Below are 288,358 nucleotides of genomic sequence, written 5' to 3'. Positions count from 1 at the left end.
GGTACTCATTTCAGAAGGCTATTGCTTAAAACGTGTCACAATATTTCCATATTTGCTGATCTTAATCTAAATCCATTGTTTGCAGGTAATCTGTTTACAGAGTGTTTTACCGTTGCACAGGGTTAATGTTAGACCTGTTTAGACCTGAGGCCGATTCTATACAAATTCTAAATTCTTCTAAATCCGAACAGCTTTCTCAAAAGTCTATGTTGCTATATCAGTGGTTCTCAAACATCTTATGTCAGGGACCCCCAAAAATATATGCATTTGGCCACGGACCCGGCATCTCAAAATATTTTGACCCAGAAGCAAATATTTGAGTTGAAAATTCAAGAGATTGCACAAATTGTCAAGATTTTTTCGAAAATAGCAGATCACGATGTAAGCACAAGCGATAATCCTTGCTGGGCGTTTCTGCCATGGTGTCATCAGCCGGGAGGGGGCCACCCTTCACAGATGTTTTGCTCTTTTTATCCCAGAACATCTCTGGGTGATGGAGCAGCGACAGGGACGTATGTCTCCCTGCCATCCCCCTGCAGTCAGCTGCTATTTCTGAATAGCCAAATGAATAGTTAATACTGTAAACATGGAAAATCCTCCGATCAACAGTTCCCACAAAGGGACAATAGGCTGTACCAGTGGGGGGTAAATATCCATGTTACCACAGCGATTAGAGACATAAAAGCAGAAGTAGACGACGAGAGAGGACTTTTCCTGACCTTAGGCCTACATGTACATGAGTTTTGTTTCCTGCTGACCTATGCATCTAAGTCTGTGGAGTACAGTCTGTATGCTTATAACTGTATTTACACTATTGTGAAGAGATTATAATGCATCATAATGCATTATAGACAATTAGACATGGGCTTCATAGAAAGTGTTACAGGCAGCGTTCTCATTTTTGTAATATACTGCATTGTAAAATGTAAATGGCATAAAGGTATATGGGGAATTCAGTATGGGATATAGCGTTATGCCTTTTGATGTACTTAATGGATTGCATTTTTATAGCGCTTTTCCAAGTGCTCAAAGCGCTTTACAATGGTCCATTCATTCACACATTGGGAGGTGAAGCGGCGAACAGTCGACGCCAGCGTCCTCACTTCCCACATTCACATACCAATGGTGGCAAGCTAGCACCGACCGACTCATTGGAGGCAATGTGCGGTTCAGTGTCTTGCTCAAGGACACTTCTACATGTGGACAAGAGGAGTCGGGATTCGAACCACCGACCCACAGATCATTGGACGACCTGCTCTACCTCCTGACCTCCTGAGCCACAGCTGCCCCACACTTAAGTAAATGTACTTTACACCATGCACTGCTAAAGAGGGCAGCCATTACTCCTTTCAACTCTTAATACCCTAGCTGCTCTGTCACACAGAAAGTAAGCTGCTTGCACTTGCTGCCCTTGCTCTTTGTTATTCTCTGCAAACATTTCATCATCTGTGCCTGCAGGCCGCAACGGCCCTGTGGCATAAAAAGACAAAAAGAAAGACTTAAGAATTTACAAAAAAAACAAAAAACTATCTGTGCTGCTGGTGGGAGTGGGCATGTCACATTCTTAACCTGTGTGTGTGTGTGTGTGTGTGTGTGTGTGTGTGTGTGTGTGTGTGTGTGTGTGTGTGTGTGTGTGCAGGCTGTGGGCGGGTGAGGATGGATCCCTGATTTTGGGGGCCTCATACAGTATGACACAGACATAACCATATAGAGTTCTCACTACTGTATTATTTGTGTGCAGCTAAGATATTTCTCAGAAGATTTGAGCTATTTCTTTATTTTTTAGATTTGTATGCCTGTATTGATAGTGAAGTGAAGTTAGACAGACATGTCGAGTAATGTTGAGAGAGAGATGGGCAGTGACACTCAGCAAAGGCTGTCGGGATCGGGACTCAAACCCGCAAAGCGCTGTCAGGCTACAATGGTCTGGGCACGACGATTTGAGCCATTGTGGTTGCGATATGGATTTTAACCATAATGTAAGTGTGTTACTGTTAAGCCAACAGCGTGAAAATGGCCCGTGACGCATAAAGAATTTCGTGGCCATGTTATTTAGAACTTAGCTCAACAATAACCAGTTCACCTTAACTCTAATTAGTGGACTTTCTTTTTAGAATTACACACAGTAGTCTGACAATGTGCTCTCTGCTAATCAACTAATGTCAACTAATGCTACAATAATCAGATTATCGTTATCTGGGCATCTAGCCAACCTAAATAAACACTGCATGTACAAACACAAATTTATTTTTATCAGCACCATCAAGTTATAACAAAAATATGAATGAAGGAATACTCCCATCCTTGTTAGATACACAATACACATATCCTCTAAACACCTCGTAACGGAGTCTGTGTCTGTACACATTCCATGTGCATATACAGTATACACAACTGACATGACCCTAGGCACGCCCGCCATGTCTGTGTTTAAAAAAAAATACAATTTCTATCTAACTCTCCTCCCTCCATCCTTCAAACACACAGAAGATTAATCATAAACACGCGTGTGACAGTGAGAGAGCATTTTCTTAGCAATTATTATTGATAACTATATAGTATATTACCAATCGTGTCACGCAAACATAGTAAAAATTGTATCTTAACGTTTAAAGATTTTATAAATGTAGGGATTTGCCCAAAATAAGGATTATTATACTTATATATACTATATTATACTAGGACGTTTTTGTTTTGTTTTTTTGTACAGAAAGTGTTAAAATTATGTTTTGTGGCCACACCTTAGCACCGTTTTGAGGGCCTTCTGACTCAAAGACTTTCAGGAAGAAACAAAGAATACACAGGGAAGACATATTTGCACATTATAACCACACCTGGGGGTCTACAATCTTAACTCCATAGACACTACAAAACAGAAAAAGTACAAAACTATGGCAGCCCATCTTAAACTTTTGCACCCTGCCCTAGCTGGTAGTGAATGACCGCATCTTGCAGCTCCAGTGCTGTGGTGTATTGTATTGAACCGAGACTAGTGGCTGACTAATGTTCCTCTCTGGTCCAAAGTAAATCTTCTGTCTGTAAATTTCTCCTTTGCAAGAGCACAGCAAGTACAATTCAGACAGATGAGTTGTCTTTTTTTTTCATTTGCACTCGTCTCCATCTCGCTCCTTTCTTTATTCTCTGACGTAGCTTTTATGTGCATGGACTAGTAATATATTGTCAAAGTCAAAGCAGAGTCTATTCGTTTTTTTTTCTCCCAATTTATTATTTACTTTACTGATGACGAGTGAAAAAGAACAGCTTCTTTTTCACTCGTCATCAGTAAAGTATAAATTCTCCCATGAAAAACTCCAGAGTTTAAAATGCACTTGAGTAAATGTACTAAAGTATAAGTAAGTTTCTAATTGTAGCCTACTTAAAGTATCAAAAATAGAAAGTACTCATATGCAGAATGTCCCATTTCCCAAGTTGTACAGTATAAAAACCTTTTACATCCGCTATTTTAACATAGGAAGTATACCATTCATTGAAACAAAACAAAAACTAATTTCATGGTATATTTAAAAAAAGATAATGCTAGCCTATAGTGATGAGTTATATTACAAGTATTTTAGACTGCAAGTAATACATTGTGCATTATACACAGTCTTCTCTGTTGTCTCATGGCCGACGGGCAAGGTGGCAATTGTAGCATTCTTACTTACCCAACATCACCATACTGGTACTGAAGGTAGAGAGGCCTTTCAGAAGGTCACCTCTTCGATGTCTGCTCACCGCAACCATCTGGACAACAGCCATCATCTGGAATTCCCCCCTTGGTACTAATAATGGAATAACAAAATCAAAGATGGGTGTGTTTGAGTCACCATGACAGCGAGGTGTGACATGCATTTTGTATTGCTGCCAAACACAATAGAAGGAGATATACTGTATATTAGAGAAGAAATAGACCCTTAATTAACAGTGAGTGAGAACAGGTGAGAATGGGTGGATCCTTGTGGATAGGGGGAGGGATGCTGAATGAATAGATTGGCTAAACTGCAAAAAAGTTTTTTTTTTTTAAATGAACGAAGCACAACTAAACGAATATCGGTGTGGATAAACAGTAGGCATCAGTTGAGTGTCTGCAAGGATGAGTGGAGTGTGGTGTATGTGATTGCAGAAATTAAAATAAAGGCAGGAACCAGAGAGTTTGTCAGGTACCTCAGTGTTGTTATATAGCAGGAGGGTGAAATCACCCCTCAGCGTCTTCTGACAGAAATGGTCCGCCCATTCAGAGCCCAACCCCCTGCAGTCCAGAGTGCTACCCCAATCAGCCCCAGGTGAGAAAGATGACGGACGACCACTCTGTAAAGCACGCAGGACATGTAGCCTCGGTCCCAGCCTTAATCATCTGGACATATAGCCTCGGTCCCAGCCTTAATCATCTGGACATATAGCAACGGTCCCAGCCTTAATCATCTGGACATATAGCCTCGGTCCTTAATCATCCTCATCAGCCTTAATCATCTGTGAAGAGAAAAAAAAGCCTGGTCACAACCTAAGGCAGAGACTGCATATCCGCAAGTGTTGGGGCGGAACATCCGTCAGATGTATTTCCCCTGGGTACGATATTGTTCGACCGATCACAACACTTAAGCGGTACTTCCGCCACATTCCAACACTTCTATTTATGCACTCTACAGTGTAGGTCTTGTCCTTGTCGGGTGAATTCTCCATTCTGCATCTGTCAATCACTTCCCCTGATGTGATGTGAAAGATATCATTCCCAAACAGGCAACTAATCAATGTTGATCTTGTGACAATGAATTCCAATATATTTCTTTGCACAATGTCCAAATGTATTAATGAATTAATATGCGGTATTTACAAACATGCATAAGCAGGGCTATCCTATCTAGAAGTTTTTCATCAGTAGGCAGAGAAAATAGTTAAGACAACAACCCTTTTTTTGGCTTATTATAGCTTGTTTTATGAAGACTGAACATTATACGGCAGTTGATTTTTAGTCCGGTTGACGGGTAGGAAATTTGGTATATATAGTATTTTTTTTATTGGCCTTGAAGCTTGTAGATGAGGCCAGAATACGCTCCGATTGAAGAATGGTTGCTGATACAACAAGTCAGGTTTTGCTGGGTAATGAGTGTGCAATATAAATGCAAGTACCTGAGGCAACGTGCAGGGGAGAAAAGTGCAACTGGAATGAGTGTGATTGAAGAGGCAGTTGGCATGCAGATTGGCCTGGACTTGTTGATTTGGACAACAGTGTTATTGTATCCTAGGCTAGCACTGCTGGCTCCAAGTTGTGTTTTGATCTATTCTTTGTACACAGAATGATTGAGGGGCATGCCGACATTGAGGAAAGAGATGATAGCAAGTGTAAGTGGATATAATGAAGTGACAGACACAGGGAGAAAGAGAAAGAGCATCCTTTTGTACGTGTCTGAGTGCATCTGTAGGCTATGGAAGGGGAGCATGACATTAATACTGTGTTATATGATGTGTAGACAGGCTATTTTTTGTAGATTGTTGAGTGGCTATTTTTCGGTGTGACACCGTGGTATGAATCATATGCATCTTTGAGCAGGAGTGTCTGACAGCTGCAACAGAATTGTACTCGATTGAAATGATAGCACTGATTAGATCTCCGTTTGTGCGGTCTATTAAAGATGTTTCTCTGAATTTGGTTAAAACTCACTGGTTACTGTGAAAATGTGTGTGTGCGCGCGCGAGTATATGTGTGTGCACACAGACGTCTCATCAGGCTTATTTTTCTTTAACGTTGCTTGAAAATGCATTGGTAGTACTAGTAAGTAGTAACCCCCATCTAAACATGTTTTCTGCCAGATTTGCATTGTTACTATGTTTCAAAAACCTTCCAAATATTCCACATTTTATTTCAAGATTAACATTTTTTAAATAGCAGATCTACAAACTCACAAAGCGTGTCATTGTGACACGCTGTGAGCTTGTACATTGGCTATTTTCAAATACCCAATTCACTATAGGTTTAAAGTGCTCACGTGGCCCGGGCCTAGTGGCTTCTTTTGGACTTGTGTTCTGGTTCTCGTTTCTCTCACAAAGTCTGCCGACACTGATGTGAAGTTCCTGCTTCATCATCAGGGCACTGTGCTGTTCAGGAATGCATTAAAGAACACACAGGTGTGGTAATGTGGTATCTGAATGTATTAAAGAACACACAGGTGCGGTAATGCGGTATCTGAATGCATTAAAGAACACACAGGTGTGGTAATGTGGTATCTGCGAGGGATGCCAGGACACATGAGACCAATCCTTAAACTTTGCCTCTTCAAATATCTATATAAAAAATAAAAATAAACACATCATCTCATCTCATTTGTATAGAAGAGATGACAACTGTTGCTCAATTTTCTCACCGTTCTTTCATTCCTTTCAGGTATAAGCTGGCTGTCTGTGCTGTGCTGCGATCACCATTTCATAACACTGACATGCTTGTGAGATTTGCCCAGCCACGTGCAGTGTACCATGCGTGTACAGTATGTGTACCGTGCGTACACATACCGTGTGTACTGTACGTATGCCATGCATTACAGTGTACCGTGCGTGTGTGATATGGGTGTATGAAGCCTACGCCCTACGGCCTCAAACACACATATCAAACGCATGTCCTGTGTTCTGTCTGTGTTTGATGGCCGCCTCAATGCGTATCCAATGGAAGTCACATGGTTTGACCAATCACTTGTGTTTGATGGCATGCAGTGTTCTGCCCATCAAACAAAAATGTTTGGTCAAACCATGAACAGAACACAGACCATGTGTTTGATACCTGTGTATGAGGCCTCAGAGTTATCGAAGGTCCGTGGCCTAATGCTACACTGGGGGGGTCCTTGAAATTAATATGTTTGCGAATCCGACTGAGCTACTACACATGGCCAGAAGGGCAATACATATCAAGCTAAACTGTGACCTAAATGCAAATGCAAACTGAATGCATCTCCCTAGGACATGATGGCTATATAAAGTACACTCCACCCCTCTCTCACTCACTCTCTCTCTCTCTCTCTCTCTCTCTCTGTCACACACACACACACACACACACACACACACACACACACACACACACACACACACACACACACACACACACACACACACTGTACACAAACATATTGGGAAAGCTGAACGCCTTCTACTTGTTCTCCAAGCCCCCTGAGGGGGAAATAGTTTCGCAATTGTTGAGACTTGTTCCTCTAAAGCTTATGTAAAACTCAAACAACTGAAGGTGTAAAAAGTAAAAACCCCGACGAGCATAATTAGAGCCATAAATGTCTCATCATCTCATCACCTTTACGAGTGTGTACATTTCGCACAAAATGTTTAAGACCGCGTGTTTAAAAATAACGTCCCGAAAAACACACGTGGAGATGTGTATGTTAGTGGACATTCAATTAAAAGAAGGAATGCTAGCACTCATTGAATGTCCTTTTTGAAAAAGGAGTATCTTTGAGCCTCGCAAGAATTCACCCTTCTAAATTGGAGTGTTGCAGGTTTTCTGATTCGGCAGTCTTTGTTTCTGTTAGTGCAGGGGTTCCCAAACTTTTTTGGACCAGGTACCCCTTTTGGGGTAGATATTTTTCCAGGTACCCTCTCATCCTCGCAACACGGATAACAATATATTTACAACCACAAGCAGTGTTTCCTGCAGGAAAAAGCTTTAGCATGGTGCTGGGCACAGGCCGCAATTTTGATTAATTAATTAATTAATTAGATTCATTAATTAATAAGATTAATACATTAAGATTAATTTGTATTATTGCTCTTGTATTGCTATTGGAGACACTGGGGGGACACTGGGCAGGCACTGAGGAGGCACTGGGGAGACACTGGGGAGGCACTCGGAGGCACACTGGGGAGGCACTCAGGGGCACACTGGGGAGGCACTGGGGAGGCACTGGGGAGGCACTCAGGGGCACACTGGGGAGGCATTGGGAAGGCACTCGGGAGGCACTCAGGGGGACACTGTCTAAATGTATACGTCTAAATGTAGACGTCTAAATGTAGACGTTTAAATGTAGACGTCTAAATGTATACGTCTAAATGTAGACGTCTACATTTAGCTTTAAACACTTTAGCACTTTATGAACATGAACAAAATGTAGACGTCTAAATGTAGACGTCTACATTTAGCTTTAAACACTTTAGCACTTTATGAACATGAACAAAATGTAGACGTCTAAATGTAGACGTCTACATTTAGCTTTAAACACTTTAGCACTTTATGAACATGAACAAAATGTAGACGTCTAAATGTAGACGTCTAAATGTAGACGTCTAAATGTAGACGTCTTCTCTTATGGGGGTCCCTGGCATATCTTTTCAAATGGGGGTCCACGGGCTAAGTAGTGTCAATTTGGGGGTCCTTGACATGAAAAAGTTTGGGAACCACTGCATTAAACACTTTAGCACTTTATGAACATGAACAAAATAGATGGGTCCCCCCTGGAACTCCCTCAGGTACCCCTGGGGGTCCCCGGACCCCACTTTGGGAACCACTGTGTTAGTGGACATGCAAACACATGCACAATGCACATTGATTGCAAACACACGCATGTGAACACATGCACGTGTATGCACGCACAACGCACGTAAATACACACACAGTTCTTACATTACAGTAGTAGTTGCTAACGGCCAAATAATGCAAGACTCTGCTTGAGAGGGAGGCCAGACACTAGACAGTTTCAAGACATGCTTGCATGGTTCCTCTTATCTCTGTTACTCACACACACACACACACACACACACAGTGGCACGGGCACGCTTACAAACAAGTTTAGTGGCCCCAATGGAGGCAAAGATTAAAAGTCTGCTGTGATCATTTTAAACATGTAGCAGTGTGATAACGGCACTATCTTTCACCTACTGTACTGTACCACTGCCTACCATTGGGGCCCACTAACTTCACTGCTGCTGGTGAACCATACAGTACACGTCAGTCAATCATTGCAGGCGCTGTTTATTTGCAGGTTTCTTTGCTCCACAACCACGGTTTGTTTGTTATTAATGGGTGAATGTTGTGGAGTGTGTGCTCCACAATCACGGTTGGTTTGATTTGTATCAACTTAATTTTGGTTGCAAATTGCAATTTCAAACGCAGGACACAGGATACACCTCCCGCTCTCCACAACACCTCACACATCGACACGTGGATCAGGGCCTTTTTTGTGCAGTGATATCGCTCCTCCTGCACCTCCTCAAAGTCTTGTAGAATTTCAGGCCAGTTGTCCTTCAGGCTCTTTAAAGTTGAAGAAAAAGGTCAGGCAGGAATGCGTGCTCGGGTCCAAAGCAGTCAACCTTCTGGCTCGTTTTGACTATAAGGGTCAATGAAGGGACTTGCATACTTCAGCTAGGGGCATGCATTTCTCTTGTAAACACATCTTGTTTACATCTTGAATACATACAAGGGTAACCCTAACCCTAATCCTTCCTTCTGTGATGGTTTTCTTTGTCCATAATTTCATGTCATAACCAAAACCACCCCTGAAAGGGAAGATACAAAATAAACTCATAACAAAAAGTGAAAATAGCAGAGCTTATACGTAGATCTGATTAGTTTCTATTTTAGAAAAAAAAAAAAAAAAGATTAGAACTCAGAACACAAACCCTCTCACTAGCGTGTGGAAACAAATCTAGGACAGGTGGAATTTGTTTCACGCTGTTCACTTAGTTCTTGTAACTGAAAAGAGCATTTAGTACATACAGTATAGTAAAGGAATGAAGTGCTTGACAGCCAGGACAACCACCGGCAGCTCCCCCATTAGGTCACGCAGCCAGTAGTAGTTTGTTTTAAGCCCAGTTCAAGGAACAGTTGTCTTATTAGGCGACCACTCTTCCTCATAGCACTGCGCCCCGGGCCTCCATTGCTGGCGTCGATGTCCACAGTCCAGGACAAACGGTTTGTTTAGGTCAGGATACGCCAGAACCAATGCAGCGAACGCCTCCCGTATACTGATGATAGGCGATGCAGCGCGCGTCATTCCAAAGGAATGCGTGTCCCTCATGTATTAGCTGGTGAAAGGGGCCAGCAAACATCGCAAAGTCCTGTACAAACCTAGACTTGGATCAAGACCATCGTAGATGTATTTTATTTGAATCTTTTACTTTTGTATGTCAAATTGATTAAAAAAAAAACATCTAGTCTTGAACTTAAGGCTAGCTACAAACCGGCCATAATAGGATGACAGGTCCAGGGAGCTGTGCAGATTTCTAAAGTTCCAGGGGACTGGTCAGTCTTTTACAGTGGCAACTTTAGTTGGGTCAGTCGTGACCATATGCCCCTACTCACACAACGTGACCCAGGAATGCCGGCTCTATTTGCAGGAGGTTACAATTCAGTGGAGATGGACGCCTGCCTGGCTAACGGCCTTGAACACTTCACTCAGGCCGGTCAGGCCAAGCCTCCAGGGATAGTTCGACCTGCTAGCATCCGCAGGGAAGACCCAGCGACCAGCGTGAGCTGAACCAGCTGGAGGAGGCTGCTATGTGGTGTTGTCATTGTTGTCAACAGCGGGTAAAAGTCTATCGTCACTGCTGGCTGGAAACCTTGTATGTCCACAATGGTTACTTTTCAGGAAATGGAAAAAAGAACCTGCGTTCCAGATCCAATATAGATCAGTGTTCATTTTGACTGCAAATTCTGATTTAGTCTTAGTCTTTTGAATAACATTCTATTTAGTTTTAGTCCTATATAGTCATCTGAAATTGTTTAGTCTTAGTCTTATAGTCGACTAAATATCAAAAACCTTAGTCTTTTAGTCTTGGACCAACTCCTTGTAACTGCCATTGGGAATAATGGTTTCATGAAACTACACGCAATCGTTTGGTTGCAGCAAGCAGTTGCATGGGAAATCATGGTGCGATTTCGGCCATAGTCTTAGTCAACAAAATAGACTGATACACTGATAGTTATTAATCACAAGCTCTTTCCATTGATTCGATGTTTATGAAAACCCACCACATTCACTTTCAGTTTCACTACACAAGCCTGTTGTCAGTTTGTAGATCGGTACTTTTTGCTACTTTTGTTTGACACTGTAGTATCGCATTAATTTCAGAAGGAAACATGAAAAGGTCACTAATCCAGTAATCCATGCAGAAGCACCTGTTGTTGTCCTGTTTGTGCAGCAGAATGATACTGCTGGAGGTTCTAACATCCCTGTAGCTTCTGCTCCGCAACCGTCCTTCTGGCCAGTAGCAAAGGGCATGGGCAAATTGGACGGAGGGTTTGAGTATCTCATGTTGGTCCAGCTTGGTCTAGTATACACAGTCCTTATAGTGGGCAGTGGACATGTAGAAGCCTCAAGGGACAGTATGTAGCCTCTGCATGCAGGGAAGTTTGCCTAAACCCCGGACTGATAACGCGTAGTATGGGGATTTGGGGAATATCTGTCGGCAGGACACACTGCTCTTGATTGAACAAAGGACGCAGTGCACCTACTCCTGTGCATGATGCAGCAATGCAGGATAACTGTGCTGAATTAATTTGTGCAGCTCTGCAGCAAAGGCTCCTCTGCTCTCCTTCTTTCTCCTCTCCATCTGGTAGACAGTTGTTCCCTGACTTCATCCTTGAAGGCAGGCCGGCCAAATGGCTGTTCCAGAGCTCCCACGAGGGTGCCATGCTGTTAGCTCAACCGTTTCCCCCGCTGGATGCCCATCAGTGTCTGTGTGCCCGACCGTTACATACCATGCCAATGCAAGGTGAGCAGCTGTTTCGCTGTCGGACCAGCCGTTGAGTTGAGCCGCTGATTTAACCTGGACTGCACGGCAGGCGCCAATAGGCCAGCGATTCTCAACCTGTGGATGTTTTTGCTGTTGAACGATGATTCAGCAATAGTTAGTCAATCTCAGAGAAGACCTAAAAATGTTGTTGGTTGTAAGATGAAAACCTCCACATGAACTTGCAGTTTCACAATGGATCCTCTCATTATCGGATACTATTGTCAGTGCCTTATTTTGCCTAAACTTCTTTGACTTTTACTATTTTTAATATTTGATTATTTTACAATTGTTCAACTATAGCTGATCTACTGATCAAGAAGTTTAGGGATGAGGGATAAGGCACAGGTGAAAATAGGGTCCATCTCTCTAGAACTCTGTATACAGCTGCTCAAACCAATGGGGCGAAATAAATAAAATTTACGCTATGTCCAAAGCACTGGAGAACGTTTATTATATAGAATTATTAGCATTATACACATTTATTTTTCTTCTTAGCCTACAGTTTTGACTGATTTATTCTCATATACAGTATACTTCTTTATGATTTATTTGACCACATGTGCATATGAACAAACGTATAGGCCTATGCAATGTAATGAAAATGTGTGGGCAATGGGCATACATGTATGTATACTTACAGAATTTGAGCATTTGTATGGGTATTTATTATGCATCTCTTATCATTTTCTCCTTTTTATCTGCATAGTTTGATGGAGGGTGCGGGAAGGGAGGAGGGGAAGCTTCCTTTAACCACTTAAACCCGTCTAGTACATTGGTTATCAAAGTGGTGTCTGGGGACCCCCAGGGGTCCTTGAGGGAGAGGTTCCAGGGGATCAGCACTTTGGAAATGCTTTACATAGATTGTGCATTACATTCACACACACATTCATATACCGATGGCGGCAGAAACCATGCAAGGCACCAACCTGCACAACGGGAGCAATCCGATGCTATAAATCGGATTGGATAGGGATCTACAAGCTTACTGCGACCTTGTTGTACGTCTGCAATTTTTTTAAATATTTGAACAATATAGAAAATGTTTGGAACATTAATTCTTCTCTTCTGAGGGTCCCTCCTTGGCACAAAACCTTTTCGATTTAAATACCCTGATGGAAAATGCTGTTTGACTTTTTTCACTTTTTCTTCTTCTTACTTTGTTCATTAGTACTTTCAATACTAGTTTACTAATTACTTTTACTGTCTTGTACTGTCTGTCTTTGTTTTATTTGTCCTGTTCTGACCTTGATTGGGGGAAGGGGGGATATTTACATACAGCAAAATGTACATGTATGTATGTTTATTCATTGCTGCATCAATACAAATATAAATAAAGTGGGTTTTTTTTTTTTTATCAATTTGGGGTCGATAGACACTAATTTTTTGAGACCCACTGCGCAATGGATTTGGGTTACAGCTGTATTCACATCGCTGGACTGAGAGGTTTTATCTGCATTTTTAGGTGACATCCTGCATTGCTATGATGAACATTGACTTCCTATTACAGGCCTATCTGTGGCCATCATTAATGATGCATTCATTCAACAAAGCCACATACAGCATGCTTCTTTTCTTCTATCAGAGGGAGAGAGCACTATCATTGGATTGTTCCATTATGTCACAGAAATCATGGGTCAACATGATATTTACAAGCATAAAGTCACTATAAGAGTCAATCACATCTTGACAGGTTATTTTTATGCGAACAATGAATCAATTTCAGCACCAATGGTGTGTTGAACGTGAACTATTTATGATGATCTATCTTTCCAGTGAGGTCATAACTGTTATATTTTCAGACAAAGGGTTTGACTATAGCCCTCTGACTCTCATCATCATCAAGCAGCTAGACATATATATATCACGGTTTACATCTTCTAACATATTCTATTCAACCTTTAACCCCTACCATAATCACACTCCAACCAGTGGAGTAAAATCAAGAAGTACTCATTGTTTTGAGTACTCTCTTTCCTGTCCGTCAATAAAAGGCATGGAAAGCCGTGTGTGAGAACTACTGATTTAGAAGGCTTTTGAAGTATCGGTCTTGAAGTAAGGTCTTAACCCATTCTGACCGGGCACCCATTTTGGTGTTGGCATCATGTTATGCTTTAGCTATTGAAAAATAGCAGATCTACAAGCTCATATCGCGCCACCGAGTGGCGCGATACGAGCTTGTAGGTCTGCTATTTTTGAAAAATTCGAAGAACGACTGACATTTTTAGAATCTGATCTCAGGTCAGAATGGGTTCATCAGACCAGTGTGTGTCCCGTGGAAACCTCGTATGGATCTGATCTCAGGTCAGAATGGGTTAATGGGTTAAAGGATTTACTGATGATGAAATATAGGCAGGAAGTGTGACCAGCAAGGCTTTCCTCAGAAAACGACATGCTGTATATCACACCCTCCCACACGCCACTCCCCCACAAGAATCTTGATATTATCACCTTATCAGCATAACATCACACTGACTGCGCTGTAATCAACCCTCTTTATCTGTATACAGGTTTAGACCAGAAACTATTTTTTTAACCAGAGAAACCCCCATACCAGGTTTGTGTTGTAAAAATGTTACAAAAATATGCCAAGAAAATATTTTTTCTCTCTTACTGGAATTGTTGCATGATGCATTTTGCATCATTAAAACAAGAACAATTACTCGGTCATATTATACCAGCTGCAGCTCTCTCCCTCTCTCTCTTTCTCTCTCATTCATTCTGACCTCATACTCAGTCAAACGAATACAAGAACCGCTTGGGGCGAGCGAGCGAGCATTGCAGTTACCGCCCTGCAGCGCCCACATCAGCCCTCGTCTGAAACTGAACAGAAATGGTTCCATCTTAAAAAAGAGCATTAATTAGGAGCTATTATATGAAAATATGTCGAAAATAGACAAAGTTGTCCTTCAACAACACACATTTTGTATGGGGGTGCATGACGCAACATATAGATTCATGTCCGCTGCCTAGTAAAAGCATTATCCATTTGGGGTTCCTTGACATGAAAAAGTTTGAGAACCACTGCTGTAATCGACTCTGTTTATTTGTAGTGTTAGTGTAGGCCCTACAGATTGAAAGTCTGAGGCGTGTTTTATAGATTAATTTATTCCAGTGATTGAAAGGAGAGCAGGAAATGGAAAGGGGAAGATGCCTGTCATGCAGTGACTCACACTCGCTTGCATCTTGGAGATTTAGAACAAGAACAGCTAGTGTTTATCATTTAACTATCTAAAGCACAGAACATTGTGTATACAGTTATATGTACATCCGTAAATATTGCACTGTTACTAACAGATTACAGATCCATAGTAAAGGCACTAAGGCACAGAGACAAACATTCACATACTTTGATTGATTGACTGACTGAAATTCTAATTGTGTACAGTAGTGCAGTCAAAGGGGGAGGGGGCACTCTCTTACTTATTGCCGTCATGGCTAGGGTTGCCACCCGTCCCTCAACCCTTATTTGAGAATTAAATGATGCGTCCCTCATTGAACCAATAAGGAACGCAGTTTGTTCCTTATTTTCCTAAATAGCCCCTACACGTCAACCGTGAATTTAACAATAATGAACAAAACAAAACACAGGAAATATTAAAGTCAGCACAATTGTTCTCGTGGGAGGTGCAAGGTGCTGTACTCTGTAGTCAACCCTAAGCCATTCCAGCCTGTCAAAGTGGGCAGGGGTGAGGTGGGTTCGGGGAGTGAGGCCAAGTAGTAGCCTGTCCAGTTTGTTTTGGGAAGTCTGGAGCCTTGTTTTAAGGGCCTTAGAGGTGCTGTGGAACCGTCCAGGAGGTGCATTCATAGTCGAAGAAACCATGTACAGGGGCTCCTGTTAGGGTCTTCAAGGTGTTTTTGTTGACCAGTGAGGAGATCCTGTAGGAATCTTGTTCTTTGGTTGACTTTTTTGATTACGTTGGTGGCCATTGTATCACCGGAAAGATTTGCCAGCAGGATGGAACCTACAGTAGGTAGGTAATTTCATCTTTTGTGTTCTTCATGTTCAGTTCAGTTTCAGTTCTTCATGACCCTGGAAACATCTCCTGAGATCGATTCGGTATGGGACCTTATATTATTTATCATCTTCTATCCGTGTTTTTACAAGATGTCATGTCGGTAGTATTTATAATACCTGCCCAATAGCCCACATGATGTGGGGATAGGTTAGCCTGCTATTTCAGTAGACTATTATAGTTGATTGTTTAATAATGTTGAGTTTTTAAAGTCTAATATATAAATCAATATAATTAAATATTGTGCCCATTTAAAGAACCACTCGGATTCACAATCAGAACTCTTTATGTTGTGGAAAACAAAATTCTACTTCAAAAGTTATGGATAGCATACCATAAACAATAAGTTGAAGGGAAACGTCAACTTATTGCTTCAACTTATTGCCGGCCTTGCCGCACACGCGCTGCCTGTCCCTTAGTTCAAGATCTCAAAGGTGGCAATTAACCCTAGTCATAATTACAGAAGAGCAGAAAGTACTGTAGAAGATTATAGCCAGTACAAACTCACAATGTGACACTTTGTTTTTTGAATTTCATCTACAAGAGCTTTGAGGGGGACAAATCAGCACACCAAAAGTATACTAGAGACCTGGGGGACCCCAGTCATCTAATGTATATAGGGTTTAAGTGGTTACATGATCCCTATAAGCACATTGTACATTTTCATCTTAGAATTCACATAACAGAGAAGAGAAGAGAAGAACATTGTAAAGATATTCTATTCTACCAAAGTGTGGGCATCCCCGCAGACTTCATTTAGTTAATGTGTTTGTATTGTGTCCTCTGGGGATAATGTATCGGGGAATGTGAGATCGCAGGCCTCGTCACATGACCTGAGTCATACCAAATGGAGGCGCGTCTATAAAGTGGGCTGGAGGACCGGGTCAGAATTAAAGGTCGCCGCTTACACCTCCCCGGGGATCCAAAACAATTTCTTTGGCTTTCCCAGACTGGAATATAACTTCTGCCGTGTTTTCTTGCTTGTAAAGTCAGCAAAGACGTCACATCCATGATCATTTGCTAAAGTTTATTTTGGCCAGGTCTCAAACAGTGGGAATCAAATAGGTTGAATACATAATTAGAGTAAATAAACATGACATGGCTATTTTGTCTTGCATAAGCCTTTGAATGGCTGCAGACCAGTAGAGTGCTATTGTTGTGGTTCCTGTTATGGAACTAGCAGGAGCACCTGCACGCCATGACTCTAGCAATTATTTATTTGTTTTACACAAATTGTAAAAAACAACCTCCTGGAACCTCCCCTGAAAGGCTGGGTTGATGGAAACTATTACATTTTATTATCTACAAGCTCACAATGTGTCGCAATGCGACGCATTGTGAGCTAATTGTTGCTTCTGCTATTTTCAAAAGATTAGTACATAATTGAAAACTTTAAATGGGACATTCTGCACAATGAGTACTTTTACTTTTGGTACTTGAAGTGTATTTTGAAGCCAATACTTTTATAATTTTACTCAAATATATTTTGAATATGTCTGTATTGCAGTACTGATACTTTTACTTACGTAAAACAATTCACAATCCACTGGAAAACATGTTAGTTTAAGGAAAACTACAGAAAAGTATAATTTCCCTTCAAGTGCTCCTCTTACCTTCCCTTCACCAAAGAATGACCCCTCTCCCTCTCAGTCCATCCAACAAGTGTTGTCACGTCTGCTTATTATAAGCGATTTTGGGCTTGTTTTTCTTAAGTTGCTTGTAAATACTTGTTGTTGCGTGTTGTGTTTTTTTGGGGGGCTTGTTTCTCAAGTATAGCTGCTTATTTGGGCTTGTTTTTACATATGTTGTTTAAAGCAGTGGAGTGGTTCTCAAACATTTTCATCTCAAGGATCCAATAACATGAATTAGTCTACGGACCCCCATTTGACATTTTAATGTTTACTTTTTAAACAGCTGATCTACAAGCTCGCAACACATTGTTGAGCTTGTAAATCATGTGGCCTATATATACTGTATATCCTTTGGACTTGTTTTCACAGAACTGGTTGCTTATTTCTCTCTGGCAACACATGCATCCAACCTCTATCTGAATCTCAGTCCCACAGGGAAGGACAAGAGAGGACTCCCCCCGCCACCTGCCACCCCCACCCCCCGCCTGGACTGACATGACAGAGCAGATTCTGCAAGGCCTGCAGGGTCAAGAGTTGACATGATGAAATAATCATTACACTATTTCCCTAAAACAGCATTTCTTCTGGATCAGGGCCCACTTCATAAAGCTATCCCCACCCATTCGATCTGACCACGCATTCTGACCGAGCGGATTCGAGTGTTATCAACCCATATCAACCAGTAGATTACTTATCAAGTATTTCCAGTCTACTGGAGCGGAGACATTGTTGTTGTTGTTGTCAGCCATTGCCCGACCCTAATTGCAGCCAGTACGGCTCCAGTAGAGCATATACTTGTTCCATTGCATGGTCTTATTGAGTAACCTACTGGTGATGATTATGGGTTGATAGCATTCGAAGCGGGTGTTCTGAATCTGACCATTTAACACGGCAGCCGAATGGCTTTAAAAACCTATTAGCTTTAAATGCAGCAAGGGCAGTATTATATCAGCCAAAATGGAACCAAATGTACCCGTAAGGGTCCATTTGGTGGTGTAGCAAGTGGTGTAGCAGTGTTGTTCTGACCTCCTGTTAGTCCGACCGATTACAAACACTATTCCAAACGCTAACCCAAACTAACCTGAGTCTTAACCGGCAACGTAGGTCGCTAACCCTAACCTCAGTCTTAACCGGCCACATAAGGGTCGGACTAAAGAGATGTCGGACTTATGGGCAGTCCCTGAGCCAACATTGACAATAACAGCACCCCGACTCTGTATGACCAGAATAGATATTAGTATCATCTGTAACACCTGAAGGGTGAAGGTGAAGGAAGTAGGGAAGGGGCCCATGCAAGTTCTTTCCAAAATGGCGTGTGTGCATAGAGCCAATTATCAACAGATATGTGACCTCACCACCCCTGGCAGGCCAGTTTCCATACCAACAGGAGTCCTCAGTATTTAACCATATGAATTAACCCTAGCGTATAGCGTCTCTATCCTAGGCATGTCCCATTAGGCAAACATTCAGAAAAAAACGAAAAAAGTACATTATAATTATTTTGTGACAGCTCTGTCATCTGTCAGCATACGTCGCATTCCACGTTGGTGGGGTGGAGAGCTGCAAGATAAGGGATGGACAAGGAGAACATGGTCTTCTTAACCACTTGAACTCTAGCATTCCTATTCTTGGGGGGGGGGGGGCGTTCCCCAAAATAAGCCGGCGAACGCCCGCCACCTTCCTGTTTCAGAACTCTCAAGGTGCATGGATCAACAATATATCATGAGGGGGAGAATATAGCCAGCACACAATCAAATGATTCAAATCACACACTGAGGAAGACCCGTTTTTGTTTTCAACAGTTTTTCTGCTTGTGTGTGGTCTATTCTTCTCACTCTCAAATACAGAGCCAACCGATCAACTTAGTATTAGTTTACCAATATGGAGGGTTTCAGAAAGTGGTTGGAATGCTTTAACATGGAATAAAATCATGGAATAAAATAATGTTAATCAACGTTTTTTTCCTCACTCAACCCAGGCCACAGAAAATGTCCCTGGCTGTAGTCCACTTTAATATTGAAATATTATTATGAAAACTATTATTTAACCACTTGAGCCTGATGAGCGGAATCCCTCAGGGGTCTGTACTGTACTTGGCCTGCTCCTTTCCCCCCCCTCTATAACACCAAACATGTTCTCCAAAACATAAGCTTATGTGTGTATAAGGCCGTTAACAAACCAGGAGTGATTTGATTTTGTCATTCTATCTTCAACAACACAATGAACAAACAGTGTCAACTCCATGATGATTCATTAACCTACATCAAAAGGTAGATCGCGATCTACCAGACCAGTAGATCACAAAGGCTAGGGTGGAAATATAGGCTAGGGGGGTAAATTGCAGACAGGCAACTTCACAACGTGTTGCAACAAGATGTGTTTTCTGTCTCTCACTGACCTGTGTGTGTGTGTGTGTGTGTGTGTGTGTGTGTGTGTGTGTGTGTGTGTGTGTGTGTGTGTGTGTGTGTGTGTGTGTGTGTGTGTGTGTGTGCGAGCGTGCGAGAGAGTATTGCAGCTGTTATTATGTTGATAACAAGGCAATGCTTTTCACTTCAAACAGTGTGACCAGATTTGGTTAGTGACTAATAATATAGCGTGAATGTCAACTCAGCACAGACTGCTACACACAGACTGCTACACACAGCCCACAGTTGACTGCATTATAGGCAACGTCCATTGAGAGGTCCCGGCTTCGGATCCTAAAAATGGTTACGACCTGATTCGTATAGACCATAACAAAAAGGAGGAACCCGCCGTGTGCGGCGGGTTCATCAAGTGTATAAAATGATACCTTTTTTACAGCATAAACTCAAACATAATAAGGAATGGTATAGTGTGCGTTCAGTGATGGAATCAGAAATGTCAGCAATGTATGGATGTGCGGTAAATGTAGTGTAGTGATGAAAATGATGATGATGAATGATGAAAAACCAAGGATAAAACTAAAGACGAGCAAATGCTGCTGCCTGCTCTCATGGAAAGAGAGGAAGTTAGAGTGACCGCAGCTGGTCTCCTTTTAAAGTAAGGACTTGGGAACATTGGCCAGGCCCAGGTGCTCCCATACCCACGGTCCACCTGATTGGAACCGTAATGCCCAGCCTGAGGTCATGTGGGTACTGGACTGTCTATAGACAGATACACACAGTGACAGACAGACAGACATGGGAATGCACAAACACACAGGCCCTGACAGGCCATGCAGGTCAAAGGAGATGTGACAGACAAGAGTGTACAAAGGAAACCAACCTGTAAGTTCACAGAGAAGATTGTGTGCACAGACATTGCCTGTATTTAGGACAGATGCTGGATTTCAAGGCATCACAACATCAAAGAGGAGGAGGGAACATCCGCAAACTTGTTTCTATAGCTCCAAAGAGACTTACTTTATTTGAACAAATCTGAAAAGTTTTGACCCTTTAGGTCTTCATCCGGCAAACTATTTGCCTGATGATTTGCCTCATTTGCCTGATGACCTAAAGACCTAAGCAGGGGTGCCCAAAAGGTAGATTGTGATCTACCTGTAGATCACAAAGGCTGTGCAGGTAGATCACATGACATGCCCCTAAGAAAATATGTAATTTAAATATAAATATGTATTTTTTTTTGCCACCCATGCCACTTGAATTAAGGTGACTTGATTGACCATGCCAGTTAAATTCCCTCCCCTCTATTCCTCAAGTGCGCCACTAGGTACAAAAAAAAAATTGCCATGGGATAATACTGTTCTTTGGTGGGTAGATCTTGTTGAGCTCCTCATTTTGAAAGTAGCTCGCAAGTCAAAAAAGTGTTGGGTACCCTGGACCTAAAGGGTCGAAGGTTTTGTTGCAGATTTGTTTTGGAGTCTCTTTGGAGCTATAGAAACAAGTGTGCGGATGTTCCTTCCTCCTCTTTGAATCAACCTGTAAGGTCATTCTGCTCGTCCCCTGGCCCCCCTATAACTGGGCTTGGTGTGTTGGGAGACCCGTTGAGGGTCCATTTGGTTCCGTTTGTACACTCTCTGAGTTACAGACCTGTAAGGATCCATTTGGACCCCCTGGACCCATGCATGTTGACGACAACCAGTGTGCTAGATACAGTTCACAGCTAAACTGAAAATGGAAAATGGAAAAAAACTACTATCTACGGTTCCACTATAGAAAGTTTACCATAAACTTCCACTGAATCACGTAAGCACTCGTTTTAGTTCACAAACAGGAAATTGTGGTCAACAAAAGGAGCTTGGTGTGCAGTCATCTTAATCCGAGCTGCTAAACGGTTGCGGACGTGTGAAACGCGCGTTGTGTGAACTTTTGCACGTGAAGTTGAACTTTCATGTGACGCATATATGTCATTGTTTGACATATAGGCCTATACATTGTTTGACGTATATGATCATGATGTGGTTTGTCTGCTACACAATAACATGACAGAACCAGCAGTTCTCACCCTCTTCTAAAGATTTTGCAATCATTTTTAGTAGTGGTTCAGAATGTCCTAGCTTCTGCAGGGTTCTAAAGGGGGTCAGTGTGTTTGGAGAGAATCCACATTAAAAGGTCCTCTGGTCATTAACCCATTAAGTCCTGAGGCCGATTCTACGAATTTCTTCTAAATCAGTATAGTTCTCAAACCTTTGTCCGATCAAGGACCCCCAAAATGATGTTATAATATATTGGGCCGGCTGCGGACGCCGCCATCTGAAAATGTTTTTGTGCCAGGGGACTCCCAGAAGAGAAGATTTGTGTTAATAAATTGTACTGTATGTACATGTAAAACGTAAAAACGAAATATATTTTTTATAAATAGCAGGCCTACAAGCTTGCATTGTGTCAAGACGCGCTGTGAGCTTATCTGGTATTTTTTTATAGCCAATGCTAAAATCTAAAATGAGACAGATGCTTTCCTGGTGAAGCAATTTCTCAGTACAATTAGGCCATTTCTTTATTTTAATTTAAACCAAATCATGTTATCTCCGTATAGGTTCAGTCATTGCATGGGGTCCAGACTCCAGACTGTGTCATCATGACAACGTTATAAACCCTCTGTCCTAGATATTGATACGAACACACTGCAGGATATCTGTGACATGATGTACCTGTTGTTCAGTTGTTGCACAACATGGACATGGTGTCAATCGTGTCATTAAAAACAAGATACATAAACTACTCGTTCTTGTGCGTATGTCCCCCAGCTTTCTGACGTGCGCTGTGCGCCCCTGTAGGTGCGTGGCTAGTGGCTACACCTACAAAAAGGCCTGCTGCTTCAGCGAGCTGGAGAGAGGAGTGGCTCCTGCGTGCACGCTCTGAATAGCATGCACTAAACTACACTTCCCCTGTCACTTTCTGTTTGGGTTTGGATACAACAAGTGACGTGCTGCACTGCAAAGTGCAACCTGTATCAACTCATCAAGTGGGATTTGTAACGTTTCGTAATCGTAACCAGCAAACTAATCGGAATTTGGAAGCTTTATCTCCGCGTAAAATGGAAACGGAGGAAGTATCATGGATTATTTGGGCATCGCTGGGTAAATTGGAGAAGCGGAGCGGGTAAACACGAATGGAGAAGAATAGACCACGTTAACTTTTACCCATTGAATCTTAGGAGTGAATGTGAAATGGATGCAGCCACGAGCGACAAGGTGGTGGAAATGGCACGGTCGCGGCAGCCCACGGTGCCGGTGATCATGTTCATATTCGGGGTGGTGGGGAACGTCATCGCCATAGTCGTCCTGCGCGTCTCCCGAAAGGAACAGAAAGAGACCACTTTCTACACGCTGATTTGCGGGCTGGCGGTCACAGACCTCCTGGGCACGCTGCTGGCCAGCCCCGTGACCATCGCCACGTACATGAAGGGCGCCTGGCCCGGAGGCGAGCCGCTGTGCCAGTACTCCGGGTTCATCCTCATCTTCTTCTTCCTCGTCCAGCTCGGCATCATCTTCGCCATGTCGATCGAGCGCTACCTGGCCATAAACCACGCGTATTTCTACAACGAGTACGTGAACCAGAGACTCGGCGCGCTCACCCTGCTGGCCATCTACGTGTCGTGCGGGGTGTTCTGCGCGCTGCCCAGCATGGGCCTGGGTCAGGTGAGGAAGCAGTACCCTGGTACCTGGTGCTTCATCGACTGGCGGAGCAACGACACGACGCACGCCGCCTTCAACCTGATGTACGCCGGGGTGAACTCGTTCCTGGTGCTGGCCACGGTCATATGCAACGTGATGGTGTGCGGGGCTCTCATACTGATGCACCGGCGCTTCATCCGCCGCACCTCCCTGGGCACCGACCAGAGGCGCGTAGCGGACCTGGGTGGGCGCAGACGGTCGAGCTTCGGACGCCTGGCCGGCGCAGAGATCCAGATGGTCATTTTACTCATCGCGACGTCTGCCGTGGTTCTCATTTGCTCCATCCCGTTAGTGGTGAGTGCTCAACAGTGTGTATAATAACTCATATACAGTCCGTGTTGCGCAACGCCTGTGCGTAAAATGCGGCTTTTATCCGACAAAATACTGTCTTCAACAAATTAAACAACAAGATTGCTTAAAACAAACTTATTGAAGTTGAGCTTAATAGGCTGTTAAATAAATATTCCGTAAAAATGCACAGTAGCCTATAGGCTACTTGCCTCCAGTCTAATTGTATTACTCTGTAGAGTGCAAGAGAGGGATGTGCATGGGCACACGGGACAGCAGATGTACAATTTGCTATTTTGTCCAGTGTTAAAAAATACAATATTTGAAAAATGGTCTTAAGTGATGTAAAGTATATATGATGAAAATGCATCATTATCAGACTTAATTTTATTCTTCAACTTCTTGTTTGAGTAGGCTATATGTTCCAATCATGTTCAAATCAAATGCATATATACTTTATAGGTCACACACACACACACGCACGCACGCACACACACGCACACACACACACACACACACACACACACACACACACACACACACACACACACACACACACACACACACACACACACACACACACACACACACACACACACACACACACACACACACACACACACACACACACACACACACACACACACACACACACACACACACACACACACACACACACACACACACACACACACACACACACACACAATATTGGAGGGAAAAAAATAAGGTGCCCCCAGAGAGCAAAGCAACATGGAGAGGATGGTCAATGCTAAACAATGTTATGGAGTTTGAGTTTCATTGAAATTCATTGAAATTCATGTAGCTGAATACTGTATAATATACAGTATAACATTTGGCATAGGCTGCATGCTATAGTGGAATTGTGGATGCATTGCTTGATCTATACCAAATACTGCAGCTTTGGTTAATTATTTCTAAGTATCTAGTCTAGTGCAGGAACACATATATATATATATATAAGATTTGTTTTTGGCTTTTTGCCTTTTATACAAGTGAAGGTAGACAGGAACAACCCTGTCTCCCAAGCTGAACGTGACAGGAAAGAGGGGGAGAGAGAGAAGGGGAGTGACACGCAGCAAAGGTTGTCATGAACGGGACTCGAACACGCAATGCGCTGTCAGGCCAGAGCCGTGGCATGCGCCTGGACCGCTAGGCCAGCGGGCGCCGAACATGAACAAATATATTAATACTTGCACACTGGATAGCTAAACAAACTCAATTTCTTCAGTCTAACCATAACAAGCATAGTTCTAGTAGACTAGTGATCGAGAGTTTTTTCCACATACACAAGTTACACATTGCTCACAATGTCAGAATGACTTATAGAGTTACAGAGAAGAAGACAACTTTAGTTAGATGCTGCAGAGTTTTAGGAGACAGAATGAGACAGAAGTGGGTTTTAATGGCCTCTGTGCTATAGCAATTTGCTTCAGTGCTGCAGTTCGACTATCTCATGTTTACATTCTTGCATAATTGATAGATTGTACATATTCTTTTAAGCAATGGATTGCTAGAGGGGTGTAACAGTTAAAGCAGTACTATGTAACTTTTTAAACAACTATATAGCATTATTATGTCTGATAAAATTATAAAGTTACAAGCAATAACAAGCATCGTTCCATAGAGGTCCCTGCTAGGGGCTTGACTGTGAGTTTCATCCTGGCATTTGCCACTGCCAGTCAAAGCAAAGATTGGCCAATCACAGCACATCCTTCCCCGGACATGCTTGCAGAGACTCTTGGGTAATGAAGTCAAAGAAGACATGGACTGCCATGTTATTTGTGTCCAAACAAAGTGGCCACTGGTGCCCTCAAACTACATAGTGCTGCTTTAATCAAAACCGATAAATACTCAATCCCTAGTTTGGGCATGACATTATTGGTGAAAAGCAAGGAATTCCTTTTGAATTCAGAATGTAGCCCTGAGGTCTTTTATTTGAGCAGTCAACCAATATTTCAACACAGGATTTGAAAATGTTCTCCTGTTAATATAAAGCAGAGATTTATATAAGTCCTTTTGCTGCTCGAGCGGTTCACGCACCTGAGTCATGGAAACAGTCTCCTCAGTGGATTCTTTTGGGTGGCTTGACTTCTTCTCCAGGTAGTAAACCAACCATGGGTTTGTAGCAGGGGGGCAGTGAAGCCAATAGTGTCTGAAGCTAGTAGGAAATCCTGACTTCCTGAAAGTTCATATAATGGCCTGTTGTGGCGCTGTCATTGGACCCAAAAAACCCCATAGCTCCATAGAGGTCCATTTTTATTTTGGCCCAACTTCACCTAGACTGTATTACCTTAATAAACATAGTCATGAATACTTTCTGCTTCCAGTTACTAGTTTAAAGTCTCATTTCTCATGTCATAATATTCTTTTTGGAAAATGATCTTTGTCCATATTTTTTTTTTACAGTCTATGGTTTGTAGTAGGAAGTAGGAACTGGGTCTCTGTTATATAACTACAGCAGAGAAATAGGGCAAAAGTGGATCCTCCAAATATCATAATTCACAAAACACATCCAGAACCTTTGACTGCATGCTTGTCCACTTGTCTTAGATTAACTATACGATGTCAAGTAGTGCTTGGAATTACACACTTTTAAGACTTAAAATAAGTAGGTACAAGATAGGTTAAATCAAGTGTCAGCTTGAACTCAAACAGCCAATTGCCAAACAGGAATTTGCCACAGTACTTCTCGATTCTTCGTCGAATAATTGAAAAAGTGATCGGTAGAAAATAATCGATAGCTGACAAGTATTTCTTTCTTGAATCAGAAATATATGTCACAAGTTAAAACCGGGAAAGCATCTATGATTTTTATTATTATTTTAAAGATATTGTTGTGGTCTTTCTCTGCCTTTATTGATAGGTACCGTAAACTGACAGGACATGGGACTCCCTTTTTCACTGAGCCTGGGAGTACGGACAGCTGCAACACCTAAAGTACAGTACAGTGTACAACAGTACAGTAGAGCAGTGCAGTACAGTACAGTAGAGCTGATTAGATTTTTGTGTCTACAGTATTTGGCTTTGTCTTTGTGAAAGTCTTGCTTGAAAAAGTGAAAGTGACAATATGTCGTGATCACTTTCACTTTTTCATGTCCTTTTTGTAAACTAAAAATGTCCAATAAACAGGTTGGGGGAAAAAAAAGACATTGGGGGGCCAAATGCATAATCCTGGGGGTCCATAATGAAAAGGTTTGAGCACCACGTTTTAAAGTGTAAAAACAAAACCTTTGTCTTCTTCCGTGCTTTCCAGCTGAGGATTTTCGTGAACCAGCTATACCGAAAGCTGACCAGGGAGCCGGACCTGCTGGCCATCCACATGGCGTCCATAAACCCCATCCTGGACCCCTGGATTTACATCCTGCTCAGAAAGACGGTGGTCCTCAAGGTGGTGGAGAAGATCAAGTGTCTGTTCTGCCGAATGGGCGGCCGGGGGCGGGGCCACAGGGGCCAGCGGGGGAGCAGGGGCCAGTTCTGCTTCACCGACGATGGCCGCGGCACCTCCTTTGTGTCGCACGACTCGCCGTCGCTGGTGTCCCGCGCGACGAGGGACACCGTGACCACGTCGCACACCTTCCTGTACCAGCCCGAGGGGAACGAGAGGACGTTGAGTTCGGGAGAACAACAGGGCGGCCGCAGCCCGCCCGCTGTGGAGACGGTTCTGGTACGGGATGGCCAGAGTCCGGGCGGCCATCGGAAGGAGCACAAACTGTCGGCTTTAGAGCCCAGGGCGCCGGGCAGGCTCTGTGGCAGCGTTTCTTCACAGAGAGAAGTTCCACTAGTCGACCAGACTCTCTATGTCACCTTCACTGATGAGACCTCGAACCTACAAGAGAAATGCATATAATAGACATAATAATGTAACTGTGTGGGAGAAAACATCTATCAATATGAACTGATGGTCCCAAGGCAGAAGATGGGCATTTCAGAGTTGTCAAGTGGTGATAATGACAAAAGGGACTAAAGACTGAAAATATATGCATTTAATAGATGTCTAGTCTGGGTGCCGTACACAACTACTGTGACAAAAATAGTATTTCATGGAAATGTTACTGAACGAACTACCCATCATCAATCTATTACTCGTCAGACATATCAATGAAGGCCTTCATATAATAATAGCTGTTTATTGGCAAGTAGGGTTTTTGTTGTTGCACTTTGTTGAATCCCTAAACAATTGCAAGATTGTTTAGGGATACCAAGGTGGGTTGTTCTCTATGTTTAGCATTTGGACTCCCCCCCCAATCCCCCCCCCCACAAAATCACAGCTACTGGCTTACTGCATACAGTAGATGACATCAAAATCTGCACTGTCCCGTACTATTAATTTATTTCCAGAATGGAAGTATCTTGTATCGTCTTCTCTGCGAGAAGGTCCACATAGTTTCTACCCATTTCAAGTTGGTACAAGATGAATAATGTTCATTTTCTGGTACCTTTTCATAATGTCAAATATTACTGATCTGGCAGCTCTTTCAATGGATGCATGTTTGCATGGACATCGTCATTCCAAAAGGCAGCTGTACTGTGAATTATTTGCCACAACACATACATCGATGGATGATAAAAGTTCCAAAGAGAAGTGTTCTATTATTACATGGTCTCCTTCTAATCTAATCAGATACTATCAGCATGCTGAGATGGTGGATGAAAATGATAGATGCATATTTCAAATAAGAACCGTTTCATTTCTTGAAAATGTTCATGGTCGGATGAATTTAAAGGGTAGATTATGAAGTCAAGCTTTTTTTCTTGAAATGGATTACATGTTTCATCATGGCATTATGAAATGCTGCTGACAATATACAGTATAGGATGCCTGTTTTATGTTTATCTGGTAAAGCACAGGAAAATATTGAGTCTTAATTTAACCAGTCTTTTTCCCCTCTACAGTCTACACCAAATCTCTTCACTGAAAATAACCAATCTATAAAGCTCACAGCTGCGTTGCAATGCAAGCCATTGTGTCCATAATTATGGGCTAATGTGGTTACTGTTGAAAGTGACTATATGGACCTGTGTAAACAGTCAAAGGTTTTCACTTTCAGTGTTGAATTAAAATTCAGGATTTTTCTGTGGCGTTAATCAGTATCAATCCAGTTGACTTCAACTCTCCTGTGAACAATGTACAGTATGTATTATAGAAAGAAATAATAATTTCAATGAAAATAAAACTGCAACTATTCATATCATCTATACATTTCGGTTATTTGGACCATTGGTTCTCAAAAGTGGTCCAGGGGTCCTTGGGTGGGTTCCAGGGGGTCCCCAGCAAAAGTAGTCAACATAGGGTCAAAATCATTTTAACCATTTATACATTGGCTGTTCAAAAATAGCAGATGTGCAAGCTCACAGCGCATCACTTCCTGCTGCTATTTCTTTACGACATAAATCCTCTCTTCTGGACGTCCCTGGCACAAAACCTTTTCAGACGGGGGTCCGTGGCCAAATACATGTGGGGGTCCTTGACATGAAAGAGTTGGAGAAGCACTGCTTTAGACCACTTCTCCATGTGGGTTCCAGGTAGCCTGGAAACCAGACCAATCTGCCATAAGAAAAAATAAATAAATGCAGTCTGGCCAGGACAGAACCAAATGGACCCCGTATACAGATCCATGTGGTTCCATTTGTACACAGAGTTAACAATAATCCCTTCTATAATAATATGTGACAATGTGAAGTTCACCATCAGACTTAGAAGTGGACATACTGTAGTCTGTAGAGATAGAAACAGTGATGATGTGGCTCTGTGTTATAGAGCATCACTATGGCGCATGGCTCCATTAATAACCTCATTGGTGCTTCGACACGGTTTTCATGTATAACAAATCAATCAAATATATAATAAAAGTACAGAGCAGAGGAGATAAACATGCATTTTCACATGTATGCTGACAGACAGCGGTCTCGCTGGGTCTTATGAGCAATATAGGCCAATCTAACTCTTCCCAGCAGGCACTAAAAAGGCTGATTTATATTTAGTTGAACACCAGTATTGTGCAACAAAAAGAGCTGATGTAGGCCTACAAGACACCCATATAGGAGCTTCTAGAACCACCAAGTACAAATCAGGCTTAACTGAATGGCTTGGGTGTATTATGGAATATTGATCAGATCAGCCTCGGGGTAGGGGGTTCAAATCAATACTGATTACCTGTAGTAAAAGTCAGATCACCATTAATCAGCTAAACCCATTTCTGATGGCATTAATATGTCCAACGCCGTAAAAGAGAGCTGGAAAAGATTTCCCAAAAAAAAACTGAGAGAAACTAGATAAAGTGCCCCTCGGGCACAGGTCTCCACCAGGGCAGGTCAGGTTGTGGCCTCCTGGTGGTGCTATAATAGGCCAATCTGAAAAGTGTGCCATTTCTTTTTACGCATTGGATGGCAATTGGATGATTTGAGGCCTTTTGTTACAAAAATGTGTTTTGCAAAAATCCACCTGTTGGTAGCGCTATAACAGGCCAATGTGAAAAGGGTGGGATATATTCCTCAGCCTAGTAGGAAAGTCTGTGAAAGATTTCACGTAAATTGCACACTGCGTCCATGATTTGAGGCTTTTTGTTCAAAACGGGCCAATCCTGCAAACTTTGAAAGCCAATGTTAGCCAATTAGGATGGAATATGAAATATCGGACAGATCCGTGTTGAACACATGACTATAGAGATAGTGTGTAACGATTTGCGGGATTTTTGGACAGAATCTGGAGGTTCATCGTTGGCATCCAGGGAGTGTGTGCAAAAGTAGGCATCGACCGGGTTAACGGTGCCGGAGATTAGCTGGTAACGGACTGACGGGCGTGCACGCACACGCACGCACACACACACACACACACACACACACACACACACACACACACACACACACACACACTGCACGCGGAGTGCAAAACATACTCTCTCCCCATGCCTTCGGCCTGGTGGAGACAAAAATATGAGAATATGAGTGACAGGATCGCTTGACACAAAGTAAATAATGAGATAGATATAGCCCGCTGAGGTCATGAGCAGGGTGTACACATAAGGTAGGCTATGTGGGATGACTCTGAGGCAGTTAAGTAGCAGCAAATGATGTCCAGAAGCTGTATGGTTTACGGTCAAATATATCAATACAATGAGGCCCGTATAAGCAGCTGACTTAAGGATAACGTTAAACACATTCAATGGTTCTCGCAGGCAGCATTATTCGTTGTTTTAATAGTGTGTCTTGTTCCCCACAGAGGTTCAGATGACACTTATCCCGTATGTTGAGCAGGGGGTCGGGTAACTCTCGTGCAATATTCAATATTTTCTCTGTAGTTTTCCTGCAGGTTGCTGTGGAGACTATACAACATATACTGCACTATAAACCCATTACTTGTGTGGAGAAATACCCATCAAACAATTTGTTTTATTTTTTGTAACTGTATCTATGGAAAGGGGGGGGGGCATTTATGGTCACTTATTGCAACAAAAACGAGGCATGTGTTTTTTAATGAGTGACATTTTCCAATTAGAACAGGATTTCCACCATGACAAAATAATGGAGCACTGATTAATGTTTACGTGACATCTTAAGAATGTAGACCGGGCAGAAGTAAATCAGACTGCCCCGTGCCTGGTCGGAGCCAGACCGTAGGCTACTTCTATTTACACAGATGTAATAGGCCCACATTACATTACATTAAGGGAATAGTGATTTGTAAGAACATAAATGACTAAAGGGCACATATACAAATGTTTTTTTCTTCTCTAGATACATGTCCATTAAATACAAAGTGTATGCATGGCATGTAGCTGTAAAAACAAGTTTATCTAATCCTTCCATTAATCAAGAGGGAACATTTTCTGGTCCCCGGGGATAAGGGGAATAACTTACTTTTTCTCCCAGTAGCTGCTCAGATGGCTCTGGTGAGCACATAGGGTGGAGTTCGCTCAAGGACAAGTCGACAGTGAGTGAAATCAAAACAGGAGGCTACTAAATTCAGAACCATTTTTCTCATCATCGATTCATCTGGTATACTGGATTAGGCCTCAAAAACAGACAGATTCAGAAAAGTACTTTTAACAAGGCTTTAATGCAGAATTAACAGTTATTATTCAACAAATGAAATTCAAAACATTGAAAACACAGGCGATCACAAAATTCCAAACTGTGATCAAAGATGATCGCTCTCAATGGACCACAAAGTCCAAGATTGTAAGTACAAATAGAAAAGTTAAAGTAAAATCTAAATCGTTGGAAGACTAACGGTGCAGGGCCAAGACAAAGGGGGGGGGGGGGGGGAAATAAACAATAAACATTAGCAACCTCTCACAAACAAGGAAAAACATACTCCTGACAGTTGTATGTTGTTGTGCATGTTGTGAGCTTGCAGATCGGCTATTTTTTGACAAACGCTCATACTAAAATAGGGTGGTTAACTTAATGCAAATACGCATTCCAGTAATGCTAATATGCTATGCACGAAACTAGCATACGGGTTCTTGCACAACACACCATCTACAGTGGCGTTTGACAAATTAGCCACTAGATGTGCTCGAAACATGTTTATGTTGTAGGTCACAGTGGTCAAATCTAAGGACGGTGAATTCATGTTTCATTTCAGGACACCACAGTAAGAACTGATCCTGTCCAAACGTGGCATAGCAAGTATTAGCGACACACGTGATTGTAGATCTGTTATTCCTGAAATGTTTTTTTTTACTTTTCGCATATGACATTAAGACCAAAATAGGGAGGTCAGGATCAAAGTGTTTAAGGGATATTTGATAATCCCACATGGGGTTCCCACACAAATTAGACATGCGTCATTATGTGACATCTTATTAAGATAAATATGGGAAACTAAAAAACACTTGAGGGAAGCCCAAAGAGAAAAACACAACAAAAATAAAAACACACATAACTCAGAATCTTACAAGCTTTGAGAGCACTTTTCAAAAACACACCAGGTTCACATTCCTACAGCTACACACCAATATGACATGTTTGTTTTGTAGTTAGACCAGGGGAAATTCAGCTTCACGCAACTGAAAACTGCTCAGATGGTCACGAGGAGCACTTGAGGGGGAACCGGGCAGGCTGGGAGAACCATGACCTTCTGATTACCAGGCAGCCTCTCCACCCAATAAGCTGTGGTTTCAGCTCAGTTTAACATCAGAAAAGTCTCGACCATCTGAACAGCCATTCAGCTGGGTGAAGCAGAAACGGAATTTCATTGATAGAGCCAATAGACAAAATAAAGACAGGATAGTATAGTAGTAGTAAGTACATCTATTCTATACGAGCATAGTAACTACAAATTGCATCAACTCAATCCTTCTGGAACAGCTGGTCGGGTTTCTGCTTTGGCCAAGAGAACCTCTGTGGTAGTGCCATTTTAGAGGGAGCAGATAGCCGTATTTTAAATACTTTGGTGATTCAAAAATAGCAGATCTACAAGCTCAAAGCCCAGCACGAAGTAGACCTGCTATTTAGAAAAATTGTGAACATCATTGAATATATATAAATATTTATTTTAAACAATTTAAACTCAAATCTTTGCTTCTGTGGGGGTCCCTGGAAGAAAATATTTTGAGATGGGGTCGGTGGTCAAATACATGTAATTTTGGGGGTCTTTCACATGAAAAGGTTAGAGAAACACTGATAGAACTGAACAACATACATTTTTCAGAAAACTCTTAGGATTTAGAAGACATTTCTTGAATCGGTCTCAAGTCTGAATGGGAAAAAACTAAACCCACACAAAACATTGCCGAACTACAATTGAAAACTCACAAACATGCAGATCAGCTTTTCTTTTTTTGACACTCTGTGAACTTCCAGAACAGTCATTTTCAGCTATGTAGGACATCTGAAAAAGCATATATAGGGTTTACAAGAAACGGACAAATAATCTCGAGTGGGATTCTCACGCTGCCATCGATGTTCATGAAAACGTCCTCCTCGAAAATAGAATCGTTCAGCCATTAATCATCTGAGACAAGCTCACAGCACTGGCCCTCAACGTTCGTTTCGGGGACCAACAGGGGTCCAAAAGGAACCTTATGGGTCCATTTGGATTCATTTTGTGCACTATGAGTTAAGTACTTTTGATTTTACAGTGTAGACTGGGGTGCCAGTGTAGTTCAGTTCAGTTATTCTCGAACCTTTTTAATTTCACGGATCCCCAGTTCGATAATGCATTAGATTAGACCACGCCGCCACGGACACCCGATTGATACCGTTTCTTGTTCTGCTCGGTGGACCCAAACCTACACTGTAAAATGCTGAGATAACGGTGGCTATTTACGGTCCTCGTGCTTTGACAAGCGTCGAGACGGAGGCCGCCGCGTCCGCGTCTTCTTCCCGGACGTTCCCGTCGGCGTCCAGGACCACGACGATGGTCCTCTCCTTCATCTCCTCGTAGCGCCTCTCCCTCTCGGCCACGGCCGTGCAGGCGGCCAGCACCTCGTCCGACTCAAAGTCGTCGTAGTCCCGCTGCAGCTCGGGGACGTCGAGCGCCTGCTTGTGGGCCTCCTCCTCTCGCCGCCTCTTCTCCTGGCTGTCCCGGTGCTGCCGCTGCAGCCGCTGTGCCCACGCCAGGTCGTCCTGCCACAGTGTGCGCTCCGACGGGCACAGGTGGACCGCCACCTGGAAGGACCTCACCGCCTGCAAAGTGACAGCACGAGGTTGTGTTTGTTGCTTTTTCCTGCTGCCAGGTGCCACCTCAGTCATGTATTGTACTATAGACACTAGACAGCATAGGTTTAGGTTTAGGTTTATTTATTTAGCATATAGTACAAAAAATAGACAATAACATATCAAAGAAACAAAAATACAATGCAAGGAAAGGAAGAAGCCAGAAGGCATAAGTGTGCTGAACTATAGCTGGCTTAGGTGGTTTCACCAGTATATGGGGTGTCGGTCAGGACACAGAGGCAGAATGCAATCAAACTTTACAGAAGTCCAACCAGGTACATGGGCATTGGGCACAACAAGACATTTGGGTGTGGTTTAAAAACAACCTGGAGAATATGTTAATATAATATTACAGTATATTGTGGTGGTCTCCCTACTATTCCATTGAGACATTTTGGATTCTGTGTTCAAGTACTGCAGGAACACTACTTGGTATCAAGAGTCTGAGCACGAGGGACCTTGAGCATTAATAATAAGTCACCTGAGTGGATCAAGTAGGGACTTAAGAGTTCCACATTCCAGACAAATTCATAAATATTTGATCTTACATAAATATTTGTTGTTTGATCTTACCCTCTATGACAGGACCAGAATGAATTAGTTAACTGAGGAATGGATTAAGCTTTTTATGTTAGGACTCTTGAATGAAATAATGTGTTTCCCTCTCTCTCTGTGTGTGTGTGTGTGTGTGTGTGTGTGTGTGTGTGTGTGTGTGTGTGTGTGTGTGTGTGTGTGTGTGTGTGTGTGTGTGTGTGTGTGTGTGTGTGTGTGTGCGTGCGCGCGCGCATGCATCTGTTTGATGCAGACAGGAGATTATGGAACAAGAGAACAGCCATAATTCTCTGGCAGGGCAATGTATATATCCTCACACTGCACTGCACATCAGGTAGATTTACTATTTCATTAAGGAGTCAACCTCTCATTCAGCTGCCTGTGAATTTGTAGATCAATTTCAGCATTGTCCTTCGACAGGGAAGAAGTACAAATCTCCCCTTATCTCCCCCCATTAAACAGTAATGGGAACACACTGCAAGTCATTCCTGAGCTTTGATCATTTGCAGTGAGTGAATTTATTAACTTATATTATCTCGAAATGATATTCATGATGAATAAGAAGTTCAGGAAACACCACTGATGGAGAATGATAAGATATATAAGGTATCTGGCAATGGTGTAATGTTTAACCATTTGAAACAGTGTTTTTATGATTTCTTCTCTCTTTTTTTGAGAGGTCTCCGGTTTCATACCTCTCCTGCACATTTTGAATACCCTTTGTAATTATTTTGCGTCTGTATACTTATTACATTGTGAGCATGGTTATGTTTATTATTTGCATACACGACGAGTTGCGCTATTTTTGAGAATGTAAGAAATGTTTTTTGGAAAACTGGTTACGCACAGATGGCCTAAGATATTAACGGCTAATTTACTCTTCATGTAAAAAATACTATGTTGTAAAAGATAAAAGGAGATAAAAGTAATACAAAATAGATGATTGACATTTCTCAAGTATATTTCTTACTTGAGTGACGTAATGTTAAAACGTAAGTAAAAGCACATCAATACAGATCAAGTGAGGGAGTAGACATGGAACCAATTATACAGTAGAGGAAGAAAAAAAAGAGAGGACCAGGTACAGACCCCTGGGGGACACAGAGCAACAAACTATATAGGATTTAAGTGCTTAAAAGGATGTTGAACTTTGGGCCCCGTTAGCCTGTCCTCATACTGGGGAAACCATCAGGTGCTAACCATGGGAGAAAAGCTTTCTGGCCAGTTTGTGGTCAAGGCGAGGCTAAGGGAGTATCACGCAATACATCAAACGAGGAGGCATTTAATGAAGGAAACTAGAGCTCTGAACATATTGCCTCCAACTCTCTATTAAGCCCTAGGCCCCAATTGCTTTAGCAGAGAGAAAAGTTATATTCCATCCTTCTTTCTTTGTCTTTTTTTTTCTTTTACAGGGCTGGGCAACCATTATCGCATCCATGGCTTGAAGATCTAGCGCAACATTTTGTAGGGCTTGTCCCCGAAAAGGTTGTCCAGGGGTGGACAACCTTGCATAATTATTACATGTTTTACAGAATAGCAGTTCAACATGGGTGATGTGTCATATTTAAAAAGGTTATCTTTGAAAAACAAAGAAGGGTCCCGCACACTGTGAGAAACTTGCCAAGAATGTTGCTCTTTATTCAACGTTTCGGTCTATTCGACCTTCATCAGGACAGACAATGGACAATAGACAATTGTCTGTCCTGATGACAGCCCCGCCATCGGAAGCTTTACATCCACTCTAAAAACCCACATTTTCTCCATTGCCTTCAGTTCAGTCTGAGGATAATATAAACTTATGGCCTTTTCTAGTCATTGAATGTTTTTAACCTGTGTAAATTGTACTGCTCTTATGTTGTTGCTCTTTTGATGTTGTTGTATTGTATTTGTCATTTTTAAATGGAAAGCACTTTGGGTCAACTTCTGTTGTTTTTAAATGTGCTATATAAATAAAGGTAACTTGACAAAATTGTATTGAACTTAATGCACAAGTTGCACAACATTGTACAGTGTATACAACTGTGGTAGTATGAAACACATTCAAGCATACATCCTTTTATTTAGCTACTTCCCCCATTCCCCCAAAGTGAGATAGAGAAGGGAATGCAAGACAGACAAAAGAATAAAAAACATAATTGGCCCGGGAATCTCAGTGTCTCTACTTTGTACAAATAGGTACTCAAACTTGTTGATGCACACAAACTCTTGAGACTCGACGGAACATGTCTAACTAAAAATAGAATTTTCCCCGCCTCCCCCTCCAACAGCTTTATTATATACGGAGGTGTGTCTATATTTGGCTAAGCTTTAGCTCAAGTAACTTTCAACACTTCCCATTGTTGTCACAGGTAGGCCCCTGACAGCTCTGCAGCTCCGGGACATGTGGGATCTGGAGGCAGTGCCATTAGCCACGGGGTTCCTGAGTTCAGCCCTGTTTGTGCTCCTCTAAGGGCGAGCGGTGAAGCTTGCAATCAGCCATTTTCATATATCCACACGCCCGGGCGCGTTCCGGGGCACTTTAAGCAATCTTTCCATGCCTCGGGCTGCTGGGTGTTCTTTAAAATAGAGGCACTTCAGAGGCGGAACGCTGGCGACGAGTCAAATGTGAGTCCTTCACCGACTGATATAACCCCACCATAAGAGCAGGCATCGATGATTAACTATCACAGACATTTGTAAACATCATTAGGCAATAATAATAATTGTGATAATTGTGTACCTTTTCGGTGTTTAGCTGTCGTTTTTTTTTGCAGTGTATTTGCAGGACTGGAGTTGTCCTGATACCATTTTCTTCAGACAGAGTACGAGTACTTTATTTTTAGTACTCGCCGATACCAAGTACCGATACGAGTACTTTATTTTACCCCCTTTTTCTCATAGATGCAGATAGATCTCCGATCTACACTTGGCCGGTTCCGAGTACCGAGTACGAGTACTTGAGGGTGGTATCGGCGAGGGACAACTCTACTTTCAGTGAAGAGAGGAGAGTCCGCACACAGGTTTGCTCCAAGGTGTTTGCTTTTTATTCAATACACCATAAATAAGACACAACGTTTCGGCCGTTCACGGCCGAAACGTTGTAACTCATTGCAACTCAATGACTTGCATTGGTTACCTTAAACAACCTTTTGTCCCAGCCCGACCCTTTGGTGTGGTTTGGGCTTAAATTGAACAGTGATAAAAAAATTATCTATCATTTTATAATGGACGATTTACTTTTCAGGCAAGTGGGCATGACCTTTGGGCAAGTAGAACATGACCTGTACTTGCCCGACTGGCAAGTAATAAAGTTGTTTATTTTGTTCTGTTTTTTGTGACTTTGGGTACTATAAGAAAAGCGCTATATAAAGTTTGATGTATTATAGTGTACCTGGAGTGTTTGACCAATCACACGTGATCGTTGGCGGGTGTTTGGCTAAGAACGGACGAACTGAACGTTAGCAAGGTGCAGTCAAAATCAATTTATTCCAGCGAGGGGTCAAACCAGCGACCTTCCAATTCCTACAACTCACTCAGCTATGGCCATGCCATGTGATGTGTCCTCCAGAGTTCAGTAATAATATGATATCTAGGTCAGTTTCCTAAACACTGGATCGGGACCAATTGGTGGGTCGTGGACACATTTTTATGGGTCCCTTTATTTTATATATTTTTTGTTTGCTGATTTTTTTTTTAATTAATTGTCATGAATGTCATGAATTCAAAACAAATGCAATTATTATTATAATAGAAATTCCATGAAGATAATAAAAGAAAAATCTAAGAAATTCCATTAAAAACGCATCACATCTGCCATTTTCATTAGTTTGGGTCCCGGGCAAACGTCTAATTATCGTTGGGTCACACCAAGCAAAGACGTATAGGTGGCAGCAACCATCCATCCAGTACTCACCAGGTCTACCTCTCCCATGTTGACCTGGGCCAACCATCCATCCAGTACTCACCAGGTCTACCTCTCCCATGTTGACCTGGGCCAACCATCCATCCAGTACTCACCAGGTCTACCTCTCCCATGTTGACCTGGGCCCGGCCCAGCGTCTGCCAGCCTTCCCACCACACGGGCCGACACTTCACTGCCATCTCGGCTGCCTTCACGGCTGGGAACACTTCCTGGAGTATTGTCAATACCTGTAGGTCAGATTACATCATTATGAAATTCAGATCACTCCATGGTGCTCAATCAGTCACCATATTTATAAACCATATGATTATGGCTGAATTTCTGTATTCAAGTGTTGAAAAGAGTTGCATTGGTTTGGTTGACCTTAAAGCAATTCTTCATTTCATTGTCACAACGTATTTGTATACTATGTGCAGTGACAATAAATTGAATCTAATCTAATCTAAAAAAAAAACTGTATTTTTTTCAAAAGCAGCCTCTTGAGCCATGGGTAATATATGGGTGTGGGGTCCAGGCCCTGGTGGCTAGGACACACAACAAATGTCCCAATGTGTTTCCACACCGCTGACCAGGGCTATGAGAGATACAGTTAGAAACAAGACCATGACTATTGAATTTGATGTATGAAGTCTCTACTTTACTGACGGATTTGAGTTGACGACACACATAGGGATTGTGTGCATTTATAGTAAGGAGGTGTTGCTAAGACAGACAGACAGACAGACAGACAGACAGACAGACAGTACTAGGGAAAGGGAGACCTTTGTTTGTCCCCGTTTACAGCTGATGGCTGCTCAGGTGGTTATGATGAGCGCTTGTGGGGGAGCAGTTTTTGCTCAGGGACACTTTGACACATACCCGAGCCGGGAGGCGAACATGTGAACATCTGATTACCAGACAACCTCTCTACCCACTAAACTACGGCTGCAAGAAGTATCATTATTCATGAGCAAGAAGTGAAGCATCAAAGGGATACCTTTTTCTTATTATGTAATAATTAAGAAACACGTTTTTTTGTTTTTTATCAACTGATCAACATGACACAAACCAGAAAATCTGCCTATATGATTAGTACGGGACTGTCGGTCTGCTTCCTTTGCATCGCTGAAATGACTAACAAATGAAGAGTTCAGTTCCTCCAGAAGCCAAGGGCAGCTCTGATGAGATTCACCCGTTAGTTATCAGGCTGCTCCACGTGAAAAGCGTCCAGCACAAGAGTCTGGAGCAATCGGAACATATGTTTCAATTCCACCAAATGGACACTGTTGACACTGCGTGTAATCAAACACATTGGGACATAATCTAATGGGCACAGAGGAAACCGAGAGAGCGGATGGCTTACAAATGGCGGTTCTGGGTTTATGTTTGCGGATTTTAATTCGTGAGTCATGACAAGGAATTCCCAAATGCTCAGAAGAGAGTAGGCATTCATTCTTTTTCCTGGGCAGGTTTCCTGTAATGGCTTCCTTCTCAAATGTCCTTTAATGGATAATGTCAAGACAAAACGCTGCCAGAATGTGACATGAAAGGTTAAGGCAATAAGGGGAGATGCCCCCGTGCTACAGATACAGAATGGGGAAATTGATACAGTAGATATAGCTAGATAAGACAACGGAAGAATTATTTAGTTTCTCAAAAATCCCAGTTACAGGATTATTAAATGATGTTTACATCAACAGTGTATTTCCAAGGCACCGTCACTGTGCCTACATGTTATATAACTCAACCACTTAAACCCTATACATAATGCGTTGATGGGGGTCCTACAGGGGTTTATACGCGGCCCCCTCCGCTTTGCTGCTCGACTCCAAATCGTTTTATCGAAAATAAACCCATCTTCATGCTTGATCCGCCATTTCGTCCGGCAAATGATCACCTATTTTCACAGAATGTGCATTCTAGCCTTCTTCCAAAACCATTGGATCCTCAAACTGTCTGCCAAATGTTTCGCCCTCTCCCCTGCGGCAGATCAGCTTGGAGATCCATTGTCAGCTGTTCTTATCGATGACCGATCTGGGGCCAGTTCCAACGGAATGCACGAAAAAGGCAGATAAGAAGAGCTGTGATACTGTCGTTTGAACCATTAGCGATAGAACCATTAATATGCTAACCGCCGTAACCGGGAGGTCGAATTCCGGTTTTTTTATTATGTTTTCTTAAGCTCCTAACATATATTAAAAAGAAACACATTCATCCTAAGACAAAGTTTATGCACACAGCACTATGGTTAAAAACGGCAATGCTGAAAAAATACATACTGCATTGATGTTGTTTTTGTTTCTGGCGAATTTTAAATAGTTTACTTTCGTTACTTATTTTACTCTCCTTACTGAGCGACTGTCCCTAGTGGTCTGGACACAAGAATAAATACAAAGATTAGACTCTGTAGTGAGCTAAGTATTTTGATGTCAATACAATTTTTAATCAGGACCGGACTTCTACAATATGGTATTGATACTTTAACTTAATTACAAGTATCCAGACCATCATTGTATACGCATCTCTAATACTAGGTATGTTCTTAACTGGATAACCACAGAGAACATCTCTGAAATAGCTAGCTTGCAAACATTCTCTCAAAACAAGTTGCCACAAGTGAGTCATCTATGCTGGCGATGCTTTCCAATGAACATCCTGCATATAAATCAAACCTGACACATTGTCCCAGATCTGCACTTAAAAAGGACACACCAACCACAGCCGGTGTGCCCCATGTGCCAAATGGTTAGGGCAACATGGGTGACTCAGCGAGTCGCCAGTTTGATTCCCACTTTGGCCAGGACTCTCTGCCTCCACTATCGCAGTCAATTACATACTAAACTAAATACCACAAAATAATCAAAAGAAAGCAAACATGATGCAATACACCCCTTCTCAACTTCGGGTCCGTGGACCACCACTTACACGTCTGTGACTCTGCTTGAGTACAAATGGAACCAAATGGACCCTTACTGATCCATTTGGTTCTTTTTGTATACTCCGAGTAAAATTAACAGTTTACATTTACAGTTTCGTACAATCTATATGGTACAGTTCATGTTAATATATACTGTATGCTATTGAGACATTTAGATCTTGACAAATATCAATTTTGACCAATGTGGATTGGGGTATCAAATCATTAGACTCTAATGTGGGGGACTCAAACTGGGGGTCATGGACAAAACAGGTTGAGAGTCATTGATCTAATGTTGCAGTGGAACAGGCAGATGTTATAAAAGGCATTAGCATAGATAGAGAATGTACCTGAGACTTCATTTCATACAGCGAGGCGTTCTCTGGAGTCAGCTGAATGGCCTCGTCCCACTTCTTAATGGCCTCCCAGTGTCTATGGACACACACACACACACACACGCACGCGCACACACACACTTCTTTAATACATATTTGGGCAACGATAGAATAATCACGCCAAATTAAACCCATTAATGATTAACCGATTCCATGACACCATTGACTCCAGCGCTGTGGTCAGCAGTCGGCAGAATGCACGAAAAAGGTTGCGAAGAAGATCTCGGTAATCAGCCATTTTTGTGCTAATATGCTAACCGGAAGATCGCGATAATTATGTATTTATTTAGTGCCGGCTAACATCGCCCCACACCTCAATCTGAGCCTCAATTCAGAGACAACGCAGCTAAAGATGAAGTGTTTGGAATACGATGATGTCACACCATGGAAGCAAGCATTGCCTAGGGAAGCTAAAATACACCTTTTACTCAAATATTTTCTTCTGGTGGTCCCTGGAGCAAAGTATTTTGAGATGGGATGGTCGAAGGTCAAATACATATGATTGTGGGGGATACTTGACATGAAAACATTTGAGAACCACTGAAATAGAAATGTATGTTTTTCAGAAAACAGTATTTTTGAATACGGCCTCAGATCTAAATGGGTCGTTAAGCGATAGTTGCAGCCATATAGAGGGTATGCGCGTGACATCATCATCATACCCGGAAGTTATGCGGGAACGCCTACTTTCTGGCCTTCACAGCCCTTACATCCAAACAGAAAAGTCCTATCTGATTGTATTAAAATTAGTTAAATGACATTAAACTCACTTTGCCACTCGATTTGCCATTGACTTTATGCATGCGCACATACCCTCTATTACTGGATGCGGTCTCTAGACCTAGTAGACCGGATCCCATTGGTCGAGTGGGACGTGACCCGAGCTGAGGTTATGCTGGGACATTGTCCCACTGAGCACTTTAGTGATGCGATTATAGAGACACTATCTGGCTCATCCTACCTGGAAACTCCTCCAGTCAATATTGACTGAAGATGGATGGACCTATCGTCCTGGATTCTGAAAGTCAACATGTCATTCCCACTCCATATTTATGATGACGGATATCCTGATTCAGTGTCCAACTAGGGCTGTGATAGCCTAGCCCAGCCAGCATGCTTTCTGGTCTAGAGGGGTGGGCGCGCATGGAGCAAGCGCTGGTGAGACTACTTACAAAACTATCACAAAACCTACAAACCATTATGCATTGTGCTAAAAGAAAAATGCCAACGTTGATCTGGCAAATTTATTTTTATTGTGCAACAGCAATGACGTGTGTGTGTAGTGTCCGAAACACGTTATTTATTTCACTGATGACTTCACTATAGTCTCCTACATATGATTGAGTGAGTGATCTCGGACACAGCCTTGGACTAATGTGTGACCCACCCACATATCCCAGGGGAATGAATCAAGGTAGAAATCGGTTAACAAACATGAGGGGGTCGTTTCTATACATGTTTATGTTTTGTTAATAATTAATTGCATTTTATAGCACTTTTCCAAGTGCTCAAAGCGCTTTACAATGGTTCATTCATTCATACATTGGGAGGTAAAGCGGCAAACAGTCGACGCCAGCGTCCTCACTTCCCACATTCACACACCAATGGTGGCGAGCTCACACCGACCGACTCATTGGAGGCAATGTACGTAGGGTTCAGTGTCTTGCCGAAGAACACTTCGACATGTGGACAGGAGGAGCAGGGATTCGAACCGCCGACCCAGGGATCATTCCTGAGCCACAGCCGCCCAACAGGGGACAACTGTTGTGTTGTCCCCTGTATTGTCTTTTATATGGACCTATTAGGGTCTGAAATAAAGATTGATTCTATTCTAACCTGTAGTAACAGCGAAATGTCACAGGGGTCAAAGTGGTTACAGGAGAGGAAAAGGCATTGTCCAGACATCGTTTCAAATCCCTAAGCAGTCATTCTGCACCAGAAACACATCATTTCCGCAGCAGAATCCACTTACTCGTCACAAACACAATTACAGACAGTTAATGTGGGCTGCAATTCTGTGTCCACAAGACTAGGGCCTTCACAAACTGATTGAAAAAAAAATTGTAATGGGATAAATATCCAAGAACAGTCTAATATTTCCTGAGCCAAATCTTTTTTTCCCTTTAATTTTACCTGGTGTTTGGTATTGTTTACATTACAAGTTTTGTGTGGCACCTGACTAAATGTAACGTCCATGAGTCAGACTATTAATTATTACCACGTGGCTGTACTAGGAGGTGAGCTGAAATTGGGTCTGTCTGTCTGTCTGTCTGTGGCTAATCTCCCAAACTGTTGAACGGATCACCTGACGAACATGTTGTAGTGACATCGAAACGTTGTCGTTTTGTCTGCACCCTGTTCAGAAAGGCTTTAATCTTTAACTGTCCAAGAATGCTCCAGTGCCTTCCTTCCACCAAACACTTATTAGACCTTGTCTTGTTTATAAGTGCAAAAGGGATGTGATAAATAGTGCCCTTTAGCAATCATCACTGTCTGCTATCCTTATTCAGAATGTACAATTAGTGCTGCCACTGGATTATATTTTGAAATATCCCTCAGCATATAAACCTACATACAGAGGCGTTACAATCTGTGCTGTGCAACAGCGACCTCTTTTGGGCGTTTTTGATGGTGACTGACTAGCCAAGCTTCTCCTTCAATAAAAGCAACCGTTTCCTAAAGCTTCCTAATTATTGGCATCGGCAGCTACGAGTGTTTAGCAACTCGTTGATGAGTTGCTCTCTCTAAAGTGTTAAGGTCAACCGCACCAATGCACCTCCTTGCAACTGCCATTGCGGATAATGGTGCAAGTAGTTGCATTTCGCAAGGAGTTGCATGGCAGGTCACTGCAGAGTGAGCATTAAAGGACTAGGTGTTACACCTCTGTGAACTTTCCTAAAGCTTATAACTATATAGCGACTTATTTGGTGATCTAACTAATATCCTTCATTACTTCACTTTGAAATGCTGTCTTTAGTTCATTTTTGAGTGGTGCTAGCCACAGATGCGTGTCCGAGCACTGAAATCTGCAACACGATGTCACAGTGCAGTGCAGTGCAGTGCAGTGCAGTGCAGTGCAGTACAGCACCACTCACTTCAGACGGGTCTAATTTTTGAGGGGTGCTAGCCCCTCCTATATACAGGTTTAATGTTTGTTTTGAGTTAAACAAACATAAAGAATTCCATTGACAATGAAGGGAAATTTACATCATCTTGTCCCAAACACAAACATTAAATGCCATAATGCCATTTAAGAATAAAGAAAGTTTAATGTTTGTTTTGTTCGTGTTTGTTTTACATCACCATTACATCACCTAATCCTATAGCAACATGACTCACTTGACATGACTTAATATATTAGCGCCCCTCACTTCACACAAGAGTGATTTTCTTTTTAAATTTAAGCTCTAATCTGTCAGAGCTTCACTTTGGTCAACCAGGTTGTTTTAAATGTGATAAACTGTGGTAACATAACTAAATGTTATTTGTAACACACGAAACCACTTGAAAATTGGTTGAAAATTCAATGATTTTAATTGTGAAGAGATCTGCTGCCTCAACAGACATACTGTATCTCTAGTCTGTACTGCACATCTGACTGCTCTGCTGTAGTATAGACTCTCTCCACTCCATATCTATCCCAATCCTATACATTACTCACAACGTTGCAACGTAGATCTGCTATGTTTTGGCTTATGGACCCAGAATATGGATGCTGGTGGCGTTAAAGTAGTCTCTCAAGACAAAGAGAGGGTGCTGTTTTCCCTTTGTTTTGCTGACGGGTTCCCAGATTGGGGTTGACGTGGTTCAGTCTCACCTGCCCTGCTGGGCCAGGAAGGCTCCTTCGTCCTTCAGTCTCTTGCTCTTGGCCGTACAGTCTTCTAGCAGCGTCTCCCGGCGTCTCTTTGTTGCATGGAGCCAGTCCGCCTCTTCCTTGTCATCGTCACCAACAGCCTTCGTCTTAAGACTCTTCGTCTTCTTCTCTGCCTCAGATTCAAACAGCAGCACCGTCGATTTGGACACCTTCTCGCCAACTTTCTTCTTCCAACCAAACGAAGCCATCTGAAGAGAGATCACAGTGTGTCTACAGTGGGTCTAGACAGTGGGTCTACATAGTGGGTCTAACATTGAGGAACCGGAAACGGTCCCATAACATTTTGGAACCGTTTCCGGGGATGCATTTTGTCACACTGTCAGAGCTGGCATGTGGACTTCATTACAATGCTGGTGTTTCTCAAAAGTCACAATGAGTGAATGGTAAATGGTGCATTTATATAGCGCCTTTATCCAAGGCGCTTTACATAGATTGTGCATTACATTCACCATTTCACACACATTCGTACACCGATGACAGAGGAAACCATGCAAGGCACCAACCTGCACATCGGGAGCAATTAGGGGTGCAGTGTCTTGCTCAAGGACGCTTGGACGTGGCAACCTTGTGGTTACCATCCGGCCACTCTACCCCTGAGGCTGAGCCACCTCCGCCACCATGGACTCTTAGTCTATGCAGACATATTGGCAAGGAATCGTGCCTTAAGAGCCTCTTCCTTCACAGATGTTACCAATGATAATAAAGGCTATATGAAGGCTGGGCAAACACCCTGTACCTGCAGACATACGTGTCAAGAAAGCGCCTATTCCAAGCGACAGTGGCTCAGGGGTAGAGTGGCCGGATGGATTCATGGTAACCGCAAAGTTGCCAGTTCGAACATGGGCTCCCCCAGAGTTAGTGTCGAAGTGTCCTTGAGCAAGACTCTGAACCCCTAATTGCTCCCGAAGTGCAGGTTGGTGGTGCCTTGCATGGTTTCCTCCAGCATCAGTGTGTGTGAATGTAAATGCACAAACTCTGTAATGCGCCTTGGATAAAGCCATAATGGCAGTATATAAATGCACCATTTTACCATTAACTGTAAGTAGTAGTAACACTTAACTAACACCAGTCCTGTGAAGGAAGAAGGCTTTCCAATATGGCTGCTGTGCATTAGACCCCCATTAGTATAATACTATATTATTACATCACGTTACACACGTACTGCGTTACAGCAAGAGTACACCGACGTTACACATACATGTATATTAGCAGTATCACCCTTTGTCCCAGTTAAGAACCAGTGAGCCTGCATATAATACAGCAGAACAACCTTATCGCCTGTGGGCTATAACTAACTAAGCTGCTAGCATGGGACGCTAAGTAGCAAGTAAACAGTAGCATTAGCATGATTATCAGGTCTATTTAGCGTGAACCACAAACATTAGGTGTTGTTACATAGACTGGTGGTATATTAAAGACAGTAATACATTGTTTAGCATATTGTCAAAACGTTGCAATTAACACAACCACACACTACACACCAGATAATGTGTTGTTTTGTTGACATCTGACGTCGTCGTTTCTTCTTCAGCTTAATCTTGTAGTGTTTTGGTCAGTTGTCATAATTCAAACAGCGTTGGGGTGCATTACCGCCACCCACTGACCTGGAGCAGTGGGAACTAAAAAAGATTCACAGCAGGTCAGCAACATTTTCTTTGTAAATAGATATTTTTGCTCTACAACCTTTCATTCTTTTAAAAACGATGATCTCCCTGATGATTCCTGTTCTGTTCTTTGACTACCGGTATATAGAAGTGTCTATTTGTACGTCTCTAAATGTTTTGATGAATTGACCAAGGTGGACCCTCTTGTAAACAAGTGTAATGCTTAAATAGGTTGTCCACTCACAGTTAACAGTCTTTGTATTGAGTTTGTGCTTGAAATGTACTGTAATTCTGCAAACAGTTAATAAATAATTCAATGAATGAATCAAAACATACTCCATATCAGCCATTAAGCCTAGATTGATTGATGATTGATTACTTATTCTTTCTCATTCAATCATGCTCATGCATTTTTTTATTAAGAGAATAACTTTGTAAGTGTTGCTTTCAGATACCTTTTCCCACCACTGTTGAAGTAACCCTCCCATCTGAGTATATTTACAGCTAAACCTGCTTATAATCTTTTCCATCAAACAACTTAACTATTAAGAAAAGTATAGCACCAGTGGTGGAAAGTAACTAAGTACCTTTACTTTTATACTTAGGCTATGTACAATTTTGAGTATTTCAAAATTTCAATAATTTTACTTTTCCTTAACTTTTTTTTACTCCACATCTCAAAAGGCAAATATTGTACTTTCACTCCACGATACTGTAATTATTTATTTGAAAACATTGTTACTATACCAGTAGTTATAAAACACTTTAGACATATACTTGTCTACAAGCTCTTGTAGTGCTGGTATTTTCCAAGGATTTTATACATTTGAAAACTTGTGAAATGGAACGTTCTGCAAAATGTAGGTAGGCTATAAGTACATTTTGATGCAAATACATTTGTAAGTAAAATTTGTAACTAAACTTGTACAGATTATTTCTACAACATGGTATTGATACTTTTACTTAAATTTTCCCCTCACTGTATATGTTTCTTTTCCCTTTTTGCTTCCTTTACGATTATTAATTCCTGTTCTGTTCTTTAACTATATAGAATGTCTATTTGTATGTCTCTAAATGTTTTGATGAATTGAATATGGTGGACCCTGTTGTAAACAAGTGTAATGCTTAATTGGGTCGTCCACTCACAGTTAACAGTCTTTGTATTGAGTTTGTGCTTGAAATTCTGCAAACTGTTAATAAATATTTCAATCAAACCGATAGCGAAAGTGTGGCTGGCTTCGCTTATCTTGCATTTCACCTTCTCACAATATATTAGTCAGTCACACACATATATGATCCAAGGTCAATTCACATGACTTCCACTCCATAGACTTAAAATTATTACCAGGCAGTCCACTTATGATTTTGTTTAACAAAAACAATAAGTTTGTTCCCAACCATTATCTAAGATAAGATTTACATATGAAAGCAGATCACAGATACAAGACAATTGCCTGGTAAAAACATCCCGGCCGTGTGAATTCACATTATCACGTGTCTTCTGCAGTGCAGACCGGCCTGGCCTCAAGCACTGGGTGGGCGTTTTGCAGAAACCAAAAAGTGGAAGATCCAATCAGTCTCTGTCTGCGCTCACCTCACACCCTGTGATTGACAGCTGCTGATTTAGGCTCATCCACTTTTTGAGCGGTGCCTCTGCTCCATTACGCAGCTACGCGTGTAGCTCCCTGTGTTCTGTATGTGTGTGCGTGTGTCTGTCCGAGCAGACAACTGAAACACCTCAGCAATACCACTGGATGGCACTGTTGCGCGTCACACACACTGTGCGAGGGGGGAGGGCTTGTACAGTACAGTTGTATGAGTAGTACAGTATAGTAGAGTACAGTACTGGCACCGGTCACACAGGTGTGATTTGTGGTTTCTACAAAACTCCCACCCGTCGCTTGGGCTAGACAAGACGCATGCGTTTACCAGGCCACAAGAGAAAAGCAATAGGTCTACAACATCACTGAAATGTGTGCAATTTAGCTGTTTATTAGGCAGTTGTGTATATAAATGATTTCAACACTGTCCATTGAAATTTACATGATAGGTAATTCTTGGTAATAGGGTCCCTTTTACACACCAAACAAAAATAGAACAATGTTTCTTTAGAAGCAGTTCAGACTGTTAAAATAAAATGTCCTATAAATGGTCCACTTTAAGGACTAGCCACTCGTAATACCAGAAGTTGTTTAAACATCATGGTTTCACACATACCAAAAAAAAACAAAAAAAACTTAAACCCTATATGGTAGACCCTCAGGGCTCTATACAATTATTTTCAGATTTGTTTTTATGGGAAAAGGTTTGGATGAAAATAGATTAACAAGCTCACAACGTCACCGTCGACGCACTGCAAGTTATTCCATCTGCCACTTTCTGCGAAAGCTTTTGCCCCCACAATACAGATAGTGGGGTTTATGTGGTCCACGTCCTGCTAATATTTAAAAAAAACACAAGTGTTTCTTTGCCATGATCAATATAGTACTTCAAAGACCACACAGTAAAAACAAATTGGCCAAATATTGATCCATAAGATTTCAGTCAAATGGTCCCAGACAGGACAGCTGAAAAAGCTACTCATGATCACAATTTCTGGCTCCCCTTGCATTTTTGACAAATAATTTCTGTGAATTACAAAAGCATGGACACCCTCGTCTTCAGCAGCTGCTAAAAGCTATAAATGGCGGGGACAGAAATTATGCCGTTCAGTCTCAAATATTTCTGTAAGAAATGTATCCATAAAACTTTATTTCCCATTTAGTTATCAACACTCATTGAATACCATGCATGCATCAAACTACGTTGTACAAATCTGTGTTAATTCATCTCGCCTCAAATTACCAGATTTGTACCGAGATAGGGTTCTCCTTTCTAGACTAGAGCCGCTGAACATTCATTTAATTGACCCGATTACAACCGTTCCATGCCTCCGAATCTTGAACAATCAATTTGGATCAATTTGAAGGGTTTTTGGACCGAGTAGACAGGGCAGGACAACTATCACTAGATCAGTGGTTCTCAAACGTTTCCATGTCTCTCTTGCACAGCGACCCTGTACAAGATTAATGTTGTGAAAATGTTTTTAAAATATTCCAAATTGTTCCAATTTCTCTTCCAAGAGTATTTGGACAATGGTCAATCCACAAGCTCACAGAGTGCATTGCATCGCGACGTGAGCCTGTAAGATCAGCTACTTTCAAAAAGCCTGTTGAAGTGGTTGAACTGATTTTGATGCTATATGAAACCATTTTTCTGGACACCCACTTCGAGAACCACTGATTAAGAACATGCATCCTTGTGATAGTGCCTTCATTAAACTACAGTAACTAATTCCCAGATTGTAATTCATCAACAATTGCAAGGAGGTGCCAATTGTTTGGCAGACCAGAATACTAACAGTACTGATAACAAGGCAGCCAAATGACAGACTACTTAAGAGTTAAAAATCTAATCATCTGGATAACAGATTGGGGATACAACTCAGATTGTGTAAAAAATAAAAAAACACTTCTCCAAGGGTGTTTCAGGTTTATGTAAACCTTCATTTAAAGTTGTCCCTCAAGGGAATGAGGACAAAAATACCCCCTTAAAAATACAAAAATGAACTAGCACATCCATAGCATTTGTAACGACGACATTAGGGATGTAGGGTATTCCTTGCCAAAAACGCATTGTCTACGTAGCTACTAATCACCTTGAAATTGGTCCTGACTCCTGAGCCCCAGATATTCGTTATGGATTGGCGGGTAAAAACTGAACATGGCAGGAATAAACAAGCTTCAATGTAGGCAGAAGGCATGTCATTCGCCAATGCTCCTAAATTTCCTATTAATCTGAACAATGCAGATAAAAGTAATGCAACTGAGTAATAATAATGTCATGACATAATTCTGACATGACAACTCTTGTGAGTAGTGAATGTTAACTTTCATCTGAAAAGACAATCAAGGATATCAGAATAATTGTGGTTAAATTAAACACAAATGTGATAATGATTTGAAACGCAGTAACAAAAAAGCAAGATCATCCAGCAATAGTCCTTAACGCAGGCAGTGGGGGGGGAAATATGTTTCTGTTTCCAATATAACGTTCACTACCCCCACTTAAAGCACTGATAAATATATTCAATTCTTTATATATATATAAAAAAATGTAGGGGACAGACAAATTCAGACAAATCTTTACAACAATGACAAAAAAAACCCATGGAACTCTCATCTTTAAAAACTCAATCAAATTCACAAAAGGAAAAACAATTCTGACAATGCACTCTTCTTTTCCCCTGACAGTGGAGAGAATTACGGGGGGTCATTGCACTTCTTCAGAGTCCAATGGGCATCGCCGTGACGATGCTCATTAAAAGCCAGTGCAGGGCCCTGAGAGTGACGTCTGCACTGCTCCTCTGGTCTCTAAAGCCTGAGTTATACTTGGCTGCACGTTGTGTCGCACACCGGAAACAGCTGATCTACAAGCCCTAGATAATAGCGACAAGAATCTAGTATGCAATGCCGTACAATGGCATAATTCTGGATGTTTATAGTATTTTGCACTATGCAGTATTTTTGGTTCCAATTTTGAGAATGTCATTTTTTGTTTTATTCAGTGACGCTAGAAATAAGAGGAAAGGGGACGAATATACTTTGTAAAAAAATACTGCAATAAGTCACTTGTCTTAAAGTGTTAGTAGTCTGATCTTTTAATTTCAAAATAGCTGTAGAACAGAGGTTTTCAACTGGTGGCCCGTGGTGATATTGCATGTGGTCTCTGAAAATGCATTCAGCAATGTAAGTGAAGATTATTTCAAAAGGGGGGGGGGGGGGGGGGTATTATTAATAGTTGGCATCTGTGTGATAAGACAGTGGAATTAAAGATTATTATCATTATCAGTTGTGATTTGAGGAGGCTTGTGCTCCAATTCCAAAAGTACTTCAAGTTCAATAATAAATTGAATAAGTATAGGGCTAGGTTGAGGCTGGCTTGGAGCCAAAACATTTGAGACTCTGTCCCTGTCCACCAAATAATGGTGGCAAATAATGGTAGCAAATAATATACAGTATACTCTGTGCAACTCAAGACAGACCCTAATCTTAACCCACATCCCCAGGCGACAAGTGGTCCCCAGGTTGATTCTTGGTCAGGACGGTAGTCCCTGCATGCCTCCATCGTTCACAATCAGCTGAAAACCCCTGCAGTACAACATATAAATCTTACTGGTATTACTTATTGTACCAGTAACCAAGCCAGACGATGTCTAGTGTCATAACACTATATCGATGTAACATCGATATCTATAGCCTAGCCCTAGCAGAGCAGCTATTGGCGGTGTGCGGCACGGCATGCAACGAAGCCACGTCAAGCCCTTAATGAGAGGAAAACAGAGCAGCAAGATCAAAAAAGAAAAATGTGCAAAAGTGCGTCCTGCATCCTTTACCGTGAGGCCACCAACGTCCGTACACTAACCTCAAACTGTGGCTTCCTTCTTTGTGACTGCAGGCCAAAACTTGTTGGTTTTTTTTTTGTTCTCTGTACAGAGATGAACAGTGGCGCTCACTGACCACAGTACAGAAAATTCAGTGTAATCACTCAAAACTAAATAATGTACGTTATTATTTGTGGGACGTGATCAAATCGGGGAGGTGTTTCATCCTCTAGAAATATTGATCGTGAAAATGTAAAACCTTCTCGTAAAAGTCACTCTGTCAATATCGAAGGAGCTTGCCGTTCGCTAGAACCCCTTAACCCCCCAAACTCCTCTGACATCCCCCAGCCAGCCGGCTTCGTATACATCCCAGCGGCTTAAGGAGGAATGCCCAACCTTGCATCAGTGCCATGGCAACAACCATCTCATCCCGTGCTCGGAGATGAACTTGAGCCATGAATCAGTTGCATGCTTATTGCTTATAAAGACACTCAGAGAGGAAAACAAAGGCTAGCGATTGTGTTTGAGAGCTATCGTGCGAGTAGTTTGATAAGATTTGCACACATCTCGAAGAACTCTATGGTGTGGCTACCCGGCCGGGGGTACGGGGCGTTGTCCCCCCCACCAGTCGAGTCTACGGACGAGGTCAAAGATGACGCTATGGAGCCTTCTGCGGCCTTGGCGGGATGTGAAGGGGTGGCGATGCCTGGGGTGGCGATGCCTGGGGTGGCGAGGCCTGGGGTGGCAATGCCTGGGGTGGCAATGCCTGGGGTGGCAATGCCTGGGGAGTCGCCCCTTCCTTCTTCCCCGTCACCATCGTTCTTAATGGCGGCACGGTTGTTTCCCACTGAACCAGAGCGGTGCGGGGTAGCTGTCCCAGATTTAGTCTCTAGCATATCATCTGAAAAACAGAGAGACGTTAGGTAATAAATAATACATTTCATTTGTTACGCACTTTATACTTGAAGCCAATCTTAAAGTGCTCCATTGAAAAAAAAGTACACCATAACATGAAAGCAACTCAGTCACTCAGGTACAAATTCTTGCCAAAGCAAATACATTTTGGCGTCTCCCCGGGACCCAAACACCCTATAAATTAAACATGTATGTCCCATTTATTTAATTTGAAATTTTCTGTATAATGCTTTGTGAAAATCGTAAAAAAAGAAAAAGAGGAAGCCATATTCATTTGAATTGTTTGGGAAACACTGATCTAGCACATGATGCATTATGATTTGAAGTTGCAATAAATGACAGATCATCAAGCGTAGCTTCAGCATACCATCTATACTACGAAAGTCCAGGAGGTACGTTCTGCTGTCCACCTGGTAGAGCTGAAGGCTCATCTTGGCTTGCAAGCTAGTGATGGGGTTCTTCCTCCTCACACGCATGTGGTACGGATTCACAACCTGAGAGTCAACACACACATTATGAACCATTATAACACAGCTTGGTTGAATGCTGGATGCCGATTGGTCAGTGACTGAATTCGGCATGTGTTTTATTTCTGGATAATGACCGCTGAGCTCAATAACAGAACTCTGTCACCATTTACAGCTAAAAACATTGATCTCAAGAATGTTTTTGGAAAACATATGAGGTGAGAAATTGACAATGCATGCAGTAACTAAATGTATTCTTGTTCAACACTGCACTGGATGGGCCTTTCTGAGTGGAGTTTGCATGTTCTCCCCGTGTCCCCTAGGGTAGGTACCCTCACAAAAACATGCAGTAATCCTGGTCTCTAAACTGCCTCCCCCTGGCCAGCCGGGGCGCCTGATGGAGGGGAAAGGAACTGGTCGGAATAACGTGTTCCTTCCACGCACTACATCCGGCCAGGGAAACTCTCGTCTCCCCTGTCAGGTGAAAAGAAGCAGCTTGGCAGGTGACATGCTCAAGTGGCAGCAACTTTACGCGAGGGCGACAATGTCAGCCAATGACAATGAGAGCATGACTGAGAACGTTTAGCATAGTCTAATCCACGTTGTAATCAATGTATGGTCCTTGAAGGGGTTCCATGGGGTCACGTCACTAGCTAAACGATTTCCATTTAATCCAAATGAGGACGTGGCTTAATGCATATCAAAATGGGGGTCCTTTTTAATTTGCAAAAAAGGAAATGCATTTCCCTTGTAAATTGCCCATCACAAGCTAATTCAAATATGTGGGCCAACGCACTCTCTAGTAAGCTCACTTGTTATCTAAAGATTACGGACGATAACGTGCAATGACAACATTCCATTCTAGGTCAGGTGGAATTATACCTGTGACAAAACAGGACAACAACCAATATTTACTTTTTGTCCATTGAGGCAGCTACAGTACTTAATTTATCCTGTGTGGCAGTGACACACACACACAAACACACACACACACACACACACACACACACACACACACACACACACAACAAGCTTACAAGCTTACAACACGTCACAAAGTGACACATTGTGAGCTTGTAGACTGGCTATTTTCAGTGTGTGACACAATACTCGACCCGAAGTACACATCAGGCATAATAGGCCCTTATTACGTAGTTTAGGTTCTCCGTCTTATCAACTGATCTCACCTTCCATTCGTAGTCCAGCTGCTTCATGGCACGGCACACTTCCGACATAATGTCGTTGGGTCTACTCTGACTGCGGATGCCAAGGTGCCACTTGGCCCGTCTGACACCCGAGTGCTTGGCCTTCTGGGGGTTCAGCTCGTCCAGCGTGTGGCGTGGCCTGGGAGGGGTCTCCGCAAACAGGAAGGGCACTCGTTCGGGGTGGGGCTTGATGGGGATGGCAGCGCCGGAGGCGGTTAGGTGCTGGTCGTCCAGGAAGGAGTCGGGCGGGCTGGAGGCCAGGTAGAAGTCCTTGGCTTCGTTCATGATGCGACGGTTGTCTATGATGAGGTGGTAGGCGACGGCCAGCGGGTCCTGGTGGTTGCGGCTGTACAGGCAGGTTAGCACCTCCTCTTCGGTGCATTCAAACTTATCGCAGACTTCCTTCAAGGCCTCGTCGTCGATGACGTTGTTGGTGTATGAAGGGTCCTCGGGGAAGAGGTACTTGGGTTGGTCCTCTTTGAACCATTCGTCCTCCCTGCGGGACGAAAAGTTAGACAAGCTCTTAATAATGACACGAGTAAATAGCAGGCCAGGACTAGAACATGTTAGGAGTTACAGTATAGTGAATTCACATTTGGAATCTAGAAGAAGTTTAGAAAATGTTGGGGGTTGCAACAGTTAATATATCTACAAGATGCGACATGTTTAAATGGTTAATCAAACTGCTACATTTTGCAGATTATAAAAATAATATATATTGTACTTTTATTGCATGAAGTCGTTTATAAAAATTACCAGGAAAAATCATCAATAGTTCTATTCAACTGAAATATCCAATGATCAACATTGAATAGGACCCACTGACCGGATCTCTCTGATGGTGGCTCTTTTCATGGGGTCCACCTGCAGCATGTGTTTAAGGAGACTGATTACGCTGGGGTTCAGGTACTGTGGCGTGAAGAAGATGCCGTCACAGATCTTTTTAAAGAGGGTTGGCACGTGGTCGTCATCAAACGGGAGCGTCCCACACAGCAAGGCATAGAGGATCACTCCACTGCTCCATATATCCACTTCTGGACCGGCATAGAGCCTAGTGGAGACATTGTTCACGTTAAAGCCAAATAAAATCTCACAGCTGAAAATAATGTGTATTATTATGTCCCATTATGTGACTTGTGAAAAGTTTTTGTACACAATATGTAAAATTATGTTCTAGTAATATTGTTCCTGCTGTTCTACATACTGCCAACAAAGTGAAGAAATGAGAAAAAAGATTTAATCGTTGCTTTTTTAAATTTTATATTTTTTATGGGGAGAGAGAGATGGAGGGTGACATGCAGTAAAGGCCGTCGGGATCGGGAGTCGAACCTGTGGCACACTGCCAGACTGGATTACCACCAGCCAAGGTGCCTGGACCGCTGAGCCACAGCCCAGGCCTAATCATTGCTGGAATCCTGGCACCGATTGTGTTAATGGTCCATTTCAAATAGTCTACTCATGGAAAGGGTGGGGCTACCAAAATAACCAATTGTGCTATTTTGTGCCTGTGTTAATACCGATTACAAACGTAGTACTTTCTTCATATAATTTTTTTTATTATTAAACTTTTTGTAGTCATGGCAGATGTACTGAGACACTTGAGAACTGCACACATACAGATGATTGGTTAGATGGCCCTGCAATAGCCCATTTTATTCAATATAGTGGAGAAAAAAAAAAGAACATTACCTTCCCGAAATAACCTCTGGAGCAGCATAATTCGGAGAACCACAGCTGGTTCGCAAGAACTCTCCATCCGACATCATGTTTGATAAACCTGCACAACATTATACAATACATTACACAACGTTAGTCATCTTATAATGTCCTGTGACCACAATAAAGAAGGGTGAGACTCAAAAGTCAGATAGCTTGGGGGAACTTTTAAAGAGGCTATGACATTTCCCCGAAATATCATACAATACTGTATATCATGTGGTCTCGGTGAAAACAGTCTGAAAACTGCCTAAGACTTTCTAGGACACACTCGCTACTGATTAGCAATGCTTGGATATCAGTTTGCATTAGAAATGTATGAATTTCTATCGAATATCTTAGTTATAATGAAATTGAGTTGACGTGTTGTTTTTTAATGGCAACTGTTGCATAATTGCAATATCACACTCGAGCCCCCAGTCTCCCAGCAAGCCCCTGTGTCCCCACTGAGATGCTCTAAACCCCAGCTAAAAGACGAAAGGCTTCCCTCTGTGGTGGGTGGGTCAATAGACTCAATACCGTAGTAGGAGTATTATAAAAGAGGGGAGTTATTGTATAATATACCAGTAAGACGCCTGAGGTCGCGTGCACTGGCCATATATGGAGCGTATCTTCAGTGTACAGGGTGTGATGAGGTCAGATCAAGATATGGAATGTCAGAACAGATCAGCTCCATATATGGAGATCTATGGGTGGCAGCGGGGGCAGTGTATTGAATGTACAGGGTTTGATGAGGGCTCAGGTAAGGCCGGGCCTTAATTATCGGGCCTGTTTGAACTGGACGACGGTGCCGCTCGTCGTCAGTGTCCTCCGGGAGAGTGTGGAGGTTGTACTGCTGGGGCAGAGCGGCGTGTGCACGCATCCGCCTGGGTGACGTCGGACTGCTGGGGCAGAGCGGCGTGTGCACGCATCCGCCTGGGTGACGTCGGACTGCTGGGGCAGAGCGGCGTGTGCACGCATCCGCCTGGGTGACGTCGGACTGCTGGGCGAGTGTGGTCGCTTTGGCATGGGAAATCACAATGAACTGGGCACCATATATGGGGGCTGATGTCACGTGATGTCACAACCTGGGGGCTTGCCTGGGGTGAGCGACAGGGATTTGAGTTAGGCGACGTGACAGAGTGACATGGATTGTGGGTTAGTTGTCAAAAACTCAAGGTTTCATAGTTAAATGCGAACTATAAGTCGCAAAAATGCACCCCAGGCCTGCAATGTGACGTCATCATAACATTTATTTAACCAGATTTAATAACCCCTATTTTGCATGTCATAAGGAATTTAATTAATAAGGTGTTAACATCAATGCCACATAACCTACACCAGTGGCTCTCAAACCTTTTATTTTCAAGGACCCCCACAACTCTGAGTGTACACATGGAACCAAATGGCCCCTCACGGGTCCATTTGTCAAAGTCGGGACTTGCCAAAGTCTGCAATCTTGGCGTTCATCTGGGCATCGAGCAGGACATTCTCTGGTTTGAGGTCTCGGTGCACGACCATGTGTCGGTGGCAGTAGTCTACCGCCGAGATGATTTGCTGAAACAGCCGACGGCTCTCCTTCTCATCAAGCTGTCGTAGCAGAGACACAAACGTGTAACAATAGATGAGAAATCACCCACTGCCAGTGCATAGTGTGTGCTGGACTTGACGCTAAATAAAATCACCGCCTGCCAGTGCATAGTGTGTGCTGGACTTGACGCTAAATAAAATCACCCACTGCCAGTGCATAGTGTGTGCTGGACTTGACGCTAAATAAAATCACCCAGTGCCAGTACATAGTGTGTGCTGGACTTGACGCTAAATAAAATCTACACAACGTTCTGTGGCCAACAACTTAACAAGACTAATGTGCGATTTGTGAAACAGTATGAAAGGAGCTCCCCCCCTATCAACTGTTCCCTGTTAATTATGTAAAAGTATGATGTTTGTTATATTGTTGGTGATTAAATCAGATTGGCAGATTTGCTTTTATTAAATATATATCTAAGACCATTAGTTTTATGGAAGATGCCGCTATATATATCATTTGCTAGTTTGATAACCTCACATGCTATAATCTTAAAATAATAACCGGAAGTAGCATTGAAAGCTTGTAGATTGGCTACTTTCGCTGTGCAGCACACTTCCATAGAAGACTTGCTGGCTTCTACAATGAATACAAATTACTGAAATCAGTCCTGGCGACTGAGAAATTAAATGCATGGTGACTTTCTCTGCAAGTTATTATTGCCCGATTCATACTTGGCTGCATTCCAGTCTCAGGCACTGTAAACAGCAGATGTACAAGCTCACAACAAGTCACAACAAGCACAACACAATTTGAAAACCAGTCAGTGGACTTTATACATTTACAGAGACACTGCACATTTATTTCACAAAGTACCTAATTCTTAAAGATTGTTGTATTGTTTATTTAGACAATAGAGGATTTAAATCTGTTGATGCCACTGTGAGGAATGACTCGCATCTCATCCATTGCCTCACAATAAAGCGTATCGTTTTACTCCACTGAAAATAACGGCATTGTTTTTTACTGACATCAGGTCGGATCGGGTTGTGAAAATGTATTTTATTTGTTTATTTCAGCAACTTGCAGACTTGAAAGTTGAGATGCATAATTCAACACAATGCAAATTAATTCTGTCCTTGCCGTTTGTCAAGGTTACACTAGGTAAGACCATGTTAGGTATAGGTAAGGCCTTAATTATCATTCGTCTAAGGCCGTCTCAAGTTTGTCTTGTTGTGACTTGAATCGCCTTGAAGATGTTATCCGTCATTCTGATTGGCTTTATGATTATGTTGGTATTTATTGAGTACAGTTTCACTATATGACACAACGTCCCCTCTTAGAGTATGTGTATAACCAGGATTTGAGTGGTAAAAAATATATATATTTAACTTGCTTCTTTGCATGACAAATAAAGAAAAAAGCGGATCTACAAGATCACAAGTTGTCGATGAGATTTAAGATCTGCGATCAAACATAAATATGAAACATTTCAGAGAATCTACATTTTCCCAACGGAAACAGATTACTAATAATCGGTTGCAGCTCTAGGTGTATTACCCAGAGCCATTGAAGGAGAGTTGCGCCAGTTTGAAATGCATTGTTTTCAACGAGGTGCGGTGCAAATATCAGCAATTTGCAATGTGTGCAACATGACAACTGTTTTAAAGTATTGTACAGTGACAACTAAAGTCTCTGTAATGTTTATGTTGTACTATTACTAAAAATCTATCTATAATAAAGGGATTTAAGATCATTAAAGCTAGGCTGTTTCCCGAGTCCAGTGCATTATGCCAACTTCCGCTCCAGGACTTGTCACACTTCGCCAATAGAAGAGGCGCCATTGGACTGGCCCAATGAAATGTCACAACTATGTGGCGCTGGTATTACCTTTCCATTTTTGCAGATGTAGTCAAAGAGCTCTCCTCCTGAGACATATTCCATCACCATGAAGATATCTGTAGGGGTGCTGATCACCTGATACCTGCGGAGATAAACACATCACATGATGAGCAGTACATATCACCACAGACTACTCTTTGCAAATCATGTTAAAAATCTTATCATGATTCAAGTCAAAATAAAAAAGTATGCATTTATTTTTCTGTATCATGTCCAACACGACATAGCAATCAATTAAGCTTTCTCAGATTCTAGGTTACAAACAAACAAACAAACAAACAGTAACGCCACAGATTAATGAGTTTTTAGTTCAAACTAGGACAGATTTAATTAAACTAGTCTGACCTGTGTTAAATCAGGTTTTCTAAACAACCAACTTTTAAGATTGTATGAGTTCTGTACAGTGTCTAGCTCCACCAAGGTCACAGTCTTCAACATGGAGTTAATAAAAAGTGAACATTAACATCTTCGAGCAGGGCAAGGAGAAATGTCATATAATCACAATGTTAATAAATAAGTGATGGAGCAATATATATATATATATGCCCAATTTACACTGTCCGACAGTGCCCGGAAATTGTAAACCTCAAGCTCACAACGCACCATGGATGCTATGCACCGTGAGCTTCTAGATCTGCCTTTTACAGCCAACCACACTGTGCTGCCATAGGTCAAAGTATAAATGTACAGTAATTTAAGTGAACATAAACGTCAGCATAGTTTTTGGTTATCGCAAGGATGAATAACCTTTGCATCGGCGTGTGGAGCACAAGTCACATTTCTGCCTATTACAACAGCTGACATTCCAAATGCACCTAAGCTAATCTGACAGTCTGCACTTCACTGACCTCAAACCAACACAGACTAATTTCTCCAGATGTCTAAAATAGCCAGCCTGCACAACAGAGTACACTACAAGCCTTCACAATGTGAATGACGACTGCAATTGATCACACACTGCACTTCAGGCCACAAAGTACACAACAGCCGTTTCTGTCAACACATGACAACCAATGACCGTCCGTGTATTCACATCATGTTTGTAGCGGACGCGGTTATGCAATGGCCTTATATGGTGACTATCGTCATACCACAACTTCAGCCACACTGCACATTGAACAGCATAGTATCTATTCTATCCATCATCCATCTCTATGACTGCCAGGCTGGGACTCCGTTAAGACTAGGTTTGAGATCCTTTAGGATTTTAATGATTTGATTCCTTTGCGGTTCCCGTTAACAATTCTTAATAGGGTGTTCCAAATGGACCCTTACAGGTTTTTGTGAAAGTGTACAAATGGGTCCATAATTTGGTTACATTTGTACACTGTTAGTGATACTTGAAATAAAAAAGGGGCGCTCTCATCATACATCAAATACCGTGCTTTCTCAGCCAATCAAATCATCACATTCCATGCTCATACACACAAAGCTGTGCATAGTAGAGGCTAGCGCCCCTCAAAAAAGTTTCAGAACCACTGGTATTGTAAAGCAGACGTGAAGTCCACATACCAGCGGACAGTGTGATAAACCCGTCAGTGAGACCCTGGCAAAGACCTTTTGGTCGAAACGCGCATGTCCTGTTATTTATTTTCCTTGCTCATCAATACATTTGAACCTTTTTCACCTTGGATTCCTTTTTTCTTTTCAAGTCTGCAATTTACACCAATTTAAACTCACTTTGACACCCCATTTGCCATTCACTTTATGCATGCATATACCCTATGCCGTATGTGGCAACGGTTAGTCCTGTGTGATCCACCATTTAATTTTAAACACAATGTTACAAGGCAAGTCCAATATGTATTATCATACCTGTAGTTAAATTGGGGGTCTGATTCCAGTTACATTTTCTTTTGGTTCATAAAGTCAGCTTTGTATTATGTTATTTGCCCCAGGTCTGGTGCAACAGATTAAAAAAAAAGGAAACAAAAAGAAAAGGAAATGCTAGTCACGTTTTGGAAAGAAAACACAAAATCTGCCCCTAAAGCACTATTGCAAACACCAGAGGTCATCATCCAAGGAGATTAACAATAATGAAAAACAAATAATGGAGAAAGTGCAAGAGACTGGGTCAACCACAAAATACACCATTATAGATTTCAGACAGAAGAGACTGGGTCAACCACAAAATACACCATTATAACCTCGAAATAGCTCAGTAAGTGGCACCAATGAGTCAGCAGGGGGATTAAAGGGGCAAATAAGGCCCCTGTAAACAAGGCTGTGAGTGAATGAATGGAGGACTTACAGTTTAATTATGTGAGGGTGTCTGAAAAGCTTGAGGTTTTGGATCTCCCGGCGGATCTTTCCCACTACGTCCAGACTGCGGATCTTCTGCCTGTTCAGGATCTTCACGGCCACTTGGTGCTTGGTCAACTCATGCAGGCCCACTGCGGGAAAAGTTCACAGAATTATACTAGAGTAACTAGACCACTGGCTCTCAATCTCAAACTAGGGGGAGGGGGGTGTGATATGGTGATAAATATCCTATCGTGATACGATATTCATCAGAGATATCGTGATACAGTGAATGCAATATCTATGATTTTGCAGTTCTATACCTTAATTTATACTTTTGTAGAACGACTAGCCAAAATTTATATTTTGGTCTAAATAAATACTCCTTTTTCTTTTAGTTTATGTTACCTTGTAGGTGGTTAAGTAACTTGAACAATATAACCCTAAAAACCGCATGAAAACAATATTGTGATATTATATTTTTCCATTTCGTCCTGCCCCACCCCTATCTCAAATGTTGGGTACGGGGGCCACATGGGGACCCAAATGGACCCTTTGCACACAGTCACGTTAGGTTCAATCTGTGCAGTCTTAAGAGTTAAATGAACGGTAAACAAAAATGTAGATAGAATTGGAGACTAGTGATTAAAAAGTAAAAATGGGGCTCCGTGGTCTAATGCAGAAGATCTTACAGTTTAGATTGGTTCCCAGTCAGAGCCAGATATTTAAAATCATCAAATGGGGCCCATGGACTAGTAGATATCAAACTGTGGAGTCCTGGACTATGAGTGCACATAGAAAACAATAATGAGAGACGAGAGACAAAGACAAGACAAAGTTGGGATAGAAGGGCCGTGCAAACAACATATACAGAGATAAATATAGGCTATTAAGGCTAATATAGGCTATAGGGCCTATAGCCTATATTAGTTTATATATTATTAGAACACAGACAGCAAAAATTATTCAGAGCCAGCCAATCTGAAAATCCCCCGTTAAACAGAACTGGCAACTGTAAATAAATCTGGACACAAAGCAAGAAACACTAAGCTTGTAATGCATGCACAATACCGTGTACGTTTTTTGACTGATGGTAAAATATTAACCCAAACTTCCGTTCCGTTCCTTTGAGGAAAAATGGCAATCATGCACTCATGCACTGTTTGTAGTAATCTCGGAATAGATTGATTATTAACTCATTAGAATCTATAAATAATATGGGGTAAATAAATAAATAAATTAAACATGCAGTTATACTGCGGGAGCTAAGCCGTGGATCTGTGAGTTAAGCTATAAGCCATGACTTGGCCAACAGCAGACAGTATAAATTAGGCTTTTGTTTTCCAGGCAAGAACACTGTCTGGCAAAAGGAATGCCATTCAGTAAGCCAGGCAAACCTACAAATGAAACACTGAAGTGGCTTAGAGTGTCCCCAGCTAAATGATTGATAGGAAGTTAGGAAGAACACGGAATAGGAAGGAACCTATTAATGTATTTTACCCTACAGGTCCTCAACTCAAGAGTTAACATTGAGGTTTTTTACAGTGTGGAATAGATTCAGTCAAAATCGAATCAAATGGGGGTCCATCATGCTGTGGCCAAATGCATATGAAAATGGGGGTCCTTTTAAATTACGAATGTTAAGAATCACTGGAATAGACCGATTCAGGAAGATGACACCGTGACCACACCAGTCAGTTTGTTGACATAAGGGGTGAGTGGTGCCGCCCCCCTGGACTGGGTTGGGCGGCAGTCAAGTTCAAGTCAAATTAAACCCCATAACCACTGATAGGTCCAGGCAAAGGCGCGAGCGTGCACGCACGCGCACACACACACACACACACACACGCACACACAGTCACACACACACACACACACACACACACACACACACACTTTAGAAGCTGGGATCTGCCTTATATGATGTGCAAGTCTAGTGTCACGATGATGTCAACACTGTATACCGGTATATATATATATCCATCTTTGGGGTTTCTACCTTAATCTGATGTCAGTGCTGGATATCGCTGTTGTCTCCATATGGAGCTCTAAGTGAAAGCCTTTTTTGATTGATTGATTGAAATATTTATTAACAGTTTGTAGAATTACAGTACATTTCAAGCACAAACTCAATACAGAGACTGTTAACTGTGAGTGGACGACCCAATTAAGCATTACACTTGTTTACAACAGGGTCCACATTGTTCAATTCATCAAAACATATAGAGACATACAAATAGACACTTCTATGTAGCCTTCATAACAATTATAGATTCAGTGCACACAACAAATGATTTCAAGTATTTATTAGCTGTATATGTCTTCCAGAGATAATGCAACAGGACGAATGGAGTTCCTTTAGTTACTACTTACTTAGCAATGGTAATAATTGCAACATTCAATGGAGCTCCATTTCAGTTAGCATTAGTTAGTAACAGTCCATGGAGCTCGATTTTAGTCAGCATTAGTTATAGTTAGTAACAGTCAATGGAGCTCAATTTCAGTCAGCATTAGTTAATAGTAACAGTCAATGGAGCTCAATTTCCGTCAGCATTAGTTAGTTAGTATTGTAACAGTCAATGGAGCTCGATTTCAGTCAGCATTAGTTAGTAACAGTCAATGGAGCTCAATTTCAGTCAGCATTAGTTAGTAACAGTCAATGGAGCTCCATTTCAGTTAGCAATAGTTAGTAACAGTCAATGGAGCTCCATTTCAGTTAGCATTAGTTAGTAACAGTCAATGGAGCTCCATTTCAGTTACCATTAGTTAGTAACAGTCAATGGAGCTCCAGTTCAGTTACCATTAGTTAGTAACAGTCAATGGAGCTCCAGTTCAGTTAGTAACAGTCCATAGAAATCCAGTTCAGTTAACAACAGTCAATTTGCTTCCTGGTGGCGCTCCTACAAAAGTGGACTTCACGCTCGTTAGCTATAGCTAGGCGATAGCCCTCCAACCAAATCAATAACAGTAAAACACTTATAAAATAAGGCGTTCTGCGCGCATTTACACAACAGTTAGCGGTCGCTGGAAGTCGCACGCGCGAGTTGTAAAACGCCACGACCGTTGTAAATGTGAGTTAGCTGCAGACAGACAGACATTCGGGCCAACAAGTGTGTTGATGTTGCGTTGTGAAAAGTTAGCTTGACAAGCATAGCTTCACTGGGTTAGCACAGTTCCAACCTTTGTCCCACCCCCCTCCTTCCTCCACGTACAGCGACACAACATTTCACCCACGTACCTTTCACCTTCCCAAAGGTCCCCACGCCAAGTGTGTCTCCGAGAATGTAATGGCCGATTTTAACATTCCCTTCGTGTTTCTTCTTCTCCATCGTCGCCATGGTTGGTCCCGCAGTGGCCTTGCCGTGGAGCTAGCTAGCTAGCTGCGGGTGGAATGGAATAAGTGCTCTGCTACAAGGAAGGCAGAAGTGTTGCCAGATTGTGTCAGTGTGAGCGAGAAATAAGCAACCAGGTCCATGAAAACAAACCCAAAAGAAGCAACTTTATATATAGGCCACATAAACCTACCTGTATTCTGTTCTGTATATGCTTCGGATATTTGAAAAGCTTGTAGATCTGCTATTTTCAAAAAATCTGGAAGAAAAAAATTAATATTTGTTTTTGAAACATTTGAACAACACTGGTACGGTAACGGGGGTCCTTGGCACAAATATATTTTCAGGTGTGGGGTCTTCCTTGGATAGTTGCAGGTCACATTTACTATGGAATCGTGCATTTCCCGTCAGTCAGTTGTTTGGTTGGTCACCCCCAGTCATGCCTCGTGACATCACGTGACATCATCAGGGATCTCATCCCTGATGATGTCACTGAATATTCAGCCCATATATGGAGATCCCTGATGTCATCAATATTGGCCAGCACTGTACATCTGACCTTAAACATCAAACCCTTAGATCTGCATATATGTAGCTGACCTGTTCTGACATTCCATATGTCGATCCTTCCCCATCCATCCTTCCTCTTCGATGTCTCCCTTTTGACTGATACCTGTCCATTTAAACTCTAGACGGGCCTGCCCCAAAGTTATTTGTGCATCCGCGCCTGGCAGCCAAGTTCTCAACAGGCCCGAAAAGTAAGGCCTGGCCCTGCCTGGGCACTCATCAAACCCTGTACACTCAAGACACTGCCCCCGCTGTCACCCTTAGATCTCCACCATATATGGAGCTGACCTGCTCTGACATTACATAATTAAGTTGATCTGACCTCATCAAACACGGTACACTCAAGACACGCTCCATGTATATGGCCAGTACAGAATTCATTCCATATGTTGATCTGACCCCCCATGCCAAAGCGTCAGCGCTCGCCCAGCAGTCTGCTGTCACCCAGGCGGATGTGTGCACGTGACCTCGTCGTCTTACTCGTTACATATTAATGTGGGTGTCCATGACGCGTGATTATGAATCCCACCAAGCTCCACCCATGCTGCAACTTTCAGCGTCGGACAAAATAACGGAAATGCTTTTCCCACACTGCGGGTGGAGCTAAATTTCCATCCACCAGCTGTCTAAAAGCAGTCTTTCACTGCCATCAAGCCTACGGTGCCAGAGATTAGCTGTACACAGATAGAATGACAGAATCTCGGCCATGACTTCCACTCTGGTGAAGACAATAAGCAAGTATACAAATTATTTGCAGATAAACAAGCTCAAAATCGCTTATAATAAGCGGACATGGCAACCCCATGGAAGGCAGAGTGGGAGGTACCGGTGTCCGGTCTTCAAGTCACTCTTGAAGGTAGAGATAGAGGCTGTAGTGTAGAGAGCAGAGTAGAGTGAGTGGGATTCATTTGCTTTGCAAATTGTTGGTCCGGTCTGGAAATAGAGCGGATACGGAACTGTATGTGTGTGCAAATTACCGGTTGCTGTAGGCGAGCTTTAGGCCGGATCTGAACACGGATCAGTAAATTGAAACCAGGCTTTCCACAGATATTGAGGAAAGCCGCGTTAAAATGTATGTCAGTGTTGCATTTTGTACTGTGGAAATGCCTGGTGACTAGAGGCTACATTTGTACACTAGTCTCAGTTACGAATGGATGCTTGTTTTTCCTCTTTCTTTCATTTTCTTTCCTACAGTAACAGAGTAGTCCATTTCATGCCACATAGGCATGTTGAACCGATTTGTCCATTTAAATAAAAAACAAACAAAAAACAGCGGTTAAAGAAGATAAAACATTGAGATGCTATTAAGTGTCTCACTGTGTCTAGTGTTATGTCACTGTGATTTGTGATCTACAATAAAGTAAATTTTAACAACGAACGAACAACAATCACCTTGGTTAATATAGTGTCTTGCTGCCGTTATGTGAAGACCGTTATACCATTTACATAATTGGCCGTAGCTTAGCGGGTTGATTGGCCGACTTGGAATCCGAAGTTGGCCGGTTCGATCCCCATGAACATGTTTGGCTCAGTTTGTCTAGTTGCGTCGAACTTGTTCTGAACCCCGATTGCTCCCCTGGCGCCTATAAATGGCAGTCTCAGACTCAGAGTCAACAGCTCTGGGCAGACAGGCTTATATTGTTATTTTCTTCTTTAGCAGTTCATGTAGGCTATTTATTTTTAATTAAATTAAAGCAGTAATTCCACATAATTGGTTGCTATTACGGTTTCACACCACTAGATGTCATAAGTTAACTGCATTGTTTTAAATTGGAAAAACATGGGATGAAGCCATAGACTGTAAGGATGAAGCTGGGGATACTCTATATTCTATAAGGCTGGGGCTCCTCTGCTGAATCAGAATATCTGCAAACACAACGATAACAGTTTTAAGTTGCCAAAGCAAGTGTCATAAGCATAAATAAAAACAATAAACACTGGTGGGCTTAGAGCAAATTTAGGACATTTTGAGTGAAATATTTGATACAGCCTGGATAGTGAAATCTTCCTTGAGAAAATGTAGCCTATTAGGCTATGCACAACGTGCCAGCAAGGTATACAGTAACTATAGCTGCAATTTCCCATTGACAGCCCATGATACATCCAAACAGAAAAGTTCTATCTGATTGTATAATTAAACCATGTTAAACTCACCAACGTTGCAGCTGTATGAAAAGCTATCTGCAAACTGTGCAAAGTGTTGTCAATAAATTCCGTGCAGGTTATTTTTTGCATTGGAGTTTGGAAGTGCTCGTTGGATAATCACTCAAAGGTCCTGCCACCTGTTTTGAATTTGCACATAATGCAGGAGCCAGCAGGAGGTTTACTGAAAACAAGCGCTTCCAAACGAGCTTTTCCAAACTCCAACACAAATCACCTGCAAGGAATTTCTTGACAGGAAGTAGGCCCAGTTCATAACATGTCTACAGTGGATTTTTATGAAACAAACATTTTCAGATAGAAAGAGGACAATAGCTTGTTGATTGCATTTGATGCATTGGCTTGTGATTGGCTGATCACCCCATTAGTGATGATTTGATTGAAGTACATATTGAAGATAAAAGTGAGGGCAGAAAAGACGCCAAAAGTGATTGGCCGGAATTACTTTTGTGATGATGATTTGATTGGTAGATCACGGAATGCGATGATGAATGATGATGTATGATGATAAGAGCGCCCCTCACTTCACACGGGTGTGATTTATTTAAGGTATTAAAAGGTCTTAAAAGTCCTTTACTGTCAAGTGGGAGCCCACCCTGGGGATCCCGACCCACAGGTTGAGAACCACTGCTATAGCCTACTCATGTACTACACATGGAAGGTCATGACTGTGTGTCACCAGCAGAGGGCCATGAAACAGCTAATGAGAATGGATGCTTATTACAAGGTCACTACACTGACACACATATTATACTGTAATAACTCAGGCATTGTGCCCCAGAACAGTTCATTATCCAACACAGAATGGCACGTGCTTTTTCAATTAATAAGACAAAATCATCATCACAGACATCAATAGACTGGCCTCCAAGTAGGCTACTATATGTGAGTACAAAGTACTCCCGGGTTCAACGGGTATACGCTGACAATGGATACAATGGGTGTATTGCATACACTAGGGCCGTGCAGAGAGCACTGGAGAGGGCAGGAGCCCAAACCTCCGAAAAGGGCATAATGTGTGCGCCGATTATTGGGTGGACTTTTTGTGTGGGGGTCCCTTGTGCCATTTCACACCAGAAATGTAGTAGCCTACTTTGGATGTCTTATGCTAATGGAGCAAGATGTTCCACAATAACTTGGCCCGTGTCATTGGACAATAAAAATAACAAAATCACACCCGTGTGAAGTGAGGGGCGCTAATATATTAAAGTCTAACTCATGTTGATTAGGACCGGTGATGTAAAACAAACGGTGACAAAACAAACATTAAATTCTCTTTATTGTTAATGGCATTTAATGTTTGTGTTAGTGACAAGATGACGTAAATTTTCCCTTCATTGTCAATGGCGTGTTTATAACAAACATTGAACTAAAAACAAACATTAAACCTGTATACAATATTGAAAAGGACCCCCCCCTGCACGTGCCTGATTGCATAACCGGAGGGACACATGTTCTCAACGGGCATTGCCACGACCTACTGACCTACCAATGCCTTGTGTGCGCGTAAAAGCTATTGTCGTGCAACACAACACCACAACGATCCGGCCATAAAATAGGGCATGAGTGGTTGGTTGAGGGTAGTATTTAACTGACCTGACAGTGACGACTAATAGAAGGGTTCTGTCAAGTCAATCGTCTCCAGTTGACACAGTATGACCTCAATAGACCTCCTTGTGTGCTGAGCTAACCTAGATTTCATGACTTTTCTTTGAAGAAAGTCAGTTGGATGAAGGCCAAAGAAAGGTTAAAGTGTGAAGCTGATTAAATTATTTGATACAGGTGTAAATCCTCAGTGTTAATTTAACTCTGAGAGTGTAGAACGGAAACCAAATCCATTTGGTTCCCTTGGTACAGACGCATAAGGATCCATTTGGTTACCTTTGTAGTATGTACAGTTTGTACACTCTTGGAGTATGCTTCACTTTTTACACTCTTGGTGTTACAGACCCCTAAGGGTCCATTTGTTTCCTAAATTTCAATAATTTAGCTGCACGGGGACCAACGGGAATCCCGTCAAGTGTGTTCTATCGTGGGATAAAAAAAAAAAAGTGAAATACATGCATAACACACATGGTTGCCACAGGACAGGTGTCATCGAAAGGCCACGTGCCCTGTGAACCGCTGTTCCAGACACATGTATACTGACAGACTGCTGCATGGAACAGTGATTATCATTTTAATTACAGAGGTACCTAATCCTACCAGATCTGCTTGTCAGTCTGCTCATTAAGCATTGTTTCCCACAGTATGGCAGACGGCGAAGAGCCACCAGCATATAGGCTAGGTTTGCTGTCTCACTGACTCGCTCCAGAAATACTTAAAAGAAACTGTTGTGGATCAAAACATTTGTGCTCGATAGTATATACCAATTATGTTTATGGTATTATCCATTATGACAACTGAACGAGAAGTGGAAACACAAATACACAGAATGCTCAGAAACCAAACAATCCACCTTCAGTGGAGGAAGAAGTCAGGCTAGCAATAATACAACACAAAATAAACACTGTTATGGTAAAAGTAAGTATGTCACTTGAGTTAAAGTACAAAGGTATTGGCAGCTAAATATACTTACAGTACCAGAGTAAAAGTACATTTTATTTTCTCGAAAACAGTACAAGCTCACAACGTGTTGCAATGCAATGTATTGTGAGATTGTACTGTTGTACTGGCAGTGCTGGCCGTGAGCAATTTGGTGCCATGGGAATCACACCCGAGTATGAAGTAAGAGCATGAGTGTAATATGGTCAAATGCCCCTTTCTTCTGAAAGTATAACATTTCAGACTTTAGTTTTCAAAATGACCTGCAATTATACAAGTGATTACAAGTATATGCACACAATGATTAATTCAAAGGCAAAGAAGTTGGTGAAAAAGAATTTTAATTCCTTTGGTGTTTGCAAAAGAACAAAACATGTGCATCTTAACTGTGGTTAAATCAAACTCTAAAAGACAATATTAGTCTTTAATACGCACCGCCAACAAAATAACTAAAATGGTTCAAAGATGTAAAGTGAATTCAAATACTACAGTAACCATTTCATGTTCCATAGTATGTAAAACAAAAAGTAAGTGATATCTAAGATACTTGAGGCACAAATCACAGAATCGACAAAAAGACAATAAACATATTTTATGGAGTTGGGTGGTGGATGTAAAGAATTGGAGAGGCGTGCCACTAAGACGAAAAGGACTTAAAGGGGAATACCACTCACTGTCAACATTGAACTGTCATTAATATACCTTAGAGTTGTATGGAAATAATAATAAAAAACTCCCCCCATTCTGTTTAGTCTAGAACTGGAGGTCTAGAACATGGGGTCATGTGATCAGTGACATCACGACAGTGTACTTTTTGGCCCGCAGAGTACATCTTCATGATGTCACAGATTTACAAAACAAATATATAACCGTAGTTTGTTGTGATATACAACATAAAACATATTGTGGAGATAAGCAGCTATTTAGATGAAAGAGGAAAATCACAATTACAAACTTTTTAACATTGCATGATTCATGAGAACCCTTTTTTCTCCTTTTTTTTACAGACACCAGAAATACCACCCACACAAACAAGAATCAACTGATGTAAAACTCAAAGCTGAACAAACACAATGTCATGGTAATTTGGAGCATATTGTGAGCTTCAAAGACTCCCTCCTCTGCCTGTGTTTCTGCTCTACAGTATTCTGGATGTTTAGGCACTTGGAAATAATATGATTAATGAACATACATAATAAAGAAATGTAATGTTCTTTAATGTTCTGTGATGTTCTTCAAACCGCCGTATGCCTTGAAAACAAGCTCTGCCCAAAGTTAGCATAAACCATAGTATACAGTAGATTTTAAACCAGGGCACAGGTTATTGTTGTCGTACGTTAATTGCATAAAGGATGGTTAAACCAATGACGAAGGATTGACTGATCTGATTGACTGACATTCTGTTCCACACCAGGGTGTTGGGGAGGGGAAGGGGATTGCAGTGTTGATTTTGACAGCAAATGTTGATTTTACTTTTAGTCAGTCTCTTGAATAGTTTTCATTCAGATTTAGCCACATTTTAGTCACCTGGAATGTTTTAGTGATGATGTTGATTTAGTCGACAAAAATGTATTTTGTCAGGCCTTGAAGTGGCTGATTTTACACTTGCTGAAAATAGCTGATTTACAAGCTCACAACACGTCACGCTTGTAGATCGGCTATTTTCAGCATGCAACAAAATGTATAATAACTTGCACTGGATCTCTTGTCCACTAGTCCCTTCTTAACATTTAGTCTAGTTTTTATTTGTTGACGAAATTGTCAATATATCTAGTCTTTCATTTAGTCTTTTTTATTCATCATAGCTTCGTTTTAATTTAGTTTCCATTTAGCTTTTGTCAGTGAAAAAAGGTAGTCGTCGAACATTTTGTCATCATAGTATTAGTCAACGAAATCAACACTGGGGGATTGGCATCTCAAAATGATACACTGACCAACACAAGACTGCCAGGAATACCTGCAACTGAGGAGAGTTAAAGACTTTTATGGAAGGGGAAAAACTGTGCTCTATTTTCCTAGTGTTTCATTAAAACATAATGCTGCTTTCACACCAGTTGAAAAGTTTATTAAGGGAAAAACTTTTCAACTGCATTTGAAGACAGTGTTTTTCTTCCCTTTTCAGTACGTCAGGCCCTTGTTCTCCTACGCACCTGTAGGTGTGCAAATGACTATTTTTTACACCAACAAAAGATAAAATCTTCAAGATCAAGTGGAACAGTTGAAAGTGGTTTGAGGAGATGGTATAGTGAAGAAGAGAGGCAGTATGGGCGAAGGACCTGACACACACATGCACGCACGCGCCATTCTGGAGGTTTCAATAGAGTGCAGAAGTCTGATGTAATTTACGCATCCTACCTGGATTATGTCACCCCCCCATTCTGAATTCTCCCATAGACGCGTTTAATATCGCTGCATATGAGAACGGTGTTCCAAAAAGAAACAAACGAGTCAGGTGGTTTGACTCGTACAGTTATGAAGCATCACATTACCGTCGGCAAACATGTTCACCAGAAACTATCAAATATGAGTAATTCTTATATCTGAAGATGACCAATGTTATTTTCCATAGAGAAAATACGTCCGCGACCCAGGGATGAACGAATTACATCAGGACTTCTGTACTCTATTGAACGCATCAGAACCTGTTGATGCGTCTCTCAGAACTCGGCTCTATGTTGGAGTGCCGGCACTGTCCAAAAGTTGGCAGCCTCTTTTTTTCTTTTTCACAGGCTGCCTTAAGATGTGAATGATGTCAGTTTCTCTAAAGTGAGTCAAATCAAACAGCATGAGTATTCCCTTAAATCAGTGATTCTCAACCTTTTATTTATTTCAAGGACCCTCAGCTTGATATGCATTAAGCCACGGACCCCCATTCTATACGATCTTTCATCTCTGGGATGTCGGGACCTACATCGTAAAACCCTCAAGGGCAAGTTCAGCTCTACTGAGGCCTGAGGGTATGCAAATGGCAACCAAATTTGGACCTGTAAGGGTCTATTTGGTTCGTAATATGATCAATTAGTTAGCCAGGGACCCCCTGAAAGGCCCTCAATGGGCCCCATGTTGAGAACCAGTGCCTTAAACCATGACCACGAAACCCAAAAACTACAAAACTCACTAAATCCAACTACATTACAGTTGTACAACTATCAATGCTACATTAACGTAAAGAAACAAGAGGAATAACATTATTCACAGTTAAAATATCACATAAGTTTGTTGTGGGCTCAGCCCTTTCTGAATAATATACTTTTTAGGCTTTGCACACAACACACACACTATTACATCCTCAATCACTGGTCCCACACAAAAAAACAGACCAAAAACAAAACAACACTGCACATATTCAGAGAACATGTCAATTCCACAGTTATCGCAAGGGTTATTATTATTTATGAGCGTGAACACTAATACAAAATATTATGCTTCTCATCATATTCATCAATATAAATATTTACATATATGTACTCGTCATTAAAAAATAAAGGACCAAAAAAAAGACAAGAAAATAAAAACAGATCTAGTCTACCTCGACTTTACTTTTCACAGCAAAGGTTATGACCCGACGGAGGTCTGTAGTACGAAGAAGGATATCGTCAAAGGTCAAAGGTTATGACCCGACGGAGGCCTGTAGTACGAAGCAGGATATCGTCAAAGGTCAAAGGTTATGACCCGACTGAGGCCTGTAGTACGAAGCAGGATATCGTCAAAGGTCAAAGGTTATGACCCGACGGAGGCCTGTAGTACGAAGCAGGATATCGTCGGAAACCTCATGTGTCCAAAACTGTTGAGGTCCTTTCAAACGGGCAGCGATTAAGGCGCCTAGTAATTCACTTTCAATGAGACCTGCGACAATTAACGCAAGCGTATTTATGTGGGCGCGGTCCCGTGAAATTGTCGTGCACGTGCTTGTTTCGCGCACACGCCCGCGACTGACCGGACCTGGATTCGGTTGAGCTTTTCTTTTCTTTTTTACGCTTGTGTTGTCGCGTCCCTCTTGAGCAGACCTGGAGCAGAACCTGCCGTTGATCCAGGCCCTCGTGAATCGATGCCCGTCTGAAAGGACCTTTACTTTTCAGGATTCAAATTTGAAAGGAGCAGATATACAAACTAGTGTGATCAAAAGTAGACCATTCATTTACAGGAAACACAAACAGTTAAAACACGGGGATATGAGATCGCCTGCCGGACACGGCAACGATTTGGGGATTTAGCGAAGCAACGTCAGGGTTACAACAGCGGTTCACTTATTATCGGGGTACGAGATAAAATAAAATAAAAGTCTACGAGTATAAAAGCACCGCCTACTGATCAATAGCGCTGCAACTATTGATTGTTTTCTTAGCTATTATTATTCTATTGATTACTTTTTGATTAATCAAACAATACATTTTCTATTTCTTATATCGATTTTCTTCCAAATTTCTAAAATATTTCTCTTTTATAATAGACAAAACCAATTAGTCAGATTAACCAAGTGCAAGTTGCTAGCTAGTACAGGCCTCTACTGCCATCAGTCCCATGGGTCAGACCAGTCTAGTAGACATAATGCCTACATATACAAGTGGGTCAGCTAGCAGTACCTTGTAACCCCCCATTCACAAATGTTATGCTTAACAACATAAATATCAACAAAATCATGCAAAATGCATTACCGTTTTTTGTTTTAAATCATTATTAATTGTGCTTACATTCTAACAGCAACTCACACTATATTTCAAAGCTTTAGAACTATAGGCCAAATCAGGGAACACATCTGAATTACGAATTTATGAAATCCTAATTCCGAAAGCCAGCAATGTTTCTTGAATAGAGTTAAAGCAACGCATGACTGATTCCAATAGAGCAGATCATATATTAGGGTTGTCAAAATTAATGCATTATATAGCATCCGATTAATTTGAAATGCTTAACGTGTTAACAATACAATAACTTACATTACAGTAAATGTATGACCGGAAGTGTTTTTGTGGTGTGACTTGACAATGTGACCAGGCGACAACCCAGGGATATCTTTGTGTAAATGCGGATGTTTTGCTAAATAACTACAGTACTAGGTAAAGACATCACCTTGATTGTGTCACACTTTTTTAAAACCTCTTAAAACCTAGTGTTTATTTTAAAAGAAAATACAATATCCTTGATTTTAAATACAATAAAAAAAAGTTAAAATGGTATTATGCGTGATTAATCACAGCAATTTGTGCAATAAATGTGTTATTTTTGACAGCCCTAATAGGACAGAGCAGTGGCGCCATTTTCTGGTTCCACAGATAGAAAGCCCATTCATTCTGGCATAGAGAGTATTTCTATAAAACATTTTAAGCCTGGAACCAAGCCATCCAGGCTCGTGGTGAATCATGACCATAAAACATATGTTTCCGTGTCAAAACATAATTGAATATTCAATTATATTATCTACTACATAAAAAAATCGTTTAAAATATTGTTTGACACAGAATCTATTGTTTTTTTTATGGTCGTGATTCAACATGAGCCTGGGTGGTTTGGTTCCAGGCTTAAAATAATTAATATAAATGGGAAGAAATGACGGGCTTTTTTATCTGTTTAACCACAAAATGGACGCCACTGCTATGCCCTGTGTGTGTGTTCCTCCTCCTTAACGCACACTGCGGGGGGAGGTCTAATTTCTCAGAAATTGGTTGTCCTTGTATCCTGAGGTTAGACTACAGGTACGGCTATATGTACAGCACACATCCCCTCAGTGATGACTAGAAGCCAGATGTCCCTACGCACCACCTGCACGTCTGGATGGAAGCCGACATAACATCTGAGTCTATGGCAGGCTAGAGATGTCCCTCTTTGGGGGGGGTCCATCCGGCTTACAGCTGGCGCCGTTGGCCTTGTCCTCAAAGACCAGCACTCTGTGGGGAATGGAGGGCGGGAGAGAGAGAGAGAGAGAGACATGTGGACATTTGTGATAATTAAGTAATAGCAAAGCAAAGTTACACAGTATGAATAATTAAATATTAAAACACATGAGGGGGTTTGTTGTTCCAGTGGTTAGTCGATACATAATCGATAATCTGATCACCTACAGATAACAGCGTGGGCACTGAGTAAGGCTCTGGGGCTCATGTCAAAAGTGAAGGCACAATTTTCCCAGAGATTCCTTGCAAAGCATAGTGGAAGCTTGTCAAGCTTCCGCGTGCGTAACAGAAGTACCGGAAAAGACACACTGTGATTGGCCACTTGAGTGGCAGCAAGAGCCCGAGGAGTCGCATGAGTGACGCCACTTGGGCAGCAACGCAGCGTGCCTCGAGCAAATGCCTTCAGCTGCACTTCCGCTTGACTTCCTGCCTTCAATGGAGACATGTCGCTCCAATTAACTGCAGCAGCCAATGAGGCATCTATTCTTTTAAATATCTATGCATTCTATGGCCATGACGCTCATGGGTAGCAAATCTCGCACGGGAAGTTTGATGAAATACATGGCAGTGGATAGAGATGGCTGGACCAGCTCTTGAACAAACACTATTATGAATGATTGTAACCTTTGTCATATAATCGGTTTAGGAATATAAAAAAAACATATCACAGGTTGTTTTCTAATCATTTGCTTTTCAATGTGCATAGTACATCATTTTATTATTCTGTCCTGAAGGTATCGCGGGATTTGGTTGCCAGACAGGAAACGGTGGACTGTCTTGCGATACTTGGCACGTTCAGAAACTTACTTTGTGCTCTTTAGATACCTCTATAAAATTACACACAATCACCACAGCGGATGCCAGGCAATGATGTGCTATGTCTTCTTTTATTTTCCAGAAGAGATTATTTTACAATGGTCTCAATCATTCAGAAATAGTGTTTGTTCATATGCTTGTCCACTCAGCTCCATTGACTCAAATGTATTCCAGAGTTTCGGCAGCAGTTTGCCACAGAGTGTGACGCATGTGCCGGCTGGAATTTCAGGGTAGAGAAAATGATGTATCATGTAGGTGACCCTTCCATTTGTTCCTGAGCATGAGGCAGCTTGATGTACAAGTATACCCCCTGGACATGACGCTAGTATGTCACAGGGACTTACCCCCAATCCAACCCTTGATGCTGAGTGGCAAGCAGGGAGGCATTGGGTCCCAATCTTTATAGTCTTTGGTATGACCCAGCTGGGAATCGAACGTAACCTCCCACTCTACCACTGAGATGGTTGTGTGGACACCAAGTCATTCCCAAATAAAACATTTGACAAGAGCTGCAGTGAGAGTATGTGGACCAAGCAGTGAAGGAAACAATGGGAATGCAATAAGTCAGGGAATGAAGGAGAAAAGCAGTGATATGAGAGAGCTAACATATTAGCTATTCCGACTGTGCTTCTGCGCGTCTTTACTTTCCTTTTTTGGAAAACCTCTGCAAAGCTCCTCTAAGCCCATAAGGAGCAGTGATCCAATGGACCCGACAGTCGATCGGCTCCTCGTCTGCACTACTGTCGACTTACTCTACTTGGCGATACTGTCAATCACGACCACGGCTATATCTGCAACATAAGCTTTGAATTAAATTAACCCAGCATCTAAGCCAATCTATAAAAGAAAGCCAATGGTGTCAGCCATTTAAGTGCTATTCCATTCTTTAAATTGCATTTAACGGGGCACAGCCACCTGTAGGATTAGGTCTAAACCTTCTCCTTTTCTATAACATTCTCGGAAAAAGAAAAAAAAGCACAAACACAAACTACAAAGGTCAGCATTTGGCCTCAAGACCTGGCTCATTTGCAGAGACTGACCTATTATTTCCGTCTAATGATGGCTAGTCAATTGTTCCTCTGCCAAAAGCCCTGCCTAACACTAACATACATTAAAGCCGTTTTGTAGCCAACCCTCTCCTTCCAGTCTCCTGTCTCTCTCTGGAGAAAAGGAAAAGAATGTAATGGAAACCTTGCAGACCTTAATTGTACTGTAGTGCAGTTGGAAGGTGATGTGTGTACACACAGTACATTCAATGCTGCAGTGGGAACAGGCTTTGAAAAGTTCTACAAACCGGCATATTTGCTCTTCGAGCAAAAAACAGTTAAGGTAATTTAATAGGTTTATCTGGCAGAATCTAATCGTCATATGTGCCAATTTTAGCAAAATAAACCACCCTTCTGTTTGTTTAGGGACAAATCTGTAATTATTTACTTACAAAGGGGACACAAACTTAAAATCTTCAAATCAATCTGCTAACTTGCAATTTCACACTATGGCTCGTTGACTCTTTTCATTGGTTCTCAAAGTGGGGTCCAGAAAGAAATGTTAATATAGCATCACAATCATATTAACAACTTTAACCATAATATTTTATATACTTTGACAATGACAAACTCTTTTCAGATGGTGGGTCGCAGCCAAATCCACAGCAATTTGGGGGTCCTTGATTTGAAAAGCGCCCAAAAAGCACTGGACTAAGTGAACCATGCAATGAAATGCATTTCTTTCACAGGTTCAGGGTTAGTTTCGATAACACTATATGGCTCAGAAGGTGGTACTGACCCCAGGGCTGGACTGGCCACAGGACGTACCGGGCATATTCCCGGTGGGCCGCGACCGTAGGGGGCCACCATGATAAAAAAAAATACAATCAAAACAAACAAACCTGGGGGCACCAGGAAAGGTCCGGGTGTGCTGCCATTCTGCCACTGCCATCATGATAATTTCACTGTACCTGTATCAGTGAGTGACAAATAAACCCTCTACAAAGGGTTGTGTAGTTGTCTGTTGGTTTGTATCATTGATGTTGTTCTGTAAAAGTGGTGGTATTAGGGCTTGTTTGTTTTTGTGTGCCTCGACAGAGTGGGCGGTAGAGTTTCTGCTATCTGCGCACTGGTTGTGGTGTGCCGGTCTGGGCCAAATTCACACGAAAATAACCCGGCCGAATTTTTGTCCCAGTCCAGCCCTGACTAACCCTGAGATCTGGGAACCCATAACTTTTGCTATTTTAACTTTTTGTTATAAGCATTGCCCTTTAGAGACTGATGGCAACGTTTTTAACAGAGGACTGAAATTATAGTTGTGGGAAAATAATAAGAGTTCTACATAATAGATCTTGATGTACTGTTATGATGTTTCTTCTGTTTCATACAAACACATTACATGATCCCCACAGGATCAATGTATAGACCAGCTACAGCTATAGAAAGGTCTATTCTCTATTCTATTCTATCCTGAAATGTGAACCCTGCCATTGTCTCCTCGACACAGGCGTTAGTCAATAATTACAGACAACATATTCTCTTGTGATGAGTAGGCGTGTGAAGTGCACTACATCAAGCTGGGCCGGGGTGGGGGGGATTCAACCACTTCAACTACGGTGACCACACGTCCCCGTTTGGCCTAAAATGCCCCCGGTCTTTCACCACAATTAAAATAATAGCCTTTGTTTTGAGTTTTGAGTGCTTACACATATAAAGGTAGTGTGTTAAGTGCTAAAATAATTGCCCCTGATCCTGACAAAAAAACCCAACAACATATCAAAAGGTAGCGACAGATATGTGATGTATTATAGTCACCCTAACTTGAACCATTGTGTCCTTATTCTGGGTTGTACATTCGGTGAAAATACAAGTGAGCTTGTAGATCTGCTATGTTCACAGAAGAGTGTAGCAGGGGAAGGATGGGGCCTAGTTGCCCCAGTAGACCCCTGGGGGACTCCGGTCAGCTAAGTACACAATATAGGCTTTAAATGGTTATGTAAGGAATACCACACGGTAGAGATTCTGGAGAATGTAATTGCGTGTTTTCTCTGCTGATTCATATATTTGGAATTGAAAATATTTGAGTCCAGTCAGCTTAGTGCAGCAGAGCTGACATGCTACAGTCAAAAACACCGGCAGGGTAAAGCCCTGGCTTTCGCTGCTCTGGCCATGCAGGTTTAAAGGGCTTACAGGCCGCAATAAACTGCCTCTCCTTGAAGGACCTTTTAAGGTGAATTAATATCTTTTTGACAGCACTGATCATTTTACAAATTTACACTACAAATGTCTCACTCTGTATCATCAATTTGTCAATGAGTCACCCTGATGAAGGCCTTGTTGCATGGTGTATGTTTTATTCTTGGTGTGCATTAGCCAGACTATTAAATTAGTTTTAAAATGTCTGTGCCTTGGAGACATTCCCTTTTTTTAAACTAGACATGTTGCATGTTTACAGGTTGTCAGGTGAAATTAAAATCAAAGATGCTTTGCTACAAGCAGAATCTGCTAGAGCTACTTAGAGGTGTTGCAAATTCATCCTCTTGCTCCTCAGATGTAATACAGTGTAATATATAAGGATTTATTTTTGCCCAATCAGTATTTTATTCAGCCATAGTCCTATGACTGTGATTTACTCATATCGTTGCTGTTGGGCAGAAACCTCATATCTCCATAGATCGTTTGTGTAAATTAATGCCCATCTTGACATCATTGAGTGTTGCTTGCTCAACAGTAGATGTGAGGCGTTGTGAGCTTGTAGATCACCTCTTTTCACTTCTTGTTTCTTTATACTTTTCTATACACTTTTTTCAATAAAAGGAACCTTTTTTGTTGGACATGCAAGGTTTCCATCCAACAGAGATGATAAATATAGGCCTGTGCCAGATGTCACAAGTTTGACATGACATAATAACGTCTGACCTCTGATGTGTGCCCAGGGACACATTAGCACGTCAATCATAAACTCTACACATCCATGCACTCACCAGCACCACACTAGTATACATGACCTCACACACACACTGGTACTCCATCCATTTAGGAAACAGAACTACCAATTAGCATCCTGTCCCGTGCCCCACCGTCCTCTGTAACACTACTGTGGTTTCATGTATTGTATCAGTATTGCTGATGAATTGAGTACAATGGACCACAATGGAGACAAGCCTCCCGGGGCTTTTTGTGTTACCCTTTTAGCATAAAGTTTGACTGCACTACCTGTACCTGTAACACATCTGCTAATAAAGTATTCAATCAATACATTTTATGTATTAACGATATACAATGTTACAGTGTTCCAGGTCAAATTTGGTCTGCTCATGTTTCTTTTCTGTTCCATAAATTCCAATTTAACTTTGTGAGTTCTCTCCGGTATACCGACCCGGAAAATGTATTTTCTGTTTACTAAATAGCTGGAGAGAACACTACAATAATGATTACTATGGGAAGAGCTATTTAATAAATGTATGTATTAATGATGCATAGCCTGCAAGCAAAATTCAGGCAGATACACTCGAGAGGTTAACACGCATGTGCAGCACTATGTGGGCGATGAACTGTCTGTAGGCCTACTGGATGTGACATGCCAAGCAGCTGACCAAATTGGCGGTCTACTTAAGCTCACACTTGATTCATTGCACTCTCTCCTATGTGCTTTGCTTGTTCCTAGCACCACCGACACCGCCTTCTGACTGAACTATCATTATTTTATCTAACAAAACGAAAATCAAACTTGCACTGAGGGCAAATATGTTAGCTGACTTTATCTCTCTTTCATTAAAGAGATGTTTAGGTCATGGCCGAGTTACTGGTGATAGTGGTTAAAGTATCTAACCTATTAGCACGTTCCTAAGCACATGATCCTGACTGAGGATAAGGCCCCGGGTCTGACTAATGACCGGTTCATGGCCGCGGTGATTAAAGGATAACGCTACGTGGGTGCTAGTGGGTGACATCACCACCGTGGTCATTCCTCAAGAATCCCTGCTGCCTGGGAGATAAACAACGAGGCGAGCTGACACAGCACATGCCCCACACACACACACACACACACCACGCATCCTCCTTCTGGCGTACGCACATTACAGCAGCCAGTGGTCTGTCAAACCTGCTCATGTCAAGGACCCCCAGAATTCTGTGCCAGGGACCCTCCCCTCATACAAGAGTTGAGTTGTAAAAAAAATGTCTCAAAAATGTCTCAAGAAAATAAAATGCAGTTCTACAAGCTCAAAGCGGGTTTCATAGTGAATTAGCAGTGCATTGTGAGCTTGTAGATCGGCTATTTTCAAATAGTCGATGTATGTAGGGTTTAAGTTGTTAAACTGATTTTGAAGCTGTATTAACTAATTTGGCTGGGGGGGTCCCCTAGAACCCTCAAGGACCTCTGGGGGTCCCTGGACCCCACTTTGAGAACCACTTTATTAGAGCACCTGACTGATGCTACATTCTTTGGATCCGAAGCTTGGAGAATCATAGACCAACAATTACCATCATTTTGACCAAGATAGTATACCAGGTTAAAAGTGTTAAAAACAAAATCATAGATATATAAAAAGTATAATAAAAAGTATAATAATCAGGCTGGCTCTAATGCTGTATCAACATGGTGGAAAACTAAGATTAGATTATCACCGAGTTCCTACCTAATAGCAATTAGCAAGATACAGCGCACCAAGCAGGGCGCGGTCATGTTTTAATTTCCTTACAGATTATGAAAAATAATGATGTCTCACACATTGATATCTGAAAATAGCTGAAGGAGTTGTAGAATGTGAAGAATGTGTGTGGGGGAATTCTGAGCGGTCTAGCAGGAAGTAAACAAAGTGTGTTATAAGAACAGTGTTACAGCCACAACAATCTCTCTAGATGAGTGAGTCAGCACCACTGCCTGAACCCATTTAGACCTGAGATCAGATTAAAAAAATGTTGTTTCAAAAACAGCAGACCTACAAGCTTGTAGCTTGTAGATCAGCTATTTTTTCAATAGCTAAAGCATAACATGATGCTAACACCAAAAGGGGTTCCCGCCCAAAATGGGTTAACCCATTTAGACCCGAGGCTGATTCTGAAAACCTTCAAATTCTTATTCTGTTATATTTTTTTATCCCACGATTTTGTAACCCATTTTTCACCCCTGTGTCAATCATCTAATGTGATCCTGGGCTCTACACACCCTCCACCAACCTAGTCCCCATATATGGGGGACAAGGGGAGAGCAACGGACTTGAACTCATGCTTCCTTCATGCCCGAGTGTCCAAGTCGCTCCTTTACACCTGGGAGTTTCCCTGGTTGGACGTAGCGCGTCGAAGGAACACGTTATTCCAACCAGTTCCTTTCCCCTCCATCAGGCGCCCCGGCTGGCCAGGGGGAGGCAGCTAAATTGTTAAAATCAAATGGATTTTGTCACATTGAGCCGATACCCCAACATTTTAACTTCTAAAAACCCCATAAAATACATCAACAACAACAACAACCTATTTCCTTGATTTGATTTGTTCATGGCATGTTTTGTTTGGACACACTCTTGCTGCTATAGAATAGAAATGCTTACGTGGAAGACCGTTTTTAAAATGTAATGTCTGCTCTGTTCATATTTACCTGCGGCACATTCTGTCAGACCCAGGTATACAGTATACAGGATGTGTATACAGGTATACAGGTAAGTGTATACAGGATGTGACACAACTATCAAAAGTAAACCCACGCACTAGCACGCACACACACACACACATACACGGAAAAACAGACAGACACACAGACACGGACACTCACAGTTTGAGCACGGCGGAGCGTTTTCCCAGCATCATCCTAACGAAGTCCCTGTAGTTGATGGTGTTGCTGCTTCCTCCGGTCACCTCCAGGATCATCTTCTTCACCTCCAGGTGGGTCTTAGGAACCCCCAACTTCTCCATCATCTGCTTCAGGCCCATTATGTCTGACGAGGGGGAAATATATGCTGTGTAACTATTTCATTCTCACCCAAGACATTTATTATGTCTTGCAACGTCGTCCATAATAATTTGTCCAATCCATTATTTTCTTAACATAATGGTTTTTTTAATGTATTTATTCATTCAGGCACTGATATATCGTCGCTGTCAGGTGGAAACCTCATATGTCTAAAACTGTTAATTTTCAGATTAAAAAAAGTAGCTTAAATAGCTGGTCTACAATGCAACACGTTTTTGAGCTTGTAGATTTTTGCTACGTCTGTGCGACACTGCGTATGACGAATTAGGGCATTCATTTATCAAAACACATAAGTTAAAATATGAAGATACAAGGTTTCTGCCAGACAGCGACAATATTATGGTCAGCGCCCCATCAAAGTGCTCCCCCCCCCCCGATGTGTCGGAAGACAAGAAAATAAATATTATTTCATACATAAATACAAATCTTGATTCTTAGTCAAGAAAGAAGCTCCAAACTTCAAAAGACGCTATGAAAAAAACCTCACTGAAAACTGAAAAGTCACACACAGGAGCTCTTCATTGTGTAAACCCCCAATGCCCTGTTTTAACTACTCACTGCTCGCCACACACCCGTTATCCTACTATTATTATACAGATACACCCTGGGCTGGGACACAAACGGCTGTGCAACACAATACGCGACAGTGACACCTGACCCAGCACAGCGTTAATTAGTGTTCTCCTCTCATATCACTGGTTGTTTTGACTGGGATGCTGTAGTGTGCTAGAGTCTGTCCAACAAGACTCTGAACTGTGTCTCTGCGTGTACCTGCGTGCGTGTGTGTGTGTGTGAGTACATGCGTGAGTGCATGCAGTTTTAGAGTCTGTCTAACAAGACTCTGAATAATGTACGTTTTTGCGAAATATGATTTAGAAGGCATTCCAAGAATCGGCCTTAGGTCTAAATTGGTCAAATTGTTAATTTGTTATCAAACATATCAGCCAGTCTACATTTCCCAAAGGGAAATGCATGCATTTCATTCAGTCTGCCCAGAAGCCGGTAAAAAACGTATACAATGGAATGAACAGACGGGTATATCAGGAGCAGAGCCATGGATATATTACCCTCTTCCCCAAACAGCAATGCCAACCCTGCTGCTACTCACCAATCTCTCCTTGGTCGTTTAAGTCAAACTCAGCATATTTATCTGGAAAATACAAACACAAGACATTGTCAGTAATTACATTAACCGAGAGTGTCAGTCTCTCAGTGTCTCTCTCTCTCTCTCCCTCCCTGCATGAGAAAAAAAACAAGACAAAACTATATATAATAGAAATACAATGGCATAAAGAAATGTGTAAACCGAGCTGTGTCAAATGGCAACTTTGGAATCAAATATATATTATAAACCAACACACTTTTGCCGTTTGCTTACATGGAAGACCATTTCTCTAACGTAATGTCTGCTCTGTTTATATTTACAGTAATTATACCGTATGTAACATCAGGCATGATTACTCTCTGTGTCTAAACAGGCTAGAAGGAAAGTCTTAGTTCACAATAATGAGGCACACCCTTATGTTTCTAACCCATAACCCATTCTGACCTGAGATCAGATTCATACGAGGTTTCCACTGGACACACACTGGTCTGATGAACCCATTCTGACCTGAGATCAGATTCTAAAAATGTCAGTCGTTCTTCGAATTTTTCAAAAATAGCAGACCTACAAGCTCGTATCGCGCCACTCGGTGGCGCGATATGAGCTTGTAGATCTGCTATTTTTCAATAGGTAAAGCATAACATGATGCCAACACCAAAATGGGTGCCCGGTCAGAATGGGATAAACATACGCCGTTTCAAACACGAGCATGCACAGACCTATAGGGCTTTTGTCATCGCGGTAAAAACAAAATCACTGTTTACCGATGGTATGGCAGTATCGTGGTATTGAGCGATACCTCAAAAAAAAGTTGTTTTGAGGGAGAGTATAGCGCCCAGGATTACAGCTTAGGCAGTTGGAACTGGGTGAAAATGGGTTGCAAAATCGTGAGATCATATTTCTTTTATAAAATAAAAAAAAGAATCGCGAATCGAGGTTTGGCGGTATTTTCCCCATACACTTTACTTGACCCCAAACTACACATAGGTGACCAACATCAGTCATATTACTGCGTTCTGAAATAAAACAAAACCAGTAGCAACCACAGCGTGCGTCCTGAATGGTCAAGGCCACCAATGGTCAAGGCCACCATTTTTATTAATTGTATTTAAGCGTTAGTAATGATTTAGATACACAGGGTAACTAGCGAAACACAAATACAGCTTTTTATTATTTCAGAAGATCAACAAGACCAAAACCAATATTGGCAGACGAGAAGCAAATGAGAAAGCGGTCAGAATCAGCTGGGGCAGTACGACCGGGGCATCAAGGCCACTGTGGCCTCAGGGTAGATCATTTTTTTGAAAGCAAGGGCATAACGCCAAGACGAGGGGCCACGGCGGCTGTGGCCTTTCATGGCCTCCATGAACTTCCTGCCCTGCTGGACACAAAACAATCACCCGACAAGGATTGACTGTGTAGTAGGGGAACAAGACCAATAATATACACATGAGGGCTGATTACAGGTGAGATACAGCTGGGGAAGACGTCGCATGAACATTAGAGATAGGAAAACTGGAACATTAACAGTAACCGGAACCGGAACGTTAGCCCAAAAACATACCCTGCTCGCCCCCAGCATTGCTTTTATTCTTGTGTTCGTCTTACTGAGGTTATGGTTAAGGATGAGGTTAGGTTGGACTCTTCATGCATAGAAGGAAGCATTAGGTCAGTCCGTTGGGTTAGGTATAGGCATAGTTTTACCAAGGCTACGTTTAGGAATAAGGTTAGGTATAGGCATAGTTTTACCAAGGTTACACTGGAATATGGTTAGGTTTGGACATACCGGTAAGTTTTACTGAGGTTACGTTTAGGAATAAGGCTAAGTCTTAGGCATAGTTTTACTGAGGTTACGTTTAGGAATAAAGGTTAAGTTTTAGGCAAAGTTTTACTTTGCTGGTGGCGACGGTTTGACCCGGGACAAGCGTGTTTTGGGGTGAGGGTTCTTGTATTCAACATAGCCCATAGAAAATACAAGCCCTAGACAAGAAGACGGGCAAAGTCTGTGACTGTAACCATTCCTGTCTCTTAAATTGCCGCCTTTTTGTTTTCCCTCTGTATTTCTTTTACCAGCCAGCCACGGCTGGTATTGTTTTCAGCTTGTGAGTCTGTGTGTGGACAGATTGTGTCAACAAATTATGTTGAAACATTGTCATCGGCTGCAGTATGCTGTTTCACTTCAAGGGAACAGCATCCTAGAGCGCCGGTTCCCAACGTCGGGTCCAGGGACCACAAAGGGGACCAAATGGACTGGACCCTTTACGGCAGTGGTTCCCAAAGTGGGGTCCGGGGACCCCCAGGGGTCCTTGAGGGAGTTCCAGGGGGTCCCCACTCCCCAGCTAAATGATAGTTTGGAACAAACTATTGAGTGTACAAATGTGTACAAACCAGAGTGTACAAATGGACCCTAATGGGTCCATTTGTACTCTCTCAGAGTTAAATTAACATTGATTAAATGTTAATTATATATAAATTAAATTGGGGTCCCAGAGATGGTGAAAGCACGAAGGTTTAAGAATCTTGAACGGAACCAGTTCTAGAACCAAACTTCTTTTTGGTGGAAAAGGAGCCTCAGAGTTAGATAAACACTGAGAATTGTACTACTACGTTACAGACTCTGAGAGTGTACAAATGGAACCAAATGGACCCATTTGGAACCAAACGGACCCGTACACTCTCTGAGTTATAGACCCATACCATAAGGGTAAACTAACATTTAGCTGGGGACCCCCTGGAACTCCCTCAAGGACCCCTGGCGGTCCCCGGACCCCACTTTGGGAAACACTGTTCTAGAGTCTCTTCTGAAGTGAAGAACCTGAGGCACACATTTTCCCCTTCAATCTCATCACCCCCCTTTTATACATGTCCTTCATCCGATGTCTGCTGGCTTTCCTGTCACAATGGAGCCTCTGTGTCCACCAGAGAGAACGAGGGGGGGGGGGGGGGGGGGAAGTCAGAGGGTGACACAAAGGGAGAGAAACAGACACAGAGAGAGAGAGAGAGAGAGAGATGGGAGAAGAGAGTAAAAGCTATGGAACTGTGTTGCCAATTGCCATATGAAGCATGGGGGATGGAAGAGATGAGGACAATGCGAGCCCTGTTCGTCAACTTCTTTGAGTCCCCCAAAACACACACGCACACACACACACACACACACACAAAGACACATACACACACACGTGCATCCATTAACTGATAAACACCAAAACAACAATACAACAGCTCTGCTCTTGAACCTTTCTGTCGAACATTCATTCCTATTATCTCCGACGCGTTGAACTGAAACGGTGGACAGTGGAGCAGCATATTACTTAAAAAACTTCCAAAAAGACCCCGGAGGGAATGACACAGAAAGACAAAAGACAAAAGAGGCCCGTTTAGGTAACGTGTGACTCCCATATACAAGCTCCCTGTTGTTTCTCAAGAATTTGGCCCCTTCTACTGTACTGTCTGTAAAGCCTATCTGTTCCTCTGTCTCTCGATGATTTCTGGTGAAAATAGCAAAGTCAAGACGGCGGTGATTAAGGTTGAACACAGTGACAAAGCACTAAAAAGAGGGTCATTTCACAGGGTGCGGCTTAATCGACTATTGATCATTTAATCAAATGATTGATTAGTAATCGATCCCTACTTCTTGTCATTAATAGGCGAAATGGAAAAGACGAAACCTTCCGAAATGGTGCATTCATTGATATATATATATTTTTTTAAAGTAAACTGTGCATCTCAATTATTCAATTAGATAAAACACAATAACAAACTATAGTATCAAAACAAGCCAGAAATTCGCCAAATTATCAAATAATATAAGAAATAGACGATCTGCAAGCTCACAACACGAGTCACACCTATGCGTCACAAAATAGAAAGTTTGGTAACCACGTACTGTCTAGGCCCGGCAGACTTTAAAATGAGAGCATAATTAGATCGTTGCACTTGGAGGCACATCACCATGGTGCTGAAATAAGTGACTGGGACAGTGATGTGGTCGACAGTTGGCGATGACAACGCAGAGTGGCTGGGGACAGTCAATTACAGCTCAAGGTTGGGACTGTTATTGTGTGGAAACTAATCCAGGTTCCCAAGAATCAAGAAAGACGAATCAAGAGTCAAGAACCGAACGATACCGTTTTTTTTTAATGAAGCTAAAAACCTTTCCTTGGCTTTAGGCCTCTTTGTAAAATGACGAGTTGAAAACTATATAGCAATGCATTTAGGAGAGAGTTACTCCAGAAGGGTTGTCTTCTCCTGATTGTAATCATTTAAGCTCCATTTCATACATAATAACTAGAGATCTGTTTTCGCAATTTTTCCAAAATAAAAATATTCCCAGTATGGAGGTATTTGGTAAAAGAATGCAGTGATATTTGATTGCGTCCATATCACATCACCATGCAGAGAAAGCATTGTCCACATCACAGGGACACACGCCGTATCATGTTTCCTCTCACGTTTGCCTACAATGTGACTCATCAACAAAACCTTTTGTTGTTTACATTCTATGACCCAATTTCCTCCGGCAAGCCATATGGAACAATAACACTGTACTGTACAGCCTGATTTTATATTATAATCTAGTTATACAACAGTGTCCTGCATTAACCCATTGAAACAGTTTTCTGAAAAACATACATCTTCTATATCAGTGGTTCTCAAACCTTTTCATGTCAAGGACCCCCGCAATGACATATATTTGGCCACCGACCCCCCATCTGAAAATATTTTGTTCCAGGGAGCCCCAGAAGCAAAGATTTGAGTTAAAAAATACTAAAAATCACTTATTTTCGCCTATTATGATATGCCCAGAATAGGCAGAATAGGGTTCATAAGGTTAAACTGCTCCCCAAATCCTCACACAATGACAACAAAACAGACATGTCCACACAGTAATACCCCAGGTATGTAAAACAGCTTTTTGTGCCTAGTCACGATATCACAGAGCTCTTGGTAGCAGCATTATTATTAGGGCTCGTTTATTTATACTTTGTCGCATCGCTCGCATGACCGCGGTGTTACTGAAGAGAAAATAACCCATCTTCAAAGTGAAAGTACAAGCCGTTATTGTCATTGAGCGACACGGCTCGCACGGCGAAGTATAAATTGGAGCTTCATACTTTCCCCCCCCCTAAAAACAACATCCTGAAACAAGTTCCCTCAAAGCTCTGGACGTTATGAAAACAAGCGGAGGAGCATCCAGCCACATTCCTCCAAGGCCACAAAGGACTTGGCCTTGCAACCCACTTAGAAATAAGGGCAGTTCTCGCTTTCACTCACACACGCTTGTATTACTATACTTGTGAGGACATCAACATTTTAGGACAGCGATTGTATTTCTAGGAGCTTGGATATCTGCTATTTTTTAAATGGCCAATGCAAACATGTAAAATGAACACAGATGCTTAACCAGTCAGTTTCCATGGGTCAAGAGTCAAGACAATAGTAGATCTACAAGCATGAAGGTAGATCTACTCTTTTCGATGCACAACCATGTATAAATCAGGCATAACCCAAACCCTGAGCTCTAAATGTCTTAACCTACCCCCCCCCCCCCCCCCCCCCCCTAACCTCTTGTGAGCCCATGGGGCATTACTCACAATGTCCATTTATCAAATTCTGCTATACTTCTGGGGATATTTGGCACTCACAAGACACATGTATAGCAACACGCATGCACGCACACGCGCTTCCAGAAAGTCACAAACAGAATACCAAACCCTTCGTGTGTGCAGGTTGAGAAATCACAAACACTCAATCATGGACAACGGCATGAGAAGGCAAAACAACAGCAGTGCGTGGGCATAATGTACTACTGCCTGAGGATCGCTGATGTGGGTGTGGGTGTGTGTGTGTGTGTGTGTGTGTGTGTGTGTGTGTGTAGGAATAATGTTCTCCCTGAGCCTGAGGCTTGCTGCAGGCAGTCACTAACAACACCCAGCCTGTCTCTTTCTCTCTCTCTCTCTGAAGTGATGGTGAATATGTTTTGATGTAAAGAGTCAAGAGCAGGGATTGTCAAAGTGGGTGCTGTGTGTGTGTGTGTGTGTGTGTGTGTGTGTGTGTGTGTGTGTGTGTGTGTGAGAGACACAAGTCCAGTCACTCATCACCCTGTTTGCCCCGAGGGAAAACAGTTTGAGAACCACCAAGTGGAAATCCTTCCTTACTTTTAAATCCCTCCAGTTTGTCGGGTAGGTCTTCCTCGTCTCTGTACTTCTGGTCCTCCATGTACTCCTGCATGGGGGTGGGGGGTGAAAGCAGTTAGGGCTGTCACCATTACATATTTAGCGTGACGATTAATTGTCGCACAAATAATTGCGATTGACGATTTAATTGTGTTTTTGGCATTGAACATTGGAACATAATGAATACAAATGCAATTTCTGTTCAGCTTTTAGGCTTTGTATGAGACACAATATAAGACAAATAACTTGGTTAATCTAACAACTTTAATACTTTATATGAAATAGCCAATCTACAAGCTCAAAACGCGCCACAACATGACACGTTTTGAGCTTGTAGATCTGCCATTTCCACTATTTTTTGAAAGCCCAACATGGAAATGATGAGGTTCAATGACGAGAGTTTAATGAATCTACACACTGCTAAGTAAGTAAGTAGCATTGGGAACCAATATTTTCTGAGCCATTTTCTGAGCCATAGGTCAGGTGTTTCCTTAAGAGTTAGGCAGCTTGATGTACAAGTTCACCCCCCGGACATGCTAATATGTCACATGAAGCACAAGGGAATTGATGTTGGACATGATGTTATTATGTCCCCAACCCTTGGTGATGAGTGGCAAGCAGGGTACCATTTTCATAGTCTTTGGTATGACCCGATCTCAGAGCAGACATGCACTCTCAACCACTGAGCTCTACTGATGAACAATAGAGCTCTGTAATTATGTTGAACTTGAGCGATGTGTTGAACCTGAAGCCCTGTAAATTTGGGCGGGTGTTGTCGTCAGTGTTTCTATCATCCATCAAATCCCTCCCAGCGATATTGTGCACCACTGTGGTCATAGCTGTGGTGTGGACTTCCAGTTAGAAGGATTTAAAAAAAAAGACATATTTATAGTTATGGTTCTTGGTATGGATAGTTCGGCACGGTTCTTGCTCAAATGTGAATATTGATTTTACACCACAAGAATTGAGATCACAATCCTCACACGATTCGCATTTCTCCCATCAAAATATGTATTGTCTTTAGTCTGTAGTTATTGTGGCCCCTGGAGCCAACTGTGGCTTTAAACAGACAACATTAAAGTGCTTGACTTAAACCTCTCTTAAATTCTCTCTTGTAGCAAAAACATAAGAGTAACTAAATTAATTGGACAGCCAACTAGTGCTGCACAATTCCTGCTGATAATGTTGAAATGAGATTGCATAGGTGTCTGAATCTAGATCGCAATGTTTTTTCGATACATTGTGCAGCACTATATTGCAACATACATTTTGTCCGAAAAACGGAATAGGATAAACAAAGCTGAAACCACAGAAGGTTGATGCTTGATTAGTGCCTGATTTTGGCATGCATATTATTGTAACAGCAGTGCAAACAGGCAGCTTTCAATATTACTTGTGCAATATCTTCATGGATTATCTTGGCTAGTACTGTATGCTCAGAATACCCACAATTGTTACCCTATCATGACTACACCTAATACTTTAGACTAAGGCAGTAGGGTAATTTCTACTTCTTCTACAAGAGCAAATAACATAAGTAGATTTTTAAAATACTTCCTCAGCATTAAAGGGAAATCACTGATTTTCAACCTAAACGTTTTGAGGGGTGCTAGCCCCTCCTATATAAAGGTTTAATGTTTGTTTTTAAAAACGCCATTGACAATAAAGAGTTTGTTTTGTCACCGTATGTTTTATATCTACATTACATCACCTAGTCATCTAATCATCAGATGATAAGAGTGCCCCTCACTTCACATGTGTGTGATTCTTTTGGTAAATGAATGCCCTATGTCGTACAACAGAAATATGCACATGCAGAAATAGCTATATTTGGAATTTTAGAAACATTTTGAAAGTGAAAGTGTTTCTGCTTTTAATGCAAAGTATTAACAAGAGCTTGTCACTACATGACTACATTGGAACCACACAGGCTATTTCCTTTTTACCATTCCATGAAAAGTAACGGTTTCAGCAACATTAAGCTGCACCCGCCACCCATCCATTCAACACTATTTTGATATTGTTGCTGTCGGGCAGAAACCTCTTATTTCCATTTTTTGTGTGTTATTTTGGTAAAGTAATGCCCTACATTACAACAACATACCGGTACAACTTGATCATACTACAGCATCACACTAAAGCATCAAAGTAAACATAACAGACCTGCAAGCTTGAAATGTGACGCCAATCGACACGTTTCTGCTACTTTTGTCATTCCCAATCCCAACAGCCGTGCCGTTTGTGAAAAAAGCTTCAGAATGATCTGAAACCCTTTACTTGTACTTTTTGTGGTAAAAGCACTCAAACTTTCTTCTTTCCTGCCTTTCTTGGAAAACATGTACACGATGAGCATTACACCTATGCACAAAAATGAATTTCACCCACTTTTTTAATTGTGATGTGACAATAAAGTTGATCCAGATTTTGTATTTGAATCCTGAAAAGTATGAGGTTTCCACCCGACAGATATGATGTAGGCCTATAACTCCTCAGATACAGTACATGATCATCTGGCTCATTGTGGAACCATTTGTCATGTTACAGTACCGTACGGCTGCAGGGAGAGAGACTCTAATTAAATTATAATTGAGTTGATCCACCATGTGGAAGTCATAGCCACACACACACACACACACACACACACACACACACACACACAGACGGGCATCGTCTCCACTCCAGTTCAATGATGGATAGTTGGTACGTAATACGAACGTAATGGACCGTTATACACGTCTGTAACCAGTGTACAAATGGAACCTTAATGGACCCATTTGGTTCCATGTGTGCACACTCTGAGTTGGATAAATTAACATAGCACTTTGATTTTAACGGGAACCCCTTTTGGTGTTAGCATTATGTTATAATTTAGCTATTGAAAAATAGCAGATGTACAAGCTCATAGGAGCTTGTAGGTCTGCTATTTTTGAAGAATCGTGAAAAGTGACATGAAAGTGTTTGGTTTTTTTATCTGCCTCGTATAATAGAGCATTTTCTTTAAATACCTGCACACTGTCCCCAGCATGTGCACAATGCCCGGTGAACAACTTTTCTTCGATAAGTGACACAGCATGCATATTTTATGATAAGCCATCTGTATAATATGGCACAACAGACTTGCACGGAAACCTGTTTTTCTTCCCAACAGTAGGACTTCAGCACATGGCAATTGGCATGCTCCATAAGATTGACCTAAAAGCTGTAATCCATAAGATGTATTTATGTCAGTCTTTGCCGGGATTTGAAAAATGGAGGCGATTAAATAGCCACGACATTGACTACTGTATAGTGAGGGCACAGTCCTCTTCAGGTGTAAATGCACTCAAGTTCACAAGGTTAGAGATAGAGATGCATAATTTAGGACATCAACTAATTTAGGACATCAACTAATCACATTCACAACAATATAGCTAAAAATACCAGTAAGACGCCCTGAGGGCGAGAAGCGTGCACGCACGCATCCGCTGGCACTTTGGCATGAGGGGTCAGATCAACATATGGAATTAATTCTGTACTGGCCATATACCTGTAATGAGCATGTCTTGAGGGTACAGGGTTTGATGAGGTCAGATCAACATATGGAATGTCAGAACAGATCAGCTCCATATGGAGATCTAAGGGTGGCAGCGGGGGCAGTGTCTTGAGTGTACAGGGTACTCTGCAAGCTTGAAAACGTGGTGTGCAGCAACGTGTTCTACTTTTGATCTGCTGCTTTTTATGTTTTTCAATTTGAATTCTTTGAATGCTGTTTTGGACATAATGAGGTTTTCACCTGACAGAGGCGATATATCCTAATAGTGTTTGATGAGGATTCAACATGTCATACCATGGTGTACTATAAACGGATGCTCCCAAAAAGAGCAGAAATGGAATCTCTACACAGCAAAATCCTCTTGTCTACCAAAGAAGAAACTATTCAGTATTACACGCATTGCTGCCAAGATGAGTACCGGTAGATTTCCAACACCCGCATCGGATATTCTGAACAATAAAGCCATCACACGCCTTAGCACACACACAATAGTAAATGATACCGATGATCCCCTCAACCGTCACTTCACTTCACAACCATGCCATCTGGATGGAGATGCAGAACGTTTAGACGGGGAAAGAGTTTGTCTAAGACGTAGTTTTGTCCACTCATCAGCACAAAACAAAGTTCATAATAGTGGCTTGCACACGTCGTCCAGATCGTTGCTTGTACTAGACAGAGTGACCGTTCAAAGGAATACAAGTCTGGACAACAACATTGTTCCTGGAGTGTTTAGTTTAATTTAAAAGACAGAAGGGATGACATGATGGTACAGCGTTTCGGGTTTCGGCCACAGTTGGCTTTCATCAGGGCCGTCATTCATCATCACCTGATGAAGGGAGCCAACTGTTGCCGCTCTGTGTCATAAAGTAAACTAAACACTTTAGGAGCAATGCTGTTGTGCAGACTTTCATTCCTTTAGCACTAAACAAAATGCCTTGCTGATAGTACGGTATGTTAATTGTTTGTGTAGTCTGGACTCTGTGTTTGTTGTTGTGTGTGTGGTTTTTTATTGTGTTTTTTAACAGACTTGTGAAATGGAATATCTCTCTGGGACAAATACTGTAAAAGACTATAATTATTATTATTATGATTATCATCATAAATGTGCAGCCTCCATTTGTAAACACTGAGGAATTTACTGCATATCAAAGCAAGACTTAGCACTGTACAGTAAGTTCTCCACATGGAGACTTAGCACTGTACAGTAAGTTCTCCACATGGAGACTTAGCACTGTACAGTAAGTTACTGTACAGTAAGTTCTCCACATGGCGCTCCAGGCTGCCCTCATGCTGTGACCCGATTTCTGCTATTCTCCGAATTTTTTGTGACATGAACCAAATTAGTGCTCTGGTGACAGGCCACCCGGGAGGGGGATCAGAGAGAGGACACACACACACACACACACACACACACACACACACACACACACACACACACACACACACACACACACACACACACACACACACACACACACACACACACACACACACACACACACACACACACACACACACACACACACACACACACACACACACACACACACACACACACACACACACACACACACACACACACACACACACACACACACAATTTCAATACTTTTACTTCTACCCCACTACGGTACATCTCAGAGAAAAACATTATACTTTTACTTATACTTTGAAAACTTTAGTTACTAGTTGTAGATTCAGTGCCCAAGACGAAGGACCCTGACGAAGGCTTGTAGCCGAAACGCATTGGTCGATTTTGTAATGATCTTTGCCCTGCCATACAAATAAAGGCTTTTTTCACCTGACTGGAACAGAGTACTTTGAACCCTCGCCAACGAGCACCTGTTTTCAATTCACAACTACTTTCCTCTATTCAACGTCTCCAGACGTCTTTATAATTACACTTTAGGGTCTAGGGTCTCCATTGTGTTTCGTGCATGAGCACTGCCTTTCACTTCCTTGTTTACAGACCTACTAAAGTGGCTCATAACTCTAAATCTACGGCGCTCTCCATGGTTTTGATCAAAACGGCAATGTTCCGTCAGTTAACCTAGCATCTCATTTGAAAAATAAACACTTCTAGAGAGAGCTTAGATATGACAGCGCGGGGATGCGCACGCAGAATAGACACAACAGCGCTGTCGTGTACAGTATTTAGTTTAGACATACTGTACTATTGGTCCGACTGTCATTAGACCGACAACCTACCTCAAACCCTAACCTTACCCTAAACGCAAGCATGGGAGCAGCACATGTTCGACTGCATGTCCGACCACATGTCCCGGCCGTTGTTTCCGCATGTCGGTCCGTTGGTGTGTCTAATCTGCGTGTGCATCCCGACAGCGCAACATAATAATGGAAGATTATGTCTCCCTGTTTTGGGGGGTAATGGAAGGTGGGGCTTTCAGTGTAACATCTGCCCCATCTGCTGGGCACTCTAGCGCCTTTATTCTGAATATTCCTGGGCAAAGAAAGTGCTTTAATAAGTCAATCACGTGAGTACTCCTTCCATCACCACACACACACACACACACACACACACGTGGGAGCATCTACAGTAGGGACGGTTCCAGCACCGGCACAAAGCCCTCATTCAGCCAGGCCGGTCTGAGCAGACACCTGTTTCCCGTTGGACCACAAGGGAATCTAGAGAGGGCCTCTCTGGTGTGCGAGAGGAGCTGCGTCTGGTCTGGTGGTCTCTGTAAATCTGTGCGTGCCGAAGCACTCTGCACAGAATGGGTCACTACAAACACATTCAATGGAGTGCACAGTAAAAACCCAGAGTTTAACCACTGCCTCAGGTCATTAAGACATGTGGCCGATTCTACGAAATGCTTTCTAAAATCAGTAGTTCTCACACTTTCAAAAATCTAAAACTAGCAGATCGACAAGCTTTGTGCAGCGCTGTAGAGCTTGTAGATCTGATTTTCTTTTTTTAAATAGACAATGGTCAAATCTAAAGTGACACAGGTGCTTTCCCGGTTTTAATGGGTTAAACCCGGTACTTTGATGGCCTGGAGACCCCCAGGGCTTCGTCGGTCAACCCAAGTATTACTTGACTAAGTATTAGTTGACCGGAAAAGCCTACAAAGCTTCACAATGTGTTGCGACACGTTGTGAGCTTTGTAGACTGGCTATTGTCTGTGAATGTCTGCCCCAGGCCAAAACAGGGCTTTCATTACCCACTGACCCAGGAGTCAAAGTCTCCTGCGTGATGCCAGACTACATTTCTACCAATAATCTTCCAAGACTGACCGTCAGAGACATTACGCTAATGGGATTCAGCCAGGCAGGGCTACTTTTCAACCTGCAGAGGCTAGGTGTCCTGTTATACAACAACAACATACTCTACCATACAGATGCACTAGATATATTGTATTAACATACTCTGTCTTACCATATATTACAGATGTAGTTACAGTATATTGTATCAACATATCACTCTACACATTGGGTTACCGTTAAACCAACGTTTTACTCCTTCAAATAAGTTCCAGCTTAGGTAGGGATGGATAAAGCGGGAGGTCAGATAAGCCAAGAGGACACATAGATGCTGCCACATCATGCATGATGCAACCATTCAACAAGTGCCAGCTAAACCAATCAATATGATTAATCAATAAATCCTGGTTTAATGTGTCATCATGTCATGTGGACATAATTTGTTAGGAGAAATAAAACCTATGTATAAGCCAATTTATAAGCCAAGTATAGTAGGCTCTATGTGAGCTAGTTCAATGGTCCGGGGACCCCCTTGACCCCCCCCTAGGGACCCCCATATGTCCATGAGGGTCTTGACTGTAACTCCGAGAGTGTAACACAAATGGAACCAGGTCCATTTGGTGCCATTTTGTCACACTCAGAAGAGTTAAAACAACGCCGATCAGATCCTGAGAATCCCTGATCTAGTTGAATGAATGTAACGTTATACACGTGTGTGCAGAGCATAGACTGTGCAGAGGCAGGCGTCAAATAACGGCGTTGACTTTACCTTGTTTATCTCTTCCAGTCTCTCCCTTTGCTGGGCTTTCAACTGTCCAAAGGTTTTCCCTCCTGCCAAAGAGACAATCTCGTTATTTTAACAATTATGTGTATTGGATCATCAGACTATATAGGGCTAGCTTTACGAGCTAACCGGCCTACTGAATGTTCCATTGAACAGATTAGGACAGCATTAGCTGAGCTACTACAACACCTATACAACAAATAAGCAGGGATACTGGCGTTAGAAGAAAGGGAGGGAGGGGGGGGGGGGGAAACGCCACAATGGACCCGTTTACCTTGAGCTTTGTGATTCGATGGCATCGCGGAGTTTGTTGCGTGTCCTGCGATCCAGAGAACAATAAAGTCTCCCGATGCGACTGTTGTGCGTGCGTGTGTGTGTCAGTGTGTGTGTGTGTTCAGCTGCCGCTGGCTGCTGCACCGACCTCTTCTCTCCTGGACTGAATGACTGCCTGGCTGGCTGCAGCGCCAATGATGATGCTCTGTGTCCACTGAACGATGCGTAAGAGTAACCCTCTGCTGACATCATGTGTAAACAGAGGGTAATGCGGTGGTTCTCTCTAAAAACAATGCATTATGTGAAAGTATTTGGTGGCAGCTATGGGACTCCCAGAACAGGCCAAATTGCGTCTCTCTCTCTCACTCTCACTCTCACTCTCTCTCACACACACACACACACACACACACACACACACACACACACACACACACACACACACACACACACACACACACACACACACACACACACACACACACACACACACACACACACACACACACACACACACACACACACACACACACACACACACACACACACACACACACACACACAAACATGTTTAAATTACTCCTAAACATTTTGCCAAACATCACACACTCTCCTATCCTCCTGGTGGAGACCTGTGCCCAGAACGGCACTTTTTCTAGTTAATTTCTGTATCTCTTAGGGCCCATTTAACCTGAATTTGGATGGCAAAAATGGCAGATCTGCAAGTTCATGTGTCTTGAATGAGATTTGCTGTGAGTTTGCATATCTGCTATTTTCCAGCATAGGACCGTTGCACAGTGAAGTATAAACAAGGCTTTAGGATTTATAAGTCGTTTTTAGAATCCTCCTCCTCAGGAGCATATCCACGGATATCCCAAGCCGTGCATATTATACACGGTCACGGATAGGCTATCCCAAGCCGTACACTTCCTAACCATCTGTCCATTGTACCAAGACATCAGAGACACATACTTCCCACAGATTACAACCACACACAGAGATTTTGAAAACATGACCAATGACAAAAAACTCCCATATCTGCTGGGCGAAGTACAACAATGTGCAAACACAGGATAGGATATCAAATGGAACACAACCACCCTAAAGACTAATCATTGTGTATATTCCTGCAACTATACCTGCATCGAGTGATCTTGAAGAGGAATGTGTCAGGCTGTTAGAATGTGTGTGTCAGCCTACCTCAATATACTTAGACCAAAGAATATAAGATATTTTTGAAAATAGCAGATCAACAAAGCTAACCTGTAGATTGGCTATTTTCAAATAGGGCCTAGCCAAAGTAAAAAAATAGGGTTAAATTAGTTCATGTATATAACAATAATAAACATTGTTGAGATTTAGTCTGGGTTTACAATTCAGTCATACATTAATATGATCTTTTCCATGCCATGAATGATGTCCTTGGCTCCACAAAGGATGCTACAAGCTCCCTGCTACCATCATGTGGTGTAATGGAGATAGTGCATCTTAGTGTGCGACCAGCTCCCTCCCTGTACTTGCCTGCAGCTGTCGCACTTACAGTGAACGTTGCTGTTTGTACCAGTGTGGCATGATGACAATGACCTAAAACAAACAGCTAAACACAAGAGACTGAACATTATTCTCTTTCAAGCTAGACCTAGACTTATCTAGGTCCAGTTGCAACTTGCAGACAGATGCTCTTTTATGGCGCTTTTAACCCTAAACCCGAGTGATTTTCACCTGGATAATTATATTTTTGTCATTTTCATAATATGTTGCTGATGTCTGAAGTGGGCGGGTCTTTCAGTAGTACCTTCATGATGCTAAGTGGCATCATAGAAGGTAGTTCTTTCCTTGCCTACATTCCTGTTTTTTTATACAGGTTTAATGTCTGTCTTTAGTTCAATGTTTGTTTTGTAAACGCCATTGACAATGAAGGGGAAATTATAATGTGCCTCATTACGTCATATTGTCTCTTAATGGCATTTAATGTTTGTGTTTGCACCGTTTGTTTTACATCACCATTACATCACCTAATCAACATGAGTTAGACTTTAATATATTAGCGCCCCTCACTTTACACAGGTGTGATTTCTTTTTCTACAGGCAGGTGTTCAGGTTGGCTTTTTTCCCCAGGAATTGTCCCAGGAATGGGTGGACCAAAGGAGAAGTTCCCAGCTCCATTGTGTTTAATATATTTTAAAAATAAGACTGTAATATCTTCTGTGGATATTTCTGCTGAGCTATAGTCTTGGAGGTCTCAACATTCTGATAATGTATATCGTCTTCATTTTGAATCTCAAGGCTTTCAGAACTCAGAGGTAGCCTACAGCTATTCGTTCTTACATGGATATGGTCCACCTCTTCACAATAGGGTGAATAAAACTAGGTCTTTATTTTCCTCTCTTCCTCTTTGAACCCCATCCCACTCCCTCTATGATGATGATCTTGTGGGCCTGGGGAGCACGTACTGGGCCTGGGGAGCACGTACTGGGCCTGGGAAGCACGTACTGGGCCTGGGGAGCACGTACCTTCAGCCAGACTCATCATCCCTCGCACAAGAATGATGGGCTCGGTCGCTCCCTTGTGCCGGTAGTTATTAAGCAACATAGCCAAGGCCCCATGTGTTCTGTTCTGTCCTCGGATGAATGATTAATGACTGAATAATGACTCCTGCTTTGCTCATGGGATGTACACTAGAATCATAATCAGAGGCCTGCTTATAGGCTGCACACTGCTATAAATGTTTCAGTTCATAGCTCATTATGTTCACTTTGGATTAACTGTATACATTTATTCCAAGTATTCCCCACTGCGTAGCTGGCTGACACTGTACATTTATCAGCATCACCTCATATGCTCTCTTTATAGTCTGCACATACAGCAAATCCATTCATGATTATGGATAATGCACCAGTAAGACGCCCTGAGGGCGAGAAGCGTGCACCCATCAGCCTGGGTGACGGCACACTGGGCAAGCTCTGGTGCTTTGTCCTGGGGGGTCAGATCAACATATGGAATGTCAGAACAGGTCACCTCCATACATGGAGATCTAGGGTGGCAGCGGGGGCAGTGTCTTGAGTGTACAGGGTTTGATGAGGTCTGGCCATATATGGAGCGTGTCTTGAGTGTACAGGGTTTGATGAGGTCAGATCAACATATGGAATATGGAGGTGTGATGTAACGAGGCGTGACCATATGGAGGCGTGACGAACTTACAACTCATTTGGTCCAAAATGTTCAACAAATAAAACGGTATAGGCTATTTAAATAATTATTATACATGATTAGAACATGACTGAACAAAACCTATCTATACAATTCAATTCAATTCAATGGGCCTTATTGGCATGAGAAAACATGTTTACATTGCCAAATAAAACCTATCCAGTAACCAATCAACCCCCCCCCCCCACACACACACACACACAGGCCTGTTTTTTAGCAGTTACAATTAAATGGATATTGTTTTATGTGCGCGACACGGTCGTACGGCGAGTTACAATCAGGACACACGCTCTATCTCTATGCACACGCTTCCTCTCCGTTTCCTTGATCTTTTACGCCACCTACTGGTTGAAAATTATCTAGCACACACTGTGTGTTTTCATCGGTTTGTTGTGTTCGGGTTTGTTTTGTTATGCACGGGAGAATAGTTTGACTAAATGTTAATCCAAATTCCAGTAAAATATGTCGGCAGCTGATCTGCATAATCTACAATACTAAATATAGTAGTTTAGTTAGAGGGAGAGAACAACATTCTGCATCATTTGAGATCGAGATACATCCAGATATTTACACTTTTGTAAGTATAATAGCCTACCAGACAACATCTCAGATTGAAGCAGGGACCCCTTTAGCTGACAGGGAGATGAAGCAGGGACGGATCTCTTAGCTGAGAGAGATGACGCTGCAGGGACCCCCTTAGCTGAGAGAGAGTTCATAGCTGAGAGCCTTTTCATTTCGTTTGTTTCTGTCTGTCTGAGACCAGTCACCAGCAGTGAGTCATCCACGAACGGGAACAAGTTGCATTCACAAGCTGCTGATGTCATGTCGCTTCCTGTGAGGTTAGGTAGTTTTATTTTAGGGTTTGGGTTTTGGGTGTCAGTCAGACAGTCAGACTAATGCCTGTCACTCTGTCAGTTAGTACTGGACCAAACACATGCACCCGAAGCAGGGCCCTTAGCTGGGAGGGAGATGAAGAAGGGACCCCTTAGCTGAGGGAGATGAAGCAGGGGCCCCTTAGCCGAGGGGTTATTAATGAGATTACACCTTTTCATAGATTTCATAGATATCTTCATAGACTTATTTGACAGCAACTATCATCAGTGTTGTGTTGGATTCATTTTAATGTGTATTTAACCACTTGAAACCTCATCATTACTTGATCTGCTCCTTTTCCCCCCTCTACAGTACACCATACCTCTTTGTCGAAAATAGCAGATCTAGAAGGTCACAACAGGAATGTTGTATCTCTGAGGGGTCCCGGACCCCCTGTTGAAGAGCCCCTAGGGACCCCCTGTTGAAAAGACCCCCTATGTTGAAGACCCCTTAAGTATAGAGCAAAATAATCTGAAGCTGTTCGTCTGGTTTTGTCAGGACTCGTGACACGAGGAAATAAAAAAAGCTGTTAGAGCCGTTTACCCAGTGTACACACAGCACACACACACACACACACACACACACACACACACACACACACACACACACACACACACACACACACACACACACACACACACACACACACACACACACACACACACACACACACACACACACACACACACACACACACACACACACACGCACACACACACACACACCTCCTCATGCTTGCTGACGTGTTTAGCCTCTCTGTGTACATATGATGATGAAGCAGCAGCAGCAACAGTACTTACGTTGGTATCAGACAATTTTGAAACTCTAACATCTGTCTGTGTGTCTCTATATCTCATCACATTCAGGATGGATCTGCATGCTGCCTCCTCCGGGACTCTGGTAGGCCTGTCACAATAATACTATGTACAATGTAGGCATTTTAGCACACGCTCTTAATCCAGAGCCACTGACAGCAACACGAGGTAATTAATCAAATGCATGGAAATAGTCATCTAGGATCATAGGTAAACCAACTAATCGCAATTACTTTTCCTTGATCATAATCATGTCCATGTTGAAAAATGTTCATATGTCAAACAAGCGGGAATAGCAAGTTAACAATAATGTTATTTTCTTATTTAAGTCATTAAATAAATAAGTCTGTTATTTCTTTTGATATTTAGCTCATTTATCATATCTGCACCTTGTGTAACTTCAAAGCATATAAAAAGCCAAGCTCATTTTTATTCATAATGTTCCAATGTTCAATGACAAAAACAAACAAACAAACGCAATTATTTGTGTGACAATTAATTGTCATGTAAAATGTAATGATCATGAGACTACATTTCTGTAAAAAACATCTGATATTTTCAAAAGATTCTTTATGCATTTTGAAATGGTGTGAAAGTTAACAGGACATGCTGCACAATGACTTGCACGTTTGGTACTTTAAGTAAACGTTGTAAAGTAAACGTTGAGGCCTTTGTGCTTTCACTCAAGTAAATTCAAGTAAACTTCTACATTGCAGTGCCGCTGATACTTAAGTAAGTACTTTTCCCACCATGTGGTGCCAACCCTTTTAGATGCTGGTGTGCTGCCTGTGCATGGCCGTGCTGGGTGAGGAGGAGGCCCGATCGGACCAGAGTCAGTCCCAGAGCAGCTCCACCTCCTCGGCGCTGAAGAGGAGTTACTACGAGACGCTGGACATCCAGCGGACCGCGTCCGACAAGGAGGTGAAACGGGCCTTCCGTAAGCTGGCCATGAAATACCACCCCGACAAGAACAAGAGTCCCGACGCCGAGAAGACCTTCCGGGAGATGGCTGAAGGTAAAGGGGTTAAAATAGATCTGATATTATGACCTGTTGTAAGTGGTTAATGAGGTTAGGTACGATTCTCAAATCAGGGTGTCAGGTACACTCAAAGTTTTGTGTTTCGGGCCGAGCTACACCAAAGATTGTGCGTGTGATGCATGTACAGTCCAATACTTCAACTTCCATTTCTGTTGGCCTTGCCATTAGGCCGATATAGGGGGCAGTTGAAATGTATTTTTTGGGGGTAGTAATTTCTTTTTTTTACAGAATCTTAGGCTCTGCCTGGCCCAGCCTGGCCGGAAAGGGCCAGGTTGGGTCAGGTAGGGTAGGGTCAGCTTCGTTTTTTTTGTTGGGGGGGAGTGACACGCAGCAAGGATGTCGGGATCGGGACTTGAACCCGTGGCATGCTGTCAGGCTACATCGGAGCCTATAGTGCCCGGACCTCTAGGCCAGAAGTCTGGGCCGGCTTCGGGCAGAATTTGAGAACTCTAGTCTTATCCAACAAGAAGCAGAAGTATAAATGTAGTGGCTAATTTACACCAACAATAACATCTCAAAAAGCCACTAAGGCACCAGGCAGCGAATCTTAACGCAGTTCATGAATGAGTTCATTGTGAATTTGTCCAGTCATGGCAGCAAAGTTTTGTGGTGTTTATTTCAGCTTCTCCAGACATACAGCAGAAAAGCTGTTGAAATGTTTTCTAGGCTCTGCCCTGACCTGCTGGTACCCTCCCGGAATACCAAACGACTCGCCCCTTTACCAACTCGCCCCCGCAAAATGTTTTAATGTAACAGTTGTAACAATGTTAACAGTTAATTTAGTCTTTCCCTCCCTCTCTGAAATCTGGAATTATCTTGTATACAGATTTATTTGATTGCATAGTAGTCGATCTCTATACTCTGTAAAATTAAGAAAGAATAACATGACTGCTTAATTAAGTTAATTTAGGACCTTCGAGCAGTTAATTTCGTTTTAATTAAACACATTTCTTCCATGTAGCCCATGTTTCGTAATGGGATCATCATGCTATTATGCCCATGGATATACAGAGTGAACTTAACAATGATAAATTAATATGATAATACCTTTTTATATAATCACCAACATGAATTATGCTTGTTATTTACAGCTAGTTAGAGTAGTGGAGCGAGATGGAAAAGGGGCGACCGTACCTGTTACCCCCTCCCAGTGCTCACTGATTGCCTCTTCTCATTCTCAGCTGTGCCCCTAAAATGCCCATCACCTTCAAAATAAAAGCATTAGCTGTAACACAAATCTACTTATGCAAAACAAAACCAAATAGCTGCAAGCAGTTCTTGAGCGATTCCCACGACCTCTACCTCTACCTGAACTTTTTGGAAAATGACAGCACAGAACTGCCAAAAATGGCAATGCCCGTACAAAAACAATAAGGGGTCTTCCTTCACCCCTTCGTGCTTGACCCCTAATAATACATTAATTAAATATACAGAAAATAAAATCCTGAATATCTCCCACAATAAATAATAAGTCCATTTCTCCCTCAGCTTACGGAGTCCTGTCCAACAAGGACAAGAGGAGGCTGTACGACCAACTGGGCCACGAGGCTTACCTGAAGAACGAAGACGAGTTCGGAGGAGGTTCCGACAACGACCACCACCATCACGACTTCTTCGACTTCAGCTTCGACGAGCTGTTCGGCGACATGTTCACGTTCGACGGCCCGGACGAGGGGGAGGAGGGGCCCTTCTGGGGCCAGGGGCCGGAGGCGGGGCACTGGATTTTTCCTCAACCTCTGGGAGGGGGAGGGGCTGCCGCCGACGAGGGGGAGGATTTTTGGGGGTCAGATTTCCATGACCCTGCAGGTCATCAGGGTCACTGGTTCGGGGACCAGCAGCAGGACAGCCAGCAGGAGTACTGTTGGAACGCACCACAACCCGACGGCAGCACCGTTAGGATGTGTAGCGGAGGCTGAAGCCAAGGTCCAATTCTCCAAATCTCGGCCACTCGCTCACTCACGCTCGATTACTCCAGCATGGGGATGTTATGGTGAAATTGGTGACCTGCCAACATTTTTGCCCACCTCGTCACATAACATACATGGAGGTCTTTAAATACGTGGCCTGAATACCGCTAAATAATAACAAACATGTGCATGATTTACATTCGGACACTAACATTATGTGATTGTCTACACGTTTGTCACATATTTCATCAGGTCACCAATTTCACCGTAACACCGACAGTGAGCAGTGAGCGAGTGGCCGAGATTTTGGGTATTGGTATGGAATTTGGCTAAACGCTATCAGACTGATGGCAGCACCGTCCTGAAGTGTGACTGAAGCCGACGTCATTTCTCTGTTGAAAAGTCTGTCGGCTGTGATGTTTGTTGGTTTATAATAATAATAAAGTCTCTCCTCTACATATTTCCCCCCACTGTGTGTGTGTGTGTGTGTGTGTGTGTGTGTGTGTGTGTGTGCGCGCACGTGCGTGTGGCAGATCTGTAAACCATTTACAGATTAATTTATTTTAGTGATTATCTTAATGATAACCTTCCGTCCAGGGGGACCCCAGGTAAATGTGTTAATACAGCATCACAATCAGTTTAAACACTTTATCCATATTCTATACGTTGGCTATTCAAAAACAGCACATCTACAAATCTTGTACATCAACTACTTTTGAATAATAATTAAAAAAAAGGTCCACTGCTGCTTTAATGACATGTTTAACCCTTAGCTTAAAGTATCTATCGGTCAGGGGGCGTGTCCTATACTGTAGATACTCTGTCACTCAGTAACGCATGCTTTCCTCTGCTCTGCTGTTTCCTCTGTGCTGCAGCGCCTTCTGTTGTTTCCTCTGTGCCAGCACTTTAGTTTACACACTACTTTATATCCTCTCTCTCTCTCTCTCTCTCTCTCTCTCTACACACACACACACACACCCACACACCCACACACACACACACAGCACCGGTGTGCACTTTGACCCTGAAGGATATCCTGTGCCTTCTCAGCATGTTATGACAGTGTTAGTGCAGTCACTATAGGAGACAGTTATGCTAGCACTTAGGCCAGTGTTACTGTAGTTGTAGTGCCTTTAGAAGACACACACCTCTATAGTCTAGACAGTTACTGTAGCCTCTATAGAAGAACACAGACCTCTATAGTCTAGACTCTAGAGTGACAGTTACTGTAGCCTCTATAGAAGAACACAGACCTCTTGGAGTCTTCTTTCAGGTTTCAGATTTCAACATAAAAGGACAACAACACTTCCTAGTAGCACCACAGCAGGTCTCACACTGCATGTTTCACCATGATGGTAAGTGCCTAAAAAGTTCTGTGCAGCTTCTGATTGTCATGTGATGTGACACGCGGTGTGCAGAGTACAGCATAGTACACACACACACACTCACACACACACACACACACACACACACACACACACACACACACACACACACACACACACACACACACACACACACACACAGAGAGAGAGAGAGAGACTATACTTTTGCAGTGTTACAGTTACAGTATGATGACATATTCAGTGGTGATTTCACTGCTGTTCTCACTGCATGGTTGCAATGGTGTTATGTACAGTATATGACATACAGGAAGAGTGGGCACTTCAATGTAAAATTGCCTGTTGTGTCCAGAATGTAAAAAAATATATATTTTAATGTAAAGTAAACATGATTAGAACATGCACGGTACATCATTATCAGACCTAAATTGTTTATGCCCCAAAATGAATAGTTTTTTTTAGCAATCGTAGAAATATTAGACCTTAACCAGTGATATGTTCAATTAAGCATGTTGTAATTTTCCAATAACGTCATGTTGACTCACACTCTTCCTTAGTGCCCACTCTTCCTGTTACCGATATGAATTAAAATTGGTTTGTTAAACCCATTCAGGACGGGAACCCCTTTTGGTGTTTTAAGCATACAGTATATGGTATACTTTAGCTATTGGAAAATAGCAGATCTGCAAGCTCATAGTGCGGCACCGAGCGCCGCGCTACGAGGTTGTAGATCTCCTTTTTTATCTTGAAAATGTGGCGCAAATCTTTTAATATATATTATTTCAGAGCGATCGTTTTTAACTCAAATCTTTGCTTCTGGGGGTTCCTGGAATAACATATTTTCAGATGGGGGTCGGTGGGCAATTACATATAATTTTGGGGTCCTTGACATATTGAGCACCACTGATATAGAAACATAGGTATTTCAGAAAACTAGTGTCAGGATTTAGAAGACATTTTTTAAATTTCAGGCCTAAATGGGTTAAAAAAAGAAAAAAGCCCTCTGCAGATTTGGTCAGTTGAGATTGGATTTCCATCCCTAGTGAGGGACCAATCAGGGGCCAGGAAATAGCGCCCCTCCTATGCCCAGCTTTGTGGGTCTGTGTGAACACAAACATTTACACAATAGTGGACACATTTCTATGACTATTAGTCAACTAAGAACTTGTTTAGTCGAGGATTCTCAGTCCCGCAGGCCGCTACTGATGCAAATGTATCCATGAATGTAGCGTTATAGTTTAATAGGTGCCTATAGCTTAATACTATTTGTAGTTTAATTCATTAGGTGACTGTAGCTTTTAATACTATACTAGTTTAATTAATAGGTGGCTGTAATTTCTTTTAGGATGAGGATCAGGAAGTGACATCATCATCCTCGCTGGATGTCAGCTGTCACAACATCAAAGTGACAGAAGTGTCCATAGATGGAGATACTCTGAACTTCATCATCGTTTCTCAGAAGGTGAAGCTGATTGATTGATTTATTGATTGATTAAAAGCATGGTTTAGTTTATACTCCTTTCAAGCTGTTAAATGAATGTAGCAGTAAAAATGTTATTATGACTAGAACTAGAATATGTTTTTAAATAATACGATCACACTTTCACTGATCCCCAGCCATGTTGAAATATTAAAGAAGAGTACCTCAAATTGCCATGTATTGCTGTACTTTAATATATTTTGATGGAATATATTATATTACATGGGGTCAAATACAGGGGTTGTTTCACTTGTTTGACAAAAGTTGGATTTCGTGGTCTAGGGTTAAACGCATGTATTCATTATTATTATTAGGCATTGCATCACTTATTTCTCATAATAATTTGTGTGTGTGTGTGTGTGTGTGTGTGTGTGTGTGTGTGTGCGCTCCAGCTCTCAGGGACCGGGGAGTACCATGTGGTCAGGACCTACGAGGACTTTGATTGGCTGCAACATCAACTCTTCTCTGAAGACGAAACGCCTGAGATACAAGGAATTATTGTTAGTAGAGGCTTTTAATCTGAAACACATAGAGGTTTTTAATCTGAAATCTAGAGGTTTTTAATCTGAAATACAGCTCATGTACATAACGCCTAACGGTGGATTTTCCATACAGCTGCAATGTTGATGAGTTTAACGTTGTTTAATACAATCAGATAGGACTTTTCCGTTTGGATGAATGGGCTGTCAGGCCAGGAAGTAAGTTTTTTTTAATATAACTTCCGAAATTGCGGAAATTGAAAATTGCGGAAATTGCGGAAATTGGAAATTGCGGCAATTGGAAATTGCGGAAATTGAAAATTGCGGAAATTGGAAATTGCGGAAATTAGAAATTGCGGAAATTAGAAATTGCGGAAATTGGAAATTGCGGAAATTGGAAATTGCGGAAATTGCTCATGTCATGTATCCCCTATCCTTTACATGGGCTACTGGCCACATGTGGCCCCCACCTAGCTTCTTAATTTGGATCTCAAAGTGCACCAGATTGAAGCATTTTCATGGCAAATTTACAAATTTTTCTGGACCCCGGGTAGGCTTGCGCCCCCCCGGACCCCCCCCGGCGTGGCAAAGCAGGAGGGGGGGGGCTCAGAAAAATATGTTGCCTAGGGCCTCAAAAGGCCTAGAACCGGCACTGCTTCCGGGTACGATGAAGTCACGCACATGTATTTTTGTTTTTTTTCCAGTTTCCACCACTTCCTGCAAAGGCTCAGGTGAATGCATCTGCTAAGGCTATGAAGCAGCTTGGTATGTAATAATTATATAATATGTATGTACTACATATACTCTATGTAGGTACTAATTTTACTCTATGTATGTACTAGGGCTGTACTAGGCTCCTGATGTGCTGGTTGGTGCCTTGCATGGTTTCCTCTGCCATCGGTGTATGAGTGAATCGGTGAATGTAATCTATGTAAAGTGCCTTGGATGAAGGCGCTATATAAATGCACCATTTACCATTTACTATAATTATATAATATACTCTAGTATGTACTAATTATATACATATATTCTATGTCAGGGGTGTCCAAACCTTTTTCAAAGGGGGGCATATTAGAAAATATTAGAACACCCAAGGGGCCAACTACATATATGTACATTAGGATTTAAACGATTCTATTTAACTATCATCATCAATATTTAATATCAATGGTCTTTTTTTTGTCAGGTTTGTGCTGTGAACAAAACGTGTACAGTAAAGTAATGTCACATTACCAAATGTAACCAAGCAAGCAACTTGGTACAAAAAAAGAAAAGATACAAGGAACAAGGAACACTGACAAAATTATACTCTCGGAAATGGTTAAAATGGGTAAAAATAAAAATGTTTCAATACATTTAAGTGTAAACACTGTAAAGCACTTTGTAACTATGTCCAGAAAGGTGCTATATAAATAAATTCATTATCATTATCATACTGTTCATAATACAATTCAGGTATGAAGCTGCGGGCTGTATAAAATTGCGGACCACACTTTGGACACAGCTGAGCTGCTCTGTAGTTACTAATTATAAACATATACTCCATGTAGGTACTAATCATATAAATATACTCTATGTAGGTACTAATACTCTATCTACAGTAGCCGTACTAATTATATACATGTACTCTATGTAGGTAGGTACTAATTATATAGGCCTACATATACCCTTTTTCTTTCTAAATGACAGGAGATAGATTAAAATAACTATAGAGTAGGCTAGTTAACCATATGAACCCTAGCGTCCGTATTCTGTGAGCAAACATTTGGCAAAAAATTGCCGATCTACAAGCTCACAGCTAATGCAATGCGACGGTGTTGTGAGCTTGTAGAGTGGCCTTATGGTCAGGGTTAGTGCAATCTGAGAACCCATCGACCATCGTCAAACAATAAAGGAAAAACAGCGCCCTCTTTACCTTGAATTTGTCAAGAGTCTGTCTTGAGAGGTTAGTGTGATGTAATATTTATAAATACTGTCTTCTGTACAGTACTGTAGGCATCCTGGCTTTCGGGTTAGTATTCTCGTGTCTTCTTGTCTTGTAGGCATCCTGGCTTTAGGGCAGGACTGGCAGCCATACTGTCTGGCTCTGGAGAAATACCTCCACCTGGTGGCCACACACAGAACACTCAGCAAAAACAAAGCTCTGGAGATCTTCCTTACAAGTTCAGAGGTCAGTGAATAAACACACTTCACTTCATATAAGCCAAATTCCAATCCCCCAAATCTCGGCCCCTCCCTCACTCACTCACACTCGGTCACTCCAGCGTGGCGAATTATGGTGAAATTGGTGACCTGCCGAATTATGTTACCATCTTGTGGACTTCACACAACTTACATGGAGGTCTTTAAATATGTGGCCTGAATACCGTTAGGTTGAACTCTACTAAACAAGCTCCAATGATTTGCATTCAGACATTATGGACGTCTACACGATGTTCACATATTATTTCAGCAGGTCACCAATTTCACCGTAACACCACCATGCTGGAGTGAGTGAGTGAGTGAGACTTTGGGCATTGGAATTTGGCTTTAGAGATCAAGGGCAGTATTTTGCGTGTCTTAAGTACCAGGTCTTATTCCCTAACTTGAGTAAACTAAAGACCTGGAGGCGTGATCAATGCTCTTTCGCCACTCAGAATAGCCAAATGGCATTGATCACGCCTCCAGGTCTTTAGTTTACTCAAGTTAGGGAATAAGACCTGGTACTTAAGACACGCAAAATACAGCCCCAAGGGCCCTATCATGTGCCACGCCTTACACCTTATCCCTAAACATATTTGCCATGTATTACTATTTTATAGTAGAATACAACTTCTGAACTTTGTTGTTTTATGAGAGTAGAGAGATACAACTCTTACTGTAGTTTCAGATATAAGGTTTTTTATGGTTGTGGTAATAAACCAGTCATGACAGACAGCATCTGGCTAAATGGAAAGACACATGACAGCTTTACTATGCTAGGCTAGTAATCACTAGGAAAATAACACTTAAATCAAATGTATTGAAACTCCATAAAACAGCCTAAATGGTTCATCATAGGACTAGGACAGCGGAAGAGAGCAGCAACACACACAACAGAACAAACATTAAACAACTCTGGACAACTGGACCTAGACAAGTTTTCTATTGTTACAAATGGACCTAGAAAAAGTCTTCTATTGTTACAACTGTGTGTGTAAAGTGTTAAATTATTCAATCAATCAATCAATCCCCAGCCTCCTGGACGTCAGAACGCAAAGAAAGGAATCTTCAACCGACTGAGTTTGGCCATGGAAGGCATGAGGAAGGAAGGACATAAGGTAAGAAGGAAGGACACAGATTGTGTCCTTACATTACATGCGCTCACACTCACACTCTCTCACACACACACACACACACACACACACACACACACACACACACACACACACACACACTTTTGTATGTAATCATTGTGTATTAATATGTAATCATTGTATGTGAAGGATGTTGACGAGTTCTTCCAAACGGAACGTGATCACAACCTGACTCTGATCGGTTGTACCAAGACAGCAGCTGAGGTGAGTTATTGATTAATTAATTTATTAATTGAATACTTTATTAGTCAGAATTGTAAACAGCACGTGGTACAGTAACTGCAGTTTCTATAACTGTTTGTTTTTCTTATTTTTAATTTTATTAAAATGTTCTTATTCAATATTTCTCTTGTAGAGATTCATGGATGTGGTGCTGACAGAGCAAAGTAAGAATCAATACACACACAAACACACACACACACACACACACACACACACACACACACACACACACACACACACACCCCAGGCAGGGATGGTCATAGACATAATGTAGGCAACGTAGACAAAAAAGGTATGTGTGTGTGTGTGTGTGTGTGCGTGTGTGTTCTTCAGAAACAGCAGTGGCTTGTGGACACCTCTCTGCTTCTCTGCAGCTGCTTGTGGAACCAGGAGAGGAACCCAACAAACAGGCCTTCTCCAAGTGAGACTAACACTTTACTACACTTTACTAACTCTAACACTACCAGTAAGACAACATCTAACACTTTACTAATCCAACACAGAAACAGAATGTGTGGAGAGTAACACAGAATGTGTGGAGAGTAACACAGAATGTGTTGAGGAGGGTAACACAGAATGCGTTGAGCGTTGACTGACAGCATGTTTCTCTTACAGGATCTGCGTGAAGGTTTCAGAAGTCATCGACTCCATGAGGGTAAAATGTTCACTTCAAACGCAGCTTCACAGCAGTCATTTTGACATGGAGTGGTAGGACTAGGAGGTGATACTAAAGGAGTAGCTCAAGTGGTGTGTGTGTGTGTGTGTGTGTGTGTGTGTGTGTGTGTGTGTGTAGAAGAACATTGCGAGCGTTGCGGACAATGATGTGAACACCCTGGGTCTGGGACTGGATCTGGACTCTCGCTACCAGGAAGCAGAGAAGGTCTGTATTCTCACATCTTAGTTTTTCTTTCTATAATTGCTTTCCTACGATTTTGCAACCCAAGTGTTAATTATCTAATTGTAATCCTGGGCGCTACACTTCCTCTGCCAACCTGGGGGGGGGGGCAGCGGACTGACCTCATGCTTCCTTCTATGCATGAGGAGTCTAAGCTGCTTCTTTTCACCTGACAGAGGGGAGTTTAACTGGCCGGACGTAACGCGTGGAAGGAACACATTATTCCGACCAGTTCAGTTCCCCTCCATCAGGCGCCCCGGCCATTTATACCATGAGGTCGCTGGAACAACATATTTTGAAATGTTGGTCCGCGGCCAAATACAGATAATTCTGGGGGTCCTTGACATGAAAAAGGTTGAGCACCACTGACATAGAAACATAGGTTTTACAGAAAACTGTCATGATTTAGAAGACATTTGTAGAATCTGTTCTCATGGTCTATTTTTTTTAGAGAAACCTGGAACCCCCACTCCACTTTGAGAACCACTTATTTGCATTGCACAGCAGTGGTTGCCAAACTTTTCAGCACGATCGAGACCCAAATGAGAGATTAGACATTTGCCGGGGACCCAAACTAGTGAAAATAGCAGATCTACAAGCGCACAACGATACAATTTATTTCTTTCTTTCTTTTTAAATAATGGGAAAATGGGACCTTCATGACCCATACAAATTGTTTGGAAAACCATTTTTGTGGTTGACAGGAGATGCTGTTCAGGAGGACGTGTAAAATGGTGGAGTTGGAGACCGCAACCAGGACCGCTGAAAGAGCCAAGCCTGTCAAGAAGGCTGCTGTGAGTCAATCAACCAATCAACTTTATTCACGTGGACTCAAAGCAAACAGCGTAAAACACATTACTCTGCATTACAGAGTAATATTCTGTGACCTTTTAGTCACAGAATATTACTACGATCGCATCCCCGACCGATGATAATCCGAGAGACGTTCGCTGCACGTTCGCCCAAAAAATAAAATACAAATAAAACTATTATTGTCCATTTGCTTTCTTTTTGGTAATGTAACGTCCTATGTGATCATACTACAGCGTCACACTAAAGCATCCAACGTAGCAGATCTGCAAGCTTGAAATCCAGCACAAAGCAACACACTTTGAGCTTCTAGATCTGCTATTTTCTTATTTGAATGCTGAAAGGTTACAATTTTGGACATATGAGGTACAATATACAGCACTCTTCTGTGTCCGTTTGTGCACTTGTAAGACGTTCTGCTAATTGCCTATACATTGTACAGTTTATAAATTGGTGTGCTCTATGCATAACCTATACATAACATTGTATAGATTACATTAAATTGTGCTCTAAATGCATTTAGATGGAGGAGTTGAAGAAGGCTTCGGAGAAGGACTTCGATCACATCTCTGGAGTGGCCAAACTGGAGGTACACATGCACCCCCGCGTGCACGCGCACACACCACACACACACACACACACACACACACGGCAGTAAATGAGTTAACCCTGGACCCCCAAATTGACACTAATTAGCCCACGGACCCCCATTTGAAAAGATATGCCAGGGACCCGTCATAAGAGAACACTTTTACAGCTCTAGCAGTAATTCTCAACCATTTTAATCTCAAGGACCCCCAGTTTGACATGCATTAGGCTATGGATCCCCATTTAATGGCATTTCTATCTCTGGGCCTCCAATTTATTATTGTATAGATCAAAGTTAATTTGACTGAGAGTTGCAAATTGACATTTGGTTCCATTTGTACACTCTCTGAGTTACAGACCCATACAGGTCCATTTGGCTCCAAACTATCATTTAGCTGGGGACCCCCTGGAACTCCCTCAAGGACCCCTGGGGGTCCCCGGACCCCAGTTTGGGAACCACTGCTGTAGGGCATAGCAGTGGCACAGATAGAAAACCCACATAGACAGTTCAGAAAATATCTGTATTAATTATGCCTGGAACCAAGCCACCCAGGATCCTGGTGAATCATGACCATGAAACATCCCTGTGTGTGTGTGTGTGTGTGTGTGTGTGTGTGTGTGTGTGTGTGTGTGTGTGTGTGTGTGTGTGTGTGTGTGTGTGCGGCTGTGCGCGCGTGTGTGCTTTCCAGATTGCACGCTTGAAGGAAGTGCGTGTCCAGATGTTGCAGCAGACTCTGGTCCAGTGGTGTGAGAAACAGCTGGACGCTGCCAGGCAGACCGCTGAGCACTACCACCTGCACCTGGAGGCCTTCAGGGAGATGGTCTAGTGACAGTCCCTACCACCTGCACCAGGAAGCCTAGTCCCTATCACCTGCACCTGGAGGCCCTCATGCCAGGGAGATGGTCTAGTGACTAGACCATCTCCCTGGCCTGAGGGAGATGGCCTAGACTCTAGTCCCTACCACCTGCACCAGGAGGCCTAGTCCCAATCACCTGCACCTGGAGGCAATTATATGTTTATGAACTGTCAAAAAGCTCTATTCTAAGGTAGCATATACCTGAATAGACATATGATCCTGCTCATTACTGAGCACAAATGTATTATACATAAATCTTCGTGTTCAAAATGCATTTTGAGAACCCACAAATTTTCCACATGTGTGTGCGCGCGCACACACACACACACACACACACACACTTTACAGTTGTGGCCCCTGGCCTAATCTAGTTGAATAACCCTGATTTAGTCCGTACGACCTGCACCAGGAGGCCTTCAGGGAGATGGTCTACTCTATTCCCTACAACCTGCACCAGCAGGCCTATAGTCCACATTGACCACGATATTACTACAGTATGACCACATTATTGGTGATTGATTGATTGTACAGGATACGTTACAAATGAGGCTATGTGTACTGAGTGGCACAAAAAACGACTTTCTGGCCTTGACAGTCCATACATCCAAACAGAAAAGTCTGATTGTATTAAACGATGAAGAACTCACCAACATTGCAGGTGTACGGAAAGCTTGAATTATATATAATCTGCAATGCGTTTAATGAAATAAAAAATCCACCATAGACATGTTGTGACCTATACTTTCAAGAAAGTGAGTTTGTCAGTTTGGAAGCGCTTGTTTTCAGTAACGCAACGTCCTGCTGCCTCCTGCATTATGTGCAAGTTTGGTTGCTCCAATCTGCACCACTGCAACACATGTCCGTCATGAGAATATATAGGCACAAAAAAAGAAAGAAAGGAAAAACACTAAATTGCACACATTGTATATGGGGCACTACAAAAGTGTTACAGCAGTGGTTAATAGCTCAAATGGCCATAACTTTGGTGACCATTGCTCAGAAGCACAGCATAGGACTGTAGTCCTATGCTATAGGAAAACTTCTATGGCATACTTCTGTATGTCTTTGTCACGAGTCAACTGCAATACAAGCATTTATGCTTGTTTGCTGCTGGAAAGTGACTGTGCTGCAGGCTATTGACCATGCAGGCCCCTCAAATATTTCCAAAACCAGCCAGTTTAACCATTTCATAACCAAGTTCACAAAATTACAATATTTTCCTCTGAAATGTAGTTTTGTAAAAGTATTGGAAATTGGATAGGTCTATACTCTATTTCTCTGTCTGTAACGAGTAAAATAATTTCCTGGAATTTATAAATAAACTATATAGTGAGTCAATCTTGAAAGTCGCTGTCAACCCTTTTCACATCTAGGTCCATTATTTATTCGGCATTTGAGCCACGGCCCACCATGGCCTCTTTAGCTTGGCCTTACATGGAGGATGGAAATGTAAGCTGTATGTACAGCACAACATAGGGGTGACAGGTCAACGCAGTCCTGGGATGTGAGCTGCATATCAGAGATGTTAAATTATTAAAGATAAACCATCCATTAGAGGCGAAATGGTACACAGATCCTACAAATGGTAGCTCCTAAGTCAGGAGTTTCAGGCCGTGATGCCCCAAAATAATCATATTTGAACTGGGGACCCCCCAAAAATTGGGGGGGTCCCCAATTTTCCCTGAAATGGGGACCTGACAAACACTTGGACATGTAGGAGTTGAGTCATTCGATGTAGTTTGAAAATCGGTTCCACAGATAAATATTGTAAAAATAGACCATCTACAAGCTCACAACGTAGATAGTCTATTTTCACAATGCCGCTTTCTTATATTATTTGACAATTTGGTCAATGTTTGACCAATTATTTTATAGTATCGATTGTTCATTACTTTTGATGCAGTAACGGGCTGTGTTGTTTTTTTATTCTCTCTATTTTTTTTGTCTTAAAAGTCACTTAACTGTCATTTGGGGACCCAGGAAAAAATCATATGGGGATCCCTTGGATTGAGAAACACTGTCCTAAGTGGCGACCGTCTGAAGTGTGTTTTGCTGGGACAGAGAAAGGTCGATAAGTCGATTTTCTCCTGATTTGTCTCTGAGAAAAGCCATTTTAGTGTAAAAGTCTCGGGAAGACCATGTGTCTTTAATTTGTGGCGATCGGGTCCAACATATAGTCCAGTGACCATGTGGGGCTAAAAAGAATGGTTCAGAAGGTGTTCACGTTCACCCTTTCATTGGAAATAACAGACCTGAACCTGCTTCCAGTCTCCTAAAAATATGTGGCCACCTACTTCACGCAGATATGGGAAGTAAACCAGAGATGGCACGTCTTTTTATTTTGTTTCTGTCTTGGGCTGCACATTGCATAGCCTGGCAGCAGCCAGGTCGATATGGTCCTGGGATGTGAGCTGCATGTAGTATAACCTGTGTTGCGTGACAGGTCTAGGGTACGTCTGGCACGTGAGTTGCATTGTGAAAGATACCCGACCTCCATACTACTGGCTGACACACACACACACACACACACACACACACACACACACACACACACACACACACACACACACACACACACACACACACACACACACACACACACACACACACACACACACACACACACACACACACACACACACACACACACACACACACACACACACACGTAAAGATTATTCTTTCAAAATAGTCGTATTGCGGTTCTGTTTATTTAAATAATCCCATTCATTGATTGCAACCACATTATCTGGTCTTCACTCAGAGCTGTTGTGAATACAGAAACCTGTACTTCTTATCAATAGATTGTAGATCTGCTATGTGGAGCTTGTACTTTTAGTTTTGGTAATTGAAGTACATTTTAATGCCAATACTTTTGTACATTTACATTTTGAATTCCGGACTTTTACTTGTAATTTCTTCATTGCACTATTGATACTTTTACTTAAGTAAAAAAAAAAGTAGTACTTTTTCCACCACTGGAGGTAACAATACACCTGACGTTTAAGCGTGATAATGAAACAGAGAAGCTGCTCAGAGGAGGTACTGTATAGACCCAGTGTGAGAATAACTAACAGAGGTCGTACGCTGACCGAAAGGCTGACCTGAACAGCTGAGGCCAACACACCGCTAATTGTTAATTAAGGCCCGGCTGATGAGAAAGAGCTCAAGTGTAAATTGAACGTGTCAGTTTAAGAGAAGCACTCGCAACAACTTTAAACCCTAGCTGGCCTGCTGCACACAAAAAGAAAAATAATCTGCGTTATTTTTAAAACTTTGACAGAGCACTCTGGCAGCTCGGAATGGTTAGTTATTATTCAAAGTTTAATTAAACTTCTGATGTTGTTGGTAATATGACGGGGAAAGAAGGGGAATTTACAATCAAGGAGGAAGGAGGAGGATGTAATTAATGGCAGACAAAGAGGAAAAGTCTGTACTGATGTATCCAAGCGTGTGTGTGCCGTTTTTGAGTAACTTTTCCAACACTGCCAGGAACATTAATAAAAACCCTAGACTTAGTAAACTGGACCTGAGTTGGCTGGACCTATCTCTGTTTACCGTTTACACACCAAATCTCTTCGCCAAAAAAAACCAAGCTATTTTTTTGGGCCAGAATATGGATGCTGGGAGGTTTCAAGTGGTTGCCACCCAGTATGTACACACGCCCGCCCCGTCCCGCCCCCACCCATAGTACCCCCCGGTCTAGTCTAGCCTTTGCCCGTTCCTGTGGCTTGGGGGCAGGACTGCGGTAGGTTCAGGGTGATGTCCTTGAGACTGTCCCTCTCCTCTCTGATGTCTCTGATGTCCTGCTCCAGGGCGCCCAGGCGGCTCTGCTGCTCCTTGGCCGCCAGGCGCAGCTTCTGGATCTTCCAGCCCAGCCCGGGACTCTCCACGCTGCCGCGGAGCATGGTCAGCCGGCGCTCCGTCTCGTTCAGCACGCGGTCAAAGCGCTCCAGGGGCACCGTCTCATCTGGGGACGGGCCACAGGAAGAGAGGATAGTGTTGATTTCGTCGGCGAAAATTTTTTGTGTCGACTACCTTTTTTGACTGAGGAAAACTAAATGGAAACTAAATGAAAACTAAGCTATGACGACTAAGACTAAATATATTGACAATTTCGTCAACAAATAAAAACTAAAATGTTAAGGACGACTGTGGCGACTGTGGCTCAAGAGGTAGAGCAGGTCCTCCAATGATCCATGGGTCGGCGGTTCGAATCCCGGCTCCTCCTGTCTACATGTCAAAGTGTCCTTGGGCAAGACACTGAACCCCAAATTGCTCCCGATGTGCTGGTTGGTACCTTGCATGGCTTCCGCCGCAATCGGTGTATGAATGTGTGTGTGAATGTGTGAATGTAATGCACAATCTATGTAAAGCACGTTGGATAAAAGGCGCTATATAAATGCACCATTTACCATTTAGGGACTAGTGGACAAGAGATTCATATAAGTCATTTTACACTTGGTTGCATGCTGAAATACATAGCCGATCTAGAAGCTCACAACACGTTGCAGTGCGGCACATTGTGAGCTTGTAGATCGGACTATTTTCAGCAAGTGTAAAATCAGCCATTACGACGGCATCAAGGCCCACCAAAATAAATTGGCGCTTGGAGGGGCTAGCGCTGCTCATACAAACTGCTTTGATGTGGTGGTGTGAGAATGTAGATAAAAGCTTTGCAACAATATAGTGTGATCAGCCAGATCTTTGTTAAGGTCACTATGATTAGAAATGCTTAGAGAAACTCACATCACTCAAATCAATAGACAGTATAAACATTACGCAGCCTATATTGATTTGATCATTATGATCACAAGCAGAGTAACCTTTTGACTGCTAAAGATGAAAGTTGCTTCCCTTTTACAGCACATTAATAAGCGTTGGAAATTATTCATCATTGGAACTTGTATGATTGCATCGGCAAATTCTACACTCTGCTGTATTATTTCAACCCACTTGGATTGTAAGACAAGTACAGGCTTCTGGGACCGATTAACTGGTGACATTTTGGCCTTTTCACGCTGAAACATGACCATGGGGATGAAACAGTGGCGCAGGGATTTCCATACTAAATGAGGCATTGAAAGAGGAGCAGAGACTCTTTATTGCATGGGTTGACATTTTAGGCTTCACTAATAAGGACCCTTTATGAGTTTAAGAGAGGGAGGAGACTGAGAAAACACACCATGAAAAATCCTCCAGGGGCTCTAACCTCTCAAGGTTTTGACCACGGACCCACATCTGATTTGTTTTATTCTGGACCTCCAGAAGATATATCAAAATTACTCGACAATGTAAATGTTTTTCAAATATTTCCAAAATACCGGTAGTACAGTATATCTACAAGCTCACAGAGAGTCATGATGCCATGATGCGAGTTTGCAGATCTGCTATTTTTTAATAGCCAACATATAAATCCATGAAGTGGTTCAAATTATTGTCTCTTTTAATTTAAAAAAAGTCTGGGGTCGCAAGGTTAGGGTATCATGTGGCTAAGAAAACGGTACCTACCTATCTTATTGATGAGCTCAGTCAGTGTATTAGAATAGGCTTCTAAACGGAGTTTGGCAGCTTCCATGTCCTCCTTCACGCTGCTCAGGGACACGTCGGGCTGTTGGGGAGAAGACACAAATGTCCAGTTAGACATCATCTGACAGATTGTATGCAGCTTTGCGTCTGTGAATTATCTCCTTACTAGTGGCACTCCTGCAATGCCTGGAACTGGAAAACAACAAAGGGAGCAGAAATCAGCATGCGTAGCAGCTAGCGTACCTCAGAGGTGGTGTGGGTGTGTGCGTACCTCAGAGGTGGTGTGGGTGAGTGCGTGGGCCTTGGTCCGGTCCTCCTGTTCAGCCAGCTGCTGGAGAGTCTGCTCCACCTGGGAGCGGAGCTGACCGGACGCTGTCCTGGTGAGCTTGGCTTGAGTCAGAGTTGCCTTGGAGTCCTGGACACAAACATGTAGCAGATTAGAGAGCGGTGCCCGTTGGACGGTTGGAGCCTCTAGAGCGGTGCCCGTTGGGCACTGGCCTACTTGGAACGATGTAAGTTGGCAATGAATGCCCTACTCAGAAATGATATCTGTGTCCCTTTTATGCCCGGCCATATATGGAGTTCTTTGTCAGGCATGCCCAAATATGGAGTCTATGCTGATGTTAGAATGATGTCAGAACAGACCAGCTCCATACATGGACACTGGGCAGGGGCCCTGTCCAGAGCCCGGGCAGAGGACTTTTTGGGGCGATTCTGGACAACCGTCGGTCCGACCGACTCAACACCGGGCACTGCACACCCGGCGGTGAGGTGGAACGCGTGTGTCGAATTTGAAGTCGGTGGGGCGAACGGTTCTCGAGTTATGAGGATTACAGACGTACAGAGACTTTGTGCATTTATAGTTAGATGGTGGAATGACAATTCATACGCATGCACACACACATGACCCTCTGTCTCTCTTTCTCTCTCGCGCACACACACACACACACACACACACACACACACACACACACCCCCTACCTTTGCCACAGTGTGCGCGGTGCGCTCCGCCTCCATGCTGGTGTTGCTGGAGATGCCGGTGCTCTCCAGCACTGGTGTGAGCATCTTGTCCATCTGCCTGACCTTCTTCCGGACGTCCGCCAGCACCTTCTCCTCCAGAGGCCTCTCCTTCTTCAGCGCAGTCTTGGTCTGGGCCTGGCGGCGAGGCCACTCCCTCTGCATGTCTGCATGGCGTTGAGGTGGACAGAAACGTTCCATTTAGTCATAGGGTATACTTACTTTTAGTACCCCTTTTTCAAGGGTTGGATTGGATTGGGGGTAAGTCCCTGCGACATACTAGCGTCATGTCCAGGGGGTGTACTTGTACATCAAGCTGCCTCACGCTACAGAAACAGGAGATAGGCTCCTGCCCTATGGGCCTCATGGCTCGGCAAGGCTACTTATACTTACGGGCAACGATTAACATCGTTTGAAATGTTTTACTTTTAGTCTAATTTGAATTGACTAAATATCATAAGATTCGGCAGGCAGGCTCAATAACGACTCAGTTACGGCCTTAAAGCTGATATAAGCAATAGGCCTAATATGTCAAAATGATAATGACCTTTTTTTGGGTATTCAGACAGCCAGCAATGGGTAAAACGCTCCCAAAAATGTACCCATTGCTGGCTGTCTGAATTTAAAAAAAAAAGTAATTTAATGTTTGACATATTATTGCTTGCTTATAGCTACTTTAAGTCTTTGCTGCTTTCAGTGTCAATAAAATGATGAGAAAGCATTGGAATGTAACACCACGTTCTATTATCTTACGGTATTATCCTTTCATGTTCCACTCCGTTTTGCCCTCACCTGTCAGCTCCCTGTGCAGTCGGACGGTTTCCGACTCCACCTCTTTAGCCGCCACCACGGATGACAAGGCCATGACCTCTGCCCCCTGAGCACGAGCTTTCAGCTTCAGAGACACACACAGACAGGATTATTGAGGACATGAGGATGATACACAACCTCGGGGTCAACAGTTAGCCACAATAGTGTGTGCGTGTGTGTCCTGTCCTACACCGTCTCCCACTCGGCTTTCCAATCTATCTCACTGCATACAGTCATAGGGACATGGATGGATAACCCACTTTTCCTTTACAAGCATGAAATATGAAATGAATAGTTCTGCTGATTTTATTACTTTTAAAGTTGGCCCTCTCTACTGCACATAACTCGCACAGCTCTTCAAAGGCAGGCAGGTTGGCGTTCTTTCACACGGCACGCTATCAAACGGGTTATCCCTATTCAAGTTCTCTCTGCAAATTCCTGAAGAGTTGAGTCAGTAAGAGATGCAAGCTTTTTAACAACATGTAACGCATTGATGTGAGGCGCAGAAATATCCTGCATATGAAGGAGCAGGACAACAAAGCCATAAATATCCATTGCTATTTTTTCATCATGCAATGTATGTATATTAGTATATTATTATCGTCCCAGTCAGGTGGAAACCTTATATGTCCAATAATGTTACTTTTCAGGATTCTAATTCAAAACATCTACAAGAACATCTTCAAAACCTGCCGCTTCGTGTCACATATTGAGCTTGTGGATCTGCTACTTTTTATATTTTTTGATACTTTTGAGTAGTGATGGGAGATTAATCGGCAAACACATCGGTATCGGCCGATTTTAGTTGTTTTTAGATTAATGGGCATCGGTTTGATTAATCAATCAGACCAATTAATGAATCGGTCCGATTAATCTAATCGGTCTGTCTTTACAGATAAATAAGCCCAAAGTAACAGCTTGAACAGATCTACAAGCTCACAATATTAAATATAAAAGGTATTTAAGTTAAATCTGACTTGCCTAAGCCTGCAGTGCAGACACCCCGTTACATGTATTTTTCAGAATGGACAAAATTATTATAATTTTTCAATACAGAATGAGATCATAATATATCGACATCGGTAATATCGGTTATCTTAAGTACCTCTCGGAGAGAGTCATATGGGGTCCAAGCCACTAGATGGCGCAGGCACACAGCCTAACATACACTCACGGAACAATTCCATTGGATCGTGAACTGTCGCTCATGGCGTGGTTATGTCCCCACCCACTGGGTATATAACCTAAGGTCCGCCCTGAGCAACGTCATTCCTCGCTTTCTGTGCTACGCATACACGTCTTAAACAAAGAGAATCACCTTTTCGACTGTTGAAAATTGTTTTCCATAAAGGACGGGTTTCAAACTTGTGCCGCGGAAATTCGCAGTCCTACGTTGGTGTCCTTCTCTCACTCACGGACGTTCCAGCTTTAAAAGCCAGTAAGTTATTTTAAGGACATTAAAACTCAAGTGGGCCGTACGGCGGCTTGTGGTTTGTCCTCTTGCTAGCTATCCCCGAAACTTTGTTTCCCCCTTGCTAGCCACGTTGCGTCCCTTTGTTCTGCTAGCTTAGCCTTAGTCTACTGTTGCACAACGTAGCACTACTATAAGCTGATAAGCATTAGAACGAGGCCCGAAGTGTTTTTCTCTAGCTCACCTGCCCAGCTACAAGCTAACCAGCGCTGCTCTATCTAGCCTCCGCAGTTTCGCTAGCCCCTTGGGTTAGCTAGCTCCCGCGAACGCAGCCGCTAGCCTCTTAGCTCCGCGAGACGTTAGCTAAGTTTCCAGCCGTCAGGCGCTAACTTAGCCCTCTCTAGCGTCCCTCGCACGTGCGGGTTAGAGATCCACGGCCCTACTCTACGTGACGCAATCCACGCTGCCGACGGAAGCCCTGCTGTACGTCGGACCTGTTACAACAACAGCGTGACGGCCTCGCTACGCGAGTCCCAGGCTTTGCGGCCTTCCCTTCTAGAAACAGCAGCCACAGTTGAAAAACGTGGTTTTCTCTCTGTAATTGGACTCCTGTTTCTTCAACACTGTTTTGTGAGTACCAGATCCTTCTCCTCACATTACATTACTGTTGCAAATATATATATTATTAGTTGTAAAACAATAATATATATACTGTGACTTTATCCTCTTATTGTTGTAATATATATATATATTATTAGTTGTCAAACAATAATATTATATATATTATAGCTTTATCCTCACCGTCTTCTACAACCTTGTGAGTACCAGATTTTCTCCTCACACCTTTTTACTGTTGTATTATATATTATTAGTTTTTAAAACAATAATATTATAATATAACTATAAAAAAAAAAAAAAAAAAAAAAAAAAGAAGTTTCCTCCTGGGCTACTGTTTCTTCTCAAGCTACAACCAGTACCCAAGATGGCCTGCGGTGGTGGCGACAGCCCCCCCCAGCTCCCAGAGGAGGATCGCCCCCGTGTGTGTTTCTCACGCACCTGTGACAACCTGCTGTCCCCCGAGGACAGGCATTCTCGCTGCATGTTCTGCCTGGGACTAACACATGCCCGCCAGGCCTTCGAGACGCCAGGTTTCTGCCCCTGCTGTTTCTACTTTAGAGACAGGGAGAAGGGTCGACGCATCTCTCGCGTCACAAACCACGAAACCGACCTCAGAGCCCGACTGCCCTACGACTGTCTTGGACTGCTGGTTCCTTCTTCAAGCTACACCAGCACCCAAGATGGCCTGCGGGGGTGGCGACAGCCCTCCCCAGTTCCCAGTGGAGCACCACGAGTCCTACTCTTCTACTCCACCGCCACTTTTCTCCTTTATCCGGTTGTGAGTTACAGACAGTTTTCCTCACAACATTTTGGTTATATTATATATTATTATTTTATAATGATATTATATTATAACTTAAAAGTGAAGTGTTTCTACAATGTCCTGGACTGCTGGTTCCTTCTTCAAGCTACACCAGCACCCAAGATGGCCTGCGGGGGTGATAAGGGCCGCCAACAACAAGCTCCACACGCTCTTCACCACACTGGTAAACAGACCTGTGGAGCCAGACCCAAGACATCAGCCAGGCCTTGCCGGCTTGCTCTGGGTGCTGCTCTCCCTCCAGCGGGATCTCGTCAGCCCACCACCTCGTCCTCTCTCTTCAGACCCCTCAACCTTGACGCGTCTCAGAGACACAGTGACGAGTCCTTCCTGGGCTCCTCCCCTGCCGGGAAGGCGGCTCGGACCGCCAACAACAAGCTCCACATGCTCTTCACCTCACTGGTAAACAGACCTGTGGAGCCAGACCCAAGATATCAGCCAGGCCTCGCCGGCTTGCTCTGGGTACTGCTCTCCCTCCAGCGGGATCTCGTCAGCCCACCAACGAGGCTCCCCTGAGCCGGTGGTTGCGACAACGGTGTGTCGGATGCAGTCCTAGGCCTCCACCGACACTACTACTACTTCACGCAGCGGCCGAAGGCACGAGTCTCAATCGACGTGGCTCCCCAACGACCCTCGACAACCGACTGCTTCCCTCAACATTACAGGTATGTACATTGTGAAGCTAGGTTTGTTTAGCTGTTTAGCTAACCTTTTCGAGGTCGGGAGTAGCAACCTCGTTGGATGGCCGACGCCACCCTAGCATGTTTAGCATTCCAGATAGGCTGTTTTCAAGGTGCCACACCAACTCGTCTATGACATAGCCATAGCATCGGAGCTACTTCGGCTATTGTTTCACGCTGCTCTCTTACGGTCACTGAATGCCTCACGTTGCTGTCCAACAGCCAACATGACGGCTGCCAGGATTACGACCGGCACAGCGTCTCTGGAGGGGCCAATCGGACCCTGCAACTCCGTCTCCAGGAGGAGCGTGCTCAGACGCTCTCCCATGCCTTGGGCCCCGTCCAGGGTGTAGCAGCCCCAGACTGCACACCGGGACCGCTCCCCAAAGAAAGGCAAAAGCTCTTGACACAGACCCCCACCATGGGTGGGCCTGTGGCCAAGCTGCACAGTATGTACACGACAAAAATCACTGTCGGGGGACCACTGCTTCCCCTGTCCCAGGTTTTTCAGAGCACATTACACGGCTAGCTGGAAGGAGCCCATGACTCTCCCGGCTACTCCGCACTGCTCTCGTGTCCCTCCCCCCGTAGTAGCGTCTGGGAGGCATCTCAATGCTTCAACGTTACTCCAGGGCTCCCAGAGCTCCCTTCTTCAGGAGATGGGCCACGCCCCTACTCCTGAACAGTTGGCTAGAGTTCGTCGCCTACATGAGAAAATTGTGACCTTCACGTACTGACTCACCGACCTGACCGGCCTTATGGCCACGGCTTCCATCACCTCTAGGTGGCTGGAAGCCTCACCTGGTCTGGATCCCGTTGCCCAGAGAGAGTTCTCCAAGGGTGCTATCATCCCCGGAGACCTCTTCAGAGGCGCACTCGAGAGGATGACCCTCAACGTGGAGGTGCAGCGTCCAGGCTGCGAGGCCCTGACCAGCAGCCGAAGTGACACACACCCTACCCTCCCCCCATGCGCCGGGCCCAGCACCGGACGTAGCAGTCTCGGACTGCACGTCCAGTCCGCCCGCAATGCGCTTCTGGACCATGGCACAGGTGGGCGTCCTGGACGTCCCTGTAGCCAGGTCCCTCGATATTGTTTGCACAAGTACAGCACTTTTTTCTGTAGTACAGTACACAATACAAAAAGACAACAAAACAATATCCACGGAGGGGGGTGGACATGAACCCACTGCCACGGGGGGGCCCGCAGTGGGGCAGGGCATATTGGCATAAGGTCAGTGGCGTACCAAAACGCCACTGGGGAGACGGGTCATGCCCAATTTTTCTCCGACATGCCAGGGAACACTACCTCCAGGCGGGGCGTGCCTCCCATAGCCGGAGAGAACCCACTAGCCAAGCACCTGGCACTGTGGGAGTGGTGCGGAGCATCCCCGTGGATCCTCAACACCATAGCGAAGGGCTACAGACCCCAGTTCGCCAGAACACCCCCGGCGTTTTCAGAGGTCATCTTCACCAACGCCAGGGGTCCGGAGGGTCTGATTCTCCAACAGGAGATAGCTTCCTTGCTGGAGAAGGATGCCGTCAGAGAGGTACCCTTGGCCCAGCGTCGCAGCGGGTTCTACTCCCGCTACTTTCTGGTCAAGAAAAAGGGGGGGGGTCTACGTCCCATCCTGGACCTGCGGATACTCAACAGGCACCTCAAGTCTTTTTCAGTTCAAGATGCTGACGGCCGAATCTCTGGTGCGCTCCATACGCCCAGGCGACTGGTTCACATCCATAGATCTAAAAGACGCCTATTTCCACGTCCCTATTTACCCACCTCACAGGAAGTTCCTGCGGTTTGGGTTCCAGGAAAAGGCTTACGAGTACACGGTCCTTCCATTCGGGGTGTCCCTCAGTCCCAGAGTGTTCGTCCACTGTACGGAGGCCGCTCTGGCACCCCTGAGACTTCTGGGTCTATGGGTGTCCAGTTACATAGACGACTGTCTCCTGTGTTCGGATTCAGCGGAGGAGGCCGCGAGGAACACGACTCGGGTCGTGTCCCATGCGACCTCACTGGGTTTTCAGGATAAACCTAGCCAAGAGCATGATGACGCCTACCCAATCCACAGATTTCATGGGCATCACTCTGGACTCTGTCTCCTACAGGGCTCCGCTGAGTCGGGACAGAGTCAACAACCTGAAGTGCATGACCATGTTCAAGTCAGGCCGCACACTTCCACTGTGTACGTGTCTACGGTTGGCCTCTGATAGGTCTGGACAGACTCCATATGAGGCCTTTTTCAGCGTTGGCTGAAATCCCTCTTCCACCCTTGCCCCAAGGACCTACACCTATGGGTCTGGCCCGTGAGAGGCTAATGCTGACTGAGGCCGGTCTCCCTCCGAATGTTGTCTCAACGATTCAGGAGGCCAGAGCCCAGTCGACAATGACCCGCTACGAAACAGCCTGGGGCGTGTTCGAGCAGTGGTGCTCAGAACGACCTAACCAGGTTATCCCATTCCAAGCTTCAGTAATTTACGCCCTGACATTCCTGCAGGAGTTCCTAGACAGAGGTCTAGGCCTCTCCTCAGTGAAAACCCACTTAGCAGCCATCTCGGCCTGCCAAATGGGCGTTAACGACCAGACAGTATGGAGACATCCGCTGGCGAAACAGTTTGTGAAGGGCGCAGGGTACACAGGATCAACAGACCACTGGTCCCCTCTTGGGATCTGTCTCTAGTCCTCAGGGCTCTAACAATGAGCCCTTCGAACCACTGCAGACGGCTGACCTAAAATGTCTTACACTAAAGCCAGCCCTCCTAGTCGCCCTGACGTCCGCTATGAGGGTCAGCGATCTACACGCACTTTCGGCCAGAGTGACAGTGTCCTCGAACTGCACTCTAGCTCTGAAATGGTGGTCGAACTGAGGTGTTCTGACGGAGGGGATCCCGATGGGTCTCCCCACAGTCAGGAGGTTGGTCACCACCAACGCCAGCCTCTCCGGTTGGGACGCCACCCACGACGGGAGGATGCCGTGTGGGATGCCGCATTACGCTCCTCCCACATCGACTACTTGGAACTACTGGCAGTGTTCCTGGCACTCCGAGAATTCGAACAATTCCTCAGAGGTCACCACGTCCTGGTTCGTTTCCGAAAACACCACGACGGTTTGTTACATCAACAGGCAGGGGGGACTCCGGTCCTCTCGCCTGTGTTCTCTGTTATACGTGTTCCCCCCGTTGGAACTGATTCCGCATGTCCTAGCCAGGATGCGGGTTCAGGGATCAGAGCTGCTACTAGTAGCTCCAGCCTGGGGATCTTGGAGACAGGACATAGTCCCTCTCCTGTTCAAAGAACCAGGGCAGCCCCCTCTGTGGAGGGACCTGCTGACCCAGGCCGGAGGAGAGATCTTTCACCCACGTCCTCAGGACCTAGATCTCTGGGTTTGGCCCGTGAAGGGGCGTTCGCTAGAAGCGACTGGCCTGCCTCCGAATGTCGTAGAAACGATCCTTGGTGCCAGGGCTGCCTCCACCAGACGACGCTATAACACTGCCTGGCATGTGTTTGAGCGTTGGTGCTCGGACAGACAGGAAGAGGTCTTCCCTTTTCAGGCGTCTGTGAGACACATTCTGATTTTCCTACAGGAGTTCCTAGACAGGGGTCTTGGCCTCTCCTCAGTCAAGATCAACCTGGCGGCCATAGCGGCCTATCAGGTTGGTAGGAACGACAGACCAATCAGTGAACACCTGCTGATCCGTCAATTCATGAAAGGAGTTACACACCTCAGGCCGGTCGCCAGGTCTCTGGTCCCCTCGTGGGACCTGACAATAGTCCTGGACTCCTTAATGAGAGACCCCTTCGAGCCACTGGAAATGGTGGACCTGAAGTTCCTCTCTCTGAAGACCGCTCTGCTCGTTGCCCTGACAACGGCGAAGCGGGCTGGTGACATGCACGCGCTCTCAGTAAGCAGCAGCTGCTTGAGATTCAGTGGTAATGACACCAGGGTCACGCTCAGGCCGAACCTTTCGTTTCTACCTAAGACTTTTCCCGCGGGCTGCTCGCCCGTGGATCTCGCGGCCTTCCATCCTCCTCCCTTCTCTTCGGTGGAGGATAGGAGACTACATTGTCTCTGTCCGGTGAGAGCCTTGAAAGTTTACAGGTCAAGAACTGCCCCCTTCAGGCTGGGTGAGCAGCTCATTGTGGCCTGGGGTTCCCAATGGAAGGGTAAACCCATTTCGAAAGTAAGACTCTCGCAGTGGATTGTGGAGGCTATACGTTTAGCCTATACCTCGTGTGGTACTGAGCCCCCAGAGGGCCTACGTGCACACTCTACAAGAGTTTTGTCTGCATCCTGGGCCCTGGCCAGGGGTGTCCCTATTCAGGATGTCTGCGCTGCGGTGGGTTGTCTTCTGACCGGCGGGGCTGGAACAGCAGAGCTGTCGGCCCTTGGTCAGGGACATTTTCATGAGGTCAAGTGGTCCCTTCTGGCCCCTGACCGTTAGGGATGGATGACCATCGTGTTTCTTGACCAGCGGGGCTGGAACAGCAGAGCTGTCGGCCCTGGGTCAAGGGCATCCTCATAAGGTCAAGAGGTCCCTTTCTGGCCCCTGACCGTTATGGGTGGATGACTATCGTGTTTTTTGACCGGCAGGGCTGGAACAGCAGAGCTGTCGGCCCTGGGTCAAGGACATCTTTTATAAAGGATGTCTCTTTTGGGTGAACGCGCAGGGTTGGCTTCTTGGGCCTCCTTTGCGTTTGGTCTCTCTCCAATGGAGATGATCCTAGGGTCGAATATTTTTCTATCAGCCGAAGGCGATCATACGGGAGCGTTATGTTCCCCATATGACTCTCTCCGAGAGGTACTTAAGATAACTTCGGGTTACTTTAGTAACCTCAGTTATATAAGTGACTCGAGAGAGAGAGTCATTAAGTCGCCCTTCTGTCTTCTTTAAGACGTCAGAAAGCAGGTTGATAGGAATGACGTTGCTCAGGGCGGACCTTAGGTTATATACCCAGTGGGTGGGGACATAACCACGCCATGAGCGACAGTTCACGATCCAATGGAATTGTTCCGTGAGTGTATGTTAGGCTGTGTGCCTGCGCCATCTAGTGGCTTGGACCCCATATGACTCTCTCTCTCGAGTCACTTATATAACTGAGGTTACTAAAGTAACCCGAAGTTATCGGCCATAACAGCAATTAATTATATCGGATATCGATATGGGCCAAAATGTCTCATCGGCACATCCCTACTTTTGAGCGTCACTGTAGTATGATAGTATGATAGTAGTAGGACATTAATTTACAAACATAAATATAAAAGGCTTCCTCCCGACAACCATGATATTTCATTTGACTGTGCCTTCCTGTTTCTTTCTTCTCTATTCTCTCGTGCCCTATTCCAACTCTTCCTTTAACTGCAAATAAATAAACTACACATGTAATTCTGATGACTGATGAGACAATGAATGTGATTCTAATTCTGAAGCAGGAGCCAAGGAGAGGAGTTGTTTGAAAACGCCACTAAAATAGGATCATCATACCATGATGAGCCTGGGCAAAATCATAGGATCATAGTCAAGGATCACGGTGGTAGTAAGCCTGGACAAAATCATAGGATCATAGTCAAGGATCACGGTGGTAGTAAGCCTGGGCAAAATCATAGGATCATAGTCAAGGATCACGGTGGTAGTAAGCCTGGGCAAAATCATAGGATCATAGTCAAGGATCACGGTGGTAGTAAGCCTGGGCAAAATCATAGGATCATAGTCAAGGATCACGGTGGTAGTAAGCCTGGGCAAAATCATAGGATCATAGTCAAGGATCACGGTGGTAGTAAGCCTGGGCAAAATCATAGGATCATAGTCAAGGATCACGGTGGTAGTAAGCCTGGACAAAATCATAGGATCATAGTCAAGGATCACGGTGGTAGTAAGCCTGGGCAAAATCATAGGATCATAGTCAAGGATCACGGTGGTAGTAAGCCTGGGCAAAATCATAGGATCATAGTCAAGGATCACGGTGGTAGTAAGCCTGGGCAAAATCATAGGATCATAGTCAAGGATCACGGTGGTAGTAAGCCTGGGCAAAATCATAGGATCATAGTCAAGGATCACGGTGGTAGTAAGCCTGGACAAAATCATAGGATCATAGTCAAGGATCACGGTGGTAGTAAGCCTGGGCAAAATCATAGGATCATAGTCAAGGATCACGGTGGTAGTAAGCCTGGACAAAATCATAGGATCATAGTCAAGGATCACGGTGGTAGTAAGCCTGGGCAAAATCATAGGATCATAGTCAAGGATCACGGTGGTAGTAAGCCTGGACAAAATCAACGCGGATTAACACATTGACTACCAGGTATTAATTAATGAATGAATGAATTATTCTGCCACTGCCACGGTCTTTTCAGTGCAGGCCCTTATTTTGAAGGCCAACTGGTCCCGGTCCGTGAACTGGAAGTAAACAACGGCCACGTGATCACATGTACTGTACTTTCACCCCAAATCTTTCATTTGTAACCGTGATCATCAGTTCTTTATGGGCCGTTGAATAAAGCTTGTTTTGACCAAAAACGCCTATTAATGTGGTGTGTGTACGTGTGTGGGAGTGAGTGTGCGTGTGTGCATGACTGATGCGATCACCTTGTGGATGTCATGGTCCATCTCCAGGTTTCTGCTGGCAGTCTGAATGAGAGGATCCATCTCCTCTCGGATCTTGCTGACCAGCTCCTCCTTGGCCTGAACGTGCAGGGTCAGCTCGGACGTCCTTCTGAGCAGATCCTCACCATGCTGCTGCTGCTGCAGCAGAGCAGGAGACAACTGTTATGTCTCCATCACACCATGCTGCTGCTGCTGCAGCAGAGCAGGAGACAACTGTTATGTCTCCATCACACCATGCTGCTGCTGCTGCTGCAGCAGCAGACAACTGTTATGTCTCCATCACACCATGCTGCTGCTGCTGCAGCAGAGCAGGAGACAACTGTTATGTCTCCATCACACCATGCTGCTGCTGCTGCAGCAGAGCAGGAGACAACTGTTATGTCTCCATCACACCATGCTGCTGCTGCTGCAGCAGAGCAGAAGACAACTGTTATGTCTCCATCACACCATGCTGCTGCTGCTGCTGCAGAGCAGGAGACAACTGTTATGTCTCCATCAGTCACATTATATATTCCAGTGCTTCTCAAACCGTTTCATGTCAAGTAGTGTTGATAATGACAGCACATTTTTAATTAGTTTTAGTCATAGTCTTTTGAATACATTTTCATTTAGTCACATTTGAGTCTACTTTTAGTCGACAAAATATCATAACATTTTAGTCGACTAAATCTATTTATTTCGGTGGGCCTTGATGGCGTCGTAATAGTGTTAGTCATCCTAGCTTAGTTTCTTCAGTGAAAATAGGTAGTCGGCGGGCCTTTACTGTTGACGCCCACTGTGGACGCCCACATTGATGTGTATTTGGCCGCGGGCCGCCATCTGAAAATTGTTCTGCAAGATTTGTGGTAAAAGGAATTCTTCAAAACGTTCCAAACATTTTCAAATTTAGCAGGTGTACCGTACATGGTCACAGCTTGTCCCTTTTTTTTAGCACAATTTACTGTGAAGGAATTCAAGTTGTTTACGGACATTAAATCTAATTTGGACACAAATACCCGCATGACCTTTGTTTGGTCTTTCATGCACAACACACATTATATAACCAGCTTAACCAAATATCCTTTACAGAAATGGATGTTCTGAGTCGGATTTCTTAAAGCACAAAATCTGTTCCAGCTGTCCCAGTGGATGGCTGCTCATATGGTTCCAGGAGGCGAACCAGTGACCTACAAGCAGTGGTGTAAAGTAACTACTAACTAAGTACATGTACTCAAGTACTGTACGTAGGCTAAATACAATTTTGAGGTATTTTCTGTTACTTACATCTGTATTTACAATTATTCAACTTTTACTACAATTAGACGAAAACGTTTTTAACTTGTGAAATGGGTCATTCTGAATCTGCACTGACTGCACAATGAGTACTTTTATTTTTGCTACTTTATATTTTGATGCCGATACTTTTGTACATTTTGAATTCCGGACCTTTTATTGCAACAGAGTATACTGTATAATACATTACAGTATTGATACATTTACTTAAAACATACGAGTACTTCTTCCACCACTGCTACGGCCACCCCAAACACAGGCCTAGCAAGTCTCTACTCAATGTCATGCCCTCGCAGAATATTAAGAGCTTGCATCTAAATAACATTGGAACTATTGGAAGGACGGGTTCTTATTTTTCCATTTCCTGAAAAAGTATCCGTTTTGAACATACAAGCTTTCTGACAACAGAGACGATGCACATCAGCACAGTGATCGACCGTCCTGTACGAAATGCTCCCGGTCCTTTTCCTCTAGTTGTCCTGACACTGACCTCAGCTGTGTGGTTGCTCGCGGGTGTCGTCTGGTTGGAGTGCGGTGGTTGCAGCTGGTGCTGCAGCGACGAGGTGATGTTAGCCAGGCCAACATGGAGCACGGCGGATCTCTGATCCAGGACCAGCTGACTGGCTAGAGTCTGGTTCACCTGCTCTGTGAGGTTCTGCTTCATCTGCTGCATTGTTAATAGACTGAGGGGGAGAGAGAGAGAGAAAGATAGATATGGATGAGAAGGACGTGTGCATATACAGCATATTTAGTAAACATTAACGATGTAAGACATGAGGCCGATCCTACAAATTCCTTCTAAATCGGTAGTTCGCAAACTTTTTTGTGCTGCGGACCCCGATCTGTCTGCCAGGGATTGATATCGTGTTAGGCCACAAGGTTAATTCACAGAAATGTGTGTTTCAAGTGCGTTTCCATCAATCATACATCAGATTGATGTTATGTTCCGACTGATTCCGAGTGTTACTAATACCTGATCCCTTTGAGTGTGTATGTACTACTATGTAGGCACGCACGCACGGCACCCACCTTACACAACCAGGAACGAAAAACAGGAATTGTGCACTGAACCAAACAGGTCAGGGGCAATCAATTCCGAGCTCTCTCACATGCCTTTCATGGCCGCGGTGCCAGTGGGCTCTTTACATCTTTCTGTCTGGTGTGTGCAGCGTGTAATCCTCTGAGCAATCACACGCTAGTAGGAGATGCAGCAAGCGTTCAGCTCAGCAGCAGCAGCAGCAGCACATCCAAGACAGAAATGGGCTTTTGGGGGCACGGCAACGGGAACGCCTGCGTCCCCCTGTGGCCGGCTGTCTTAACCGGCTGCATGCAGGGTTTCAAGCAGTGTTGTTGCCGGATTTTGCGAGAGAAATAAGCAAAACCAGGTCTATGAAAACAAGCCTAAAACAAAGTGACAGGAGCACTCTGAAGGTGTCATTGACATGAACATGTTTGAGAACCACTGGTTTGAACAACATTTAGACCTGAGGCCGATTCTATGTCAGTGTTGCACTGGTACTCAACATTTTTCATGTCAAGGACCCCCAGAATTATCTGTATTTGGCTGCGGACCCCCATCTGAAAATGTGTAGTTCCAGGGACCCCCCTAGAAGCAAAGATTTGAGTTAAACACATTCACTCAAAGAATATATATTCAAAGATTTTCGCCAGGTTTTCGCGATGTTTAAAAAATAGCAGATCTACAAGCTAGTGCTGCACTACGAGCTTGTAGCAGCTTGTAATCTGCTATCTTTCAATAGCTAAAGTATAACATGCTTAAAACACCTAAAGGGGTTCCGGTTGAAGTCCTGAATGGGTTAAGGTAAAAAACATTTAGAAAACAAGCCCCAAGAAAATTGCAACCGGGAACTACCAAAATGTACGCGCGACTTCACATAAATAACCCCGGAAAAAAAACAAGCCCAACGTTGCTTATAATGAGCAGACGTGGCAACAGTGGTTCCAAGGTCTGCAGTAAAGAGGATGTACGACCTTGTGATGTTAAGACAGGCATATAGGTGCACTTTGGGGAAACACCAGAACAATCCACAACCTCAGTGGAATGCTGCGCGTGTGTATAAGTGTAAATGTGAGGGTTAGAGTGTTTGTGACTCACAGCACAGTTTGATCACGATATACTTGTGTGTGTGTGTGTGTGTGTGTGTGTGTGTGTGTGTGTGTGTGCGCGCGCATGCTTACGTACCTCACTGCACAGTTCGACTCATAATATGCTCTTCAGTGTGCATGTCCAGTATGTGTGTGTGTGCGTGTGCGTGTGTGTGTGTGAGTGCATGTGCATACAGTATCTGCATGTACTGTACGAGTGTGTACCTACTGTATGCAAAATCGCTTGCCTCAGTGCACATGTAGTTAGATTCATGATACACTCCTGTATGTGTGTGTGCACACTTGCGTGTGCACATGCGTGCGAGTGCAATGTGCATGCATTCTTGACTTGCTCGCCTGTGTACTGTATGTTCATGCGTGCGTGCGTGCGTGCATGCATGCGTTGCGACTCACTGTGCAGATAGATTGATGATGTCGTCCTGTGTGGAGTTATCTAGCAGCAGAGCCATTAGGAGGATGAAGGTTTGGTTGGAAGCCCTCAAGGCCTTCGCGGTAACGTCCTCCATGTGTTCAGCCATCTCTCTGTGCCTGGGAGACAAAAGAACAGGCCATTACAGCATCCCCAATGTCAGTGGCTCACAACCAGTGGTCCCTGAGGGGGTTCCAGGTGGTCCCCAGCTAAATGATGGAGAGTTGGTGACCTTTATTTGTAGTTGCTAGGTCCCCACCAAAGAGGTACAGGTGTTATTTTGTGCAAAAGGGCATTATTGGCTATTTCCCCTAATATAAGCCCTCAATGGGGGTTGGGTTTTTGAACTAATTCGCTTATTTCCATCGAAATAAGTAGTAAAGTGTGCCACTTGAGATACTATTTACATAGTATAAAAATTGATTTTTGAACGATGGAAATAAGCAAATTAGCACAACACCCCATAGCCCCATTCAATTGAATTCATTGAGGGCTTATATTAGGGGAAATAATGAACTTCTGCACAAAATAACACCTGGACCTCTTTGGTGGGGACGTAACAACTACAAATAAAGGTAAGAAAGCCTTCCAGCATGGAATTCTCCTTTAACTCATGATATTAGACTCTATATGATTTTGGATTTTGTACTATTGTGATATGGCATAAGTCATTCTATACAAATAAATATATCGGATCGGGAAAAATCGGTATCGGCAGATAATAAATATCTAATCATTGGAATCGGATCGGGAGCAAAAAAACGTGATCCCTAGTTGTGAGCTTTGTGGATTTGGCTATTTCCGCTGTGGATGCGAGTGACAGGGTAAGTGGAACGTGTCAGTGGAGGTGGAACTTCATGAATGATGTCGACCGTGGCCTTTATTGCTTAGAATTGATGGCTCAAACCCCATGGATCACACTTACCTTGTCATGAGGGCCTGTGAGTCATTGACCGCAATGTTCCATTTGTTAGGCCCTGACAGCATCTCAAAGGGAATGATCTATGAAGGGGGAAAAATGACAGCAAAATGAACATAGTACAAATCGTGCACGTTGCCTGTGATTTAGAGGGACTTCCAACTGTCTGATGAGCTATATGATAAGAATGATGTTCTTATGATATCACTCTATGGGTGAACTTTACATTTTTTATTTAGAGTAGCCAAGAATCCCCGTGCCCCTCGCCCTAATTTGGTCATTGCTGTATGTCAATCCCCCCCACACAATTCACATGTCTGTGACGTCTTGGTGCAAAGTAACTAAAGTGAACAGATTCATTCCCTGATGAAGGCTTAACCGCCAAAACGTTGAATATTCCTGTCTTACCTGCTGTCCTAATAAATATTGGTACTCTATATTGGTGTGTGCGTCTCCACCTTCTTGTTTATTCAAGATCTCCTCTACAGTTTTCTCCCGTGTGCCGGCACCGCCACAAGGACTTTGGTGTGCGTAGAGCCTCTTTGTAACTAAGTACCACTGATTCAGAGACAAAGATCACACTCCGTTCCGTCCCTTGAAAAAGGGCCAACAACAGTGTGGTGCAGACAGTATGGATGTCCACATTGCTCCAAGCTGGAGGCACGGTGGGGGATTTGAACCCGGTACGGTAGTAGTTAAGGGACAGTACACTTTCCCCTGAGACACCTGGGGCGACCGGGAACATGAACTTATATGCTGAGTGTTACACAATGGGGCCACTGTGACCCCTGCAGCTATACAGTAGCTGGCCCCCGGCACTGTTCAAAATAGCACCCACTGCTCCTAATAGCTCTATATAGGATAGGATGGCAGGTGCAAGAAATACTTGGCAAATAATCTAATGTCACACACACAGCTTGCTTGCGTGCGTGTGTGTGTGCGCGCGTGCACGTGTGTGTGTCTCTGTCTGTCTGTCTGCACTGTGCTATATATCATGCAACAACTCACACTACTACATCATCAACACATCACCGACACCACTGATTCTACAGATGACTGTTTTTTTTACCAGCTTTTAACCACCGCAAGTGTGTCTGACCCTGAGACTGGGAGGTCGGGGTTCGATCCCCGACCGGGTCATACATACCAAAGACTCCATGCATGCTTGGCACTCACCTCATCTGTGACATACTAGCGTCATGTGCAGGGGATGTACTTGTACATCAAGCTGCCTCACGCTACAGAAACAGGAGATATATTGGCTCCTGCCATATGGGCCTCAAGGCTCGGCAAGGCTACTTATACTACTCTTTGGTGTATATTTCGGTTCATTGATTGTTCATGCAGATAAACGTATGATTACTTTTACACACAAAAAACGTGTCTTCCTCATTTTGTCACTGACTGACGGGCCAGGTCATGAGTCATGACAACCACAACAACAACGACTCAGTTTGGGTTGAAACCAAGGACACCTTGGAAGAAATGGAACCAGACGCCCTACAGCTCCTGATATGTTGTGGTGAAAGGAGATAGAATAGCTGAATATTTCATTTAATTTGAAAAAGAAAAAGAAAAGAAAAAAAAGTGCGAAAATTCAATCAACATTTGACACGCATGCATTCTCTCTTCGTTTTAGGGGGCCGCTCTGCCTATTAATGTGGAATTGCATTGCTCTTGCTCCAGGCTTACCCCGGTGAGGCTTTCCTATACGCAAATGCACGCGCACGCATATAATGTACTCAAACACACATGCACGTAAACACACACACACAAACGCGCTCAAAAAAGCTATGGACTGACAAAACCTCATTTCCCCAAAACCAAATGACAAGGCAGCAATATCCATAATAGACTCAGAGCTGTCGTACGCAATTCAGATAGACGGCAAAAAGCTTGAGTGGTGCGTGCAGAACAAATGGTTTAGTTTTCTGTGTCCGTCAAACAAACCGTGTCATGTCCCTCTTCTCAGCAGAGTAATATCGCACGGCGCTTTTGCATTCAGACGAAATATCTTTACTTCATCAGTATACACAGAGCACAGCTATTCTGCTTTAAGGATGAAAATCAATCATGTTTCACTCAATATCATCATGCATCTGGTATGGGTGAAAGCCTATTGGCATTCACATGCCTCTGTCAATGTCACACTCTGGCCCTGCGCTGCCTGTCTCTGCCCATGCCCTGTGCTGTGTCCTGGCCCTGTGGGGAGACTTTGGCCAGTGTGTATTCCTCCTGAGCTCCCCAGCACCTCCCTTCACTTCATAAAGTGAAGTCATGAACTCATGAACAAATGTTTAATAGTAGCCTATAATGTATTATGTATGGGATGTGGTGTTGTTGAATTGTCTTGGTTCTGCCTGATTCGTAATCAAACCTCATGTGTTGTCCCGGCGGTGCGTGTCATTGCTCTGATGGCGCATTATTCCGACGGTGGGAATGTTCTTCTTACCATGTTGTCCAGGTCCAGCGTCGCCTGCTTCAGCTGTTTCTGAGACGCTCCCACCATGACCACATGGCGGCTGAGAGCGTGACACACACCCCCGCCGCCACCGCCGCCGTTCTTCTGTGCCACCGTGCTGTCATCTCCCGTCACCGCACTGACGCTGCAGTTCAGGGCGGAGGTGACGCCTCGCAGCTGGGCCAGCAGAGTGTGCGTGGACGCTTCGAGCAGGGAGAACTGTCTGATGAAGGCCTCCCGCGCTTCTGCAAGAAACAAGAGCAACAAATGAAAAACGAATAAACTGCTTGGGAACCCCAGTTCGATCCCGGGCTCCGCCAGAGTCAGTGTCAAAGTGTCATGGAGCAAGGAGCGGCAGTGGCTCAGGGGTAGAGTGGCTGGATGGTAACCACAAGGTTGCCAGTTCGAACCCGGCTCTCCCAGAGTTAGTGTCGAAGTGTCCTTGAGCAAGACACTGAACCCCTAATTGCTGGTTGCGATGTGCTGGTTGGTGCCTTGCATGGTTTCTGCCGCCATCAGTGTATGAATGTGTGTGTGAATGGGTGAATGTAATGCACAATCTATGTAAAGTGCCTTGGATAAAGGCGCTATATAAATGCACCATTTACCATTCACCAAGAGGCTGAACCCCTAATTCAGTGGAACAGGAAATGGAGATAACATATTAGATAAACAGTGGAACACTGCCTGTCCTGTGTTGCCTTTTTGTGCCCACAAAAATCTCTTTCAAGTCATTACGAGTCAAACAACCAGTGCCCTGCAGAGCTGTTCTGCCCGGGTTTGAACCTAAATCTCTGTTCAGTGTGTATATGTGTGTGTGTGTGTGTGTGTGTGTGTGTCTGTGTGTGCGTGTGTAGGGGAAAGGTGCCTTGGGGTTAGGGAAACTGCTATCGTGATTGCAAATATAATCACAATGCGCTGAGGATTAGAGATGCTCCGCCTGTCATATAAATAGGGATTAAGTTGGTCACAGTGCCTTGTTCCGTGCGCCACGATTTGTCTCTATTTGGCCATTGATGTTGAGCCCGTAAGCCTGAATATTATGAATATATCAGCAGTGTGGAGCAGTAATGGGGAGAGGATGGTTTCACTAGTTTTGTACCGTGATTTATTCACAGTGTTGTCGTCGGTGTCGAGCGTAGGAGAGACAGATAGTCATTCGTTGTGTGCCTGAGGTCGTCCACAGTCAAGGGTTTATGCGTTGCCAATCTCGTGATGTGAGGCGTCCTGCCATTTAATAAACCCCACATGCTCCAGTTGACTGGAGTTCCCCACGGGTCTATGCTAGGCCCCCCTTCTGTTTTCCCTCTCTACACCAGATATCTATAAGCTCACAATACGTTGCGTTGTGCCCTCATAATTGGGAAGCTAGGTTCCAAGTGTTTACTGTAACAACCAGTAAACTAAGTACATTAGCCTTTCGACCGCAAGGTCATGGGTTCGAATCCGGGTTGACACTTTTGTACTTTTACTCTAGTTCAGTCAGAGAATACAAGTGTGCATATAATATTTTATCTCGGTGTTCGGCTCTACTACATTTTTCTCCCTGCTCGGCACATTAAAACATCATCATTAAACATTAAGAGCAGGGAGATAGATACAATAACAACCCCCATGGGGAACAGAAATAATGGAGCCCACCGGTGGTGCTGGGGTGGAGGTGGGAGCAAACATCACATAACAACCAGGAACCATATGCAGAAAGAAGGCAGGAAGAAGCATGCAGTCTAGTGAGCTTAAATACCCCGCCCAATTGGTCAGCTGACTGCCACATCAGCAAATGACATGTTTATATGTATGTATACGCCCTTGAGCACAGCATGAAACCCCTCAAGTATATCTGACTGAACTAACTCTGCAAGCTACGTATCATTACATTTTAAATACAGGACTTCTACTTAAAACAGACTAGATCTACATTGCAGAATTGACACTTTTACTTTAGTGAAAGAAACTGTGAATACAACATGAGCGATGGCAGGAATGGCCCCATTTTGGCCCCATTTATGCCACATATGGCCAGACAATCAGAGATCTCTGACCTAATGATACGTCCAGGGAAATCTAAATTCATTGAATGTTTTGGACCGTGGAGAAAAAACCATGGGCTAACATTTCAAAGCCTATTAATTTGAAAACCATGCAATCCTGATACCGTCCCAATATCAAAGACCGTCCAAAAGTCTTTGCGTTGGCTCTGCGATGCTGGCACTTCGCACTCCCAGAGGATTTTAACTGTGTGAAATGCCTCTTCAGTTTGGTCAGTACTAATCATTTGAACCTCTATCCATATTTTCATGTTGGCTTAGCTATTCAAAAATAGCAGATGTAACAAGCAACATTTTGTGCCATTTATCTATTCATTATTTATTAATAAAAACATATTGATTAATAATTTAATCCTACTGTTGGATTATCGGCCAAAATGTTTGTTTTTTGAAAACATTAATGCGTCAAAACTCTACGCATTGTGAACTTATGTTAACAATAGTCCAGCATGTGTGCTGTGTGTAGAGGGCGAGCTGAAATGTCCATTTTACACCATTATCAATCATGCATGCATGTATTTGATTTAGTTGTTGTCACTTGTCTGTTGTGTCACTTGTCTGTTTCCTGAACGTAATTAACTAGAACCTATGTCATGACGCCTACCGCCCTACGTTGTTACCACAGTAACCAAAGCAGATACAGTATGTCGACGCAGTGTGGCTTAAATCAATCCGAGAACACAGATCTGTGATAGATCTGATCACTTGCAAATTTGTGTGAACAGTCGGGCCAAAAGATCGGATTTGAGAAATACATTGGATTTGACTGTCTTACTTACTTACTGCCTTACTTTTCAGGATTCAAATTCAAAAGTAGCACATCTACAAGCTCGAAACGCGCCTCTTCGCGCCACTTTTCGAGCTTGTGGATCTGTTACTTTTGATGCTTTTGTGGTATGATCAAGTAAGGAAAAAAAACACGCAAAAAGTTCAAATATGGAGAAAATAGTTTTCTGTCCGAACGGCAAAGATATCTAAAAGATAAAGTGAAAATAAAAATAAACTCTTTATTCCATTATTGGAAAAAGTTAAGGGCTAAGAAAACATCTAGTCGCAGCCCCTATTCGCACCTTGCATAGCCAGGAAGTCTTCCAGAGCGTTGGGCAGCGTGTCCTCTCCCTGCTGCTGCTGCTCCTCGTGACGCACGCCGTGCACGCTGCCGTACGCGCCGCCGTGCACGCCGCCGTGCACCCCACTGTGCACGCCGCCGTGCACGCCGCCGTGCACCCCACTGTGCACGCCGCCGTGCGCGTGGTGCTCCTTCATCAGCATGTGATGGTGCACGTGGTGGCCCAGTCTGCCCCGGCAGTCGAAGCGGGCCAGGAGCTTCTCCAGGTCCTCCAGGCGAGTCCTCAGCCTCTCCGCCTGCAGCGGCAACAACAACACAAACATCCATCAGCATTTTTGGAAGTTATCAATGAGAATATGAAAATTGTTATGATCCCGCCGTGACCAAAAACACTACTTTGTATTTATTTATGCACGAGATGGCCGGGAGGATAGGGTTCACGTCGCTCTTGGTATTTCAACCGGCATCAAAATATTGCATTAAATCAAATAAAACAGTCCCGGCAAAAGAATTACGACAGCATACAGTATATATTTTCCATATTATCTATCCAAGTCCGCTTACTTAATGTCTTTTGGCAGCATGAGATATAAAACTACAATTTATGTCTTTAGATAATATACACACTCACTCATACTTTGTTAAAGTTGTTAAATCTAGAATCCATTACTAAACTTTTCACCTGCTGAAGACAGCGTGCAGGAGTTTTGTTTTCCTTTTTGAATAGCCAAAGTGTAATATAATGGTTAAAGTGGTTATAGAACACAGCTGCTTTCCCAGTTTTAATGGGTTACGCATTTCTTGTCTTCTATTTCATTTGATATGTGCATCACTTTTCTTCTCATTCAACCGTTCCATCCCTCTATTTCCCCATTGTCAGCGTCTCCTTTACATAATACAAATGCATATCATACATACGTAAACGTGTGTGTGTGTGTACTAGTACTAGAGGAACTGTTCACACAGACAGAGCTAGAGAGAGAGAGAGAGAGAGAGAGAGGGAGAGAGAGAGAGAGAGAGAGAGAGAGAGAGAGAGAGACGGAGGAATAGAGAATAATTAGAGAGGCAGACAGACATTGGGGACAAAGAGAATAATTGCAGGTGTACGGAGCTGACAGGCCTTGGCGTGTTCAGTGAATTGCTAACGCTGTGAGAATCACAGCATGCAGCGTTTATGCAGGTACAAGCCGTCCCACTGAGAACACAAAAGCACCGCACGCGGCTGCAACGAGAGGATGTCTGCAGCCCATGGGGGGTGAGTAACTAGGCTCATTTACTCAAGTAAGTGTACTTGTGTAATAAGTTCTGTTGAGCACCTCATCTCTATTCATCTCTGAGGCAAATATTGTACTTTTTAAATCCACTACAATAGAGTACTACAGACGAAAAACAATTAGTCCAAATTTTATTCTGACCCCTCCACGAAAAGGCCTCGTTGTCCTGACCCCTTATCCATCATTTAAACATTATGGATAATTAGTGTCTACTTAAACTGTTTTTCGTCTGTGTACTCATTATAGTTACTTTGCAGATTTAGATTTTATTATAAAAAACCTACAGCAACCAAGGCAATTATAGGTTGTATACTTCAAGTTCACAACACAACACAAAAAAAGCACACTACTTTTGTTAATTTATATTTTGATGCCAGTACCTTTGTACTTTTATGCAACTAAAATGTTTAAGTGTTTCTACAAGTAAGTAGTGGTAGTGCTACTTTACTTCACCCTTTTTAATTTCATTTTTTATTCAGCATTTGAGCCACTGACCACCATTTGATGAGATTTATTCTCTCAGACCCAGAACTTGGAATATTTTGTAAAATTCGTCCACAATCCCATGCTGTACTGATGTGGTACCATTAGAAGAGAGAACAAACGTTGATCAAAATAACAATTCTTCTACATTCTTTAAAGCATCAGAGTACTTCTTTCACTATACTGCACAGCGAATGACAGAGTGCCCCTGTGGTTTTGTCCTGGCCCATGGGGAGAACAGAACCGGGGGCAGCATACGGATGTGGAGGAGCTGATGCTAATCTCCGGGGACATGGAAGCGCTGTACTGGGGGATCATTAGGGCAAAATGTCTGCTTGTGTTTCACTGAGCATCCCCTGTTTACCTGTGATCTAGAAATACAAAGTGAGCCCATATGGCTGCCACGCAACACTACAAAGACACCATGACCCGAGGCCTCGGCTATTTCAAGATCCATTTGTACCGGATAATGGGCCGGTGCCAATCTACAGTACACTCTACATGCAATTGTATGCAATTGTTCATGAGCGTTCACCACTGGCGTTCAACTCAACTGTATGAATCATGCATATGGACCTGAGCCTGGGTTTGAACTGGCAACCTTGCGGTTCCCATCCGGCCACTCTACCCCTGAGCTACCGCCGCCCCGCCCCGCCCCGCACGTCTGCCCGCACTCACCTGCTCCTTGACCAGTCCGTAGCAGAGTGGACACTCCTCGCACTGGTGCGTGGCTCTGTTGTGATAATAGTTCCTTTCACATTTGTCACACTTGTAGCCCACGAAGCCCTGGCGGCAGAGACAAGTGCCATTGCTGTGACACTGCATGTGGATGGAGCCCATCGGGTCACAGTTACAGGCTGGAGGGGATGAAGAGGACAATCACCGTGAGTGGAAGAGAGGAGCAATGGGGTGGACATTTAACCACAACCAGCATTCGGTGGAAAGAGCAGATCCACAAGCATGCTGCCATGGTATGCATTGTGAGCTTGTATTACATTGTATTAACCCATTCTGGACGGGAACCCCCTTTGGTGTTTTAAGCATTATGTTATACAAGCTCATAGCGCGGCACTGCTACGAGCTTGTAGATCTGCTATTCTTGAAAATGTGGCGCACATCTTTGAATATATATTCTTTCAGAGCGAACGTTTTTAACTCATATCTTTGCTCCCGGGAGGTCTCTGGAACAACATATTTTCAGATGGGGGTCCGCGGCCAAATACAGATAATTCTCGGGTCCTTGACATGGAAAAACCACTGACATGGAAACATAGGTTTGTTCAGTAAACTGTGGATTTAGAAGCTTTTTCTTTCTTTTTTAGAATCGGCCTCAGATCTACATATTCCATCATATAGAGAAGATTCCGGATTGCAGCTTCAGCTCTGAAGGGGTAGCATGTCCTAGCCCATTAGGTGCATGTACATTGTCACTTACAAAGGGCAGAATCTCCACAGTTCCCGTAGATCCATTATAACGCCTTCAATATCTTTATACCCTACTCCTGTCTCTAAATGCCTATGAAATTGCTCTCTTATAAAACATGCTGTGAATCCACTGTCATTTAATACACTGTAATTCAACATCCACGGTGCATGTGCATGTTTGTACTTTGTGTATTCATATAAGTATGTTGTTAATAATGCATGATGCATTTGCATGTTTGTAATGGTTTATGGCCTGTTTTTGGTTTATGTTAATCACCTTTACATCTTTACATCATTACATGAGTACACTGATGCATGAAGTCTGTTATTCTGTGGTGTGATTAGGTGGGTTGGGAGCGGCTAGTTTTAGGAGAGCTTTTAGTTTGTTTTTGTCCTTGTTTGTATATGCATGAATGTATTTGTCTGTATTGTTCAGTCTACTGTATTTACTGTATGGTGTTGGACCCCCTCGAAAACAAGATGATACATGTCAAGGGGATATCCTTCTCAATAAAGGTTAATATTTGACGGTGTAAACCAGCGGTTACTAAACCTTTTCATGCTAAGGACCCCCAAAATGATACTCATTAGCTTGCTGACTCCCAATTTGGAAATACATGCCAAGGACCTTTACGGCTCTAGGGCCCCGGGCGTGTTTGACCTGAATTAGGAACAAATGGAACAAAATTAACAAATGGGTCCATTTGGTTCCATTTGTACACTCTCAGAGTTACAGACCCACAAGGGTCCTTTGGTTCCTAACTATCATTTAGCTGGGGACCCCTAGGGTCCCCGGACCCCACTTTGGGAACCACTGGTGTAAACTATATATATTGTTGTTGAATGCAAAGTACAGCTCCAGTACCTCTGCAACCTCGCGCAGAGAATCCAAAGAAGCTGACTCGGCATGAGTCACACAGTCTCCCCTCCACTCCTGCACGACACATGCACTGTCCTGAGACCGGGTGACAGGCCGCAGACAGAGAGCCAACCGGATTACACTCACACCTTAATAGGAAGTAAAGAAAAGAAGAAGACAACATTAATAATCACCACCAGGCACATTGACACATGGGAACGGCGTAGCCCACACGTCCCAAACTCTTCTCCCTTCGAGCTCCAAAACTATGGAATGCACTTCCCATTGCAGTCAGAACTGCAGACTCACTCCCAATCTTCCGCCGTAGTCTGAAAACCCACCTCTTCAGACCTCATCATGGCTCGTAGCACTTGCCCTAGCCCAGACGATCTTACAGGCGTATGCAAAGGCTCAACTTACAGTATGTAACTTAAACATTAATATAGACTTAGATAGCATTTTATGTGGACATAGCACTATATAGTATATACGTTTCACTATATAGATATTCCACTGTTAGGTTCTTAGCTTACGTATGATTCATGATAACTACTTGTTTATGTATGTGATGTATTCCCATGCTTTTTTGTTCTTGCTTAATGTAAATCGCACTAGATTAAGAGCGTCTGCTAAATGCCTAAATTGTCATTGTAAATTCAAACGGTTCTCATGTAGCTTGCCTGTGACATCACTCTATCAATGATTTTCTGGGGGGTTCCCAGATGACAGTGAAGGACTTTTAAGACCGTTTTAATACCTCAAAAGGAACGAAAAGAAGGGAAAAAAAGACCCTTACTGCATCAAAAGTAATTGTCAGATAATATAAGAGGCAGAAATGTTGAAAATAACAAAAAATATTCTGTACTGGAAGCCCAATCTAGAGTGGAGCCAACGTTGAGAACCTGCAGGTTTAAAATATCGTTGCTGTCGGGGCAGAAACCGCACTCAAACTTTTTGTGTTTCTTTCTTCATAAATTAACGGCCTATAGTTGATCACTGCAGCGTCACTCGAACCGCAGAACCAAATCTGTGTTTTTCGAGCTTGTAGATTTAATTTGAATCCTGAAAAGCAGCCGTTCTGGACATAATGATGTTTCCAACCCAACAAGGATGATATTGTGATGTTTGACAGAATGCTGCTTCACCTCTCACAGCCTCTCCCAGGCTGCAGGTTGAAGTAGTGTTTGACAGAATGCTGCTCACCTCTCACAGCCTCTCCCAGGCTGCAGGTTGAAGTAGTGTTTGACAGAATGCTGCTCACCTCTCACAGCCTCTCCCAGGCTGCAGGTTGAAGTAGCCCTCGTCGCAGTGACTGCAGTCCCTCCCCGTCACGTGACCCAGGCAGTGACACCGTCCGTCTGTGGGGTGACACTGGTCCAGCGGCCCTGAGGTCCCTGCTGGATAGCAGCTGCAAGCTGGGCAGCGCAACGCAGCACAGCACAGCACAGCGCAGCGCAGCGCAGCACAGCACAGCACAGCACAGCACAAACACAACACAACACAACACAACACAACACAAACACAACACAAACGCTCTGATCAGGAATAATAATAATTTGAATAACATAATGCAATATGTTTGATAAACAATCATAGCATTACATTGCTAATACATAGTGGTTTAAACTTAGGTGAACAAAGTATTTTTTATGTATACCTTTGCTTTACTTGATATGTATGCAGATTTAGATTAGTAATACAAAACATGCACTAATAACTGAGTGTGTTAAACTTGTACTTTTACTTGAGCAAGATTTTTAATTATACATTTATTATATTATTATACACTCTTTTAACAGAATATTTCTACATGGTGTTAAAAAAAAAGTCCTACTTCCACCACTGCTAGCTCCATGGTATATTTTATCTAAAAGAACTGGAAGCTTGAAAAGGGGGATTCTTCTCGTAGCCTCATGCCACCCTAGTTGAATTCCTTATTCCCGCTGTTATCAAAAAGCTCTTCTCTATCATGGTGTCTGCACGACAGCCACTGTGAGATCTGGATGTGTGCGAGCACAGCCTCCCTCCATCCATCGGAGGGGTGTCTGCGTGCCAGCCATATTCCTCCAGGCCAGAGTGCAACTCAGACACGCTACGCAGACAGCAGAGTGAGTGTCACTCAGGGAGACTCATGGTTCTACTGGATGTGTGTCATTGAATCTCAGCGGTGGTGGGGAAAGTATTATTATAATTTTTTTATCAATACCCTATTGAAGAAATACTCTGTTACAAGTAAAAGGCCTGCATTCAACAGTATTGGCATCTAAATGTACTGTGCAAAAGGTCCCATTTCACACAGTGAAATAGCCAACAATATATTGGCTATTTTCAAATTATAAAATAGGTCTGAAGTGGTGTTGAAGAAAGTTAAAGAAAGTTTTAAAATAATTATAGTGTAGTAAAAGTACAATATTTTGCCTTACAGTATACCTTTATAACTTTGCTCTGTCCACTCACCTTTGCATTTCTGGCTGCTGGTCTGGTTGTGCGCGTCGCCATAGAAGCCGGGTTGGCATCGCCCACAGTGGTCTCCCTCCGTGTGCCCCAGACACTTCAGGCAGCGGCCGGTCAGGTGGTCGCACACGCCCACCGCGTTGGGGTCCACGTTGCCGTTACAGTCGCACCTCAAGCACGGTCGAGCCGACGGGCCGGACTGGCCCAGCGGGTCGCCATAGAAACCGTCCTCGCACATCTGACAGCGACTCCCTGAGGAGGGGGGGGGGGGGGAAGCCAAGGTCAGAGGTCAGACTTGTATCAACTGTTAAACGCTTACAGTCAAAGTAGCAGTACAAGACATTCAGCTTGAGATTTCTTGACATTATTTGAGTGTTCACTACTTCACCCATTTTCAAGCCAGTTAAGAAACCTTCCTACCAGTGACATCATGATGGGGATTCAAGCTAATGTAAACATCAACCTTTCTCTTCCTATAAAGTTAGCATGCTGTAGAAACTATTGTTCTTGCAACACAAGAAGTCAAGAACAAAGGCTTAAATCTCTTTTTGAAATGAATAAACCTGCCTACTAATGATGTAGGCTGGTTGCTCAACTGTCCACAGCCATCCTTGACTAGACAGAAATTATGCCATCTTGTAGGACAAAGTATATGACAGGTTGACAAAAGCCTGGTGACGCGAGGTCATGTTAAAACTGGGTGTCGGTTGAAATGGTCCTTTAAAAAGCTATATCTACTGTATATGTTCATACAATGTAGCGATGATGTCATTACTTCACAGAGAGCTCAGGTTCAGTGCAGTCTTTGATCTGCACGTGGCGAGGAGCAGAGTTGAGTAATGAATAATACACATTCCGGGGTTCGGCCAGGAAGTCCCCCCCCCCCCCCTCCGACAAGACCCTATGTATATCAAAATAAAAATATAACTTTCAGATCACCGACATCATGGTACAGACTATAACTCACCCCTGTGTCCAGGAGGACAGTTGGTACAGACCATGATGTTTAACCCATTTTGGGCGGGAACCCCTTTTGGTGTTAGCATTATGTTATGCTTTAGCTATTGAAAAATAGCAGATCTACAAGCTCATAGCGCGCCACCGAGTGGCGCGCTACGAGCTTGTAGGTCTGCTATTTTTCGAAGAACGACTGACATAGAAACGTAGATTTTTCAGACAACTGTCATTTTCGAACAGACATTTTTAGAATCTGATCTCAGGTCAGAATGGAAAACGGTCAGGATGTAGAAGACATTTTTAGAATCTGATCTCAGGTCAGAATGGGTTAACTAACTCACCCCTCTGTCCAGGAGGACAGTTGGTACAGACCACGTCCCCGGTCTCTGCGATCAGAGCACAGCTGCCGCCGTGCGGGCAAGGGCACGCCAGGCAGTCAGCGGGGGTGCCAATCAAAGCGTTGCCGTAGTAACCGTCCACGCAGCGGTCGCAGGTCGTCCCCGTGGTGAAGTGGGAACAGTCGCACACACCTGAATGAAGGAACGCATGCACGCACGCGAACACACACACACACACACACACACACACACACACACAGAAACATGCAGGCACACACACAGTTTTAACACACATACACGTACCAAAAAAACAATTAAATCAGAAATCAATCAATCACTCCTAAATGAATGAACACACATTTTGTTTACACCCACACACACACACACACACACACACACACACACCTTGAGAACATGTTATTCTCCTCCTCCTCACCACCAACCAGTAGAGGGCAGTATGTCTCTGGTGAAAATCATCCCAGCCAGCCATGAATGAACACACAACACGAACACCCTAACAGAGTGGTTCTCAAACATCTTCATGTCAAGGACCCCCAAATTGACAATTAGCCCGTGGACCCCCATTCGATAATATATGCCAGGGACCCCTCCATAAGAGACTGTTTTTATGGCTCTAGCAGTGATTTTATACCGTTTTCATTTCAAGAGCTCCCGGTTTGACCACTACGGGACGCCCCATTTAATGGCATTTCTATCTCTGGGACCCCAATGTATATTGTAAAATCAAAGTGTACAAATAGAACCTACCTAACGGGTCCATTTGTACACATTTGAGTTACAGACCCATATGGGTCCATTTGGTTCCTAATTATCATTTAGCTGGGGACCCCCTGGAACCCTCTCAAGGACCCCTACTTTGGGAACCACTGCCCTAACAAACGCAATGAGAAAACATGTTCCTGCTGCTCTCGCCTGAGAAAAGCAGAACTAAATTCACACTGACTGTAATTGCTTTGCGGGGAGAAAAAAAAGGAAGAAAAAAAGAAAAAAGAAAATAAGGGCCAGATCTGCACCAAAAAAAGACCTTTGAGAAGCAAGCTTTTTCCACCCCATGTGCAGAGAGATTATCATTTCTATGACTGTCCGTCTTAAAAAAACAAACGGGTAAGTTTCCACAGCCTGGGAAAACCCCCCCAAAAATAAAGCAAGTATTATCATTTGCTGAAGACGATTAGCTGAGAGAAAGGCAGAAGGCGGAGCCAGAGAGAGGCAGATGTAGAGGACGAGGAAATTATCTATTCACATGAGCAGTATGACCCCGTCGGGTCCAAGCCACAACGCAGGTAAAGTGTCGCTTCCCTGTGTGAAAAGCCCTATAAGTCAGTGTTCACTATTTATTACATTTTATATATTTATTTTGCTTTTTTTACCCCTATTCTCCCCAATTTAGTCATTATGCCAATTGTTTCCTCCCTACACACATGGTTGTGTTGTCACTGTGGTCGTATCCTACTGACTCACCTGCCAGTGAGGAGCCCCCACTGAGAGGACGTTGTGGAGTCTTCGTCCTACTCCTTCAGACCCAACACTCCCTGCTGACAGGTGCAGCACCAGTCAGTATGTAGGAAATTAGGAATAACTAGCTGTCCTTTGGAGACTATACGTTGAGTACAGGTGGTTGAATGGCTATAATTAAATAGCTGTATACACAGTAAATTGAATCGTGCGCCCTCCCTCCCTCCCTCCCCTCCTCCACCCTATACTCACGTCTTACCGCCCAAAGTACCTATTACTGTTTTTGAATAACAGAATGTGAAGCGGAGCCTATTTGCACTTGGTTCTGCTCAGGCTTCCCTCGAGGATGGGTTGAATTGCTGCAACGTTTTTTTTTCTCGACGGTAGACGACTGAATTCCCCTCACACACACAACTCTGTTATTGTTCCATGCATAATTGCAGCAGTGCATCATTGCTTATGGATACTAATGGCCACGCCGGTATCATCAAACGGTACATAATAGTCTCACACACATTCCCCCCCCCCCCCCAAAAAAGAAACCCATTCAACGCAAGTGCTGGACCCCCCCCCCCCACACACACACACAAAGATAATATAACAAAAAAGGAAGCCACACTAGCAGCTCCCTTAACTGCAATTTCTCTGCACATCCAACAGTAGCGACATTTCCAGCTGATGTTCTTAAACTAAATTACACCCATTAAAAGGGAAAGCATTTTTTGCTACAGTATATATTTTTACCACCATAACATTATATTTTAGGCTATACCTTTACCGTGGCTATTCGAAAATAGCAGACAATACAAGCACATCATAGCGCATCACTTTGCAGCTCATAAGCTTGTAGATCTGCTATGTTTTTTTTTATCATGACAAAAAAGCTAATATTTTATAAGTCACATTTCTAACTGAAATCATTGGTACTTATTGTGAGGTCCATGGTACGCAATATTTTGAGATGGGGTCAAATACATGTGCGTATACTTTTGGGGGTCCTTGGCATAACACATTACTTTTGGGGGTCCTTGGCATAACTGATATCACCACTGATATAGCAACATACGTTTAGTTTGTTTCAGAAAACTTTTAGGATTTAGAAGACATTTTCAGAATGGGCTTCAGGTCTTAATGGGTTAATACATGGATCCTCAGGGTTCATCAGGTTTGACGGAGACAGTTTAAACACTAGTGTGTTGCTATGGAGACGTGACCAAAACGACCGTCAACTCTTCTTAACACCTCGAGTAAACTATTTTACAACAGTACAGTAGTTAAGTTAAATGTACTTTAAATGTACATTTTAGTCGCAGGAATCATCAGAAGGCAATTCTGATGATTCCTGTTACTGAAATGAGAACTAATTAAGGCTGACCGGGCATTTGCAGTATAGTTGCTCCCACACTGTGGAATGCCCTGCCCTTTTCCATACAAAAATGGAGTCTGTTGACAGTTTTAAGAATTTGTTGAAAAGGTATTTATTTTGTGTGCATTTTGGCCTATGAAATGTCTACCTGACCGATTTGTACAGGTCATTGTTTTGCCTTTCTTCTTGTTGTGTAATTGCTCTTGTGTTTTAATGTGATTGTTTTACCGTGCTGTCCACTGTACAGCCTCATGTAAGCCTAATGTAAATCGCTCTGGATTAAGAGCGTCTGCCAAATGCCTAAATTGTTAATTGTACAGCACTTTGTAACATTGTTTTAAATGGTGCTTTATAAATGAACTGCGGCAGCCCCAGTGAAAACAACAGCAAGTGCATATTTCTACTAGGGCTAATGTGTGACTCAAGTTGATTGCTAATTCAAATTCAACATTTCTGTTAAGACTTTCTGCTCTGTGAGGTAACAAAGTACCACACGATGCCTCTGGATAATGTTGTGACAAGACACTTTTGTATTTCTTCAAGGTCTGCAGGACAAGAGAACATCAAATTATTTCACTATGCTCAAATGACACTGAAATTTCAGCGATGATCTCTTGCGGAACCTTTAATACTGTATTGCATGCATTGCAGTGGTGGGGGAAAAGTGCAGTCCGGTAATCAAAATGTACTTGGGTAAAAGTACAGATGTATTGGCATCAAAATTATACTTAAAGTACCAAACGTAAAAGTACTCATTGTGCAGAATGTTCCATTTCACAAGGTATCATTCATATGTATTGAAATGTATTAAAATCTTTTAAAATAGCAGACGTTATTCTGTATTTACTATTTACCTCTTACTGCTACTACTGACAATGACAATAACAAATATATTTATGCCTTAGACTCTGAGCAATACTATGTATCTACTGTAAACAACATCAAGGATAGGATCAAAAGGGTAGAAGAATAATAAATGAATAGTGCGTGACTGCACACTCAGCATCAATGGGTTGGATTGGGGGTCAAATCAACTAATGATTCCCGAGCGCACACATCTTTATCGATATGAAACCGTCTTTCTGAAAATCAACTTTTAACACTGACCCGTCACTCCCAGCACAAGGAAACGTGCGTACACATCCCATAGGGTCCCATTAAAAGTAGAATCTCTTTGTTATCTCTGAAACTACGAGCACTGTCCGTGGTGATCACCCTCCATCCGAGGTTCGGATGCGATTTGTGATTTTTCATCGCATCGCTCCCGACATATTAACGTTTCTGGCGGAAAAAACCCCCATCGTGCGGCTATTTTCGCCGAAAATAGCCAATCACAAGCTCACAAAAGCACGACATGTCCTGAGCTCTGCGGCTATTATTTCCACCGACGTCGTACAACGAAGTACAAATCCGATCTTAACAAGTTTCAGGCATAACAAATCACTTGAAGACTATATAGTTTACAGAACACTCATTAAAATGTCTCATAATTTTCTCATAGCCTGCGGTGTTATCCAGGGAGACACTCTCTAAGCTGTTCATTATTTAACCAATTAGTTCACACGCAAAGAGTGTCTGAATAAAAAAAACGAATCTTGCCTCTAGTTACGGGGTCACAAAAACTACAGTCTTCTCCCTCTAGATAAAGCGCTGTTAAACTTCAGACATGCAAAGTCGAGCGAGTGCACGAGATGGAATAACGAACGGCTTGGATATGAAAATTATCGCATAACTATTAGGGGGGGGTAAATAATTACGCTGTGGTCTAATGAAGTGTGTAGCACCGGATAAAACATCGTTATCGGTTCCTTTAGTGAGTCGAGGTGACTAATACACGACTTCCAAGCATGTAATACCAGTCGTCTGAGCAGCGATCATTACTTAGTAGTAATGATTGTTCCCTAGCATAATGCACAGAGTCTTTCTTAAATTTCACCAGGCATTACAATGACACTGATGGTGCGTGCTGTCATTCCCCAATGAGCCATAGGAAATGTAATGGTATAGCACTGAATGTGCTGACTTTACTGGCTGTGAAGATGACTGCACACGATATGGGAGGCGAGTGCCACTGAGGGGGGGCCTCTATAGACAGCGTTACCACGCACATTCCATCGCCTCAGAAAAGCTAACTGCACGCTTCGGAAACAAAACAAAAAAACGGCTTGATGTATATGGCGGCACACGCCATTCATCGTCCTCATCATCACGTTGTAATAACTCTGAGACAACTTGATTGAACAACCGACGACGAGTGTTCGTACACTAGCTGCCACGGTCACCTGCTGCTGTAGGATTTCACCAACTTGCTCACAAGTAGACAATATATTGTTGCTGTCGGGCAGAACCCTCGTACTGTATCTCAGTGATCTAACATTTGGGGTTTTTTTCACCCCATTCGATCAGACTATACAGCCCACTGCAAAAGTAGCAGATCCACAAGCTCGAAATGTGGCGCGAAGTGACACGGTTTAAGCTTGCCGATCTGCTACTTTTGCATAACCCGATAACCGTTTGACATAATGAGGTTTCCACCCGACAAAGACAATAATTATACATTACGTATGTAATGTAAATACACCAGACTTAGCAAAGGTGCCAATTGTCATCCGTATAGTCCCCAACATAAACGAATATAAAAACTATTACACAGGCAAAACAACGCAATGCATTACAAGGAAACAGTGACTTTGTTTATATTTGGATATAATTGTCTTTTTCTTTCTTTTTTCACTATTCTTATAAGACTGTAACTGTAAATCATTTAGCTTGTGCGGAAAACACACTTTCGTGTTTTATTTGCCTCAGGCCTGATTTCTAGTTTGTCACACGACGGCAAAAAAACGATCGGCCACGACGCGTCGTGAGCTTGTATAGGTCTGCTATTTTCGCCAGGTCTCGCCGACAAACAACGGACCAAAAAATCTTCCTCCCCTTCTCTGGCCTGCAGTGCAGATATCTCCCTCTGCTCTTCCGCTCCGACACTGAGGCAGGCACGCACGCACGTGTTGTCTGACTGCACAGCCGTGCTCTCATATGGGAAACATGTAACCTGGACACTTCATCTTATACATGTTGTACTGTAGCTCCGCATGTACAGTACTCTCTGCACTCCCTCCTATCTCTCACACCACCTTTACTCCCCCCCCCCCCCCCCCCCCACTCTGCTCCTCACTGTACTGTATAGCTCTACCCAGATAGAAGCAGTCTATAAGGCTGTCTTAGTGGTCCCCTTGTAAACTTCTATTCCGTTGTATTGTACTTGGTGAACTTTAAACGTATGTTATTTAAGGATCTTTTGTTCTTTTCCCATTAAGCAAAGGATATATTCCAAATAAGCCTGCCATGGCTCCTTCCTTTTCTTTGCACAATTTGTCTTGTTTCTATTTTGTAATACAATGTGCTAATTAACGAAACAAAAAAAACTATTTACACCTGACAAAAGCTAAGAGCCTCCCCACAAGTGCTTCGATGCATTGTTTTTCCATGTCAAACCCTTAAGCCCCCTTTCTTCCAGCCAGAATCGGCGGATCTACAAGCTTGTACAATGCCTATTTTTGCTATTTTCTTTAAACATAAAAAATATATATGCCTCGATTACGAGCACAAGCAGACCGTGGATGAATAAGCAAGTATTGCTAACGTGATTGGAATGTTGGACCGCCTTGACTCAGACAATAGGTCTCACGACCATATGTTTGATCTACAACTCAATGTTTATTTTGAAGCCGATCGGGCGAATAGTCCTCGAGATAATGTGAAGGACAGACAAACACAGATTCAGTGGATTTATTGTAGAGATGCTGTTCTTGCTGCTGTGGCCTCACTTTGTGTCTGCCGTTGTTTTGCTCTCTTTATGTCTTTATATTGTCTTGTCCTCCACACTGTGCTCACCTCCGACAAATTACTACAAATGGATAAATATTACAGACTGCTATAAATATACGCTAGATGACTTTTAGAGGTGGAAAAATACAGAAAAATAAATGGGAGTTTTTTTTCTTTAGTGCTTTGTTTTCGTGAGACGATCGGGGGTGGTGGGGGGGGGTGGTACTTGCGTTCCCATGTGCACAGTAAATAAATAACTATCAAACGCCAAATGTGTTTCCAAAGATCACACCCCATCAATTTCCATGTTCTTATGTTTCATGTTCTTGGGAGATCTGTGTAGCAATGAATGGATGTAGTGTGTGGGTTCTTAGATTAACAACGTAAAAGAACTAGGCAGACACATGTGCAACATATGTTGTGTGTTGTATATCAAACTAGAAATATAGGAGTTATTTCATAATGACGCACGCACGCACGCACAATGTTTTTTATTGAAAAAAATAGGACCTAATTCAAGCCAGCATTTTTTTTAAATTGAGCTCTTATTTTGAAAAGCCGCCATTTACTGTCAGTTCGCAGTAGACCTAAATTTGGAAACTACACGGAGCTGGGCCAGAGTTGTTGACAATCTGAATCCAGACCGGAGCTCTGGGTACCTCCAAAGCGTCGGCTCTGTGCTGTCAAAGAAATGCTGTTTTGACCAAAATGCCATCTGGGACGACAAGGAATAGGAGATACAGGCGATTGAAAGAAATGGATAGAATGGATTATTATGGCGACGACGATCTAAGATGAACAATCCAGTGCTGTGCTAACAACACAGCTAGCTAACCGGCTAACGTGAGTAGCATTATGGGTCGCTTGATCGAATGCACTGTAAAAACGCAATTGCCGAAGGGCTTCGGCAAAGGCGGCAAGTGTTGGTATCAAAATTAGGCTTCAATTGCCGAAGGGCTTCGGCAATGGCGCGGAAACGGTTAAGAGTATCAACTCAATTACAAATAAAACTTGTTGTATATGTATTGCTTCTAACTTTATATATAATGATTGCATTTTCTTTGTTTCAGGGTGTTTGTACAGTTCGCTGCCTCTCGTTCCATGTCTGGTGGAACTGCAATGGAAACAAGCTTCGGCTTTTTTGTGAATAAATATTCTAAATGCATGGTGACATTGTTGCGATTCTTAAAAAAATAAATAATAATAATAATTCCAATAAAGCATTATATTCTAAACATTCTTTATTTTCTTCCAAATGGTTAGAATCCCCCAGCCTATACTGGAACACCACAAAAAGCTTTAGGACAGAGAATACGTCTTTCTATTTACTAATGCATACAAGAATACATCTACTAATGCATACTGTACAAGCAGTCAGAGTGGGTGGGAACAGAGAGAGAGAGAGAGAGAGAGAGAGAGATGCTGGGGTGTTGCAGTAGAAGCGTTCTCTTGCAAAGCTCCATCTGCTCTAGGCCTGTTTGATGTTAATGCTGCTGCACTCTTAATTTAACACAGCTGTGCTGCCAGAGCACCCGCTGCACATGTGTGAGCATACTACTTACACACTGCAGTCTTAATGCTGCGTTTACACTGGCAGCTACAAAGATACAGGCTACCATTAACTCGCAATGAAAGCCAGCAACATGAAGATGCAAAGATACAGTACATCTGGCGTTTGTAGCTGCTATAAAAGCTGCAAAAATAATATTCATAATCAAACAAAAAACGTTGGTCTCGTTTCAACTTCAGCTACAAAGATACAAAGCTACAGAATATGCTGCATAGCTTTGTTGTATCTGTTAGAATGCACCATGAGAGTCTTGAGAGTGTACAAACGTACAAATGGAAGCAAATGGACCATCAAAGGTCCATTTAGTTCCATTTGTACACAGTTAAAGTTAAAGTCCCCATAACTACTCAAAAAGAACCCCTATGGGTCCGCAGATCACGCAGACCAAGTTGCAGACCCTGTATGGGTTCATTATTGGACCAAATGTTTCAGCTGGGGTCCGGGACCACCAGCTCCCCCCCCCCCCCCCCTCAAGGACACCATGTTATACTGCTTCTGTTCTGTAAGTGATGTTGCTCTACTATAAAGGAAAATACTGCACAGGAACATCATGTAAAACAGGGGGCAAAGAATTAAAATCTATGTTTTTCAAAAATGTTTTAACACAAATCTTCTCTTCTGGGGGGTCCCTGGCGGCACAAAACGTTGTTTCCGATAGGGGGTCTGCGGCCAAACAACAATGAGTGTGTCCTTATTTTGTAAAAAAAACAAAAAACTACAGATTCAGAAGGCATTTGTAGAATCGGCCTGAGGTCTTAATGGGTTTAACCCATTTTGGGTGGGAACCCCTTTTGGTGTTAGCATTATGTTACGCTTTAGCTATTGAAAAATAGCAGATCTACAAGCTCATAGCGTGCCACCGAGTGGCGCGCTACGAGCTTGTAGGTCTGCTATTTTTGAAAAATCGAAAAGAACCAACTGACATAGAAACATAGCTTTTTCAGAAAACTGTCAGGATGTAGAGGACATTTTTAGAATCTGATCTCAGGTCAAAATGGGTAACAGAGTGTGCTGAGGAAAGAGGGCGCAGATGTGTTGTAGGAGGGGGGGGTCCCTTCTCTGACCCCTCACCCTGCCCCCCCTCCCAAACCCTCCACAGAACAAACAGCGTGTGATCCAGCTGACTCAGGCAAAGATGTTTTCACATATGCGACTATAACACTCTGCCACTTGTGATCTCCATCTGAGCGAGTGAAAGGTTGACAGCTTAATTGTTTTGGTCCCAAATTTATATCTTGGCGACTTGGCCGTGGCAGCAGTTGTGCGGCGGTAGTTTAGCCCTAAACAGGAACACGCGCCACATCAAAGGGCTCTTTAGTTGATCTTTAATAACCCTTTTTATCATCCCGTCAGTGTTGCTGGCATACTTGTTTTTCTAACCTCCGTCGAATAATCTGCTTACATCAATCCCAGCGAACCTGCGAAATGTCACTTAGTGGATATTATTATGCCGTGCTAAATAAATATGGATTTGTGTACGCGTTAAATGCAGCTGAGTGGGGCCCTGATCTTCTAGAGAGAAGGCTATAAACTCTAACTATAAAAAGAGCAGATGTCTCCAATTTTGTGCCTAATTTGCTAATACGTGACAGGCAGACAAGATATGCAATTTTGGCACTACAGTATGCTATGCAGCGGTTCTATTATGCCTGCAACACAGTGGAAGAAAGTGATGAGCGATGAATGATACAGTATGTCTGTGTGTGCTACATGTCTATCAGCATGTCTAATGTGGAAGTAGATAAAAAAGCAGTCGAGCGCGCTGCTTAGAGCTCTATATTTCAGGTCTTTCAGGGCTTTCATATACTGCCCTACAAAGCCAAAGTGCAGTTAACTACCGACATGCAAAGAATTAAACGGATAAGCTATAGGCTTTAAAGCAGCAAGAGCGAGGTGAAAACAGCGGCTGACAGAAGCCCAACACACACACCGTCTGCGAACACTGCGCGTCAAAACATCCGCCTCCGTTATTTTCAATGAACCTATCCCACACCGGCGGCGTCCGACGCGCTTTCACGCTTTGCCTGACGCTCCGATACGCCACTGTTCTATTTTCTAGGCGTTGCCGCGCGGCAACGCCGGTGCCAAGTCGCTGCGCACCCGCTGTGTGTTGGGCTATAGTCGGCTCTCCTTTTAAGTGTTTCAACTGGCCAGCCATAATGTTTATCGGTATATAAGTCGTGTTGCACTAATTATACATCAATTCATGAGGTCATTGTTTATCATTCAAAATCATGAAGGCTGACTTATTCACCTTTTTTTTAACTCATGAAAGAGGTCAAATAGCCCATTTATGATTACTGATCACATCAGCCCAACAAGATCACAAAGTGTCACATTGTGACGTGCTGTGGCTCAAATTCAGACAGTATTGGGGGGTACTGTAAGTCCCTGTGACACTGACATGCTATAATTTATCGTCATATCCAAGGGGTGTACTTGTACATCAAGCCACCTCACGCTACAGAGATAAATTAGGCTCCTGTTCTATGGGCCACATGAGTAGAGGCCTATAGGGTTTAAGTGGTTAATTGGAGCTATTAGGGAGCAGGACCACCCCTCATGCTCCTTCCGTTTCCCTGGTTCTTGCATTCCGTCCGCTTCTTTGCTTCTCCTCCAATTCGTAGGCTAATCTAAATACCAAGTGTGCTTTTCTGAAGTGTAGCTTCTCTAAAGGGGAATTGTAATAAGACACTCCGATTGCTTTAATTATAATTGATGTACTGTAACTTCCTAAACAAATAATCCGTTGCCACGGGCATGGTGGCGCAGTCAGTACGTAGCGCTGCCGCCTCACACAGAAGGTCCCGGGCCCAATTTAGGCCGGGTACTATACTGGGGTCATCAGCGCCCGTACCCTGTAGGTGGGGTCGGCGAAAGGGCCTTTCTGTGTGGCGTTTGCATGTTCTAGGGTAGGTAGGTACCCTCACAAAAAAACAAGCAGTAATCCTAGTCTCTAAATGGAATCAAATGGACTTGTAAGAGTCCACTTGCACACTCTCAGAGTCACAGACCGGTATAAGGCCCCATTTAGAACCCTCTCAAGGAACCCTCAGGGACCGCACTGTGAGGGCCACTCCATTCAGCAAACAGACGAGCAACAGTAATCAAGTCTCTCACACATTTAACTACTATAAGAATAAAAATAAATGGTGCATTTATATAGCGCCTTTATCGAAAGCGTTTAAACACGGAACGAAGCAGAACAGAGGAAATTCAGTTCTGCATGTGCAATGAGGAATGTGTCCTCTCATGGACTGACGATTAACAGTGCCACCTGGTGGACACCAGTTTTGGCCCTCCGAAGCCCATTATAAATAAAATAAATTAAATGTAATTATATTGTGCATGTAATGTGCATATCATCACCTGCACACCAGATTAGAGGAATTTTCGAAAATATGAAAAAAATGAAAAAGAGAAACGGCGTCCAAAGGCGCCATTGGCACTCTTGGCCACCAGGGGGAGGCGTCATGTGGCATGGAATGAGTTCGGCAGTAATGAATTAAAAGAAGTTACAGCGCCGCAAAAAAAGACACCATGTTTTTTTCATACCCTTAATCTACCGTTTCGCTTTTTGTGTAACTGAAATAGATTTGTCCCTAAACTATATCCTATGTACGTTTCTACCTTTTCTTTGTCATTTCAAAACTATAAAGCGCGCGCCACGCGGCCTTGAAAGAAAGCAGTGAACTAGGTCTCTCCCTCCCTCCTGTTCCTGTGTGTACCTTCCATCCCTGCCCTGGAGAGAGGGACAGACCATCCATCATGCCCCACCCGCTGTCTCTCTCTCTCTACAGCCATACCCAGGATAACCCTCCTGTATGGGAGTTTGTTAACACACTATTAGTGCATCTGCAGTGGTCGGGCGTGGCCTCTGCCTACTCGTACGTAGGGCAGCGGTCTTCAAACAGTTACATTTCAAGGACCTCCACTTTGATATGTGATGATAATTATCCATGCATGGGACCTCGATGTACACCGACAAAACGGGTAAAACGGCGGCGGCGTGCTGTCAGAGCGCTGCGGAGTCTGCATCAGCCGACTGAGCGCCGTTCATTTCCCGATGGGGACAGAAACGTAACTCATATCCTCCCTAGTCAACATTAGTCGTATTTTAGTCTGAAATGATCCGATTGTCTTTAGAGAATTCATTACATTCTTTCTCTTAAGTATATGTTCGTAGCCCCCAGCTATGGGATGTCAGGTACGAACATATTCGTACCCCCCCCCCCCCTTTACACCATATATGAAGCGGCTATGCTGATAATCAGCTTTTAACATTGGTTCGGTTGCTAAGCAACGCCTCCGTCACCCCCAGCTATGGGATCTTTGCACACGGCACCATAGACTGTTCAAAGTAGGATTTTCAACGCCATATAACTCTGGAAATACGAGCGCTGTCCATGGTAATCGCCATCCATCCAAAGTTCGGATGTCATTTGTGATTTTGTCTGGCATTGCTCCCGACATGTAAACGTTTCTGGCGAAAGGTAAACAGCGTGAGCTAATGCTAATGATGTCTGTGTGCTGGTCAACAGGCTGTGAACATGATGGAAAATCACTGGATCGGCTGGCAAAGGTTCTTATTATTATTATTCCAACCATTAGGTTAGTAGTGTGAGGTTAGGATTCGGGATAGGATTAGTTATAATGGGATCAGTCGGGCAAATGGAATGTCGTAATAATGCGATGTCGGAACAATGACACGGCACCTGGCTTTTATCCACTTATATTTGCTTTACAGAATATCCAATAACATTGTAAAGCTTATGAAGCTTAGACGCTATAAATAAACCTTTGTTAGTTAGCTGACTGTAAACATCTGGAGGCTGTGTACTGCAGTTACAGTACAACATTAATGACAACTTTGTTCCCCGTTTGCTTGTTTCTTACACTTTGACATTTTGTGCGACGCGTGTCGTGTGAATAATTCTCGGAAGTTCTGCATGGCTAAATGTCAACACTGTCAACTACTGCGGTACAATAAGGAGAGTAAAACATTTATTTTTTTGTCCTTGGTGTGTGAGAACGAGAACCAACTACCAGAGACTCATGCAGTGAAATACACATTTGATGTCAGCCTAATAAAGGCCACATCACCCAGAGTACCTGTCACTTCGCATCAATTTAGAGTACAAGTGAGGACATGGCCACAGTGTTGCCATGTCTGCTTATTATAAGAGACTTTTTCTGTAAAGTAGCTTGTAAATATAAATATATTTTCTAATGCAATAGCCGTATACTGCACAGTATAGGTTTAGAGTTGCTCATGGTCTAGGTCGCTTCTTTTGGGCTTGTTTTCATGAACCAGGTAGCTCTCTCTCTCTCTCTCGCAAAATCTGGCGAAACTTGCAAAGAGAAGATACGGAGAGTCTCTGCCCCCTCCGGCTGCCTCGGAAGGAGCATGCTTGCAGGACTATGCTTTTCCCAAAATGCCCGCTTAAATGCCATCTTCAGCTCTGTAAGGTCATTAGCTAGAGAAATCTATGGGAGAGAAGTCGAGGCCGACTGATAAGGAGTCAAGCCAGGCTTACCCAGTGCTCTAATCTCTCTGGTGGGGCCATATTTGTCGCAGCCAGGCTAAAACCCTGAGACACCCCCGCTTGGATCCGTATGAGGGGATATGAAGATGGCGTCAGAGAAAAGGGGAGTGAAAGAAGGAGAAGAAAGAAGGACAGGAATGCAGTGAGTCGGAATTGCTCAGTTTGCATGCCAGTCGTGTCCAGAACGGCGAAAATAGCCAATCTGCAATATTATTTATATAAGTATAAATGAGGCCGTTAGCTCATTTAAACCGGGAAAGCAGTCGTTTCATTTTAGATTTTTGCGTCGGGTTTAAAAAAAATGCAGATGTACAAGCTCACAGCCTGTCACTTCGTGCCGCACTGCAAGCTTGAAATTCTGCGTTTACGTTTTTTGAGTGTGAGAACTACTGATTTAGAAGGTATTCGTAGAATCGGCGCCAGGTCTTAATGCGTTAGTGTGACCATCGTTATTTCTGATCCGCACAAACAACACAACTCTAAGCATACAAATAAAACAGTATCTTATAGTACTACATTCTCTCACTCTCTTATTCTCTCTCTATCTCTCTCGTTCAGACGAACCTTGCTCAGCATGTCTCGCTGGACAGATTGCCAGAGAGGTCTATGATTTGAGAGGCCTTGAAACTGTCTCTTTTTGATCGAATTAGCTTTAGAAGCGGAAAAACTGAAGCGCAAGCATTTCAGCCGCTGCCAAAATTAACAACACACCACATTACCAGACAGTGCAACCAAGAATGCATCTCTCAGTTGTCTAAAATCTTCTGTGAACACACAAAATATTCTACCACACTGCTTGACCTCCAGAAAACACAGGGATAGGACAAGCATTGCATCCAACGATGCTCCAACGGAGAAAAAACAAGTAACCTTTTCATCCCGCACACAAACAAGACATTTGAGGCTAGCTCACTTTGACATTTAAAACAGTTACTTTTCAGTTTCACTTCAAATGTAAAAAACATAAACTGTGTTCCAATGGATGGATCCAATGCAGTTATTACTTAGTCACAAGCTCTTGACAATACATTCAATCAACATGTATAAACCCCACAGAGACACGCTTTCAGGTATCAAAATGTTTAAAAAAATAGCGATAGCTCCTCCGTGTCATCAGTGCCCACCCTGGGTGGGGTTGATAAAGGGCCTTAATGTGTGGAGTTTGCATGTTCTCCCCATGTCACCGCTATACTGTAAGTACTCTCACAAAAAACATGCAGTAATCTTGGGTCTCTAAACTGCCTCCCCCTGGTCAGCAGCAATATATTTATTATGGTGTGGTGATGTATTGGATCTGCTTTTTAGGTACTCAGATCAAGCGCATCAGTCCCGGCCATAGGGACTCTGAATCCCCCCTACCTAAACGGTATAGATCCAAAACGACAGGTGGTAGCTGGAGTGTAGGAGGGTGAGCAGCAGGTTTGTATACAGCAGCACGCTGATACAGCAGCAGCAAGCAAGGAAAAAAGCAGGAGGAAGAATGCAAACCTCTGGTTAAAGTAGCCTACAGTAGGTATGAAGATGGAGTGAGTGTGTGATTGGCTGAGTGAATCATGTGAATGAAATCTGATGCTGAGGCCCAATTAACGGCCGGCAGCAACTGCACTGAGGTTCCCTGACTAAAATAAGTCGATAAGTCGTACAAGCTTTAAGATGGAGTGCCGTGATTTTTTCCCCCCCTAGAACATGATGAGCAGGTATTATTATTATTATTATTATAAAAGGAGGAAGAATCTTTTACAAAAAAGTGTACAATATTTGTTAAAATGTTGTTTTTATGTAGACACGCCTACCAGTGCATTAAAGGGACACTTCACCCTTAGAACACTTTCCTGGGGGTGTGTAATATGTGGTTTTAGATATCTTAGATTTTTGCAGTGAGCCCAGTGTCTCTGATGTCATGAACACTGGGCTCACTTCCTTCCTGGACTACATGTTGTCTCAGTAAGACAGCCCTCCCCCTATCCACAAGGAGGAGCAGTGCACCAAAGCATTATGGGAATTGTAGTCCAGGAAGGAAGTGAGCCCAGTGTCCATGACATCAGTGACACTGGGCTCAATGCTAAAATTGTATTAACATACTCTGTAACATACATTACATATTGGACAAATTAACATTTTATTAACACCCGCTGGCCTATAGTGGTCCAGGTGCATGCCACATACGTATAGGCTCTGGCCTGACAGCGCACCGTGATTTTCAAGTCCCGTTCATGGCGACCTTTGCTGCATGTCTCTCCCCTTTTATCTCCCTCTTTCCTGTCCGTCTTCACTGTAACTATATCAATAAAGGCACAAAGGCCAAAAACATAATAATAATAATAATAATTTATATATAGTGCTGCTTTAAATTACCTATAAAAACCCATACACAATTAGAAATACGGAGATACAAGGTTTCTGCCCGCCAGCACTGACGATATGCAATTAGTTTAGGTATTAACCCATTTAGACCTGATGACGATTCTACAACTGTCTTCTAAATCCTGACAGTTTTCTGAAAAAAAAAACATGTTTCTTTGTCAGTGGTTCTCAAACATTTTCATGTCAAGGACCCCCAAAGAATATATGTAAAATGCCGCCGACCCCCATCTGAAAATATGTTGTTACAAGGACCTTCCAGAAGCAAAAAGTTAAAAACTTTGGCTCCACATGTGCCCCACATTTTCACGATTTTTCAGAAATAGCAGGCCTACAAGCTCGTAGCTTGTAGATCTGCTATTTTTCAGTAGCTAAAGTATAACATAATGCTTGAAACAAAACCAAAAGGGGTTCCCGCCCAAAACGTATTAATGCAAGGTGACTGAGGGATAATTGTTTAGACGGAGATGATGTGGTGTGTCCTCCTTCAGGGAAGGGTCGTATAATGTAAGAGCAGAACGGGCGCATCATGTACATGTCATTGATTCAGGTGATTAATGAGAGCTCCTCTACAAGTTGGGTCTCCATTTATTTATCTATACATTAGAACAGGCTGCATGCTCTCCTCTCTCCCTTGAGTTTATAAATTATGGCCTTCGACCAATTTTATGGTTGGCATGTATCCAATTAACACACAGAGGCGCGTGAGCGCACACACACGCAAGTGAAGGAGTGTGTGCATCAGTGTGCGCGTAAGTGTGTGCATGTGTGCAAACACACAATGACACTGGCAAATTACACAAACATGAATACACACTTGGGCACACACACACACACACATGCATGCATACACATGCATGCGCGCTGTCTGTGCGAGCGGCACGCAGACAGACATACACACGCGAAAATGCACAAATGCACGCACGCCTGCACACACACACACACACACACACACACACACACACAGACGGATAAGGACTACGGCTCATGTGCATCTGAAGGACATATGCTTGACTTCATTAGCCCAGTGGGCGACGCGCTGCATGCGGAAATCGCAAATGACTCCTTCCTACCACCAATATTAACATTTGCAATCTGTTGTGTTGTGCTAGAGCAAATAGAAACGACACGACTCAGAGAGCCTTAATAAATCATGATTATGAAGCACCATCGGCCGCATGGCTGCAGCTTCTATAACCACAACCACCAGTGGATATAGCAGCGCCGCATATGGCGCACGAAAACCTCGCATGTCCAAATTAAACCATAACTTTTATAGGAGCAACTGAGGACAGCCTGTACGTGTTCCAATCAGGGGCCATCATGTCCGTACCGTACGCACACAGACAAATGTGGACTTTGTCTTGTCCGTGGCACATTCTTGATTTTCCTTCTTTTTTTTTTACACACCATTATAATGGTCATATTTTGATCATAAGACCCAATTACTGAATGTCAAGTCTCCAGTTCTTCTTCTGAATATGTATCATGGCACTGATTTACTACGACACTATGGCATAATGGAGTCCAACTAGTAGTGGATCTCAAATGTTTTATAATGCAAAGACCACCTTAACTTTGCGGGTCCATTTGGTTCCATTTGAACACTCTTGTTATGGTCACTCAGGGCTAGCTCTTTATAGTTTCTGGTAATATTACTTGTAATATATTACTGAGAGGAGGTGATCGATTAGTGTTTTAGATTATTGTTCATGACTGTGTGTGAGAATGTACCAGAAAGGAAACAAGACCGCAAGGTCTTTCTTTCGGAAATCCTTTTGGGTACCAAAAGGCCTGACTATACCTTGGGCTGTTTTTGCATTTTTATATAATAATAAAATATTCATTCAATATCAATCAAATTAATTTAGTCTGTGACAAAAACTGAATTTTGCCAAAAAATGGGCAGCGCAAGCCAGCATGGAGAGGACCCCTGGTTCCAATAGACCCAATGTTGGGTTGGGATCAAGCCCCCAGAAGCAAGACACCGAAGTGACGCGCAGTTAAGATGGAATCGTTAAAGAACCGGAGTCGTTCCAACTCAGGTTTTAAATAAAGGTTCCCAACTCGCATCCACTTCAGTTATTATTTTGTCACAAGCGCTTATCACATTTCATTGGTTCAATATTAAACCCACAAGATGGACTTATAGTGAAAAAACATACTGTCTACTTCAGACACGACAGGTTTAGGGCATTAAGTAGGGCATTCATTTACGCCAAACAAAAAGTTGAAAAATGGAGTTACAAGCTTTCTGGCCGACAGCGACGACGTACTCCATCTCTGTTGTGTGTGGTGGGCGTGCCTCCACGATGATGCAACTCGTTATAGGTAATTACACAGCAATTAAGACTGTGCTAGCAAAACAGCAGGCTGGCCCTCCCTCCCCCCTGATGACGGATGATGAAGAGCAGCTCTTTAATCAACCTTCCTTCATAGTTACCTTGACCTGCACCGTTAATTGGGCCGCCTCAGCATCACGCTCTCATTCACATGATTCACTCAGCCAATCACACACTCACTCCATCTTCATACTGGCTACTTTAACCGGAGGTTTGCATTCCTCCTCCTCCTTCCTTCCTTCCTTGCTGCTGCTGTATACAAACCTGCTGCTCACCCACCTCCACCCCAGCTACCACCTGTCGTTTTGGATCTACTGTTTAGGTACGGGGGATTCAGAGTCCCTATGGTCGGGACTGATGCGCTTGATCCGAGTACCTAAAAAGCAGAACCAATACATCGCCAAACCATAATAAATATATTGCTCAGTCCAAAAATAGCCAATCTACAAGCTCATTGCGAGCTTGTATATTGGCATATTTTTGGGTGAAGACGGAAAAAACAAGTACAGTTGCAACATAGATCCAGTTTGGCTTTCTAAGTGGCTGTTATACAGGCTGTGAATCTGACAGGCTCTCTCTCGTCTTGTCTTCCAGCAGATCTATAAGAAAGGCTTATATTTAGCAGCTGCTTGAACGTGATATCGATGGAATTAAACCTCAGAGCTTCAGAAACATGCTGGACTCACCACCATGGCTCCTGTTACACCTTCTCTGTGTTGCACTGTACATGATATATATCAGTGGTTTATAACCAGTGGTCCGGGGACCACCGGTGGTCCTTGAGGGGGTTCCAGGTGGTCCCCAGCTAAATGGAGAGTTGGTAACCAAATGGACCCTTAACACGATGGACGCCAACACACCTCGCAACCTGTTAGACAGCGCCTACGTTCTTCCCATCGTGATGATCAATACGCGCGCCTCCCATAAGGATCCACTCATTGTTGCTGGTTTTCCCCCGAAAAATACTCCAAAGTCGTTGCTTTAGTCCAAACTGCCCGGCGCCAGCCATGTGTGTGTGTGTGTGTGTGTGTGTGTGTGTGTGTGTGTGTGTGCGCGTGCATGCGTGCATGTGCGAGAAATGCATTATGTATTATCTTGAAACTGAGTGTGTGAATGTGTGCATACTGCAGTGCACACACAGAATGCAGACAGATTATGTAAAACACACGTGTCTGTGTGTGTGTGTGTGTGTGTGTGTGTGTGTGTGTGTGTGTGTGTGTGTGTGCTCAGCCGCATGTATCTCTGTGTGTGAATGTACAGTATCCGGTGCTATAGAACTCTATTTGCACTCCTCAGGAGGTGCTAAGATATGATAAATGCTACCGCACCCCCAACCTGCTGAGTGAAAACCAAATCCTCCTTGATCTTTAACAGGTGCACACATCAATTAAAAGTACACACACACACACACACACACACATACACATTTGTATTGCTATACTTGTGAGGACATCAAAAGTGCTTGGATGGAATGGGAAATTGCTGAAAAATGATAGTCTCGTGTAGCCAGACAACTATTCCACACAGGGCTGTAGCTAATGTTTTTGTTGCCCTACTCACAACTATCTTCTGGTTGCCCCACTGATTCTACAATCTCCCAATGCTACAGTATATAGAGTCCCCAAATCTCAGTAAGGAAGCTGGTATTTCTGTTCCCGAAAGTCCTATTTTAAAATATCTTTAGTGCCAATGTTGAAAATGCAAAGTAAGACTTTTGGGGACACACACACGTCCCTGCTCAATCTCCCCTTCCCTCTCTGTCTCTTTCTTTCACTTTCTTCAGTATGAAAAATGAAAGTGTGTCTTTTCTACTATTAAATTGCTTATCTCCATTTCCCTCCCAAATTCTGATTGATTAGTTCCTATGGAAACGCGCACGTACAGCCAAACAGAGAGGGCGTAATTAATGGCTGACATTTACTTCTATTCCACACACATTCATCTAATGCAAGCTATTATAGGAGAACTTCAACCTACTGTATATGCATAATAGTTGGTCCTCATAATATGAGGTACCATCATCATATATTATATGATGATTATATGATGATGGTACCATTTCTGTATAGTGTATAGCCTATGTCAGTAGTTCTCAAACATTTTCATGGACCACCAAATTGATATACATTTGGTCACGGACCCCCATCTGAAAATGTTTTGTGCCAGGGACCCGCATAAGAGAAGATATGATTTAAACACATTCTGCAGGGTTCTGCACAATGAGTATAGCCTACTTTTATACTAGTGTTCCTTAAAGACATTTTGATGCCAATACTTTTTCACTTTTACTCAAGTACATTTTGATTTCCGGACTTCTACTTATAACAGAGTACTTCTACATTGGAGTATTACTTACCCTGTGACAGGGGCTGCCATTGTGATGCCATGCAGGAGAAAAACTATTTTTATCCAAACTGAGTTAATAGAACAATTTCAGATACTAGAGCATGTCTGGAATAAATGTCAGAGCTGAAATCGTATTTCAATGCTTAAACAGCTAGGTGTAATGCTAGAGTCCACAGAAGTGAACCTTTCAGGCCTGTTTTTTCAACTCGCTGTTTCTCTGCAAGACATAAGCCATATCTCCAAACTGGAGGGTCAAACTGAACAACCAATAAGTCCATTTGAAGCTATGATTACCTGCTCTTCAGAAACTACAATGGAAAAATATTAAGAATAAAAGTCGCAAATTTGAAAAATTGCAAAGTGTGGTTGCCACAGTCGCTTACATAGGCCCCTCCCACTAATATTGCCAGCCAAGTATAATGTCACGTCACCCCTGATCATGATCATGCGTAAGTAATTATCCCCCCAAAAATCTTTTTTCTGCAAGAAACAGTTACATTTTTCGTACTTGCGGCGCACCCTATGGATGAAAATGGAATTGCTTTTGGCTTTCGGTTGATTAAACAAATCCAATGACTTAGTGTTTGTCAAGGTGGGTACACAGTTTGAGTGCTTTTCCCACCACTGCATGAGGCTAAGTACTATGACAATGGGTACTGGTATTTCAGGACCAGTGGCCATCATTCGCATCGGGCATCGTTCACAAGGGGCATTGGTAAATCGTTCACAAGGGGCATAGTAAATGTAAAAAAGGGAGAATGAAAAATAATCAATATGTTTGGGGAAAAGAGAGACGGAACAATTACAAACACTGATAGAACTATGGATTGAGAAAGTCAGCCGAGACTTTGAGAATGTGTGGTTGAATTTCAGAGGGGAGAGGCTGGCGAGATTTATTGAGGCGAACGAAGGCAGACAGGCAATGACACCAGTCCTAATTCCAGACCTCACAGACAGACACACAGTCACACACACACACACACACACACACACACACACACACACACACACACACACACACACACACACACACACACACACACACACACACACACACACACACACACACACACACACACACACACACACACACACACACATTTGCTTATACACAAATACACAAACACATAAGCCTTGAGGCAGCTCCTATTGAGACACAAGTCTGTGGGTATACTGTAGGAGAGGAGAGAGGAGAGCTGGAGAGGAGTATTGCACTGTAGTGGTTATTAGTTTTTCATGTCACGGACCGCCAAATTGACCACCACCATTGAGTCCGATGCTGCAACTTACCTGCCGCCGGATATATTGGGGTCTTTTATTTTGAAGAGCCCAAAATTCATCCCAAAATGAACCGGAAGCAAATATGTCATTGACGATTTAGAAATGAGCCCCCGAACAGCCACATTCTGTTCAAACACAAGTGTTTTAAGATCACGGTCATTACAGGAGTCTATGGCCACGGGCATCTTGGTCAGGATGTCATGGCACCATTGGAAAAAAAGACGATCTTGGCGGAGTGAGTTAATATGTGTTTGGCTGCAGACTTTAATAGCAGATCATTAATCATTTAAATAAATCTGCCAAGTAACTTGTAACTAAAACTGTCAAATAATCATAGTGGAGTTAAAATAAAGAGTACAATATTTGCCTGTGAGATGAATAGTGAAGTAGAAGTAGAAAGTATCAAAACATGGAAATAATCGAGTGAAGAACTGTACTGCAGTAAATGTGCTTCCCACCAATGGGCGTACATACTGTACAGTAGTACATACAGGGTTCCCCCACACATGTTTAGCATTTCATTTCAAGTATTTCACCTCAGGCAATAATGAGGCTCTAGTGCAGGGTTTCTCTGCCGTGGCACCCCATGGTGCTGTGATGCAAGTCTGCAGGCGTGGTGCTGCCGGAATACTTTGATCATGTTTGGAATTCATCGCATTGAGAACTTGGATAGGCTCATTTCAAATGGGCAAAATGTATATAGGGTTGAAGTAAATGTATATTTTGTAATAATAATAAAAATCTACAAAGTAAAATAATTGGAAATTGGAAATATGTACTCAAGTAAATCACGGTGCAACGTGTTGTTAGCTTGTAGATCAATAATCTCTGCATGACATCCCTGCATGACATCCTTTTGTATACATTAGGCCACACTCACGCAGCTCTTTTGACGCAACACCACACACACACACACACACACACACACACACACACACACACACACACACACACACACACACACACACACACACACACACACACACACACACACACACACACACACACACACACACACACACACACACACACACACACACACACACACACACACACACACACACAGTGTGTGTTTTACAGTACCTGTCTCCGGGTGGCAGGGTCCGTGCTGATGGCAGTTACAGGGCACACACGGCGAGAGCCGCCCTCTGCCAGGCTCCTCCCTGGTGAAGCCCGGGGCGCAGCGCTCGCAGTGCCGGCCCTCGAAGCCGGCGGGACAGGAACACAGCTCCACCCAGGGCGCAGGGCGCTCGGCCGACCCGGAGGACAAGGTAGCCGAGCCCAGGGTCACTCCGGACAGCTGGGACGTGTCTGCGAGGATGGGGGAGGAGGGGGTGGAACAAGGGACAAGTCAGGGTTATCTATTATTGCTGTCGGGTGGAAAACGCATATGTCCCCCCCCCCCTCCCAATTTTTTTAAATTATTAGTATTATCCCATTAAGAACTGAGGCCGATTCTTACAAAATGCCTTCTAAATCAGTAGTTCTCAGCATACTTTCAAAAATTTTGCTAAAAAGACGGTCGGTCCACAGTCAAAATACATCAGGATTGGAATCGGAACCCAAAAACATCTTGTACACAGTCACCCGGGCAATTGTTGATGTAATAAATGGATCCATCATTGCAAGAGAGCAACATAGAGGAGACATGGAGGAGGGAGGTATGGCGGCAGAGGGCTGAGGTATGGCGGCAGAGGGCTTCTGGGTCTACTGGGAGATCTGACGAACACGGAGGGCGAGGATAGATCATGTTGAACTGAATCCCTCAACACGCGTTCTGCTCTCAAAGCAAACCTGCTGCACTGCTCCTCCTCAAGGTCCAACAGTCTGGCTGTTCTGTTCCGAGAGAGCTCGCTGTGTGGTTGGTGTGTGTGTGTGTGTGTGTGTGTGTGTGTTACACCGAGAGGCATAGATTTAACTTTCCCCAGCAGACTTGTATCATTACATGCACCTGTTCATGTCAAGCTGTTCATTTCGTACCAACGTCCTCTGACAATACTGCATGTTCAAAACGGTTGTTATCGCGCGCGTACGTACGTGCGTGCGTGTGTGTCGCTTGAGGCTGAACTATATAGAAAAACTTCTTCCTCCTTATATAATAATATTACCCGATGATCATGTTGTAGGGTGGCACTCTATCTTTAAATCAACATAATCAGTGCCTGGCGGGAATTTGATGGGTCGGATGGATGAATAGAGATGAACTACAGTACAGACGTACATATAGACTCCCGATCCAGATGGCCTTTACTGCATATCACCCCCACCATCTCTCTCCCCATTTCCTGTCAGCCTATACTGTCTGTCCCTCTATAAAAAATATAAAATAAAGGCGAATCAGAGAGAGCCCGATCGAGGCCCGGTCAACTATACCCAAAATGGGTATAGTACTGGAGGTGTGCACAAGAGAACGCATGACAAACAGCGCTGTCCATGGTGCTGAAATTATACAAATAGTTTTTAAAAGCTTGCAGCGTGTAACATTACGTATACATCTGCTATTTCTGAAATAGTGAAATATACATAATTTTTTTTACACTAGTCTTCTCTTCTGGGGGGTCCCTGGCACAAAAGAAAATCAGACGGGTGGTCCACGGCCATATATGTATATATTTCAAGTTGGGGAAAGTTTGAGAACCACTGATTTAGAAGGCATTTGTAGAATCAGACTCAGGTCTTAATGGGTTAAGAAGAAAATGATTATCAGATCTCTCTCTCTCTCTCTCTCTCTCTCTCTCTCTGACACTTCAGGTCCCTGTCGCTTCCATTCTGTGGACAATGGCAGAAATGGGATTAGGGCTGAGAGTTCCATTTGTAAAAGTAAACAAGGCTGAACGGAAGAGATCAGAGTTCTGTCTATCTCTCCTCTGTTCCGTAGGCTGGCTACCTGCCTGGGACACCATTGTTTGGCACCTGTTCAAATATGTCTCAAACACGCCCAACCAGTCCCATTCTGTCTCAACTTTACCTTTGTTTATTTACAGGGGTCACCAAATATGTCTGTACACTATCATTGTTTGCCAGCCACGTCTATGAACTTTACTGTTTGTGTTTAAGGTAGTAAATGACATCGTAATTAAGATGTCATCGGGCCTCTCACTTCACAGACCTGAAACCCATTTGTACTTGTTTTTGATTTTTGGAGAGAGGTGTGTACTTTAATGCTTGATTATTCTTTTTAGCTGTATCTTTATTTTTTATTATTTTCATTATTATCACTATTATTAGTATGTTGTTATAGGTGTTTCAGTGTAGTTGCTTCTGGTCTTGATGTAGTGTTTGAGTGGTTTGGAGACCATCTATGTTTTGTTGATGTTGTAAGTGTATTGTTCTGTGTCGACATGTATTGTTTTGTCTACGTACTGTATTCATTGTGTTGTGCCCGAGGACCCCCCCTAAAACGAGATGATACATCTCAAGGGGCTATCCTCTAAAGGAAATAAATTTTAAATATATACAATTGTGATCTTTTTCTCTCAATGGCCACTCGGGGGCTGATTTCTATGATCGATTAAATTGATTAGTTCTATTAACGGTTGCAGTGCACTTCTACTTTCGGATCATTGCCACTGTTCACCTCCACTGAGCTCGTCATATCATGTTTTTTATTTTATTTATTGCAAACCCCGTTCTCATATCCAATAAGCAAACACGATATGTAACGTGATAGTGAAAGTTTAGCCAACTAACAAGCAAGCATTAACAACAAATCTCATGAGGTGCCGTGAGGTTCAAATCTAGTTTTCCCCTCCTGTGGTAATCTCCTGGCCAATCCCTATGTTCATTATCACATGTGTATGATTCCCTGTCTCTATGCTGGTTGTTTTAGTGTTCTGTAGTAGTGTTTCCAGTCCTGTGTGTATTCTACGTTTCCTGAAATTTGGTTGAATAAATCCTTCTGCATTCGACTGTTCTGCAAAAATATAAAATCAAGGTTTGTTTATCAGGGACCACACGTTTGTTAATCGGGGAAACTCAAGTATATTGGGAAACAAGTTTTTTTTTTGCAATAAACAAACCTTGATATTATGCATTTGAACATGCGTGGGAGTTCATGCTTTCACGTTCATCGGTCCTAGCTTGGTCTTTTCTGATGCACCAGTTGTTTTATACCATTCAAACCGGGAAAGCATCTGTGCCATTTAACATGCATCATTTAACATTCAAAAATAACATACGGTATCTACAAGCTCACAGTGTGTCACTTTGTGCCGTGCTGCGAGCTTGTAGATCTGCTATTTTTGAACATTTTTGAAAAACATTTATGTGAGAAATATACTGATTTAGACGACATTCGTAGAATCCGCCTCGGGAACTATATGGGTTATGTATAGGACCGGAGGTGTGAGCAAGAGAACTATATGGGTTATGTATAGGACCGGAGGTGTGAGCAAGAGAACTATATGGGTTATGTATAGGACCGGAGGTGTGAGCAAGAGAACTATATGGGTTATGTATAGGACCGGAGGTGTGAGCAAGAGAACTATATGGGTTATGTATAGGACCGGAGGTGTGAGCAAGAGAACTATATGGGTTATGTATAGGACCGGAGGTGTGAGCAAGAGAACTATATGGGTTATGTATAGGACCGGAGGTGTGAGCAAGAGAACTATATGGGTTATGTATAGGACCGGAGGTGTGAGCAAGAGAACTATATGGGTTATGTATAGGACCGGAGGTGTGAGCAAGAGAACTATATGGGTTATGTATAGGACCGGAGGTGTGAGCAAGAGAACTATATGGGTTATGTATAGGACCGGAGGTGTGAGCAAGAGAACTATATGGGTTATGTATAGGACCGGAGGTGTGAGCAAGAGAACTATATGGGTTATGTATAGGACCGGAGGTGTGAGCAAGAGAACTATATGGGTTATGTATAGGACCGGAGGTGTGAGCAAGAGAACTATATGGGTTATGTATAGGACCGGAGGTGTGAGCAAGAGAACTATATGGGTTATGTATAGGACCGGAGGTGTGAGCAAGAGAACTATATGGGTTATGTATAGGACCGGAGGTGTGAGCAAGAGAACTATATGGGTTATGTATAGGACCGGAGGTGTGAGCAAGAGAACTATATGGGTTATGTATAGGACCGGAGGTGTGAGCAAGAGAACTATATGGGTTATGTATAGGACCGGAGGTGTGAGCAAGAGAACTATATGGGTTATGTATAGGACCGGAGGTGTGAGCAAGAGAACACACAGTAACTGTGTGTATACTTTGTTTAAATGACTTTCACTCCACTACGGTTGAAATACAAATATTATAGTTTTTGACTCCACGACATTACTTGGAAGGGGGAAAAAGTAAGTTGCCTTTGGGCAAACATAGCAAATACAGCATTTTATTTATTTTAATTCTCTTATGGGCTTAAGAGCTATAAACTTGGACAGAGAACATGGGGAGGGCTCTACTATAGAGCCCTGGGGTACACCACTTAACTATACTATAGGGTTTAAGTGGTTGGAAGGATTGGAGCATAATTGCGCTAAATGTGCTAAAGAAAGAAGCCGGCGCGGAAAGCACGAACGAGCAGGCCAGATGAATGTACAGAGAACCAAGGTGAGTGGGAAAACGCAGAGGGAGGGCTCGCCTGTGAATGATGTAGAGAGAGAGAGAGAGAGAGAGAGAGAGCTTTAATCCAACTCAGTGTGCAAAATGTAAACCAAATGGACCCGGAAGGGGTCCATTTGGTTTACATTTGTTACGCTCTCTTGCGTTATAAATGGCACCACTGAGGATATTGCTGTGTGGCTGGGGGGTGGGGTGTGGTGGGGTAGGGGGGGTGTACACAGCTTTATGTGAATTTCATATTAGCGCCTGCCGAGCGTGCCTGCAAGCGATAAGCCACTTCTAACACTGTTTGAGAACTAATTTAAGACCTAACACAAATCATTAGCAGTCCCTCCCCTGTGATGTGCAATGCCAATTGAATTGTGTAGTGTGTGTGTGTGTGTGTGTGTGTGTGTGTGTGTGTGTGTGTGTGTGTGCGCGCGTGCATGCACGCGCGTTTGTGTGAGTGCGTGAACAAGTTTGCAAGAAGGAGCATGACTTATACAATTCCATAATGTATGTTGTGCTTCCATGTCTGATCTGAAACGCAAGACTCGTTGCCAGCGAGCAATGAGTCACGCGTGTCCCCTAATTAAAACGGCGCCCGGAAAATCCTTTTAATGAAGAAATTGTTATTTCTATATACCAATCCGTACGGTAATATGAATAGAATGTATAACTAGTACATCTGCAGTGCTTGGAGCCAGTATTTTTTATTTGTCAGGATCACGCACACAGCCGCCCACACATGCACGGTTGAACGCACTTGAAGGCGCTCCCCTCGATTCAAAGTACCCAAGTGGCTACTTTGCATTTAACAGGTTTGTAGCAGGAATGTGGAAATGCGTCCTCACTTCACACACACACACACACGGTAAGCAACAGAGAATTTTGGCTACAGTACTGCTGCTGCCAGTATCCCATCTGCCCGCAACAAGAATGCCTCAGCCACCGTCGAAGAAGAGAAAGATAGTCGTTCAAAGCAACCTTTTTAGTTTTGCTACTGCAGTGTCTCTTAAAGGAGAATTTCTAACTAGAAGGCTTTCTTACCTTTATTTGTAGTTGTTACGTGCCCACCAAAGAGGTCCAGGTGTTATTTTGTGCAAAAGCGCATTATTGGCTATTTTCACTGCCATAAACCCTCAATGAATTGAATTAAATGGGGCATTGGGTTTTAGTGCTAATTCGCTCATTTCTATCGCTCAAAAATCAATTTGTTTTGTATATATCCTCTCTTCATAATGTAAATAGTATGCCAAGACCCAAGTTAAATGGAAATAAGCGAATTAGCACTAAAACCAAACCCCCATTGAGGGCTTATGGTAGTCAATAATGCGCTTTTTCCCAATGGAACACCTGGGCCTCTTTGGTGGGGACGTAACAACTACAAATAAAGGTAAGAAAGCCTTCTAGTCTGAAATTCACCAGCAGTGACAGTGGATCTGGCCCGGCAACATTTCTAGTACTATTTATACACCCGTAAACGTATAATTATAATTATTATTAATTATTATTATAATAACAATTATTCCATCCATCCATTTTTTTTCGGTCATGACCCACACTTCATGACCATAGGTGAGAAGACGTTAAGGTCAAATAAAAAGCATATTTTCTAATGCTGGTTGGAGCTGTTCTGTGCGCACATGTAGGCGCGCGCAATGTGCGTGTGACGTCCTTAAAATAACATTCCGCCAGTAACAAAATGGGATGCACACGCAGATCCGACACACCAAATGTCCGACATGCAGAAACAACGGTCGGACATGCAGTGGAACATGCGCTGCTCCCGTGCTTGCGGTTATGGTTAGGTTGGGGTTTGAGGTACTGTAGGTTGACGGTCTAATGACAATCGGACCAATAGTATGTTGGAACTAAAGCCTGTCCCCGGTAGAAATGTGGTTCTCTCACACGAGAGACCGGGGTTCAAATCCCGGAGTTGTTACAGTTGCAGTCTCCATCAGGACACAGCGTAGATCCTACCGGATTGCAGCTTTAAAATACATTGGGTGAAAGTAAGTGTGAATAGTAACATCTACAGCATGATTATGCAACAATGGAATAATAAAATAAGTGCTGTGGTGTATAGAGATAGAGATGCGTTTTTGTGACCCTGGTCATGGAATGACCTACTGTATACAGACCAGATTCAAACTGACTTCTATATGATCCACCCTAGTGACTTTCAAAAGGATTGCCATGGTCATACTTCTCACTCCCAGACATTGCTCCTGCTTTGACGTCTCCTACAGGTATAGCAAATGTTGGTTCTCTTGTTTCTTAGTGTATTAGCACATTTTGTTTCTTAGTTTTTACAAACTAGCTTGTATTAGTCGCGTTATTAGACTTTGTTGTTCTTCCCTTGAGCTACTTATAGGTAGCTTGGGTGGGTACTGTGTTTATGAATGTTATATGTGCTTGTTATCGTCTTGTATTTATTGTTACTGGCAGAGCTGTGTACCAGAGAGAGAGAGAGAGACAGAGAGAGACAGAGAGATGGTTATGTTGGTTGGTTATCATCGTTCTCTCTTATAATCAACACCTGTGATTCTCAACCTGTGGTATGAAATATTTATATCACTACAGGTACTTCTTCTGATTAAGCAATTGGTTGAAAAAGGCTCTCCAGCCGTGCTTAAATGAGCATGACAGCACACCTAGCCATTAATATAAATTGATTAATCACATTAGAAATAGCAGCATAATTAGGAATGGAACACAAACTAAATCAGAGAATAAATTACATTTCCCTCCTGTGTGTTAACTGTGCATAGCTGAATAGTATGGGGTAAGGTTTACAGTCCTGTAATTTAATTTAACATCAGTTATTTATGATGGTGATACTTGGAGAGCCCCAATATTTTCTGAGGTGGTACTTGGTATAACATGGTTGAAAACTCAAACAGTGTAACAAATTCACCCCTTACTGGTACACTGAGGATTTATTTTTTTACTGGGTGTTAAGAAGACGACTAGCCAGTCGAGATAAGATAGATAGGGATCACATTGCCTGCGCAAAGTGGGTCAATCATGCTTAACATGACACGCAAATGAGTGGGAGTTGAGAAGCTCAAACAGAATGACTTATATCATTAGCATTAGAGATTCATGGGAGTCGGATGTCTGGCAGACACGCTGTGAGCTAATGCATGCAGCACTACAGTACATACAGTAGGCTACTGTAGCAGGCACGTGCTGCCGCGCCAGGGGAGGATTATCCAACGGGCCTGTTGGGCCCAGGCCCAGGGGCCCCTGAGCTAGGGGGGGCCCCTGAGCTTGAGCGTCCGTTCAAAACCATGGGTCGGCGGCTAATTACATATATTTCTGGGGGTCCTTGACATGAAAATGTTTGAGAACGACGTTTTTCAGAAAACTGTCAGGATTTAGAAGGCATTTGTAGGTCAAAATAGATTAATATGCAGGCACACGCACGGCTACACGTACTATTAATAAAGTACATAGGCTACATTACGTTGCATTGTGAGGTTGTAGATCGGCCATAAATGTATATAATTTATAGTAATAATAATTTAAATCTACAAAGTACACACACACACACACACACAGTTACTTACAGTTGTGTCCTCCCGCGTTGCTGATTGTGAGTGCCGTCAGGTTGTAGAGGAGATGCTGCAGGTCAAAGGTCGCCAGCGGTGGCCTCAACGTCCTGTCCTCCTCATGAAGCCTTGAGGGACGTGCAGACAGATTTACATTAACCCCTTTTGGTGTTTTAAACATTATGTTATCATTTAGCTATTGAAAAATAGCAGATCTACAAGCTCATAGCTTACGAGCTTGTAGGTCTGCTTTTTTTTTTATCGTGAAAATGTGGCCAATTCCGGACTTTTACTTGCAACAGCCCAGAGTATAATTTGCAGCATTGATAATTTTAGTCAAGTAAAAAGTACTTTTTCCACCACTGATCGTTAACACAAGTCACAGGTAAACAGCGAAGGCCTTGTTAATCTCCTGCCCCCTCCATGAAGGCACATCACCATAACAGTAACACATGCAAATATGAACCTGTCGGCTAGGTTTTAAAATTCATGACTTTATTCAGATGAGGTGTGATCAACGTGCAACACGTCTCCTTATCAAACACTGCACACGCTGGATAAAGCTCCAAAGATGAATTTTATTTATTTCTCATTCAGTTTTCATGAATGTTTCATGTTTGTCTAGTCTTTTGGGTGTTGAATGCGTTACATTGAACCCAATGGAAACAAACCTACAGTATATGGACTTTTTATCCATTTTTGGCACTGAATACTTAACCCATTCTGACCTGAGGTCAGATTCATACGAGGTTTCCACTGGACACACACTGGTCTTGATTAACCCATTCTGACCCGAGATCAGATTCTAAAAATGTCAGTCGTTCTTCGATTTGTCAAAAATAGCAGACCTACAAGCTCGTAGCGCGCCACTCGGTGGCGCGCTACGAGCTTGTAGATCTGCTATTTTTCAATAGCTAAAGCATAACGTGATGCTAAACACCAAAATGGGTTCCCGGTCAGAATGGGTTAAATGACGAATCTTATTTTCACGATTTATTTTTTGATCAAAAATAGCTGATCTACAAGCTCACGCCGTGTTGCATCGCGATAGGGTTAACATATATTTTTCAAGATAAACTGCCTTTTTGCCTCCTGAAGGATCCCACTTTGGGAAGCACCGCATCAGCCAATCACATGATTTGACTTCATGTGCTTCAGTGTGTTTACATCCTTCATGTAAATGTTAACATTTCAAACTGTGCGTGTGACACCGCGCGCGCGTGTGTGTGTGTGTGTGTGCGCACACATGCGTGTGTGTCTATGACCGGGTGCATGTCCAGCTCTGGGGGGGCACTTGTCTCCCACCCCCTGCTATGCCGAGGGTACTTGTTCTCCTGGTTTGACATGCAGGCAAACTAATAAAGGGAGGCAATTACAAAGTGGGCCCTCAAAGACATGGTAATGGAACTGCTCGGACAGCGATAAGCAGCGCGCGTGTGTGTGTGTGTGTGTATGTGAGAGAGAGAGAGAGAGAGAGAGAGAGAGAGAGAGAGAGAGAACGAACTCCCTGTGGAGCAGACGTGTCAGTCCCTTCTAATCAGCATGGAGAAGAGCAAACGGAATTAAGCTCCTGCTCCACCGAGGATGAGAGCCTATCATCAGGGGACGACGGACCAGCGGAGAGCAGGGGATAACGCACACGCATGTACAGAAGCACACATGCATGTACAGAAGCACGCATGCACACACGCATGTACAGAAGCACACATGCACACACACACATGTACAGAAGCATGCATGCACACACAAATGCACAGAAGCATGCATGCACACACACATGTATAGAAGCATGCATGCACACACAAATGCACAGAAGCACGCATGCACACACACACGCATGTACAGAAGCGTGCATGCACACACACATGCACAGAAGCATGCATGCACACACAAATGCACAGAAGCATGCGTGCACACACGCGTGTACAAAACCATGCATGCACACACAAATGCACAGAAGCACACATGCACACACACGCATGTACAGAAGCACGCATGCACACACACGCATGTACAGAACCGCGCATGCACACACGCATGTACGTACATGAAGAATGCACACACACACACACACACACACAATACATTATGCATTTAAGTGCACAGTCCACATGCTGGGTTATTGGGGTTAGAGCCTTATGGATATAAACTCTATATACTTAGTAGACTGGGGTTCCCCAGTCCTCTATACTATACTTTTTACCTCTAGGGGCCAGTTGTGGAAAGTAACTAAGTACGTTTACTGAGTAGTACAAAAGTATTGGCATCAAAATGTACTTAAAAGCACCAAAAGTAAAAGTAATCATTGTGCAGAATGTCCCATTTCAAGTTTTCAAATGTATAACAATCTTTTGAAAATAGCAGATCTACAAGCTCACAATGTGGAGTGGAGTAGAAGTAAAAGTATTGGAAATACTCAAGTAAAGTACAATTACCTCAAAATTGTACATTACTTAGTTAGTTACTGTACTTAGTTACTTTCCCCCACTGGTATAGACTGACCACACACGAGACAGTGTCTTTGCACCAGGTGTGAACACACAGCCACCAATGATAGGTATAGCATAATGGTAGTTGTCAGGCAGAAACCTTGTAAATCCAATACCACGTTTAAATAATAATAATCTAGTTATGTAAAGTTGTTGATACTTTGAATATTTATTCAAACTACAGCATGGCAATTTTGGGCATGCTTTTATGTATTTTTCGATAACTGTTTAGGTTTTTTTTTCAAAATATAAATTGGAGCATTAATTTATGAAGTAACATCCACATGTGGAGATGCAAGGTTTCTCAGTGACAATGTGCAAGTGTTTCACAGGATATACTGTGCAGGTCCATGAACGTGCTTCTGCCCATGGATTTATGCTTCTCTAAATGTATTTGACAAGCACTTGGAAACACCTCAAAAGTGCACACACCGTTTTAGTGTGTGGTGTGACACCACTGGTGTCAATTTGTCCCGAAGCCGCAGTGACAAGTGCTTCAAATGATGGCACGATTTATGTAATCGCGTAACATGCATTCGTGTAGCCACCCACACACCACCATCATACGCACGCGTGCACATGTACGACATTTTAGCACAGCTTAGCTGAAAGTGGGTTCACACTTCACACCGCCAGAAAAAAATCCAAAAAGGTAGCACATCCAAAAATTAAACAAGCGGTGGAGAAAGAACTCACATTTCCATTTCTTTATTGGCTATGCAGCCTTCATCAGGTTCACACCGCGTTGCAGTGTTGATGCGTTGCTAACTTGTATACTGGTAATCATTTGTTGATGTACTGTACATCGCTGCACAACTAATGCAACCCCTAATTATAAACCCTAACCCCCAAACTGTTCCTAATCATAAGCTTCAGTCTAAAATGTATGTTCTAAACCACCATTTGCCTTGTAGTGGACCATGGACAAATTTATCCATTCTTCAAATTCTGCTTTACTTGTGTGGGGACATTGTGGCCCTCGTAAGTATATTAATGCAAGCACGCATGGATGCACGCACGTCACACAGGCAGATGCACGCACACACAGAGCAAGCCCATCAACATCTTATTGTGATTCATCTGGTGAGGTTGGACATCCACCATGGAGAGAGGCTTTGGCAGAAGCAATTAAAATCCTTTCACACCGTTTCTTAGCACAGGCTCCCAAATATAGATGTTTGTGTGAGGAAAAGACTGGCAATTAGTGTTTGTGTGCGCGCGTGTGTGTGTGAGTGTGTCTGTGTGCGTGTGTGTGCACCACAGACACACCGTGCACCAAGAAGCGTTGCGAGGTAGTACAGGGGTTCTCAACCCGATTATTTTCTGAATGTGTTATAGTAGCACAGTAACGAATACTTTTTCTCAGGTGAAACCTGACTAACAACAGCTCATGAAATGTAGAAGACCTAGTCAGACATGACTAATAATGAGGACCTAGTCCTGATTGGCTGCCACACACACTGCTGTCATGTATTGGTTACTCAGGTCACATGACCAGGAAACAGGTAACAGGAAGCAGGTAACATAAATCTTTAGAGACACCCAATGTTATGTAACGTAATGTTATGAATATTGAGACCGGCCAGTTGAGAGGTGCGTTACTAATAAAGACATTAGCGCTTCTTTATTCTTTATTAAGGCTCCAGACTTCCCAAAACAAACTGGTCAGGCTACTACTTGGCCTCACTCCCCGAACCCACCTCACCCCTTCCACACTTTGACAAGCTGGAATCTGGCTTAGGGTTGACGACAGAGTACAGCATCTTGCAATGTGTCTGGTCCAGTGGTCCACAAGATTCAATACACCACCAAGATACCCATGTACCTGTCAAAATACTTCCTTAATGTCAACAAAGTCCACACCCATAACACCAGAGGGACTAACCATGTGCAACCCAGATTCGACACAAACAAGGGACTAAATTATTTTCGCTCCTATGCCACCAAAATGTGGAACTCCCTACCAACAGTCATTAAGACATGCAAATCCCTCGACTCCTTCATGATGAATTGAACATGGTGGACCCTATTGTAAACGAGTGTAATGCTTCTTATGTAGGTGGAAAACATATCCAGCATAATACAGCAACATGGCGACAGGCTCAGCAGCTCAGGTGAACACTGTTCAGAGATGTCTGCTGCTATGGATTCTGACCGGTTCAGAGATGTCTGCTGCTATGGATTCTGACAGGTTCAGAGATGTCTGCTGCTATGGATTCTGACCGGTTCAGAGATGTCTGCTGCTATGGATTCTGACCGGTTCAGAGATGTCTGCTGCTATGGATTCTGACAGGTTCAGAGATGTCTGCTGCTATGGATTCTGACCGGTTCAGAGATGTCTGCTGCTATGGATTCTGACCGGTTCAGAGATGTCTGCTGCTATGGATTCTGACCGGTTCAGAGATGTCTGCTGCTATGGATTCTGACCGGTTCAGAGATGTCTGCTGCTATGGATTCTGACCGGTTCAGAGATGTCTGCTGCTATGGATTCTGACCGGTTCAGAGATGTCTGCTGCTATGGATTCTGACCGGTTCAGAGATGTCTGCTGCTATGGATTCTGACCGGTTCAGAGATGTCTGCTGCTATGGATTCTGACCGGTTCAGAGATGTCTGCTGCTATGGATTCTGACCGGTTCAGAGATGTCTGCTGCTATGGATTCTGACCGGTTCAGAGATGTCTGCTGCTATGGATTCTGACAGGTCGATGTCACTTTGTCTGGCCTCGGTCACACAGCTGCAGCGCTGTGAACCAGATTGTCAGCTGCACAAGGGTGAATAATGTCCTCAGCCTCGGTCGGATCCACAGCGTTTCTCCATGTACGTATGTATTACATTTACTCAAGTACAATTTTGAGGTATTTGTACTTACTTCAGGCAGCCCTACTGTATGTACAGTACATTTCGACCATTTGAATATAGCCAATCTGCAAGCGTGTGATGCGACGCATTGTAAGCTTGTATATCCGTTACTTTCAAAAGATCTCAATACTTGAGACATTGAGACAATGAGACATTCTGCATAATGAGTACTTTCACTTTTGGTATGTACATTGACACCAAAGTTTGGATTTGTACTTGTAACAGAGTAGTTCTATAATGCGGCATTGATACTTTTACAAATGTGAGTACTTTTTCCACCACTGGTATAGTCCCCTGGAGGGACTATACCCTCCAGGTTCGCTTCCCCACGACATGTCCTCTCGACATTCCCCCTCAGCACCCTCTGTAGTGCAGACATGTCGGGACGTCCTCCCCCTCAGCACCCTCTGTAGTGCATGCTTTTACGGTCCGCTGCAGCTCCCCGTACCGTACCGTGGCGCTGCATGATGCAGCTCGACATCAGGGTGGCGCTTCCTGATGTAGTCGAATGCCCCGAGGAGGAAACGGTGAGTGGGCTTTACCTCGAATATATTCAGGCAACAGAGAAAGTAGAGGCATCGCTGAGCCCTTTTAACCACGCGCATGGTGTGTGTGTGTGTGTGTGCGTATGTGTGGCCCATTTGTGGTCCTCAGAGAGAGATATGCACTCCAAAAGAACTTTAAATCTTTGACCCGCGACGTCTCCCCGCAGCCTCCGGAGGTCCACCACGCAGCTCCTTTGTGTTGTTGACATTGAGAGCGAGATTGTTCTCGCGGCACCATACATGTAACGCCATGCCTTTACATGCTGCCTGGGAATGAGAAGGTCAGTGGCCCGCCTATGTACTCTATGCTCGCTCTATATGTCAGCGTGTCCCTGAGCAAAGACAGCGACTGCTTCCCCTCGCATGCTTAACACGGCCATCAATCGGGTGAAGATGGAACTGAATTCCCACACCGGCTCAATGAAGGACTCTTATTTCTTTCCTCGTCTTCATGTACACGTGTGAACGGCACTCTCGTGTCATATCTGTATAGTCTTTTATTCACACCGAAAGAAAGAGTCCCGAGCTCCCTCTCCTCTTCTGCATGTATCATGGCAGCGTCGTGCACGTGCATGCTTTCATCGCTTCCTTGCCGTCTCCTGCGGCGTGGGAGCGGGGGGGGGGGGATGAAGGCACACTGGTGGTGGTTGCCCAGATTTACGGCTCATCTACTCAGTGTGTGACTGTCACTGTCCCCGCAGAACGCTGGGATGCAGACTGCAGTGATTAGCTGGCTGCCTCATGCCTTAGCTGTCATGTAGATGTGGCAGGTACAGAACACCAGCATTCTTGGAATAGCCACTTCTTTGACTCGATATCAACACCTCTCTCTCTCTCTCTCTCGCTCTCTGGATTATATCTCTCTGGCTTGGCTTGACTTGAGATGTCATATGCAATCTCCAGTATTAATTTCACTCTGAAGATGCAGAGTTGTAACCATATGGACTTGTAAGGGTCCACTGGGTTACATTTGAACATTCTCTACATATTCCCACAAATTCTCTACACATTTCTCATTCGTAAAGAGTGTTGCATTAACTGTTTATCGATTGTCTGAATCGGTTTCTGCCACGACTATTGAAATAGTACCCAAAGTGGTCACGCAATGGAGTTGAAAAACTGCTTGGCTGTAAAAAAAAAAGGTTAATATCATTATTGGGATAATGATTAAATCAACCCCAATCTCCTTTTTCCTTACCTTTCTATCAATTAAGCAATCAATTTATAATCCGTCAGAACACGTAGGCTATAATGTACTATAATATCAAACTACACGTAACATGCAATGCAGAAAACAAACAATACACAGAACATAAAGTGCTATTTTGTCCATTTGTGATGAATGTGTAACCAATGATTATCACGAGTGTGATTTTTAAAATGTTTTACATTAAGTAAAAGTTTCAATACTGCAATGTAGAACGAGTCAACGACTGTTACAAGTAAAATGTACTCGAGTAAAAGTACAAAAGTATTGGCATCAAAATGTACTTAAAGTACCCGAAATATAAAGTATTCACTATGCAGAATGTCCCATTTCAAGTTTTCGAATGTATACAAATATTTTTGAAAATAGCAGATCTACAAGCAGATCCGAGTGGAGTAGAAGCAAAAGTATTGTAGACTGTAAATACTGTCAGGGGAGCGCCGGTGGATCCGTGTGTGGATGTAGTTGTGAGGAAAAGGAGGTGCCCTTGTGGTTTTTCTAGCCTATTAAGACCCGAGACCACAAAATAAATTACAGTTTTCTTAAAATCCTATGATTGTATCAGTGGTTCTCAAACTTTTTCCATGTCAAGGACCCCCAGAATTATATGTACTTGGCTGCGACCCCCATCTGAAAATAATACGTTGTTCCAGGGAGCCCCCAGAAGCAAAGATTTGAATTAAAAAAAAACGTTCGTTGTGAAAGAATATACACACAAGATTTGCACACATTTTCACGAGTTTTCAAAAAAATATCAGATCTACAAGCTCATAGCTTGTAGATCTACAAGCTCAGAGCTTGTAGATCTGATATTTTTCAACAGCTAAAGTTAAACAAATAACGGTTAAAGTGTTTAAAAGCTATAAGGTGACCCAGATGCGTCCTCAGGTCTAAATGGGCTAGCAGTCCTGCATGTCGACTGTCCTGTCTGGTGACTGAACAGCGGTAATGAGTTCCCTGTCGTACCGCGGGCCCTGCACGGCCCTATGGCCCCCGCCGTTCCCCCCCTGCTAAGAGCCCCTCTCGTACTGCGGGCCCGGCCGCCACCCCCCCCCCCCCCCCCCTGCTAAGAGCCCCTCTCGTACCGCGGGCCCGGCCGCCACCCCGCCGTTCCCCCCCTGCTAAGAGCCCAGGGGCCCCATGGGACCACAGGGCCCCATCATTAAATGGCCCTCTCTCCCAGGAAGAGATCCTCGCTCGTCATCACACAAAGCTAGATCGTCCTCCGTTTCGGCAGCGCCGGCGCGCACACATGCGTTTGTATTAGTATCCCTGTGAGGAGTATAGTGGTATACGGTGATTTTATAAATGGCTTTTTTACCATGGCATATACTTTTTGACCTTAAGCAACATTACAAAACAACCATGTTGCTATATTATACAGAGCAACAACAACCCAAACAAACAAATTGTAGTCTGTCAGTTTTCATTGGCAGGCCAAAAAAAAGTGCATTGCAGTAATCAATTCAAGAGAAAACAAAATTGTGGATCAACGTTTTTGCACGTCTAATGACAATTTGTGCAATGTTTTATTTTGTGTGTGTGTGTGTGTGTGTGTGTGTGTGTGTGTTCTACTACTACTACTTTGCAAAAATGTTTTTCAAAATGGGAAAAGAAGGCATAGTTCAACTAGCCGATCTACATCGACACGTTGTGAACTTGTAGATAAGTTTACTATACTTGTGGGGACAAAGTATAGCAATAATTAGTACAGACTGTACACCCCCCCCCCACACACACACACACACACACACACACACACACACAGACACACACAGAGAGAAAGGACGCTAGCAGCAGGTGGTGTACCTGACGGAGAAGACGTGATGGGGAACGGTGGCCATGTGACGGTCCAGTGCTGGCTCAGGGGAGAGGCTGGCGGACAGCGTGCGTCCTCCGGGGCCCTCCAGGAACACGGTGACGTGGCCGGGCAGCAGCTCCGTGGTCTCCGCCGTGAAGCTGACGGACAGCAGCTGACCATAGCTGTGGAGACGGTTGCCAAGGAACTTATCTGGCGAGAGGAGAGAGAGAGAGAGAGCAGAGACAACTAGACAGTTCAGTACAGTATGTTGGGAAGAGAGAGCAGAGACAACTATAGTAGAGAGTTCAGTATGTTGAACTTATCTGGTAAGAGAGCGCAGATTCAACTATAGAGCAGGGGTCCGCAACCTTTTGGAAATGAAGTGCCATGTTTATATTTTCTATAGTCATTGTGTCGTCACCGCTGTGTCGTTGTCAACAATAATTTTAATGACGCCACATCGAAACATTTCAACATATTTTGATTGTCCGAATATAACCTTTTTTTTCCCCTTTTTTCTTTCACATCGTTATAATGATCATTAGACTCAAGAGCAATAACCTCACCTATCTCCCAGACTCTGTCTCCAGTCAGAGTTCAGTGTTTTAATGAATGTAGAATTATGTGCAGGATGACATTTACATACAAATGTGAGGGACTTTATTTATTTGACTACCGTACATTTATTTATTTGATTATTATTATTATCATTTATTTTTTAAATCTTCTCTCTCACACTTATGCCAGTGTGCCAGTGATCACCCTCCTTTGTGCCAACGTTGGCACCAGTGTCAAAGATTGCCTATACACCTGCTATAGAGAGTTCAGTATGTTGGGGATCGTGGAGAAAAGCTGAGCCCTCTCTGACATGGACACGTCGATACTTGACCTGCTGCTAATAGCACACTGCAACAAACGTGTGTGTTCGAACGTGTGTGTACTTTTGAGGGGCCAAGCACAAAGACAGTATAGTAGAGTGTGAGAAATAAGTGAGGAAAGAAAATGTACAGTAGGTGCCGAGGAGGGAGGGAGGGGTGTGTAGACCCTCATTCTCACACGTGAAATGGTTGTTTAATTGCTAGAAATGGTTCGGAGAGGTAAAGACTTCTGGTTGAGGTTATAGGATTAGACAATTAGAGGGACTTGTTTATCCGTCTGGGTGAAAGCGACCCAGGGATTTTGAGCACACAAACAACAGCACAGTGGGAGACTGTTTAATTAAGCACCGTCTCATCTCTGCCTCATTACAGCACATTAAGAGGACTTCAAAAAAGACTCCACTACCACTCCACAGCATCAAGCACGTGCACTGCACTGATACCCCTCCGATACCAATCCACACACAAGCTTTATTTCTGCATATGTGTGTGTGTGTGTGTGTGTGTGTGTGTGTAACATGGGTGCAGGTCTTTTTTCCGACAGCATATTGATCCGAAACCTCAATCCTAACCTAACCCTAACAGCAAGCACGGGAGCAGCGCATGTCTGACCATCGCTTTTTCGCATCGCAGCGAATGTCCCCCCGCTGTGGATCGGATCGTTGCCCCGTCGGCTAGAATGCTGTCGGAAAAAAGGCCGTCCTCCCGTGTAACATATGTATACACCAAAAGGATGTAGAGGCAAATAAAATACAGATAACTTGAGCCATAACTTGAGGCTCTTGTATACTTTGTGTGGTACAACGAACACGACAAATATTTTTCATCATTTGAACATTGAAAATTCATGAATTGTATTGGAAATGATTGAGCGGGGTTCATTGTGCTTTTGTTTCGCTGTGAGCACTTTGTTTTAAAAAAAGAAGAGTGATCCGAGGATTCCGAGCACTCGGAAAATGATGGAGGCGGGGGCGTAAAATCAAGGTATTTTATTCATTACAAAAGGTTTCAACCAACTGGTCCTCATCAGGGCAAGTATAAGACCGTCACTTTCCGAGTGCTCGGATCGCTCCTCTAATTTCAAGAACACTTTTATTGTTTGGCTGATAATTATTAGTATTTGTTTATGGCAAGATATGGTGAGACACTTATGAAGCACTGACTGTAATGGATATACATACCGGTATACTAAATTAGTTTTTACCTCCGTTTACCGTCGCTCGGTATTGGTGTAAATCTAAATTCACTGATTAAAGAAGCCAGTTTTTAAGATATTTTACTTTGTTGTTTTTCCCCCATAGAAGTTGAACTAAGGGCCATGGCACTCCAAATACACACGTTTAAACAAATCCAAATAACTGTCTTTAAAACATATGCTGCCACTTTTAGTTTTCTTCCTCCCTCGCCTATGTGTGAGTGCGTGGGCTAATAGCTAACAGGTTGAACACTTGGCTGCTGCCTTGCTTTGGAGCGTAAATTGTGTGTGAAGTTGAAGTACATTAGTGAGCCCTCGTGGTGCCTGGGAGGCCTACTGTGATCCAGAAGAGGATATAAGGGTGTTGTAGTGTGGACTCTATGCCAGTCCATCTGCATTTTATAACAAACAACCGCACGTTCATATCATTAGCTACCTTAAACCTGGTGTCCCTATTTTTGGTATTATAGGCGAACATATAAAGAAAAGTCCTTTATCCTTTCTTTTTTGCCGACAAAACAGCTGAGTCCTCAGCTATCGGTGTGTGAATGCACTGTAGAATCGGTCATTTAATGCTAATTAAATCACTTATTACTTAATTCAACCTTTTTCACGTTAAGCTGAACTTACATAGCCTGACACTCTCATTTCGTTTCGCCAGAACATATTTTCTTAATGGCCGTGGCTAGCGATTCAGGGCTGGAGCCAGGCTAGAACTTACAATGATTCTATCAAGAAATAATAGTAAACTACTACAGCATTACTTTTTAGGCCATGTTCTAAATTGCCCCTTATACAACCGAATGTAATTATGTTGAAGAGACAGCCTTCTAATTATGATTGTCGTCAAGTCTGGTCTGTGTCGATGACTATGTCGCATTTACTCTGCCTGCTGTTCATTGTTTAAGGACTGCCATAAAATGGCGTATAACTGCGCAGCGAGTGCATGATGTGACAGTAAAAACCTCGAACCCAATCAATGAGTGACTACCGAGTAGGAGGGAACACATCTCCAAAGCCATGTGTCATCACGGAAGCCACAGGCAGTGTGATCTGCTCTCCCTTAATGACCATTGATTTGCATTCATTGATTAAACATAGATAACACCAAAGAAGCATCAAAGGCAACAAAACAAAACCAAAACCAAAACCAGGCAGCAACATTAGATTGTTGATCCAGCTATTTTTGTCGGTAGTATAATGCATAAAACCTAAATCTGAAATTAACTCATTGCAGTGAAATATTTGCCTCATGAGAATACTCCAGATTAGTAAAAGTACCGGTATACCTAAAGTAAATTGTGCTCCAGCTCTTGAGTAAATGTGTAGTACTTTGTAACTTTCCAGCCGTGGGTTTTGTGTTGAACTCCTGAGTGATGGACTCCAGGCAGCGTGACCCTTTGACCTTTCTGCCAGAGACACATAAAGTCCCCGTCACCAACAGAGCGCCAGACGCCCCCGTGTCTCCTCCTGAATGGTGGAGACGTCTGTGATCAATCGGGCCTTTTAGAACCGCTCCAAACCAATTAAATCAACTCCATTTCAATTAAATCACGTCTCGCACAAACACGATCTCCACCACTGTGGATGTAACTCACATCGACTGCTACGCCGACGGACGGACAGACAGACAGACAGACAGGCTGAGAGCGGAGGCTGCCTGGACAAACGGCCGCTTTGTAATCAGTCCAATATTGGCTTTGTACAGAGTTCAGCACAACACAAACGCCGTCTGATCTTCAAAGAGAGAGGGCTGTGGCGTTCGGGGGGAGCCAAGGGGGGGGGGGGGCGTTTGAAAGGAGAAGACAATGAAAACAATTATTAAGGCCGATTCTACAAAATGTCTTCTGAAATCACTGGTTCTCAAACATTTTCCCCCCAAATTGATTATGTATTTGGCCGTGCGGACCAGCCATCTAAAAATGTTTTGTACAAAGAGGGGCACAAATTATAATTGCCAAAACAGTATGGTTTTTTTTACGATATCATACATCATTAATTATGTTTCACGCTCTGAATAATCGGCCACCGTGTTGAGTGGTCAGATGGGTGGGCCACTCAACAAGATGAGTGGTTTCCTGATCCACTAACCAACTACAGTAGACACATGGTTACATGTGCAGTGAGACAAACATTTTTTTTAAACAGATGCGATGGTTCTGCATGGTGCTTTGTGTTGTACAAGTGCATGTAGCGACTCACATGCATGTATGCATGGATTTATGGACTAGTACGGTAAATAACACAAGGCTAGTAACACACACGCACGCTCATGTGAACACGCACAAACACACACACGCCAATAGCAATGCCATCTGCTTCCATCTATTTTACATTTGTAATTAAGTGAGAGCTGGTGTATGTTTGGTGTCGCGAGGGGAGCAGAACATTGTCCCCAGTGCGTCCGTCCCAATGAGCAGAGCCCAGCTGAGAGTTCTATTCCTGCGTTCGTGGTGGTGGCGGGGGGGGGGGGGGGGGGGGAGGTCACATCCAGCCCAAAGGCAACGTGTCAAAACAACTCGGTCCAAATAGTGTCAACTCAAAACAGCAGAGCTGTGACGAGAGACAATGTATTACTGTCTGTTCTCTCCATCCCCCCTCCCACTGTCACTCTGCTCTTCTGTCCAACACTCTTCAACTCTTCTTCACCTTTCAAAGTATGAAACTCCACCCCCCCTCTCTCTCTCACCCTCTCCCTCTCTCTCACATGCCCCCTAGCAGTTCTTTTCTCTCAATGACCCTCATAACTCTCACAGAGTCAGTCTAGGCAGATCATAGATCTCAGCCTATACACTAATAGGCGTACATATCTGGGGACATCTAAATTCAATGCAGAGGCTAAAAACTGTGTGGAAACAATTCAGAAAATAAATAAATGACAGCATTACAGAATCATTGCCTTTAGTGCGGTCCTTCATGTTGAACCAGGAGGGAACAATGGAGAATGGTTCTCTCTGTTGTCGTCACTAGCCCCTATAGTATACGCTTTTCGACCATGTGGGAAGGCTGGAGATGCAAGGTTACCATACATTGCATTTAGATTTCCCCAGACACATCATCACTAGGCTGAGATCTCTGATCGTGTCTACGGAGTCACTAGTTCAGACTTGCCATTGATCAGTCGTGGAAGTACTTTCAGTCAGTCGTGGAATACCAAGTTACAAGTTGAGTACATGTACTTACCGGCAGTTACTTTCCCCCACTGCCATTGATTGGGTGATGTAGCGGTCAGGATCTGTCTCTGTCCAGAGTCCAGACCCTTCTCTATTTGGGTCTTTTCTCTTTTTTTCACCTTTTAGTTTTTTACCCATAGCTAGGCGGGAAATTGCTGTTTTCAATGCATGATAGTTCAGTTGGTGATACAAGCATGAAATTTGGTACAGATGTCCTTCATATGTCCCTAATCGATAATCAACCTCGGGCCACGCAGAATTCCAATTTTTTCAAGGTGGCCCGCCAGTTTTAAAAATGGCTGCAACTGTAAATACGTTTTGGACTATTAGCTAGGCGGGAATAAAGGTGATAGTTCTGTTGGTGATACAAGCATGACATTTGGTACAGATGACCTTTATATGACCATAATCGATAATCAACCTCGGGCCACGCAAAATTCCTCCATTTTCCAAGATGGCCGCCAGAAATTGCATAAATGTACATCTGCTCATGGTTAATCCACAGTTGGCGATACAAGCATGAAATTTGGCACAGATGACCTTTATATGACCATAATCGATAATCAACCTCGGGCCACGCAAAATTCCTCCATTTTCCAAGATGGCCGCCAGTTTGCAATTGGACAGCTAGGCGGGAATAGAGGTGATAGGTCAGTTGGTGATACAAGCATGAAATTTGGTACAGATGACCTTTATATGACCATAATCGATAATGAACCTTGGGCTACGCAAAATTCCTCCATTTTCCAAGATGGCCGCCAGAAATTGCATAAATGTACATCTGCTCATGGTTAATCCACAGTTGACGATACAAGCATGAAAATTGGCACAGATGACCTTTATATGACCATAATCGATAATCAACCTCGGGCCACGCAAAATTCCTCCATTTTCCAAGATGGCCGCCAGTTTGCAATTGGACATACGTTTTGGACTACACCAAATTGGCGGGGTCTATAAAACTTAGAATTTCCCCTAATTTTGGTATAAGATATGTCCTGGAGGTATTTCTACCAAGTGAGATAAAACAATAACATTAGGTTCCAATATGGCGGCATATTTTTCAATATGGCTGCTGAGAAATTGCATAAATGTACATCTGCTCATGGTTAATCCACAGTTGGTGATACAAGCATGAAACTTGGCACAGATGTCCTTCATATGTCCCTAATCGATAATCAACCTAGGGCCACGCAGAATTCCAATTCTTTCAAGGTGGCCCGCCAGTTTTAAAAATGGCTGCAACTGTAAATACGTTTTGGACTATATGACCTTGCTGGGGCTGTAAATATTTTATTTCCCCACAATTTGATATAAGAGAATATGTTCTGGAGGTATTTCTACTAAGTACAATAAAGAATATATATATTGGGTTCCAATATGGCGGCATTTTTTCAAATATGGCTGCCGGTATATTGCATAAATGTACTGTTCATGGTTAATGCACAGTTGGTGATATAAACATTTGTCACAGATCACTTTTATACCACCCTAATTCATAATCAACCTTGGGCCACGCAGAATTCCTGAATATTTCAAGATGGCTGACAGGTTTTCAAAATCTTCCCAGCCCAATTGACAATTTTTAAATATTGTATAGTGTCATTGCACTACCAGGGCACACTGGTTGACACTATAGCTGTGAGACTCAGCATGGGGTTCAATGCTAGCTATTAATTAATATTTGTTCTAGTTTCCTAAATGTTGTTTAGGTTGCCCCAAATTAAACTTAAACAGCCGCACCTGAATGGACAGGATGTGCCAGCGCGGGAGAGCCGAGCCAAGGAAGACGGGGCTTTAGTCTTTCGGACGGTGTACAGATCACACAGGAATTAAATAGCATTGGATGAATGATCGGACTGGGGGTAGGATAGTCATGTTATTATCTGAGCCCAGTTGTATCCCATACTGTAAAGTGTATCTTTTTTTTCATTGGTGGTAAAAGGATAAACCCTCGGCCTACGAAATTGCAATGGACACACAGGCAGAAATGCCATCATGTTCATCACAGGAAAACAGTACATCTAGTACAACCTATTGGAATTTGTGCTGTTTGTGCCAGCGTTCTACAGTTGAGAAGCTAGTTGATGCCACTAGCAGTGGTTATGTGACATTGGCTACCAATATTCCCCAGTTTTACGAACTGAATTGCATGCCAATAATGTTTGACCCCAAGCGACTTGATGACGGTGATGGAATTCAGTTGACACTTGAGAGGAACAAAGCCACATACCATGATTCATGTAAACTGAAGTTTAAAGCAACAAAATTGGAAAGAAAAAGGAAGTCCAAGTCATCATGTTACCAAGCTGCAGAGAATTCCCCAAAACCTGCTGGACGATAACCTTCTGGCAAAGCTCAGTGTTGGAGACGTAGTTTCCCAAGAGTCATATTGAAAAATATGCCGCCATATTGGAACCTAATGTTATCTCACTTGGTAGAAATACCTCCAGGACATATCTTATACCAAAATTAGGGGAAATTCTAAGTTTTATAGACCCCGCAAATTGTTGTAGTCCAAAACGTATGTCCAAATTGCAAACTGGCGGCCATCTTGGAAAATGGAGGAATTTTGCGTGGCCCGAGGTTGATTATCGATTATGGTCATATAAAGGTCATCTGTACCAAATGTCATGCTTGTATCACCAACTGACCTATCACCTCTATTCCCGCCTAGCTGTCCAATTGCAAACTGGCGGCCATCTTGGAAAATGGAGGAATTTTGGTGGCCCGAGGTTGATTATCGATTATGGTCATATAAAGGTCATCTGTGCCAAATTTCATGCTTGTATCGCCAACTGTGGATTAACCATGAGCAGATGTACATTTATGTAATTTCTCAGCAGCCATTTTGAAAAATATACCGCCATATTGGAACCTAATGTTATTGTTTTATCTCACTTGGTAGAAATACCTCCAGGACATATGTTATACCAAAATTAGTGGAAATTCTAAGTTTTATAGGCCCCGCGAATTGGTGTAGTCCAAAACGTATAGGTCCAATTGCAAATTGGCGGCCATCTTGGAAAATGGAGGAATTTTGCGTGGCCCGAGGTTGATTATCGATTATGGTCATATAAAGGTCATCTGTACCAAATTTCATGCTTGTATCACCAACTGAACTATCACCTCTATTTCCCGCCTAGCTACCATCAAAGAACATTTTTAAAGAATTTACAAGCTCGGTGTACAAGCTCGTATCGTGTATATCTGCTAAATGTACCAGTTACATCCAAAGTAGCTATAGCTATAAATCTAAAATGACAGATGCTTTCCCGGTTTTAATGGATTACGTTTTGGCAGTTGCGTTATTTTATTTTGTAGTAACAACCCTTTATTCTTTGTAGTGAACACTGTATGCTGTATATGGTGTGTCCTCGTTTCTTTGTTGCCGTTATGTTTCGCCTTATTCAGTAGCAGTGTTCATTTAATTGTGTAGTTATATGTGGTGTTTTTACTGTGAGTGCAGTGCGTGTGTGTTTATACTACCCTGCTTTCACTGTTCCGTTGTCACCGTCTGTTTTGGTGTTTGTGTGTAGTCTGTTCCATACGCCTGGCTAAGCTGTCTGTTTTGTCCCCTCCTTGCCCTAATATCAGAGGCTGGATTTGTCCGTTCTTTCTTGGACGCGTTGTGTTGTTGGGGGCTGTCTCTGCTGCTGTCACCCTAGCCTGCCTCAACCATCCCATGCGATAAGTCCTTGTGCTTTGTTAACCACATGAACCCTGGCATCGCTACTAATCTATCAAAGCCTGCAGACAACTCCACAATCTTCCAATGTTGGGAGAGTCTGTAACTATCAAATATCTTTAAGATGCATTTTTTTTCATTTCCAGTAAGCAGCAGCAACCAGAATAGACTCTGACTAATTTGATTTAAAGTAGGGCTTATTTGCACGACTGCAAATGTTAAACGGAAGTGTGTGTGTGTGTGTGTGTGTGTGTGTGTACACACACGTGCGTGCATGCGTGTGTGTGTTTGGTGGGTGGGTGGGGGGATTTTAGCGGCTCATTTCCAAATTGTTGCTACCTCGCGGTTACAATATAACGCTTCGGACGACTATTAAAAAGACAAAAGCCAAATTAGCATTAGGCAATTTAGCTTCCAGTCTTGGAGTCTTCAAAAGTCCCCACTGTATCCGACAGCAGGGGTGAGACACAGAGAGAAACAGTGCTGGCAGTAAATGACGAATCATTTGGAGGTCCTGACCTCCAGTTCGGGAACCATTGACTTAACAGAGAGCCAAAACAGGAGGAGCACATTACAGAGCCCTGTGGGACTCCGGGGAAGTGTTTAAATAAATGCACTGGACTTCACCTGCTCACCTCTGACACACCATGACAGTACTGCCACTTATTAGCATATTGAGCGGGGGACGTGCGATCCGATCGCCAAGTGGCCCCCATCGAGACAGCGCTGTAAGAGGCAGACGATGAACGGCCATCATCTCGACCCGCGTTTATGGGACACAATCTGGATACAAAACAACCTCGTCTGAATAGAAGCCGCGTCTCGGTCTCGCCGAGCTCATTACGCATTCCATCTCATTCTCTATTCCCTAACCTTCACTCTGTAGTCTATCAGTATTCAATCTCTTTCCATCCACTTCTCTCCCTTCTTCCCTCCCCTTTCCTTCCTTAATTCTCCCCAAGTCCACTCGGGTTAAAATGAAAGAGGCTGCCATGCAGCCCGGCTTCCTGCATGGTTGAAAATGTTAATGCCCGGCAGTGGACATATTGAGCGAGACTCATCCTGCCATCTGTGACAGATAGCTCTGAGCTGCTCGAGGAGGGCCAGTCTCCTCTTCTTCAGCCATCCTCCCCAGGGACGTGCACACGTCCCTGCCCTTTTAACCGTCCTGCTGATCTACAAGCTCTCAAATAGTCTACTATACTGAGGAAGTGGTTAATGCATGTTTTTTTTTATAATAATAAAAATCTCCAAAGTAACTAGTAGTAACTAAAGTTTTCAATTAAATGTAGTGGCGAACAAATACAATATTTGCCTCTGGAGTAGAAGTAAAAGTATTGGCCAAAATAGGATTTTTTGTCATAAGTCAATAGTTTTGTGATGTCATCAGGAGTAAGTCAGTAACAGTTTATATTTACCCCTGACTGTCACTAGGCTCTTTGAATATGCTTTCTCAAGGCACGTCCCACTGGGAGGAGACCTCGGGGCAGACCAAGGCGCAGTTGGAGGAAACACATAAACTCACTGGCCTTGGAACGTCTCGGGATCCCCCAGGAGGAAGTCACTAATGTTGCTCTGGTTGGTCTGGAGCACTCTGCTGGAGCTGTTGCCCCCGCGACCTGACTACGGATAAACGGTTGAAGATGGATGGATGGAGTACTTTTTGTCCACCATGCACCGCTCTTGGCACGGCGGCCTGCTGGCCTCTCTGCTCTGGCCATGGACCATGTCCATGTGGAGGGCTTGTGGACAGGTGGCTGAGCTGAAGGATATGATGTACGACGTTCCCCTCAGCTCAGCCATGAAGGGCCTCGGGCTAAAGTCTGCTCTGTTCAACTAGAGACATAAGGCTATAAGTTGAAGTCAGGTTTTTTTTACCCGACTTCAACTTATAGCCTTTATGGCCTAAAAACTGTTTGGAGGTGTGCTTTATGTCCGTCCACTACACTCATGCATGGCGGGAGAAGTATACGCTATTTTTGCTTAAGCCTAAATCCGGGAAAGTATCTGTTTTTTATCAGATTTTAGCATTGGCTATTCAGAAATAGCAGGTGTACAAGCTCACAGTGCGTCACTTCGTGCCACGCTGCAAGTTTGTACATCTGCTATGTTTGAGCACGTTTGAAATATGTTGAAAGTGAAGACAACTACTACTAACTAGATTTAGAAGGCATTTGTAGAATCGGCCCCAGGTCTATAGGGTTATATTCTGAAAAAGTAGCAATACCACAATGTAAAAATACTAGATCTGTTATCAAGTAAAAAGCTTGAATTACAATTTCACTTAATGTTGCGATACAACATATGTTGTGATCTAGTAGATTGACTATTTTTGAACAGATTAAATATAAAATAAAGCTTATCTGGTTGATGCATGTTTTTTTGTAATGACAATGCAAAGCTGTGCAGAGACATGGAAACAACCAGGTGCTCACCGCAGACCTGCAGGTAGAAGAAGAAATGTTAAAATAGTAAAAAGGTGCTCCTGGATCAATCAGGAAAAGAAGGAGATCCGGGCACTAAAAATGGTAAAAAGGAGGAGAAGAGACTTTATTAAACCAACATGTTTCTACCTATATCTATATGTCTTCATCAGGGCTGCTAGTTAATATAGTGGTTGAAGGGCAGGTTAAGACAACAGTTTGTGGATGTATTCATGTTTCATTCACTGTGATGTAGAGTTTGGCAGTTGGATCCAAGTGTTTAAATCTGTGTCTTAAACCCTGTGGTGACATTGGGAACACAGAGCTGTGTAAACTAGCCACAATCTGTTCCAAGACCAGGAGCAGAAATGGGGGATTTATTATTATTTAGAATAGAAGCAGAAGAAGCAGCACATAAAAATGAAAAACATTTCTATATAGTGCAGCTGCTGTCCCACACCTTTTCTGGATTGTATACTACAGCCCCACTTGGAAATCTTGAAAAGAGGGGGGGGGGGGGGTTCAAGATGGCAGAGAGAGGTTGGGAAGATTAGAGAAGGTCAAATAGTGGGGCGAGGAAGATTGGTGAGGGAGGCATGAACCGTGTCTTGAGAGGTGTTAAGGTTGGGACAAAAAGGCAGGATTCTTTATTTATTTTTCTCTGCCGCTATGAGTTGATTCAGAGAAGGTCACACCACCACATGGGGATATATATATATATACGAGCTAATGTTATGGAAGAGAGGAGTCACAGGAGGAGAGATGCACGGCCACATCGCCACAGGGAAAGGAAAGAAAACAAAAAAAGATCAAAACTGAAACTAAATTATTAGGGCTGTCAAATTAACCGAGTTAACAGAGTTAATTCATTTGTGAAATTAATTAGATTAAAGTTTTTAGCGCAATGAATCCATGCTTGGATGACCCGCCCCATACATCCCATAATCCCATCCACTCTGCAGTGTCTGCACTATCTAGCCCTATATCTGCCCTAAGCAACATTGCCATGAAAGCCTGCACAATTTACATAGGCAGAGAGACAGAGAGACACCATCCTACCGCACTGGATTTGTTATAAAGAATTAAATATACATACATACGTACAGTATGTTAAATGTATATATCCGGCTTCTGACATTTATCTTAACAATATACAGAAACCCATGGCACATTTTGGACATAGTTCGAATAGTGATTCATCATGATTAATTCATTTTTAAGCTGTGATTAATCTGATTAAAATGTGTAATCGTTTGACAGACCTAAAAAGTATACAAAAACATTCTACTATATGTTTATGTAGTCGGATTAACCACTTCACCACCGAAAATAGGCGATCTACTTAAGATGTCACTCACGCGTTTCGAGCGTGTAGATCTGCTACTTTTGATGCCTTTGTGTGACGCTGTAGTATGAAGTATGGTGTTCATTTACGGGGGGAAAAACCCACAAAAAGTCACAATATGGAGACAATTATGGAGACAAGGGTTTCTGCCCGACTCAGGCACTATGGGTTAAGGGCTTTGTCCGCCACCATTCTCTTCCAATTAATTCAGTAACCAGCTGATCTTCCTGTCCATTACATAACGAGACAACACCCAAGAACACACCGAGGTGACAAATGGACTCAAAACGAAAACCACACAAATTGCATTCCGTGTGATGCGTAATGTGTCACTCAGAATTATCTACCGCTTTGATGGGCAACACGGCGGGGGGATTAGAACACACAAATACAAATTAATCCATTTTGGGCGGGAACCCCTTTTGGTGTTAACATACAGTATGCTTTAGCTATTGAAAAATAGCAGATCTACAAGCTCTACGAGCTTGTAGGTCTGATAAAAATAAAAATAAATCGAAGAACCACTGACATAGAAACATAGCTTTTTCAGAAAACTGTCAGGATGTAGAAGACATTTTTAGAATCTGATCTCAGGTCAGAATGGGTTAAAACCAAAAATGAAAGTGACAGAGCAGGGGGAGAGAGAGAGAGAGAGAGGAGAGAGAGAGAGAGGAGAGAATTCCACAGTCTGCAACTAATAAATAACTGTACACAATAACTGTACACATGCAATGCAACGTAGAAAAAAGAAATAAAATAGACGAGGGACGAGAGAAAATGAGATCATTAAAAGGGAGCACGAGGCAATAGATCTCTGCATTTTATTATGTGGGGGAAACAACACAAACAAGTGCTGCACAGCGGCGATAAGGAGGCCGCCACAAAGCAGCTCTCGTGCAGCATATGCACGGCCACTAATCTCTGCATGCGCTGTTGGCCTGCAGAGACCAGCGCCGTTACGGACCAAATAGCAAATAGATTATGAATAAATACGCACAATTAATTCATTCAGGACGGGAACCCCTTTTGGTGATTTAAGCATTATGTTATACTTTACCTATTGAAAAATAGAAGATCTACAAAAAATAAAGCAGTATACAAGCTCGTAGCGCGGCACTTGTATACTGCCTTTTTTTTTTTTTTTTTTATGTGGCGCAAATCTTTGAATATATATTCTTTCAGCGAACGTTTTTAACTCAAATCTTTGCTTCTGGGGGTACAGTAGGTTTTTCAGTAAAGTGTCTATTTAGAAGACATTTGTAGAATCTGGTCTCAGTACTAAATGGGTTAATTCATTAATACATAAGTAAATAAATACTTTCGGTACCACGTCGTCTACACAAACACACATGCATGTACACGCTACACTGCCAGTCGCATGCACAGCTGCAATTTCGCAAACACATGCACGCACGCACAACGATCACACACTCATTCAACTGCAAGCTTTTTGTCGCATCTAAAATAAAGATATGTCTTAAAACGGGAGTCGTTTTGTGTGATCACACATTTCGAGCATTAAAACCTCCAGGACGCTGAGTTAATGGGATTTTCTCCTGTTTCGCTGCCGGCTGCTGGGGGGGGGGCTTGCTGGCTGGAAGGGGCTGATGCCTGGAACTTTAGTTGGTGAAGATGAAGAGAAACCAGGCCAAGTTTTATTTTATTTTTTTCACTTTGTGACGTCTGCAACATGGCAGAGACTTCCAATTCCATCAGCCCGTTCCTGTCCTTTCCTTTCCTTTTTTTCTTGTTGTTGCCGGCGGGCAGACGGGACCCTAAGTCCTGTAGCTGTTCCAGCTTATTCCCTTATCTTCTAATGGCTCTGATAAGGCTGTGGAGGAACTGGCGTATGTGCTGTATGTGTACGACCCACTGCCGCGGGGCCTGATTCATCTCTCCGTGGAAGAACAGCCACAAGCTGTGGCTGTTGTAGTGTGTACTGTGTACAGTCTGTACACAACATGCCATAACTCTGATATCATTTAGCATGTTGCTCACTGAGACTTGCAAGGGTCACAGGGTTTTCTCTAATGGAGTATAGGTTGAACGCATTCAAACCATGGCGACTCTATATGTTGAGCATGTTGTAGTGACGGAAAAAGTACAAACATTCTTTACAAAAATATACCAAATATACCAAACGTACAAGTACTCATCACGCAGAATGTCCCCTTTCACAAGTTCATTCATTTTAGAAGGAAAAGTAAATACCTCAAAATTGTATCTACTTCTTTTCATTAGGCCTACAGCACTGTACAGTCTGACGTCAATATCGGTAGAGGGCGCAAATCCACGGGTTCATGTACTTTTTATTTGCATTGTAATCCCCAATGCGGCTGTGGCTCAGGGGTACAGTGGCTGGATGGCAACTGGTCGCCTGTTCGAACCCGGGCTCCCCCAGAGTTAGTGTCGAAGTGTCCTTGAGCAAGACACTGAACCCCAAATTGCTCCTGATGTGCTGGCTAGTGCCCTGCATGGTTTCCGCCGCCATCGGTGTATGAATGTGTGTGTGAATGGGTGAATTGATGCACAATCTATGTAAAGCGCCTTGGATAAAGGCGCTATATAAATGCACCATTTCTCATTTACCCCATAGGGGGATTTTAGATCGCCTCATATAATAACTGTGTTTTAAAAATAAACATGTCATCCCGGCCGTTTCACTCATATGGATATGAAGAATCAACTGACCGACCGACCGACTGACTGACCGACCGACCACCAACCCAACCCAACCAACCAACCATCCAAACAACCAACCGTATGACATAGGGCTTGCAGTGAGTGGCTAACAGTCAACATGAGCAAAGAAATTGGGGAGACATTGGCCTACTTCTCCCTCCCTATAAGCTGGTGCTCTGTCTCCACAGGAGATCTCAAATCACTTCCCTTCCTCCTGACTCACCGGGAGCTTTGTAAAAGCCGATGTCCTCCTCGGAGAGGGGCAGCAGGTAGACTTCTCCCTCTTTCCACAGCAGGGGGTATTCCATTCCCCCAGAAAACACTCCCGACCAGCCGTCCTGATCTGGAGGAAATGACAAAGATGTGTGTTACCGTTACATACTGCATACTTTATTCAACCACTAGAAATCTGGCGTCCCAGTTTTGGGCATGTCAAAAACATATATTTATATAAAAGAAATACAATTAAATAACAAAAGAAACCCCGAAATAACCAAATGTTCAAGTTGAGCAAGTAAATAGGGTTTTAGAAATAATTTTGAATTATTTAAGTAGCTCATTGGTGAAGTGGTTAAAGGCGCAGTGAAACGGAAATGGTGAACAACATGAAAATGGTGTTTCCACATGAAACACCGGTCTGAAGTTTCTGAACCAATCAGAGTGTCGCATCCCTTCAGGCGATGGGACGGTAGCTAGGGACGGTAGCTATGCTATGCGCTACAGCGTGGTATGTGTTTGTTTATAAATCAGACGGTCGCCCAGCACAACCAGTTTACTGTTATGTGGCTTATTTCTACCCTATAATGTTTTCAGAAACATATTTTAGCGTGATGATTAAGTTGAAGTTCAGATTTTACAGAGGCCAGTTTCGAATTGCAGCCATCCGTAGATGCCCTTTGAGAGCGGTTTTGAAGGAGTCAATGGATTCATAAGACCTGGTCATAAGACCTGGTACTTAAGACACGCAAAATAGGGCCCTCAGAGTTACAGACCTTCAATGAAATCAGTATGAGAGCTGTCTGTGTGCACAATACCTTCAATGAAATGACTCATAAACTTTGATACGGTACGAGAGGTATACAATACCTTCAAGGAAATCGGAGGTGATGTTGGCTGGAGCGTGCTGATTGGACGAGGAGCAGGCCAGGGAGTGGCCTGAGCAGAAACATGATTGACAGCCTGCTGGGTTGTCCTGCTGCAGGTTGAAGAAACCTGGTTTGCATCTGTAATGCACACACAAACACACACACACACACACACACCATCGCCAATTAGCAGCATAACACTTGTAGTCATTTTATTCGACATTAATGTCTGCATGTTGTTTTTGGAAGAGTAGTGGGGCCGTGATCGTCACTGCAGAGGAGGCCACCTGCCAGCTGTTTGGCTCTTTCATCGCTCTCGTCGGCGCGGAAACCTTGTATGTCCAAAAAACACTGGTGGAAAGTAGCCTACATTTACTCCAGTAGGCTAGTAAGGCTACTGTTACTTTTTTTTTCCTGAATCCTAAAAGTTTTCTGTAAAACCTATGTTTCTATGTCAGTGGTGCTCAACCTTTTTCATGTCAAGGACCCCCAGAAATATCTGTATTTTGGCGCGGACCCCCATCTGAAAATGTGACTTTCCAGGGACCTCCCAGAAGCAAAGATTTAAGTTAAAAATGTTCACTCTGAAAGAATATATAATTAAAAGATTTGTGCCACATTTCCACGATTAAAAAAAAAGTGCCGCGCTATAAGCTTGTAGATCTGCTATTTTTCAATAGCTAAAGTATAACATAATGCTTAAAACACCAAAAGGGGTTCCTGTTTTATACTTTACTGGAGTACTTCCAGTAATCAATCTTTTATTCCACTACACTCAAAGGCAAATATTGTACTAGTTACATATACATTAGTTACTCGCTTACTGCTGTATGGGGCAGAGACATATGGACCCTCACAGTATAATGGAGACGGATGAGGCTGGCAGGGCACTGTGTCAGGCACCCAGAACTAGAGGCAAACAAACTGACACTTTGGGAGCCAACCCAGGGCAAAGCCAAGAAAGGCAAGAAGTGCACCACCTACAGTATGTAGACGCACAACTGTCAAGCTCAAGACCCTGATGTTAGAAATTAGTATTATGTGGAGGGCAATGATTCACGAATCCCGAGTTAGTGTTGGCGAGACCGCACTTTCACAACCACATCACACTTTGTAGATTATGATTATTAGTACAAAAGAACAAAACCACTTATAGACCTATATTGCTATATACTTTGGCAATTTGAAGATAGCCCAAAGCTCACTATGTGTCGTTTTATGTACATAAAATATGTTTTGGCCATTATCTCTGGAACGGAAGGTCCAATCTGCTCAGTTTGAAGCTTGTTGGATGCATGGCTGGTGGGAGCCAGTCAGAATTGGCCCACAGGCCGGACTTTGGACACCACTGCTGTAAAGCTAATGAACCAATACATCATTATTTTGCCCATGATTCCCTGCCTTTATATGAAATGAAGAGAAAAAACAAACCATAAAACTAAACCTATAGATGACTCAGCTCTAGACAAAATGGGTTGGGAAGTTATCGTCTATACCAGTGGTTCCCAAAGTGGGGTTCGGGGCCCCCTGCAGGAGTCCAGGGGAGTTCCAGGGGGTCCCCAGCTAAATGATAGTTTGGAACCAAATGGACCCTTATGGGTCAGTAACTCCGAGTGTACAAATGGAACCAAATGGAAGCCTAATGCAGGTCAAACTGGGGGTCCTTGAGACGTAAAATATTCTCTTATGGCACATCTTTTCAAATGGGGGTCTGCGGGCTAATTAGTGTCAATTTGGGGGTCCTTGACATGAAAAAGTTTGGGAACCACTGGTCTATACAAGGTTTCTGCCAGACAGCCAGGCTTTGCTGCAGCACTGAGAGGAGAGCCAACAGAGCCCAGCTGCTCGGCTCCTCTCTGCTCTGCTCTGACCTCCACACTCCCTCTGGCTGATGCAGAGGTGGGACACACACACACACACACAGCTGAGAATCAGATGCTACACTAGTCGCATCACACAGCAGAGCTGGAGGGAGAGAGAGAGAGAGAGAGAGAGAGAGAGAGAGAGAGATAACTAAAACAAGATGTTGAGTCTAATAACGGCTTGGCCTACAAAAGGTCCTATCTTACCCTGCCATTAAAGGGATATTTCACTTAAAAAAAAAAAATGTAATTTTCTCTTCAACTCAGGCTTATGTGAACCAGAGTAATCTAGTAAGAGAGTGGCGACACACTTTGATCTCGCCACAAAGCGGGGTGCTATGGGCTATAGTTCCAAATATTGGAACTATCCCATTGAGATAGAATGAGCACTTCCTCATTCCATTGTTACAATCGGAGTAAACTATAGTGTCTCCACTCTCTTACTAGATTACTCTGACGTGAACACCCCAGACAGTTATGTTGCTCGATTCAATACGTGAGGTGCCCGTGTTTATTCGCATAACTTTTTCATTTTTAATATTTTTTGGGGGGGGAAATGAGAAGAACAAGGTTCCATAAAAAATATAAAAGAATTATGAAAAATCACACCGGCGTGAAGTGAAGGGCGCTCTCATCATCGTACATCATCATGATGTAAAATAGACACTACCTATTTGCTCAGACACTGACTCAAATTCTCCATTCATTGTCAATGGGAATTTAATGTTTGTGTAAGACAAAACTAGATAAATAGTGTAGGAGGGGCTAGCTCACTCCCAGAAAAATATACAAAAAAAAAACACGGGCACCTCACATTTTCGGAGGGCAGTATGAATCACCAGAACCAAGGACGGGTGTTTTCGATGAATCTACAATGGGTTTGGGAAGGGGTGTGTCTGATACAATGAATATCAAATATCTAAATTCTGAATAAACATACTTTTACTTATGCTCTTCGCCCCCCAATGGGGCATAAGGCATGGATAATGTTCCTCCACCTAGAGAGGCCCATCTCCAGCATCTCAGCCTCTACCGTTCTGCCCCATGCAGGTGATCTTAGGTCGGCCTCCTTTCCTTTTCCATGGGGGTGTCCATCTGAGAGCCACTTTGGGGATCCGCGGAAATTCGTAATAAAGCAACTTAAAAACTTGTCTGGGGTGTTCACACATAAGCCTGAGTATGCGATGAAATGTGTTTTTTTTAAAGTGAAATATCCCTTTAACTATTAATATTAAAAGATATAGCCGGGCAAGTGATTTTCTTTGGTTAAAATAAGTGTTATGAAGCTCTATATCCTGATAGTACTCAGTGCTATAGACGAGTGTTTGTTCAGTAACAGGAGTCAACATGTTTCTCCAGCTCTAATTGGAAGTGTTGACACAAATAAACGAGCAGACAAACTTAGAACTGGAACACTATCAAAATGGGTACTCTTGATGGATACTATATTTAGGAACAGAAAATTCAGACAATATCCAACTCTCCTAGTCAATACGTTTACTATCGTTTGTTCATCTCTTGTTTTATTTATTTTAACATTCTTTATCTTTCTCACATTAAGCACGTCTTACGGTCAAACAGCAAGCCATTAGCATAAAAAACAGACGCCTGATCGATTTTTTTGCCCGTGCCATCTAGACGTTAAGCTTCATAAATGATCTATGGTTTTGTTTTTTTGGGGCAATATTCCATCATTCTGACAAATAGGACAGCGAACACGACTTACAGTATGTCGATTTGTTTGTCCTCGGGGGGTGGGGGGGTTGGCATGATTAAACAGATAAAGATCACTGTAATATTAACCAAACACGAAGCTCCAGGCCTCACACTATTGAATAAGTATGAATACATTGGTTGGCTTTATCCCATTCTGACCTGAGATCAGATTCATACGAGGTTTCCACGGGACACACACTGGTCTGATTAACCCATTCTGACCTGAGATCAGATTCTAAAAATGTCAGTCGTTCTTCGAATTTTTCAAAAATAGCAGACCTACAAGCTCGTATCGCGCCACTCGGTGGCGCGATATGAGCTTGTAGATCTGCTATTTTTCAATAGCTAAAGCATAACATGATGCCAACACCAAAATGGGTGCCCGGTCAGAATGGGTTATATATTTACAGCTTGGCTGGAGGCCAAGTCGTCTAGAACTAACGTTTTGTCTGTATTATTTATCTATACACGTACACGCATGTCTGTCACCTCTAAAGCAGACGGATCACATCGCAGACGTCACAATACCTGCATGGTGTGCCAATGAATACATTGGCCATGGAAACCAATCTAAAGGCAGTATAGAAAGTGCCTAGACATGGCAGATGAGCTTTATATACGTCTTATATATTATATGATCGCTCCTTTCGAGCATTTGTGTTCTTATTCCCATCCGTCCGAATGAGGCCTGATCAAGACATGGACACAAACAGCCAGTCTGCACATACAGGCTAGTAGGGATGTGTGTGCGCGCGCGTGCGTGCGTGCGTGTGTGTGTGTGTGTGTGTGTGCGTGTGTGTGTGTATGTATGTATGTATGTATGTATGTATGTATGTATGTGTGTGTGTGTGTGTGTGTGTGTGTCATGATTCCTAAAAAAAATATTTGAATCCTGAAAAGTAAGTGTTGGACAATATGAGGTTTCCACCCCAAGTCCCGACAGACTATAAATTCACATTTGATAATATCACAATTTAATAGTATAATTCAAATGTGTGTTACTGTTGCTGTCCTTACGGGAAATTATGTTTTTTTTTTTCTTTTTCATCAACGTATTTTAAGGAGTGGCACAAATACAGGGTGGGTGGTGCATGGTGTCTATTCAAATGCACAACTTCCAAGTGATGTACTGAACGCCATGTACCATGAAATTGCAATGTACTATTTTACGCCAAGGGCATGTACAGTACAGTAGGTGCACTGACTCGGTCACAGCATTGTTCGCGAGAAGACACACTAGGTGACAGCCAGGATGACAAAAGGAAAGTGTGAAGAGTATTCCATCTGTTACTCTCTTTCAAATGACAGAAGGCAGTATGGAAGTATACATTGACATTGACATACTTTTGTTATTTGAGGACATAAAAGATGACCTAGAATGGATAATTAACTGCATCCATTTATTGCTTTTTTGCTTACTTCATCAGTTACAATTTCCAACTCATGAGCAGAACACGACAGAATGTTCCTCTTCCTTCTCTTTCTGTTCTGGTTTCCGTTTCTGCACTTTCTGGCACATCGTGTTTGACTTAAAATGTTGAATGAAAAAAAAGTATAGCCGTACACTCATAGCTGCGGACACAGAGACACCAACGTTTCGGATAGATAATACTGCCTTAATTTTTCAAGGTGACTTTAAATTGTGGCAAAGATTTATGCACGTTCCTTAGTAAATACGGTATACCATACTAAAAACTATACAAAACTTGCCCATACCCGTGCAGGCTTAAGAACAGCCACACACGCAGGCACGTGAGGCGGCTGTATGGCTCACAGTAGCCTACTGTATACTCTTATCTCCCCCTCTCTCTCCCTCCCTCCGCCACTCACATTGGCTCGTGTCGTGTGACAAACCTGTTATGAGATGCTCAGCCTATCACTGTGCATAATGTGTCCTCAGACTCCTCACACATTCCGAGGACTCTAGATTTAGTAGTTAGATAGCACTAAAAGTGCTTCTTTGGCTCGTATTCACAGAGCTCCAGACCTCCAGAGCAACATTAGTGACTTCAGGGCAACCAGTTTGGTGCTAAATCACTTTAGGCGCTACATACATACAGTAGCTGCATTCACACTCGCAGCGACAAAAGCAACAAAACAACCAAGCGTGGTGAGCTATATAGTAGTTTTCAACCCTTTTCATATCAAGGTCCATTATTTATTCTGCATTTGAGCCTTGTACGGACCACCATTTGATGACATTTATCATCTCAGACCCAAAACTTCTCATCGTTGGATAAGATTTTGTCCACAATTCTGTGCTGCATTGATGTGGTAGCATAGGAGAAATAACAGGCAAACGTTGATCAAAATAACAATTCTTTGTGTAGACTTGTACATTAAGTAATGCAGATGTTTAATAACAGCTCTTGAGAAAATGTAACCAAATGGAATTAAATTTGGTTTCAATTTACACTCTCAAGAGTTAAAGATCTACAAGGGTCCATTTGGTTACCAACTCTCTATCATTTAGCTGGGGACCACCTAGAACCTCCTCAAGGGCCACTGGTGGTCCCCGGACCACTGGTCGAAAACCACTGAGCTACACGGTCGCTACACTAAGGAACAAAGAACTTCCTGACGCCAAGAATCAACGACAAAAAAGATGGCAGCGTGGACGGAGCCTGCAGCTTTACTGTACCTGTCACAGGCTTGTCCCTCCACGTTTGGCCTGCAGTGACACCCTCCATCCAGCGGGGAGCAGTCTCTCACACTACCACGGGGGTCACACTCGCATGGCCTGCAGAGGAAAGGCGATGAGGACGTTACAAAGCACACAGCCAGGACGATCACATGGACACACTGCATGAGCTAGACCAGAGCCAAATTCCAATACGCCAAATCTCGGCCACTCACTCACTCCAGCATGGTGGTGTGGTACCTGTTGAAATATGTGACAATCGTGTAGACGTCACATAATGTTAGTGTCCGAATGCTAATTATTGCAGTATCACATATTTCGACAGGTCACCAATTTCACCGTAATTTGCCATGCTCGAGAGTGAGCGAGTGGCCGAGATTTTGGGTATTGGAATTTGGCCCAGGGGTTCTCAACCCGAGACACGGCCGAAGCCTTTCCGAGGGTGCCCAGCCAATAACGTTGAGAACCCCTGAGCTGGACAATGTGTTAATGTGCAAGCTCACAGCGCGCCACCAAGTGACGCGCTGTGAGCTTGTATATATCTGCTATTTTGAATGGTGTTCTAAATCCTAAAAGAAATTCTGGAAAACGTAACATTGTATATATATTAAGATTTGAGCTATAACTCAAATCCAAAATGACACAGCTAGTCAGCTACATGCGTCCAGGAAATTGCAGAGAGAGAGAGAGAGAGAGAGAGAGAGAGAGAGAGAGAGAGAGAGAGGTGATAGAAGGGGTAGTGAGGTAGTGTTTTGAGTTGAGTTGTTTGTGTACTTTTTTGTACACAAACAGTAGAGCAACACAAATATGATTTCCAAAAAATGTAGCAAAAAGGTGCACCTTTATATATATATATATATATATATGTGTGTAAGAGAGAGAGAGAGAGCTAGGGAGAAGCAGCACTAGTCCCTGCCTGCTGGTGCTCATTAGTTCAATTAGTACATGGTACCAGGCAGCTCCATTTACAGTGGAGATATCATCTTCATTACTTTGGCACATTACAAAACTAAAATAAATACATAAATTGAGCTTTTGAAGATGTACAGTTTGATTACCCATTCTCCAAGTTACATTAATAACCCATTAAAACCTGGGAAAGCATCTGTGTCATTTGTTTGCTGTAATATGAGATTAACTTATTTCAGAATACTCTTAGGATTTAGAACAGCGGTTTAAAACAGTTGTTCTGTGCCATTTTGGGGGAAAGTATCTGAATTGAATTGAACTTTGAATCATTTTCAGGGGGTCCCTGGCACAAAACGTCCTTGCGGTGCTGGTGACTGATATTGTCCACTTATACCTTAGGGCAGGGGTTTTCAACCTTTTTATACCAAGTACCACCACAGAATATATCTGGCTCTCCAAGTACCACCATAATAACTGATGTTAAAATACAAGAGCGTAGACCTGCCTCATCCTATTCAGCTATTAACACAGGAGGAAAATGTAATTTATACTTTTTTTTTTGTTCAATTCCCAAGCCAATTTCGCTGCTGCTCTGATGAAACTCTGCCTAATTAGCACAACTGATAATATTTTGAATGCGATTAATCCATCCTCAAATCTTCTATTAACGGCTAGGTATGCTGTCATGCTCATTTCAGCACAACTGGAGAGCCTATTTCAACCAATTGCTTGGTTAGAAGAACTACCTGTATTAATATAAATATTTCATCTTTATTTTTTTCATTTTCCAAAAATAAAAAAAAGTAATGGGGAAAACATGCCCCTCACATATTAGAGGGACAATATCAATCACCAGAACACGATTAATCTAACATGGTTGAAATGGAGTTTGATGTTAAAATGGGCTTATATACCGTATGAAGGCCGGCAGCTAAAATTAATATTTACTGAATTGAGCAACTTAAAAACTGTCTGGGGTGTTCACGAAAGCTTGAGTAGATGATAAAATTACCCACATTTTCTATTAAGTGAAATATGCCTTCAAGTCCAATATCTCTCATGGCCAGCCTATATAACGTCTCTAATGTGGGAGGCCATAATCATTATGGATTGCACCTCAATATTTCACTGCTTAGTGAAATCCTCGAGACGTACAGTATATTCTGGTCTATTTCATCATTATTCACCATTATGTCTGCCATTATTACAAGGCACATTTGATTACAACTTAAGCTGCTAGATTAGATTCTGGACACAATCACAACAACAACAAAAGCCAATATGGGGCTGTCACAACAACCTTGACAGGTGCCACATCTGTCCTACTCCTCTTATTTGATCACCTTCATTGATTGATTGTTCCTTTTCCTCCAAGAAAGAATCAGTTTTTCCTATTTAACGAGGTGCCATTATTAGGAATAATGTAATTATCCCCAAGGCAAAGCAGTCTACCTGGTTGTGCTCCACTGGTCTGAGTAATTCACACACCTCACCTCAACCCGGGCTGTCTATACACGCTGCTTCTCAATGTGCGGTCCGGCTAAATGATTGATCGTTGGGGAGCAAATGGAACCTTATGGGTCTGTAGCTCCGGGAGCATACACACAAGAAGGAACCGAATGGACCCTTAAGGCTCCATTTGTACACCAGCTCTCCGAGTTAAATATTAGACTAAATGATCTGTCCCTCCTTTCCAAGAGGCGCCCTGGATTCAGTGGTGGAAAGGAACATTTGGAAAGTAGGCCACATTTACCCAAGTACAGCACTTATGTACAATTTTAATTTTGTGGTATTTTGTTTTCAACTTTAGTTGAGAGCGTCCATTTTCCAATACTATACTACATCCAATACTACACCACAACATCTCAGAGGGAAATATTGTACTGTTTACTCTACTATTTGATAGCTTGAGTTACAACTTACTTGTAACTAAAGCACACATACAGTACAACCAATACCAAACATACATTAGCCACTTAACACTATTTTATAGTTGAACATTTTGAAAATGGCTCACACGTCTTTTTTTACTTTGGCACTGTAAGTATGTGCCAATTCTGTTGTACTTCAAGTGAAATTGTGAACGTATACAATGTATTGTTATACTGCGGTGTTCCTTCCTACTTATTATTGCAAGTAAATCTGAGCACATCTTCCACAAGAGACTACATGTGAAGGGGAAAGAGAGTGTGATGGATTGGTCGTGAGGAGGGGAAAACAGTCTAAAAGTGAACATTTGAATAATGTGTCAAACATAAATGTTGCCAGTGTTTGTGAGTAAGTAGTCCAGCCTCTCCTTATCGCCCCTGGTCAGAGTGAAGGAGACCAGTTCAACTAAGGATGCAGTGTATGAAGTAGACCTCTGAGCTTTGATTTATGGCAACGTTGAGCAAACCTCTACAGACGTAGCGGGCAGGGTGCGCAGGTCCAGTTAAGTACGGGTAATTTCCACATTATTAATGTTGTTTACACCTTTCCACCAGCTCTGTCCCACATAGTCTATGATGAAAACTGTTGGTATGGTAACTGATTATATATTACTAGATTTTCATGCGACAAAAATGATCTAGAATTCGCTTGAATTGCCGTGAAATGCTCGGGTGCATTCACGCCGGAAAGTGACAATTTCGCTTTAAGCAATGTTTCTCCCAGGCTTTCCCTCTTTGGCTGAGATTGCTTGAGTTGAAACTGTACGAATCATACAATTCATGCTTTACTGCAGTGGTTTTCAACCTTTTTCATATCAAGGCCCATTATTGATTCGGCATTTGAGCCATGGACCACCATTTGATGAGATTTAGCCTAGCAGACCCAAAACTAAAGAATATTTTGTTGTTGTTGTTGTTGTATACGATTTTGATGTGGTACCATAGTAGAGATTAACCTGACTCCGCCAAGAGGGGCAGTAGAGAGTACACAGGGGGAACCTATGTACTCTCTACTGCCCCATCTGGCGGAGTCAGGTTAAGTAGAGAGAACAGTTAGATCAAAAGAATATACAAATCTACATTCTCTAGACTAATACAGTAGTGTAGACATCTTGTAAATTAAGTAATGCAGATGTTTAACAATAATCTAGAGTTATTGTAGTCATTGCACACTCTCAATAGTTAAAATCTATGAGGGTCCATTCGGTTACCAACTCTTGGATGGAAAAAGTAGGGACCAAGTATAGATCCCCGGAGAATTCCGGTCTTAAGAAAATTGTGTCGGATCCAGTGCGCCTGTGTCTACGTCACTTTAGCTAAATCAGGAGGGTCAACGTTCAAGGCCTAGCTGTAGAGCTAATAATCCATTGTCTGCATGTATAGCAGCTGAAAAGCTGAAATTGTAATGTAATTCACTGCCAGAACAACTTAGCATTCAATGAGCGGGGTAGCATTGAGGTCAGGGAGAGCCATGGATATGTGCTCCTTATGAATATCAATTCACAACATAATTCACACATACACAGACAGACAGACACTATACGGATAAGCACAAGACGCACAAAAACAGACAAAACAAGCACATGCACATGTGTTAACCCATTCTGACCTGAGATCAGATTCATACGAGGTTTCCACTGGACACTCACTGGTCTGATGAACCCATTCTGACCTGAGATCAGATTCTAAAAATGTCAGTCGTTCTTCGAATTTTTCAAAAATAGCAGACCTACAAGCTCGTAGCGCGCCACTCGGTGGCGCGCTATGAGCTTGTAGATCTGCTATTTTTCAATAGCTAAAGCACGACATGATGCTAACACCAAAATGAGTTCCCGTTCAGAATGTGTTAAGTACATGTGTGGGTGCAGACACAATTAAGCAAATGGACACATACATACGCGCACGTACGGACACAGGTCATAAAGTTGGAATAATCCTTTAGACATGATCAAAATGCATGCCTTGCGTCATTAAGATCCATGGCATGGAGGAGTCAGTGTACAGTATGTGAATGTGCTGCCTCGCAGATGTTATTCTATATTCTCAGCTAGCACTCATTTGAATTTAATGTTTTGCCCTCCTGACCTCAGCCTTAATGGAGCTGTTTACTTCTCTTTGCCTCATTATGCGTTAAACAGACTTATATAATTTCTGTCAGATAAGTCACGAATAGATTGAACAAAATAAATTGTTATAGAATGAGAATATACAAGTGTGCATATAATATATTATCTTGGCGTTCGGCTCTGCTACATTTTTCTCCCTGCTCGGCGCAATTACACAACCCCATCATTAACCATTAAGAGCAGGGAGATACGGTAGATAACCTAACCACCCCCCAAAGGGGAACAGAAATAGCAGAGCCCACCGGTGGTGCCGGGGTGGCGGTGGGGGCAAACGGCTCATAACGACAACCAGGAACGCAACAGAAGGAATGCAGGAAGATTGCAACCCTGGGGGGAGCTTAAATACCCCGCCCAAATGGTCGGATGATTGCCACGGCGGCGTGTGGCATGTGGGACTTGCATAGCGTTGAGTGATCCCCTCGAGTATATCTGCCAGAAATAACTCCGCAAGCTACGTACAGTACTGTATATGGAGTGGCAGTGGTTCAGGGGTAGAGTGACCGGATGGGAACCGCAAGGTTCCCAGTTCAAACCCTGTGGGCTCCCCCAGAGTTAGTATCGAAGTGTCCTTGAGCAAGACACTGAACCCCTAAGTGCTCCCGATGTGCAGGTTGATGCCGTGCATGGTTAATCGGTGTGTGAATGTGTGTGTGTGTGAATGGGTGAATGTAATGCACAATCTATGTCAATAAATGTATGTATATAAATGCACCATTTACGTATCATTTAGTTAAATATTAAGCAAAACCCATTTAAACCGGGAAAGCATCCGTGTCATTTTAGATTTTGGCGTTAATATATATTTTATAAATAATTGTTTTTTTTTGGGTTTTTTTTAGAGATCTTGAATGTGTGAGAACTACTGATTAAAAAGGCATTTGTAGAATCAACCTCAGGTCTTAATTATGCGCAATGTGTCTCCAAGTGTATATGCATATACTGTACGTGAGCATGTGTGCGTGCGTGTGCGTGCGTCACTCTGTGTGACTCACCTGCAGCCACCGAGGCCAAGGGAGTGGAAGCCAGCCAGACACATGTCGCACTTGTCCCCTGTCACGCCCAGGCGGCACGCGCACCGTCCTCCCGCGTCACACTGTAAGCTCACGGAGCCTGAGGCCGTACAGCGGGGTGATGGATGACAGGCGTGGAGGCAGCGGTGTGGAGATGTGAGGAGGAGTAGATCCACATGAGGAGGCACACAGCCAAATTGAATCAAATAAGACAAGATGAAAGACACGTACTGTACGCAGCGAAGAAATTGACTCAAATTCGAAAAAGTAAAAAGTATCAATTTGTGGAAATCGTTTGGTGTGTTGGGCCTTTTTTTGTAAATTGACGCCCTACTTGATTATACTACACTACAATAAAAGCATCAAAAGTGGCAGATCTGTCAACTTGAATAACGCAGTGTTGATTTTGACTGCAAATTTTGAGTTTTAAAATACAATACAAATACATTAAATACATTTTAAATGAATGAATGTAAGTTGGTTTTCGTGAATACATAATATTAGTTGAATATTCTCAGTTTACAAGTTAATAGCCCTACAATGTCTGTGATCTAACATACATTTCATGCATTCCAAATACACAGCCATAGATCGTATCTTTCCACGCACGGTTAGCAAACTGACCCTGTCTGCATTTAAACTTGTATCACTGCGTGTGCAATCACCCAAAAATTAATTCCTAAAGCTTGGAGTCGTTTGGGAACTAGTTTCATATTCATTTGAAAGTTCTGGCATAAAGCTTACATTTAGTAAAATATCTCTACTTTTCCACGAGCTGCACACGGACAACATTCTCTCCAGCGTAGGCCCAGTGTTGCCAACTCCCCAGTAACAGAAGTAGCTAGTGGCTCTTTGAAAAGTCTTTAGAAGTTGCTAGCGGTGGGATATGCGCGCCCCTAGCGACTTTTAGGCGCCCCCTAGCAACAACAATATGGAGAAACTTCATCGATCATCTGAGTTCATGAATTTGCTAAAACTTTAGAAAGCAATTTTAGCATTCTAGGGCATCACAGAAAAAGTGAAACCAAGAGTCACTTGTCCAATGGACAAGTAAAATGTTGATGCACTTGTCCGGAAAGATTTATTACTTTAATGCCTTGATGTCAAGCCCTGTATTAGTCGACAAAATCAACACTGGAATAACGGTGCGATGCGACAGGTCTTGAGCTCGTAGGTCTGCTAGTGCTACTTTTGCTATTTTTTTAATTTGAATACTGAAAAGTAACAGTTTTGAGGTTTCCACCTGGCCGACGGAGACAAAATACTCTCTTATTAGTAAAAGTACATCCTATATTCAAAAATGTACTTACAGTACGTAGTTCAGACTAGTCATTGGTCCGACAAACGACAACCCACCTCAAACCCTAACCTAACCATAACCGCAAGCACGGGAGCAGCGCATGTCCGACATGCGGACACATGTTGTGTTGACATCATATACTTTCAGTATTCATAATGCAGAATGTCCTTGTCCCATATGTAGTACTCTTTTCAAAATGTGTATATTGCTTAACCATTTTCAACCAACAAATACTTTTGTAGTTTTACTCAAGAAGAAAATCTAAACACAGGACTTTTACTTGTAACAGATAAGAGTATTTCTACATTGTGGTATTGCTACTTTTACTTAAGCAAAAAAAAAGGTGTACATGTTCCACTTCCACCATTGCATCATCAGAGTGCATCAAGTCCCTTCAGTGTAATGTTAATAACATATCCTGAAGGCCACATCAGAATATCTGAGCACCCCATTACCAAAGACATGCTCAGGAAGCCTCCGCAATGGGCTTGGAAGGGCGGAATAGCCTGGCAGCCATAGCACTGATGTTCAATAATAACTCACACAGGTGTGGTTAATGGAGGGGGGGAGCAGTATCTATATACAGCTTATCAGCTGAACAAAAGTCACTTCAAACTCTACACAAAGGACAGCACAATGCCAATAGGAAGGGGGTGTGTGTTCGTGTGTGTGTGTGCGCGTGCGTACGATAAGTGAGAGTAACTAACAATAAAAATATGGTAATAACTAAGCTTTTCATCCAGTTTATTTCATTTGAATGTGAAATATCCCTTTACTTGTTTGCAGTGTTTTAACCCATTCTGGGAACCCCTTTTGATGTTTTAAGCATCATGTTATACTTTAGCTGTTGAAAAATAGCAGATCTACACACTCATAGGAGCGAGCTTGTAGATCTGTTATTTTTATTCTAGAAATCGCCAATGTTCCAATCGGGATCACCGGATAATCAGAAAAGACCTACGAACATCGCACGTCTTGTCAAAACCATGGAGAGCTCTGTAGATTTAGAGTTATTCAGCTTTTTAGTCCGCCTGTATACAAGAAGTGAGCTTGTAGATCTGCTATTTTTCAATATCTAAAGTATAATCCTTAAAACACCAAAAGGGGTTCTCGCCCAAAATGGGTTAAATGTTGTAATCGTGACAGCCCTAGTTGTGCATATATAGCCCATATATTGTACCGTTGCTGGCAGGGGTCCTGTGTGGATGCTCGGTAGTGGTTTCTCATATATAGCCCATGTTTTACCATTGCTGTTGTAGAGGCAGGCCAGGCAGGGGTCCTGTGTGGATGCTCTGTAGTGGTTCTCATATATAGCCCATGTCTTACCGTTGCTGATGCAGAGGCAGGCCAGGCAGGGGTCCTGTGTGGATGCTCTGTAGTGGTTCTCATATATAGCCCATGTCTTACCGTTGCTGTTGCAGAGGCAGGCCAGGCAGGGGTCCTGTGTGGATGCTCTGTAGTGGTTCTCTCTGCAGTGCTCGCAGTGGGCTCCGTCCGTGTTGTCCGCGCACTTCACACAACGCCCACCGCTCCCCGTGCTCCTGTACTGCTCCATGTCCAACACGCACTCCTCTGATCTGCCGCTGCAGTTGCACTCTGGGAAAACACAAAAGGTAGAGAGAGAGAGCCTCATGGTTAATGCATGGCCTAGGCCTATACTACTCAAACATGGAAGTCATACACACGCTCCGTGACGCATGGGTCGACTCCAAGGCCCCAGTGAGGCTCTCCAACGTTGAGGCGCTCGGCCCTAGTGGTAAGATGAGGGACTGCAGGCGGACCCGTGGATTCACGACAGGGAAACCCCGTGCAGCTGGGCTTTAACATTGAGTGCTCGGTTGCACTTCCGCATTTGACCACCAAAATGTGGTGGTCAAATGCGGAAGTAGACGGTTCTTCCGGGTGTTTCAAAACGCCACTGAGCAACTTCAACTTCCACTATCGCCCCGATTCAGTCTCTATCCTTCTTTATACTCTATGGCGTTTTTGGGTCACGGAGTAAATGTCCCCTTTTTCCTACAAATATATTATACATTAAAAGCGATGAAAAACAAAAAAATATATGTATAGTAGTGAAAATAGCACATACACAAACTCAACGCGGCACAAAGCGACACGTTGAGAGCTTGTAGATCTGCTATTTTCACTAGTTTGGGTCCCAGGAAAACATCTAATTTATTTGGAAACCACTGAGAATCCCATATGCGCCTCCTACATGACAGAGGATTGTAGATGTTCTTTTAGGATATTCCATATAATTACAAGTTATTACAATTATTTGGTCTAATTCAAAACAGAAAATGGACATTGACTTTTTTTTGGTAACCATCAAAATAATCCAATGGTTCTTTTTAAGTGGATTGTGACAACAAAAAAGTTTTTGTAATTTTACTTAATTTCTTTAGGTTTTCTGAGCTCAATTGCACCCAAAAAACCTGAACTTTTCACATTCAGTAGATTTTCTGTGGTCTGGGTTTTTCTGGCTCAAACAAGTGCTCTGATTTTCCTGCCGACTGTGATGTCACAGCCAGCAAATCTGCCAGCAAATGTCACTGTTTTGCCTGTTTTCATTGCAGCTCAAAAGGCTTTACAGACACAGAAGTGGGTGTAAATTGAGGTCATAAAACCTAAAAGAAAAACGAAAAAAGTCAAATTAATGTCATGAAACTTTTAAACCTGTGTGATCAATCATGCTGAAAGTTGATTATAAAAATGCAACAACAAACGGACCAAACATTCCATACTCACGCACTGAAAATAGAAGGTCTACAAGCTCACAACGCAGAGTGAGCTTGAAGATCGGTTATTTTGTCCCGCTTTTGTACAGTACGTCGGTTATGAGGAAGGCCCCATCTTTCCGAAACACGTCCGTTGTCCGTCAGAGGTAAATAAACCAAGTGAAAAGGACATTTCTTATAGGCTATTCCTTTAATCCCATTTGTACGTTTGAGCCTTGCACCTATAAAACGAGTTTCTCTTTCTCTCGCTTACATACATCAGCATGACATAAACCAGGCTATACGTAAGAGGAGAGAGAAGGGAAACAAGGGGAGGCAGAGAGAGAGGGGAGACAGACAGACAGACAAGTGGAGAGGGGAAAAAACAATGAGAAAATCAATGAGAGAGAGTGAGAGAGAAAAACATTAAAGAGACAGAAATAGACGGAGAGAAGGGAGAAGGGAGGCGGGTGTACTGTATATATGCACTGTATATGAGAGATTATGCGTTCTGGGATTGGATCATAATTTAGGGGCTCGTTGCTATAATCTCATTTCACAGAGGCCTCTAATGAGGAGCCAATCGTCTGTCAGGGGGCACTTAGATAACAGTAATGCATGTTTATACAAGAGGAAATTACTCAGCTGATAACACACACACACCCGCTACCCTCATACCCTTTTCAACATCAAATCCCTCCTTACCCTAAGGGGGGATTTAGGGGGGAATTGCCCATTTTATTACGAATCAAAGCTCTCTGTTGAGTTGGCAATAGACATATGAATATTTTATGGCTCCATGTTGCTGGGGAATATGAGTGACGCTCATGCGTTTTATTACATGGGAAGAGAGAGAACCATCATTAGTCGCCTTTGGACAAATATGAGGAGAACGCTCATACTCATGATTAATTAGCATACAAATGGATTTGGGGGAAAATTTATAAAAAAGTGTTTTCTCGATTGTAACAAAGGAATGTTTTGAAGCAATGTCGAGGGAATCACACTTGTGGTTAATTTATTTTGTACTATGAGGACACTTGATGTGTCAATTGTGTATCAGATGTTATTGTTGTGCCAAATAGTTATGCCAGTTATGAAATTGCCGTCCAAGGAAAAGATGCCCCCCCCCCCCGCATCTCTCTCCCCGTTTCCTCATGTCTACCTACTGTGATCTATCAATAAAGGCAAAAAAGCCCCAAAAATATCTTTCAAAAAAAGAAGAAATGCTGACACTCAATACTGATAATAGTTTTTCACTGCTTCAGAATGACGAGTAACGGCAGGAAAAGGTGCTGACATCACATCATCATAGAATCCAGAGTGTATGAGGGTAATGGAATGGGGCACATGCCAAACAGTGCCAAAGGCCCATAATCAAAGCATGGTCAGAAACAAAGGCTATTCAATTGACCAAGTCTTGAACTATTCAAAAGGTAACTGAAGATATAAGCCCTACTTTTGAGTGCGGGATGGAGGGAATTTCATCGTTCAAGGAGAACGAAACTCTAGGCAGTCTACAGGGCAATTTTGTGAGTTTGCTCACCTCTAAAAAGTTTGCAAATTATGAAAGGTAAAAACACGCCAGGCATAACTTGGTACATTGTAATGCAGGGAACAACACTATTACAACTTAATGTCAAAACAGTTTGGGACACAGTAGTTTCCACCCAACAGCGACGATATGATCAAAACTAACTTGGTTTGCTAAAACTTGGCAGACCCCGATTTAAATTCAGGAGCACATTTTAAAATAGGAAGCTGTATGGTGCCTGTCAGCCAGCCCACTAGCTTCACTTCATTCAATGTCAAATCTTGTCAGTAACGTCTCACGAAGGTATTTGGAAAGGCCCAATTTGCTGCAGCAACAAAAATCAATATGCCCTGAAACACTACCCAATAGGCCCTAATGAAAGGTGAAGGGCATTTTAATGTTTTAATGCCCTAACAAAAGCACAAAGACGTAGCACCCAAACGAAACAAACGCATGATATAGTATCGTGTCTTTGTAGTGTTGTGAATGTGAGTTAAGGTGATCGATCGTGATATCGTGATGTGTTATTATACACATTGAGTACATGGCTATGCGTTTTACAGGATATATAACTACTTGTGTTACGTGTCTCTTTATATGGCATGATTTTCTTTATTATTAACCCTTTTAGACCGTACGACGTGTGGGAACGTCATAACTAATCCAACCGACAGATTGCTAGGACGTGTACACACGTGTGTACTGTACACACGTCCTATTGGCATTAAAATGATGAATACAAAATATGAATCTGAGCTGGCAGAAGGCACTGAAAAGCTGCTATTGGGGTGGCTGTCCGAGGGTTTTTAATGTCTGTTCAACTAACTTAATTAGTAATTTGCCCCTCGTAGACTGGGATCCGGTTGTACTCACTCAGACACTCGTTGGCGGAGTCCCCGTTGGCCCGGGCCCACGGCCGGTCCTGGTAAAAGGGGTGACATTTCTGGCAGTCCACGCCCACTGTGTGATGCTGGCACGCACACACCAGGCTCCCGTCGCCCCCCTCCACGCACTCACTGCCGTGGCCGTTACACTTACACCTGGAGGAGACACGGAGACACAGCTAGAATGAAGCGGGTTCTCAAACTTTTATAAGATGTACATCCTATATATATATTTTATATATTACATTTTATATGTTACATTTAAGCACAAATTAATCTTCTCTTCTGGTGGTCCCTGCCACAAAATCTTTTCGTGGTCCGCGGCAAAATATACGAATTAATTTGGGGGTCCTTTACAAGAAAAGGTTTGAAATAATGTGAGTGAACATGTGAAGGACCATATACGCCCCGAGTTTGTTGTTCTTAGTTTTTGTGTGATTAATTCCACGACAATATATATATATATATATACAGTATGAACTGTCTGTGTCATGAGTACGTTCTCACAGAAACAGAACATTATGTCAGTTCTTCTGAGGTTCTGCGTCATGAATAAAGGCAAACAGCCTGTATGTATCATTCAGCTAAATGAAACTGTATGAGTTTAAAGGTGAAATGTTTGCCTGCAAATATTTTCATGATAAGTAATAACTGTCTTTCTCACACGATCATGTAGATATTAAGAATAGGCTTATTGTAGATCACACGTTATTGTTAATACGTAGGTTTCAATTGGATTATTATTCATAATGCCCAAACACACAAAAATAAGATCTACACCAACATGTCACGAATGCGATGCGTTGTGGGCTTGTGCATCTGCTATTTTTTACTTTTGCACGGCACCGTAACTTTTCAATGAACATTCATTGTATCTCTGGTATCTGGGCACACACAAAAACACAGTGTCCCTCCAAGCACATACACATAACGTCATTATGTCCAATTCAAAACTGTTACTTTGCAGGATAAAAAAAACAAAAGCATGAACAAGTAGGACGTTAATTTACCAAAAAAACCCCACAAAATGTTAGAATATGCACACACACACACACACACACACACACACACACACACACACGAGAGAGTGAGAAGGTATTTTGGGTGTGAGGAGTTGTCACTTTCCATTAGGTTTTCCCTGGCATAAACATAGCGTGGGATCAGGCACAGTGTTTATCCCCCTCAGTGACTCCACGGTGTGAGTGTGTGCTGCTGGTGACTCTTGTAAGGCACCAGCTGTCCCTGAAACTAAAGAGCTGCAAACACTTCTGCGTTGTGAGTGTGTATGTGTGTGTGGCTGTGTGCACGCATGCATGTAGGCCTATTTGCCAGCCAACCAACATCCACTCATCAGTTAAAAACCTTACAGCTGTGTCTCTTCTACTGTGTCGAGGCTTGTGCTGCAACTCCCATTGCTGATATTACGGCACTTCTACATCCCACTGGAATTTATGAGATAATTGATAAGCATATAATCACCAGATCAAAATGTGGGCGACAGGCTCCCTGACTAATAAAGTGTCTTTTGTCAGCAGCCATTTTGGAAAATGGCAGCCATAGTTTTTTGCATGGCTAACGGGGACAGGGGACAGGGGGCAGTCAATTTGGTGCGTACAAAATGATTGCGCCTCATAATTGTCTCTGTACTTTAAAATAAATGACCAACTGAGGATCAACTTCAGCTGCTTCACTTTCTTCGCCGATTAAGCCTAAATATCTTGGGGACTCTGTTGAAAATATACCACATGAGCATACAATATATGCTCATGTCTTGTGCGATAGCAGCGCAGTGGGTTCTCCATCTACGTACAGTATGTTGTGGAGTTGTGTTGGAGGACAGGGACTTGTCACCGAGAGGCAGATTCTGTCACAATTAGCCAGATGTCCCGGATCCAGATGTGTGCCTGATGCCTGCAGCCCACTTATTTTGGTTGTCAATGAGGTGCCAAGAACAACAACAACAACTACACAGCCCCACACCCATGTTAATCTGGATCAGTCCTTCTCAAGAAACCCATAATAAGACCTGAGATCAGATTCTAAAAATGTCTGTTTGAAAATGACAGTTTCTATGTCAGTCATTCTTCGATTTTTCAAAAGATAGCAGACCTACAAGCTCGTAGCGCGCCACTCGTCGGCGCGCTATGAGCTTGTAGATCTGCTATTTTTCAATAGCTAAATAGCTAAACACCAAAAGGGGTTCCCTCCCAAAATGAGTTAAGGGTCCTTTTCCCCCTGGCCCCTGGACACCACTTTGAGAACCACATGTCTGGTTGATGTCGTCCATTTTTTGGTCGATATCAAATAGATATTTTCGGGATATTGCAACCGAAGTGACCGAGGGGTTTTAGCCACCTTCAACCTGGCGTCCCTAATTGCGGACAAGTAACTGAGATGTGTCCGAAGTAGCTCACAATTGTGAGCTTGCCAAATGCCTATTGCTTTTCATATTTTTTGTATGGGGGCTTAAGTAATAATAATAATACAAAATAAATACAACTTTATTTATATAGCATTCAAGTGCTTTACAGAGCAAAAACATAAAAAATAAAATAAAATCAAAAACATCAAATAACATTAAAATGAGAGCAAAAAACCTAAAACACCATTAAGAAGATAATAGCAAACAATGGCAGCGAATCAGGCATAAATAATGAGTAGATGAAAAATCTATTAAAAGCAAGAGTGAAGAAATAGGTATTGAGCTGTGCTTTAAAGAGGCTGCCTATCTCAGTTTAGTGGGAGTTTATTTATATCCATCTATAAAAACACGATTTGTGTCCCCTTTTCTTTGCTTAAATAAGAAATAATTGACAAAATAAATAACAGTGATCTAGTACTATTCAAAAATGGTCCCGGCATCGTCCCCAGAACCGAAGTGGTCAAAGCTCCAACAACAACCTCAGAACTATATCCTCCTCCTTCACCCATTATCCCTCCAGCTACTGTAGGAGAGACTAATGAAAATGAAGTTCACCTGAACTCCCTCACCGCTATTAAAACAGACACTAAATATGGCCTGTAAAAATCAATACCCGATTATGCAGGTGCTGAGGGAGATGGTGCAGGCCCTGAATGTGTCCTTCAGTTTGTGATGAGAAAAATATTGGAGGTTGTTTATGTTAAGCGGGGACTAAAGAGGCCTTGTGGTTAGAGGGTCCCAGGCCATTGAGGTAGAAAGAGTTGTGTCTATGAGTGCTCAGAAACACCATGTGGGATACCTACTCCTTGGGGTGTTTTTTTTTATGTTTGCACATTATATTAAATTTGTCCACTGAATTTACACCATCCTACTATAGGAGCAGTGAGCAGCCATTCTACAGCAGCTTGGGGAGCCATCACGGTTACAGCCGGGCTACACAAGGCTTTTCAAAGCGGGTGTGCATGCGCGTAATGTACGCAAGCCTGCATAAGCACACACCGAGTATTAGATTCAGTCCTAGTTTAAAGTCTGCTTATGTGGTGCTCGCGTTACCGCGTGCCCATGGTGTAGCCGGTATAATTAATATTAATTGGATCTTTCCAAACACACTGTACGCGCGCAACATACGCACGCTTTGAAATGCCTGGTGTAGCTCGACCATGACGAGGCTTGCTTATGGACACACTATTGGTGGCCCCTGAAAGTGCTTACAGTGTCATCTCTGAGCACAAATACGATAATAACTAATTATTGACCATATGGGGTGAATGGAGACGATATAACTCAATGGCGGCCGACTGGGAGGTTGAGGGTTTCAATCCTTGGCCAAGAAGTCATTCCAAAGAGTATGAAAGGTACCCAGCTAAGCGTTGGGCGTTGTGGGTTCATGCAGGAAAGTCATGGTGCGGTGACATACTATGCCATGTCCATGGGGCCTACCAAGGCTAATCTCCTGAGTCCTGACCTATGGGCCATGTGGCTCCCAGTCCCAGTGCTACTTAAATATACATACAAATATTTCAATACCAGATTATTATGCAGTGTCTGAGAAGAGATGTGCAGGCTATACGAATGTGTGTTCTTCAGTTTGTGAGGAGAAAGACATATTGGAGGGTGTCGATGCTGAACATTGCACGACCAGCATCTGTTCATTTGAGCTATATGGATCAATGCAACCACAGTCGATGTGCATGAGGCTATAAGAATGTGTGAAATAAGAAATTGACGATCCAACAACCTCACAATGCAATACGATCTTGAAATGTTCGCCAAATCTCCACAAATGTTTGAAATAGCAGGCCCATGCAGGCCACAATATATAGGGACTCCCAAGGGTTCATGATGTGGCTATGCTTCCGTCTGCACTGACATATGTTATTCCTCTGTGACAACCTTTGTGAGACCTACAGTACATCTATCTGCAGCTATTTTAGCCTCATGTACTGTACATCTGTTGTGCTATATACTGTATGCTTCTATTTCAACTGCCTCATCCTATTGCCATTTCTTCTAACCATGCACCCAATGCATGTACAGTATGGCTGCATACTGTACATGTAACCAGTACGGTACTGGTTCCCAACCTTCTTAGCTCAAAATAATGTGACATTTGCCCGGGAACCACACCAGTGAAAATGTCAGATCTACAATTACAGTAGCATAGCTTCACAATGCTTCACGCCCAAGGATGGGTCCCGATCCATTGGGAAACGGTGATTTATATCTTACTCTACTCATAACAGTAATACATATGTAATATAATTTAGAGAAGACAATTATTTGTACCCCCTTTTTCTCCACAATGTAGTTGTCATGCCAATTGACTCCTCCAATTGACATTTCTGTGCCCCCATGCGCCAGGACTTTATCACTGCGCCACCCGAGCGTCATATCTAGAATATCTGACCAACTTCAATATGTACTGTATAGCCTAAATGTCACTGTGCTCATATCAGGAATATTTGAATATCTGGTTGGTTTTGGTCCCATTTGGGCACTCTTCTTCACGTTTCCATTGGAAAACTACAAAATGACGGGAGCTTCCACAGACTTTTGCACACCCAGTGTAAACCTATGATGTGACAATAAGGACTGAAGTTGAAGTGGACAGCTGGTTGAGGGTAGTATCTGACCAACCCATGTACCACTGACCAGTGACCACTGCATGGTGACACTGGCAGTCAGTCGCACGGGGAGTCATACGGAAGCTGTCGGCACGAGGTTACCACGCTGTCATGCAGAGCCCTCCCCCCCAGGTGTTGTGACATTTGAGGTCATTTGTCACATCGCCCGCCGTCATCGTGAGTGTTTATGACAGGTGTCAGATCACGTTTGAACTCTGTATGAAGGCTCCATCTCAGCTACTTAACCATCCACTTATTTCTGCGATGGCAAAGTGCGTCCATGTCCTCTCTGATTACTGTGAGGAATTAAAAAAAATAATAACTACAGGGGGGGGGGGGGGGGGGGGGGGGGATTATAAGCAGACACACGGCATGTTTTATCAGTCACACGATCTGCTGTGCAGGATGAAAGCTCTGGATTGAAGAGGGCTGTCCGTTATGTAAACAGGAAAGGTCTGTATGTGTGCGAGTGTATGTGCGCGCGTGCGCGCATGCGTGCGTGTGTGCGCGTGTGTGTTAGGCTGGATGGATGGATGGACCCAGACAGCCAGCAAGGGACGGACGGACCCAGCCAGCCAGCCGGGACACACATACTGTAGCTGTCTATAGGAGTGGTTGCACCACTCAAAAGAAATTTGAGTTAAGAGGTTTCTGCCCGACAGCAATGGTATTCGCTCTCAGGTGAGACCAGTGAAGAGCTGGGGGCAAAATCAACCGCTTGTGTTGCCCATTTGATGTGACAGCAGCTCTCCCTTGATGCGTCGCTGTTCAGCGTTCCTGCTAATAATCTTCCCCCCTGGAAAGCTGTTCTCGCGGTGCCATGTCATTATTGCGACGTCCCGTTGGTGCGACTGGCCCCATTCTAACTAACCCTATCCCTAACCCAACTAACCATAACCTGATCCCATTAACCCGTAATAGGCTGACGAGCCTGGTAAAATCATTTGACCCATCAAAACCGGGAAAGGACCCGTGTCATTTTAGATTTTAGCTATACTGTATAGCACATAGGTTCTCAAACTGGGGTCCTTGGAGAGGGAGTTCGAGGGGGTCCCCAGCAAAAGTATATAGTTAATAAAACATCACACTAATTTTAACCACTTTCATTTAATTATTTTTATACTTTGGCTATTCCAAAATATTTTGAGATTCCTTGGCAATGACATACGTTTTTCTGCAGAAAATGATTAGATTAGGACTTCTAGAAGACATTTTTAGAATCGGCCTCAGGTCTTATTCTTCATGGGTTCAAACAAGGCAAGCGTGTCGTCAGAAGTGGAGTTGACCCCTCAGTGAGTGGTCGACTCAGCACCATTGGAGTTGCATACCGTCGTGTACTGATTAGTGATTACGTCACCACCAGGTGATGCTGTGTGCATTCATTTATGTGGGTACGCGGGAACCAGAGCTGTGTGTGTGTGTGTGTGTGTGTGTGTGTGTGTGTGTGTGTGTGTCTGTGTGTGTGTCTGTGTGTGCACTTTACCGGCAAGAACCCAATACAAATGATCCCGTTTAAATAAGGACTTGATTCTTGGAGAAGCAATCAATAGAGAACACATCCCACTAAGCTCATTAAATCCTCTGTGCTCGTCATCGCGCCACTCGATCGTTTCATCAAACCGATGGTCAAATCCTTCCTAGACTCGTAATTAAGCAATTAAGGTGTGAGAATGCGTGTGAGTATTTACCACATGCGCTTCATTATCCGTTATACGAGTTCAGCTTTTGTAAAAAAAAAAAATAAGAAAACACAACGGTGAATATAAAGTTATCTTGTCGGAGCCACACTAGTGTTGGGGACTGTGCAGGTGAAAATATAAATAGGGGCAAAGCGTGGAGTGAGAGAGACACCGCCTTCACGCGTTGCAGGGATGGAGAGGCGGCATGCGTATCTGTATACATGTAGTGACATGTTCACAGGAGGGCCCATTCCTCACACGTCTCTTACCTGCCACCCACGGAGAAATCGGAGACGGCGTAGAAGTAGGAGCGCAGCACCTTGGCGTCCTTGAAGAACTCGTCTCCGAAGGTGTTGAGCCTGTCCAGGGAGACGAGCAGGTCGGTGGCTGTCACCCACTCCTGGACACAAATAGAGGCACACGTGGGAGAGAGAGGTGAGGTGGAAGTTTGCTGCACCGCACGGCTACTTGGAAAGATGGAAAAGATAAGTAGTATACTAAAAAAAAAACTTTACTGAAGTAAAAGTATCAATACTGTACGTGTAATATAAAAAGTAAGAGTCCGGAATTCAAAGTTTACTTGAGTAAAAATGCATCGTCCACCCGGGGTTCTGTGATCACAGAACCCCTGGTGCATCGTCCACCCGGGGTTCTGTGATCACAGAACCCCTGGTGCATCGTCCACCAGGGGTTCTGTGATCACAGAACAGGGACGCTTAGGGCTCAAGCGGTTAATAATCCATGGCACTCTAATATAGTCTTCTCATTCATATTCATATGTCTGTCACAGTCACCACCTTTGTGTCTGTACTGTACAGTATGCACATTATGCCTAACTTGAAACTTCATATGTACATCCTGGTTTATGTTGTGTATATGGAGATATCTTAAAATTCTCTCTCTCTCCCCACACACACACACACACACACACACACACACACACACACACACACACACACACACACACACACACACAGGTTAAGAACAGACACACACATGTGTTCCTTATTTAGACCAGATGTTACAATAATGTGAGCTCCATGACAGCCCAACAGACCCGTGTCTCGGAATGTCAAGTATCTGACCACACAGGGTGCGTCCAGAAAGCCACAGTGCCCCGCATCTTTCAAACGGAGAGAACATGACCAGTGTTGCCAGAGTTTGTGACCAGGTCTATGAAAACAAGACCCAAAAAGTGAATATATCGCACGAGCACTTTAAACCATTTAGACCTGTGAGGCCGAGTCTAAGATAAAATGCCTTCCAAATCATGACCCGAGTTTTCTGAAAAACTTCACATATTTATTCAAAATTTTTAAAACAATATATACATACTAGCAACAACTCAAACATCGGTTCTCATCTTGGAAGACAAGACCCCAAATATGGGTTCCTGCCCTTAATGGGCGTTGCGTTGTGAGTTTGTAGATCTACCATTTTCACAAACATTCTTGGGCGAAAAAAGTGGAAAAAATGTAATGTTTAACAACACAAATGTGCTAACAAAAATTACAAAATGTTTTCAGGTGGGGATACGCAGACAATTATTTAATTCATGTCGTGGTCCTTCACAGGAAAACAGACAAGAAAGCCCAAATAAGCAACTATACACTTAAAACAAGCCTCACCAATATTTGCAAGCGACTACAGAAAAACAAGCCCAGAGTCACTTATAATAAGCGGACATGGCAACACTGCCCATGACCCGTCTGGCTCCGCAGAATGAGAAGAGGCCCCTTTAGAAGCAGAGCCCATTTAAAAGAGTAATTGGTAATAAAGTTTTACTGCAGCGGCGAGGGCTTCCTTTAAGCTGTAATACATCACACCAAACAAGTGTCTGCAGAGAGAGAGATTTGGACGGTTCCGAGGAGGTGTCATTCCGTGTTCCGTGTTTCACGTTATAAATTAAGCCACTTTGTTATTCAACTCCGCCGTGGCTGTGTTATTTTTTGTAAATTAACACAAAAGCATAAAAAGTAGCACATCGTGCTACTTTTGAGCATTATGAGCTCGTATGTCTGCTACTTTTCTGAATCCGAATCTGAATCCCTGAAAAGAAGATAGTTTTGGACATGTGAGGTTTCCACCCGAAAGAGACGATATCTTTTAGGAGGCACAGAGCTCAACGTGATTTAATTTGATTATGTTAGTCTTTCAGCTCTTCATGATCAATTATAGGATTCGTTCCATGGCATGTAATATGAAAAGCATATCGCTCAGTTATAAGAGTAATGGAGCTTGCGGGCAAGGTGGCTTTTTACGGGATTATTGGATTCCCCACAGGCTTTGCCAGGTCACCGCAATATGGAGCACGAAGCAGGAATCGTGTGCAGACCCCTTCTTCCCTGCACACGTCTTCAGTCTGGAGCCCTGCGCGTTCCACCCTCCCGCTCCACCTAGTTTCAGTATGTCTCATGGGACAAGCTCCAAAAAAGCACTGGATTAAAGGTGATTTGTACTTTTCCGCGTGCCGGTGTCGCGCGTCGAAACCAGCCGATCTCCAAGCTCACAGCGTGTGACGACGCGAAGCGCTGTGAGCTTAAAGATCGTCCGTTTTCTAAATCAGGCTTTATATATTTTTTCTCTCTCAACATTTCCTACCAAAGCCCCGATAAACCAGCCAAGAAACAGACAGAAACTTTCTCCGGAGCCATTCGTTTAAAAAAAGTTGCCTCTCTCTCTCTGATCAGCTGCTGCGTGTCGTTTCCTTCACGTTCACCTTACTTGACCCCCATTTTTATCTTCGACTCCGCTGCGGCGTGTACTTGGCTTATTCTTTACCTTCCATTATTTGCGTTCTTCCTTCTCTCTCTCTCCCTCCCGCTCACTCTGTCCCGTCTACCTGTTCCTGTTCCACGGCAGAGCATCCACAACACACAGTAGCTTAACCCATTCTGACCCGAGATCAGATTTAAAAAAAAGTCTTCTATATCCTGACAGCTTTCTGAAAAAGCTATGTTTCTATGTCAGTCGTTCTTCGATTTTCGAATTTTCAAAAATAGCAGACCTACAAGTTCATAGCGCGCCACTCGGTGGCGCGCTATGAGCTTGTAGATCTGCTATTTTTCAATAGCTATATTATAACATAATGTATGTAACCACCAAAAGGGGTTCCCGCTCAAAATTGGTTAAATCGTATCAGGGGGAGGAGGAGGAGATACGGGGGAGGAGGGGCATTATTTGTTTGCTGCCAAGTTTTATATTGCCGCAGTGTCGTCTCTTTTTTTCTCGCGTTTGTTGTTTGTTGTTTGTGTTTTTCCTCCACAATAAGTGATTTCTCCTCCAGCATAATCCCCTTGGCTTGTTCTTACATCATCCTCATTATATCCCCATTATTTCAGCTCGTCCCCCTGCCAGCCGTATAACCCCATATGGCCCCTCTGTATACTTCCTTGTGGTCTGCCCATTTCTTTTCCCAACTTTCCCTGTCCTTTGCACTCAATCAACTTCTGGTACTTTTTTCTACGTGACCCTTTTGCTTTCCTGTGCCATGCTTTGCTAAAGCCCCAATTTTCTTCTGTCTACTACAGTATACTGTATGGTCCAGGTCCTGGTAACCTTATCTCTCCTGTTTTTTCTCGATGCACCGAGAGCGTGTTAAGCTGGATTTATTCTCCAGCGTAGGACGGTGGGTCGCCTGCCAAAAATAGCCGATCTACTGTACAAGCTCTAAGCGCATTGTGTGAACTCACAACTTTTTTTGTTTTTACATTACCCTTCACCGGAGCCCCCCTGAGTGGCCATGATAAGAAAAATAAATTATCTCGTCCGGACAAGATAATATCTCATCCGGACAAGATAAGATGAGTGGCCATGGTAAGAAAAATAAATTATCTCGTCCGGAAGAGATCATTTATTTGTCTTACCGTGGCCTACTCAGGGGCTCGTACGTTTCTTTCTTTGTTAACCCATTCTGACCTGAGATCAGATTCATACGAGGTTTTCCACTGGACACACACTGGTCTGATGAACCCATTCGGACCTGAGATCAGATTCAAAAAATGTCAGTCGCTCTTCGATTTGTCAAAAATAGCAGACCTACAAGCTCGTAGCGCGCCACTCGGTGGCGCGCTATGAGCTTGTAGATCTGCTATTTTTCAATAGCTAAAGCATAACATGATGCTAACACCAAAACGGGTTCCCGGTCAGAATGGGTTAAAGAAAGAAATCTGTCTGGTTTTCCTGGTTCACCGAGATGGAGTTGACCCATTAAGTAGTAATGTAACGTCTCTAGTATAAGTGCACTCATAACTTTAGCTTGATATTTTGATTATTTTGATTATTACAAAACAAAAATTAACCACATCAGTCCTATACCAAATATTTGAATACATTCAAAAGCTTGTGAAATAGGACATTCTGCAAAATGAGCACTTTTTTTTTTTTTTACTTTTGGTACATTAAGTACATTTTGACATCAATATTTTTGTACTACCGGAACCTTTACTTATTGATACCTTTTCCACCACTGACAGTAAGCTCTAGTGCAGCAGAATAGGAGTACTGTTGCTCCACTCAGGCCAACGTGGTGCCGATGATTCTGCACCTACACCGATGCCCTGGATGTTGCTTCGGAAGCAGAGCGGGCCGGTGCCCATTCTTCATTTTTGGTCTTGTTCTCAAGATGACATAAGATGAAACGAGGGGTGGAAAGGTTGATAAACCATGGGACGGAAGAAAATGATGAGAACGGTTTGGAGGATCCACCTCGAGGTGAAGAGGTCAGAGCAGAGCAACAGACGGCTGCTGGATAAGTGGGTTACTCATTCTCATTCTGGGTGCGGAAATGTGGAGACCAAAGTAGACTCATCTCTGCACTGCTGTCAGTGGGGAAACCTTGTAGGTCCAAAACTTACTTTTCTGTAAATAGAATAAACGTAATTACTTAATTAGCCCTTCGCCAAGTCCCTCCCCAACCCGCCCTTGTCCAAAAGGCACGTTAGCAACAGTTACTAAGAGAGGAGACTTGGCAAGCTGTGCTTCTCGCCCATTGAGATGCATCGAGCACATTAAATGGAGGGATTTCTCCATACAAGTCATTTCAGTAGATAGGACTTCAAAATGTTTTTTTAATCTAGTCAACTAGGTCTGCAGTAGGCTATGCACTGGACAAATGTGCATGACACATTATTTCAATAAACTAGAAATACGAGGAAATGATAGAGGGAGAAACAGTATCCAACTCAATCAACTTCAACGACGAGTTTGTAATGCATGGTAAGACTACGTTGATTGGTATTATTGCCATCACCTGGGTGGGTCTGCCGTGTAACTTTCCCCGACGTTAAGCTGTGTATGTGTTCAACAACACAGCCATGCAATATAACACTGACAGAGCTATGAGGTGACGAAAGCGTGCCCAGCATAGCAACGGTTGCGAAACTATTTGGATTGGCATTTGGACAATCGCTTTTGGGGTGGGATTTAGCTAAGGGCCAATTGCCTCTGGACGACAATTGGGTTCTGGGTTCAATACCGGGTACTGAAAACTCATCGTATGAGTAGCACAGCTTGGGTAACTAAGAGTGTGGTAAGTACTGGGAGCTGATGCTATAGGTGTTGCGCACCGCCTCAGCAATCCATCTCCTTGAGGGGTCTAGCCTTGCGTAGCCAGACAATATCACTGGGGCAATTTGTTTTGCAATGGCAGATTCGTCTGGAGGCTACATTGAAACACGGATAGAGTCCCACATTCTCAGCCAAAACAGACAAAATTCGTACATTCTGTATGTATAAAAACCTCACAAACGTAAGCACTTTAAACACTTTGTCCCTATTTTGGGCATGTCATTATAGGAAAGACAATTTCCCCAAAATGTTTGTTTTTTCTGCCAACAAGGAGATCCACAAGCTCGCAATGTGTTGTTGTTCCACCACTCAGTTCGCACAGGTACGATTTTAGAAAAATCTTGGAAATTTATGCAAATCTTTGAATATGATTTATCTCTTCGATCGATCGATATTTTTAAAGTGAATCTTTCTAACAAAATCTTTGCTTCTGGAGGTCCCTGGCACAAAACATTTTCAGATGGGGGTCCACAGCCAAATACATATCCATTTGGGGGTCGTTAACTTGAAAATGTTTGAGAACCACTGCAACAAAATATAAAATAGGATTAATGAAATTAAAAGAAAGAAGTAAAAAGATTAAAAAGCTGAGATAAAAGTTTTTTTGTCCGAAAGCGAGGTTATTGTCTCTCTCTCTCATGCTCTGCGTTGCACAATGTTCTGTTTCTACCTTCTCTGCTTTCCCGGTACATCCATCATCCTTAAAGTTGTTGTGTTGAAACACAATTAAATGTTGTACAGCCGCCATGGAGGAAGAAGTACTCCTTGTTCTTTTCTCGGGTAAAAAAGAAAATCTGTTACAAGTAAAAGTTAAACATTTTACTTTGTAAAAGTACAAAACATTGGAATCAGGAATGTCCAATTTCACAAGGTTTTCTGAGTTCTTGGACCGCTGTCCTCACACCTAGAGTTGGATGGGCGGCATGGGCCCACCTTATGCAGACCACGGCCATCTTGCCATTAAGTTAAAGGCAGGGTAACTATAGCCGCATTGCCATCGACAGCCCATACATCAACACAGAAAAGTCCTATCTGATTGTATTAAATGACGTCACACTCAACATTGACATTGCAGCTGTACGAAAAGCTTTAATTATCCTCTTTCTAGGGTGGGGTATGCATTCCCGATTCGCATTGTTCCCAACTTGTTAAGTTGTTCCCAAGTAGGCCGGTGCCCGACGAGCACAGGTCTAGCAATATAAATCTGCAAAGTAACATGTAACTAATGCTAGTGTAGTGTAGTGCAATACAAATCGCAATATTTGACTCTGATAAGTAATGGAGTGGTATAGTAGTATAAAGCATGAGCACAGCTGATGGAATATAAAGGAATGTTCATGCTGTCACACGTGACACTCCCAACTGTTCACTCACTGATGCTTAAGTTATTATTGTCTGGTATACTGTAAGTAAAGTAAGCGATCATCAGCTCCTATAGGGGGGGTGTTACGAAGGCTTTTAAGACGCGATGTCTGAGTGGGTGCTTATGAAAGGTGCCTTTAAAAAAATACTCTTTAACACACACCTAGGAGTTGATTATCTCACTTACATACCATGATCACTGAACTATAATATCGCTGTCGGGGCAGAAGAAACCTCTTATGTCCACATTTTTACTTCATCAGAAGTAGCAGATCGACAAGCGCGGAAAAAACGCACCGCAAAGCTGTAACAGTTTTGGACATATGAGGTTTTGAACACGAGACGGAGGCAATACAATAATAATAATACAATAAAAGCTTCCGTTCATTTTCGGTGCACGCTTTGCCCTCAAAAAGCTAAAAAGGTTAGACCACTTACAGAGCCTTATATCACTGGTTCTCAACATCTGGTTCGGGGACCGCCAGAGCGTCCACATGGGACTGCTACGGGGTCTGTAGCCCACAGTGAAACCAACAGAATGACATGGACCCTTATTATGGGTTGACACTCACAGTCACAGAGTCAGAGTAAAATGAACACTGCGTTTTACAGTGTGGATTTGGGTCTCGGGGTAGCAAAAACAAAAACCGTGCGAGGGATCCCAGATTGGTTAATAGCCGATCTGCAAACTTCACAATTCACGCCCGGTGCTACGGTATGTTGTGACGTGTTGTGAGCTTGTGTATCTGTAACTGATGCAGAACAATTAAACAAAAAAAAGTCTATAAACAAAGCAAAAAATTATAATAATAAAGTAATTTGGCAGCTTGCACAACAGCAGGGACTATGGGGGAATTGGCATAATGACTAAATTGAGGAGAAAATGAAAAAACTTTGAAACATTTTATAGCAATTACATGTTTTATGTTTGAAATTGAAAATTGCATTCATTCTCTTATTTTCAACAGAACAAACTTGTGTAGCTACTGTGTGTAGACCTATATAGCATTTCACACAATAATTCTAAATGGGGTCAGGTTTTGAGGTAGGTGGGACATTTTGACAACTTTTTATCATAGCTCATCATTTTCAGCAAAAAACCTTGCATGTCCGTTAACCGTCCTGTTCAGTGGTTCTGAAAAGGACCCCCACATTGATGTATTTGGCTGTATATTGACCTCCATCTGAAAATGTATTGTGACAGGGACCTCCAGTCCAGAAGAGAATGTCCGGGTTAAAAATTATTCAAAACTATTCAACATTTTAGATAGTTTTCGAATATTTTCAGAAATAGCAGATAAAGCGCACAAAATGACGCACACGGTGAGCCTGACCATCTGCTATTTTTGAATAGCCAATAAGCCAACTGCCAATTGCCAGCCAACATATGATTTTGACGCCACCCCCACCCACTGTGTTACTTTTGGAGAAATGGGTCATTATACAGCAGGTTCGGGATTTATTACACCGGCCTCGGGCGCTGTCCAAAAAAAAAAAAGAGTAGACTAGGACAAGAGATAGGGACAAGAGAAACACACAAGACAAGATAAAGAAGACTAGCCCATTTTGGGGGGAACCCCTTTGGTGTTTTAAGCATTATACTTTAGCTATCACAAAAACAGATCTACAGTACAAGCACCAGTGCCGCGCTATGAGCTTGTAGGTCTGCAAAAAAAAAGAATCGTGAAAATGTAGTGCAAATGTAGGTCTAAATGGGCTAGACTATAGGACAAAAGACAGGGACAAAATAAAAACAAGACAAGATAAAGAAGACTAGACTAGGACAAGAACTCACATCACACTGTCAGTAAATCACACCAGGAGGGATTACGAACCATAATCCACAATCCCCCAAAAAACAAGTGAACCTATATAGTCCTCTGCAGTCTTAAGGCATTAATTTACCAAAAACATAAATACATTTAAAAAGTTGAAACATGGAGATACGGACAGCAACGATATACTGTACGGTAATATTATGTGTTATGAAATGATAAACCGTGCTACATGTTCATGATAAGTAGCGCTCCCACAAATCATCAGCGACTATCGTCATAGGGTAGAGAGCTATTCGTTATATGCTCGGCAATGCGAGTCAGACACATACTGTATAGTTGTAGATATCACGTATGCTGCACTGGAAAGGGAAAAAAAAGAAGCAGTTTCCCGAAAGGTTAATTAGTAGTCAGCCCATAACTTATTATTTGTGCAAAGCCCAGCAAAAGCTTAATTAACTTTCATTCGGTCCCCTGAAATTACCTCTGAATACTATACCATGCTGCTTGCTGTGCTGACTTAAGCCACTAACACCAGGAAAGCATCTGTGTACTTAATTATTGTATACAACATTTTCATATCAAGGCCGATTTATTCAGCATTTGAGCCACGGACTACCATTTGATGACTTTTTTTTGCCTCTCGAGGCAAAACTAAAGAATATTTAGTTGTCGTTGAAAAATAGTTTGTCCACTATCCATGCTGTATTGATGTTGGTACCATTAGGAGATATAACAGGTAAACGTTGATCAAAATAACTATTCTTCTACATTCTGTAATTGTGTAGCCTTCTTGTAAATTAAGTAATGCAGAGGTTTATCAATAATGTACCATAACTCTTTCAAGAGTTAAAGATATAAAAAATGGTCCATTTGGTTACCAACTCTCCATCATTTAGCTGGGGACCACCTCAAGGAACACTTGTGGAAAACCACTGGTATAGCAACAAAAGTTAGTTTTTCCAGAAAACTCAACAAACTTTTTTTTCTCCAAAAAACTCTCAGGATTTAGAACAGTGGTTCTCAAAAATCTACAAGCTTACATTGCGTCACAAGTCACATTGCATTTATTTTAAACACAAATCTTCTAGGGGTCCCAGCCAGGTACAAAACGTTTTCAGATGGGGGTCCGGCCCGCGGCCAAATGCATATCATTTTGGGGGGGTCCTCGGCACAAAAACGTTTGAGAACTACTGATTTTGAAGACATTCTGTAGAATCGGTCTGAGGTTTTAATGGGTTACGGATAGGCTTAGGCCTCTAATAGACTAGCAATGAGTCAGCCTTTGCAAAATGCTAACTATGTGTATGGTCTAATGAACGTGCTCATAAGCATAAATAGATGATTACGCGCGCACACAGAGCAATATATTGTTACTGTCAGGCAGAAACCTTGTATCTCCACTCAACTTTTAGCCTCTTTTTTCTTGTTATTTTTTGTAAATCTGACTCTGTCATACGATAGTGTCAAACAATAGTAGTGAAAAGAACAGATCTATATAAAAACAAATGAGACATGTCTGAAGAGAGTGGTGCAACAGTACCCCAATATGTTGGCTATTTTTCGTGCTCAGATAGACCCAGGGACAGACCCAGAGACCCAGGGACACACATACTGTAGCTGCCTATATAGGAGTGGTTGCACCACTCAATATTAAATTAAAAAGGAAGGGTTTTGGATATACTCTACAAGGTTTCCAAACTGATAGCGACAACACCTGTGACCTCACCTATATACCACGACAAGGAAATCACAGAAACCACTACCAGCGTGTCATTGCCAAGAACAGGATGTCCATTGTCCCTCCACCAACTAAACTGTCATATCACCAATATTCTCTCTCTCTCTCTAAAGATTTGCAAGCTCGTAGCGCAGCACTCGGTGCCACGCTATGAGCTTGTAGATCTTCTATTTTTCAATAGCTAAAGTATATAACATAATGTTTAAAACACCAAAAGGGAATTCCCGTCCAGAATGGATAAATTGGTTATAGGTTTGTACCCTCTCAATATGCATGTACGTACTTCCCTGCATGCCCACCTTTTACTCATTGTCATTCAATACAATAGAGTTCCAATTTGCCACCACACAGGTTCCGTGGGACAAAGAGTGCAGTCAGTGTGCATGTGTGCGTGCACATGTAATGTGAGTGAGAGAGCTTGGAAGGCTTGGCAGGGAAGAGAGAGAAAGAGAGACAAACCATTTTAATGGATGACTGAGCAAATTAAAATGTAATTCATCATACCTCAGCATTCATCTTCTGAGTGAGTGTATAATATATCAGGAAAAAGACGGGGAGAAAAAACAGCTGGCTTTTACAAACGTCCCAACAGAGGGCCCTTTGAAGTAAGGCATCACTCCAAGCAAACATCTAAACAGCTTGTTAGACGGTGTCGCTGCGCGTTTAAGCACCGATTTGCCGTATACTTCACATGCACACTGCCGCCGGCAGGCGTCAAAAACAGCCGATCTACAAGCACACAAAGCATCGCTTCGCGACACATTTGTGAGCTTATAGGTCTGCTATATGTCCGGCAGAGTGACACGTACGTACCGCCGCGCGACGGCAGTGTATAAATTAAATCCCTGACCGTTTTGTCAGACGGTGACAAATAACGGCATCAGAACGCGTCTGATTGATGTCACCATGAGGACCGACCGACGCGACATGATTGATGAAGAGGTGGCGGGTGGAGCGCGTGGAACACACGTGTGGGATTATGTCGCTATTATCAACCTCCCAAACACGACCCCTTTTGTCTTTATCTACCAATATATATGTTATTATTGTGACGACCTCTAAAACAGTGGTTCACTTCAAGTTCTCACGCCCCAGGGGTCCTTGAGGGGTGGGGGGGAAGGGTTCCAAGGGGTCCCCAGTTAAATTAGTTACCGGGAATATAGTGCAAGTACGTACAATTTTATATTATAGCCCCTTCTCACAGAGAAGACTCAAAGTGCTTTACATAGGCTACTGTAGGCCTATTGAGAATTAAAAACAAAACAAGGAAATTAAGCGTCACGATCATTCACTTTAACCATTTTTTTATGCTTCGGCAATTCAAAAATATTTTTTATAAATAAATAAAAACGTGAAAATGTCTATATTGCTTCTGGAGGGCCGAGACACAAAACATTTTGGGGTTCCGCGGCAAAATACATATAGGGTCCTTGACAAGAAATGGAGTTGTGTAAAGGGACCCCATAACATAGGAGAAGATTTAGGCTTCCTTTGAAATCAAAATGTTGGAGAACCACTGCTCTGTAAAAAAAAAAAAAAAGCCAGGAGAAACAAAGAGGTATTGAAAGCAGGACATATTATAGCCTAACATGAATTGGGGAGGACAGTATACGTTCAGTATGTAAAGTGGCATTTCCACCCGGACCCAGACATACACACGGGCGCAATTCTACTATACAGAGGGATTAAAATGCTAATAAAACAGTCAGGATGCAATTTCCTGCTTTAAGCCTTATGAAATATGCATGCCTCTGTATGAGCCGTATGTATTGTACAGTATAGGCCACGCACTGCGGCGTGAAATGGCATGGTTTACATGACGCCACACGGAACAACATGCGGCAGAGATCATTTTATAATATCCTCCTGCTTGACAATCCTGGAAGTAAGAGAAGGACTTTAATCCTGCATTTTGCTACATACGCGTGCCTTTCCTTTTGACTGTATATAAGGCTGGCCAGGTAAGAGCACTTAAAAGGATTCACGTATTTATGAATACAATTCATTTCAGAAGAGCGATCTGCTCTCATTTTTCGACTTCATACTGCTCTCTGAAGGATAGGAAGATGGAGAGGCCTTCGTTCCTCTGTCAGAGGAGTATTAGGTTAGCGGTTATTACATTCCACTCGACAGTGGCATGTCTTTAAGAGTGCACGCAGTAGTTAAAGGTTTATATATTTTTTAAAGATGTTCAGCGGCTACATATAATACAAAGCTTGTTTGTCAGGCCGGGGATTTCTGTACGATTGACGGAAATACAAAATGCCACTGCTAAGTGCTAATTTACATATCGTTGCTGCTGGGTAGAAACCACATCCAAAAACGTGTCGGAACAGCAGTGACAAAACACACATGGATTAATTCATTGGCATAGCGACTAAATTGGGGAGAAAAGGGTAAAAAAAAAAAACTTCAAATTGTTTTAGGACATCATAGCAATTAAACACCAACGTTTTGGCAGTAAAGTGTGCCTTTTTCAGGGTTGGAACAGAAGACAAGACTGATATAATCTACTAACTAACCCTAATCCTAAATCATATATTTGTTTGTGTGTGACAACACAATATATGCATGTATTCAATTGCATGATAACTACCACTAAGCTGCTAGTCTGTGGTGGTTATCATACAAAAATGTGAAGTAGAGATGTATTGTACACTACAGCTAGTCAAAAATGCAAACAAGGATTTCCCCACGCATTTAATTAACGCACAAATTAGGGGGGTCTGGCTCATGGACTAATGGATTAATTAACTGGCAACAACGAGTACATTGGGGAGAAAAGGGTACAAAAAACTAAAATAACTTCAAATTGTTTTAGGACATCATAGAAGAACACCAACGTTTTGGCAGTAAAATGTGCCTTCCTCAGGGTTGGAACAGAAGACAATAGACTGATAATAACTCAAAGGTGTATAAACAGTCTGAAAGACATGCCAACACTTGGCAGCTGATGCTCCCACAGATGTACACTGAGTTGGAGCGTGCACCGTCCCATTCTGTATAGCCTATATATATATATATATATATATATATATATACAGTATATACAGTTGATCGGCTCTCAAACATTTTCATTTGTCACGGACCCTCATTTGGAAAGATTGGGCGCCAGGGGATTTGTGGTGTTAAACATTTTCCAATATCATTCAAAATGCGTGTTCTCATAACTCCAATGCTGTGATGAATTAGTTCATGCTTGTGATTTCATGATTTTCTGTTTGTTTTCCACGGTTATTTCTGTCCTCGCATTGCAATGGGTTGAAAGGTCTATACAGTATATGATGTTCTGGCACAGTCAGGAAGTTAATGCATCTTCCAACGCACCCTGCAAATAACCAGCAGGTCTATCATTACTAAGCTAATGTAAGCTTGTACACTAATGTCTAAATCTACTGTGAGGTCCAGCAGTTATACAATATTACATGAGCCCTGGATGCAGCATGCTCCACAAAGATTTTAGTTGTCATTGCACACATGCCAAATCCGATAGTTGTCAGTACGTTTGGAATGTAATCATGGAACAGGTCTACTGTACCTGCCATTGAGAGTGGTGTGGATTAATCAAACCCAGGAAATGATTCCCCGTTCATTTTCCTCATAGACATTTCAAAAAGTATTTATTTAAAGACCTTTTAAGCCTCGTACAAAGCCAACTCGAGTTGTGAGAAATCATGACAACAAACAACATTTTTCGGGCCGAACAAATAATGTTTTTCTTCTTTGTAATGATTTGTTTGGTCCAAAATATTGTGTTTATTGTCATGATTTGTCACAACTCGAGTTGGCTTTGTACGCCTTTAAATAAATACTTTTTGAAATGTCTATGGGAAAAATGCATTGGGAATTATTTCCTGGGCTTGGCGTTGTCATGAAAGGGGGCGGGACTGCGACGCTCTATAGACCCCGAGTGCATCTCAGTAGAACGTCATTCCCCACTAGTCTCTTGCAGGGGTTCTTATTTTTCTCTATAATGAGTATTAATGGCTCAGGTGTACTAGTATCTGTAACTTGCATAGCCTTTGTAGAAGGCTAGGCAACACCTGCATCACTTCCAGACAGCAGAGAGAAGAGAATTCAATGGCCTGAAAGAAAAGGTGGTGAAATCCTTCCACTCCACTACTACTGCTACTACTCAGAGCATCCTGACAGGGTCCATCAATGTCTCTGCCACGGAAATAGCTCCAACCAGGACTCGCGAGTCGGGGTGGTGCATGGTGCGGTCAGTAGAGCAACACCACGGAGCCGTCCATCACAGATCTCATACGACAACAGGTGTTTGGAGCTGGGGGGAGCACAAATCACCCTAGCATTGGACTTTTTCTTTTGGAACAATGTGGACAGACAAGCGCCTGCGGTGTCACGAAGGTCACCACAAAAATACTCGAGAAGAGTTTTCCCCGAGGCTTTCAGAGCCCTGAACATTGACAGCAAAGCAAAACAACACAAAACAAAACTAGAACTGCCAGGTCAAATGCCTCGAATCTGTAAACAACTTTTTTTTTTAGTCGTTGTTGCACACAACAGAGCTTACAGTACCTGTATATATACTTTTTCTTTTTGGGACAAAACCCTCCATATTGTACTTTGGCCATTTTGTATTTGCATTGTACTGGATACAATGCAAACACCCACAATGTTGTCCAGCCAGGTACAGGATACAACAGTTCAAGTGCACAATTAAGGGCCTTGCAAACGTGGAGCGAGGAACACACACGTTGTTGCCTAGAGCAACGACAGGTCTGCTACAGGTCTGCTCAAGAGGGGCGCCACAGCAAAAAAAAAAAAAAGCTAAACCGAATCCAGGTCTGGTGAGTCGCGGGCGTGTGCACGAAACAAGCATGCACGCAACAACTACTGGCCAATCACAGCAGGCCTACAAGCAGCAGTCTGTCGCTCCTCAACAACACCACCGCCACCACCACGGACACACTTGGAGCTGCCCCCGCTGCCACTCCTTAGATCTCCATATATGGAGCTGACCTGTTCCGACATGTTGATCTGACCTCATCAAACCCTGTACACTCAAGACACGCTCCATATATGGCCAGTACAGAATTCATTCCACATGTTGATCTGACCCCCCCCCCCCCCCCCATGCCAAAGCGCCAGCGCTCGCCCAGCAGTCTGCCGCCACCCAGGCGGATGCGTGCAGTGTTGTGCATGCATGCAACCTCGCCCTTTAGGGCGGGGTCGCTTCTCGCCCTCAGGCGTCTTACTGGTTATCATCATCATCTTATCTGTAGCCTAAGTAACAACAGCCACCGTCCAGTCAGTGCTCTATATCATACATAATTGACAATGCAACTGTGTTGTATTTAAAATCACAACAATGCACTCAAGGTCATGCTACTGCCCAAATTGCCCAATACTGACGCTTCATGGTGGGCTGCTTGCTATATGAGCACACATGCAGCAGCAGCAGCTATATATTTTGACCTGAGATCAGATCCTAAAAATGTCTTCTACATCCTGACAGTTTTATGAAAAAGCTATGTTTCTATATGTCAGTCATACTTCGATTTTTCAAAAATAACAGACCTACACTACAAGCTCATAGCGCTCGGTGGCGCGCTATATATGAGCTTGTATAGGTCTGCTATTTTTCAATAGCTAAAGCATAACATAAATAATGCTAACACCAAAAGGGGTTCCCGCCCCAAATGGGTTTTAAACCGCTCTCAACCCCTCCCTTCTTCAGTGTCTTTCACCAGTTGGTTTAAGGTTTATCTATAGTAATAATAGGCCTAATAGCAACAGGTAAATACATTCAAGCTCCTTCCCCTGTGCTAGTGGGCTGACAATCATCCAAATGAAATGCAAAACAACCCTTTTTGGACGCCAGCAGCAGGTCTATACAATGCATTACAATGGGCTTGTATCACTGTATAGCCAGGCAATAGGCATTCTTACTGTACATACAGTATGCATGCATAATGTCGTGACAGACTAATTAGCAACAGGTGCACAGGCCTACCTTAGCTTTTGATTCGTTCTTGATTAGTCCTGTCTTTGTTACTTCTTCTGTGTTGCAGAATCCTTGGCATGTGTTGTATTAGGTGTTAGGCCTAGTTTTGTCTAGTGTTTTATTAATAATGTTGTCTCTTCTTTGCTTTGCTTTTGCAAAAAGAAATGTTAATCTCCCGCCGCCAGTCCAAACCAAACGATAGCTCCAAACAGAAACACACTAGGCTACACACACCTGTGTTTACTTAGCTCATTCACTTTCACATGACGTGACTCATCGCCAACGTGTTTACTGCATGCCCCCTTGTGGTGTGTTATAGTAAATAGTAAATAACCCACAAATATTATACTTGACTTTAGTCATTATAAAATTAATGCTAAATGTGTTGTGATTACTGATGCGAAGCATTATGCACTGTTTACTGTTTTCATCATGCATTAAGAGCTTCATAGAAATTATGCTATTGTCTTGAGTTCATTATTTTGTATTAATTCTGAAGTTGGAATGTTGACTTTTTTATCAGACACCAAACTTTCAGCATGATCACAGGTTTTAAAAGACAGAGGTGCCATTAAAAACACTGAATTGTTTTGCCGATCACAAATATGAAACTTTTAATCTAAAATGCAATGTGTGTGTGTGGTGTGTGTGCTGTGTGCGCGTGCGCGTGTGTGTGTGTGTGTGTGTGTGTGTGTGTGTGTGTGACGCAACTTGGCCTGCCACCATGAGGCTGATTTGAAAACCGTCAAGTGGCATTTCTTCCTCAGCCTATAGTGGGAATAGGCATGCACGGCTTGGGGTATCCGTGGATATGCACGTCTTGGGAAGTCGTGGATATGCACGGCCTACTGCCATCATGTCTTCCTTGTCAGAATGCATTTCTTTCATTCGATTTCCCAAAAGTTGCGTAACTGATCTGACAATGGTGTAAAACTATCATTTAAAAGTCTGCACATATATGGGATTGGTGATTTTCTGTATCTCTCAATTATTTTCTTTTAAAAATCTATGTATGGGTGTAAGTCACAGATTCATAGAAAAATGTAAAATTAAATATCAGATTTTAGTATCAGTGACTGGGGTAAACAAAAACAAACGTAGCATATACTGTAGCCTATGAATCACAGAGATCATGGGCAGACATAATGAAAAGACTGTTATTGTACAAAACATGGCCCTTCAAGACAAAAGAAAAACATTTTCTCCCCTTCAAGTCCCAATTTAGTATAGCTGGCAATTCCCCAGCCTCTCTACAAGTGTATCTCTCAGTTCTGCATGATGGGGTGTCCAGGTCGTCTCCATTTCTAGTTTATAGTATATAGCCAGTTCCTGAAGTTAGATTTGAACAGCTTCCTGGCAAAGTATTAAAAGTATTAAAACTAAAAGCTGCATGCAGCTCATGTATTTCTTTCCCTCCCACTTAATGTCCTCACTTCATCTCATATTCAATAAACAATGTTACTCTGATGGCTCATCCCCTCGCTCACTCACTCCCACCCTTTTCTTCAGCTCTTTTTCAATATTTTTTTTTGTGTAGCCCAAGTGGGCACCCTTTGTCTATCGCATCATTAAGTAAAACACAACAACAAGGTTGATCTGCCCCCTGTGAGGAAGCTGCAGGGCTTTTTGCATTTCAAACTATCCATATAAATCTCTCTCTCTCTATCTCTCTCTCTCTCGCACACGCACACACACCCATGCACGTTCATGATCCATCCATCCATCTATTTACCCATCCAATGTCCATCCATTAATTTATCCATGATCCATCCATCCATTCATCCATCCATCCATCCATCCATCCACAAGTCTTTTCTCATTGCACCCATCAACCGTAAAATCTGGTGCATGGAGAGCGGAATGGGAGAACGTATGTGGGAGACGTCGTGATGCCAATTGATCTGCCTTTTATTCTAACGGTGGAATCGCAGTCAATTCTGGGTCCTCTCCTGTCATTTAGAGAGAAACACACGGGGACGAGAGAGAGAGAGAGAGAGAGAGAGAGAGAGAGAGAGCAGTGGAGGGAGGGAGGCGATGGGGGAGCTCGTGGCGTGCAGCCGGTCTGGTGAGGAGATTTGCCGCCCAATCTGTGTATCTGTGACTCCTATTGATCGTCCTCTGCTTTATAATCGATGGGTCGATGTCATCTAAACGACAGTGAAATACAGCCAGCAGGACCATTAGCAGCTCCGCCTCTGCTGCTTATAACCACAGCATCTGTTCCAGCCGGCCACACGGGGCCACATGCAGGCTGCTCCCCGCAGGGCTTACGTCTTAATCCTGGAAATAATTACATTTAAAGCCGCAATACGGCAAGATTTGTGTCACAAATATTATTTTGAATAGTCCGGAATTCAAAATTCACTTGAGTATAGACGTACAAAAGTATTGGCATCAGGATGTACTTATAGTACCACGCTCAATGTGTCGTGAGCTTGTAGATCGGCTATTTTCAAAAGATTTTGCACACATTGTGAACTTGTGAAATGGGACATTGGGACACATATGAGTAGGCCTACTTTTACCATCAGTAGGCTACTTTAAGTACATTCTGATGACGATACGTTTGTACTTTTACTCAAGTAGATTTTTAATACAGTAAAATAACGGAGTACATCTGCATTGCAGTATTTATACATTTACTAAAGTAAAACATTTGAGTACTTTTTACACCACTGCCACTACTTGTCGACAACCAGTATATGTCCAGTAAAATGGTCAATGGAAGAGTAATCACCTCCAACCACTCTGACATGCAAAAGGTTAAAATAACGTTTCATTTATGCATGTCCCCAGTGCCTACTGCTACTTTTAGAAGTGGGGGGACGCCCCATAAAACACGTGCACGCACATATGCACGACACGTGCAGAAACAACACACTTAAAACATGCAGACGTGTATGTATAGCCTATTTAGAAACAAGCGTTTACAATGCTTAATCGTATTCATAAAAGTAAAAATGACAAGTCAAAAAAACATATTTTTGCTCCCCGGCGTCCCACCCCCACTACACCCCCATGATGTCCCAGACGGAAGCTTTAACTACTGCAGGATCACACAGCGGGAATAATCACAGCTATAAAAATGAAATGGCAATTAATGCTGCACGCATTCTGAGAAAGTCATCAACAACTGAACATTAAATGTAAAAAGAAAACTAAAAAAGAAATACATATTTGCTCTCGCAGAGAAAACAGCGAAACAGTGTGGCGGTATAATTACGCTGATTAAAGTGTTCGTTTTAAATACGGTAAATATGAATAATGCTGTCCTGAAATGAAAGAGACTGAACTGGGAAAACGCTGCTGAATTATCGAGGGCCTAATATCGCGATATCGTGAGGTAGGATACCCATGTCGTCCCACGCCTAGTAATTTTATGCCATCCAGGCATAGACTTGGCTATGGAACATCAACATGCCGCCCCCCCCCCCCCCCCCTAACCCTAAAGTATGCTACAGTTCAGGCAGTACACAATACATATCAAGTACACTGTGTCTCACGTTCAAGTACACAGACATGGGCAACTCATGCTTATCATAACAGTGTGGAAAACTGAAATGCTGTCTTTGTATCATTCAAGCTCAACATTGTCCTTGTTGTGCATCATGAACGGTCCATTACCCAAAGAAGACTCAGCCAACAGCAGGGTATGTAGTGGTCAAAAAACAGCTCAAATGAGGCTAACATAACATGCTCACAGGCACAACAGCTGTGCTTAGACCGATAGCAGAGTACAACACCAGTAATGTATAAACCACTTCTCTTAAACTATAGTTGACTTAGGGGTCTATACTTCAACCCCCCCTTCTCCCTCTACACCAAACCTCTTGTCTTCACAGAAGAAAATTGCCGATCTACAGATCAGCTATTTTTGGCTGAACGTTCGTCTGTAATTCAGACCTCCCACAACAAACAGATATGACTACTTCTTGGCCTTATAAGTCCATCTAATTCCAACACACTTTGCTAGTTTAGGATGGCTGCAGGCAGGGTAGAAAACGAGGGTTAATTAAGCAAATATCACTGGGGTTGGTAGCCTACTATTGAAGATAGTACTACTACATGTCGAACTACTTCTCCAAGGTGTGTGACTGACACACCACAGCGACAATGATCTGATCTGGTGGTACCACCCAAATTTACAACAAACATGGGAAATCTTCATTCTGCTCTGCCACCAAGATGTGAAATGCCCTGACACCACCCATTAAACTCGCACCTTTGACCTTTTACGCTCAACACCCAAAAAATAAATCAGACGTTTGCCTGGGACCCATAGTAAAAGCAGCAGACTCAGTGCCCATACCCGAGGCGGGGATTGGCGAAAGGGCCTTTCTGTGTGGAGTTTGCATGTTCTCCCCGTTTCCCCTAGGGTAGATACCCTCACAAAAACATGCAGTAATCCTGGTCTCTAAAACTACCTCCCCCTGGCCACCCTGTCAGGTGAAAAGAAGCAGCTTGGACTCCTCATGCATAGAAGGAGGCATGAGGTCAGTCCGCTGCCCCCCCAGGTTGGCAGAGGAAGTGTAGCGCCCAGGATTACATTAGATAATTGGCACTGGGTGAAAAGAGAACTGGGTTACAAAATCGTGGGATAAATTATAAAGTAAAAGCAGCAGACCCACAAGCTCACAACACGTCGATTCGCGCCACGTTGTGAGCTTGCAGATCGGCTATTTTCATACTATATATTTCTTAAACCTTTGTTTACTCAAAAAATCTAAAAAAAAAAAGTTTTGAAATGAAAATAATTGGGGATGTTTTTTGAAAATGTCTTGGAATAATAATAATTAAAAGAAACCAAAAACATAAAGGGAATCATAAAAATGTCAATGCAAACATGCCCAGAATAGGGATGCTATACGCGGGTTCACGAAGGCACAGGATAATATGAAGATATAATTTGCCCGTCTGCAGTGACCAGACAACCCAGTTTTCCAGGATTGTCCCCGTTTCGAACTGGCGTATATATCCCGAGTCCAGAGTCCCTGCAAACATCTGTAACTTCAGAATAAGTTTCAAGAGGAACAACATCTAGGAAGATGAATGGCAAAGCAATGACACACAAGCTCTCTGAATGGTTGGTAAGACTAGGACACCAACAGAAAGCCTCGCTAGTGGCCACGACCGTGGCTGAACAACCTAGAGGTCACTTAATAGACTCATAAGACTGCATGTGGAACAGGGGAGGTGCAAGGCACTGAAGACAGTCTGGAACGACACAATTTTGAATGGACATGCAGGTACTGTATAAGTCAAAAGGGAGACATCGGAGAGGAAGGATGGATGGGGAAGGATCAACATATGGAATGTCAGAACAGGTACATATATCCATATATGGAGATCTAAGGGCTTGAGGTCAGATGTACTGTATAGAGTTCCTGCAGGCAATATTGATGATATCAGGGATCTCCATACAGTATATGGGCTTAACTGCGACAGCATGTCACATTTACTATGACATCAGGGTCTCCACATCTCCATCCCTAACGATGTCGCATGATGTCACACGACCAACACACTGATGGTGCACGAGCAACACACTGACGGGAAATGCACAGTTCCATAGTTAACTGTGACAACTGACAACTATGAACTATACATACAAATGTGTTTGTCTTTCTCTTAATTGAGCAGAAGAAGAAGGCTGGTGACACACACGCACGCACCATGTGGATCCTGAGATAACACAGGATTAGATTGACACACACACACACACACACACACACACACACACTTTCCCTCCTCATAGACCTGCCTTCTCATCACAGCTCATCACCTCCCATTGAGCACAGAGAGGCAGCCTCGTCGAGAGTGAGAGCGACACAGATTGAGGGCGAAGATATCGGCAGAGGCACACGGTGAAAGAGAAGCACATCATCTTTTCTCTAGCATACACTAATCTGGCACAGAGCGGCAGGATGAAGACATTTCTTCTGTCTCATCTGGGCCCTGTGACGGTCCCTGGGGGGTCTGCGATGAGAGAAAATAGAAATGAAGTATACACCGGTGGATTAGCTTTAATGTCGCTGCAGGTTGGGCACGTTGGGAAGACAACAGAGACACATGAAAGACACAATGTGCACACAGGGATGGAATTGGCTCGTTAGCGGGAAGCCAGGACAGCCAGAAGGTCTGTTCCTTTTGTCTTAGTATAGGACAAATCATAAGGAGAAGAGAGAGGAGCGAGAGGACCCCAAAACAGCACCCATGGGGGTCATCAGTAAATGGTGTCTGTGGCAAAACTTGGTCTTGTCCGTGGCACATTTTTGATTTGATTATTTACTTTATTACAATGCTCTTATTTTGAGACCCGATTACTGAATGTCAAGTCTCCAGGAATTCTTCAAGATAATGTCTAATACTTCACTACGACACATTATAGTCCAACTTGGTTCTCAAGTCAAATTGTATTAGCAAGTAAAGGACCCCCTTAGCTCTGAGAGAACGAAATTGACCTGTAAGGGTTGTTATGGTCATTCAGGGCTAGCTTCTTCTTCTTTCGTTTCTGGTAATTTTACTGGGACGTAAGTCGGGACTTGCTCACCCCGGCTGGGTCACCTGAGTGATTGGTATGATGTTCAAGAGACCCGAAACCCTGATGACCTTGGGATACATCACTGAGGATGTTACTGCAGCCATGTCAAGGTTTTTCTTGTATTTGTCCTTTTGAGGGCGCTCTAAGTGTGTTTCTATGTGTTGAGGGTTCTCAATTATGTGTCTTTGTTGCATCTGTGCTTCTGGTAATTAAGCTTGTTGGTTACACCTGTTGTGAGTGAGAGAGGACAGAAGTCTCATTACATTGAATCACATGAGAGAGAGCTCTGTGCAGAAGGAAGAAAGCAAAGTAGACAAGAAGAAGTAAAGTGAACTAGGAGAAGTAAAGTGAACGAAGTAAAGTGAACTATAAAATGTAAAGCAGAAGAAAGTAAAGTTAAGTACAAGAAATTAAGTAAAGTAAAATAGAGAAAAGAAGAGAAAACTAAAAGGTTTTTCAAGAAAGAATGAAGGTTCCAAGCCGACAATGTGCAAGCAGGCAAAGTGGTCAGTATTGTTTGTTTGTAAGCCTTATTGTGAAAGTCATGTAATTGTATGAACGTCCAAGTTAATGTTTTGTTGGTTGTCTTGTTTTTGTATGTCAGTTTACAAAAACACAGTTTACGGTGTTTACAGCACGGTGAGTCTCGTGCGATGGATGGGCGGCACAGAGGATACGTCCCAGGTGAATCCATGCAATGTTTTTTCATTATTGTCCACACATCGAACTTCACACCATTCAACATTAGCCTTAGCGCACGCGATTTAAGCTTTAGTATGTCGCCTCCGAACTTCTCAAACGTCACACTCCCTGCCGTTCCCTCAGGTCGGGTGATGCCAACCATAGACATATAAATGCCAAACTCCTACACATCCCCAACACAAAGAAACAAAGTAGATCTGCTATTTTTGAAATGATGTCGATCAATCTTTATCTTTACGAATTTGGATTAATCTTGAAGATTTTCTCACGGGCAAATCCCAACAGTGATGCCCCATGGGGGGCATCACTGTTCCAGACTAGAGATGGTGGTAGAAATGTTTGCAGAAGTCAGTGCCTGCATGCATGTGCCTGTTGTGAGATGTCTAATCGATCGCAGCGTTGAATTATAGATGGGTTCGTTATTGAAGTAAAGCTTCTGTTTATTCTCCAGATTATATAGTAGGCTATACATTTTCCTGAAAGTTTAACCATGCAGTTCATGCTTATCTGTTACATCTGATCTGATTTTCCCACTGATATTTTCACCACGTCCACACATCTTATTATGTACTGCATACAACATCAAACACCTTTTATATTTATGTTCATATTGATAACTGATGTGCGTTTTCTATTCTTTTCTCTCTTTTCCCACCTTTCATGAAACTGCAATAATGATGGCACTTCCACCTCCTTTATATTGTTGTTTGCTTCTTATAATCTCCTGGAGACAAGCAATATCAGCGGATGTGTTTTATTGTGTTTTATCCGTCCATTCAGTCATTCAGCAACATCCCAGCTTTTCGCCTTAAATAAAATGTATTGTATCGTATTAATGGCACCTCGAGTGCTCCTAAATTGTGGGTTCAATTCAGAGGATACATTTAACGTATGTACAAATATGCGGTGACAAATACCCCCCATGCAACTACACATGCATGCAGTACAAACACAACCACGTATGGATTCTCTCTCTCTCTCTTCTCTTCCCCCCCCCCCCCCCCCCCCCCAGTGGGAGTCGAACCCAGGACCTTCTAGCAGTGAGCAAGCACTATACCCACTGTGCCACTGTGCGCCACAACACATTCTTTAACACACTAAAGTAGATGCACAAACCGGGGAACTCAAGAATACGTGCTTCAGGAATCAGATCACGGATACAGGAAGCATTGTCTATTGCCAACTGGCTTCTCAGCTCTTGCCTTAGGCATTCCTGCCTCTCACAACTATACAGATAAGAGGCTTCCAATGAACACAAGCAGTTTACATTTGCAAACAAGCTGTAGGCATTTTGGCCCTGTTACCTCCTGACCTAGCCGACGCACATACCCCGCAATACTCAGTCTCGTTGTATTTCGCCGAAAATGATAATTTTTTAAACATTATGGCAAATAATCCCAGAATGTCACTGCACTGAGAGACATGCAGCTGTTGTATATACCACTGCTCAGTGGTTTACTGGATTTTGCCGCTTGTGCACCACCAACACCATAAAAACACCTTAAACCTTTTCATGTCACACACCCCCATGTGGTTCGCGCACCACACGGGGTGCCACAGTTTGGGAACCCCTGATAAGGAATGCCTCTTCCAGACCGTGGTTGTGTACCTGTAGCACCGCGCTCTCATCAAAGTTGTAGGCGCTGGGTCGTCCCTCCAGCGTGGAGAAGGCCACGTTGCCTCCGGTCAGGGGGGAGATGTCGCTGAACTCGTCCGTGCACAGGGCCGCCCTCTCGTCCCCCCCCGGCTGGATGTAGCCTTTGGCGTCCTTGCCGTAGGTCTTCCTGCAGGAGGCGCTGTAGTACTGGTAGGGCAGCCAGGGCCCGTCGGGCTCCGTGCGCCTGTAGATGGCGAAGCTCTCCGGGCGGCTGGTGTAGAATTTCAATCGCACGTAGGTTATCTCAAAGGCCTTTCCTGTGGGACAGGGAAACAGAGCGTATTATGGTTTACACTGCGGAGGAAGAATAGCCTGTAACAATTAGATGGAATATAGTTATGAACTTGAATCGTGGGTTGACAAATAGGCTATGTAGGAGACAAGTGCTGCATGATGATAGTTTATGGGGGCCCGGGAGGCAAAGAGCGAAAAAAAAAAGACATAATTGCATTAAAGAAAAGAGAAAAGAAAAGAAAGTAATGGGGGATGAGCTTAATTTCCCTTGCCTCTGTGCTGCGTATAAATGAATGTCGTTCCTGCAGGAATAGAAGAACACCAAGGATTATTTTTTTCCTCGTTACAAAGAGCATAATGGGGCTCGGACGTGAATCGTATTAGGTCACAAGGAAACAAAGCAAAGTGCATATATGTTGTATTGTTAACATTGTGGTACTAGTGTGGATATTATGAGAATATCTCATCACTCCAGAGTGTTCATAATGTTTTCCCAGTGAGTGATTAACCCGTTAGTCCTGAGGCCGATTCTAAAAAAAATGCCTCAGTATAGACTTTTTTTTGTGACAAGGACCTCCAAAATTATATTGTATTTGGCTGCGAACCTTCCATCTGAAAATGTTTGGTGCCAGAGGGGGGGCAGGGGGGGGGACCCTCAAAAGAGAAAGTTTTGTGTTACAAAAATGCTAAATCATTCAACATTTTACAAAACAATCACACCATAATGCAAAGTGAGCGGTGGCTTTGGGGGGTTGTAATGATGCATTTATATAGCAGCTTTATCCAAGGCGCTTTACATATTTAGCGGCCCTCGATAGTTGAAATGATGATAAAGATCGATGTGGTCTCAACGGGTGTTTATTTTGTTACAACACTGTGAAAACTATCAAAGGAAAGAAGCACTGTTATGATCATATCAAACAATTTCATAGCTTTCACTCAACAATAAAAGTTCATCACTTCAATATTACAACCAACAATAAAATGGTTAATTCATAGCAATTATAATACAGTGATAAAATAAATCAGTCCACTTCAATACATGACCAATAAAATACCAAAAAGGGAAAATGCACAGTAACCAAATATCATACACCAAAACATACCAGAAACAAATACAATTAATTAAGTCCCAAACAAATTATGAATGAGACTCCAAAACAAACAAACAATCATGTACCTCACTCCGCTTTAGTCTGCTTATCAAGGGCGCTAAAGGGCTGCATGAACCAGTTGAACCTCAGGGTACATCATCAAACAGTCACAGGTACACAAAACATAGTGTGACAGGCGCTGCAGAACAATATAAACAACTTCAATCATTCAGTCAACTGTTCACTAAAACTGCAAGTTACAGGCAACCTTACTTTGAGTACAAAAGTGCATGATGCATATAAATACCTTGCTGTGCAGTGTAACAAAGTCACAAACAAACAAATGCTGGGGTGTGTCTCTTCCCCTCTGTCACTGACTCAGTGTGAGAATGGCGGTGTGTGAAGCTAGCAGCCTCAGCTAAGTGTGGTGCGGTAACAGGAAGTTTCAAAGTAAAAGTGAACCGAAATACAGGAAGCTTCAAAATAAGATGAACAAAATAAGAAAAGTAAATAACAAATTATAACTTCAACTTAGGAAATGATTGAAGTTCAAATAACTAGTATCCCGGCAGTTACAACATAGATTGTGCATTACATTCACATGCAAGGCACCAACCTGCACATCGGGAGCAATTAGTGGTTCAGAGTCAATAATAATGCAAATGTTTAACAATACTGTCACTCTTGAGAGCATAAATTGAAACCAACCATTTGGTTTAATGTTACGCTCTCAAGAGTTTTTTTTTTTTAATATATTTTTTATCCCACGATTTTGTAACCCATTTTTCACCCCTGTGTCAATCATCTACTGTGATCCTGGGCTCTCAAGAGTTAAAGATCTATAAGGGTCCATTTGCATGTTAGCAACACTCATCATTTAGCTGGCGACCACCTCAAGGCCAAATTGTGGTCCCCGGACCACTGGTTGAAAACCAGTGTTTTAGTGTGTGAAAGCACAGCACTGCTGCCTCGCACACAATTATGCATCTCACTGATTAGCCAATGGCCTTTGATGAACATCATAGGCAGTGTGTTGGCGTACAGTTTGGTTTCGGAGGAATTGAGAGTGAAAATAACAGATAATGGGGAGACTGGTTTTACCAGGGATTTTCACAGAGTTCAAACGGCCTAAATTAGTGTGAGGAGGGGAGGGGAGAGTGGAGTGAAACAAGAGAGCCCTCTGTCTGGAAGAAGATCCTTGGGCAAAAAGTGGAGATAATACTATGACTTTAATTTGGCAGACACTGCAGGGTAACTTTGTTCTGTAATTGGTGTTGTGCCCTAATTGAAGCAGTGGGGGTGAATCACTGTGTCAGACTAGAGGTGCATATACTGAGTGGAACGATCAAGTCTCCCAAGTCTGGGTTCAATTAAATAAAAAGGGAATGAGAGAAGCAGCCTACAGTATATATTCCTGCATTACTACACAATCTTTCTGCATGGCCACATAGCTGCTAGATTGATGCGCACTCCGGCAGACTGCTGGATACGGAATGTGGATTTCATCACCATCGCCCTGACGTGTGGACAACTGGGGTGGAAATAGTATTGATTATTGACCAGCCCGGCGTCGTGCAATTTTCGGCGGCGGGTATCAAATCTGACATGTTCTGAAACACCGGCTATAGCAGCTGTATTACATGAATCATTGTGGGGGAAAAAACAACGCTTCCCATGCTTCTCCCTGACTGAATCCTGTCAAGTTTAGTTTCTGCCAGTGGCGTAAAGTCACTCTAGTGCATTTACTCAACTCAAGTACTGTACTTTTTTTTGTAATTTTGAGGTTTTTATATTTTTAAATAGTTCAACTAGCCGATCTACATCAACACGTTGAGCATGTAGATATAGGCTATTTAACTGTAAAAAGGTTTTTCAAAATAGTAAAAAATGGCAAACAAGTAAAGGGTGGTGCAAGTTATAGCCCTACATTTATCCTTAAGGCTAATTTATATGTGGCACGACCGCAGGGACGGATTAACCCCCACAAGGGCCCCCTGGGCCGGTAATGTTTTGGGGCCCCCATAGCGCGTGAGCATGCAGATTCTTTTCCCCGTGTTTTTATCATATTTTTTACCTAAATTTAACTAAATCAATGGCCAATTTCAGAGCCTCAAACCCAGTTCTGTGCGATCCAGTTTCCTTGAAGGGGCCCCTGGGCCACGGCCCCACTGGCCCAATGGCTAATTTGGCCCTGGCACGATGGTAGTTTCCCCCCAAACAATGGATTTTCCACTAAAACTGCATCCATCCATCCATCGCTTTTGGTGGCGACTGAGGCTGAAGCGACTTTACCCCTGAACTCCCACACGCTGAATGGAAGGATGTTTATGTTTACGCAACGCGCAGTTGTGTGTATCGGCATAAGACCCCCCCCCCCCCCCATCTCGTCTCTCTGGCCCACATTAAAGGCCCCATGCATGAGGTGGTGGGGGGGGTGGGGGCTGTCCTCTGCACGCCTGTTTTCTTTTCCCTCTCCAAACAAAACAAGCACACTCTGAGGGGGGTTTGCAGGGGATGATAAACAAAACATGCAGTGGGATGGATGGAGACTGAGGCCAGGTCAGAGTGGGGGCTGTGCAGGGGAGGGGAGAGGAGAGAGGAGACGGGGAGTCAGTCGGGCCAGTTCGGGGGGAGTAAACAAAACATAATGAGGAAGAAGGAAAATAAAAAGAGCACTGGGGTGGCTCGCTGGTAAGGAATTGAGGTCAGATTTTTCCCACAAAGACTGAGAGAGAGCAGTGCGTGTGCAACATGCATACACATGCACGCATATACACACGCACACACAACAAGTGAAACCACACCACACACCGTGCGCGCACACACACACACACACACACACACACACACACACACACACACACACACACACACGTCTCACACACACAGATGTCTGCAGCTGGTTCTCGTTCTGTGTGTGCCATCAAAGGAAAGACACATCCTGCCTCAGAATGTCAAACAATGATTGAGATCTGCCACACTCAGCATAACTCTCTCTCTCACGACGGTCAGTCACAGTCTGGTATAGTTGCAGACATTAACGTCTCAATTCTAAAACATTCAAATCCATTCTCATTCATGGCTTTGGTATCAATTTAAAGCCCGTCTGTCCACCGTCCACGTGGGGATTTTTCTTTTTGACTGTTTATACAGTAGTGACTTGGCTGCAACGTGGGTGGTAAATATTTAGTCTAGCTCGCCGCTGATGGGTTTAGTCTGCCTGTCTGGTTGTGCCAGACCCTACAGCAGTATAGGCTCACAGCTGTGTTAGTTATAGGGCCTGACGGACGATAACAGGAAGAGGCTGCATTTATAGGCCTACTTCATGATAGACGCACTTCCAGATACACTGAACTATAGTATGCGCGCGCACAGGTCAGGGGCAAAAGAAAGCGACCGCTCATTAGACGCTAGGGGCCATCAAACTTTCACTACTGTTTTTCTGCACTGCGTGGAGGAAGAAGGTTTAGGATGTCCATTTAGGCCTCACTCACACCTAAAGACACACGCAAGACACACACGTGTCCTGTGTCTTCTGTGTGTTATGGCCGCCTCAATGCATTTCCAATGGGAGTCACATGGTTTCGGGACACAACCTTGTTGCATGACTGTTGCATGGCTGTCTTCTGCCACCCCCATGACACACAGAACACCCAGGACCCAAGTGTGTCAACATGAACATGTTCCTCAAAGACACTCTGGTTACTGTACATGCATTAACCTAAAGTGACCTAAAGTGTCCGATTGAATCAAATTATTTCCCCCCGTATCCCAGGTTTAATGCACATAAGATTTAGTCGTCAATATAGATGGGTTTTGGCTGGGACCCAACGCAGTGCAGTCTGCAACTCTGTTAACTATTATCTTGACGTCACCCAAGAATGGCTAAACGTTTTCGTCATCTGTCCAAGTGGAAAACAATTTTGCAGTCAACAAAACATTGCTTAATAATATAGTAATGGCTTTACAGCAAATGCCTATACAAACCAATTATTGTAATTGCACACGGCATTTCAAATACAAGGTAGACACTATACTACATTCACAAAGCATACAAAATCCTGAAAGGAGATGATGCTATCACAAGTCATTATGTATGCAATATACATTTAATACGCTTTGCAATTAGTCTGCATTCCCTCCCGGGGGCATCCAACAAATGTAACATCTTATTCTACTCTTCTTTTTTTTGTAATCACATAGTGCCAGCAGGACAAAGCTAAGCTCACCTCATGTAGCGAGTAAATGAAAGTTAAATGATCGTATGGCTAAAAAAGGAAAGAAATACCATTAGTGGGAGTTGGTGAATAACAAGAAGAGAGCTCAGCTTACTGCCTTTGGAAAAGCAGAGAGAAAGGCATCATTACCACTGTGCCAGTGAATGGACATCCTACTATGAATGCACAGTGCCGTGGAGAGACAAAACCTTGTAATGATGTGGGGGAAAGGCTTAAGATGGCTTTGGTGAAGCCAGACAGACACGTGAGTCCATTGCAGACTCTCCAGGCCTCTGTTGAGTTTCTGAAGTGCTACTTATTCGTTCTCATTGTTGTGGAACAAATACTCACATTTGTATATTATGTGACGCATGATAGTGAGGTTGTAAGATCGGCTATTTACAACAACAACAACAATGTCAATACAGTACTGTAGGTAGGAAATATCCAGTAGACTCCATTGCATGGTCTTGATAAGTAACGTATACTGGTGACTGATGGGTTGATAACATTCAAATCCGCTCATCGCTCTGTATTGTTCTAACCACCGCGGTGGGTGCCGCGGTTAGGTTATCACCTAAAAACTGGGGTATGCGTCCCGCTTTTAGCATATATCTTGATGCACTTTTGTACTTTCACTCAAGTCCAATTTTGAACACAAAGTAACTAAGCATTTACTGTACATTTAAAGTACAATACTTTTACTTCTACTAACACGTTAGTTGCGGTCTCTCCTCTCCAGCATAAAAATAAATCGATATCCTCCGACTGATGGAGTCGCTTCCTGCGATGAGACTGCATGTGATTTAGACAGTTCCTCCAGAGTCACTGCGCTGACATTTTCAACTCCTGTCATCCTTTTCTCACTCTTTATTGCTTCTTTTGAAGCAAACGTTTTTTCATTCTCCACCATGGTGGGGGTTGGTATTCTGTTACACCGCCACTACAAAGTCTGGGGAAGTGGGTGTACTGAACTGTCAGGTTGAATTCCTAACCCCGGGTTGGATCTGTGCTAACCTGACATACATATACACACGCACACGCACGCGCACACACACACACACACACACACATGGTCGTTATACAGAAAAGGCAGGGCTATAGGGCTGAGGACAAAAAGAGTTGGCGCCTAATCATATGTAACATCTGCAGTTAGAATGGAGCTCGACTTGATTGACAATACACTGTACCAGTTGACATTCTTTCCAAGGCAGAATAATGGGACACGGATGCTAAGGTCCTTAGTGGATGGATGGATGGATGGATGGATGGATGGATGGATGGATGGACGGACGGACGGACGTACGGACGTACGGGTGATAAATATAGACCCAAACCCCTCACATCGACTTTTGAACAGAAATACTGATTTACATTGAAGGATAATTTAAGCTTTATAGTATGAGTTCTACAGTGTTTCTCCAGTGTTTCATGGTGGCCTTAATGCCCATGCAGGGCTGTGTAAGTTGTGGGTTGGAGCCCTCCGGACGTGAGGAAGCAACACAGTCAAATGTTTTTTTGTAAGAAATAAGGTCCTTATTTGTACATTTTGATTGCAAGACCTACAGTTCAAGTACTGTATTAGAGGCTGAAACGTAAACTGGGCTGGTATATATAGCACCACCATGAGAATGACACAAACAATGTGGGGTTCAGTGTATTCCTTGGCCACAGACAGACAGGGTCGAAAACTAAATCACTGTCCCTGGGCTTTGGCCTGGCCGGAAATAACAAACAATAATAGGTTTATGACATTCCCCCCATATGCAGTAATCTTGTGGCTGAGTAAATATGGTCATTTTTCATTAAATCTGTCTTTGCAGACAACATTTCTCTTGACTCACATTTTATCCCACAAAATCCACAGACATACATGCCTTCAGCTATGTGTTTGCAATTACAGCGATGTGGCCCTAAGCCACATGTGGAACCAGAGTGGTTTTGAAAACAGACTTAGTCATTATTTAGAAAATACGTACAAAGGCATGCTCCGAAGAACAGCTGTTTTCTATCGAACACTCCCTGTAAAAGTTGTTGTTGTCTGACTCAGAAAAGGAAATTTGAAATACTGACAAAAGTGAGAAAACCATGATACGTAATCATTATTAAACCAATTATATTCTGGCACAGTGGCATCATATGTTGTCATTGTCCCCCATTTATCCTCCCTCCACCTCCACTCAGAGTGGAATGGACTGTGCTCTGAACTGATCCCTTGAACTCTCTGCACTTTATTTTATTCACTATTCTTTTCACTGTCTTGTCCTGTTTTGTCCTAAAGTTGTTGTAACTGCACTCTGCTGTCCCACCAAACCAAATTCCTAACATGTTTACATGTCATGGCAATAAAGACTTCTGATTCTGATTCATTGTACAAAACAAATGAACGTGTACAAAGCATTCACTGGACTTTGTCCCCAGGCACACTGATAGCTGTGACTGTGAGTGCTAAATGCATTCATTCCTACAATATCATTGTAGTGGGTCTAGTTAATAATAATAATAATAATGAATTGCATTTTTATGGCGCTTTTCTATGCACTACGTGCCTACTCAAAGCGCTTTACAATGGTTCATTCATTCATACATCGGGAGGTGAAGCGGCGAACAGTCGACGCCAGCGTCCTCACTTCCCACCCCCAATCCAACCCTTGATGCTGAGTGTCAAGCAGGGAGGCACTGGGTCCCATTTTTACAGTCTTTGGTATGACCCGGCCGGGGATCGAACCCCGACCTTCCAGTCTCAGGGCGGACACTCTAACCACAGGGCCACTGAGCTGGTTAACACTGGAGTCAAAGTTCTAACATACATTGTTCAAATTAACACGACCCTACATGGGTTAAATTATTTGAAAACTGTAGTTACTACTACTGTAGTTGCTACTATAGTTACTTTGTAGATTTTGATTATTATTACAAAAGAAATTAGCCACTTCAGCCCTATACATTTCGGCCATTATAAAAAACACAACAATGCTTCGTGATGCAATGCATTGTGAGTTTGTAAATCTGCTATTTTCAAAAGTTATTTTATACATTTTGTATGCATTTGAAAATATGTGAAATGAGTATGTCTGCATTGCAGCATTTGCAGTATTGAATTGATACTTTTACCTTTTTCCACCACTGAGGTTCACACAGTGTTGGGGTGACTGCATGTGGTCTTACCTAGATGGAGGGTGACGTTCACAGAGTGTTGGGGTGACTGCATGTGGTCTTACCTAGATGGAGGGTGAGGTTCACACAGTGTTGGGGTGACTGCATGTGGTCTTACCTAGATGGAGGGTGAGGTTCACACAGTGTCGGGGTGACTGCATGTGGTCTTACCTACAGTAGATGGAGGGTGAGGTTCACACAGTGTTGGGGTGACTGCATGTGGTCTTATCTAGATGGAGGGTGAGGTTCACACAGTGTTGGGGTGACTGCATGTGGTCTTACCTACAGTAGATGGAGGGTGAGGTTCACACAGTGTTGGGGTGACTGCATGTGGTCTTACCTACAGTAGATGGAGGGTGAGGTTCACACAGTGTTGGGGTGACTGCATGTGGTCTTATCTAGATGGAGGGTGAGGTTCACACAGTGTTGGGGTGACTGCATGTGGTCTTACCTACAGTAGATGGAGGGTGAGGTTCACACAGTGTCGGGGTGACTGCATGTGGTCTTACCTACAGTAGATGGAGGGTGAGGTTCACACAGTGTCGGGGTGACTGCATGTGGTCTTACCTACAGTAGATGGAGGGTGAGGTTCACACAGTGTTGGGGTGACTGCATGTGGTCTTACCTAGATGGAGGGTGAGGTTCACACAGTCTCGGTGTGACTGCATGTGGTCTTACCTAGATGGAGGGTGAGGTTCACACAGTGTTGGGGTGTCTGCATGTGGTCTTACCTAGATGGAGGGTGAGGTTCACAGTACACAGTGTTGGGGTGACGGTGTTCTTACCTACAGTAGATGGAGGGTGAGGTTCACAGTGTCGGGGTGACTGCATGTGGTCTTATCTAGATGGAGGGTGAGGTTCACAGTGTTGGGGTGACTGCATGTGGTCTTACCTAGATGGAGGGTGAGGTTCACAGTGTCGGGGTGACTGCATGTGGTCTTACCTAGATGGAGGGTGAGGTTCACAGTGTCGGGGTGACTGCATGTGGTCTTACCTAGATGGAGGGTGAGGTTTACAGAGTTGGGGTGCTGAACGCCATAGAACATGGACTGGCTCTGCCACCACGTGGGCTCCTCGTCCGTGTGGAAGTCCGTCAGGAGGCTGGCGTTGTGGCTCAGGCCCGGCTCCGACGCCGCGAGGTCACAGTGGCGGCACAGCCGCGTGGAGCCCGTCTGCATGCAGTAGTCCTCGGGCGGGGAGCCGCACACGTTGGAGGCCACCACGGTGCGGTTGAACGCCGCGTTCTCGAACTTGGGCAAGCAGCGGCCTGCGGTGCCCCGGTCGTCATAGCAGGAGTCCATGGCGCCGCGGGCCAGGTCGCTGGTGCAGTGCAGGTAAATGACCGCCAGGAGAAGGGAGCTCACTGCCACTGACGTATCCATGTTCTAGTCTATACTTGCACTTATATGATCTCATTCACACATCAAGGTATTTAAAGTTCTCACGTGCATTATAGTAGTTTTGATTCAAGCGGAGAAACAGCCGTGCTCATATTCCTTCACCCCGGAGAAGTATAGTCCAACAATAGAAACACAAATAAAGCTCCAGCCTTAAGACCTCTGTTTCTTTCTCGTTCAGCGTGGCCCTTTATGCTTTCTTTCTGTCTTTCTCCCTCTCTTACTTCTCCAAGTAACATGTGTTCTCACTCAGCCGGCTGCAGAGCAGTTATAGTGAGGGAGTCAGGGACCCCGTCTCATCTGGGATAGGATGAAAGAGAGAGGCACACACACACAGAGGAGGGACAGAGGAGGAGGGAACTGCCTTGAAGGGTGGAGCAGGGTGGGCCAAACTATGGGTCAGAGGAACACATTGTAGGGTTGTTGAGGGTCGCGAGTCAACTTTTGTTTATGCTTAATTCATATATTAAGTTTTATGCCAAAAGATACAAAATAAGAAGAAGACATTTTGGGGAAAAACTATACGGGACATAATATGTAATTTTAAGTTTGGATCCGGGTGGAAAGTCACTAACACTAATCATCATAGATATATCATTATGAAAAGCATTATTCATACATTACTAAGCATTAAATTATAGTTATAAATGTTTCAATTATGCAATATTTAGCATTAGTTAAGCATTTTCTATCATTGCTTCTATGCAATTATAAATTATTATGGCATATAGTCCTAACTTTAGATGGGCTCGCTCAAAATACTTAACTAACAACTAACTTTAATGTATCATGAGTTCAAGTATGATTCACACATTAAAATATATAACATGTATCTATCTAACTATCATTAATCAAACATTATTGTTTATAGAACATGTATTAACAGATGTAGATCTGTTAATACATGTTCTATAAACAATAATGTTTGATTAATGCATTACAAATAATGAATTCCTTGAGAATGAGAATGCTTAACCTATAACTAACTAAAGCTAAATAGTGTATAGTTGAAATGCTGAAACAAATGCTTAGTATACTATTGTATGAATAATGCTTGATGAATTCATGATGAATAAAGTATTTACTAATGCTTAACTATAATGCTATACCGGTAGTGTATAATTAATATAAAGTACTACACATTTCTCTTTTGGGTCTTGAGGTAAAACATATTATGGAAAACAGTGGGGCACATGAGCCATAGAGACTTCCCCTCCTGCTGGTCAGATTATGCCATTGCACCACCACCAGCAACAGCACACGCTTCATCTTCATGTAATTGATCCTCACTAATGCTTAAGATGGCACTGCTATCTCCATCTACTCACTCAGTGTCTCATTGGTTGAACATGGTCAGTTCAGAAACCTTCCTACACCAATGACTTGGAATTAAAAGATGTGTAACACTGGTTTCTTTCTAAATTGGCCTGAAAAGCGTCTGGGCCGCATGCAGTGGCTCAGGGGTAGAGAGTGGCCAGTATAGAGCTGGGAACACTGGCTTAAAGGAACATTATATACCTCTTTTCCCCAAGCCTTTTCCAGTAGGCTGCGGGAAAAGGCTCAGGTAATTACAATCAAATTTAATGGAGCAAATAATCACTTTAACAATGTATAGCAGCATGGGCTGAATCTGCTAAACGTCTATGTTGCAGTGAGTCATGGGCAGTGAGCGTCGAAGGCATTTGTACACTTACTCAAGTACTGCACTGCCCTGTACAATTTTGACGTACGTCTTTTACTTATTCTTATACTAATATTATTCCTTTACACCTCAGAGGCAAATATTGTACTTTTCATTCAAGTCAAGTGACATCTTTACTTGTTACTTTACTTTACTTGTTACTTGTTACAGTAACCAATTAAGCCCTATTTTATATACTTCAGTTCAGCCGTCTATGAATTGATTGCATATATAAATATAATAATATAATAATATAAATATTATAAATATAATAGGGCCTAAATGGAAACAAGACCGCAAGGACTTTTTTTGTTTGTTGGTGCAATCCCTTTTGGACTGAGTGTTTGGCTGTTTTTACATTTATGTTCAATAAACTTTTCAATCAATAAAAATACATTTAAAAATAGCCTTGTTTGAACTGACTGGTTTAAGGACCGTATGTGTTGTAATGCGGTTGCGGTCACACCAAACTTTAATTCTGCCTATGCGTGGATTCTGCCAATGCTTTAACAATGGGATTAATGGAGCGATTTGTTGCAACAGAACCGTGCCGTTCCAATTGAAAAGCATTGCAGAATCCTATTTGAAAATTGCGATCTACTATAGCTTGTAGATCGGCTATTTTCAAAAGACATTTGAAAGATAATTTTGAAGAATTTGAGTACTTTTCCTTTGTTGCTGTATACAGTCGGCCTAAGTATATTTTGATGTACTTATTTTCGTACTTTTACTCAATGCAAGTACAATTTGGAATACTTTTTCTTGTAATAGAGTTTTTCTTCTTCTTATTCTTCTTCTTCAAAAGAGTATACTTTCTTCCCACCACTGTGGGTTGTAGTGGTTGCAGTGGTGAGTGCAACACTTAATGGGCAATAATGCGATTCCATCCTTACAGTGATTAATGGGCTTGGCAGTGGACAACACAGCGGGGGGGTCCTTTAATGCTGACTGCGATGTTATACGGTCACAGGAGGACTTGCAGGTGCTAAAATTATCCAAATGATCCTTTCGGCACGCACAAGATCATCGCCATAAAGGGCATGAAGAATGTTTCTCGTGGGACTTTTGTGCACCAGGGGAACAATTTAATTGTATAACCTACTCCCGTTTTTAGACATGAGCCAGTACCGGGCCTGAATCATGTTTGAACCGATAAAGGTTTAAGGACGGAAACATAATTTTGTAATAAATATTTTTGTTCTACTGCAGTGTCGCTTTAGACTGGCCTCATGTTTAGTGGCTGGGTTTCCCAAAGAAATGTTGTGTCGCACGTAGCTTGAACACACCCCTCTAGGCCGCTAACAACAACATAGAAATAGACAACCTACTGTAGACTAGAGCACAGCCATAGCTGTCCTCATTGTGCACATAAACATCATATGTCTAAAACTGTTACTTTTTAGGGTTCAAATAAATAAAATAAAACAGCAAAAGTAGCAAGCATCCAGGTTGCAGATCTGCTACTTTTGATGGTATTTGATGGTGCGTTTATATAGCACCTTTATCCAAGGCAGAAGGCACTTTACAGAGATTGCGTATTACATTCACCCATTCACACATATTCACACACCGATGCCAGAGGAAACCATGCAAGGCACCAACCTGCACATCGGGAGCAATTAGGGGTTCAGAGTCTAAAGTCTTGCTCAAGGACACTTCGACACTATCTCTGGGGGAGCCCGGGGTGGAACTGGGAACCTTGAAGTTCCCATCCATCCGGTCACTCTACCCCGGTAGCGGTGGCCGAACGGTTTGCGGAGCGGTCTTGATATCGGAAGGTCGCTAGTTCGTATCCCTGGACCGGCACGTTAAAATTACCACCGCTGAAGTGCCCTTGGACAAGGCATTGAACCTCTACCATGAAATGTTCTATGAGCAGGGCCTGGCTGTAAACAAGTTCTTGAGCTTAGTCCATTTACCTTGGGTAAACATAGTACCTTTCTTTCTTTCTTTCCCTGAACCACTGTCGCCCCATGCTTTTGTGTGACGCTGTAGTTAAGTATGATCAAGCAGGACGTTATTTTTTCACAAAAAGGTTAGAATATGGAGATAAGAGGTTTCTGCCGCACAGCGACGACATGCATTAATGCAGCCATGCTGTTTTGTGACATCATGGATGGTACGTTGTGTCCCCTTCATCCTTCAAACATCACACGTCTCTGAAAGGTACTTGCTGTTCTCCTTCTTGCAGGCGACACAATAATGTCACAGTGCATAATTTGCCAGGCTGGAAAGTACAAAATAAATGAAATAATTTTCACCGTGTTACATTGGAGGATTATGGCAGCACTTTGTATATTTTTTTAGGTCGTTGCATTTTGTCTCCCTGCTCTTCTATTGAGACAATTTGATTGTGTCAAAGCAAGGTCATGTTCCACCTATAGACACAAATATTCAGATTAGATGTGCTTTTTATCTTTTTAAGTTGTGTTATTACTGTACGTTGATCCCAAACTCTATGCTTTTACTGTAATGTAATGTAATGATTTATTGTATTTGTGAGTTAATTCATTTTGGGCGGGACAGCATGGACTGTGGGGATCATGTCATGTGAATACAGTGAATTTAACAATACAAACACATACAAACATTACTAAAAGGGTACAAACAGAGAAGGAAAAACAACAGTAGCCTATTGACTTAAAATACAGGACACTCAAGAAAGCGACTAAAACCTACATTTTCACATGTTTGGATTGTCAATGATCCATCCCTTTAGTTGGACCTTAAACGATGCAAAGGATGGACACCCTCTTGTGTCACTGGGATTGTTTCAAATTGAGCTTCCAGCTTCCTGGAACTACAAGGAAATTTTGCGCAAAGTCTGTGCGAGTGTGCATTAAGTCGGCACGCACAATCCCCTCTGGCTCTGGTGACGGCCCTCGTATTAAGGACTTGAGTACCACTGTTTGCGTGTCTTCTTCGGGTGATAATCTCGCTGCCATTGATTGTACGTGCCACTGTCACACACTCACACAGTTCCTCGGTTACACACTACACAGGCGTCTGGGTAAAGCTGACAGCGGGGTGACACGGCAATGATGAGAAAAGGTGTGTGTGTGTGTGTGTGTGTGTGTGTGTGTGTGTGTGTGTGTGTGTGTGTGTGTGTTTGACAATCTAATCCTGTGTTATCTCAGGATCCACATTGAATGCTGTGGCTCCAAAGTGGATCTTGGATGGTCATGTGACGAGCCTGTTGACGTCAGTCGTGTCTATACCATATGACATTATGACTTCAAGATTTCAGCCCCAAGAAAGACCCTTCCACTATAATGTAAGTAAGGTGTACGAAATCCCCTCACTCTCTAGCTGAGAGTGGGGTGGAGTGGGAGATCACCTCATTCCTCCTCTAGTGGTGGGTGGGGCCCGATACTAATTACTAGTTAGGCACACCTGCGGCTGGCCTCTATAGGCCCAGGTGGTAACCTCACAAACATTTTGCCCTCTATCAGAGAAGTACTGTGGGAACCCTGACAGTTGTGACACAAGTTGATGCATTATGTACATGTTTGTCCTTTTTGCGTATTGTTTGTTTATGCCCAAGTTTGTACCTTTAGTTTGCACTACTGACTTATACAGTTTCTTTCTTGTGCAGTTAAAATCATCACTCCATGTCATCCTCAATAAATATATACCATGTGAAACCACAAGCCAGTCTGGTCCTGGTGCTCTAATAGGCACACTGGTGTAAGAGTGATATACAACCAGCAAATACCCTTCTTACAACCATACAATTCTTTCATGAGGTTTCACTAGTATAAGAAAGAGACCACACCTCTACTTAAGTTTGACAATTTATTGAAACGAAATGAGATGAACGTGGAATGGGATAAGGAACCCAAGGTTAGGGCGAGACTCAGGGTGGGGGCGAAGTCTTTGGAGCTGATGGCCATCATTAATTGCTCTACTCGTGGAGCAGTTGATCTCTGTCACTGCCCGCCTTCCTAGATAAATAGAGAGGGTGGTCTCCACTCCTGAACCTATACGTTGATCACAATGACATTGATCACAACTACTGTACATTACGTGAATTCTTAAAAAAATTATAAAAATAGACATTATGCAGAGCAAGTCTCTGTGTGTATGTGTTTGTATGTGCGTGCGTGCGTGCGTGCCTATGAGTGTCATGAGAGGACACGGTCAGGCCTGAGGGGGCGTGACCCGGGTTTGATTCCCTGAGCCCCCAACTCTCCCCGTTTCTTGTCTCTCTCTCTGTACTATGGAAATAATGGTGAAAAGCCCAAAAAACTAATCTTAAAACTAAAAAACAGTGGAATAGTGAAAATAGGCATACGTGCACAAGAAATATATTGCTGATCAGTCCAGTGGTGGTTTGCAAGCTCCAGACTCCAGACAAATTCAGACGGACGGACGGACGGACGGGACAGACCAGTGAGTCTCAACGTGGGGTGGGGTAGGAACCACTTGGTGGGGGGTTCGGTGCCCCCCAGCTAAATGTGTAATAGTTTGGAACGCTCTCTACTCAGAGTTAAATTAACATGGATTTTACAGAGTAGATTGGAGTCCCATAGATAAAACATAATAATGAAATGTATTGTGGGTCCAGGGCCTATAATGCATATCAAACTGGGACATCCTTGAAATGGAAAAGGTTGCAGATCCACTGTTTTAACAGCTCTGTCTCCAATAGCAGTAAAAAGTAAAAAGAGAAGAAAGTAAGGAGAATTATATGAGAAATGTAGAAATTTCAGCAAAGAAAAGCCAGAGGAAGTGAGAAGAAGGCAGACAGCTGGTAGTCTAATTACAGGATATGCTTATCAGCAAAAAAAAGTGCCATGATGTGACAGATCTCTAATGCGTTTTCCTTTCGTGTTGAACGACATGTCGCGCGACACCTTTCCGCTGAAGAATAAATTAGGCTTGAGGGAGAGAACGCGTGGACAGAGACGCTGGGCTCGGCTGTATGGATTTATGATTGCAGAAGGATTTACTACAGACTCTCTGCCATATATCCTTGTGATTGCTCTGATTTATTGGGGCTCTGTCAGTGCTCGGGCAGGGAACATTGTAAAAGGGACCACATCAATTTGCAGTGAAATCCTTTGCTGACTGCGGGTGAAAGCAGTTTTGGCTTAAATTCAGTTTGACTGTCTTTGTGTGGATCTCTTCGACTGATGCCTATGTAAGCAATCTAGACTCCCTTTTCAATGAGCAGTGAGTGGACAAATAAGTACTCAATTTATTACCATATAGGTAGTGATGCCACAATGTAGAACAGTATTTTACCAAGTAAAAGTCCAGTAGCCTATGCATTTACCCCCTTTACTTAATCACAACAAAATAACTAGAATCCAAATATAATTGCAGGTATAAGTTTATATATCTTTATAGGTTAACCTTTTTTCAAGCTGGTCTACAAGTAGACAATTTGTGAATAGACAAAGTATAGTGCTTAATTGGTTAATTGTTTTCTAAAGTATCTAAAATTGTACAGTGTCTCAAAAAACTACAGTACCTGAGTACATTTATTTAGTTACCGTATATTTTTGCGCCACTGCCATTCTAATGAGAGGGAGACTAATGCCTATGCAAGCAGACTCCTTTTCAATGAGGGGGAGGGGTGTGTGTCCTATCAAAATCCCCTTAATTATGTGTGTGTGTGTGTGTGTGTGTGTGTGTGTGTGTGTGTGTGTGTGTGTGTGTGTGTGTGTGTGTGTGTGTGTGTGTGTGTGTGTGTGTGTGTGTGTGTGTGTGTGTGTGTGTGTGTGTGTGTGTGTGTGTGTGTGTGTGTGTGTGTGCGCAATGTGTGGGAGAACACAGCTCATCTTGCAATCGATACGAGCATGTGTTTGCATAATGATGTAAATGCAGTATCCTGCACATGGGCGTCACTGACGGGCAGAAACCTCCCATCTCCATATTTAAACATTTCGTGTTTTCTTTGTCACCTATAGCTGCCTTATACTTCGTTGTGCGAGAGCGACAAGCAAAAGTCGCAAAAATATCAGACCCAGAAGCCCACAACGCATAGCATTTCGTCGCGTTTTAAGATTGTAGATCAGATATATATTTTACTATTTCTGTAAAATGTTGTTCCATATATTCCTGAAAAATTACAGCTTTGGACTTAGGAGGTTTCCACCTGACAGCACCTGCTGTGTTGATGTGTATCCTGAGCAGTGACTAAGAATATCCATGTGAGAGAGGTGAGGTGTGTGAATTAATTTCTAGGGATATATCACTCTTCTTCACATAAGACTTATCTCTTGAAGACAGCAGGCAAGTTTGCAATGGCCTGGTTTATGAGACTGGCATAATATTATAGTCAAAGCTTTGCTACGTGTGATCAAAAATGTAATTTCACCCGACATATTTAAAAAAACATTCTAATTCACTTCTAAACATTAATTCACTATTAAAAGATAGTGCAGACGTCAGACCTATTTTCACTATACACTCATTTACATAATACAATTTCTAAATTTCTAAAAAGCATTTCAACCACAACGATCATAATAGTTCAATTCTGACCAAAAGAAAATGTATTCTCGACTTCAAAGCTGCAGCTGCCATTTGAGAGGGCTAAATGGACTCAGTGTGGTGCCTTCCTGAAATGAGGAGAGGAATGTGCAAAGCACCCGAGTGCAGAGTTCAAAATACGGGGGAGCAATGGTGGTTCGCCCCCCGTCAAAGAGACACGTATTTCAGACATTTAGAGGGAGCTCTGAAATATCGCAATTTCTGATGTTCCTTTTGATCGTGATTTGTTTATGTATTGATGTAATGTAGAATTTGGATGCACTTGGATGGACTTAATAATTAGAGGACTCTGCTTCACAGTTTTCACGGTGTGTGTCTTATTGGTGTCTGTTTGGAGGAGTTGGAGAGGCCCATGGTGTGCATGTAAAAAAATAAATGATGCGTGGACATTCTGTTGAACCTGTGGGCAGCTACATGTGGCTATACATCTCAACACATGTTATGTTTGGTGTGTGGAGTGGACATGTTTATAATTGTCATGCAACCTACATTATGTTTGGTCTGTTTAAAGTAATGCAAAACGCCTGTTGTCTACAGTGTGTTGGCAATGTCATTGTTTCTCCACTGAGTCCGTTCATTGAATCATATGGATATGAAGAATCAACTGACGGCGAGAAATCGACAATGTTACTGCCACTGAATATAGTTACATTTTCACCAGACTCTGACTGTATCAAATGAGTGAGAATATCGTAAACGATGTCAGAGCCACCCCTGACAATATCGTCAGGACAGTTTGTTTATTGTTGGACTACAATTCTTATATGAGACCATTCTAAGATGACCCAATGTTATTCTCCATATAGAGATAATCGTCCACAACCCAGGGGATGAACGAGCTATACAGTACTGTATTAACAAATTTAGCTGGGTGCCCCGTGGAACCCCCTCAACAACCCCTGGGGGTCCCCAGACCTGACTTTGAGAACTACTGGTGTGTTTAGTATTATTCATGCCCACCTTATCCATACAGGCAAGTCAACCATATATACAGTGCATGATGTAGGACTGAATGTAGCCGTGACAAACCATTCTCAATACATTAGACTCAGTTGGTTGGTCAAAATCCAGCGCAACTAAACAGTCACATTTTATATTCCAGGCAGACATACGGTGGTACCCGGGTCGTCACCCCTCCCCGTCCACTATACATTATACACAATTCCTCTGGTAAATTCATGCATGCATACAATCAGCCGCACACCCACGCAGGTTCACGCACGTCTTTGCTGACGACATTAGTCTGAGACTCTGAATCAGCATCACACGATTGCTGGAGCAAGGTCAGGCAGGCCTCTGTCTCTCTCTGAAGACATTTAAAAAAGGCCCTGGTCTGGGGGCGAATTTGCTCGATTAAAAGTGTTTTCTTCATTCTTCACTTTCTCCTGTCTCCTTCGCTTTACTCTCATTACTCTCCCTTCCGCCTTGTGCCAACTCTCCTCTCCGTCTTTTAATGTCCTTTTTCATTATTCATTCGCCACATAAACTCAACTTTCTCCTTGCTGAGTACATTGCTATTCTTTCCCTTCCTGCCTCCTGTTTTTCCAAATCCCCCCGTACCCTCACCTTCACCTCGCATTCTGCCTTAACGTATGCTTCCGTTGCACGGCTGTGCCGCACAGCGGGCCATGCCTCTCAATCTACGCATTTTGCGCTTGTAGATCGGCTATTTCCGCCGTGCGACTCCGTCACACGTCAACAACGTTTCCCGCCATCCTATACTCCATCTCTTCTGCTGCTGCTGAAGCTGTCGTGATGCGTGTTTTTTATTTCCGAAGGCAGTGCATGGCCTGGCCTCCTGCCTATATATTTTTATGATGACATAATGTCGCAGCGATGAGTTACGGTTTCAAACAGTGATTTGATGTCACGCCTGTCAGTGCCTTTCCACTTGGTAAATGCGGGAGGAGGCAGCTGCCACCAGCGCTCCCCACAGGGGGAGCAGGGCGGGCCATCAGACTAACTAATGAGCGTCACACACACAAGCGCCACATCATCACAAAAAAGAAATAACCATACCCATTATGCCGTTATGAATGTCCCCTTTTGACATCATGAAACCACACACTTCCCACTTTTATATTCCGCCTGTATACTTCAGGCTTTAGCATTAATATAGATGAGGCGCTGCATGCGATTTATTCCAACCTGTTCTGGATGCAGGGGCCCACGTCAAAATCTCAGGCCGCATGCATTTTCAGAGCCTGTTTATTTTAATGACCAATCAATCGCTTGTGTCCTGAATTGGATCAATGGAACTAACCTAGCAGCTATACTTTAAAATCCTATTCATCGACACGTGACATATGAACATAGCATGACTTCTTTTTTAAATGGTCAAATTGAAATGGATGTCATGACTTTCACACAGTTAGGAATGATGTTTATGTCCCTATTTTCAACTATTGTTTTTAGCCTAAAATACTGATTCTCAACATTGTGTTTGGGGACCACAAAGGGGTCAAAATGGACCCTTACGGGTCTGTATAAGTTGGAGTTGCAGACCTGTAAAGGTTTTGAGCTTGTGGATCTGGTGCTTTTGTGTGACGCTGTAGTATGTAAACTTAAGTATAGGGCATTATTTACACAAAAACCCCCAAAAGTTAGAATATGGAGATAAGAGTTTTCTGCACACACGGAACCCTCCATGGCCAGGCAGGCACGCCCATCTTGCTCCAACCATTATTTGCCCAGAAGGTCTCTGACATCCTCATCCCATGAAGCCCTGCTGGTTGTTCCTCCCACAAGACAAGACAACTAAAGGTGATCGAGCCTTTGATAGTTTCGCCCCCAGGCTATGGACTGATCTCCCGTTCTACCAAAATACTGTGCCCTCTGTGGAAAAACAAAACATTTAAAGACTCACCTATTCAGAGAGGCCTTTGCATAGCCCTTCGTGATTGCAGATGTCTTGTAACAGTTCAAGTCGGAAAGTCCTGCATTGATTTCCAGATTTTAACCAGTGCCGATTGTTCTGCTTTTTTGTCTACTTCATGCTTTGCTTTTATTATTGTGAAGGACTTTCTGACTCTGTGGAAGAGTGCCGAGCGGCCAAGGCGATAAATGAGTGGAGACCAGTCCAGGGCTCCATCAATAAGGCTTTATTTCTTCCATTTTTTCCTCAATCACTTTGACAGTCATATTCAATGCAACCTGTCATCACTCGGGTTAGAGACAACTGACTGCCTTTTATAGGGTGGGTACCCATTACCTGGTTAGCCCATACCATTCCCCAGGTAACAATAACAATATTCCCCACTCCTAGAATCACACAATGCCATTTTACATAAACCTACTACATGTATATGCACCCTCAATATCTATTCACAGTTAGCATTTAGCATAGAAATATATACACAACCTATACATGATTACATTCATTATAGTCCATCCCAATCTCCCCTTCTATCCATTTCCCACTTGGTGTCACCCTCCCGGAACTATAAAACGGGTGCCTATACCCAGAGGGAACTCATTTGCCCGAACACCACCCTGAAAGGAGGATGAGAATAAACAGAGGTAAGTTTAGACATCAGATTTACATTCCTTCTTCACAAGTCTTCTCATTATACTGGTCAATTAGAAAGTATGCTGTCCTATTTATTCCTAAACTAATGTGCCTTATAAATGTACATTTCTTAGGTGTATGATGAGATCGGCACGATCTTAATCACCTTAATCACCGACAACTCAGTGTCCCCCCTGCATAACCCTGAGTTGCCCGCATCCCCCCCTAGCTTCAATAAATGCATTTGTTACAATTTGTGTCCTTATTTACATTATACCATACATGTAGAATTGTGTTAGCATAAATGCATTAGGTATAGTAACGGCGTTACACTCTGTGTCGCTCTAAAATAAAATGTACTACACTTGGTGGGTGGGGCCCAATTTGCTTTAGATTGTATGTTCCTTTACCTACCTGTTTGTTTGCCATTCTGTTAATTATGGGTTCGTTAAGTTAATTACCTTCCTGTTGTATGTACTGTACTTTGGTTGATTTGTTTTCCTTTGTGTATTTTTTACTTGTAGTTTAAAATCATCACATTATTCATCATCAACCTGGTTTCACTGCCATTAATGCCACCAATAAACAAGAACTTTAACAATCCATCTGGTCTACTGGTTCTACTCTGATCGGTATCCTGATAGCCAAATATACTTTGTCTAGCAAACACAACTAGCAATTTTCTTCACTTACTTAATTACTTAACATACTTAGGCTATACTTACTTACTTACTTACTTACTTACTTACTTACTTACTTACTTACTTACTACTTATACTTACTTACTTACTTTGTTGTACTTGTACCCATGCACACACACAAGGTTTTATTCATGACTCGCTCACACAAGTAGTGTCGGTGCAATGAAATGTTGTGACATGCTCCACAGACTGCACTAACAACACATATAAAACAAAACATGATATCATAAAACAAGTTATGATACGAGTAAAAATGTAGCAGCAGTGATAATAGAGTAATAAAGTGTAGTATGGCAACATTTTAGTGTGTGTGTGTGTGTGTGTGTGTGTGTGTGTGTGTGTGTGTGTGTGTGTGTGTGTGTGTGTGTGTGTGTGTGTGTGTGTGTGTGTGTGTGTGTGAGTAAAAAAAGTGGAAAAGTGCCCAGAAATCTTATAGTGTACATTAAGATGTGAATCTCCAAATTGACTTTGATTGTTATTGTTTTATTATCAACTTAATTTTTATGAATTCTATTCTTTTCATTTTATTATGTTTCCAATATAAAATGGAACTGAACTGCATGGTGTACTCATGGGGAATGCCACTATAGTCTTCTTCACTCACTCCCATTCTTGCCCTCAACCCAAACACTCCCTTTGTTCCCATAAACATCATCTGGTTTTAGTAATTAGCCGACTGTTGATTAAAAAAGGGAATTCGAGAGAATAGAGAAAGATCCAGCAATTACCCTGCATATTAATCCCCTTCAATGTCTTCATTAGAATGCTCCATGCTCCCCTGATTCAAGTTTTTACATTTAAATTTGACTCTGAATATTGTAATTTTTTTGACGCGTAATTTGCACTTTTAATTAGCTGCTCCCTATAACTGGGCATGGCTTCTTTGTGACTGAGCCAGTTGGTAGATACACGGTTAAATCCCCTACCCTGAAGGTGTACAAATCGTAAATCCATATTTAAACTATGTTTTTTCTCTCCTCTAAACCAGTAAGATGCCCTGAGGGCGATGGGTATTATGATCACAATAAGAATGATCACAATAAGAAACATTATAATGGTGTGTAAAACAGAAAAATCTAAAGTGTGCCACGCGGACAAGACCAAGGACATATCGATGACCCATGCTTATACACCACCATGAAGTCTGAGGTTTCAACAGCTCTGTCGACTGCCGAGGGTTCGCCTATAGCACAACATGCATGCTCAGAATAGGGACGCAATAGGATTCATGTGGTTAATGTGTTGCTATGTACAAACTTGATCTCTCTCTCTCTCTCTCTCTCTCTCTCTCTCTCTCTCTCTCTCTCTCTCTCTCTCTCTCTCTCCCCTGTATTCTATATAGGCAGAGTTTCTAATGACATTGTAGCGGCGGCCATTTGTCAGCTAATGGTCCCTCTTATCGACCTCTACAGCAGCTTATCTCTGTGTGGTGGCTGTGATCGTCCTCAAGGCCAAGAGCCATTTTATCGTCCAGTAGCTAATTTGCCCCTCTTTCCTCACACACAATTGGCCTCTCTCTCTCTCTCTCTGAGTGTGTGTGTACCTCAGCTGTCCTTTGCAGACCTGACAGGGGCCTGGTGTTGGTCAGGGCAGCGCTCCATTCATTGCAACCTCTCTCTGTTTTCTCTCTGCTACAGACATCAGTGCATTGTGTTAAAAGCTGTATTATCATTACAAGTCAGCAGAAATACTTTCTCTCTCTGTGTGTGTGTGTGTGTGTGTGTGTGTGTGTGTGTGTGTGTGTGTGTGTGTGTGTGTGTGTGTGTGTGTGTGTGTGTGTGTGTGTGCGTGCGTCTATATGTGGATGAGAGAGAGGTATTATACCTTTATCGGAGGTGACCTCAGTGAGACGAATTTCTTCCAAGATGTTAATGCATGCAGATGTTGCTGCACTCAACTCTGCATGTGTTAATTGCGTTTGTAATGCATGCAGATGTTTCAGCATTCTGTGTTAACGAATAAGACCTGAGGCTGATTAATCATCTTCTAAGCATCATCTTCAAAAGCCCAACAGTTTTCTGAAAAACCTATGTTGCAATATCAGCGGTGCCGATTCATGTCAAGGACCACCAAAATGTAGATTGTAGACCTCATAATATTTCGTTCCAGGGACCCACAGAAGCAAAGGTTTGAGCTAAAAAATCACTCCTACTCTGTCTGAGATATTCCGGCCCATTCGACCGCTCTCCCCCATTAACACATGCAGATGTTGCTGCATCCCGTCATAAATGCTGCATGCATGCATGCTCTGTCGCAACTAGTTAGTATGCGGGCGCATGCCTGTATACAGTGTATGTGTACAATATGTGTATGTGTTTACACATAATTCTTTGTTTATTTGAGTTTTCTCTCTGTCGTGTTTGCTGTGTTGCTTTCTGCGTGCGATTTAGGTAATTGGCTCACTTTGGATTAAACAAATCGAAGATTCATTTGCACAATTAGCCGATCTTGCATGGACAATCAAAAGGCCCAATTAAACATCTGATTATTGATGGTACAGAACAGAACAGGGGAGGTGTTTCGGAAGTTTGGAAGTGTAAGCACAAAGTATTTTACCTGCATGGCACTTCAAATAGACTCCCCGAATATAAGACACTGGAGTACTCATTAAGACTGCACTCATTTTTATTTCAGGGGTTGACTGAGTTCGGAAGTTTGTGTGTGTCAGTGTGTGTGTCAGTGTGTGCGTGCGCGCGCGTGTTTGTGTGTGTGTGCGTACGAGCGAGCGAGCGAGCATGCACGCGGGGGTAATATGACAACATCGTCCTGTGCTTATACGTGCAGATATTATTTTCCATTCTACTACATCATAGTGTAATCCCTCTGTGTGCTCTGACTGTAAACAACTTGCCAACTTCCTCCTGGAGAGCAGAGGAGAGCATGGAGGAGAGGAGAGCAATCCTGCAAATGTTTTTCTCCCTACATTTTGGGTGATTTACAATAACTACGGAAGTAAGAGCACTGAAGCATGAAGTAGGAGCAGAATTGCCACAGTGTGAATATGCTCAATTGTCCCATTTACCCGAGAGTGGGTGATTCTGCAATGTGTTATTACCGGAGCCATTTGCAACTATTTATATAACTTATAGTGGTTTAACAGCACTTCACTTGCTTCTTCACTTGGAAAGGAGCCAACTTAGGCGGTTCGGGTTAGGATGCCTCTCGAGCGTCTCCCTATAGGGAGGTCCTCGATGCACGTCGAGCGGGGAAGGATACTCAAGACCAAGGGTTTATATCTCCAACATCTGTCGGGAACGCCTCGGGATCCCCCAGGATCTAATGGTACTAATGTTGCTCTGGAGAGGGACGTCTGGAGCTCTCTGCTGGAGCTGTTGCCCCCGTGACCCGACTGCGGATAAGCGGTTGAAGATGGATGGATGGTTTAGCAGCAGGCTTTGTTATCCAGTGACTTACGAGTGCGAAATCAGACTTAACAGCATGAACCGCCAAACACATGTAAGACAGGGCAAACGGTCACATACAGTACAGCAGCCTACTGTATGTTAGCCTCGGTCCCGCAGCATTACTCATCTGGTCCCAACCTAATAAAAAAGCAGATCTACAAGGTCATAGCTTGTAGATCTGCTATTTTTGAATAGCCAAAGTAATGGTTAAAGTTGTTACAAACTAAAATGCTTAGTCAAATTTGTACTTTTTTTTAAGTCCATCCCTCCCATCATCCTCTCATCCTCCTCGTCCACCCCCTGCCGTTCCTCCTCTCTCAGGTTGTGGGATAAAAGGTGGAAGGTGCTTGGCTTTGCTTTTCTGCTTCTTTGAGTTAAGTCCCATTCTTTCCAACCTCCTTCACCTGACCATAGAATTTTTCCCTTTAAGCTGTGGCGGTGGCATTTCTGAATGTGCGTGCACTTGAAGAGGGAGATCCTTTTTTTCATTTTTTTCCCCAGTGAGTGACCTTTTGTAGATTTCTAAAGTGTATTATTATTCCACACGGCTTGCATGGAAGTATTCGGCACAACAGGCAGGTCAGCCTGCCTGGTGCAGCCAGAGAAAACGTTCTCACCGCATGCTTCTGAAAGTCAAATGATGAAAGTGGATTCAAAGGTGGGTTCAAATCCACCGTGGTTCCTCTGAAGGGATCACCATGCTGGCTTGTGGACAATATTTAAGAAAGACATACAAAATGAACGATGGACGGACAATAATATCACCAGAAATACATACAGTATAGAGATAGCCCTCAATGACTCTAGTGTACAAATGGAACCAAATTGTCCTGAAAAGTACTAATTGGACTCTAATACTAATATGGCATAGTGTTGTAGTAAATAAGTGTCATACATATTCTGAAGAAAACGTGGAGACTTGACATTCAGTAATTGGGTATTATGATCAAAATAAGAACATAATGCGATTATAATGCATTAGAAAATGCCACAGACAAGACCAAGTATTTTAGACACATTAATGACGTATCTTGCTTTGTCATGTCATGGACCCCTTTGGTCGCAGGCCCACATAAGATTTGTTCCAGGGACCCCCCCACCCTCCCCCTGCATTATAAAAGATTTGTTTAATTAAAATGGGTAAAACTTATGGCATGTTTAGCAATAGACACTATAGGTTCTTTGAGGCACTATATTTATATTTCATCCCCCCCCCCCTCTCTCTCTCTCTCTCTCCACGCTCTTCATCCCCACTGTGAAACTTCACGTCTCCATATTTAATTTATTTCATACATTAATTCCCTACTTCATTATGTTTCACACAAAAGCAGTGAAAATAGCAGATCTACAAGCCAACAACGAGCTAGTAGATAATGATAT

At 43.0% G+C, this 288,358-nt stretch overlaps 7 protein-coding genes across 11 annotated transcripts; 3 read left to right on the top strand and 4 right to left on the bottom strand.

The window, feature by feature from the left end:
• The first annotated feature begins 22,582 nt into the window (after nucleotides 1-22,582).
• Nucleotides 22,583-28,964, top strand: ptger4b (prostaglandin E receptor 4 (subtype EP4) b). The gene is made up of 2 exons (XM_080755437.1): nucleotides 22,583-23,756; nucleotides 27,028-28,964. Exons 1-2 carry the CDS (start codon nucleotides 22,956-22,958, stop codon nucleotides 27,619-27,621), a joined length of 1,395 nt encoding a protein of 464 aa, XP_080611563.1. The 5' UTR covers nucleotides 22,583-22,955; the 3' UTR covers nucleotides 27,622-28,964.
• A 2,847-nt stretch (nucleotides 28,965-31,811) lies between these two features.
• ttc33 (tetratricopeptide repeat domain 33) lies at nucleotides 31,812-47,604 on the bottom strand. Its single transcript, XM_080756601.1, has 5 exons — nucleotides 47,536-47,604; nucleotides 45,998-46,242; nucleotides 42,136-42,217; nucleotides 38,985-39,116; nucleotides 31,812-34,406 (listed from the first exon to the last, which is right to left on the bottom strand). The coding sequence occupies exons 2-5, from the start codon at nucleotides 46,240-46,242 to the stop codon at nucleotides 34,044-34,046; spliced, it is 822 nt and encodes a 273-aa protein (XP_080612727.1). The 5' UTR covers nucleotides 47,536-47,604; the 3' UTR covers nucleotides 31,812-34,043.
• A 4,719-nt stretch (nucleotides 47,605-52,323) lies between these two features.
• Nucleotides 52,324-66,411, bottom strand: prkaa1 (protein kinase, AMP-activated, alpha 1 catalytic subunit). 2 transcript variants are annotated; one of them, XM_080756314.1, is made up of 10 exons: nucleotides 66,272-66,411; nucleotides 63,044-63,185; nucleotides 60,781-60,874; nucleotides 58,808-58,952; nucleotides 57,357-57,444; nucleotides 56,494-56,718; nucleotides 55,650-56,163; nucleotides 54,363-54,489; nucleotides 53,862-53,981; nucleotides 52,324-53,831 (listed from the first exon to the last, which is right to left on the bottom strand). In XM_080756314.1, exons 1-10 carry the CDS (start codon nucleotides 66,369-66,371, stop codon nucleotides 53,611-53,613), a joined length of 1,776 nt encoding a protein of 591 aa, XP_080612440.1. In that variant the 5' UTR covers nucleotides 66,372-66,411; the 3' UTR covers nucleotides 52,324-53,610. The 2 variants fall into 2 exon arrangements, with proteins under 2 accessions (XP_080612440.1, XP_080612439.1); XM_080756313.1 differs by having other exon boundaries at nucleotides 52,324-53,981.
• A 5,549-nt stretch (nucleotides 66,412-71,960) lies between these two features.
• On the bottom strand, nucleotides 71,961-100,543 carry aif1l (allograft inflammatory factor 1-like). 2 transcript variants are annotated; one of them, XM_080755769.1, is made up of 7 exons: nucleotides 100,394-100,543; nucleotides 100,105-100,166; nucleotides 92,561-92,627; nucleotides 86,406-86,447; nucleotides 85,100-85,262; nucleotides 77,394-77,521; nucleotides 71,961-75,702 (listed from the first exon to the last, which is right to left on the bottom strand). In XM_080755769.1, exons 1-6 carry the CDS (start codon nucleotides 100,416-100,418, stop codon nucleotides 77,434-77,436), a joined length of 447 nt encoding a protein of 148 aa, XP_080611895.1. In that variant the 5' UTR covers nucleotides 100,419-100,543; the 3' UTR covers nucleotides 71,961-75,702; nucleotides 77,394-77,433. The 2 variants fall into 2 exon arrangements, with proteins under 2 accessions (XP_080611895.1, XP_080611894.1); XM_080755768.1 differs by having other exon boundaries at nucleotides 71,961-77,521.
• A 4,705-nt stretch (nucleotides 100,544-105,248) lies between these two features.
• LOC308309718 (dnaJ homolog subfamily B member 1-like) lies at nucleotides 105,249-108,242 on the top strand (the record flags this gene model as incomplete). The annotated part of the gene is made up of 3 exons (XM_080755635.1): nucleotides 105,249-105,372; nucleotides 106,059-106,302; nucleotides 107,815-108,242. The coding sequence occupies exons 1-3, from the start codon at nucleotides 105,340-105,342 to the stop codon at nucleotides 108,240-108,242; spliced, it is 705 nt and encodes a 234-aa protein (XP_080611761.1). The 5' UTR covers nucleotides 105,249-105,339.
• A 1,056-nt stretch (nucleotides 108,243-109,298) lies between these two features.
• LOC308309819 (sorting nexin-5) lies at nucleotides 109,299-119,147 on the top strand. The gene is made up of 14 exons (XM_080755736.1): nucleotides 109,299-109,588; nucleotides 110,922-111,038; nucleotides 111,449-111,556; nucleotides 112,240-112,300; nucleotides 113,578-113,705; nucleotides 114,751-114,834; nucleotides 115,000-115,074; nucleotides 115,226-115,256; nucleotides 115,426-115,513; nucleotides 115,708-115,747; nucleotides 115,886-115,972; nucleotides 116,692-116,781; nucleotides 117,321-117,386; nucleotides 118,075-119,147. Exons 1-14 carry the CDS (start codon nucleotides 109,583-109,585, stop codon nucleotides 118,210-118,212), a joined length of 1,119 nt encoding a protein of 372 aa, XP_080611862.1. The 5' UTR covers nucleotides 109,299-109,582; the 3' UTR covers nucleotides 118,213-119,147.
• A 1,717-nt stretch (nucleotides 119,148-120,864) lies between these two features.
• lamc3 (laminin, gamma 3) lies at nucleotides 120,865-271,461 on the bottom strand. 3 transcript variants are annotated; one of them, XM_080755309.1, is made up of 28 exons: nucleotides 270,781-271,461; nucleotides 261,038-261,342; nucleotides 236,041-236,171; nucleotides 229,036-229,202; nucleotides 225,319-225,507; nucleotides 222,594-222,711; nucleotides 216,639-216,737; nucleotides 210,421-210,557; nucleotides 209,558-209,677; nucleotides 193,959-194,160; nucleotides 185,067-185,176; nucleotides 177,022-177,249; nucleotides 153,826-154,014; nucleotides 152,531-152,779; nucleotides 151,335-151,488; nucleotides 150,080-150,222; nucleotides 148,468-148,646; nucleotides 146,034-146,328; nucleotides 142,907-143,160; nucleotides 140,461-140,537; nucleotides 139,520-139,654; nucleotides 137,484-137,682; nucleotides 135,710-135,862; nucleotides 125,581-125,683; nucleotides 124,753-124,955; nucleotides 124,043-124,186; nucleotides 123,754-123,853; nucleotides 120,865-122,212 (listed from the first exon to the last, which is right to left on the bottom strand). In XM_080755309.1, the coding sequence occupies exons 1-28, from the start codon at nucleotides 271,166-271,168 to the stop codon at nucleotides 121,950-121,952; spliced, it is 5,034 nt and encodes a 1,677-aa protein (XP_080611435.1). In that variant the 5' UTR covers nucleotides 271,169-271,461; the 3' UTR covers nucleotides 120,865-121,949. The 3 variants fall into 3 exon arrangements, with proteins under 3 accessions (XP_080611435.1, XP_080611436.1, XP_080611437.1); XM_080755310.1 differs by having other exon boundaries at nucleotides 135,710-135,865; nucleotides 137,490-137,682; XM_080755311.1 differs by having other exon boundaries at nucleotides 137,490-137,682.
• Between the last annotated feature and the right edge of the window lie 16,897 nt (nucleotides 271,462-288,358).

This window comes from Protomyctophum bolini (genome assembly GCF_963924005.1).
Source record: "Protomyctophum bolini genome assembly, chromosome: 22".
Taxonomy (NCBI): domain Eukaryota; kingdom Metazoa; phylum Chordata; class Actinopteri; order Myctophiformes; family Myctophidae; genus Protomyctophum; species Protomyctophum bolini.
This window is presented reverse-complemented; position numbering and strand designations above follow the sequence as displayed.

Coding starts and splice junctions, on each gene's coding strand:
- ptger4b (XM_080755437.1), top strand. CDS start 22,956: ATGGATGCAGCCACGAGCGACAAGGTGGTGGAAATGGCACGGTCGCGG. Junction 23,757..27,027: donor TTTGCTCCATCCCGTTAGTG/GTGAGTGCTCAA, acceptor CGTGCTTTCCAG/CTGAGGATTTTCGTGAACCA.
- ttc33 (XM_080756601.1), bottom strand. CDS start 46,242: ATGGCTTCGTTTGGTTGGAAGAAGAAAGTTGGCGAGAAGGTGTCCAAA. Junction 42,218..45,997: donor TTCCTGGCCCAGCAGGGCAG/GTGAGACTGAAC, acceptor GTGTGTCCATAG/ACACTGGGAGGCCATTAAGA. Junction 39,117..42,135: donor TGTATGAAATGAAGTCTCAG/GTACATTCTCTA, acceptor TCTGACCTACAG/GTATTGACAATACTCCAGGA.
- prkaa1 (XM_080756313.1), bottom strand. CDS start 66,371: ATGGCGACGATGGAGAAGAAGAAACACGAAGGGAATGTTAAAATCGGC. Junction 58,953..60,780: donor ACATCTGCAAAAATGGAAAG/GTAATACCAGCG, acceptor CTGCTACGACAG/CTTGATGAGAAGGAGAGCCG. Junction 56,719..57,356: donor CCAGAGGTTATTTCGGGAAG/GTAATGTTCTTT, acceptor TGTCTCCACTAG/GCTCTATGCCGGTCCAGAAG.
- aif1l (XM_080755768.1), bottom strand. CDS start 100,418: ATGCCATCGAATCACAAAGCTCAAG. Junction 92,628..100,104: donor GACTGGAAGAGATAAACAAG/GTAAAGTCAACG, acceptor ACCCCCATGCAG/GAGTACATGGAGGACCAGAA. Junction 86,448..92,560: donor CAAACTGGAGGGATTTAAAA/GTAAGGAAGGAT, acceptor TGTATTTTCCAG/ATAAATATGCTGAGTTTGAC.
- LOC308309819 (XM_080755736.1), top strand. Junction 112,301..113,577: donor TAAGGCTATGAAGCAGCTTG/GTATGTAATAAT, acceptor CTTGTCTTGTAG/GCATCCTGGCTTTAGGGCAG. Junction 115,973..116,691: donor GCTACCAGGAAGCAGAGAAG/GTCTGTATTCTC, acceptor TGTGGTTGACAG/GAGATGCTGTTCAGGAGGAC.
- lamc3 (XM_080755309.1), bottom strand. CDS start 271,168: ATGGATACGTCAGTGGCAGTGAGCTCCCTTCTCCTGGCGGTCATTTAC. Junction 236,172..261,037: donor ATGAGAGCGCGGTGCTACAG/GTACACAACCAC, acceptor ATTTGTGTCCAG/GAGTGGGTGACAGCCACCGA. Junction 150,223..151,334: donor CCTGGGAGAGGCTGTGAGAG/GTGAGCAGCATT, acceptor CTTCCTATTAAG/GTGTGAGTGTAATCCGGTTG.